Consider the following 280,816-nt stretch of genomic DNA (forward strand, 5'->3'; position numbering starts at 1 on the left):
TGGTTGGAGACGGGAGTGGCCCTTTGGCTCCCGAGCTCCCTCTGGGGACGGCTGGCTCACTGTCTCCAGTTCTCAATGGCCAACGAAGGTGCCTGGAAACACCTAACCTTGCAAGTTTTACCGCCTTTTGAGGAACACAAATCGGAGAACAAACCCAGGGTTCAGGCGTGTTTTCTGTGAATGTTGGATGATGAATTTTTGTCTCTTCTGGTGGAGCTGTGCCTGGCCCTGTAGGCCCAGGGTTGGCTGGAAGGTGACATCTGTGTTTCGTTTTAGCTGAGGTTGGCAGAAACGTTCCCAAACTCCCCCAGCCCTGGACCCCAGCAGATGAGGAAACAGCCCCATTTACTGACCCCGCCCCCTTTTCGAGGTTATGCTCACCTGGTCAGCTCCTCACGTAATTGGGGGTGGAGGGAAAGCATGGTGGTGCCCTGGGCCGTCCCTGTGTGAACGCAGGCAAAAGCAGCCAGTCCCCCTCACTGCTTGAGCTAACACTGCCACCTCTTTTGTGTGAGCACAAAAGCCACGTCCCAAGCCACCTGGCCCGATTCCACAGATGTATGCGCGGCCAGTGACTTCCCCAGGAGTGTGGAGGGGGTGGTGAGGAGGAGCACCTGGGCTCTCTACCCCTCTCCTCACAGAAGTACCTGAAACTAGGTCTGGGGCACTCCCAGTGCAGCGCCTCGTCAGCCAAGGTGGGCAGGCAGGGACTGTGGCAGCTCATGTCCAAAGGGAGCCCCCATGCACAGGAAGCCACAGGGTTCCTCTTGTTTCCCCCGCTAACTTCAGCCTCTCGTCTGCTGCTCCGGGCTGAGGGACTAGAGGACATCTCGGTCGTTTGAGGGGCATGGCCAGTCGTGGCAGGCCGGCCTTCAGCGTCCGGTCAGGGAAGCGTGCAGCCCAAATGGGCACTTGCATGGGAGCCACAGAGGAGCATCCCTGGGGATTGTTGGGACCATGCTGCCCCCACCCCCGCTTTCGTCGGGGCTCTAAGTTCTGGAAGGTGCGTGCACAGAGGGTGCTCATGGGACCCGCATGCAGCTCTCAGCACTGGGTGGGAGGGCGTTGGCTTGTCCAGAATGGGGACGTGGGGCAGCCACCCCTGCCCAGCGAGAGCGCAGACACCATGTGAGGGGACAGCAGCCCTTGGTGCAAAGCCAGAGACTGATCCTGGCTCTGACGGCTGAGGAGGGAAGACCCAAGGCTGGGTGGCGTGGCTCGTGAATCCACTTAGAATTCTTGGCTTGTGTCGCATACTGGGTGTCACGGCACACATTTACTCTGCATTGTCCCCGTCTTTGCCGTCGCCTAGCGTTTGGGGAGGAACGGAGAGAGCTTCGGGGCGTCTGTCTCCTTGCTCTCCTGCTTCCACCGCCTTGCTTTTGCTTCCTGCTGGAGGCGGGGCACCTGCTGCGACCCAGATTCTTCTGCAGGATGTGTCTGTCTTTGTCACGGTGGACAGAGGGTGACATCATAGGAGCAGCTCGCTGGCCAGAAGGGGATGGGGGCATCCCTGTGCCTCACTCAGCTCCTGCTGCTCTTAGGGAAAGGAGGCCTGGGTCAAGCCAGCATCCCCTTGGTAAAGACCCCCGCAGGCCACCAGGCATTCTGGACACACACACACACACACACACACACACACACAAACACACACACACACAAAACTTCACAGCAGGCCAGCTGCAGTGACTTGTCATCAAGAGTCACCTCAGCTGCGCCCCCCCCATCCTTTCCTATGAGAAGCCACTGCTTTGGGGGCGCCGGCTAGAAAAAGTAGGGTGCGGTGGCCAGGAGGGCCCCTGCCGCGCGGGGGGCTGGGTCTGGTTGAGTCGCTGCTTTCCCGAGGGCAGCGCAGGGATCCGGGGAAGCTGCGGCAGGGAGCGGGCCCCGGCTCCGTGGCTCTGAGGTGTAACGGGGGTGGGCTCCCTCCCTCGGAGGACATCGTCTGTGTCCAGGTCAGAAAGTGGCCCAGGAAGGGGGCAGTTTCTGTCGCGGGTCCGGTGGGGGCGCGGCCGCGGTGCGGTCGGTGCAGCGTGGCCAATGCGCGGCGCGCGCGGGGGACAGAGCAGGAGGCGGTCGGTCACCTCGGCCACTGCTGACCTGGGCTGGCCTCCCCCAGCCCTCCCGTGGCGGAGCCGGCAGCGATGCTACAGGCCTAAGTTATTGTTTGCATAAAAAGAATCATGTTCCCTGTGTACATTTAAGAAAAAAAAAAAACGGAAATGTCAGAATTGTATGGAAATAAAACTTGTTTGAAAATTTGGAATAGTGCTGCTGCCAGCTTATTTTTCTGGTACTTGTATTTTCACATGTTAAATGATCTTTATATATGTTGAATTAACAAATATTTTGAGTTTCTGAGAAAAAACAAAACATATTAATGGTATTGAAATGTGTTAGTAGTCTGGCTGTGTGCCCAAAATTCTGTTTCGCAGCAAAAGTGAAGACCTGTATGTAAAGAAAGTATAACAATTATTTCTTTGTATTTTAGGGGCTTTAACCGGAACATCGTCTAGCTGGTGTTAGGAATGTTTGCTTAATTTCCAGACTTTTTTTAAAAAAACACATCGTGGGTTTTTTGAGGCTCCAACCTGATTAGTGCATGGTCAGCCCTCAATGAAGGCTGAGGCATCTCTGACTGAGGTGTTTTTGTTTGGTTTTGTTTTTTAAAATCATGTATTTGCTACAAAGTATTGTACTTGTCTCAATGGGAATGGTGTAAAAAACAAAAGGCCTTATGTGATCTGTATCATAGTTAATAAATCAATCTTGTAAAAAACCAAACCTGAGAGAAGTGAAGGGGGGCCTCCTCCTTACCGGGCCAGTGCAGCACACACCAGGGTTTCACAGGCTTAGGCGCCCGGGGGTGGGAAGCAGGAGGCTCCCACAGGAGAGGCCTTGGCCAACACGAGCTCCCCCTCCCAGCTCTCACCTGCTTTCCTCTCCAGCACAGCTTCCCAGAAGGCCGCGTCATTCCTGTGGTTTCTCAGCATCACCTAAAGTGCCTCCCACAAACCCCCATGGCCGCAGGAGCTGCAGGCAGGCGTGGGGAGGGGATGCCAGAGGTGCCGCTCCTGACCTTCCTTCCCACTCCCCTCCGGCCTGAGGCCACGCGGGTGGTACCGGGAGTCAGATGCCCCGGTTCACTTCCTGGGTGAGTTCCAGGGGCAGGGTCATGAGCAGGCTTGTGGCCAGGAGGTGGCCGACCTCAGACCCTTCTCAAGGGAGGGGTCGGGGCTGAAGTTCTGAGGGGGGAGAGCCTAAGGTCACACTCACTCCCTGGTGCTGGCCCTGGGGTCAGAGACCCAGGCTCTATGCCAGAGTTAGCCACTGTCACCACCGTCATCCAGGACAGCACCTCCAGGGACGGAGGTGGGCTGCTTCCCAAAGAAGCCTTGCCACCAAAAACACCTCCTCTCTGCTCACCCCCTAAAAAACTCTTGTTAAGAATATCTTCCTCTTTCCAGTCTCCCAGGCTCAAGTTTGCTCTATCCTTGGCCCCCTCCTTACTTACCCCTGACTGCTTCTAAGATCCCAAATGTCACTTGAGCGTGACTCTGCTGTTCCCTCTGCCTCCATTCTAGCCTAGACCTGAATTCAAGCTCACTAGACTCTGATAGACACCCCCACACACTGAATGGCCCCCCTGCCCTCAATATTCATGGCAGAAGAGTGAACTATTCAGCATACAAGATGCATCCTTCCCTGCCTGTGCCCATAGCAGACATGGCTAGCTGATCACCGCACTCTGCCACACCCCTCTCCAGGCAGCCACTGCCAATCAATAGGGGCTGGCACCAGAGATGACGTCTGTTTGCCACTGCCTCAGCCAGGCAGGCAAACAAACGGAGATGCCTACTGACCATAGCCCAGGCTCCTTGGCATCCATGCAGAACCCCACGCTCTGTCTGGATCCATCCTGCTCTTCTCTCCCACTCCTCTAACCCAACTCCCCAACATCAGTCAAAATTAGTCTTTTTTTTTTTTTTTTTTTGACAGAGTTTTGCTCTTGTTGCCCAGGCTGGAGTGCAGTGGCTCGATCTAGGCTCACTACAACCTCCGCCTCCCCGGTTCAAGGGATTTTCCTGCCTCAGCCTCCTGAGTAGCTGGGATTACAGGCATGCACCACCACACCTGGCTAATTTTATATTTTTAGTAGAGACGGGATTTCTCCATGTTGGCCAGGCTGGTCTCGAACTCCTGGCCTCAGGTGATCCACCCACCTCAGCCTCCCAAAGTGCTGGGATTAGAGGCGTGAGCCACCTCGCCTGGCCGAGTCTTTCTTTTGAGTGCAGCTGGCTGCTTTCTGCTTCCAGATCCTTGCTTTGAGCACTTCCTTCTGCCTGAAATTCCTTCCATCCACCCTTCCCCAAACCTCTAGCCTGCCCATCAGATCCTACCCTGTTCTTCAAAGCCAGTCTTTCTCCAGAAACATCCCTGACCCTCTCCATTCACGGATTCACCCTGCAGCTGGGATTTACCTGCTGGGGGTTTATGTCACTCCCCGTGAGCGCTCCAGGGTTTCTCCTTTGTTTTTTTGAATTAAATCTCTACATCCTCCTGGTGTGCAGTTGGTACTCAATGTGTGCTGACAGAAACCTGTCTTCTCTATTTTTTTTTTTTTTTTCCTTTTCTTAGTCTGTTGTCCAGGCTGGAATGCAGTGGCACAAACACGGCTCACTGCAGCCTTGAACTCGCAGGCTGAAGCAATCCTCCCACCTCAGCCTCCAAGTAGCTGGGACTACAGAGGCACATGCTACCACATCTGGCTTTTTTTTTTTTTTTTTTTTTCAGAGATGGGATCTCGCTCTATTGCTCAAGCTGGTCTTGAGCTCCTGGGTTCAAGCGATCCTCCTGCCTCGACCTCCCAAAGCACTGGGATGATAGGCATGAGCCACCATGCCCGGCCTGTTCCTCCCTTCTTTGGGCAAAGGCTGAGCCATCTGGGGGCCCCGCTCTGTGCTAAGCTCGGTTGAGGGAGAGACCAGAACCAGATAGGCAGTGGGCTCTGGGTGCTGACTGGCCAAGGAGTGTCTTTTTTTTTTTTTTAGACGGAGTCTCCCTCTGTCGCCCAGGCTGGAGTGCGATGGCGCGATCTTGGATCACTGCAACCTCTGCCTCCTGGATTCAAGTGATTCTCCTGCCTCAGCCTCCCAAGTAGCTGGGATTACAGGTGCCGCCACCATGCCCAGCTAATTTTTGTATTTTTAGTAGAGATGGGGTTTCACCATGTTAGCCAGGATGGTCTTGATCTCTTGACCTCATGATCCACCCACCTCGGCCTCCCAAAATGCTGGGATTACAGGCATGAGCCTCCGTGCCCGGACTTTTTTTTTTTTTTTTTTTTTGAGACAAAGTCCCGCTCTGTCGCCCAGGCTGGAGTGCAGTGGTGTGATCTCAGCTTACTGCAGCCTCCACCTCCTGGGTTCAAGCAATCCTTCCACCTCAGCCTCCCAAAGCACTGGGAGGGCAGGCGTGAGCCCCTGTGCTCAGCCTTCTCGGCTCTTGCTCTTCAAGCCTTGTGTGCTTTCTAAACACGAGCCTCTCAACCACCAGCACCCACGTTGAGAGCTTTGGGGGGCAGCTTCGCGGCTCCCAGATAGGCCACCCCAGGAGGCCCAACAAGATGCCTTATGCGTGGTAAGCCTTCATTCAGTTTTTCGAACGCAGTGGTCTCAACCTTGCCCTTGACCTGCCCCATCTGTAAACCACCCTCTCCCACGTGACTCCAGCCTAGACCTCCGCTGCAAGCAAAACATCATATCCACCTGTCTATGACACTCTACTTGGGGACTCCACTGTGACACACCCACAGCCAAACTCCTGACCCCTTCTCCAAACAGGTCCATTCCCCAGGATCCCCCCCCTCAAGCCAGAGAGAGACCCTGGGGGCCCCCTTGGGGTGTCTCTCTCCCTTCCAGTCAACCAGGTACACCTCCCAGTTCCATTTTGCCTTCCAGCACACTCCCCTTCCTGCTCCCTGCACCCCAGCCCTGTCTGATCTCACCAAGACATCTGCCCTCCATGCTCACCCACTCCCATCTCCATGAGGGCAGATCAGGTCTCACATCTAGCCACGCGTCTCCTCCTGTAACATCCTCCAGGGATCTCCAATGCCCTTAGAGGAAGCCTGAACTCTTCCACAGGGTCCCACCCCCGACCCCGCCCACCTCCCAGGAGCCTTTCCTTGCACTCTGGTCCAGACACTCCAACTCCCCTGGGGCCTGCCCACCTCGGGCCTTTTGCAGTATTGTCCCCTCCTCCTCCAAGACTGTCCTCCCTTGAGGCCATCCCACCTTGCTAACTTTCTCCTGGTCCTTCAGATTTCAGCTCCTCAGACTCCTCCACAGGGAAAGCCCTCCCTGACTCCCCCAGCCAAGATGGGTCTCTTTGCTTTCAGATGAGATCGGGTGGGTTCAGGGTGTATGGCCGTAGACTCTCCTTGCTTTCAAAGGAAAAAAATAAGTTCTTTCAGAGTACTTTCTGAGCTGAGCATGGTGGCTCATACTTGTCATCGTAGTGCTGTGGGAGGCCAAGAGAGGAGGATCACCTGAGCCCAGGAATTCAAGAACAGCCTGTTCAACAAAGTTAGACCTTGTCTCTACAAAACATTTTTTTTTTTAATTAGCAGCTTGGGGCCAGGTGCAGTGGATCATGCCTGTAATCCCAGGACTTTGAGAGGCCGAGGCGGGCAGATCACCTGAGGTCGGGAGTTCAAGACACAGCCTGAGCAACATGAAGAAACACCGTCTCTACTAAAAATACAAAATTAGCCAGGCGTGGTGGCGCATGCCTGTAATCCCAGCTACTCGGGAGGCTGAGGTGGGAGGATCACTTGAACTCAGGAAGTTCAAGGTTGCAGTGAGCCAAGATCGTACCACTGCACTCCAGCCTGGGCAACAGAGCCAGACCCTGTCTAAAAAAAAGAGAGAAAAAAAAAGTACTTTTCTCGGTGTGTTATTCATTCAGGCTGGGGCACACAGACATTAAACAAATCCCTGCCCGGAGCTGACATCCTAGTGGAAGGAACACAGTAAACAAATGAATGTGGCCATTATTTAGGCAGGACCGAGGAGTTAACGAGGATTCAGTTGTTGGGAGCACTTGCCTCGGCTGCAAAACTTAACAGAACACAAAAGAGACTTCAGTCATCAACATAAAAATATTTCAGCACAATGTTTTCAAAAAGCAAAGTTGCTGTGAGCCTAATACTGCTCTAAAAAAAAAAATGTCAGCCACGCGTGGTGGCTCACACCTGTAATCCCAGCACTTTGGGAAGCCGAGGCAGGCGGATCACGAGGTCAAGAGATCAAGACCTTCCTGGCCAACATGGTGAAACCCCGTCTGTACTAAAAATACAAAAATTAGCTGGGCGTAGTGGTGTGCGCCTGTAGTCCCAGCTACTCGGGAGGCTGAGGCAGGAGAATTACTTGAACCCGGGAGGCGGAGGTTGCAGTGAGCTGAGATCACGCCACTGCTCTCCAGCCTGGGCGACAGAGCAAGACTCCATCTCAAAAACAAAACAAAACAAAACAAAACAAAAATTGTCTTGGTTGGGTGCACTGGCTCATGCCTGTAATCCCAGCACTTTGGAGTTCAAGATGGGAGGATCACTTGAGCCCAGCAGTCTGAGACCAGCCTGGGCAATAGAGTGAGACCCCGACTCTACAAAAAAATTCTTTAAAAATTAGCTGAGCAGGCCAGGCGAGGTGGCTTACACCTGTAATCCAAGCATTTTTGGGAGTCCGAGGCGGGTGGATCACCTGAGTTCAGGAGTTCGAGAGCAGCCTGGCCAACATGGCAAAACCCCGTCTCGATTTAAAATAGAAAAATTAGCTGGGTGTGGTGGCGCATGCCTGTAGTTCCAGCTACTCAGGCGGCTGAGACAGGAGAATCGCTTGAACCTGAGAGGTGGAGGGTGCAGTGAGCCGAGATCATGCCACTACACTCCAGCCTGGGCGACAGAGCAAGACTCCATCTCAAAAAAAAAAAAAAAGCCAGGCGCGGCAGCTCACACCTGTAATCCCAGAACTTTGGGAGGCCGAGGCAGGTGTATCACCTGAGGTCAGTTCAAGACCAGCCTGACCAACATGGTGAAACCCTGTCTCTACTAAAAATACAAAATTAGCCAGGCATGGTGGTACATGCCTGTAATCCCAGCTACTCGGGAAGCTGAGAGAGAAGAATCGCTTGAACCCAGGAGGCAGAGGTTGCAGTGAGCCAAGATTGTACCATTGCACTCCAGCCTCAGCAACAAGAGGGAAACTCCCTCTCGAAGAAAAAAAAAAAAATTAGCTGGGCATGGCAGCACGTGCCTGTAGTCCCAGCTACTCAGGAGGTCGACGTGGGAAGATCGCAGGAGGTTGAGGCTGCATTGAGACAAGATTCTGCCACTGCACTCCAGCGTGGGTGACAGAGTGAGACCCCATCTCAAAATAAATAAAAGTCTTTTGGGCCAGGCGTGGTGGCTTATGCCTACAATCCTAGCACTTTGGGAGGCCGAGGTGAGTGGATCGCCTGAGGTCAGGAGTTCCAGACCAGCCTGACCAACATGGAGAAACCCCGTCTCTACTAAAAATACAAAATTAGCCGGGTGTGGTGGCGTATGCCTGTAATCCCAGCTACTCGGGAGACTGGGGCAGGAGAATCGCTTGAACCCAGGAGGCGGAGGTTGTGGTGAGCCGAGATGGCACCATTGCACTCCAGCCTGGGCAACAAGAGCGAAACTCCATCTCAAAAAAAAAAAAAGAGAGACTTGTTTAAAAAATCAAAATTAGTGCAAAAAAACCAAATCCATGATGAACAAACTATCAATATTTTAAATAAAGACGAATCAGTAAGAGTGTCAAGTGAGTCACATTGGAGCCTGAGGCTAAAGGAGAAATCAGTTAAGACTGAGCCTGGATTCTGGGAGTCCAGCAAGGAGGTAACTACGATAGTCCAGGAGTGAAACGGGGGCGGATTAGACCAGAGAAGGACGGTGATAGTGGAAAGAACAGGGAATTCCAGGTATCTTGAAGGTCAAGGCGACAGAATTTGTTGAAGATGGCATGAGACGGGGGGAGAGAGAAGGTGCAGATGACGCCAGGGTTGCCGCATACGACAGTGTGAGTATCTGATTATCCTTTGTCTTCCCCACTTTCCTGTGAAACCTACGAGGGCAGGAGCTGTGCCCCCCAAGCCGCAGCCAGCACCCAGCATTCGCTCCAGGGCCCCAGGCCAACTGCCCTGGTGGAGAATGCGCTGTGTTACTCCGCGCGGCCACCAGGGGTCAGCAGAGCGCCGCCCTGCCCAGCCATGGCCATCCCGGGAAGAGTAGAAAGCCCGGATGGCGGCTTTTTAGGAAGTAAGGCCGGATTAGAAGGAGAAGCAGCAGGGACTGAGGAGGAGGCGGGTTCTGAGAAATGGGGCTGGAAGCGAAGTGTCCCAGGAGCTGGCCGAGAAGCAGGGGAATGAGCTACTGTTTCTGTCATTGCATCCATCCACCCATTTATTCCACCATTCAGTCACAGGCCACTCAGGGCCTTGCAGAGCCGGGTGAGAAACTCAGTGTGTCCTGAGGGCACTGGGGAGACAAGACTGGGTCCGATTTGCAGGAGCTGAGAGGAGGGGAAGAAAGTAGAGATTCAGGACATGCAAGCTCACAGCCAACCTGCCTCCCAGGTGGGCCTGAAGAGCATGCAATTAACATAAATGTTAGCAAAACAAATAATATTGGCCGGGCACGGAGGCTCACACCTGTAATCCTAGTGCTTTGGGAGGCTGAGGTGGGAGGATTGCTCGAGGCCAGGAGTTCGAGTCTGCAGTGAGCGACGATTGTGCTACGCACTCCAGTCTGGGAGACAGAGCAAGACCCCATCTCTACAAAACATACAAAAAGTTAATCAGGAGTGGTGGCGCATACCTGTGGTCCCAGCTACTTAGGAGGCTGACATGGGAGGATCACCTGAGTCCGGGAGGTAGAGGCTGCAGTGAGCCATAATCACATCACTGCACTCCAGCCTCGGTGAAAGAGTGAGACCCTGCATAAAAAAAAAAAAAAAAAAAAAAAGAATACAAGTAATATTAAATTAATAAAAGCTAACAATCATTGGACCCTTACAAGATAGCAGGCCTTGTTTTAATCGCTTTTCACCATCAATTTTCTTTTTCTTTTTCTTTTTTTTTTTCTGAGACTGAGTCTTGCTCTGTCACCCAGGGTGGAGTGCAGTGGTGTGATCTTGGCTCACTGCAACCTCTGCCTCCCGGGTTCAAGCGATCCTCCAGCCTCAGCCTCCTGAGTATCTGGGATTACAGGCACCCACCACCATGCCTGGCTAATTTCTGTAATTTTTTTAGTAGAGACAGGTTTCACCATGTTGACTAGGCTGGTCTTGAACTCCTGACCTCAAGTGATCCACCCGCCTCAGCCTCCCAAAGTGCTGGGATTACAGGCGTGAGCCACTGCACCAGGCTTGTGTTTTGTTTTTGAGACAGGGTGTTGCTCTGTCGCCCAGGGCTGGAGTTCAGTGGCACAATCACAGCTCACTGCAGCCTCAATCTCCTGGGATCAAGGGATCCTCCTGCCTCAGCCTCCTGAGTAGCTGGGACTACAGGGGTGCACCACCACACCCAGCTAATTTTTGTATTTTTTTGTAGAGACAGGGTTTCACCATGCTGCCCAGGCTGGTCTCGATCTCCTGGGCTCAAGTAATCCTCCCTCCTTGGCCTCCGAAGTGTTCAGACTACAGGCATGCGCCACCTCACCCAGCCCTTTTCTTTTTTTTTTTTTTTTTTTTGAGACGGAGTCTTGCTCTGTTGCCCAGGCTGGAGTGCAGTGGCACGATCTCAGCTCACTGCAAGCTCTGCCTCCCAGGTTCACGCCATTCTCCTGCCTTAGCCTCCCGAGTAGCTGGGACTACAGGCACATGCCCGGCTAATTTTTTTGTATTTTAAGTAGAGACGGGGTTTCACCGTGTTAGCCAGGATGGTCTCGATCTCCTGACCTCGTGATCCGCCTGCCTCAGCCTCCCAAAGTGCTGGGATTACAAGCATGAGCCACCACACCCAACCTTCTTTTTTTTTTTTTTGAGACAGAGTCTGGCTCTGTTGCCCAGGCTGGAGTGCAGTGGCGTGATCTCGGCTCACTGCAACCTCTGTCTCTGGGGTTCAAGCGATTCTTCTGCCTCAGCCTCCCAAGTAGCTGGGATTACAAATGTGTGGCACCATGTCCAGCTAATTTTTGTATTTTTAGTAGAGATGGGGTTTTGCCATGTTGGCCAGGCTGGTTTTTTGTTTTTTTGTTTTGTTTTGTTTTGTTTGAGACGGAGTTTTGCTCTTGTTGCCCCAGACTGGAGTGCAATGGCACCATCTCAGCTCAGGCTCACCACAACCTCCGCCTCCTGGGTTCAAGCAATTCTCCTGCCTCAGCCTCCCAAGTACCTGGGATCACAGGCATGAGCCACCACACCCGGTTAATTTTGTATTTTTAGTAGAGATGGGGTTTCTCCATGTTGGTCAGGCTGGTCTCGAACTCCCGACCTCAGGTGATCTGCCCGCCTCGGCCTCCCAAAGTGCTGGAATTACAGGTGTGAGCCACCATACCTGGCCGATAAATATTTGTTGAATGAATTCATTGAATGCTGACAGCAACTCCACGAGGAATGCCTTGGGGCTTGTTTTTCTATTATTTATCTGTTAATAAGCACTCTATTGAGATTGTTCCCACGCCATACATTTTACACGTTTAAAGTTGTGTTTAGCAGAGTCAGGGGTTTTTTGGTATATTCACAGACGCGCAACCATCACCACAGTCAATTTTAGAACATTTTCATCACCCAGAAAGCAAGCATGCAGCCATTAGCAGTCACTCTCCATTCCCCGGTATTAGTTTGCTGGGACTGCCAAAACCAAGGACCTGAAACTGGGCGGCTTGAAACAACAGAAGTGTCTTCTCTCGCAGTTGCCAGAGGCTGGAAGTCCGAGATCAATCAGGGTGTCGGCAGGGCTGGTTGCTTTTTTTTTTTTTTTTTTTTTTAATTTGAGATGGAGTCTCACTCTGCTGCCCGGGCTGGAGTGCAGTGACTTAATCTCGGCTCACTACAACCTCCACCTCCCAGGTTCAAGCAATTCTCCTGCCTCAGCCTCCTGAGTAGCTGAGATTACAGGTGTGAGCCACCACGCCTGGCTAATTTTTGTATTTTTAGGAGAGACAGTGTTTCCCAATATTGGCGAGGCTGGTCTTGAATTCTTGACCTCAAGTGATCCGCCCACCTTGGCCTCCCAAGCTGCTGGGATTACAGGCTTGAGCCACCGTGCCCAGCCTCTTTCTGAGGCTGTGAAAGAGAATCAGTCAGTCTGTAATCCTAGCACTTTGGGAGGCTGAGGCAGACAGATCATGAGGTCAGGAGTTTGAGACCAGCCTGACTAACATGGTGAAAACCCGTCTCTACTAAAAATACAAAAATTAGTCGGGCATGGTGCATGCCTGTAATCCCAGCTACTCAGGAGGCTGAGGCAGGAGAATCGTTTGAATCCGGGAGGCGGAGGTTGCAGTGAGCCAAGATTGTGCCGCTGCACTCCAGCCTGGGCGACAGAGTGAGACTCCATCTCAAAAAAAAAAAGAGAGAGAATCAGTCTCAGGCCTCTCCCATGGCTTCTGGGGGGGTGCTATGCAGCTTTGGCGTCCCTTGGCTTGTAGAGATGTTACCCCAAACCCTGATCTTACCTTCGCCTCCACATGGCCCTCTTTTTTTTGAGACGGAGTCTCACTCTGTGGCCCAGGCTGGAGTGCAGTGGCGGAATCTCAGCTCACTGCAGCGCCTCCTGGGTTCAAGCAATTCTCCTGCCTCAGCCTCCCAAGTAGCTGGGATTACAGGTGCCCACCACCACACCCGGCTAATTTTTTGTATTTTTAGTAGAGATGGGGTCTCTCCATGTTGGCCAGGCTGGTCTCGAACTCCTGACCTCAAGTGATCCGCCCGCCTCGGCCTCCCAAAATGCTGGGATTACATGTGTGAGCCACCATGCCTGGCCTAATTTTTATTTTTATTTTATTTTATTTTATTTTTTGGAGATGGAGTCTCACTCTGTCACCCAGGCTGGAGTGCAATGGCACGATCTTGGCTCACTGCAACCTCTGCCTCCTGGGTTCAAGCGATTCTCTTGGCTCAGCTTCCCAAGTAGCTAGCATTACAGGTGCCCACCACCACACCTAGCTAAGTATTTTTAGTAGAGACGGGGTTTCACCGTGTTAGCCAGGGTAGTCTCAATCTCCTGCCCTCGTGATCTGCCTGCCTCAGCCTCCCAAAGTGTTGGGATTACTGGTGTGAGCCGCCTCGCCTGGCCTAATTTTTATTTTTCTGAGACAGGGTCTCACTCTGTCACCCATGCTGGCGTGCAGTGCTGTGATCTCAGCTCACTGAAGCCTTGACCTCCCGGGCTCAAGCCATCCTCCCAGCTCAGCCTCCCAAGTAGCTGCAATTACAAGCAGCACCACCGTGCCTGGCTAATTATTTAATTTTTTTGTAGAGACAGGGTCTCGCCATGTTGCCCAGGCTGCATTCCCTATTTGTTTAAATCATGGACTACATGGTACAAACAAGAGAGTGCACAAAACACATCTGCCTGAGAAGATAATGAAATAGCCGTCCAGGAACCCCCCATCAGCATTAAGACCTAGGCTACAGGCCCCCAGCCCCGCCCACTGTGTCCCCTTTCTCTTGCCCCAGATTCAACCACTCGTCTAAATCTCACATTACTCATTCCCTTTCTTTCATTACTCTTTTTTTTTTTTTTTTTTAGATGGAGTCTCACTCTGTCATCCAGGCTGGAGTGCGGTGGCGCGATATTGTCTCACTGCCATCTCCGCCTCCCAGATTCAAGTGATTCTCCTGCCTCAGCCTCTTGAGTATCTGGGATTACAGGTGCCCACCACCACACCTGGCTCTTTTTTTTTTTTTTTTTTTTTTTTTTTTTTTTAGACAGAGTTTCGCTCTTGCTGCCCAGGCTGCAGTGCAATAGCGTGATCTCGGCTCACTGCAAACTCCTCCTCCTGGGTTCAAGCGATTCTCCTGCCTCAGGCTCCCGAGTAGCTGGGATTACAGGCGCCCACCACCACACCCAGCTAATTTTTGTATTTTTAGTAGAGACGGGGTTTCACCATGTCGGCCAGGATGGTTAAAATCTCTTGACCTCATGATCTGGCCGCCTCGGCCTCCCAAAGTGCTGGGATTACAGCCGTGAGCCACGGCGCCTGGCCGAGTTTCCTCTTAAGAGGAGGAGCCTCTCCCACGTCTAATCCCAGCTGTTCAGGAGGTTGAAGCCACAGGATCATTTGAGCCCAGGATCAACCTGGCCAGCAGATCAAGACCCTGTCTCAAAAAAAAAAAAATTAAAATGTAAAAATTAGGCCGGGTGCAGTGGCTCACGCCTGTAATCCCAGCACTTTGGGAGACCATGGTGGGCAGATAACTTGAGTTCAGGAGTTTGACGCCAGCCTGGCCAACATGGTTAAACCCCATCTCTACTAAAAATACAAAAATTAGCCGGGCATGGTGGTGCATGCCTGTAATCTCAACTGCTCGAGAGGCTGAGGCAGGAGAATCACTTGAACCCTGGAGGCAGAGGTTGCAGTGAGCCGAGATCGTGCCACTGCACTCCAGCCTGGGCAACAGAGTAAGACTCTGTCTCGAAAAATAAAATAAAATTAAATTAAATTAAAATTAAAATAATAATTATAAGCCCATTACAGGCCAACATAAATATTTTATGAAAAATATATTTTCCAACTAAAAAAAAAGTTAGTGAAGGGAGTGGCATTCTTTTACATTTTTGCAAATCTCTTTAACGTCCAGCTTTTATAGAAGATGGCTGGACCTTGGGCTGGGCACTGTGCTTACGCCTGTGATCCCAGCACTTTGGGAGGCTGAGGTGGGAAGACTGCTTGAGGCCAAGAGTTCAAGACAAGCCTGGGCAACATAGCAAGACCTCAAAAAAAAAAAGAAAGAAAAAGAAAGAAAGAAAAGAAAAGAAAAGAGAGAGAAAGAGAGAAAGAAAGAAAGAAAAAAAGAAAGAAAGAAAGAGAAGGAAAGAAAGAAGGGAAGGAAGGAAGGAAGGAAGGAAAAACAGTAAGAAGAAGATGGCTGGGCCTCACGGCTGCTTCTGCGTTTGGTCTGTTGTGATATCACACATCACATAGCATCTGGAAATCTCCACCACACAACAGAATGAAGTGAAAAAGGCAGAAAATGTCTCGGTATGAAAATTTGACCCAGCACACCGCAGAGACCAGTTCTCAGGTCACATTGAGACCTTCTAAAATAAACTTATTTTATCTTCACTATGATGCTATGAGGTGGGTACTAGAATTAAAATATCCTCATTCTACAAGGGAGAAAACGAAGGCCCAGAGAGGTGAAGTTACTTGCCCAGAGTCATACAGCAGTAAATGGCAGATCTGAGGTTTCAACACCACCAATTAGACTCTTAACCTCACAAAATCCATGTGTAGGCCAGCCATGGTGGCTCACGCCTGTAATCCCAGCACTTTGGGAGGCTGAGGCGGGCAGGTCACAATGAGGTCAGGAGTTTGAGACCAGCCTGACCAACATGGTGAAACCCCATCTCTACTAAAAATACAAAAATTAGCCAGGCGTAGTGGTGCGCACCTGTAATCCCACCTACTCAGGAGACTGAGGCAGGAGAATCGCTTGAACCTGGGAATTGGAGGTTGCAGTGAGCCGAGATCCTGCCACTGCACTCCAGCCTGGGTGAGAAAGCGAGACTCCATCTCAAAAAAAAAAAAAATCCATGTGTATGTGCAATCATAAATAAATACAGGCCAGGCTGGGCGACCTGGCTCACGCCATAATCCCAGCACATTGGGAGGCTGAGGCAGGAGGATTGCTTGAAGCCAGGAGTTCAAGACCAGCCTGGGCAACATAGCAAGACCCTCTCTCTACAAAACTTTTTTTTTTTTTTTTTTTTGAGACGGAGTCTCGCTCTGTCTCCCAGGCTGGAGTATAGTGGCGTGATCTCAGCTCACTGCAACCTCCGCCTCCCAGGTTCAAGCGATTCTCCAGCCTCAGCCTCCTGAGTAGCTGGGACTACAGGTGCACGCCACTGTGTCCAGCTAATTTTTGTATTTTTAGTAGAGATGGGGTTTCACCATGTTGGCCAGGCTGGTCTTGAACTCCTGACGTCAGGTGATCCACCTGTCTCAGCCTCCCAAAGTGCTGGGATTACAGGCATGAGCCACTGCGCCCGGCCAACAAAACATTTTTAAAAAATAGCTGGGTGGGGTGGTGCATACCTGTAGTCCCAGCCACTTAGGAGGCTAGGTGGGAGAATCTCTTGAGCCTGGGAGTTCAAGGCTGCAGTGAGCAGTGATCATGCAGCCTGGGTGACAGAGCGAGAAGACTGTGTCTCAAAAATAATTAATTAATTAATTAATGGCACAAGTGTACCTCTCATGGCTGGCATAGCACCTGCCCAGGCTGCACAGCCAGGAAGTGCTGTCAGGAGACAGGAGCCCATGATCTGAGCTTGAATCCTTGCCCTGAAACTCTAGCAAGTCTCTCTGGGGATAAATAAGGATCTGTTGTCTGAGAGGCCACTATCACCAGGCTATATCACTTCCCCATGTCTCGGTTTCCCTAGTTGTAAAATGCGTCTAGTAACAGAGCCCATCTCAGAATCTTGCTATAAAATAAAGTATTAGCAAAAAACAAGCACTCCCTTAAGTGTTAACTATGAGGATCATGAATGAGTTTGTGTGTTCTTGTGAGCAAATGCACACGGGTGTTTGTGTGTGCCTCAGTTTCCCCATCTGTCCAACCAAAGGCCAGCGCGTGCTCCCTGCAAGCCCCTGACTGTATGCCTTTCTAAGACTCCCTGCTCCATTTTCTTTTTCTTTTCTTTTCTTTCTTTTTTTTTGAAATGGACTCTCCTTCTCTGACCCAGGCTGGAGCGCAGTGGCGGGATCTCGGCTCACTGCAACCTCCGCCTCCCAGGTTCAAGCGATTTTCCTGCCTCAGCCTCCCGAGTAGCTGGGATTACAGGCGCCCACCACCACACCCGGCTAATTTTTGTATTTTTAGTAGAGACAGGGTTTCACTATGTTGGCCAGGCTGGCCTTGAACTCCTGACCTCGGGTGATCCACCCGCCTTGGCCTCCCAAGGTGCTGGGATTATAGGTGTAAGCCACCGCGCCCGGCCCCCAGCTCCATTTTCTTTCCCCATGTTAAGGTCATGTAGAGGCTTTTAAGTGCCTGGAGACCCCCATGCCAGGGAGCACCCTGAGAACGGGAAGTGGGGGCTGCATGGAGAGAAGGAGCTAGGGGAACTGTAGGACCTCCTATCAGACTGGGGAAGGCCTGGCTTGGACGCCTGGGTTCCCGTCCTCTGTGCGAGGTGCTACAACCCCTGAGTTCCCATTTATGATCTAATGGGGAGCTTGGATGTCAGGGTTCCCGTCCCTGCGGCGGGGGATGGAGATAAGACGCCAGGATCCTGGTCTCTGGAGCTCCTTAGAGAGCTGGATCCTGGTCCCTGACGAGGGAGGTGTATGTCCCCCTTGTAAGGCGGGTTGGGTTTGGATGCGAAGTCCCAGCCCTGTGGGGGGAGAGTGTGCTGACACTCAGGAGTTCTCTCCCGGAAAGGGAGGGTCTCGAATTCTGGATTTGTGTCCCTGGAGGGAGCACTGACGTGAGTCTTCACTCGTACATGGGGCTCGGCTGCAGGGTACCTGTCTTGTCCCGAGGGGCTGCTGGGGCACTAACTGCCTCCTGAAGGGGTGTAGACAGTGCCCGGACTCCGCTGTTCCCCTTTTGGAGTGGGGTAGCTCCGATCCGAGGTGCTACATTCTGACCCCCGACGTTACCGTGGGGCAAGGGAACTCGGACCCCAGGGTAGCTTGGCCCCCTACCAGGGAAAGGCGAGCGGGGCGGGTCCGGGGGCGGAGACGCGGCGGGCGGGGCTCCGGCAGACCCCGCCCCCGCCCGCAGCGCTGGTCGCGCGTCTCCAAGTCTGCGAGGCCGAGGTGGGCGCCGAGAGCTGGGCGCCACAGCCCGCGCGTCCCGCTGCGCCCCGCGCGCCCCGGGGTCTATGGAGCTGCCCCTCCGCGCCGCCCGGCCGGCCCCACGCCGCGCCCGGAGCCTGCTCTGCGGCCAAGTAATCGGACTGGTGGTCCTGCGGGTAGGGGAAGCTTGCGGGCTGGCAGGAGGGGGACTTCTGGGTCCCAGAGGAATGGGGGGCTGGAACTCCAGTGTCCTGGGGGCTAGGGGGTCGGGACGAGGGTATCCCGAGGCTGGGGGAAGGGGCGCACGGATGTTTGAGTCCTGGAGAAATCTGGGGTTGGGAGACCTGGACACGGGGGTCTGGGGCATCTGGACACCTGGCTGGGAGGTTTGGGGGCGGCCTGGTTCCTGGGGTTAGGGGGTGTTCTGAACGCCTGGTCCTGGAGGAATGAAGACCTAACTGAAAACGTTAGGGGATCAGGAGACCAGGACACCTGGGCCCCGAGTGTCGGGTCAATCCTGGGGGCGTCCTGGGGCAGAGGCTGCGGCGGCTGCGTCCGGGGCTGGGGCTCGCGCGCCGGGGTCTTCAGGGAGGAAGTTGTGGTCGTGGGGATGTGGCGGTCCGAACACGTGGCGCCATTCCGAGAGGCTGGGGGGATCCCTGGGCAGGACACAGGATGGGGGTCCCTGCCCTCTGCCCCCTGCCTCCTTAGCCCAGCCGGGAAAACAGGGTGCAGATCCGGGGAGTCAGACACCGGGGATGGGCTTGGGGGGCGGGTCCTCGGGGCAGAGGGCTCCGGGGGCTGGGGCGTGCGTGCCTGGCCCGGGAGGCGCCCGCCCCCCGCCCGGCTTGGGCATGCTTGGCACGCAGCGCGCGGGCCGGTTCGATCCGTATGCGCGCCGCGTGCGCCCATTGGTATGCGGGAGCCGGCCCGGCGCGGGCGTGAGGCGGGCGCGCTGGCGGGCGGCGCGGGGGAGGCGGCGGCGGGGCACGTCCTCACCCGGAGCGCCAGCCCCGGGCCGGCTAGGGTGGGAGCTGAGGCCTCCAGGGAGGGGAAACTGAGGCACCATCCAGGCCCCCCCTCCCAGCTCCTTGCTGGGACCCTGAGCCCTGCACGGATCTCAGTTTCCCTAGAAGGTCTCCCGAGGGCACTGAGCGCTGCCCCTGGCCCCCTCCCGCTGCAGGAGACTCGGGGCTCGGAGCCCGCCTGAGCGAGCCCCCCGGAGATGGCGGCCCCCTATCCCGGCAGTGGCGGCGGAAGCGAGGTCAAATGCGTGGGAGGCCGCGGCGCCAGCGTCCCCTGGGACTTTCTACCCGGGCTGATGGTCAAGGCGCCGTCCGGACCGTGGTGAGCAAAGCCCCGCCCCCCTGGCCGCGGCCCCGCCCCCGGGTCCAATTCACACCCGATGTTCTGTCCCCGTGCCAAGGGGCAGTTCACACCCAGCTCCCTGACCCGCCCCTTAGGGCTAGAAGGTCTTACCTTGAGTTAACTACCGTCCTGATCCCGGTCCCCTGCGTTCTGCTTCTAGTCCCCGTCCTCAGAATTCACGCCCAACATCTTTAATCTCTCGCCCTTCCTCCTCCTTCCCACCAGAATTGACACTCGAGATTCTGTCCCTGGGTCGGAGTGTAAAATCCACACTCCGGTCTGCTCCCACCTCCAGAGATGTGGAATCCACTCCCAACGTCCCGTCCCGTTCCCAAGGCCCCGGGAGGAGGGGCTCGCCCCCAGTTCCCAAGCCCCGGAGCCCCGGGGCCCCGCCGACACCTCCTCCGCGCCGCCCGCCCAGCCTGCAGGCGCAGCGCAAGGAGAAGTCCCGGAACGCGGCGCGCTCGCGGCGCGGGAAGGAGAACCTGGAGTTCTTCGAGCTGGCCAAGCTTCTCCCGCTGCCCGGCGCCATCTCCAGCCAGCTGGACAAGGCTTCCATCGTGCGCCTCAGCGTCACCTACCTCCGCCTGCGCCGGTTCGCCGCGCTGGGGGCGCCGCCCTGGGGGCTGAGAGCCGCGGGGCCGCCAGCTGGCCTCGGTGAGTGCTCATGCGCGGGGCGAGGGTCCCAGGGCCCTCCAGGCGGAGTCACTGCAGCCCAGATCCGGGCTGCGGGCCTGCCCTCGCCCAGATGCTTGTCTCTGGAGTCAGCCGGGACCTTTGCGTGTCCCTATCAGGTGGCTTCTGCTCTCCAAGCCTCAGTTTATTAAACTGTCAAATGGGCGCAAGAGGTTGGGAAGATTTCGTGAATTCTGCCCTAAACAAGGCCCTGGCAGTTCTAGTGGTCACTGGTAAATGCTATTCCTATATTTTTATTAGAGGAGAGGAATCATTATTACAACCAAAGAAACTCCCAGCTGCATGAGCGGGACAGAGGGGACTCACCCTGGCTTGGGACGCCCATTCGCTAATGGGCGAGATACCCTGGATCCAGACCTGAGGGGCCCCGGCGGGAACGCAAGGACTGTACAGTCTGAGCCCCCAGTTGGAGGAGCAAGAGGGAGACAGTATGATGTGGCGGATGAGATGGGGAACTTCAGGAAGATGCCCCAGGGTTCCTGTCGCCGCGCAGCCACCTCCCAGCTTTGCAACCCCGGGCAAGTCGCCTCACTTCTCTGTGCCTTAATGTGAAGTGGGAAAAAACGGTCCAACCTCCCCCAGGGGGCTGAGCAGAGAATCAACCAGGTCATATTTGCAAAGTCCCTGGAAGTGCCTAGCTCAGAGCAAGCCACCGCTATGCGGCCAATGCTGTTATCAGCAGTGACCTTGCAGGGCTGCTGGAGGGGTTCGGGGCATGAAGGAGGGGGCGGGGGGGCTGCCGCTTTTGGAGCATCTCCTGCCTGTCTGGCACTTTTCTGAGCGCTGGGATCCAGCAGGAGAAACAATCTAGACAAAAGTCCCTGCCCCGGAGCGGCTGGCATCCTAGTGGCCAAGACGCAATAAAGAAATAGGCAAAGCAATATAATCTAGAATATGTAAAAATATAAACTCTGTAAGATACAGATAAATATCTAAGTTTATTATTATTACTCAGACTTTATTATTGAGACATAGAAGTGTTGTTATGTTATTATTACTTCTATTTTATGTGTTCGTTACAGCTTTGCGGTTATGAGGATAAGGCAGTATGAGTGGTGTTTATCTGAAGTCTCAGGGCACCCCAGGCTACCCCTGTCCCCACCCCTCCAGGAGAAGAGGGTGTCCTTAGGGTGGGGTTGGAGGGGCTCCAATTCCCCTCCTGCCCCGTCCCAGGGGAAGAGGGGGGAGAGAAAATAGCATTGATTAAGCTCGCAATAAATCACCATTTAAATTTAAATAATCCGGCTTCCCAGGCGGTAATTAGGCGAATTGACTGGCGCGGAGAGAATGCGGCATTAGCGCCACTGATTACTGTCATTACCGCGAACAACATGTGCGCCGGCGGGGGATAAACATCTTGTCTATTGTCCCCGAGCTGAAGGGGGGGAAAGGGGGGGCTAAGAGAGCCCCGGCGGCGTCCAGCCCCCCATTACCTGGATGGGCATTCCGGGGCTCAGAGGCATCAGGGGCTGGCTGAGGTCACAGCACTGACGTGGCAGAGCATGGACTTAATCGACCCCACCTCGACCACGGTGCCAAGTGGAAGTAGGGTCAGGACAGTGTGGGGGGGCTTGGTACTGCGTGGACTCCTATAGTCCCAAAATTGGGAAATCGGGGGACAGAGGCATTTCTAGCTCTACAGGGTCCCTAACAAGAGGCGAAGCACCTGCTTCCATAGTTCAGAGGAGGAGCTGAGGACAGCATTTTAGCTGAAGCCACAGAGCAGAGCACTGTCAGTCACACTCTCTGAAGGGGAGGGGACTCCCATGCCCTCCTCAGTAATAAGCCGGGCACCATGGCTCACATCCGTAATCCCAGCACTTTGGGGCGCCAAGGTGGGAGGAAAGCTTTGGGCCAGGAGTTCGAGACCAGCCAGGGCAACACAGCAAAACCCTGGGCAATATAACAAAACCATGTCCCTACAAAAATAAAAATATTGGCCGGGCACGGTGGCTCACACCTGTAATCCCAGCACTTTGGGAGGCCGAGGCGGGCAGATCACGAGGTCAGGAGTTCGAGACCATCCTGGCCAACATGGTAAAATCCCATCTCTACTAAAATACAAAAAATTAGCCAGGCGTGGTGGTGTGTGCCTGTAGTCCCAGCTACTCCGGAGGCTAAGGCAGGGGAATCACTTGAACCCAGGAGGCGGAGATTGCAGTGAGCTGAGATCACACCACTGCACTCCAGACTAGTGACAGAGCAAGAATCCATCTCAAAAAATATATAAAAATAAAAATAAATAAATAAATTAGCCAGGTTTGGTGGCACCCGCCTGTAGTCCCTGATACTGAAGAGGATGAGGTGGGAGGATTGCTTGAGCTGAGGAGGTCGAGGCTGCAGTGAGCCATGATCATGCCACTACACTCCAGCCTGGGCAACAGAGCAAGACCCAGTATCTAAAATAATAACAATAATAGTAATCATATAGAATGCATGCATCAGACCCTGGGATAAGCCCTGTATACAAAATGACTTTCTTGGCCGGGCGCGGTGGCTCACGCCTGTAATCTCAGCTCTCAGGGAGGCAAGAGGCGGGAAGATAGCTTGAGCCCAGGAGTTCGAGACCTGCCTCGGCAATATAGCGAGACCCCGTTCTCCAGAAAAAGGAAAAACAACAACAACAAAAGACAAAATGACCTTCTTTTTCAGAGGGAGGCACTATTATGATTCCCAAGTTACAGAAGTGTGTGCCCAAGGTCGCACAGCTGGGATTCAAACACAGATGACCTTGCCCCAAAGGCCGCCTCTCAACCATCATACGTGGTCTGTAGGTCTACAGGGATGGGTTCTAGGTCTCTGCCTCTCTAGGCCTCAGTCCTCCATCTGTGAAATGGGACAACAGATGTTCAAGTCTAGCCCTGAGCCTCTGAGTCTGGAGAGGAGACCGCCCAAATCTCATGTCAGCATTCCCTATTGCTTTTTTTTTTTTTTGAAACGCAGTTTTGCTCTTGTTGCCCAGGCTGGAGTGCAGTGTTGCAATCTCTGCTCACTGCAATCTCCGCCTCCTGGGTTCAAGCAATTCTCCTGACTCAGCCTCCCAAGTAGCTGGGATTACAGGCGCCTGCCACCGCGCCTGGCTAATTTTTTGTATTTTTAGTAGAGATGGGGTTTCACCATGTTGGCCAGGCTGGTCTCGAACTCCTGACCTCCTTATCCTCCCAAAGTGCTGGGATTACAGGCGTGAGGCACCGCGCCCGGCTTTTACAGCCTTGTTTCTTCCCATAGCACTTATTGTCATCTGACACTCTCTGTATTTATCTTGTTATTTTGTGTCATTCACCAACAGCCCCTTGGTTGCTGAGCCTGGAATAGCATCTGGGACACAATGAGGGCTTATTAAATTGTTGAGTGACTGTGGCAGTTGAGGGAAGGAGGGGTGACATCTTTATTTATTTATTTATAGACGGAGTTTTGCTCTTGTTGTCCAGGCTGGAGTGCAATGGCATGATCTTGGCTCACTGCAACCTCCTTCTCCTGGGTTCAAGCAGTTCTCCTGCTTCAGCCTCCCTAATAGCTGGGATTACAGGCATGCGCCACCACGCCCAGCTAATTTTGTATTTTTAGTAGAGATGGGGTTTCTCCATGTTGGTCAGGCTGATCTCAAACTCCTGACCTCAGGTGATCCGCCTGCCGCAGCCTCCCAAAGTGCTGGGATTACAGGTGTGAGCCACCGCACCCAGCCCTTTTTAAATTTTTTTGAAACAGGGTCTTGCTCTGTCGCCCAGGCTAGAATGCAGTGGTGCGATCTTGGCTCACTGCAGCCTCCACCTACTAGGCTCAAGAGATCCTCTCACTTCAGCCTTCCAAGTAGCCAGGACTACAGGCACACGCCACCACGCCTAGCTATTTTTTGCATTTTTTAAGAGACGAGGTCTCACCATGTTGCCCAGGCTGTTCTCACATTCCTGGGATCAAGTGATTTGCCAACCTTGGCCTCCCAAAGTGTTGGGATTACAGGTATGAGCCACTGTGCCCAGCCAAGGGGTGACTTCTTAGCTCATAGGTCAGGCACATCCTCGCTGAGGAAGTAACGTTTTTTTGTTTTTGTTTTTTGTTTTTTTTGAGACAGAGTCTTGCTCTGTCACCCAGGCTGGAGTGCAGTGGTGCGATCTCAGCTCACTGCAACCTCCACTTCCCAGGTTCAAGCGATTCTTCTGCCTCAGCTTCCCAAGTAGCTGGGTTACAAGCACACGCCACCATGCCCAGCTAATTTTTGTATTTTTAGTAGAGACAGGGTTTCGCCGTGTTGGCCAGGCTGGTCTTGAACTCCTGACCTCAGGTGATCCATCCACCTCAGCCTCCCAAAGTGCTGGGGTTACAGGTGTAAGCCACTGGGCCCAGCCAAGGAAGTGATCTTTGAGCTGAGGCTCCAAGGAGGTGTGGGAGCAGCTGTGAGAAAAGCTGGAAGAGAGTGACTCAGCAGAGGGAACAGCAGGTGCAAAGGCCCTGAGGCAGGCGGGGATCAGCTTGCTGGGTGCAGAGCCTCATGCACTGTGGTAGGGGTTTGGCTGTTACCCACAGTGAGAGGGGAGCCACAGAGGTGGTGAGGGCAGAAGTAGGAGCCCAGTGAGGATGAGGACGTGGTGGTCCAGCCAGGGCAGCTAGACTGGGCTGGGGCCGTGGGTGGTGGAACACAGGTGACATGGTCAGGTCCAACCCCTGGGACTTGCTTAAAATGCATGTGGGTGTGAGAGACACAGAGGGCGGCCTCCAAGAAACCGCCCGAAAAGGCAGTGGTGCCCTGATGTTATCTGTAGTCATACTGAAAAGAAAAGTGCGGCCGGGGCAGTGGCTCACACCTGTAATCCCAGCACTTTGTGAGGCCGAGGCAGGTGGATCACCTGGGGTCAGGAGTTCAAGACAAGCCTGACCAATACGGTGAAACCCCATCTCAACTAAAAATACAAAAATTAGCCGGGCATGGTGGTGGTCGCCTGTAATCCCAGCTACTTGGGAGGATGAGGCAGGAAAATCACTTGAACCAGGAGGCAGAGGTTGCGGTGAGCTGAGATCCTGCCACTGCACTCTAGCCTGGGTGTCAGTGCTAGATGCCGTCTCAAAAAAAAAAAAAAAGAGAGAGAGAGAGAATGGTGGCATGACTCCCAGTATTAGGCACCTACTGTATGCACTAGCCCATTCAACTCTATCACTGTAGACCCATTTTACAGATGAGGCTGAGGAAAGTAAAGGCAAAGGTGACCCGGCACTGCCCCACCCCATGGTGCTTGCCCCCATGCAGCCCTCAGGCCTGCGGCGCTTTGACGATGGGGCACGTGAGGGACCCCTCTCCCCGACTTCCCTGGGTGATGAAGCCCCAGCCTCTTCTCTCCAGGGCCCAGGGTCAGCACATTCCTTCAGGGCAGTTGAGAAGGGCAGGTGACGGGGGAGATCTGGGAACTTGGAAGAGGCCTTGGCTTCTGCCTTCTGCCCCTGGATCCCCCTCTCTCTGCCCCAGGTCCCCCCTCTCTCTGCCCTAGGTCCCCCCACACTCTGCACCCGGTTTCCCCCTCTCTCTGCCCCCTGGGTCCCCCTCTCTCTGCGTGCCTGGTCTCCCTTCTCTCTGCCCCTGGTCTCCCGTCTCTCTGCCCCTGGTCTCCCTTCTCTCTGCCCCTGGTCTCCTGTCTGTCTGCCCCTGGTCCCCGTCTCTCTGCCCCTGGTCTCCCGTCTCTCTGCCCCTGGTCTCCCTTCTCTCTGCCCCTGGTCTCCTGTCTGTCTGCCCCTGGTCCCCGTCTCTCTGCCCCTGGTCTCCCTTCTCTCTGCCCCTGGTCTCCCGTCTCTCTGCTCCTCGTGCTCCCTCTCTGCTCAAGAGATGAGGACACTGAGCAGGCTGTGATAAGAACCACAGCAAGTGTTTGTTAAATGGATGAGTGATGTTTGGGTTCTGGACATGGGAGGGCGGATGTGGAAGTGGTGAAAAGTCTCCTGCTGAATGTGGGGGACAGAGGAGTGGGGACATTTTGAGGGGAGAGGGAGAGGAGGAAACAGCGGGAGGCATCGGGGAGTTGGTGGGATCGGGAGGTGGAGGCTGGGGGTAAAAAGACACATCAGTCAGTGATCAGGAGACTCTGGGGGTCCCTTTCACAGGGGACAGGACCCGTGTATGGGGAAGAGCAGGTCCCCAAGCCCCCCCACCACCACACCCCCTAATCCCGACGTGCCCATTAATGTTGTTAATTGCAGCGGTTCAGTCTGACCCAGGCTGATCCTGGGAGAGGGAAAATGAAGGAATTAGCAAAAATGACAGGGGAAAATTGCGACAATTAGCAGGCAGCATTGTTCCTGCCTGTCACCCGGCTGGTTCCGAGCTGTATCTTGAGGGAGGGGGTCCCCGTCAACCCCCCAGCCCCCCAGTAATTGTTCCTGGAGCTCCAGGCGGAGGTGGAGGCAGGGAGGAACAGCCAGGAGGGTGTGGGGTACTCCTGGGAGGAGGAAGCTCAGCCCAGACACTAGGGGGCTGGGGAGGCGGGGGCTGCGCGCCCATGGGGGAGGGGCGGGGTTTCGCCGCCTGGTGTTTTGATGGTCGGGTAATAACAATAGTAATCACACTATTAATACCAGTCCCGGCTCTGTGCCGCAGCGTCTGCTTCTGCCAGGCCCCAGCCAGGCCCTTCTGTCTGTTAAGTGGACTGAATGCGTAACCAGCCTGGGGAGTCACCGCTCCTGGCAAACCCGCTTGACAGAGGAGGAAACTGAGGCACAGAGCGGCAGAGAGGCTGGTCCCAGGGCACACAGCCAGGGAGGGGAAGCGCTGGGGCCTGACAGGAGACCTGGCCCCTTAGCCCCATAGGAAAAAGGCACTTGGGGACCCTCAAGGTCACCAAGTCTCTCCCCTGGCTCCCCACTCTCAGCACTGGGTTGGAGCTCCCTCGGGGGTTGTCCTCTGCAGGGTCAGGGTCACCCAGGGGTCCTGGGTGGGGACAGGCTCCGGGACCCCCAGGTCTCTGCCTACCCCCAGCACAAGGTCCAGGGTCCTAGCTCCTGACTGTAGGGAGGATGGGGCAGGGGGCACAGGTCTCACTTTGTCTTGGTCTCAGTTGCCATCTCTGTCTCTCTCTGCATCTCTTTTCCTCTGTCTCTCCATGTCTTTTTGTTTGTTTTTGTTTGTTTGTTTGTTTTTGTTTTTATTTTTGTTTTTTTGAGATGGAGTCTTGCTCTTGCTGCCCAGGCTGGAGTGCAATGGCACAATCTCGGCTCACTGCAACCTCTGCCTCCCGGGTTCAAGTGATTCTCCTGCCTCAACCTCCAGAGTAGCTGGGACTACAGGTGCACACCACCACGCCCGGCTAGTTTTTCTGTATTTTTAGTAGAGACAGGGTTTCACTATGTTGGCCAGGAAGGTCTCGAACTCCTGACCTCAGGTGATCTGCCCACCTCAGCCTCTCAAAGTGCTGAGATTATAGGCGTGAGCCACTGCGCCCGGCCTTAGTATTTTTATTTATTATTATTATTATTATTGAGATGCAGTTTCACTCTTGTTGCCCAGGCTGGAGTGCAGTGGTGGGATCTCAGCTCACTGCAACCTCCACCTCCCAGGTTCAAGGGATTCTCCCTCCTCAGCCTCCCAAATAGCTGGGACCACAGGCACATGCTACCACACCTGGCTAATTTTTTGTATTTTTGGTAGAGACGAAGTTTCACCATGTTGGCCAGGCTGGTCTTGAACTCCCGGCCTCAGGTGATCCACCCACCTCCGCCTCCCAAAGCACTGAGATTACAGGTGTGAGCCACCGTGCCCGGCCTCCGCATTTTATTTACTCATTCATGAGTTGGACATTTGTGTGCTTTCCACCTTTTGAATGATGTGAAGTATGCTGCTATGAACACGCATGTACATGCTACAACGCCTGTTTTCAATTCTTTTGATTACATAGATTACATACACAGAAGTGGATTTGCTAACTCGTATGATAATTCCATGTTAACTTATTGAGAAACCGTCAAATTGTTTTCCACAGTGGCTGTACAATTTTACATTCCCACCAGCAATGTATGAGGGTTCCAATTTCACCACATCCTTACCAACACTTACTTTCTGTGTTTTTTGTTTTGTTTTGTTTTTGTTTGTTTGTTTTTTGAGATGGAGTCTCGCTCTGTCACCCAGGATGGAGTGCAGTGGTGTGATCTCAGCTCACTGCAAGCTCCACCTCCTGGGTTCAAGGGATTCTCCTGCCTCAGCCGCCTAAGTAGCTGGGATTATAGGTGCACGCCACCACGCCCAGCTAATTTTTATATTTTTAGTAGAGATAAGATTTCACCATGTTGGCCAGGCTGGTCTCAAACTCCTGACCTTGTGATCCACCCGCCTCGGCCTCCCAAAGTGCTGGGATTACAGGCATAAGCCACCACGCCTGGCCACTTTCTACTTTTTTGATGCTAGCCATCCTAGCGGGTGTGGAGTGGTGTCTCATAGTGGTTTTGATTTTCATTTTCCTAATGACTAATGATGTTGGGCATCTTTTCATGTGCTTATTGGCCATTTTTGTATCTTCTTTGGAGAAATATCTATTCAAGTCCTTTGCCCATTTTTAAAAATATATTTTTTGTAGAGATGGGGGTCTCACTGCATTGCCCAGGCTGGTCTTGATCTCTTGGGTTCAAGCAATCCTCCCACCTCAGCCTCCCAAAGTGCTGAGATCACAGGTATGAGCCACCGTGCCTGGCCCTTTGCCTTTTTTTTTTTTTTTGTCTGAGACGGAGTCTCACTCTGTCGCCCAGGCTGCAGTGCAATGGCCCTAACTCAGCTCACTGCAACCTCCGCCTCTGGGTTCAAGCGATTTATCCTGCCTCAGCCTCCCGAGTAGCTGGAATTATAGGCACCCGCCATCATGCCCAGCTAATTTTTGTAGAGACGGGGTTTCATAATGTTGGCTGGTCTCGAACTCCTGACCTCAGGTGATCCACCCACCTCAGCCTCCCAGAGTGTTGGGATTACAGGCGTGAGCCACCACACTGGGCCCCTTTGCCCATTTGTGAATTGTCTTTTTGTTGTTGAGTTGTAGAATCTCTATCTCTTTCTATTCCTTTATATCCCTCTGTCTCTGCCTTTCAGTCTCCTCTCTGCCTCCTTCTCATCCTTCAGGTCTGCTCAAATGTCCCCTCCTTCAACAGCCCTAACTCCATTACTCTCCATTTTGCACCACCTATTTCATTCTCCATAGCACTGGCCACAAAGGGTAATTCCATATTTGTTAGTTTCTTTCTTTTTGTGTGTGTGTGTTTTTTTTTTTTAAACAGACGGAGTCTCACTTTGTTGCCCAGGCTGCAGTGCAGTGGCGCGATCTTGACTCACTGCAACCTCCGCTTCCCAGGTTCAAGCGATCCTCCTACCTAGCCTCCTAAATAGCTGGAATTACAGGCCCACGCCACCATGCCCAGCTAATTTTTTTGTGTTTTTAGTAGGGACGGTTTCACCATGTTGCCCAGGCTGGTCTCAAACTCCTGACCTCAAGTGATCTACCCTCCTCGGCCTCCCAAAGTGCTTGGATTATAGGCATGAGCCACCTCGCCCAGCCTGTTGGTTTCTTTTCTTTCTTCCTTTCTTTTTTTTTTTTTTTTTGAGATGGAGTCTCGCACTGTCATCCAGGCTGGAGTGCAGTGGCGTGATCTCAGCTCACTGCAACCTCCGCCTCCCAGGTTCAAGCGATTCTCCTGCCTCAACCTCCTGAGTAGCCAGGACTACAGGCGCCCACCTCCACACCCGGCTAATTTTTGTATTTTCAGTAGAGATGGGGTTTCATCATATTGGCCAGGCTGGTCTCGAACCCCTGACCTTGTGATCTGCCTGCCTCAGCCTCCCAAAGTGCTGGGATTACAGGTGTGAGCCACCTTGCCCAGCCCGTTGGCTTCTTTTCTTTCTTTCTTTCTTTTTTTTTTTTTTTGAGATGGAGTCTCGCACTGTCATCCAGGCTGGAGTGCAGTGGCGTGATCTCGGCTCACTGCAACCTCCGCCTCCCAGGTTCAAGCGGTTCTCCTGCCTCAACCTCCTGAGTAGCCAGGACTACAGGCGCCCACCTCCACACCTGGCTAATTTTTGTATTTTCAGTAGAGATGGGGTTTCATCATATTGGCCAGGCTGGTCTCGAACCCCTGACCTTGTGATCTGCCTGCCTCAGCCTCCCAAAGTGCTGGGATTACAGGTGTGAGCCACCTCGCCCAGCCTGTTGGTTTCTTATTTATTTATTTTTATGGGATCCCTAAGCAGAGATGTTAGTTTCTTGCTTGCTGTTCAACTGCCCCTGGTCTGAGAGCCCAGCAGGAGGCAGGGGTTGCTGGGCTGTCCTGGTCACCGTTGCACTCCCAGCAATGCCTAATGCAGGACATAGGGAGAGTAGGTATTCAGGGAGCTTTTGTGGGTGAATGGGTGGATGAATGAATGAGTCCCTCTATGCACCCCCTGGCCCGTCTGTCTCTGTGAGTCAGTCTGTCACTCACTGTCCCACCCACCTGTGTGTCCCACGCCCCAGGTCTCTCCCCCATGGGTGCCCAGTTACCCCAAGATGTCTACAAGCCTTAGGGGAAGAGAGGGAGGTTTGTAGACTGGCTCCCGGGGGACCTGCCCTGGGCAGGGTCAGCCAGACTAACAGGCTTCATCCTTCCATCTGCCCCAGCCCCAGGCCGCCGCGGCCCCGCAGCGCTGGTCTCCGAAGTCTTCGAGCAGCACCTGGGAGGTCACATCTTGCAGGTGAGTGAGGCCCCTTCCCTGCCTGCCGCTCCTTGCTACCACCTAGCGGCCGCCTCTGGAGAACAGCAGCCTCTTCAGCATCCATCCATTGTGGGGGGTACCTGGACTGGGAAGCCGAATGCTCAAGATCCCTCCACTCCCTGCCCCTTCCGAGGACCACTGAAGCCCCCTCCCCACCAAAACAGTCCACCTCAGGCGGAGACCCAGGTTTCAGAACCTCTTACCACTTGGCGGTTGGACAGAGGGACACCGGGTCCTCTCCTTCCCCCTCCCTGTCTCTCCCGGCTCTAGTCCCTGGATGGCTTTGTGTTCGCCTTGAACCAGGAAGGAAAATTCCTCTACATCTCAGAGACAGTCTCCATCTATCTGGGTCTCTCACAGGTAAGGGACCCCCAGTGGACCTGGACTGGCTCAGCCACCATCTCCCTTGCCAGGCCTATGCATATCCTTCCTCTCTCCTGGTCTCACCATAGCAGCAAGAAAAATGGACTGGATCTCTGTGGTCCCCAAAGTGTGTTCCTTGGCACCCCACATGGCACCCAGCATGGTTCATCCTTGAAGGCAGAGGAGGGCTATTGTTTTTTGTTTGTTTGTTTGTTTGTTTTTGAGACGGAGTCTCGCTCTATCACCCAGGCTGGAGTGCAGTGGTGCGATCTTCGCTCAGTGCAACCTCCACCTCCCGGGTTCAAACAATTCTCCTGCCTCAGCCTTCTGAGTAGCTGGGACTACAGGCGCCCACCACACCCAGCTAACTTTTTGTATTTTTAGTAAAGATGGGGTTTCACCATGTTAGCCAGGATGGTTGAGATCTCCTGACCTCGTGATCCACCTGCCTCGGCCTCCCAAAGTGCTAGGATTACAGTGTGAGCCACTGTCCTGGCTGATGAGGGCTATTTTTTTTTTTTTTTTTTTGAGTCGGAGTTTCCCTCTTGTTGCCCAGGCTGGAGTGCAATGGTACGATCTCAGCTCACTGCAACCTCTGCCTCCTGATGTTCAAGCGATTCTCCTGCCTCAGCCTCCCGAGTAGCTGGGATTACAGACATGCACCACCACGCCTGGCTAATTTTGTATTTTTTAAATAGAGACAGGGTTTCTTCATGTTGGTCAGGCTTGTCTTGAACTCTCAACCTCAGGCAATCCGCCTGCCTCAGCCTCCCAAAGTGCTGGGATTACAGCATAAGCCACCGCGCCCAGCCTGAGGGGGCTATTAAAGTAACAAGTAGATCTGAGGAAAGCAGGTTCACTGAAAGATCAGTTTGCCAATGACTGGCGGGCCAGATGCACCATATTTGCCAACACTTGTTTCTTCTTAACAATTTTAAAGGTTTAGAGGCCACCCACGCTGGCTCATGCCTGTAATCCCAACACTTTGGGAGGCTGAGCCAGGAGGATCACCTGAGGCCAGGAATTCAAAACCAGCCTGGGCAACATAGTGAGACACCCCACCACCCCCACCCCCACCATCTCTACAAAAAAACTTAAAAATTAGCCAGGCATGGTGGCACACTGTTGTCCCAGCTACTCAGGAGGTTGAGATGGGAGGATCGCTTGAGCCCATAGGGTCAAGGTGGCAGTGAGCCATGATGAAGCCACTGCACTCCAACATGGACAACAAAGTGAGGCTATGCCTTAAAAAAAAAAAAAGGGGGGGGCCGGGCGCGGTGGCTCATGCCTGTAATCCCAGCACTTTGGGAGGCCGAGGCAGGCAAATCACCTGAGGTTGGGAATTCAAGACCAGCCTGACCAACATGGAGAAACCTCGTCTCTCTACTAAAAAACAAAAAAATACAAAATTAGCCAGGCGTGGTGGCAGACACCTGTAATCCCAGCTACTCGGTAGGCTGAGGCAGGATAATCACTTGAACCCAGGAAGTGGAGGGTACAGTGAGCCGAGATCGTGGCATTGCACTCCAGCCTGGGCAACAAGAGCAAAACTCCGTCTCAAAAAAAAAAAAAAAAAAAAGGAGGGCAGGAAGACCTACTGAAAGCCCCATCCTTGGAGCCCTGGCATCTCACAGCACCTTAAGCTTTGCCAGTCCCTCCAATACAAATTGCTATCAACTTTGATCATTTTTACAAATATTTTTCACAAATAGGAAATTTAGGAAATTCAGTGCATTGGCAACTTGTGAGTACCTTTTCAGTGAGATTCCTGGAGGAGGAAGACACCAAAAGGAGGGGAATTTGGACAAGAGGACGGGAGGGAGGAAGAGTGGAGGAAAAGCTTGGCCAGGTGTGGTGGCTCACACCTGTAATCCCAGCACTTTGGGAGGCAAAGGCAGGCAGATCACCTGAGGTCAGGAGTTCGAGACCAACCTGGGCAACATGGCGAAACCCAGTCTCTACTAAAAATACAAAATTAGCCGGGTGTGCTGGCAGATGCCTATAGTCCCAGCTACTCCGGAGGCTGAGGCAGAAGAATCACTTGAACCCAGGAGGCAGAGGTTGCAGTGAGCCAAGATTGCACCATTGCACTCCAGCCTGGGCAACGAGAGCAAAACTCCATCTCAAAAACAAAACAAAACAAAAAAAGTCCAGGCGCAGTGGCTCATGCCCGTAAACCCAGCACTTTGGGAGGCTGAGGCGGGCAGATCACCTGAGGTCGGGAGTTTGAGACCAGCCTGACCAACATGGAGAAACCCCGTCTGTACTAAAAATACAAAATTAGCCAGGTGTGTTGGCACATGCCTGTGATCCCAGCTTCTTGGGAGGCCGAGGCAGGAGAATTGCTTGAACCTGGGAGGCAGAGGTCACGGTGAGCCGAGATCACGCCATTGCACTCCAGCCTGGGCAACGAGCAAAACTCCGTCTAAAAAAATAAAAAGAAGAAGAAGAAGGAAAGGCTTGAAGCTGTTGAAGCTGGCGTGGGGGAGGATTTAATGAGGGGGCGGAGCCCAGAGGGATAACGGACTGAGGGAAGCATGTGACCTCCAAGCTGAGGGGCAATGGGAGTCATGGCAGCCATGGTGGTCAGGTAAGTAACTTGCAGAGGCATCTTTGAACTGTAGGTCAGAAGACCAGTGAGGACGCTGGGGCAGAAACACAGTGGGGAGAAGATGGGGGCCTGCATTGAGGGAAGCAGGGAGAGAAGGGGACTGCTAGGAGAGAGATTTACGAGGTAGAATTGAATGTAAAAGTGTCTGATTGAAAAGCTCTGACTCTTTAAGAGCTTAAAAACCACTCCCCTGTTTGTATCTTGAATCTCATTCCTGCTGGGACACCCAGTGATTCATGCCAGGGCACAGTTGTTTGCTGTATGGGGGTGGTAGTGAGTAAGCAGGAGTTGGGTAAACGGAGGTTCTGACACCTCCCACCCACGCCCCACTCCCACACACAGCCCCTTAATAGAGTGGGCGGGGAAAAATCCTTACTAATCACTGGGTATGAAGCGAGAAGAGTCTAAGTTTGTATCTTCCGTTTGAAAGGTAATTGTTTTTTGTTTTTTTCTTTTCTTAAAAAAACACACTGGCATGAAGCGCACCTGCGTGCAGGCAAATGAGGCAAGGCTGAGCCCAGCGGGCGGGCGAGTTACTGCGCGCGCACCTCACCCGCCCCCTGCATTCCCCTCCTTCGCCGGCAGGTGGAGATGACGGGCAGCAGCGTCTTCGACTACATTCACCCTGGGGACCACTCAGAGGTGCTGGAGCAACTGGGGCTGCGGACGCCGACGCCCGGCCCCCCAACCCCGCCCTCCGTCTCCTCTTCCTCCTCCTCTTCCTCTTCGCTTGCAGATACCCCCGAGATCGGTAATTCTAAGGGCTCCTAAAGAATGAAGTCTGAGGGTAGATCGGGGGACGCCCGCTGTACTGTATTCAGCCATGCCGCGTTTATACAAATAGCAGTGAAGTTAGAACTGTGTAGAACGAATCTTTGCAAAAGGAATCGGAGTATAAATTGAGGCGGTGAGACTTGGTTCCTTAAGCTTGCCAAGCTCCCAAAGATTCGAGCTACAGAAAGACCCCCCTGGCTGCTGAAAGGAGTTGGGAGAGGCTTAGGTAAATAACAAGGCAGGCTTATTGGGAATATACACCGGCTGTGTCTGTAAGTACACAATCACATTACGTAATTAAGTTAGGGCCGGGCGCGGCGGCTCGCGCCTGTAACCCCGGCACTTCGGGAGGCCCAGGGGGGCGGATCACTTGAGCTCAGTTGGAGACCAGCCTGGGCAACATAGTGAAACCCCATCTCTACAAAAATTACAAAAAAGGCCAGGCGTGGTGGCGCAAACCTGTAGCCTCAGCACTTTGGGAGGCCGAGGCGGGTGGGTCACCTGAAGTCAGGAGTTTGAGACCAGCCTGGCTTGCATAGTGAAACCCCATCTCTACTAAAAATACAAAAAAAAAAAAAAAATTAGCTGGGTATGGTGGCGGGTGCCTGAGTCCCAGCTACTCGGGAGGCTGAGGCAGAAGGATCACTTGAACCCAGGAGATGGATGTTGCAGTGAGCAGAGATTGTGCCACTGCACTCCAGCCTGGGCGAGTCCAAGACTGTCTCCAAAACAACAACAACAACAACAACAAAAGAAAGAAAGAAAAAAACATTAGCTGGGCATGATGACACATGCCAGTGGTCCCAGCTACTTGGGAGGTGGGAGGATGGCTTGAGCCTTGGGGACAGAGGTTGCAGTGAGGAGATCACGTTGCTGCACTCCAGCCCGGGTGACAGAGCCAGTGTCTGGGGAAAAAAAAAAAAAAAAGGCTGGGTGCGGTGGCTCACGCCTGTAATCCCAGCACTTTGGGAGGCCGAAGTGGGCGGATCACCTGAGGTCGGGAGTTCGAGACCAGCCTGGCCAGCATGGTGAAACCCCATCTCTACTAAAAATACAAAAATTAGCCAGGCGTGGTGCAGGTGCCTGTAATTCCAGCATCTCAGGAAGCTGAGGCAGGAGAATCGCTTGAACCTGGGAGGTGGAGGTTGCACTGAGCCGAGATCAGGCCATTGCACTCGGAGTGAGACTCCGTCTCCAAAAAAAAAAAAAAAAAAAAATTGCATTGGATCCTAAGCGCAGGCCCACAATGCAAGAAGTGTTATCTCCATTTTACAGCAGAAAACTGAGGCACGGCGCGGAGAGGTTAAGTTAATTGCCCCAGGTCACACAGCTATAAGTGATTGAGTTGGATTCCAGCCCAGGTCTGTCTGTTCCGGGGTCAGCACGCCTAACCCTTCTCTCCAGTGGAAATTTCCACTCCCACTGTGTATGGGAGGGAGGGTGCTGCAGATTACCCTGCCGGCTCTTTTTAGCTCTGAGATGTTGGGGGCCTATGAGGCTAACTATCCTGTAAATAGGATTTTCCAATCTTGGGTTTGCTTAACACCAAAAACATCTGAGACATCAGCTGTGCTTGCAAGCGTGGGGCGATGTCTGCAACACGTGCAGGCTGTTGGGGAGTGGGACTGTGTTTGTACCTGAGTTTTAGGCACAGGGTCATCTGTGTGTGAGCATATTTTTAAGACCGTTTTGTAGGGGTTACAGAAGGATCTGGATTTGTGAGTCTTATTTATTGCTATTCCCCAATCCCCTGTTCTGGGCTAGCCCCTGTCCTGGTGACATAGGAGTGACCATGACAGCTCCAGCCCCACCCACCTGGGGCTCCCAGTCCAGTGAGGGGAGACCAACCTGTCCTCAGACAGTGGCAACCCAGATGGGGCAGGGCTGGGATGGGGAACCCAGAGGGGATGGCTGACCCAGCCTGAGGGTCAGGGAGGGCTTCTTGGAGGAGGAGAAGTCTGTGCTGAGACCTGGAGGATGGGGCCTGAGAGGTGGGCTTTCCTCTCAAGGCCTCAGGAAGCTATGGCAGGTTCAGAGCAGGGGAGGGTCGAGGCACATTTGAGCATTAGAAAGACGTAGATGGGGCCAGGCGCAGTGGCTCACGCCTGTAATCCCAGCACTTTGGGAGGCCGAGGCGGCCAGATCACGAGGTCAAGAGATCGAGACCATCCTGGCCAACATGGCGAAACCCCATCTCTACTAAAAATACAAAAACTAGCTGGGCATGATGGCGCGTGCCTGTAATCCCAGCTACTCAGGAAGCTGAGGCAGGAGAATCACTTGAACTGGGGAGACGGAGGTTGCAGTGGGCCGAGATCGTGCCACTGCACTCTAGCCTGGTGACAGAGCGAGACTCCAGCTCAAAAAAAAAAAAAAAAGACATGGATGGGACCAGACATGGTGGCTCACACATGTAATCGCAGCACCTTGGGAGGCCAAGGAGGGCAGATCACTTGAAGTCAGGAGTTCAAAACCAGCCTGGCCAACATGGCAAAACCCCGTCTCTACTAAAAATACAAAAATTAGTCGGTCATGGTAGCATGTGCCTGTAATCCCAGCTACTTGGGAGGCTGAGGCAGAAGAATCACTTGAACCCAGGAGGCGGAGGTTGCAGTGAGCCAAGATTGCGCCACTCACTCCAGCCTGGACAACAGAGTGATATTCAGTCTCAAAAAAAAAAAAAAAGAAAGAAAAGATGCGGATGGCTGCCACATAAGGGAGCCCACATACTGTCCCCGTGAGCTTTCAAAATCATTAGGCATGCCTCTGAGTGCGGCTGTGGCCCAGTGGACATCTTGTGTCTATGTCCGGCTGGCTCTGCAAGGGTCAGGGTGGCCTGTGTGTTTCCTCTTCAGGACCCCATAACCTTCCTTCACTCTCTGTCCCAGAGGCCAGCCTCACCAAGGTGCCCCCCTCCTCCCTGGTCCAGGAGCGCTCCTTCTTTGTCCGCATGAAATCCACGCTCACCAAGAGGGGGCTGCACGTCAAGGCCTCAGGGTACAAGGTGGGTGTGAGCAGTCAGGCTCCTGTATTCCAGCCAGCCATGTCCCAGATTGAGGGTGACCGAGGGAACCAGGCTGGTGGCTTCACTGGCTGCAGGTGGCTTAGGGAACTGGGTCTGGGAATGGGACTGGGGGGGGTCACACAGTGTCCAGTCCTCCAGCACCTGTGGGGGACAGAGGGAACCCAGCCCAGTGATGGTCCTCTTGCCCCCACTGGCCCGCCTTGCCCCTCCTCCAACCATGCCCACCACCAGCAGGTCATCCACGTGACTGGGCGCCTTCGGGCCCACGCCCTGGGCCTTGTGGCCCTCGGGCACACGTTGCCCCCGGCCCCCCTGGCTGAGCTGCCACTCCACGGACACATGATCGTCTTCCGTCTCAGCCTGGGTCTCACCATCCTTGCTTGTGAGAGCAGGTACCGGGGTTGGGGGCTGTGGCGGGTGGATTGGGGGCACAATGGAGATCTGGGGGTACATGGGGAGTCAGAGGGAGTGCTGGGTCTGCAGGATAGGGCACTGGGGAGCCATGGGAGGCGGAACAGCAATGGATGGGGCAGGGTGATGGGGAGAAGGGAGGGAAGGCAGGGGACCAGGGCGGAGGCCTAGCCCAGGGGTGCCTTCGGGGATGGAAGAGGGGCTGTGTCTTGGGTCCGCGCCCTCCTTCTGGGGCTGCAGATCTTGGCCCGTCTCTGGTCTTTCATTTCTCATTTCTCTGGTCTTTCATCTCTCATCCATTTCCTCTCCTGCACCCCGCAGTGGAGGCAAATTAAGTGCTGAAATAGTCCCATGCTCTGAGGTGTCCAGCGTGCCTAGGGCCTTGCCACTAGCATCCACGCGAATACTCACAGCTGCCCCAGGAGAGACACTGTTTTGTGGTTTGTTTGTTTGTTTTGAGATGGAGTCTCACTCTGTCAGGCTGGAGTGCAGTGGTGCGATCTCAGCTCACTGCAACCTCCACCTCCCGGGTTCAAGTGATTCTCCTGCCTCAGCCTCTCAAGTAGCTGGGATTATAGGCGTGCACCACCACAACCAGCTAATTTTTGTATTTTTAGTAGAGACAGGGTTTCACCATCTTCGGCAGGCTGGTCTCGAACTCCTGACCTCAAGTGATCCACACACCTCAGCCTCCCAAAGTGCTGGGATTACAGGTGTGAGCCACCACGCCTGCCAACACTGTTATTGCACCCATTTTACAGCAAGGGTCTGAACCCCAGGGGACTCTGGAGCCAACTCTGCCTCTCCCGCAACCCCGTGGTCTTGGACTCCTCCCCTCTTCTCTGTCACCCCCCAGAGTCAGCGACCACATGGACCTGGGGCCCTCAGAGCTGGTGGGCCGCAGCTGCTACCAGTTTGTCCACGGACAGGACGCCACGAGGATCCGCCAGAGCCACGTGGACTGTGAGACCCACCTCCACCCACCAAGCCTGCCTACCACCCCCTAGACCCGAGCATCCCACTCCCTGGTCCCTGGAAGTCCTTCTTCAGGGCTGCCCACAGTCCCTCCTGCTGCACCTACAGCTCCAGGGACTCCGTTTAGCATTGGAAGAGCAGCAAGGAGACTGAGTGATGCCTCAGGATGAGGGGGGGGTCTGGGGGGCTGTGGGGTCTCCAAAACACCCAAGAGGCCTCGCTGCTGGGCTACCTCTTAGTCTCTCTGACTCTGCCTCTCTGTGCTTTCACCTTTTTCTCTTCTCCCCACTGTCTCCCTGCCCACTCCCCTGCTCTCACTCCTGTCTCCTCCTGTCCACCTGGCTCTCTGTCTTGCCCCTGTCCCCACCCCACCCCTTCCCGTCTCTCCCTGGGCTGGGCCCAGTGCTGGACAAGGGTCAGGTGATGACTGGTTACTACCGTTGGCTGCAGCGTGCCGGGGGCTTCGTGTGGCTGCAGTCTGTGGCCACGGTGGCTGGGAGCGGGAAGAGCCCCGGGGAGCACCATGTGCTTTGGGTCAGCCACGTGCTCAGGTGAGGGCTGTGCCCACCCCTCCTGCAGGGGACTCAGGGTTCTGCTGTCTCTCCCCACCTCCAGTGGCGGTGCTTTGGGGAGGGCTTCTAGAATGGGACAAGCCCAAGGGGTCTGCAGACACGAAGGGGAAGGAGGGGAGGATGGTGAGAGCAGAGGCCCAGAGTGGAACGGTCTTGCTGGCAGGAGACAGAGAGGAGTTGCCAGGGGGAGGGGGACAGTATCTTTGAGGAAGGCAGGGGCAGGCTCACAGCCTCCTCAGGCTCAGGTGGAGGGTCTGGACTCTTGACTCTGGGGCACTGGGGAGCCAGGGCAGGCTCTTACCAGGGGAGGCCCACAGAGCACAGCAACTAATGGAAAGAAGCAGGGAGGGGTGTTCCAAGCAGAGGAAGGGCTCCAAGCAACAGCCTGACCCTAAAGGTAATGCCTTGGGCTGGAGTAGAAAGCAGTGAGAAACCAGCCTGAAGATGACGGCCTGGCCTTTTGGCTCAGGGGCACTGGGGAGTCATAGAAAGCTTTAGAGCTGGAGAGGATCATAGTCAGATCTGCTTTTTAGAAAGACTGCTCTAGACCGGACATGGTGGCTCATGCCTGTAATCCCAACAATTTGGGAGGCCAAGGCAGGTGGTTTGCCTGAGCCCAGGAGTTGAAGACCAGCCTGGGCAACAAAGTGAGGTCCCATCTCTATTAAAAAAAAATTTTAAAAATTGGCCAGTTACAGTGGCACGCACCTGTGGTCCCAGCTACAGCAGAGGCTGAGGTGGGAGGATCACCTGAGCCCAGGAGGTCGAGGCTGCAGTGAGCCATGATCGTGCCACTGCACTCCAGCCTGGGCGACAGAGTGAGACCCTGTCTCAAAAAAAAAAAAAAAAAAAAAAAAGGAAAAAACACCCTTCTAGGCCAGGCACAGTGGCTCACGCCTGGAATCCCAGCACTTTGGGAGGCCGAGTTGGGTGGATCACGAGATCAGGAGTTGAAGACCAGCCTGGCCAAGACAGTGAAACCTCATCTCTACTAAAAATAAAAAAAATTAGCTGGGCATGGTGGTGCACGCCTGTAATCCCAGCTACTCGGGAGGCTGAAGCAGGAGAATTACTTGAACCCGGGAGGCGGAGGTTGCAGTGAGCCAAGATCATGCCACTGCACTCCAGCCTGGGCGACACAGTGAGACTCCATCTCAAAAACAAGCAAACAAACAAAAAAACCCTTCTAGCTGCCATGAAGGAGGCACTGAGGGACAAGATGGGCGCTGGAGGACCAGGGCAGAGGCTGGGGCCAGTCCTGGGAAGTGCCAGACTCTATGGGGGAGGAGGGGAGGAGACCATCTTCTGCCCAGGTCTCTGGCTTTGCTGAGCCCGGATTTGGGCTCCTGAGAGGAACAGCAGGTTTGAAAGGAAGATGTAGACATCAGATGGGCATGAGGTGCCAGAGGACACCCAGGTGGTGACATCCAGGTGGCCACCGGCTATCCACGTCTGGCCTTAGGAACGAGGGCCACGCTGGGCTAGAAATCAACCCAGAGTTTAGGGATCTGGTGTTGAGCCTTGTAAGTGCCTCAGGGTGGGGACTCCACATTTCCCCGTGGGAGTGTCCACACTTATTGCCACAAGTTGGGTAAAGCAGGAGGGAGTCCTGAGAGGCCAAGGACCCCTGGCTCCTAACCGCATCCATCTTCTCCCCAGCCAAGCCGAGGGTGGCCAAACTCCTTTGGATGCCTTCCAGCTTCCAGCCAGCGTGGCCTGTGAGGAGGCATCCAGCCCGGGGCCAGAGCCCACAGGTGAGCCCCACCTCCCACCTCGGCCCCTGGGAAGCTCCAAGGAACCTTTGGGTCCTGGCTGTCCATTCCAGAAGCCACTAGCCACATGCAGCCATTTATATACAATTAAAATTAAAATCCAGGCCGGTGCGGTGGCTCACGCCTGTAATCCCAGCACTTTGGGAGGCCGAGGCAGGTGGATCACGAGGTCAAGAGATCAAGACCAACATGGTGAAACCTTGTCTCTACTAAAAATACAAAAATTAGCTGGGTGTGGTGGCACGCGCCTGTAATCCCAGCTACTTGAAAGGCTGAGGCAGGAGAATCGCTTGAACCCGGGAGGCGGAGATTGCACCACTGCACTCCAGCCTGGCAACAGAGCGAGACTCTGTCTCAAAAAAAAAAAAAAAAAAAAATTTAAATCCAGGCCAGGCGTGGTGACTCACGCCTGTAATCCCAGTACTTTGGGAGGCCGAGGCAGGCAGATCACCAGGTCAGGAGATGGAGACCATCCTGGCTAATACGGTGAAACCCCATCTCTACTAAAAATACAAAAAAATTATCTGGACATGGTGCCATGCTCCTGTAATCCCAACTACTCAGGAGGCTAAGGCAGGAGAATCGCTTGAACCCGGAGGGCAGAGGTTGCAGTGAGCCGAGATCATGCCACTGCACTCCAGCCTAGGTGACAGAGCAAGATTTAAAAAAAAAAAAAAAAAAATTAGCTGGGCATGGTGGCACGTGCCTGTAGTCCCAGCTACTCAGGAGGCTGAGGCAGGAGAGTCGCTTCTACCCAGGAGTCAGAGGTTGCAGTGAGCTGAGATCTCACCGCTGCACTCCAGCCTGGGTGACAGAGTGAGACTCCATCTCAAAAAAATAAAATAAAATAAAATAAAAGCCAGGCCAGGTGTGGTGGTGGCTTATGCCTGTAAACCCAGAACTTTGGGAGGCTGAGGTAAGAGAATTGCTTTAGCCTAAGAGTTCAAGACAAGCCTGGGCAACATAGTGAGACCCCATCTCAACAAAAAATTTTAAAACTTAGCCAGGTGTGACGGTTCACACCCATAGTCCCAGCTACTCGGGAGGCTGAGGTGGTAGGATTTCTTGAGCCCAGGAGTTAGAGGCTGCAGTGCGCTGTGACAGCTGTACTGCACTCCAGCCTGGGTGACGGGGTAAGACCTCGTCTCAAACAAATTTATTTATTTATTTATTTAGGGGGATGGAGTTTCACTCTTCTTGCCCAGGTTGGAGTGCAATAGCACAATCTCGGCTCACTGCAACCTCCGCCTCCCGGGTTCAAGTGATTCTCCTGCCTCAGCCTCCCAAGTAGCTGGGATTACAGGCACCTACCACCATGCCTGGCTAATTTAGTATTTTTAGTACAGACAGTGTTTCGCCACGTTGGCCAGGCTGGTCTCGAACTCCTGACCTCAAGTGATTCTCCCGCCTGGGCCTCCCAAAGTGCTGGGATTACAGGCATGAGCCACCATGCCCTGCAAAACAAAACAAAACAAAAAACACTTTAAATCCATGTCCTCACTCACACCTGCCACATATTGCGTGCACAGTGGCCACATGTGGCCAGTGGCTGCTTCGTGGGACAGTGTGGATGTAGAACATTTCCATTACCACAGAAAGCTCTATCCTGGAAACTTCCACTGAAGGGCACAGGTCTAGACCAGGGTATCTTGATCTCTGCTCTACTGACATTTTAGGGCCAGGTGACTCTGTGTTGGAGGGGACACTGTGGGATGTTTATTTTACAGCATCCCTGGCCTCTACCCTCTAGATGCCAATGGTAGCCTCCCCAGGGCTGTGACACCCCAAAATATCTCCAGATATTGCCAGGTGTCTCCTGGCGACAGAACCAGCTGGCCGGGCACAGTGGCTCACGCCTGTAATCCCAGCACTTTGGGAGGCTGAGGCAGGCAGATCACCTGAGGTCAGGAGTTTGAGACCAGTCTGGCCAACATGGCGACACCCCATCTCTACTTAAAATAGAAAAATTAGCTGTATGTGGTGGCACACGCCTGTAATCCCAGCTACTGGAGAGGCTGAGGCAGGAGAATAGCTTGAACCCCAGAGGCGGAGGTTGCAGTGAGCTGAGATGGTGCTGGTGCACTCCAGCCTGGGGGACACAGCAAGACTCCGTCTCAAAAAAAAAAAAAAAAAAAAAAGAACCACTCCCAGCTGAGAACTACAGGTCTGGCCCACTAAGCACAGCTCCATTCCACAGATGGGAAGACTGAGGGCTGGGGACACACACAGGCCCTCAGCATCTTCCTCTTCCAGAGCCGGAGCCTCCGACGGAAGGGAAGCAGGCTGCCCCAGCGGAGAACGAGGCCCCCCAGACCCAGGGCAAACGCATCAAAGTGGAGCCCGGCCCGAGGGAAACCAAAGGCTCCGAGGACAGTGGCGACGAGGATCCCTCCGGCCACCCGGCCACACCACGGCCCGAGTTCACCTCTGTCATCCGGGCAGGGGTCCTGAAGCAGGACCCGGTGCGGCCATGGGGCCTGGCGCCTCCCGGGGACCCCCCGCCCACCCTCCTGCACGCGGGCTTCTTGCCGCCGGTGGTGCGGGGCCTGTGCACGCCCGGCACCATCCGCTACGGCCCCGCGGAGCTGGGCCTGGTGTACCCGCACCTGCAGAGGCTGGGTCCGGGCCCCGCGCTCCCGGAGGCCTTTTACCCGCCCCTGGGCCTGCCCTACCCGGGGCCCGCGGGCACCAGGCTGCCGCGGAAGGGGGACTGAGGACTGGCAGAGCTGCCGGCGCTGGACCCTGCGACAACCGGGGTCCCCCATGACAGTAGGCCCGGCTCTGCCCGTAGCCCTGAGAATTAAACGCCGGCTCTCCCTGCAGTGGTTTGGGCTCCGGGCTGTGAGCTCCTCTGTCCATTTCTGTCTCCCCCGGGTCCTCACCCCCCTCTCCCTCCTCCCGCCCTCCTGCCTCTCCAGTTAGTCCGCTCCTCGCCGCCCTTCCCCAAGGAACACGAACCAGCACTCTGCATCTGGAGGAGGGGAGGTCAGGTTTAATGTCCCAGTCCTCGGGCGCTGTCGTCCAGCGCCTGCCAGGCCCCACGGCCGTGTCGCTCACTCGGGTGGCGGCCGACCCGCCTCATCAGGGCCTTCCGCGGAGGCCGTCCCGTCGTCCTCGGGCACCAGCTCCACGTCCAGCTCCAGCTGCCCCATGTAGAGGCCCACGGCGCACGCCCAGAGCAGGCTGGCGGCCAGCACGGCGCCCACGCCCACGGCCGCGCCCCCCAGCGTCAGCTGCATGGGTCCTCGCAGCGCTGCCAGGCCCACAGCGTACGAGGCGCTGCCCCACACCACGCACAGGCCGCCCAGCAGGAAGAAGCCTGCGGGAGAGGCAGGGTAGCGACAGGGCCAAGGTCGGGGGATGAAAAGGTATCCCGGGGTGTGGGGGATGGTCTGGGAGCAAAGCCAGGGTTGAGGAGACAGGAACAGAGGCAGGGCCGTGCCAGGGGCTAGACTGCATCTTTGAGAATCAGATCGGAGGGGAGGGGACCATAGCCATGTCCTGGGCCACCCATTCAGATGGACCTAGTGCCTATGGGAGGGGTGTCTTCTGGTGGGGGAAGAATGGGGGTTCTATACTTACTACTGGGAGTGGGATGGGGTAGGAGAGTCTACTCTCACCAGGGCAGGTGATAGGGGCTCTGCATTCTCTGGTTCCGTGCGGCGAGGGGGCGGGTCTGCACTCACCATATGCTGCTTCCCGACCCATGTCACTCTGCATGAAGGAGATGACCCCGATGCCCGATGCCAGGAGGCCATTGCGGAACCAGGAGAGGAAGGCTGGAGGGAGGGGGACATGGGGGGATTAACATCACCCCCAACCCTACCTCCTCAATCCCCCTTGCCCAGTCAAACTGAGGGGCCTCCCTTCAGCTCACGCCACCCCATCCAGCCGCAAGGCAAGCCCATCCCAAATCCTCACCTCTTCCAGGAAGCCCCTCACCTAACCATATCCCCCCACATCCTCTCTGGCCTCCACTTCAGTGCCCCTCTCCCCCAAACTCTGTAACACTAAGGATTCAAGGGCCGGGTGTGGTGGCTCACCCCTGTAATCCCAGCACTTTGGGAGGCCAAGGCAGGCGGATCATGAGGTCAGGAGTTTGAGACCAGCCTGGCCAACATAGTCAAACCCTGTGTCTACTAAAAATGTTAAAATTAGCAGGGTGTGGTGGCACGTGCCTGTAGTCCCAGCTACTCAGGAAGCTGACGGAGGAGAATCACTTGAATCCGGGAGGCAGAGATTGCAGCGAGCCAAGATCATGCCACTGCACTCCAGCCTGGGCGACAGAGTGAGACTCCGTCTCAAAAAAAATAAATAAAGGATTCAAGATAGTCCCTGCAGAATGTGGAGGACAATCTAGGGGCAAAGTTGCAGAACCTCCATCTGAGGAGTCATCTTGGCCAAACCCCTCCCTCTACGTGTACCCCCACGGCCTACCCACTCACTTCTTTCTCAGAACTCTGGGACAAACTGTTTCCTAATCCAGGCCGCTCTTCAGCCTCGCCCTTCTTTTCCTTCAAATGCCGCCATCTCCTACCGAGTATGGCCTGGGCCAATCCCATCCACGTCCGTCACCATTCACGTCCTTTACAAACAGCCTACCACACCCTATATCTAGATGCCCGGTCCTGGCCTGGTGAGGTGACTCACACCTATAATCCCAGCACTTTGGGAAGCCAAGGCAGGAGGATTCTCTGAGCCCAAGAGTTCAGACCAGCCTGGGCAACAAAGCAAGACCCCGTCTCTACATAAATTAAAATAGTTGGGTGCGGTGGTGTATGCCTGTAGCTCCAGCTAAGCAGGAGGCTGAGGCAAGAGGATAGCTTGAGCCCAGGAGTTCAAGGCTGCAGTGGGCTACGATTGCGCCACTGCGCTCCAGCCTCGGTGACAGAGCAAGACACCGTCATTAAAAAAATAAAATTAAAAAAAAAAAACAAAACATGGCCAGTCCGCTCCATTCTGGACCTCGCCTCCGTCACAAGCCCCGCCCTCTGCAGCCTAGATCACCTCCCCCTCCAATCAGCAGAGAGCTTTCTCCCGATTGGTTGTCCCCTTCTCCAATCCTGAACTTCCCCCTCTTCTGCGGGGATCCACACTCCCGCTCTCTGCACAGTGGTGGCCTCTGCAATCGGGACGGACCCATCTTGTACCCAACTCCACAGACCCTAAGCTCTCCCTGGAAGCCCCTTTCCCCACGGCAGGCGCGATTCTACGAGGCTGCCTCGCGCAACCCTACCACCCCCTCCAATCCCTACGGCGCCCCGTTACCCGGGGTCCTCGTCCTCCCCGCAAACCCATCCCCTCTGCGGGCACCTGCGCTCTTGCAGTCTGCGCTTCCGTGCGCTCACACTGAAGCCCTTCTCGGAGCCGAGCCCGGGCCCCGTTTCCTGCAGAAGCCCCCGCCCCATCAAGGTCCCACGCGAGCCCGGGACCCCCGTCCCATCCGCACCGCCCCCACCCCTAGCCACCGACCTGTCTCGTGCGCTTTTCGGAGGAGCCAGGCGTCCGCACGATCCAGCTCGGACACTGGGGGCGGCGAAGCCCCGGCGCGGGGACCGTGGCCGGGGGCGAAGGACCCCCGGGCGCCCCCGCTCCGGGGCCGCTGAGGCGGCAGTAGCGACCTCCGGAAGCGGAGACGGGCAAGGCGAGCGGCCCGAGCCCACCACCAGCCGCCTCCCATGATTCGCACTACGGCCGCCGCGCGCCGTACCGCCCCACCGGCCTCCGGTAGGTTGTAACCCATGTCACTCAGGATGAATGGCTTACCCATTGGCTATGCGCTCGCCACTCAGGTCCGGTGTGAACTGTCCATTGGTCGGAATGGCAGTGATTCCCTCCTCTGTCATCTAGGCCGGTAGTGCCCGTCCCTCCTTGATTTTGTACCGGACTACGAATCCCAGCGATCATTGCGCTCGGGGAAAGCCGATCTTCAGAAGTCGCAGGCGAGATGTCTGCTGGGAATTGTAGTTTTAATTCTATCTTTTTTTAACGGAGTACATGCCGAACACCTATTGTAGTTGTTTCTTGGTTGTTTCTTTTTCTCTTTCTTTCTTTCTTTCTTTCTTTCTTTCTTTCTTTCTTTCTTTCTCTTTCTTTTTCCCTCCCTCCCTCCCTTCCCTCCCCTCCTTCCTTTTTTTTCCCCGCCCCGAGACTGAGTCTTGCTCTGTCGCCCAGGCTGGAGTGCAGTGGTGCGATCTCGGCTCACTGCAACCTCCGCCTCCCGGGTTCAAGCGATTCTCCTGCGTCAGCCTCCTGAGTAGCTGGGATTATAGGCATGCGCCACCACGCCCAGCTAATTTTTGTATCTTTAGTAGAGACAGGGTTTCACCATGTTGGCCAGGCTGGTCTCGAACTCCTGACCTCAAGTGATCCACCCGCCTCGGCCTCCAAAAGTGCTGGGATTACAGGCGTGAGCCACCGTGCCCGGCCAGGTCTGTCTCTTTAAGACAGATTTGTTTTCTCTGCCCTAACCCATTCTGGGATTCAGCTTTGCCTTCTCTCATCAGCATAAACCATTTCACTAGCCAGGAATGTGAAAAATGTGTCTGGAATATTTTCAATTTGCACTTAATCCCATGTAAAGCTTCACATTCATTGCAAGCCTGCAGGCTATGCAGTGCAGTCCATTTGAACTCCCTCCTTAAGTTTAACCCCCTTGCTAGCTCCCCTACTTTTCCTCTTCATAAAATCCAAGCCCAGGCCAGGCACGGTGGCTCACATCTGTAATCCCACCACTTTGGGAGTCTGAGGCGGGCAGATCACGAGATCAGGAGTTCGAGACCAGCCTGACCAACATGGTGAAACCCCGTCTCTACTAAAAATACAAAAATTAGGCATGGTGGCAGGCACCTGTAATCCCAGCTACTTGTGAGGCTGAGGCAGGAGAATCATTTGTTTCATGCGCGTCCATGTGAAGAGACCACCAAACAGGCTTTGTGTGAGCAAGATGGCTGTTTATTTCACCTGGCTGCAGGCGGGCTGAGTCCGAAAAGAGAGTCAGCAAAGGGTGGTGGATTATCATTAGTTCTTAGAGGTTTTGGGATAGGCGGTGAAGTTAAGAGCAATGTTTTGCGGGCAGGGGTGGATCTCACACAGTACCTTCTCAAGGGTGGGGAGAATTACAAAGAACCTTCTTAAGGGTGGGGGAGATTACAAAGTACATTGATCAGTTAGGTGGGGCAGGAACAAATCACAATGGCGGAATGTCATCAGTTAAGGCTATTTTTACTTCTTTTGTGGATCTTCAGTTACTTCAGGCCATCTGGATGTATACGTGCAAGTCACAGGTGATGCGATGGCTTGGCTTGGGCTCAGAGGCCTGACATTTCTGCCTTCTTTTATTAATAAGAAAAATAAAACAAAATAGTGTTGAAGTCTTGGCGGGTGGTATGGAGAGAGAATGGGCGATGTTTCTCAGGGCTGCTTCAAGCAGGATTAGGGGCGGCGTGCGAACCTAAAGTGGGAGAGATTAAGCTGAAGGAAGATTTTTGTGGTAAGGGGTGATATTGTGGGGTTGTTAGAAGAAACATTTGTTGTGTAGAAGTATTGGTGATGGCCTGGATACGGTTTTGTGTGAATTGAAAAACTAAATGGAATAAGAGAAGGAGAAAAACAGGTATAAAAGGTCTAAGAATTGGGAGGACTCAGGACATCTGATTAGAGAGTGCCTAAGGAGATTCAGCATAGTCCTGCCAGCAAAGATCATTTGTTTACTTCAGGAGTTAAGAGTGGCAGTTTGGGAATAGCACGAGGAGATATCAGCTGTGATGGCTTGGAGAAACAGTGTAAACCAGCAGTGTAAACAAGAGCAGGGCACGTATGAGTAGTTGAGAACGGAGAATAGGAGTATGACTAGACAGAAGATAGTAGGGATGACAAGTTTTTTTGGGGCACAGTCTAAGTTGGTCCGGTGTCTGGAATGAGACTGGGGCCTAATAAAAAGGAGCTCAAATGGGCTGTACCTTATAGCAGTCCCAGGACAGGCCTGAATTCTGAGAAGCGAAAGTGGTAAAAGTATTGTCCAGTCCTTTTTAAGTTGGTGGCTGAGCTTGGTGAGGTGTTTTTAAAAGACCTTTAGTCCGTTCTACTTTTCTTGAAGACGGAGGACCGTAAGGGATATAAAGGTTTCACTGATTACTAAGAGCCTGAAAAACTGCTTGGCTGATTTGACTAATAAAGGCTGGTCTGTTATCAGACTCTATAGAGGTGGGAAGGCTAAACTGAGGAATTATGTCTGACAGAAGGGAAGAAATGACTGCGGTGGCCTTCTCAGACCCTGTAGGAAAGGCCTTTACTTATTCAGTGAAAGTGTCTGCCTAGACTAAGAGGTATTTTAGTTTCCTGACTCGGGGCATGTTGAGTAAAGCTAATTTGCCAGTCCTGGGTGGGGGCAAATCCCTGAGCTTGATGTGTAGGGAAGGGAGGGGGCCTGAATAATCCCTGAGGAGTAGTAGAACAGCAGATGGAACACTGAGAAGTTATTTCCTTGAGGACAGATTTCCACGATGGAAAGGAAATGAGAGGTTCTAAGAGGCGGGCTAGTGGCTTGTACTATAGCATAGCCTGCCTTTGCTGGTGTGTGGCGATTAGGCCTGGTGGAACTGCCATCAATAAACCAAGCGTGATCAGGGTGAGGAACAGGCAAGAAGGAAATATGGGGAAATGGGGTGAATATCAGGTGGATCAGAGAGATACAGTCATGGGGGTCAGGTGTGGTATCAGGAATAATGTGGGAGGCCAGATTGAAGTCCGGGCCGGGAACAATGGTAATTGTGGGACTTAAGAGTGAGTGCAGCTGAGGGAGCCGGGGAGCAGAAAGTATATGCGTCAGGTATGAGGAAGAAAATAGATTTTGGAAGTTATGAGAAATGTAGAGAGTGAGTTGAGCATAGTTTGTGATTTTTAGGGCCTCTAAAAGTATTAAAGCAGCGGCAGTCGCTGCACGCAGACATGAGGGCTAGGCTAAAACAGTAAGGTCAAGTTGTTTGGACAGAAAGGCTACAGGGTGCGGTCCTGGCTCTTGTGTAAGAATTCTGACCGCACTAACCATGCCTAGGAAGGAAAGGAGTTGTTTTGTAAGGGATTGAGGTTTGGGAGATTAATTGGACACGATCAGCAGGGAGAGCACGTGTGTTTTTATGATAATTATGCTGAGATAGGTAACAGATGAGGATGAAATTTGGGCTTGACTGAAGTAATGGGGGCTGTCTGTGAAGCCTTGCGGCAGTACAGCCCAGGTAATTTGCTGAGCCTAATGGGTGTCAGGGTCAGTCCAAGTGAAAGCGAAGAGAGGCTGGCATGATGGGTGCAAAGGAATAGTAAAGAAAGCATGTTTGAGATCCAGAACAGAATAATGGATTGTGGAGGGAGGTATTGAGGATAGGAGAGTATATGGGTTTGGCACCATAGGGTGGATAGGCAAAACAATTTGGTTGATAAGGCACAGATCCTGAACTAACTTGTAAGGCTTGTCTGGTTTTAGGACAGGTAAAATGGGGGAATTGTAAGGAGAGTTTATAGGCTTAAAAGGCCTTACCCATTGAGCAGGGTAAGGGTGATTAGGTTTTAATGAGATGGTAAGGGGTGCATGATCGGTTGCCAAGGAAGGAGTAGAGGTATCTTATACTTGTGAGTTAAGGTGGGGGAATACAAGAGGAGGACGCAAAGGAGGCTTTGGATTGGGAAGAAGGGCAGCAATGAGATGTAGCTGTAATCCAGGAGTAGTCAGGGAAGCAGATGATTTAGTTAAAGTGTCTCGGCCTAATAAGGGAACTGGGCAGGTGGGGATAAGTAAAAGGAGTGCTTAAAAGAGTATCGTCTAAGTTGGCACCAGAGTTGGGGAGTTTTAAGAGGTTTAGAAGCCTGGCTGTCAATACCCACAACAGTTATGGAAGCAAGGGAAACAGGCCCTTGAAAAGAAGGTAATGTGGAGTGGGTAGCCTCTGTATTGATTAAGGGGACAGACTTATCTTCCACTGTGATAGTTACTCGAAGCTCGGCGTCTGTGATGGTCTACGGGGCTTTCGAGGTGATCGGGCAGCGTCAGTCTTCAGCCGCCAAGCTGAGAAGGAGTCAGTCGGAGAGCCTTGGGCCAGAGTTCCAGGGGCTCTGGGAGTGGCTGCCAGGTGAGTTGAACAGTCCGATTTTCAGTGGGGTCCCACACAGATGGGACGCGGCTTAGGAGGAATCCCGGGCTGCGGGCATTCCTTGGCCCAGTGGCCAGATTTCCAGCACATGTAGCAAGCTCCTGGGGGAGGAGGTTCTGGAGGAACGCCTGGCTGCTGCGGTTCGGGCGTTTGGAAGTTCTTGTGTGCTGGAGATGTGGCTGGGGTTTGTCTCACAGTGGAGGCAACGAATTGCAACTTTTTTTCTGTTATTGTACACCTTGAAGGTGAGGTTAATTAAGTCCTGTTGTGGGGTTTGATGGCCAGATTCCAATTTTTGGAGTTTAATGTCGGGAGCAGATTGGGTAATAAAATGTATATTGAGAATAAGATGGCCTTTTGACCTTTTAGGGTCTAGGGCTGTAAAGCGTCTCAGGGTTGCTGCCAAACGAGCCATGAACTGGGCTGGATTTTTATATTTGAAGAAAAAGAGCCTAAACGCCATCTGATTTGGGATAAAGAAAAAGGAGCATTAACCTTGACTATGCCTTTAGCTCCAGCCACCTTTTTAAGAGTAAATTGCTGCGCGGGTGGGGAAGGGCTAGTCACAGAACGAAACTGTAAACCATACCGGGTGTGAGGAGGGGAGGTGATGAAAGGATTATAGGGTGGAGGAGCGGAGACTGAGGAAGAATTGGGACCTAGCTTGGCCTGGCGAGGAGGGGAGAGGTCAGATGGGTCTGTAGAAAAGGAAGATTAGAAAGACTCAGCAACGCTTGGGGTTGGGACCGAGGGGACAGGCGGGAGGGAAAGAAGGAAGATTTGGGACGAGTTGCACTGGGCACAGAGACTAGGAAGGGACTGATGTGTAAAAGAATGCCTGGACGTCAGGCACCTCAGACCATTTGCCTATTTTACGACAAGAATTATTTAGATCTTGCAGGATGGAAAAATTCAAAGTGCCATTTTCTGGCTATTTGGAACTACTATCGAGTTTGTATTGGGGTCAAGCAGCATTGCAGAAGAAAATAAGGCGTTTAGGTTTTAGGTCAGGTGTGAGTTGAAGAGGTTTTAAGTTCTTGAGAAGACAGGCTAAGGGAGAAGGAGGAATGGAGGGTGGAAGGTTGCCCATAGTGAAGGAGGCAAACCCAGAGAAAAGAGAGCATAGAGACACAGAGGGAAGGGGTTCAGGGGTTCTTACCCTCCAGAAAAGCGGGAAGCGGGGTCGGGGCATGGAAATAAGGGATTGGGGCACAGAGATAAGAGGTTGGGGTGTGGAAATAAGGGATTGGGGGTTCTTGACCCCTAGAAAAGCGGGACTTGCCACTAAGGGTGAAGGAGAGGGGGTTGAGGGGTACTTGTCCCTTCCCCAGAAAAGCAGAGAAGGGGTAGAGACACAGAGAAGGGGTTGGGGAACTTGCCCCTCCCCCAGAAAAGCGGGACTTGCCACCAAGGATGAAGGACCAAGGCAGGCGTCCCTGCGTGGTCTGACACCTTTGAAACGTGGGTGAATAATCAGAGAGGCGTCCTTGCAATGATTAAACACCAAGGGAAGGCTGCCTTCCCAGTCCGTGACCGGCGCCAGAGTTTTGGGTCCACAGATAAAACGTGTCTCCTTTGTCTCTACCAGAAAACGAAAGGAATAGAAATTAAGAGAAGGGAGAGATTGAAGTGTGGCACCAAGATTGAAAGGAGAAAGAGGTTGAGGGATAGTGAGGGAGGTTGGAAAAGAGTAAAAAGAGGCCGCTTACCGGATTTGAAATTGGTGAGTTGTTTCTTGGGCTGGTCGATCTGAGGACCTGAGGTCGTAGGTGGATCTTTCTCACAGAGCAAAGAGCAGGAGGACGGGGGATTGATCTCCCAAGGGAGGTCCCCTGATCCGAGTCACGTCACCAAATTTCATGCGCATCCGTGTGAAGAGACCACCAAACAGGCTTTGTGTGAGCAAGATGGCTGTTTATTTCACCTGGCTGCAGGCGGGCTGAGTCCAAAAAGAGAGTCAGCAAAGGGTGGTGGATTATCATTAGTTCTTAGAGGTTTTGGGATAGGCGGCGAAGTTAAGAGCAATGTTTTGTGGGCAGGGGTGGATCTCACACAGTACCTTCTCAAGGGTGGGGAGAATTACAAAGAACCTTCTTAAGGGTGGGGGAGATTACAAAGTACATTGATCAGTTAGGTGGGGCAGGAACAAATCACAATGGTGGAATGTCATCAGTTAAGGCTATTTTTACTTCTTTTGTGGATCTTCAGTTACTTCAGGCCATCTGGATGTATACGTGCAAGTCACAGGGGATGTGATGGCTTGGCTTGGGCTCAGAGGCCTGACAATTTGAACCTGGGAGGCTGAGGTTGCAATGAGCTGAGATAGTGCCACTGCACTGCACTCCAGACTGGGCGACAGAGTAAGACTCCATCTTTTTTTTTTTTGAGACGGAGTTTCGCTCTGTCGCCCAGGCTGGAGTGCAGTGGCACAGTCTCCGCTCACTGCAAGCTCCACCTCCCGGGTTCACGCCATTCTCCTGCCTCAGCCTCCTGAGTAGCTGGGACTACAGGCACCCGCCACCACGCCCGGCTAAATTTTTTTTTGTATTTTCACTAGAGACGGGGTTTCACGGTGTTAGCCAGGATGGTCTCGATCTCCTGAGCTCGTGATCCGCCCGCCTCGGCCTCCCAAAGTGCTGAGATTAACAGGCTTGAGCCACCATGCCCGGCCGAGACTGCATCTTAAAAAACAAACAAAAAAAACGGCCGGGTGCAGTGGCTCATGCCTGTAATCCCAGCACTTTGGGAGGCCGAGGCGGGTGGATCACCAGGTCAGGAGATCGAGACCATCCTGGCTAACATGGTGAATCCCCGTCTCTACTAAAAAATACGAAAAAAATTAGCCGGGCATGGTGGTGGGCGCCTGTAGTCCCAGCTACTCAGGAGGCTGAGGCAGGAGAATGGCGTGAACCCGGGAGGTGGAGCTTGCAGTGAGCCGAGTTCAGGCCACTGCACTCCAGCCTGGGTGACAGAGTGAGACTCTGTCTCAAAAAAAGAGAAAAAAAAAAAAAAAAACGGCTGGGAGCAGTGGCTCACGCCTGTAATCCCAGCACTTTGGGAGGCCGAGGCGGGCGGATCACCAGGTCAGGAGATCGAGACCATCCTGGCTAACGCGGTGAAACCCCGTCTCTACTAAAAATACAAAAAATTAGCCGGGCATGGTGGCGGGCGCCTGTAGTCCCAGCTACTCGGGAGGCTGAGGCAGGAGAATGGCGTGAACCCGGGAGGCAGAGCTTGCAGTGAGCCGAGATCGTGCCACTGCACTCCAGCCTGGGCAACAGTGTGAGACTCCGTCTCAAAAAAAAAAAGAAAAGAAAAAAAACAATCCAAGCCTTACTTAGTGAAAGATAAAGGAGCTGATTTTAAGAGGAGCCTGGCCCAGCAGGCTTTGTAGCCAAGGTCCAAAGGGGCAGTGGAGGGCTCTGGAACATCTTCCTGTCATTGGTGGGTTTAAGCTGGGGAGCAACATTACCAGATGCACATTTAGAGGATCCTCGAGGCTGAGCACAGGGGCTTATGCCTATAATCCGAGTGCTTTGGGGGGCTGAGGTGGGAGGATGGCTTGAGGCCAGGAATTCAAGACCAGCCTGGGCAACAAAATGAAACCTCATTTCGTTTTTTGTTTGTTTTGAGACAGAGTCTTGCTCTGTCGCCCAGACTGGAGTGCAGTGGCACCATCTCACCTCACTGCAACTTCTGCCTCCCGGGTCCAAGCAATTCTCCTGCCTCAGCCTCCTGAGTAGCTGGGATTTTAGGCATGTGCCACCATGCCAGGCTAATTTTTTTTTTTTTTTGAGATGGAGTTTCGTTGTTGTTGACCAGGCTGGGGTGCAATGGTGAGATCTCAGCTTGCTACAAACTCTGCCTCCCGGGTTCAAGCGATTCTCCTGCCTCAGCTTCCCTAGTAGCTGGGACTACAGGCGCCCGCCATCACACCCAGCTAATTTTTTGTATTTTCAGTAGAGATGGGGTTTCACTATGTTGGCCATGGCTGGTCTTGAACTCCTGACCTCAAGTGATCCACCACCCTAGGCCTCCCAAAGTGCTGGGATTATAGGCATGAGCCACCACACCTGGCTTTAACATTTTTTTCTGATCAAGGGTTCACAGTTGCCCTTTTCTTGTTTTTTATTTTCATTTTCTGTAGAGACGGGGTCTCCCTGCATTGCCTGGGATAATCTCAAACTCCTGGGCTCAAGCGATCCTCCTGCCTCAGCCTCCCAAAGTGCTGGGATTATAGGCATGAGCCACCTTGCCTAGCCTAGCTGCCCCCATCTGACTGCTGCTTTGCCTAGAGCAAACTTGAGTCAGGTTTATCTCCTTCCATGGGCCCCTGAACTTCTAGCTCACCCTCAAGTCTGAGCAAGCAATGAAATGTGGAAGGTGCCTCCTCATTAGCTTATCCTGAGAACTGCCTGACCTCACATAGCCCTATTTCCTGTTGAATGATGCAGTCGGCTTAGTCCCTGTCATCTGCCCAACCTTCCCAGACTGCAAAGCCCCCTTAACATAGAAAATGAATGGCTTTTTTTGTTTGGTTTTGAGATGCTTGCAGATTTCTGAGACTAGGACATTCTCCCTAATGCAACAAACTTTATGAAGTTTCTCAGTATTTAAGTTTGGATATGTTGTTTTCTTTTCTTTCTTTCTTTTTTTTTGAGACAGAGTTTCACTCTTGTGGCCCAGGCTGGAGTGCAATGGCATGATCTCGGCTCACTGCAATCTCTGCCAACAGAGCATGGTGGCACACACCTGTAATCTGAGCTACTCTACAGGTTTGCTAATTTGCTAGCAGAATTCACGGAACTGGGCAGAGTGCAGTGCTCATGCCTGTAATCCCGGCACTTTGGGAGGCTGAGGTGGGCAGATCACTTGAGGCCAGGAGTTCAAGACCTGCCATGGCCAACATGCTGAAACCCTGTCTGTACTGAAAATACAAAAATTAGCCAGGTGTGGTGGCACATGCCTGTAGTCCCAGCTACTTGGGAGGCTGAGGCACAAGAATCGCTTCATCTTGGGAAGCGGAGGTTACAGTGAGCTGAGATTACACCACTGCACTCCAGCCTGGGAAGCAGAAAGAGATTCTTGTCTCAAAAAACAAACAAAAAGGCCAGGCATGGTGGCTCACGCCTGCAAACACAGCACTTTGGGAGGCCAAGGCGGGCAGATCATGAGGTCAGGAAATAGAGACCATCCTGGCTAACATGGTGAAAACCCATCTCTACTAAAAATAAAAAAATTAGCCTGGCATGGTGGCACACGCCTGTAGTCCCAGCTACTTGGGAGGCTGAGGCAGGAGAATTGCTTGAACCCGGGAGGCGGAGGTTGCAGTGAGCCAAGATCACGCCACTGCACTCCAGCCTGGGCAACAGAGAGAGACTCCATCTCAAAAAAAAAAAAAAAAAGAAGAATTCATTGAAAGCTGCCATGCTCCCGGTTATGGTGTATTACAGTGCAAGAATACAGGTGAAAATCAGCCCAGGGAAGACGGGCATTCGGCAGAGCCTGGGGGCGGGGTCCCATCCTGAGGCTTCCAGCCCTCTTGTCCCCATGGAATGTGGACAGCGCTCACTTTACCCAGCAACAGTGTGTGACGGTACATGTGGAGCTTTGTCGACCAGGGAAGCTCTCGGAAGCCTCACTGTCCAGAACCATTACCCCTGAGACACGTAAACCCAGTCGTCCTCCGTGAGACTGAGGTGACCTCAGGCGCCAGCCCTTCCAGAGGTCAGCTGATACCCTGTGACCCCAGGGCCCCACCCTGAGTCACATTGTTACTAGCCTAGTTGGCCCAAGGCTGATAGGTAAACCAAGATAATCTTAACAGGAATGACATTCCAGAGATTTAGAGGAGATGACCTCAAAGGCACTGAGGACAAAGGTCTTACCTCTCTTTGGGGAAGGTTAAATTCTTCATTACACTGAACCAAACAATGCAGGCCAACTCCAGAAGCTGAAAAAAGATAAAGAAATGAATTCTCCTCCGAGTCCCCTGAGCAGGAACACAACCCAGCTGACATTTTCGTTTTATTAATGTATTTATTTTATTTTATTTTTTACTTTTATTATCTTTTTTTTTTTGAGACAGAGTCTTGCTCAGTCACCCAGGCTGGAGTGCAGTGGCTCAATCTCCCCTCACTGCAAACTCCACCTCCTGGGTTCATGCCATTCTCCTGCCTCAGCCTCCCAAGTAGCTGGGACTACAGGCGCCCACCACCACGCCCAGCTAATTTTTTTGTATTTTTTTAGTAGAGACGGGGTTTCACCCTGTTAGCCAGGATGGTCGTGATCTCCTGACCTCATGATCCGCCCGCCTCGGCCTCCCAAAGTGTTGGGATTACAGGCCTGAGCCACCCCGCCTGGCCTATTTTTTACTTTTAATTAATTTTTTGAGACAGGGTCTCACTCTGTCACCCAGGCTGGAGTGCAGTGGCTTCATCTCAGCTCACTGCAACCTCGGCTTTCAGGGCTCAGCCTCCCCAGTAACTGGGACCACAGGCATGCACCACCACACCTAGCTAATTTTTGTATTTTCTGTTGAGTTGGGGGTCTCACCATATTGCTCAGGCTGGTCTTAAACTCCTGGGTTCAAGCCATACACCCACCTCCGCCCTGAGAGTGTTGAGATTAGAGGTGTGAGCCACTGCACCCTGCTGTTTTATTTTTTTAATTTGTATTTTTGTGACAGGGTCTTACTCTGTCACCCAAGCTGGAGTGCAGTGGCGCGAGCATGGCTCCCTGCAACCTAGACCTCCCCAGCTCCAGTGACCCTCCCCTCTCAGTCTCTGGAGCAGCTGGGACTACAGGAGTGAACCACCATACCCGGCTAATTTTTGTTTGTTTGTTTTTCTGACGGAGTCTCGCTTTGTTGCCAGGCTGGGGTGCAGTGGCACGATCTCGGCTCACTGCAATCTCCGCCTCCCAGGTTCAAGTGATTCTCCTGCCTCGGCCTCCTGAGTAGCTGGGAGTACAGGTGCCCACCACCACACCCAGCTAATTTTTGTAATTTTAGTAGAGACAGGGTTTCACCACATTGGTCAGGATGGTCTCAATCTCTTGACCTTGTGATCTGCCTGCCTCGGCCTCCTAAAGTGCTGGGATTACAGGTGTGAGCCACCATGCTCGGCCCTATTTTTGGATTTTTTGGTAGAGACAGGATCTTGCCATGTTGTGCAGACTGGTCTCAAACTCCTGGGCTCAAGAGCTCCTCCCACCTTGGCCTCCAAAGTGCTGGGATTACAGATGTGAGCCACAACACCTGGCTACATCTTGGTTTTAGACTTCTGATCTTCAGAACTGTAAGAGAATACATTTGTGGCCGGGTGCGGTGGCTTACACCTGTAATCCCAGCACTTTGGGAGGCTGAGGTGGGCAGATCACCCAAGGTCAGGAGTTAGAGATCAGCCTGGCCAACGTGGTGAAACCCCGTCTCTACTAAAAATGCAAAAATTAGCTGGGCGTGGTGGTGGGTGCCTATAATCCCAGTTACTAGGGAGGCTGAGGTAGGGGAATTGCTTGAACTCAGGAGATGGAGGTTGCAGTGAGATCATGCCACTGCACTCCAGCCTGGGCGACAGAGCAAGACTCTGTCTCAAAAATAAATAAATAAATAATAATAAATAAGTAGAATACATTTGTGTTGTTTTAAGCCACTAGGTTTTTGGTCATTTGTTACAGTGGCAACAGAGAATACAGTTATGAAACCCAACAATGGATATAGTTGTGAGGATGTGAGAAGTCTACAGAGGAAAGTAAAAGGAAGAAGGGTGGGGAAGGGAGGGTGAAGAAAAAACAATAAAAGGAAAGAAAAGAAAGTAGATGGAATGATGGTTCAGATGTAATAATTTTATTTATTTTTATTTATTTATTTGAGACGGAGTCTTACTCTGTAGTCCAGGCTGGAGTGCAGTGGTGTGATCTCAGCTCACTGCAGCCTCCGCCTCCTGGGTTCAAGCAATTCTCCTCCCTCAGCCTCCCAAGTAGCTGAGATTACAGGCGACTGCCACCATGCCTGGCTAATTTTTGCATTTTTAGTAGAGACGAGGTTTCACCATGTTGGCCAGGCTGGACTTGAACTCCTGACCTTAGGTGATCTGCCCGCCTCAGAGGTTGCAGTGAGCTGAGATCGTGCCACTGCATTCCAGCGTGGGCTACAGAGTGAGATTCCATCTCAAAAAAAAAAAAAAAAAAAAAAAGCAGGGTAACAGGGTTAATTGTTGTCCCCCAAAACATATTTCTACATCCTAAGCCCTGGAACCTGTAAATGAACTAATGAACTGTATTTGGAAACAGGGTCTTTAAAAAATATATATATATAAGCTCTCACTGTTGTCCAGGCCAGAGTGTGGTGGTGTGATCACAGCTCACAGTAGCCTTGACCTCCCAGGCTCAAGGGATCCTCCTGCCTCAGCATCCCAAGTAGCTGGGACTACAGGTGCGCCCACCACACCCAGCTAATTTTTCCTGTATTTTGTAGAGATGGGGTCCTCCTATGTTGCCCAGGCTGGCCTTGAACTCCTGGCATCAAGCAATCCTCCTGTCTTTGCATCCCAAATTGCTGAGATTACAGGCGTGAGCCACCACACTTGGCTGGGAAACAGGATATTTAATGAAAGATCTCAAGATGAGATTACTCTTGATTACTTGGTTGGGTTCTAAATCCAGTGAAGAGTCTTTTTTTTAATTTGAGATGGAGTCTCGCTCTGTTGCCCAGGCTGGAGTGTAGGGGCATGATCTCGGCTCACTGCAAGCTCCGCCTCCCGGGTTCACGCCATTCTCCTGCCTCAGCCTCTTGAGTAGCTGGGACTGCAGGTGCCTGCCACCACACCTGGCTAAATTTGTTTTTTTCTGTATTTTTAGTAAAGAGGGGGTTTCACTGTGTTAGCCAGGATGGTCTGGTCTCCATCTCCTCACCTCATGATCCGCCCACCTCGGCCTCCAAAAGTGCTGGGATTACAGGCGTGAGCCACCGCGCCCGACTGAGTCTTTCTAAGAGACAGAAGACACAGACACAGAGGAGAAAGCCCTGGGAAAAGATGGAGGCAGAGATTGAAGCGATGTCACCACAAGCCCAGGATTGTCCATGGCCACCAGAAGCCAGGAGTGGAAAGCAAGGATTCTCCCTAGAGCCTCAGAGGCAGCCTGGCCCTGTGGACACCTTGATGGTGCACTTCTGGCCTCTAGAACAAATTTCTGTCATGTTAAGCCACCCAGTCTGTGGAGATACGTAGGCAGCCCTGGGGCTCTAATACCAATGGAATGCCAAAATGGAATTTAGAAAATGCAATCAGCCGGCCAGGCACAGTGGCTCACACCTGTAATCCCAGCACTTTGGGAGGCTGAGGCGGGTGGATCACCTGAGGTTGGGAGTTTGAGACAAGCCTGGCCAACATGGCAAAACTCCATCTCTGCTAAAAATACAATTAGCTGGTGTGGTGGCAGACACCTGTAGTGCCAGTGACTCGGGAGGCTGAGGCAGGAGCATCACTTGAACTGGGGAGGCAAAGGTTGCAGTGAGCCAAGATAGCACCACTGCACTCCAGCCTGGCGGACAGATTGAGACCCTGCCACAAAAAGAGAAAAGAAAAACAAAAAACAAGAAAATACAGGAAACAGTTAACACCTGTAGAATCTGGGCAGTGGATCAGGGCAGGTACTCAAAGAGCACCTGGCACCAGTTGTTGGTCCCAGTGTCCAGGTAACCTTGGGCTGTGGAAAGCTCGACCACATCCTGGTGCTGGTGGCCATCTCTGCCCTCCCTCAGCCTCCATACCTTCCTCCAATGGAGATGTTCCTCAGGCTGCATGCACTTCCTGAGCAACATGGTCCACTCTTGCAGCTCTATTTTTTTTTTTTCAAGACGGCATCTTGCTCTGTCACCCAGGCTGGAGTGCAGTGGCACTGTCTCTGCCTCCTGGGTTCCAGTGATTCTCCTGCCTCAGCCTCCAGAGTAGCTGGGATTACAGGCGCCCACAACCGCACCTGACTAATTTTTGTATTTAGTAGAGACGGGGCTTCACCCTGTTGACCAGGTTGGTCTCAAACTCCTGACCTCATGATCCGCCCACCTCAGCCTCCCAAAGTGCTGGGATTACAGGCGCCCACCACCGCACCCAGCTAATTTTTGTATTTTTAGTAGAGATGGGGGGGGTTTCACCATGTTGGCCAGGATGGTCTCGAACTCCTGACCTCGTGATTTGCCCACCTCAGCGTTCCAGAGTGCTGGGATTACAGGCATGAGCCACCGCACCTGGCCAACTGCATGCGTTTTTAAAGCTGTTGCAGTTCTTCTGCCCATCCTGCTGCTGAGGGACTCTCTCCCCTGTATGTAAACTCCAAGAAAACCCTCTATCTTGTTTGCTGGGTTTGGGTCTCAGCCTTTTTTATTTTTTTTAAGAGACAGGGATCTCACTCTGTTGCCTGGCCTGCTGGAGTGCAGGAAGGTGATGTAGCTCACTGCAGCCTGAACTACTGGGTTCAAGCGATCCTCCTGCCTCAGCCTCCCGAAGTGCTGGGATGAGAGGCGTGAGCCACTGCGCCCAAACTGTATTGATCATGCATTCAGCCATCTATCCACCCATCCTTCATATTTGTTGATGCATTTCAAAGTAAGTTCCAACATCACAACAGACCCCTCCTCAGAGGATACCCCTGGCTATCACATGGGTAGGGTGCCTGCTAAAGCTCGTCCCGTCCCTGGAAGCCAGCCCAGCTGTCCTGTCTGTGTTAATGGTCTTTCTATGAGCACTGCAGGGGCAGATCCAGGACTGTGCAGGTCATCCCTGGATCCCAAATGCTGAGCGTGGCCCGCACAGAAGCTCAGGGACCTTGGGATGTTGCTAGTAGGTGATCTACTGCCATCCATTGAGGACAGCTGACACTGTTTGGAGACACAAATTGTCCCTCAGTGTCCTCATGTTACCCTGAGGCCGACCGCTGAGAGAATAGGTCCTTGTTTCACCCCCCAGCCACCTTCCACCCTCGTTAATTCCCAGGGCAAGGGATGGTCTGGGGCAGCCTGGAGAGACCAGACCCACAAGCTTTTTAAAATAACTGCATCCTTTAATGGCAGTAATACAATTATTGGATTAAGAGACCACAGGAGAAAGGCAGGTGACGTTTCTGGAAGACAGATATGGAGTATAAAAAGGGTGTGAAATAGTCATGCGGCGATCATTGTAAAAATACAGTTCATTATATACATATTTGCACCACCAACTCTCAACTCTGAAACAGTATTTACACTTTTGTTACAATCCTGGTTAGAGAACAATTTTTCTTTAAAAGCTCGGCCTGATGGCAAAGGAGAATTTCGGGTGAATTCATAGTCCTATGAGGTTCTTAGGCTGAATATTCCAAGAGGAGGGCTCCAGCTTCTATTTCATCCACAGATTTCGGTTTAAAAAATATTTAATTTTCTTTTACAAAAGAAAATTCTCAAAAGGAGAGGAAAAACAACAACAAAAACCAAAACACTGCCACACTGTGTATTCATACTTATTTTACAAACACCAAGGGCTGTGCCCTCTGCTTCAAGGCCAACACTGGTGGCTGAAGACAAATCTCATTAATGATTGTGTAAAAAAAAAAAAAAAAAAAAAAAAAAAAGACAAAAAGACAAACCAACCAACCAGATCCCAGCACTGACCCCTCAGGGCTGTGCAGCCCTATAGGACACCCTGCCTCCTGGCTCCAAACTATGAGTTTTTCATTTTTCTCTTTTTGGGGTGGGGTAGGATAGGAGCCTTGTTCACCCCACCCTGAGGAGGAGGGAAGGGGAATCCCTTGGCAGGTAACTAGGTCTCTTCATGGTCAGCAATGAAGAGATTGGCCTGCAGCCACATGGTGGGCCAAGGAGACGGGCAGATGCAGCCACAAGCACACACTTCCTGAGGCCCCTCAAGTGGCCCAGAGGCAGGATAGCAGGCCTCCCCCAGCACCCCTTGCGCCCATCTCCCAGGCTGTGTCCATAGGTGGGCCTCCTCCAGGGCTCTGCAGATGAGGCTGGCCCTCAGCCAGGGTGGGAGCATGGGGGGAGCAGAAGCTCCCCATCCCCTGGCTGCAGGGTTCCCACTCAGTCCGCTTCTTAAGTGTCCACAAATCCCACAGAGCAACACACCTTGAACACCTGCATCTGCTGGCTTGGGAGAGGAAATCCGAACACATCAATACCTCATGCCCTGCAGGTCACACAGTGTAAGGAGGTGCGAGGAAAACAGAGAACACTTGGCCAGGAGCCACCCCAGGGTCCCCATTGTTGGGGCCTGGCGGCGCAGCCACTGCACGGATCCTGGAGCTGTCCGGGGCTGGGCTGCAGTGCAGGCATAGCGGGTGCGTGGCTTGAGGACCAGGACAGACCCTGGTGTGGGCAAGGAAGGTGTGGCCCTGATAGGACAGGTCGGGTAATACTGACAGAACGTGCGTGCTCCTAGGGGCTGCCTCCTAGAGGTGGCTCTTCAGGACTCTGCCCCACACCGGCCCCCACTACCTTTGGGTCCAGTTCTCACTCTGGAGGCTTCTGCTGCAGGCTCAGGGGCATCCGCTTGCTCTAGACGGAGGGTGGCAGGGAGGGCACGTGTGATAATCCAGGGACAGGAGCAGGCATGCGCCAGGGAGCCCCCATAGTGCCGCTGGGGGCTTTTTCCTTAATACCTTTTCACTGTCACTGTCTCCTGAGTGGGTTGTCACACCCTGCACTGAAGACAGTGATGGTGCACCCTAGGGTTCTAGAAACGCCTGGACCTGCTTCCACGCAGGCCCTGCCATGGTCTTGGTTCCGGGTCTCTTCGGGCACAGGGTGAGGAGCGTTCAATACCTTCCCAGACACCAACTGTTCCCTTTGTCCTGGGGAAAAGGGGCCATGCTTTGCCCAGAAAACCCACTGGGCCTCCAGCAAGGCCCGGCCAGGCACTGGCGACAGTTCACAGGTTTGCGGGCATGAGTCGGTTTGCTCAGCAGGAGCCCCTGAGCCCGCCACACTGACCAGAACTTAAGATGGTTATATACAATTTATAAATCTCAAAGAAAGTACTACTTTAAAAAAGAGATGGAAAGCAAAAGAAAAAAGGAACACCCAGCCTGCCTCCCCTTGCCCCCAAGTTCCCCACCCTGGGTGCTGCCCTGAATACCACCCTAGGAAGGGTGGCTGGAGCCACAGCTCTGGCTGGACACTACTGGCAAAAGGGGGAGGCCGTGGGGTCGAAGCCTTTAAAAACATCCTTCAGGGATGCCGCATCCTGCTCACCCTCGCGGGCTGGACTGTTCCCAGCAAATGGGCTTCCTGAGCCCGTCTTGGGTGTCTGCTTCACCGTCCCGAAGAGGGTGGGCACGGGCAGGTTGTGCACCCCGGGCTGGGGTGGGGCACCCTCGGGGGGCGGGGTGGCGGTGGTGGCAGCGGGGGCTGCAGCGGCCTTGGGCCGGGGCCGGTTGTAGCTGTTGTATCTGTCCGTGGGGGTGCCCCCATCAGCACCGGCCTTCCCTGTCTCTGGCTGTTCCAGGGCAGACTTGCGGACGAACGGGGGCTCCTTAGCCTTGGAGGCCAAGCTCTTGCCATTGCCCTCAGCACCCTTGGGCTGGGCACCCGTGTCAGCAGCCGGCTCTGCGGCTTTGCCCCCCGCGTTGGGAGTCCTCGGGTCGTAGAGGCTAATACCGCTCAGCACGCTGCTCTGCCCGCCCCCTCCGCCCTGGCCCAGTCCACCGGCCGCCAGCACGCGGGGGTCGTAGGGAGCGGTGGCTGGTGGGGAGGCATCCCCACTCGGGCTGGCGGTGGGAGAGGGCGCCTCAGCAGGGCCGGGCTTGGCAGCCCGGGAGGAGGCCGTAGAGTCTGTGGGTTTCTGCAGCCGAGGGTCGGTGGGGGCCTTCCGCACCCGGGGGTCACTGGGTTTGTCGCTGGAACCGGGGGCGGCTGAGGAGCCGGTGGCATTGACCGTCTTGAGGATGCGAGACAGAAGTTCAAAGTCGGGGAGGTTGGCGCCCTGTGTGCTGGAGTCCGTGGAGGCGCCCGGGCGCTGCCGGGCGTTGGGGGGCCCTACCGTGGCAGCGCGGTGCAGCCGGGGGTCCAGGGTGGGCATGGATTGCAGGGCCGCGGGCACGGGGGGCACTGCGTCCTGCTTGGGGACAGGTAGGGGGATCAGGTCCTCGGGATTCCAGAGCACGGTGCGGGCGAAGCTGGGCTTGCTCAGGGTCACGTCCTTCTTGATGTGGCTGAACTGCTGCAGCTGGGACCGTGGGTCCCGCAGAGGGTGCCCGGGGAGTGGGTCCAGGGGAATGTTCACGGCCTTCTCCCGCAGGGCCCGCTCCCCTTCCTCCTCCTCCGTTGGGGGCGGCCCAGACCCCTTGGAACTGCTGGGGCCCACAGGGCTGGAATGAAGGCTGCCTTCGGGCTTGGAGGTGGGCAGGGCGCGAGCCAGCCGAGGATCGGAGGGTCCCGAATCACCTGGGCCAGACCCGCCAGAAGCCTCCACATGGCGGGTGAGTCTGGGGTCCCGGCTGAGGCGAGGGTCAGCCAGCCGGCTTCCTGTGGGGTGTCCCTTCTGGAGGCGGGGGTCCCCCAGCCCACTGCTGCTCAGCTCCCCAACTGAAGCTGGGGGTCGGCTGGACGTCTGCTGCCTCAAGGTCTTCAGGATGGAGGTGACACTGCTTCCACCCTCATCCTCATCACTTGAGTACCAGTTTCCGGTGTCACCTGGGAAAGAACAGAGGAGCAGGGAGGAGTGAGTGGGCGCATCCACCACCCACCCTCTTGGATCCCACAGCAGCCCACCGTGAGCAGCTCCTTTGCTTGTGCCTCTCAGAACCTCAGGTCCTCCTCTCTAAGGCTCCCTCCCCACAGTGGGCGGCTGAGGAGACGCAGAGAGCTAAGGCGCTTGGTTTATGCCATGCTCCCCAGCTCTCCTCAGTGGCGGCACTGCACTAAGTAGTTTGTTTTATTTAAATAACTCACAACCACCCCAGGAGGTAGTGATACTATCATGCCCATTTGACAGATGTGAAAACACAAGCACGGTGCCGTTACATTGGAGTCAGGGCCAGGATTGGGCTGGGACTCCTAACCCAGAGCTCTGCTGTTTCCTTCCGCCCACCTCCGGGCTGGTTCAGCCCCCACTGTGGCAAGTCCAGCTGTGGGCACCTCTTTCTGGAGGTCCTGGTAGCAGACACCATTGACTCAGTTCTGGCTGGGCCTGGGGCTCAGAGACACTTGACCCCAAACCGGCTCGTGATGTCCCCATAACCCAGGGAGGGGCTGGTGTGGACCAACCGCAGTCACCAGCTGATAAGAGGCAGGGCCGGCTGGGCAGACTCAGACGTGGGCTCAAGCAAAACCTAGGCCAGTACAGCCTGGGCCATCAGGGGAGCGGCCCCTCCTCCTGCTGTCCCACTGGCTCCTGGGCTACAGTCAGGGCCACCTGTGGCCTCTGGCTTCAGGATCTAGACACCACTTGTCATTTTACCCCAAAGTGGACACCACTAAGTCAACCATGCAGCAACTGAGACTCGGTGGCTCGTGACTATGATTATTACTGGTTAATTTCAATGACTATCTCTTGTTTGTTGGCTCCTTGAGAACACGGTAGGAAAACGGGGGCTGTGAGGGTCTCCCTAAAGCCTCCTCTGGCAGGGCACAGGCGGTCAATCCTGTTGGCCACTGTCTCCTCCAGGAACCAGCCCTCCACCCTACTCCATTGGATCAGGGTCTCTCCTGAACCCAACACAGAAAGCCACCCCTGACTGCCAGTTTTCTCAGGAACATGCAGCAGCTCCAGCCCGGCTTCATGGCCCTGGACAGGGGTCCTCCCTAGCCATGGGCTCCTTCCCGACAGGAAACCCAACCTGGAACACCCCACCACCGCCGCTCCCCTGCACAGCGGCCCGGGGCCTGTGCCCCGGCCCCTGGGGCGGACACGTGCCTTCCTCATTCTCCCGGTCCTGCTTGCTGCTCTCAGCCAGCCTCCTCGCTCTCTCCTCCTCCTCCTGCTGCTTCTGCTGGATCCTCAGGTACAGGGCCCTCTGGGCTGAGGGCAGGAAGTCAGGGACACCGGCGCCTGGCTTCGGCCGGCCTGGGGGCCCTCCCTCAGAGAAGCTGTCGGGCTCCAGAGGGTGCTCAGGGAAGAGGTGCTCCCCAGGCTCCCCTGGCAGCTCTTCGTAGTGCCCGTAGTCCTCTGTGGCAGGGAAGAACCGAGGGTTCATGTCGGGAAGGGCCTCCAGGTGCCAACTCCAGCCCCCCTGCCCCTCACTGCAAACCCACATCGATGGCGATGGAGAAGGACGCACAGCCTGCCCCTGCCTGCCCTCCCCAGGTCTTAGGGGAACGGAGCGGCCCATGGGTAGCCCCGCCTACATGAAGAATGAGGTTCACAGAGAGGGTTGAGTGATGCGGGCAAACGCTTATGAGGTGGAAACAGGATGGAACATTGGATGTACGTTTGTAAGACGCAAGGAGAAAGCTTTGAAAAGACACACAGAAACAGTCCCTCTGGAACACAGATTCTGGAGAGGCCAGGGATGGATCCTGTACTCTTTCCTGTACTTGTTTAATTATTTTGGATGGACAGGAGTTGCACGGTTTCTTTCTAACAATCAGTAAGGAAACACCATGCATCTCATAGTGAACTTGACCATGTTCAACACTAAAAGCCAGGAAAAGAGAATGAAATGGGCCCAAGTGCTGCTCTGGCCACAGGTCAACAGCAGCTCCAGAGTGCCTCCCTGCCCACTCCACAGCATTAGGGGGTGTCTCAGGAAGCACGGGGCCTCCACGTCCCGCAGCGTGGGCACTGGCACCAGCCACCTCACCCCACACACTCCCCCAGTGCCTGAGCCAAGAGCTGTGGGCAGCGGCACAGGCTGACGTGGGGACGCAGCAGGTGTAGAGGGGAGGGCAGGCTCGGCGACACCTCCTGCGTGTTGCGTGTGTGACACATGTGAGCATGGGCGACAGCGAGTCACCGAAACAGGGGGGGCGGCGTCTGGAGTCAGTGCTGCCCCACAGAACACTCTTCAGTGATGGAAATGTTCTAGATCTGCAGGGCAACATGTGGCTGCCTAGATCCTCCTGGGGCAGCTGAGCATTTAAAAAGTGGTGTCTAGAAAAGTGCACTTGTAACTTAGCTTACATTAATTTCAACTTCGTGAAGTGAACCTGATGGGCCAGCCTGCTCTATGACACATCCCAGCGCAGAGCTGGGACCCACTCCATGAACCAGACAGCCGAGGGTCCCCCTTCACACACAGTCTGTGCACACACCAGAAACCACTGACCATACGTGTTAGAGGGAGGATTTTATGAAATGGGATTACTCTAGAGACACCTACTGCTACCAACGTGACGGACTTCTCGTGCCCCGCCAGCAGAGCTTTTCCCATGCACCTTTCAGACGCATTTGTTGAAGGGGGAGGAGCTGAGAACCCCAGTACCTACTGTGGCAGCCTGTTTTTCTCGTCTTTCTAAAGCACCCACTCTCACCCAAGTACCTGCTCTCCCAGGTCCATGCACCACCTAAAGCCAAAGCCCACGTTCACATTTTGATCTCTAGCCTGGGCCTCTCCCGATGCCCCTTAAACCACCCCCTCAAAATTTCCACATGGCCGTCGGAGGGGCAGGCACCCTAGAGTGACTATGCCCCACGTCCAGCGCCCCATCCTCAATGCCGCTCCTGCCCACCTTGCAAAACAAACACGGGGCTCCCACTGCCCCCATGGCGCCGTGTCCAAACCTCAAAGCCCTGCCTTGCACTCCAGTGGCCGCCCTGCTGCCTCTGCCCAGGAACAGCCCCCAGCAGCTGCCACAGCAGCTCCCCCAGTTCAACACAGTGCCCCCACCCGCTGCCCTCGGAGGTCCCATCATTCCTCACGTTGTGAGTGCCGCTTCACTTCTCAAATTGACTTTTGTGACTATCCCCACCGAGGCACTGAGCCTTCTGGCCCACCGCCACGGTTCCCCACCTTTTCTTCTAAGAATGGCCAATGCTGAAAGGAGCCAACTCCTCTATCTACACGCTTGCCACCTGCTTCTTTCCACCAAGATGCAACTGAGCGAGGACAGTGGTGGCCTCTCGTGCCTGGCCCTCCTCCAGAGGGCTGCACACCACATCTCCTATGGCTGCAGCAGCGTCATCTAAACCCCTCTGCTCACTGGACATTTGTTACCAATGCAAAAGGAAAAAAAGGCAGGAAAACGGCCGGTAATGGGCACAGAACCCGCAGAGTCCTGGGGTGGACACTGGTTGCTCCAAGCCGAGAACTGCCCGGAAAGAGATGGTTTTGGCCAGGCCACTAACTGAGTCCTGATGGGCCCACCAGCCTCTCAGCCTCACACCCTTGCACACTCGTCCCTCTAACTTCCCATGCTTCCGATTCCAGGCACAGCTTGCAAAATTAAAAAGAAATAACCTATATTGGTAATACACAGAATACTCCTTTCTTCTTCAACAGAATACTACATCTTATGTCACTGAAAACATTCAACCATTAAATGGGACAGAGATGGAGTCATGCTTTCAAAGAGACTTGGACGAAGGAAGAAAAATCACATCTCCCCAACTCTGCTCCACTGGGTAAAGCCTGCAGCCCCAGGCAGCCACACCTGGAGCCCCGCATACCTGCATCCCCCAGGAGTCCGGGCTCCATCTCCATGCCCTCCTGCTGCTGGTAGAAGTTTTCATAGAAGTTCTGGGCTGGCGGGATAGGGGGCATCATTCCAGAATGTGGGGAGTCTCCAGGGCCGTAGGGCATCATTGGAGGGCCGCCAGGGCCCATGGGTGGGCCAGGATTCATGCCAGGGCCCATCGGCATGTCGGGGTGCATGTCCGGGTGCACGTCCGGGTGCATGTCAGGGTGCATGTCCGGGTGCATGTCAGGATGCATTGGACCGCCCATTGGCCCTGGGGGTCCCATGTTGGGCCCAGGGCCCATTGGCCCTGGGGGTCCACCGGGTCCAGGGAACCTAGAAGAGGGAAAAGGTGCCTGTGACGGAAGCTGCCGAGGAGGGCAGTGGCCACACCCCAGAAGAGAGGCGGAGGGCTGCAGAGCCGAAGGTCATGGGCCCCAGACCAGGACTCCCCCACAGCCAGGCTTGCCCTAACAAGAGGAGCCTGGCTGGGCCCAGGACAGCGCCCACTGCCTGTCACGGGGGTCCAGGGCACTCACCTCACACCCAGCTTCTCAGCCAGCTGTCCCGTGGGCCGCACCACGATCTCAAACAAGGAGGGGATCTTCTTGTTGTACATGTCCTGCTGCTGCAGCTGCTGCGGGGACAGTGGCTCATGCACCGGCATGGGCATCTGAGGGGGCCCGGGCGGTGGGGGAGGGGGAGGGGGAGGGGGCGGGGGGCCACCCTGCATGGGCCTGCCGTTGGGAGAGGTTGGAGCCTGCGGGCCAGGGGGCCGAGGAGGGGTGGGCAGGAGGCCCACACCAGGGGGCGGTTTGGGCAGGGGGTTGATGCCCTGCTTCTTCAGTTCCTCCACCTCCTTCTCGTCCTCAGCACCTGCTTCTGCATCATCGGCCAACATCTGCGGGTGAGAAAGAACAAAAGAAGGTGTGGACGGGGTCAGGATGGAAACGGACCTCTCCAGGTCTGAGAGCTGAAGTTTATGAGGAAAAGTCCATAATACAAGGACCTTGAGATCTAAAGGCATAAAGACCACAATGGCTCTGTAGCAAAAATCATCATCAGCCACCTCTCTGCTCCACTCTCGGGGACCAGCTGGTGGAGGGGGGGGCCATTCCTGCTCTATGGCAAAATACACATAACAAAGCATACTGTTTAACCATTTAAAGTGAACGATTCAGCCGGGCGCAGGGACTCACATCTGTAATCCCAGCACTTTGGAAGGCCGAGGTGGGTGGATCACTTGAGGCCAGGAGTTCAAGACCAGTCTGGCCAACATGGCAAAACCCCGTCTCTACTAAAAATACAAAAATTAGCCAGGCATGGTAGTACACGCCTGTAGTCTCAGCTACTCAGGAGGCTGAAGCAGGAGAATCACTTGAACATGGGAGGCAGAGGCTGCAGTGAGCCAAGATCGCACCACTGCACCCCAGCATGGACAACAGAGGAGACTCTGTCTCAAAAATAAATAAATAATGCCAGACGTGGTGGCTCGTGCTTGTAATCCCAGCACTTTGGCAGGCTGAGGCGGGCAGATCACCTGAGGTCAGGAGTTTGAGGCCAGCCTGGCCAACATGGTGAAACCCCATCTCTACTAAAAATACAAAAAAAATAGCCGGGCATGGTGGTGGGCACCTGTAATCCCAGCTACTCAGGAGGCTGAGGCAGAAGAATCGCTTGAACCTGGGAGGCGGAGGTTCCAGTGAGCCGAGATCACGCCACTGCACTCCAGCCTGAGCGACAGAGCCAGACTCCATCTCAAAAAACAAAAACAAAACAAAGTGAACGATGCAGTGGCATTTGGCACATTAACAATGTTATGTAACCGCCACCTCTATATAGTTCCAGCACATTTCCATCACCACCAAAAGAGACCCTGTACACACTAAGCAATCGCTCCCCACCCTCTACCCCCAGCCCCCGGCAGCCACTCTGCTTTCTGTCTCTGCAGACCTGCCCCTGCTGGACAGCTCCTGCGAACAGACTCATGCGCTGTGTGCGATGGGCGCTTTCACTTAGCAAAGTGCATCTATCTACAACACTGCTACATCTATCAGTATGTCATTCTGTTTTTTATGGCTGAATCATATTCCCCTGTCATGTTTGGATTTTAAGGGCCTCTGATCTCAACTCCTGACCATGACCCTTAGGGCCTAAGAGCAGGGGTGGGTGTCTGGATGTCTGGGTATCTGGGGAGGACTGGGTAGCTTCCTGGCAGCTTCATTTCCTCCCACGATCCCGACTCCTCCACCCCAACCACCCAGCCTCGTTTCAGTGCAATGAGCGGCCAAGCTCTCCCCTACAGGGCCAGGACCAAGCTTCCCCCAGGTTTTTATTTTTCCTGTTATTCCCATGTGGCTCAACGTCACTCAACTGTTGAGGTCCCTCATTAGATGTCAATTCATAGTGTCTGTCCAGTCTCCTGTATTCACTACTGGGTCACCAGGAGTTCTCTGCCAACACTGCCTATGCCTTGTCAGATTATTCAGTCATTCCCATGTTCATCCTGGCTCAACCTCCCCATCAACTCCACGAGGGCAGGACTGTTTCTTCCCTGCTATATCCCCAGGGCCCCCACGAGACCTGATACAGGGCAGATGCACAGTGAGTGAATGAGAAATGTCAAAATCTCAACTGGACTAGAATGTCTCATCAGTTAGGATAGCGTGCAGAAAAGTGACACAGGAGGCCTGGCTGCTCTCCTTGGAAGGCCTGCTTGCAAGGCTAGGCCTCGGCTGGTGTCTGGGAAGCTGGATTTTGGGAGGGCTCCCAGCATTCACTGTCCAGTAAGAGGGGCTCACTGCATCTAAACTGTTTCTGCAACCAATGCAGTTTGTGCTGAATGCCTGCTTTGCCCCCCAAATCTGGAATTTTGGTCCATGCTGGGCAGAGGCTGCCTAGGTGAGCAGCCTAGTGAAAACCCTGGGCGCTGAGCAAGTCTCCTCGCAGACAGCATGCCACTCGTGCTGTCACAACTGGAGGAGGGCAGCGTGGCCCCTGCGAGTCCACAGGAAGAGGATGCGCCTGCTTCCTCCAGGCGCCCTCATGTACTCATTCCCAGGGCTGAGTTTGCCTGTGTCCCTTCACCGCAGTTAACATCTTGGCCGTGAGTCCCCCAGCAAGTTGCTCTGGGTCATCTTGGGGACCCCAGCACAGATCCCTTAGTTGGTCCTAACACAGGGTCATCAGGATAAACTAGTCCTGCCCCTCTGCCCAGGAACAGCAAGGCAGACAGAAACAGGACCCCCTGGTGGGGGTTGTGCATTCGCAGTTTTCCCTTCTCCTAGCCATTAGCAATGGTATCTGGACCCTGGAACCCCAGGGTCCAATAAGAATGTGGCTTCATGGAGGAGGGGTGGAAAACGATGCGGTGGAACCCCTCTGTCCTTCTGAACCCTGATATTCCAGGGGTGGTCAGCGTGTGAAACAGCAGCACAGGGGGACCCGTGGAGGCAGAACCCGCATTCTGCCCTTTGAGTGTGGGCAACACCACCTGAGATGAGCCTTGCTGGGAGGGCCCAGAGCCTTGAGCCAGCTGCTTTCAACACTGCCACGGGCTCACTTCCTCCTGGCCCAAGGGCCCTTCCTCAACTGTGTGTGGGGCCATGGCTTGCGCTGCAGCTGCCACCCTGCATCTCCCTCCTCCTCCTCCTCCTCTTCAGTCCCCACTGCCGCACATCCTGGGGCCGCCAGTGTCACCTCCTCACAAAGCCTCTTGAATGTCTGCCTCCTGAATAGAGCCCAGCTAGAGTCCTGGGCTCCCACACTTGTTCTTCACGGCCTGATCCCCACGTGTGTGTGCGCACACACACATACACACACACACTCACATTCCCCATGTGTCATCAGCATCCGCCCAAGGACCTAACCCTGCCTCCTCAGCACCCCCAGTGCCTGGCACAAACAAGGCACAGAGATTTATTGAGTGAATGACTAAGCAAGGAACACAAACCAATGCATTCCCTGGAATCCAGAGGCTGGGTCCAGTGCAGAGGAGAAAGGAGCTCAGGCCCTGAATGGTTGACTCCACCATGGAGTCAACTGCGGAGTCAACCCAAACTGCCCATCGGTCCTGCCAGCACAGACCCTGTGGAGGGCACCTCTGTCCCTGGCCCCTCCACCAGCAAAGACACCAGCTGAGACAACTAGCACCCCACTAGGTGCCAAAACCTCTCTAGCCAGGACAGACTATCAGTGATCACAGTTTCCAACAGTCAGTCACCTGCAAGCAATAAGTAACACTTGTAGAGGTGCAGAGGCATGTGGGCTGAGCCCCATTAGGCCATGTGAATAAGCTCCAGGCCACTGGTCACCACGCTGTTGCCCCGAACTGGAAACAACTCAAATGTCCTTCAACGGATGACTGGATAAACAAACACAGATCATCCGCTCAGTGGGACACTACACAGCAACAAACGGTAATGAACTGTTACTTGCAACAACGGGTGAACCTCAAAGGCTTCATGCCAAGTGCAAGAAGCCAGACTCAACACATGCACGCGTGCGCGCACACACACACATACACACACTCACACTCTTAAAGCCTGTTTACCCCATAATTCTATTTATATGATTTGCTTGAAAAAGCAAAACCAAAAGACAGACCCTGATCCACGGTTGCCAGGCACTGGAGATGTGGGGTGGCATTTACTATAAAGGACACAGCGGAGTTTCTGGGGTGATGGAATGGGTTTCCTAGATCCATCTTGTGGGGTGGTGACATGACTCAATGTGTTTGTCAAAACTCATAGAACCAGGCCGAGCGCAGTGGCTCACACCTGTAATCCCAGCACTTTGGGAGGATGAGGTAGGTGGATTACGAGGTCAGAGTTCAAGACCAGCCTGACCAAGATGGTGAAACCTTATCTCTACTAAAAATACAAAAATATTAGCTGGCCGGGCGCAGTGGCTCACACCTGTAATCCCAGCACTTTGGAAGGCAGAGCCGAGCGGATCACGAGGTCAGGAGTTTGAGACCAACCTGATCAACATGGTGAAACCCTGTCTCTACTAAATATATAAAAATTAGCCGGGCGTGGTGGCACACACCTGTAATCCCAGCTACTCAGGAGGCTGAGGCAGGAGAATCGCTTGAACCTGGGAGGCAGAGACTGCAGTGAGCCAAGGTTGCACCACTGCACTCCAGCCTGGGTGACAGGGCAAGACTCCGTCTCAAAAAAAATTTTTTTCAAAAAAAAATTAGCTGGATGTGGTGGCGGGCCTCTGTAATCCCAGCTACTCAAGAGGCAGAGAACTGCTTGAACCTGGGAGGCGGAGGTTGCAGTGAGCCAACACCGCACTACTGCACTCCAGCCTGGACGACAGAGCGAGATTCCGTCTTGGAAAAAAAAAAAACAACTCACAGAACTATATATCAGGTGCGGTGGTTCATGCCTGTAATCCCAGCACTTTGGGAGGCCTGCGGGTGGATCACCTGAGGTCAGGTGTTCGAGACCAGCCTGGCTAACATGGTGAAACCCTGTCTCTACTAAAAATACAAAAATTAGCCAGGCGTGTGGCAGGCACCTGTAATCCCAGCTATTCAGGAGGCTGAGACAGGAGAATCACTTGAACCCAGGAGGCAGAGGTTGCAGTGAGCCGAGATCGCATCATTGCACTCCAGCCTTGGCAACAAGAGTGAAACTCCGTCTTAAAAAAAAAAAAAAAAATTGGTACCAAAGAGAACACACAAAAACATAGATAAAATGCTAAGAACTGCTTAAAGCACTCAAATAAATTTAGAAGGTATGGATTCTCAGCTAGGCATGGTGGCTCACGCCCGTTATCCCAGCACTGTGGGAGGCCAAGGCGGGCGTGGATCACCTGAGGTTGGGAATTCGAGACCAGCCTGACAAACGTGGAGAAACCCCGTCCCTACTAAAAACACAAAAAATGAGCCGGGCGTGATGGCACATGCCTGTAATCTCAGCTACTCGGGAGGCTGAGGCAGGAGAATAGCTTGAACCTGGGAGGCGCAGGTCGTGGTGAGACAAGATCGCGCCACTGTGCTCCAGCCTGGGCAACAAGAGCAAAACTCCGTCTCAAAAAAAAAAAAAAAAAAAAAAAAAAGAAGGTATGGATTTTCAGGAAAAGGGTCTGTGTGCATACTCCAAAGCAGAAACCTACAACCTAAGTTTTGCAAACATCAAGTTTTGCTTTCAGAAAATATTGCTCTCTACAGAATTTACTTTTAACGGACTCAAGTACCATTATACTTAATCTCTGTTGGCTTCACAGGTGCCCACTTCCATGAAGCCAAGGGAGATCAAATATAATCCCAATGCCACTTAAAAAATATTTTTTCCAGCCGTTGAAACTACACACAAAAAGCCCCCCTAAACTATCTCTATTTTTTTCATTATGTATTATTATTTCCTAAAATTATGTTTGGAGCTAAATGAGATATATTGTTAAAATTAATTTCACGAAGTAGGTGGATTATTTGAGGTCAGGAGTTTGAAACCAGCCTGGCCAACATGATAAAACCTCATCTCTACTAAAAATACAAAAATTAGCCAGGCACGAACAGGCATGGTGGCTCACACCTGTAATCCCGGCACTTTGGGAGGCCAAGACAGGAGAATCGCTTGAACCCAGGAGGCGGAGGTTGCAGTGAGCCGAGACCACGCCCACTGCACTCCAGCCTGGCAACAGAGCGAGACTCCGTTTCAAAAAAAAAAAAAATTAGCCAGGCGCATTGGTGCACACCTGTAATCCCAGCACTTTGGGAGACTGGGGCGGGTGGATCACCTGTCGAGGTGGGTGGATCAGGAATTCGAGACCAGCCTGGCCAACATGGTGAAACCCTGTCTCTACTAAGAATACAAAACTAATCACGAATTTGAGACCAGCCTGGCCAACAGGGTGAAACCCTGTCTCTACTAAAAATACAAAACTCAGCTGGGCATGGTGGCTGGTGCCTGTAATCCCAGCTACTCAGGAGGCTGAAACAGGAAATCACTTGAACCTGGAAGGCAGAGGTTGCAGTGAGCCGAGATGGTGCCATTGCACTTCAGCCTGGGCGAAAGAGTGAGACTCCGTCTCAAAAACAAACAAAAATTAGCCGGGCGTGGTGGTGGGCGCCTGTAATCCCAGCTACTGTGGAGGCTGAGGCAGGAGAATCGCTTGAACCCAGAAGGCGAAGGTTGCGGTGAGCAGAGATCGCGCCATTGCACTCCAGCCTGGACAACAAAGCAAGACTCCATTTCATTTCCTTTTTTTTTTTTTGAGACGGAGTCTCGCTCTTGTTGCCCAGGCTGGAGTGCAATGGCACGATCTCGGCTCACCGCAACCACCGCCTCCCGGGTTCAAGCGATTCTCCTGCCTCAGCCTCTCGAGTAGCTGGGATTACAGGCATGCACCACCTTGCCTGGCTAATTCTGTATTTTTAGTAGAGATGGGGTTTCTCCATGTTGGTCAGGCTGGTCTTGAATTCCCAACCTCAGGTGATCCGTCTGCCTCGGCATCCCACAGTTGGGGGGTTACGGGAGTAAGCCACTGCGCCTGGCCAGACGCCACTTCAAAAAAGAAAAAAAAATTAATTTCACCTGTTTCTTTTTTTTTTTTTTAATGTGGCTACTGGAAAATTTTAAATGAATGATGTGATTCTGTGATGCTCCTGTGGGCAGCACTGGCCTGGAGCACAAACTTGGAGCCTCCAGCAGGGGGCAGTCCTCAGTCAGAGATCAGTGAGTCCTCCCAAGGAGCCGTGAGGCCTGACTGGCCACTGCTTCCCCTGTCAAACAGCTCAGACCCTAGGTATGTACTGATTACATAACCCTGGGGCATGCCAGGCGAGGTGGCTCACACCTGTAATCCCAGCCATTTGGGAGGCCAAGGTGGGCGGATCACAAGGTCAGTAGTTCGAGACCAACCTGGCCAACATGGTGAAACCCCGTCTCTACTGAAAATAGCTGGGCGCAGTGGCATGCCCCTGTAGTCCCAGCTACTCGGGAGGCTGAGGCAGGAGAAACGCTTGAACCCAGGAGGTAGAGCTTGCAGGGAGCCGAGACTGTGCCATTGCACTCCAGCCTGGGTGACAGAGTGAGACTCTGTATCAAAAAACAAACAAAACAAAACAAAAAAACCCTAGGGCAGCAGGCTCCCCGGAGGGACTTGCCTTTTCCTACAGGCGCCCTGCCAACGAGGAATGGACATTCTCCTACGTCTGCTTGCATGGGGCTTCCCCTGCACCCCTCACAGGGGTGCCCCTGCCACCAGTTAACAAGACAGTCACTGACAGATGGACTCTGGAAGCCGGCAGATGTGCTGATGCCTTGATCCTTTCCACTGTCAAAAAAAAATAGCCAATCTCCTAGAACCTCCTGTGAACTAGAAGGCAGGAAAGCTTCATTTGAAAGGGCACCAGTTCCCGTACCCACTCACTCCCCAGATGAATCAGGAAACTCAGGACTGATGTTTGCGTATTTAACCCTAACCCAAGGTCCTCAGCCTGACTCCTCAGGGAGGACAACTGATGCCAGGATGAGTTTCAAATGTCACCTGGCTAGTGGGGAAGCCCTGACACCTCCCCCAAGGGAGCCTTCCCCTTTAGAGACCCCCAACTTCCCTCTATTTTCTCTAATGCATAATGGGGGCCCTGAGAGTTGCAAAGAAACGTTTGACTTTTCCACCAAAATACAATCCTTGCCTCGTCTTTGTGTATCTTTGGTTTTTTGTGGTCTTTCTTGGAGATGGCGTCTTGCTCTGTTACCCAGGCTGGAGTGCAGTGGCATGATCATGGCTCACTGCAGCCTCAATCTCCTGGACTCAACAGATCCTCCCACCTCAGCCTCTCGAGTAGCTGGGACCATAGGCATGTGCCACAATACCTGGCTAATTTTTTTTTTTTTTTTTTTTTTTGAGACACAGTCTCACTCTGTTGCACAGGCTGGATGGAATGCAGTGGTGTGATCTCGGCTCACTGCAACCTCTGCCTCCTGAGTAGCTGGGACTACACGCATGTGCCACCACAACTAGCTAATTTTTATATTTTTAGTAGCAATGAGGTTTTGCCATGTTGGCCAGGCAGGTCTTGAGAACCTGGCCTCAGGTGATCTGCCCGCCTCAGACTCCCACAGTGCTGAGATTACAAGCGTGAGCCACCACACTCGGTTAAGTTTTTTGTATATTTTTTTTAAGAGATGGGGTTTTGCCATGTTGCCCTAAGTACAACTGATCTGCCTGCCTTGGCCTCCCAAAGTGCTGGGATTATAGGCATGAACCACTGCACCCAGCCCAGCCAATTTTTTTTTATTTATTTTTAGTAGAAACAACGTCTTACTACATGCCTAGGCTGGTCTTGAACTCCTGAGCTCAACTGATCCTCCTGCCTCGGCCTCCCAAAGTACTGGGGTCACAGGTGATTCGTGTATCTTTGTGTATTGTGAGCTCTCTCTAAATGACACCTAAGAGATCACGATTCATGCTTGGAGGCCCATCAGGCAGCATTCCTTTCATTTGGTCATGCCCCCGGGAAACAGCAAAAGCTTGTCCTGGCCTAAGACAACACATGTGACCACCTCAACTCCTTGCAGAAGAGGACACAGTGCCCGTGTCCTCCTTAGAATGGCCCAATTCCAGATCAACCAAACTGGGCACTGCAGAGGCTGGACAGGCAGGCCATAGCACTGAGGCAATGGAGTGCGCATGTCCCAGTTCCTGTAGCCAGGGGCCCCGTTACCCCCGGACATTACCTTATCCAAGAGCTCCCTCGTCTCTTCGGTCAGAGGGTCGTGGGAAAACATGCAGTCGTCACCATTGATGCAGTTCCCAGTGGTGTGGTACAGCTTACACGGGAAATCACGTTCATGGCAAATTAAGGTAAATGCTTCATCTCACAGAACGCCCCCCTCCCCCACCACAGACCCAAGGCAGAATCCAGCTCCCTTTGTTTTGGAGATAAGAAATCTGAGCCCAGAGAAGTGAGGCGATGTGCTAAGGGCTGCTCAGTGGGTTGGCAGGAAATCCACGGAGAGACCCCGGCACTCCAGACTGCAGGGCACTTCCAGCCCCACTACATTGGCTGGGGGCTGCATCCTCAGATGGTCAACCAGACTAGGGAAGTTAAACGACTCGCCCAAGGTATAAAACCACCTGGAAGAATCTCAGCCAATGGTATGGGCCAGTCTTGAGAGCCTATGTAAACAGAACATGCTACATGTGCGTCTCAGTTTACTCCCTGGAAGGATGGGAAAGACAGACCCCTCTGAGGGCGGACGTGAGTGTTAAATGAGATGGAGACTCACAGAAAGCTCTTGGCACAGAGAGAAAGCACAAAGAAGGAAGATCGGCTGTTACTACCATCAAGGAGCAGAGAAGTTCTGCGCCCTCATTCAGACCAGATGCTGGCACTAAAGGATATCGTGCATATAAGGGCAGTTCTCAGCTCTGGCGCAAAATCCAGTGATGTAAAACTTGCACAGTTCTCGCTTCTTTGGGAGTTCGATGTCATGGCTAAAATTACAGTGGTCTCCCTAGAAGAGAAGCAACAAAAACATAAGGTGGTGGCATGGGAAGCTCTTGCTTACTTCTGTCTGCAAAGGGAAGAAATACTGTCACTGCTGGTGCATGGAGGGGCCAATGACAGAAACGAATCCCCCTTAGGAAAGGAAGACAGGTCTAGGAAGGGCAGGTCCCAAAGGCTGTTGGGACTAATTTTTTTAATATTTTTTTGTAGAGACAGTGTCTCACTATGTTGCCCAGGCTGGTCTCAAACTCCTGGGTTCAAGTGATCCTCCCACTTTGGCCTCCCAAAGCGCTGGGATTATAGCCATGAGCCACCAAGCCTGGGTACTTCCTGAATTCAAAGAAAAGCCTTTTGTCCATTTTTCTTCCTCCCAGACCTTGGATGTGATGCTCGGAGGCAGAGCAACCACTGTGTAACCATGAGGACAAAAGCCATATGTTTAAAGATGGCAGAATAGTAAGCAGGAATGAGCCTAGGTCCCCCAGGGTACCCCTGACCACTGCGCTGCCAGCTACTGCCCACCCAGCTCCAGACACCTGGTTCTGAGAGACACATGTCTATGTGTTGAAGCCAATTTTGTTAAGTTTTCCTTTATTTCCGGTTGAACACAATCTCAATGACACAATACCTAGGTGAAATCCAGGATTGTGTTCTCCATTCCTCATCATTCAGTCCTCAGGAATCACTCACCATAACCGTGAACTGAAGACAGAAGCTGATCTGTCCCCCTAACTTTTACAAATGCCTATTCATTTGTCTTATTTATTTACTTATTTTTGAGACAGAGTCTGGCTCTGTCGCCCAGGCTGGAGTGCAATGGCACGATCTTGACTCACTGCAACCTCCACCACCCAGGTTCAAGCGATTCTCCTGCCTCAGCCTCCCGAGTAGCTGGGAGGCTGAGGAAGGAGAATGGCATGAATCCAGGAGGCAGAGCTTGCAGTGAGGCAGAACTTGCAGTGAGGCGAGATCGCACCACTGCACTCCAGCCTGGGCGACAGAGAGAGACTCGGTCTAAAAAAAATTAAAAAAAAAAAAGAGAGAGAGAGAGAGAGAGATGGGGTCTATGTTGCCCAGGGTGTATTCATTTGTTTTTGCTTATATGTATTTCAAGTTTCTCAACAGAGTAGAAATTGTAACTAAATAAGAAATACTGCCCGGGCACGGGAGCTCACATTTGTAATCCCAGCACTTCAGGAGGCTGGAATCAGGAGTTTGGGACCAGCCTGGCCAACATGGCGAAACCCTGTCTCTACTAAAAATACAAAAATTAGCCGGGTGTGGTGGCGGGCAGGCACCTATAGTCTCAGCTACTCAGGAGGCTGAGGCAGGAGAATCGCTTGATCCCAGGAGGCGGAGGTTGCAGTGAGCCGAGATCACGCCACTGCACTCCAGCCTGGGTGACAGTGAGACTTGGTCTCAAAGGAAAAAACAAATTATTTTATACACAACATTATTTGTTTGAAGCATCTATTTCTTCCCAAGACAGATGCAGGGGTGCAGTGTGCCCTGAGCACACATCTGCTGGTGTCTGTTGCTGCCTGGGACACTGGGGTAAGAAGCTGCCGGCTGAACTAATACTGGGTTATTATACTTGTTTCCTTCAGAACTCTGTGGTCATTGGTCCATCTTCTGACATTGAACTCTGCTATGAAGTCCAAGGTTAACCTCATCCTCCCCTCCTCTTCTGTTTGGATGCTTTAATCATTCCCCATTCAACCCTGAAGCTCAATAACTTCACCAGGATATGCTGCTGCTTTGCATTCACATCAACCTCCATAATTACGTTTCAGGCTATATGGATTGGTTGAAAATTTTGGCCAAAAAATTCCCCTAAAACCAAAAGTCCTCATCTTACTGGGGGTCCTCCTCACTCTGAAAGGTAACCTGAGTCTTTCAGGCCGCCCAGGCAACTCCCAGTATCGGCAAGTGTCCACAAAGACAAGGACTACACAGTCACTCCCACCCACCCTCACCACGGCTCCAGAACATTCTGGAAGCCATGTGTCCTCTGGGGGCTATGGCCTCCTAGAGGTGCCCAGCTTTCAGTGCTCCTTACCCAGGTGCAGCGCCCTTCCACGAAGTACTTGCAAATGACTTTGCCTTTCTTGTCCGACTGCTGGTGGGGCTTGTCATGGTCACGACTCCGGTAGCTTCCACCACCACCGTCCTGCAATGGACAGGGTGTGGACGTAAAGGGGAATGAAAGGGAAGGGTAGAGATGGGATCGGGGTTAATAAGAAGCACGGGAGAAGGGGATGAGGGGTCCCTTCAGACCTCACAAGAGCACCGATGGGCAGGCTGCATCTAACACGGAGGCTGCGTGCACATTTAAGCCCCACGGTGTGGGGTGTTGCTGCCTGGTGAGGAAAAGCTCTAGCCTTTAGAGCTGTTAGCCACTTACACCTCAAGTTCCACACAACTGTGCAGGAACACGTCCACCACACCCAGAGGTGGTGGCATGGGTCTCCCTGCAAAACCTTCCAGGGCTAATTGGATGGTTAACCTAGAACCTTCTGAACCTCAGAGATGTGTTAGGTATGGCTGCAGGTGCTGCTAATGACATGGTTTTAAACACAGGGTCTCAGCAGCAGCGCATCTCCCCAAGATAACTCTAGTTGTCTCTGGTTATGCTGGTCAACACTGGCCAGCCCTTTGAGGGGTGGCTGATGGCAACAAGGATCAGCTTCACAGAATGACTCATTAAAGGGAAAAAGGGCTAAGAAGGGACCTTGGCCCAAACATCAGATCAGAGTGGAGTCAACTCACGCCCATGTCCTCGTCATAGAAGTCTTCGTCATCGTTCATTCCGCCCTTGTTCATCCCTCCTCGGCTGCCACCTCGGCCTCGGCCCCGGCCCATTCCTTTCCCTCGACCTCGGGAGCCCCTGCCACGGCCTCGACTTAGCCCTGTGGAGGGGAGATTGTGTGAAGACCTGCTGACCACCCCCTCCCCACCCCCAGGACTAGATTCCAGCAGCTGCTGGAATCCCTGCCCCACCTAGCGTGTCCTCTCCAGGCCCCTGCCCACCTCGGCCTCGGCTGTCCTTGGAGCGGCGGTACTGGTTCAGCTCCTTGGAGTACTCGTCATAGTCGTCGTCTCCCATTGGCTCCTCACTCTCTCCATACTGGAATGGACAGAGGAGAGGGCAGGAGAGCGTCAGGTAGGGAACAATGAACACTGTCCCCACCTACACACTGCTCCTTTTTGAAGGATGGTGACCATCCAGGGGACTCATACCATAACCCGTTTCCACACAGCCTGACGACAGGTGGTCCCAATCCTTCCCACTGCAGTCTTCACTCTGAAGACCTGACCCAATAGGCAAACCCAGCATGGAGCCTCCCTACGTACACATCACTGTGGGGCTCTAAAAGGGAGTGGGCAGTGGACTGTGGACTGGCGTGGAAGGTCTGTGGGTAGGACCAGGATGGCAAGTGCAGTGCACCTGCCGCTCCTCCTCCTGGGTCGGGACAGGGATGAAGGACCACGTGCCTGGCTGGAAATGTCTCTAGAGGACTTTCAGGAAACTTCTCTCTAGTGACAGGATGTTTTCACAGCACATCCTGTGATACTTCTTTTTCTTTTTTTGAGACAGAGTCTTGCTCTGTCGCCTAGGCTGGAGTGCAGTGGTGCGATCTCGGCTCACTGCAACCTCCACCTCCTGGGTTCAAGTGATTCTCCTGCCTCAGACTCCTGCATGAATAGCTGGGACTACAGGCGCGTGCTAGCACACCCGGCTAATTTTTTGTATTTTTAGTAGAGACAGGGTTTCACCGTGTTAGCCAGGATGGTCTCCATCTCCTGACCTCGTGATCCACCCGCCTCAGGCTCCCAAAGTACTGGGATTACAGGTGTGAGCCACCGCGCCCAGCCGATACCTTTTCTACTTTAAACCACGTGAAGGTTTTATCTATTCCAAAATGATAAATGAATATTTTTAAACACATACATCTGCCCTCTGAGGCTTCCCTTCCTTCAGAAGGGCCGTATGTCTTCCTACCTTGTCCTCACAGCCTCTACCAGCAGTGCTCACGCCCCGGAAAGCCCACCAGCCTCACCCCGACGTCCCCAGGGCCAGAGGAAACCTTACGTCCATCTCTTCCTCGTAGAAATCCTCTTCATCCTCCGGGTGGTCTCCTCCCATAGAGCCTCTGCCCCTGCCTCGGCTGCCCCTGCCCATGCCGCGGCCTCGCGATCCTCCACGGCTTCCTCGGCCCCTGTAGCCCCGGCCCCGGCCTCGGCTGCCTGCATGGAGATTCAGATAGTGAGCCTCCAGCAGGAGCAGATGCCACCAGCAAGAAAGAAGACAACCCACATTTTGCTCCTGAGGTCAATCACTTCAGCCGCCTCCTCCTCCTTCTCCTCCCCCTCCTCCAAGAAGCCTTCCTAGATGCCCCAGGTAGGCTACTGGACCCTCTGGTTCTCTCAATGGGGGTCCCTCAGCACCCCGGACACACAGCTACTCCAGTACTCACTCCCCTTCCTCACAGGGACTTGTCCACTTAGAACTGCACTGTCCAATATGGCAAACACCAGCCCATGGGCTAATGTGCAACTAACACGTCTGGTCCAAACTACAAGATGCTAGCCTTGAAGTCTGACAAGACAAGCTAGCCCTGTAGTTTGGACCTGTGATTTAGACAAGACTCCAAAACACACATTGGACTTCAAAGACTTAGTTAAAAAAAAAAAAAGAGGCTGGGTGTGGTGGCTCATGCCTGTAATCCCAGCACTCTCGGAGGCTGAGGTGGGCAGATCACCTTAGGTCAGGAGTTTGAGACCATCCTGGCCAACATGGTGAAATCTTGTTTCTACTAAAAATAGAAAAATTAGTCAGGTGTGGTGGCGCACACCTGTAATCCCAGTTACTCAGGAGGCTCAGGTGGGAGAATTGCTTGAACCCGGGAGGCAGAGGCTGCAGTAAGCTGAGAATGCGCCACTGCACTCCAGCTTGGGCAACAGAGTGAGACCCCGTCTCACACACACGCACACACACACACACACACACACACACACACAAAAAAAAAAAAACCCAAATGAGAAAGAATATAAAATATCTCATTTGTCTAATTTGATTACACGTTGAAGTAAGATTTTAAACATATTAGGTTGAAAACAGATTATCAAAATTAATTTAATTGGTTTCACTTTTTTCTTCACTTAAAAAAAAAAAGAGTGGCCAGGTGCAGTGGCTCAATCCTATAATCTCAGCACTTTGGGAGGCCCAGTTGGGCAGATCACTTGAGAACAGGAGTTCGAAACAAGCCTGGCCAACATAGCAAAACCCCATCTCTACTAAAAATACAAAAAATTAGGCCAGGCGCAGTGGTTCACACCTGTAATCCCAGCACTTTGGGAGGCCAAGGCGGGTGGATTGCCCAAGCTCAGGAGTTCAAGACCAGATTGGGCAACACAGTGAAACCCATCTCTACTAAAAATAAAAAAGCCAGGCGTGGTGGTGCAGGCCTGTAATCCTAGCTACTGGAGAGGCTAAGGCACGAGAATTGCTTGAACCTGCGAGGCGGAGGTTGCAGTGAGCCAACATGGTGCCACTGCACTCCAGCCTGAGCGACAGAGTGAGACTCTGTCTCAAAAAAAAAAAATAAATAGGCTGGGCGCAGTGGCTCACGCCTGTAATCCCAACACTTTGGGAGGCTAAGGCGGGCGGATCACGAGGTCAGGAGATCGAGACCATCCTGGCTAACATGGTGAAACCTCGTCTCTACTAAAACTACAAAAAATTAGCCGGGCGTGGCGGCAAGCACCTGTAGTCCCAGCTACTCAGGAGGCTGAGGCAGGAGAATGGCATGAACCCGGGAAGCGGAGGTTGAAGTGAGTCGAAATTGTGCCACTGCACTGCAGACTGGGCAACAGAGCGAGACTCCATCTCAAAAAAATAAATAAAATAAATAAATAAATAAATAAATAAGCTGGGTGTGGTGGCACATGCCCGTAATCCCAGTTACTTGCGGGAGTGAGGCACAAGAATTGCTTGAACCCAGCCAGGCGCAGTGGCTCACGCCTGTAATCCCAGCACTTTGGGAGGCCGAGGTAGGCGGATCACGAGGTCGAGAGATCAAGACCACCCTGGTCACCAACATGGTGAAACCCCATCTCTACTAAAAATACAAAAAAAGCCGGGCATGGTGGTAGGCGCCTGTAATCCCAGCTACTTGGGAGGCTGAGGCAGGAGAATCGCTTGACCTCTGGAGGTGGAGGTTGCAGTGAGCCGAGATCGCGCCATTGCACTCCAGCCTGGGCAAAAAGAGTGAAACTCTGTCTCAAAAAAAAAAAAAGAATTGCTTCAACCCAGGAGGCACAGGGTAGAGGCTGCAGTGAGCCTAAATCGTGCCACTGCACTCCAGGATGGGTGACAGAGCAAGACTCTGTCTCCCAATAAACAAAAAAGAGTGATGGGATCTCGCTGTGTTGCCCAGGCTGGCCTCCAACTCCCGGGCTCAAGTGATTCTCTCGCCTCCACCTCTCAAGTAGCTGGGACTATCCAGTGTCCTTTTCACTTTTTAAATGTGGCTACCAGAAAATATAAACGACATGGTGGATTCCAATCTATTTCTACTTGACAGCACTGGCCTAGGATCTCCCCAAAGCACAGGGGCTGCCCCAGGGAGGTATCCAAGAAAGACTGCTAGAAGAACGAATGGGCCGGGCGCGGTGGCTCACGCCTGTAATCCCAGCACTTTGGGAGGCCGAGATGGGCAGATCACGAGGTCACGAGATCGAGACCAGCCTGACCAACATGGTGAAACTCCGTCTCTACTAAAAATACAAAAACTAGCTGGGCGTAGCGGCACGTGCCTGTAATCCCAGCTACTCAGGAGGCTGAGGCAGGAGAATTGCTTGAACCCGGAAAGTGGAGGTTGCAGTGAGCCGAGATCGCGCCACTGCACTTCAGCCTGGTGACAGAGCAAGACTCCGTCTCAAAAAAAAAAAAAAAAAAAAAAAAGAATGAATGAACAGCTACTCAACAAGCTGGGCCTCAGGCAGGGCTCACAAGTCTGAGAACCCCTGCACTGGAAGATTCCAGAAGCCATTCTCAGGCTGGGCAGTCTTTCTGGCAGGAGATGGTTCAATGGTTCTTTTTTGGTTGCTGTTGTTGGCCAGGCTGGTCTCGAGCTCCTGACCTTAGGTGATCCGCCAGCCTCGGCCTCCCAAAGTGCTGGGATTACAGGCATGGGCCACTGCGCCGGCAGAGATGTGTTCTAAGAGGCCAGTCAGGGCTACCGTGTCTCTGGTGCTCAAGCCTCCTCCACCTTCCTCCCAAAGGACACAGGTTCAAGGTTCAGAGGTGTGGCAGTGGCAAGGACTGCAGTCACACTTTGTCAGGTGATGGGGCTGGGAGAATGGGGGAGCACTGCTGTGGGGTGTGGCAGCCAGCTGTCAGTGACCATGGCCCAGGTGAAAGAGAAGCTGTTCCCTTCTCCCCCCATAGCTGACCAGGAAGTGACCTTTCGGGCACGCTGGCCTTCTCCCTGCCTCACACCAGCCTGGTACCACCCCAACCACAGCCCAGCGGGTGATCTCTCCGGTCTCCTGTGCCATGCACATGCAGAGCCTGGCCCTTCTTTGTACACTTATCCCAACCCTAAGTGACCAAACTTGAGGTTCTGTGAGACCAGGCCACCGGGGTTGGCCCGGGTGGCTCCGATGCCCCAGAGGAGAAACTGTAAGGGCAGGGCTCACCTCGGCCGCGGCTGCTGCCCTCCTTGGCACGCCGGTACTGGTTCAGCTCTTTGGTGAAGTCGTCATAGTCCTCCTTGCCCATGTCCTCCTCCTCGTCGCCCTCATATTCTCCATACTGCTCATTCTCGTAGTCCTCGTACATGCCATAACTCTTGCTGTCCATCTTGGAGTATGCCTTCTTGGGCAGGGGCGTGGCATGCGATGGGGGGTACTGCTGGTGGGACTGCGTCCCAGAGATGGGGAAAAGAGGTGAGCCGGATCCCACAGCCACGGGTGCAGACTACCAAGATACCCAGGGTTCCCTAAACGAACATGTCTGTCTGGGTGTCACTACTGTCCCAGGGTTGCACTGCTGGTCTCCAGCCCCTCTGGGGACTGGTTCTGGTACCAGTGGGAGTAGCAGCGGGCCCAAGTGTTTCTGTTCTTCATAAAGGGCCAGAACTAGAAAGAAAACGAACCACAGACCCCCGATCCCTGATGAACAAAGGGGAGAAGAAGGAAGCATTTCCCAAGGATGCAGAGCAAGCGCACGTGGAGGGGCCTGGGAAGCAGGCAGGGGCTGCTTGGTCACAATTTTCCTAGGGCCCTGGAATTCAATAAATGGCCTGCTTGGCAGCCAGGCTGGACAGCCATCTCAAATGATGCTTTCCAAAGTGTGGTAATGCCAAGTGGTACTAGAAGAAGTTAAAGATACTCATAAAAACGGAAGCAACCAAGACATCCTTCAACAGGTAAATGGATAACAAACTGGTATATCCAGACAATGGAGTAACGATGAATATGTAACAATAAAGTGTGTATTGGGCAAAACCCAGAGAACTACACAACCCTAAGTAATAACAATGTATCAATACCGGCTCATCAATTCTAACAAAGTTACCACAACAATGCAAGACATTGGTAATGGGAAACTGGAGGCAGGGAAGGGGGCAGGCGGAGGGGAGAAGGGAACTCTACTACTACCTGCTCGATTTTGAATAAACTTAAAACAGCTCTAAAAAATAAAGTCAGGGGGCTGGGCGCGGTGGCTCATGCCTGTAATCCCAGCACTTTGGGAGGCCGAGGTGGGCAGATCACAAGGTCAGGAGATGCAGACGCGAAATGCGATCTCTACTAAAAATGCAAAAATGCAACAACAACAACAACAACAAAATAGCCGAGTGTGGGGCAGGCACCTGTAATCCCAGCTACTTGAGAGGCTGAGGCAGGAGAATTGCTTGAACCCGCGAGGCAGAGGTTGTAGTGAGCAGAGACTGCACCATTGCACTCCAACCAGGGTGACACAGCAAAACAACAACTCAAAAAAATTAAAATAAAGTCCGGGCACAGTAGCTCACACCTGTAATCCCAGCACTGTGGGAGGCCCAGGCAGGCAGATCTCTTGAGGTCAGGAGTTCCAGACCAGCCTGGCCAACATGGTGAAACCCAGTCTCTACTAAAAATACAAAATGAATTAGCCGGGCATGGTGATGGGTGCCTCTAATCCCAGCTACTCGGGAGACTGAGGTGTGAGAATCACTTGAACTCGGGAGGCAGAGGATGCGGTGAGCCAAGATTGCGCCACTGCACTCCAGCCTGGGCGACAGAGCGAGACTCTGTCTCAAAAAATAATTAAAATTAAAATTAAAAAAAAAAAAAAGTTGGGCCAAGCGTGGTAGCTCACGCCTGTAATCCCAGCACTTTTGGAGGCAAAGGCAGGCAGATCACAAAGTCAGGAGTTCGAGACCAGCCTGGCCAACATAGTGAAACCCCGTCTCTACTAAAAATACAAAAAAAAAAAAAAAAATTTGCCAGGTGTGGTGGTGGGCGCCTGTAATCCCAGCTACTTGAGAGGCTGAGGCAGGAGAATCGCTTGAACCAGGGAGGCGGAGGTTGCAGTGAGCCATGATTGTGCCACTGCACTCCAGCTTGGGCGACAGAGCGAGACTCCATCTCTAAATAAATGAATGAATGAATGCATAAAAAAGTCGGCTGCGCATGGTGGCTCATGTCTGCAATCCCCGCACTTTGGGAGGCCGAGGTGGGCAGATCATTTGACCCCAGGAATTTGAGACCAGCCTGGGCAACATTTTGAAACCCCATCTCTACCAAAAGTACAAAAATTAGCCTTGGTGTTACGGCCCATGGTTCCAGCTACTTAGGAGGCTGAGGCAGGAAGATCACCTGAGCCCAGGGAGCTCGAGGCTGCAGTGAGGTGAGATCACACCACTGCACTCCAGCCTGGGCAACAGAGTGAGATCCCATCTCAATAAACAAACAAACAAACAATAAAGCCCACTAATTTTAAAAAATCCGTATTATAGAAAAACAGGACAATGCAAAATACAGCTAGACACACAGACACACATACAAGTACTTTAGCAGATCTTTAAAATGCCTCCAGCTCTAGTTCATAAAAAGCACGCAATGTTCCCTCCATTTCTGCCTCCCTCAGGTTTGAAGGCCAAACCTACACCAGTAGATCAATCTCAGCTATGGTATTGGACAATGAATCATTTGTTGTGATGGATGATGCTGGGTCATGGGATACCTGGGACAGCTTTAAAGACCTACTAACTTTAAAACATTTCTCAACCAGCCGGGCACGGTGGCTCTCGCCTGTAATCCTAGCACTGTGGGAGGCCAAGGCGGGCGGGTCACCTGAGGTCAGGAGTTCGAGGCCAGCCTGGCCAACATCGTGAAACCCTGTCTCTACTAAAAATACAAAAATCAGCCGGGCAAGGTGGCACATGCCTGTAATCCCAGCTACTCGGGAGGCTGAGACAGGAGAATCGCTTGAACCCGAGAGGTGGAAGTTGCAGTGAACCAAGATCGCCCCACTGCACTCCAGCCTAGGCAACAGAGCAAGACTCCGTCTCAATAAATAAATAAATAAATAAATAAATAAACAAACAAGACAAAACATTTCTCATCCAAACCTGGACACCCACGTGCCAACGAATACTGGGTAAAGTAATCATAAGATGATTTGCGACCAGGCGCGGTGGCTCACACCTGTAATCCCAGCACTTTGAGAGGCTGAGGCAGGCGGATCATGAGGTCAGGAGATGGAGACCATCCTGGCTAAGATGGTGAAATCCTGTCTCTACTAAAAACACAAAAACTTGGCCGGGAGTGGTGGCGGGTGCCTGTAGTCCCAGCTACTCAGGATGCTGAAGCAAAAGAATGGTGCGAACCCAGGAGACAGAGCTTGCAGTGAGCTGAGATTGCACCACTGTACTCCAGCCTGGGCGACAGAGTGAGACTCCGCCTCAAAAAAAAAAAAAAAAAAAAAAAAATGATTTGCTTTTCTCTTATGGGATTTTCTGGGGGAAGAAATGGTATACAAACTGAACAAATAATTTAAATTGCTGCTTGAAATGAGAGCGACAGTGGCCGAGTATCTAACCTCTGCCTGCTGGCTACTTGAGAACATTTCATTCTCTTGCCAATTTCCCAAAAAGGTCATTTGTGAACAGTGGAAGCCAGTCAGCCGTGACGTGGACCAGTCAGCATCTTTCTCTGAGACATACAGGGCCTTGCTAAGGCCGCATGGAGGAGGCTCGAGAACATGCCTCATGGAGGTCAGCTAGGGCCTGGGTTCAAATCCCAGCTCCTCTACTTCAGAGCTGGGCAACCCTGTTGAAATTTTCTTTTCCTTTTGAGACAGGATCTTGCTCTGTCACCCAGGCTAGAGTACAGTGGCTGATCATAGCTCACTGCAACCTTAAACTTCTGGGCTCAAGGGATCTTCTCACCTCTGCCTCCTGAGTAGCTGGAACTACAGGCATGCCTGGTTAATTTTTTTATTTTTTGTGGGGTCTCACTTGGTTGTCTAGGCTGCCTTGTTGAAACTGTCTAAGTTTCAGTTTCCTCACTCATAAAATGGGGATTAAATTAATACCTGATGGCCCAGGACTGAAACTCACAAAAAATGCCCAGAACACAGCAAGTGCTCAAGAAACACAAGCAGTTGAACTCCTCCCAGCCCCAGAGCTCAGCAGTGCACGCCAGTCACTCACCGGCGCATATGGGGGGCTGTACTCTCTGTACTTGCGGTGCCCTTTCTCACTGGGGCTGAAATCCGAGTCATCTGAGAAGTCAGAGAAGTCATCGCTAGAAGAAGCATGGCGCTGTAATGACAGGGGAAGGAGACTCAGCAACCCTGCCGCAGGCAGGCCACTCGGGCGCAGTCAGCCTCAGGACAAACTATGCTGGCATGTGCCGCAGGGCTCTGCGCTTCACCTGAAACACCTCACCTGGGGCACTTAGTGGCAACGGAGCATAAGCTACCAACTCTTTTAAAAAAGGTCTTTATCCAATTTGAGATAAGCAAAGGCATTAAGAGTGCCCTCTGGGGTGGACAGCAAAAGCTCAGCCCCTGGGGCTCTCAGCCAGGCCCAATGCCAGGCAGTGGCAGTCCCAGGGGATCTCCGACCTACTTTGTGCTTGGATTTCCTCCTCTTCTTCGACCTCCTTTTCTCTTTCTCCCGCTCTTTCTTCCGTTTCCGCTTCAGTCTCCTGTGGGACTTCTCCTCGTCCGAATCACTGTGATGCTTCTCCCCCTTTTCTTTCCGGCTTCTCTCAGGCCCTCCGGAGGTGTCCTGGGTCTCCTCTGCCCCATCATCTTCCAATTCGCCTTCTTCCAACTCTCCATCTTCCCTACAAACAAACCCCAATCCCACCATGAACACAGGGTTTGAGAGGAGACCTCCTAGGGCTCTGGGCTGGCCAAGGCTGACAGGAACCGAAGGCCTGACTGCTGTGAGCGAAGTGAGACCCTGGGAGGACATGGGGGCCATGGCCTCTTGTTCCATCCCTTATCCTCCCCCCCAGAAAGAACTGTGCTTGCTCCAGTCTAACCTGGCTGGGGGAGGGGTAGGAGTTTAAGGGCATTACCACTAACACTGGGACACATCTACGCCAGATTTCCCAACAGAACTAGTGTTCTTAGAAGAAGAAACCGACAAGGTGCTGTGGTCACATAAGCAGGAAGAGCCCCATCTTGGGGATTCATAATGCTTAACGCTGCACAACTTCCAGGAAGCCCCATAGTCCAGAAACCCACACAGCTCTGCTGTGAAGCACTTGGGGCACTTCTAAACCTTGCTTGACCACAGAAGTATCTCTCCCAGGGAGCACAGACTCGCATTCCCTCTCTCCCAGGCCCAGGATTGCCTGCTGGGCCCCGGGCCCCAGCGAGCTGGGCGTCAGTGCCACCTGAGGCTGAGGGCGGTGGCTGTGCACCGTGGAGAGGGCCTTGGTTCTGAACCAGGGGTGGCCCCAAGCTACCTGAGACCCACCCACAGGCAGGCCTGGGCTGTGGCCTGAGAACCCTCCAAGTACTTTATTACAAAAGCCCCATGAGAACCGCTGGAAACAGGCTCAGAGTCCCAGGTCACCAGGTCGGACCCACCCTCGTCAGTCCCACACCTCTAGGCTGCAGGCAAGCAAACACTGAGCAGCTGGAGGAGGGGGGACGGATCCCAGGCCCCTCCTGAGGGCCTCACATGATACCGGCCCTGCTTTCTCTCCCTCCTCTGACTCACCTCCAGATAGTGGAACCCCTTCTGGCTCCCCATCCTACACTCTTCCAATTCCCCCGTGTCACCCCAATCTCCAGGACTTTAAAAGTGCTCTCCAAACATGACAGACACTGCCCAGTGGACATTCTGCATATGTAAATATCTATGGGGTGGGGTAGGAGTGAGGAAGAAATTGGGTTCAGGAGGGGGAGGCTGGAAAAAGAATCCAGTTTTTGAGCCAAACCCACAGACACAGTGTTCACAAGTACAGGAGTTGGTAAAGGAAAAAAACAATTTTTTTGAATAATTTTAAAAAGCTCCCAAAGTTCCCCATGAATGACCACAAAAAGGCTTGCGTGAGAGCATCCAACTCCTTCCGTCTCAATTAACTAGGACACAAAGAGAAGTGATGTAAGGAGGAAACATCATGAGCCCAGGCCCCAAAAGGTTAGCCACAAATGGAGCTATCTCTGCGGAAAGGCCCGCAGCTGCCAAAGCAGGAGCCAATGTATTAGGCGTGCTTGCCTGAAGGTTCCAGGGCATGTGGCAGACTCCTCCTCCCAGGACCCTCCACTGTCCTTTCACTTATGTCCCTCCCTTTGTCTGCCTCGGGGCTGCTACCCAAACATCAAGGAGCGCCTCAAGAGCAGCTTTTTCTATGAACTCTCACTCCCAGTTCAAAGGGGATGGCTTCTATTTCAAACCCAAGTGGCCCAGCCCCACAGATACCCCTGGGCAGAGGTCAAGGGCAACTCTCAAAACAGAATGCAGGACACAAAACTCTTTCTGCTGCTTCAAAGTCAACAACACAGGTGACCTGACCCATGTGCACCTTGTGTTGCTTCCCCGACTAGCAAACTTGGAATGGGGCGGGGGCGCAGGCTGCAGTCCTGACAAGGGAGGTGCCTTCCCGCTGGGGTGCGGCCCACAGAAACCAGGCGTGGAGCAAAGTCCTCACTGGACACCTCACCCACACCGAAAGGGCCACATGACTGGGAAAACTGGTTTTGTCCCAAGGGAGAAGCTGTTACTCAGTGACATGGCAAACTTCCCGCCGCCAGGAGCTGTGCAGACACTGGGAGGTGGCACCCTGATGGGAATACTGGGGGCGGGCCAGGGCCACACCTCAAGAGAAAGGGAGAGACGGACAGACTGAGCAGGAGAAGGCCCGGGACAGACTGGAGGTGTACATGCTGGGGTTCCATAAAGAAAAGCTAAGAACAACATTACTCTCGATACTTAAGTCTAGAAGGGATAAAGCTGAGAGGGACATGATCACCACCCAGGCCACTAATATTTTAAATGCCATATCTGTGCCAGGTTGCTTGACTACCTCCTTTTCTGCACTGACAAGAAACTTGGTCCACAAGGCAGGTGCCTGATCATCAGGGCTGGGTCAGCTGAGCCGGAGTGGGTGGCAGCCTCAGCACGCCCTCCCTTATGTCCAACACCGCGGCACAGCAGGCGACAGTCTTGCCCAGGGTCAGCTGAGGCCTCCTTCCCTGTCCTGATGCCACTCGCTGGCTCGGACGAAGGTACAGGCTACTCTACATCTAACACCTGTGGGCAGAGGACAAAAGACCATTCAAGAACTCCAAGAGCCTTAACCATCATCCAGAATGATTCTAGAAAGGAATCACCAAGGTAGAGAAGTGCAGCATTCAAATCCACCCTACAAAGACCTGAGCCAAAGAGGGATTCTGCACATTATCGATATTAACAGCTCCAGGCACATCTGGGCTCAAAGAGAATCAACCATACAACTTTTCACAAAACAGGCAGTGACTACCTGAAATTTTGTTTCCCTAAAGTTGAGAGAGGCAGAGAAATACATAGGATTTTTTTTGCTGTCGTTAAACTGCTGCCGGTTGATGAAGGGGCACTGAGACAGCAACAATAAACAGATCGCTGCATTCTCAGGGCCATCTGGCCATGTCATGCCCTCAAGCCCCTCCGAGCCCTGGGCTAACCTCTGTCCACAGTCACCTCAAGGGGTCCCCCCTCACGACACCCAAGATGCCCTCCTAGCTAAACGTCCTGCGTGAACACGAGGTCTTGACTATATTCTTCAGACTCTGTTCAACAGAAAGCAAAAAGAAAGGAAGTCGAGCCAAATGGGAATCCCGTGGGCCACCGGCGCGACGGCACAAAGGCGGTCTCGACAAAACAGCAACCAGGTTTCAGCGATGCCACTTAACAGACTGCCGGCAAAATCCGTGTCAGAGTGGGATTAAATGCCGAGGGAACATGCTTAATAGACCTCGACATAATCCCCCAAGAAAAGTGGGGGAAGCCCCACCTCGCTAATCATTTCAATCTAGACCTGCCAAACTCTCTTGAGACAAGCAAGCAGGAGAAAAGCCTGCCGCGGCGGCCTGTGCAGGGAGCACTCTATTCCCAGAGCCTGGATTGGCAACGCCTGACATGGCTGCACTCGGTCCGCTGCCCAGAGCCCTCGGGAACAAGAAAGCAACCACCCTGGGAGACCGACTTGGAACTGGCCCCCATGAGGAAATGGGAAGAGGCCAACGCCTTGCCTTGAGCCAGTCCTGCCCCGTACCTCCCGGACAAAGCTCCCGGGTATTTCGGTTCCCATTTTCAGCACTGGCTGCTCCTCCCCCTGGGCCAAAGAACAGATCTGGATGCCCACTCTAAGGAACAGGCCAACTCCACAGGGCCCACAAGGATGCTGGGTTCAGCACACACCACGGACTTGGCAAAAACAGTGCTTGGTAAAGACATTTCATGTTCAGACCGGGTGTGGTGGCTCATGCCTGTAATCCTAGCACTTCGGGAGGCCAAAGCAGGCGGATCACTTGAGGTCAGGAGTTCGGGACCAGCCTGGCCAACACGGCAAAACCTTGTCTCTACCAGTAATACAAAAATTAGCTGGGCGCGATGGTGGGTGCCTGAAATTCCAGCTACTCAGGAGGCTGAGGCACAAGAACTTGAACCTGGGAGGCAGAGATTGCAGTAAGCCAAGATTGTGCCATTGCACTCCAGCTTGCGAGACAGAGTGAAACTGTGTCTCAAAAAAAAAAACAAAAAAACTAATCCCAGCACTTTGGGAGGCCAAGGCAGGCAGATCACCTGAGGTCAGGAGTTTGAGACTAGCCTTGCCAACATGGCGAAACTCCGTCTCTACTAAGAATGCAAAAATTAGACCAGTGAAGTGGTGGGTGCCTGTAGCCCCAGCTACTCAGGAGGCTGAGGTAGGAGAATCGCTTGAATCTGGGAGGCAGAGATTGCAGTGAGCCAAGATCGCGCCACTGCACTTCAGTCCGGGTGACAGAGCTAGAGACTCGGTTTCAAAAAACAAAACAAAACAAAAGATATTTCATGTCCAAAGTAGACATGATATTTCAAAGGAGATATTTCATGCTGCCTCATCCAGCAGCCTACAGATTCTGGCCTCATGCTCCTTTCTGCAGACCAAGTAACTCAACCAGCTCCACCTCTTCTCTGGAGTATGCTCTTAGTCTGTAACCTGAGCCTTGCTTTTCTGATCTACTGAATGGGATAACAGCAGCACCTATCTCAAGGGCTGTGAAGGTTAAATGAAGTAATAGGGATAAAGCCCTTGACACGAGGAACAGGCACAAAGGAAGAAGCAGCTGTTGGTTTTAAAAACCAGCTAGCATGAGGGCATCTCTCCACGGAAAGCCCTAACTGGCTGGAATGCTAACTGGGAAGCATGTTCTCTATAAGAAAGCTACAGCCAGGGCCGGGCGCGGTGGCTCACGCCTGTAATCCCAGCACTTTGGGAGGCCGAGGTGGGCGGATCACCTGAGGTCGGGAGTTCAAGACCAGCCTGACCAACATGGAGAAACCCCATATCTACTCAAAATACAAAATTAGTCGGGCATGGAAGAACACGCCTGTAAACCCAGCTACTCGGGAGGCTGAGGCAGGAGAATCACTTGAACCTGGGAGGCGGAGGTTGCAGTGAGCCAAGATCACGCCACTACACTCCAGCCTGGGCAACAAGAGTGAAACTCCGTCTCAAAAAGAAAAAAAGAAAAAAAGAAAGCTGCAGCCAGCTCTCCCTGACGGACACTGCTGACTGCTGGTCAACAAGTTCTTTCTACTTGGTCACAATCACACATGCACTGTTCTCCCAAGCCATCCTGCTGACAAAACTGACAAAAGCAACATCTCCCCTTCCTCAGCTCTAATCTAGGCAGTACCAGAAGCCACCAAGTGGCTAATCAAGACAAAAAGGCGTAGGGAGAGCTGAGCCCCGGGAAGGAACAAAGGCTTCTTACAGAAATGAAGCTTGGCAACATGGCAGCTCTCTAGACAAGAGGGTTGGACGAAAGCTGAAAGGGGCCCAGGGTTTATGGATCAACCTGGTTTACAAGAGTTAAAAAAAAAAAAAAAAAGGCAAAGTACAACACAAAAGATGGAAACTCATGGGAACAGCGGCTGTTACCTTAAGATCATGAGAGCCCTTGATAAGAGGCGGCTAGGTTAATGTGAAGGTCAGGGTTATGATCGTTAACTGCCCAGACTCTCAACAAATTGCCTGGGTAGGCTCTGAATGACCCATTAACTAGGGACAAAATTACAAAAATTACAAGGAGGCGCCGCCTCTTCAAATATTTAACAACCAGCCTAAATGCAGAAGTCCAGGATCCCCAAGTCCGATTCTGCGGACTAGTCGTTTACTAGGATTGAAGGCGCAGGGCTTTTGCTTCAGGAATTCAGCTCAGGGCTCATGCCTAAGAAAGGCCCGAGACCATCCCTTGAGTTAGGACGTAATGAAGCAGCCATAGGGGAAACCTCACTGAGGGATTTTCAGAGCCAGGAAATTCTTGAAATAAACCTCTGGGTCTTGCACATGCTTTTCAGTGTCCTTACTACCTAGGTTCATCAACCAGAAACCAAGAACAAATGTGCTCTGTGTCTCTTTTTCTTCAGCATTCTCAGGTGTCATCATAGCCTGCTCTGTGATGTCATGCCATTTCCATGGTAACGTGCCTACGCCACGGCAACCACCCAAGTGAGGCACAAAACTGGCAAAGAGAAGTCCAGGCACCAGCATCTGTACCCTGTACCCCACACTCTCACTTCAACATAAGACAGTCTACCCACTGCTGGCATCTAGACACGAAGACACCTACTGGTGGATGTGACAATAGGAGAAATTGGAGCCATCTGAACCCAGCCTGGGTATTTGAGATATTAATTGTTAATCTTGTTAGAAATGAGTTTTGTAGTAAGGTTTTTTGTTTTGTTTTATTGTCTTTTCTTTTGAGGTGGGGGTCTTACTCTGTCACCCAGGCTGGAGTGCAGTGGCGTGATTTCGGCTCACTGCAACCTTCGCCTCCTGGGTTCAAATGATTCTCATTCCTCAGCCTCCTGAGTAGCTGGGATTACTGACACCTGCCACCGCGTCCAGATAATTTTTGTATTTTTAGTAGAAACAGGGTTTCGCCATGTTGGCCAGGCTGGTCTCGAACTCCTGACCTCAGGTGATCCGCCTGCCTCAGCCTCCCAAAGTGCTGGGATTACAGGTGTGAGCCAACACGCGCGGCCTGTAGTTATGTTTTTAAATAATCATAAAGTTAGAGATTCATACTGAAGAATCTACAGGTATAGGCCAGACACAGTGGCTCATGCCTGTAATCCCAGCATTTTGGGAAGCCAACGGAGGCGGATCACTTGAGCCCTGGAATTTGAGACCAGCCTGGGCAACATGAGGAAACCCCATCTCTACAATAAATACAAAACTTAGCCTGGCAGCATGCGCTTGTAGTCCCAGCTACTCAAGAGGCTAAGGCGAGAGGATCGATTCAGCCAGGAGGTCGAGGCTGCAGTGAGCTATGATTGCACCACTGCCCTCCAGCCTGGGCAACAGAGTGAGACCCTGTCAGACTGCTTGAGCCCAGGAGTTAGAGACCAGCCTGGGCAACACAGTGAGACCCCGTCTCTACAAATAATTTAAAGACAGGGTCTCTCTATGTTGCCCAGGCTGGTCTTGAACTCTTGGACTAAAGCCTGCCTTGGCCTTCTCCTGCCTTGGCCTCCCAAAGTTCTGGGATTAGAGGCATGAGCCATTGCACCCAGCCTCTATAAATAACTAAAAAAAAATTTTTTTCCATAATAAAAAGTTAAGAAAGAAAAAAGTTCTGGCCAGGTACGGTGGCTCATGCCAGTAATCCCAGCACTTTGGGAGGCTGAGGCGGGCGGATCACTAGATCAGGAGTTCGAGACCAGCCTGACCAACGTGGAGAAACCCCATCTCTACTAAAAATACAAAAATTAGCTGGGCGTGGTGGCACACGACTGTAATCCCAGCTACTCAGGAGGCTGAGGCAGGAGAATCACTTGAACCCGGGGAGGCAGAGGTTGCAATGAGCGATCGCACCACTGCACTCCAGCCTGGGCAACAGAGCAAGACTCTGTCTCGAAAAAAAAAAAAAATTAGCCGGGCATGGTGGCACACGCCTGTAGTCCCAGCTACTTGGGAGACTGAGGCAGGAGAATTGCTTGAACCCATGAGGTGGAGGTTGCAGTAAGCTGAGACCATGCCATTGCACTCCAGCCTGGGTGACAGATTGAGACTTCGTCTCAAAAAAAAAAAGAAAAAGAAAACAAGAACTTCCAAGTGGGACAACTCAGCAATGTGAGGAGAGGCTGCAAGGTCCCCAAGCAGTTATTTAATAATTTCCCAGCAGAGAGCTGGAATCTGGGCTTGCAGGCCTCCACACTCCTCACCAAGGCCTAAACAGGCTCAGAGACAAGAAGGAATTTGCCCATGGGGTCACAGCAGGAAGAAGCAGAACTAGAAACTAAGTCCAGTACTTTTGGATGCAAAGACCAGCTCTTAACCTCTACAAATTATTTGACAACTACAAATTATGTCAAAAAGAGTAATTTGCTAAACAGGTCAACTGACAAAACAACGCCCACCCTGAAATGTATAATCGAGTAGGGAAAAATAAGATATACATACATAAAACAGACTTCATGAATCAGTATTCCAAGAAATGCCAGAATGAGGTACCAAGACTTTGGGCAAATTCCTTAAACACTCTGCACTCCAGTCTCCATAACTGTGCAGCACAGGCAACCATGGAGTCCCCAGGATGGTGTCATGGGAGAATCCCATGAGGCTATGTAACGCAAGCACTTAGCAGGAACCTTGCCCAGAATAAATGCTTAGGAGTAAAACCTACCCAAACACAAAGACACAAGGCCGACACAGTCCTTCCAATATCAAATGAAGGAAATGGTAGCATTTCAAAAATCTAACCAAAGACATCTGGATAGAGAATAAGGGCTCATGGAAAGACCGAAGGAATTCTGGCAAAAAAAAAAAAAAACAAAAACAAAAACATAGGACTCATCCCAACACAAAGAGAAAGCAATACAAATCCCAGGGAGTGAAATTCCAAAGTCCCCTAACATGAAAGGAATGCCTTCGCCCCCAAGTGTGCAGTGTCCACTCTGGGGTTTGTCCAAGCATGCAAACCACTTAGGCAGAACATTTCTGTAAAGCTTCAAACAGGCTGACCGTGAAAAAACCCAGCCTGCTAAAAGGAAGCTTGTGGAGACAAAGATGCCATTTTTTTTGCCTGAGTATCTATTCTTCCACTCCCACGAGCTCTGAAAATTTGCATTCTTGAGCAAAGGTATCTATCCCTCAGATCCAAGTTACTCCTGGCAGATGAACCTCTGGAATTTGCTTCTCAGCAATGAAGAGTTTTCTAACCACCTTCTCATGCCAACTAAGCTTCAGATGGTCTAAAGCTGCAAAGATCATGGTTTTCATCAGAGGACCGATTTCTATCACTCCAGAGGAGAAAGTCTAATAATTTAACTTATGAACTAAGACTTCTCCTTGTTTATAATTATTTATTTATTTCTACACAGGGTCTTGCTCTGTCACCCAGGCTGGAGTGCAGTGGTGTGATCATTGGTTCAATGCAGCCTTAATCTCCTGGGCTCAAGCAATCTTCCCACCTCAGCCTCCCAAGTAGATGGGACTACAAGCATGCACCACCATGCCCAGCTAATTTTTGTATTTTTTGTAGAGACAGGGTTTCAGGCCGGGCACAGTGGCTCATGCCTGTAATCTCATTACTTTGGGAGGACAAGGCAGGCAGATCACTTGAGATCAGGAGTTCGAGACCAGCCTGGCCAACATGGTAAAACCCCGTCTCCACTAAAAATATAAAAATTAGCCCGTTGGCCGGGCACAGTGGCTCATGCCTGTAATCCCAGCACTTTGGGAGGACGAGGCGGGCGGATCACGAGGTCAGGAGATTGAGACCATCTGGGCTAACATGGTGAAACCCCGTCTCTACTAAAAAAAAAAAAAAAAAAAAAAACTACAAAAAAATAAGCCAGGCGTGGTGGCAGGCGCCTGTAGTCCCAGCTACTCGGGAGGCTGAGGCAGGAGAATGGCATGAACCCGGGAGGCAGAGCTTGCAGTGAGCTGAAATCGTGCCACTGCACTCCGGCCTGGGTGAAAGAGCGAGACTCCGTCTTAAAAAATTTGTAAAAATAAAAATAAACAAATAAATAAGAGATCTGGGCCTAAGATTCTTGAGATTTGTTCATATACCACCTAAAGAATTTCTTGGCCAGGCGCAGTGGCTCACGCCTGTAATCCCAGCACTTTGGGAGGCCAAGACGGGTGGATCACCTGAGGTCAGGAGTTCAAGACCAGCCTGGCCAACATGGTAAAACCCCATCTCTACTAAAAACACAAAAATTAGCTGGGTGTGGTGGCACACACCTGTAATCCCAACTACTCAGGAGGCTGAGGCAGAAGAATCGCTTGAACCCAGGAGGCAGAGGTTGCAGTGAGCTGAGATCATGCCATTGCACTCCAGCCTACGTGACAGAGTAAGACTCTGTCTAAAATAATAATAATAATAATTTCTTAAGAAGAACTGATACAACCTATTCGTTAATTTCTAGTCACCTGTGGGTTCCTTAAGGGCAGACAAGAATGAGGTTCACAGTAACCCCACATTTCCAAGGGCCCAGCACAGGACCAGGTACAGATTGGGTACGTGCTCAGTGCATATTCTATATGAAGTATCAATCTCAGCTCTCATACCCTTTTGGTCAATTTCATCAATAGAAACAGTAACTAATTTCCAAGAAAACTTTTTCAGCAACCTGTATCACTTAAAACTTTGACACAAACTCATTCAAGTGTTTATCAAGGGTTTCCAAATAAGCTTGAAAGTGATGGATGCACAGACTGAACAGAGGAGACAGGCCCTGCCTCGGATGCAGCCCACCCGTGTGGCCCACAAGCTTCAGTTAATGTGACTGCTCTCGTTCCCCGTGGAGTGGCAGGGCCTGCCTGGAATCCCAAGGAAACCTAAGCCCTGGTGTCTGTTAGGAAAATGAGGAGGGCAATAATCCAAGCCACCTGCAACAGACTTTTGGCCAAGTGACACTAGCGTCTGGGCCCAGCTCCCTCGGTTAGGCCATAGCAGGCATGTAATGGCCATGATCCACTTCCACACGGGACCTCAAGAAGTCTCCAGTTACTTCTAATGAATGAAAATCCCTTCCATTTAAGAGGGTTTAAAAGCCTAGGCTTGGGCCTCTACATTCACTGAAAGGAGTGGAACGCAGGGAGAATGGAGCCACAGTGGACTGAGGAAACAGTTAACACCCCCACCCTCTCGAGGGCCAACTTTAAATGGAATATCTATATTCCCTCCTCATTCCTTCCCACCACAAAAAAAATGACAATGGCTGCTGTGCAGGTATACCAGACAGTGCATACCATATCACGTGGTGGGCAACTTTCTACTCAACTCTGCTGCTGTAACGTAGAAGCAGCCACTGATGATATAAATGAATGAGTATGGCTGTGTGCCAATAAACTTTACCTACTGGCCAGGCGCGGTGGCTCATACCTGTAATCCTATCACTTTGGGAGGCCAAGGAGGGTGGATCACTTGAGGTCACGAGTTCAAGACCAGCCTGGCCAACACGGTGAAACCCCATCTCTACTAAAAACACAGAAATTAGCTGAGCATGTGGTGTGCGCCTGTAATCCCAGCTACTCAGGAGGCTGAAGCAGGAGAATCCCTTGAACCAGGAGGCAGAGGTTGCAGTGAGCCGAGATTGTGCCACCGCACTCCAGCCTGGGTGACAGAGCAAGACTCTGTCTCAAAACAACACAAAACAACAAAAAAACACTTTACCTACAAAAACAGGCTGGGTGGGCTGGCTTTGGCCCGAGAATCATAGTTTGCCGACCCCTAGCCTGGATGCAACGGCTTTCACACTTTTTGACACTGACCCCCATCTGCTTCTTTGCATTTCTCCCAAACAGAAGTTTCCAGAAGCCACATTTAAATGCATTCTGCTTTTTCTCTCCTCTTCCATTTCCTTGGTTTTCCAATGCAAAAGAAAAAGATCAATAATTGGACTTCATATCCCACTAGTGGCTATACCCCACAGTCTGAAAAATACCACACCAGATCCACCACAGTATAATGGTATGTATAGAGATGGGGTCTGAGTACCAGCCACCCGGGTTCTAACTCTGCCTGCAGCACACACTTGCTTTGTGACCTGGGACAAGTGACTTCACCTCTCTGTTTTGGTTTCTCCTCAAACAGCAGAGGTAAAGGTTAAATGAGCTAATGCATGAGAAGCACTCAGAAGGGCTCTGGCAGATAATCTTTGACCTTCAGGTCAATTGTGCACAAATGGCACTGTTGCCCCTTCGGAAAGACAAAGACACTGACTTAGGAGATGAACTCAAGAATCACATCCAGTTTGCCTAACTCCCCCAACCATAGCTGTCCACCACCCATCACTCTCAGCACAGGGCCAATCCCGTGTGGAGAGAACATGGCAGCACCCAGGCAGACATGGTGGCTTATACCTGTAATCCCAGCACTTTGGGAGGCTGAGGTGGAGGATCATTGAAGCCAAGAGTTCGAGGCTGCAGTGAGCTATTAATACTATGAGGTGCCACTACACTCCAGCCTGGGCGACAGAGCAAAACCCTGTCTCAATAAAAGAGAAAAAACAAAGCTTTTGGCTCTGGAGTTCACTCTGTCCTTTCTGGGACAACTGACAGGCATGACCAGGAACCTGATGGGCCTGCCTGTGATCTAGCCACTGAGCCTAACCTTCAAATTAATTAAGGCATCTGCTTTGCAAGTGCATATTAGTGAGCTGCAAGCAGCAGCAGCAACCCTTTATCGTGGCCAGAAACTGTAGAAGGTAGGCCAGACACAGAGGAAGGGAATACGAAGCCTGGTAAAGGCAGTAACAACCCTAGCCCGACTCTAAATAAAGTCTTCCTGATAGAAGGGTTCTTTGCACACTCAGAAAACTCTTGGGCTCCAAGAAAAGCCGGGGAGGAACTCAGTTACTGAATGAACAAAACCTTATCTGACTCAGCCAGATCCCAAAGGAGTGAAGAATCCTGGAGCTGGATGAGACCTTGTTCATTCCCCTCTGGAGAGAGTAAAGGACTTGCGTGGGGAAACTGACTAGTTTGCAGTGGTGTGAGATTCTAGATCCCTGGCTCCCCAGTTCTCAGAAGCCCTACTGAGACTACAGCACTGACTCGGACTCTAATTGCAAAAGATGAACACAGGAGGTACAGTCAGCATTAAGCTCCAGACAGTATGACCATTTGAGCATCCATAAAAAGACATTGAGCAAGCAAGAAATGTCTTAAGATGGCTTCCACTTAGTGTCAACCCCAATTGGCTCCCTGCAATTAAATAAGCTGACCAGAACCCTAAGAGATGAAAGATAAATGCACTTCCTTCAAAAATAGATGTTATTCTTACTTCTGTTTATACACCAACTGTAAAAGTTCTGTTTCAAATTCTTCTCTAGTAGGGAAAACAGGAAGATTCACTGAATGCTGGCATTGTGTGGGTGTCCCCAAATGCACTCATTTGACCACAAGGACCCTGAGAAGTGGGCATTTTATACTCGATGCCTACTGCACACTGCCGGGGAGAAGCCAGGCCTGAACAGTTTTATCTGGCTCCAAAGTCCACAGTCTTCCTCCACATCCTGTTGCCACCTCCGACATTCAAAAAGATGTCACCACTTGCCTGACAAACAGGGCACTGAGTCACCTATTCACACAGATGCGAAATGGCAAAAAAAATACACGAGAAAGATCCTTTATGCAGACCAGTTTGGCCAGAAGCAGCAAACTATGCTCTCAGCAAATAATCCTGCGTTCTGTTAAGAAAAAAAAAAAAAAAAAGTAACAGGACACAACTAAATCTAGCACCAACCAAGAGGCCGTATCTTCATTTTTGTCAACAACTACTAAGAGTCACCCCAATGGGTGATGTGCCAGAAATCTATTTAAAATAAACTGCCTATCTCACCTCATTACATCACCAGTGAAACTGTACACAATGTCTTCAAAACTGCATCTGCATTAACTCCTAAAAGCAAAAGCGTCCTGCAGCAAAGACAAGGCCAAGAAACTGGGAGTCAAACCCATGAAGTTTGGCTCCCCCTAATCAATCTCATTTTTACTTTAACTTATCCCCATGAACTTGACATGCCACCCAGACAAACTGGCAGCTTTTCCATCCTATTAGGTTTTAATTATGAAACTGGCTTCAAACCATGTTATTCGGAGAGGAGTCCCTCCACCAATGAGGCTGCTCCTACAGTCTCTGATCTGCTGAATAAATACCAATTGCCAGAAATCTCAGGAGTCATCCTTTTTTCTTAGCTGTGCTGCCAAGGCACAGGTTAAGCGCCTGGCTCAATTCAGCTACTTTGCTTGCTATTCGCTCTGTCACTCAACTCTCGGTGTGAATCGGACCCAGTTGCTCTGGCACTAGAATTACTGTTCGTGGGGACCAAAATTAAGTTCTCTAGAATCTGGTTTGACTTGATAGCTATCCACAGAGACTTGGAAATAGTTTCATTAGCAATTTTCACCAGAGGTATTTACTGTAACTGGATCTGACCTCTATGGAGAGATGTTTCTAGAGGCCCGATAGCCATAAAAATGTAACAAAAGGAAGTGAAGGACCCTCAGACAGCCATTTCTCTCCCATCAGGGAAGAAGGTAAAAGATCTAAGAGCAAGAAGCAGAGGTGTAGGCACCGTCAAATAAATTACTAACCAGGCCCAATATGAAATTGCTCTACATTCAACTGTATGGAAACTCAAGAGTCAAAACCGTTCATCTTTAACTTGCCAGGCAGTTGAACAGCCAGGTCCACAGGTACAAAACAATTCTCCCCTGGGATCAGCCTTCCTGGCTGTGGAAAAACCACAGCAGTGGCTTACTAAAATAGCTGGCTCTACTTAGAGAAAACTATGGCTTATAAAGAAATCAAAAATTTAAACCTTCAGAGCAGAGCAAAATTGTACCTGGGGGAGAGGACAAGCCATGAATTAGTCATTTTGGGGAACCGCATTTTTTTCTTTTAAAGAGCAAATTTGAGGGGAATTAAAAAAATAAAGGGGTTTTATGACGAGAACATCCATATTTCCATGGTCACAACGGACTTTTTTTCTACTAGGAGACTTTGATTTGCTTTCAAGTTAAATCTCTCACCCAGAGAAAATAAAAATGTAAAAGTTTGTAAGTGTATAATAAGATTGGTTATTAAATCAGGGATTCTGAGTGACACCCTTTTCTTTTTTTTTGCAACATCCATTAATTTGATTTTTAACTAATACTGGTACATCAGTCTGGGGGGAAAAAAGGCAGTACTGTGACATTTCAAAAACAAAGATTACCAAAATACAGTTTTTGACTTAATTACTGGGGCTTCTAGGTCTTAATGGATGAGATTTGAGAATGGAAAACAATAAACCCTTGTGTTGACATGCCTGTGAGCTTTTTAAATGTTTGGGGAAATAGTTTCAAATTCACTGAACATTGCTTAAAAAATTCACTTACAAAAGAAATCTCATTTCCTTAACGTTTCTTTTTAAAAGTCAATTTAAATAAGCAACTTAGTAGCCTTTGGAACTTGGGTCATCAGTCATCCAGTTTCTGTTCTCAGCTCCTGGAGAAAGAATTTTACAAAGGATGGGAAACTTCAAATAAGTGCAATTCATTTTGGGCTGACCCAGTGCCCTGGATAATGTGTTTTGTTCGGTTCGTGCTTCAGACATTTTTTGCAGGATATCGTAGTTTGGAGATTTCTTCCTCCCATAACTGATTTTACATACCTAGGATCACCACTCTACGGCAGTTGTGAACATATTAAGAGGAAGAAAACAAGTGGCCTACTGAATTGCAGTTTCCTCATCTACATGTGCGTGACCTTTTTTCCTTGTAAGAAGGAAAAAAACAAAACGGTTCTTTTGGAGAGGGCCAGGGTTCTCTAAGTATGTCAGGGATCAAAAGTGGGAAACAGGGAAAATGCAACTTCAACGTGTTTTGTCTTTTAACGGAACTTATGCTTGTAAAACACATCAGAAGTACAGTGTTTGGTTCTGCAAGTCATTTCTGTTGCTGTTTTTTCCTTGTTACGTGTAGGCCGGGGGGACTGGGGGCTGGAGGAGGTGTTCCCTCCAACATGACTGGGCGTGTAACACGTTTGCATCAACTTTTCACAGTCAGACATGTGCTTTCGAACAAAGGAGCAGTGGAGACGGGCAGAGATGGGGGCTTGACACAGTTTACAGATTTTGTGCTTCAACAGTACTTTACAAATGACTTGCTCAATTTTAACGTCCATCACCACAAGAGACATTGGAGTAAAATGAGAAAATTGGAGCTACTTGAACCAATCTTTTTTGGGGAGTGGGGGGGAGGGGAACCATTAATTTGAATACCTGTATCATAAATCAAATCCAGTAAGCTTGTCTCCTACAAATGGACTTGAAGTATCCACTTTCTTCAAAGATGAAGGCTGGAGACAAAGCAATGGATTGAAATGGAAAGAAGGATGCCAAGGGTCTGAAAACATACGGGCCTTTTACATCGATTTTTGTCATGTTACAGTAACACACTTTTTTTTCTGAGAAAACTGTGTACGTCAAATTTTAAAAATTAAACATTGAAAGGATGTGCAAGTCTAAAAGGGCTCAACAGGGTTAGAATCCTGATTCGAACATATCAATTCACTCTCAAGCATCACTTTGGTCTAAAGGCGAGGAGGAAGGCAGGCAGGAAAGGGAGAAAAAGAGGGAGATCATTGAATTACTCAATAAAAGAGGCTACTTACCATCCCAACCCATTGTAAGACATACACTTCTGACATAAGAGAACTCCTTAGAGGTCGAATAAAGCGTGTAAGCACCTTTGAGTAATGCACCTGCCCCCGGAGAGGGGGCCCGGAAGCCCAACGAGGGCTTAGCGAACAGACCTTTGCTAATCTGTTTATTTCCTTGAACTGGAGTCGGGCTGCGATGGGCTGCGATTCCCAGGACGATACATTTAATTAGAACAAAACAGAAAAAAAAATGTTGTAAAAGCTCACCAAACTGCTGCACTTGTGTCTCTGAATGTGGGTGGCATTTCTTTTAAAAGGCAAAGTATGGTCTGTGAAGGAGAAAGGGGAAAGGGGAGGTGGGAGTGGGGAGAAGGGGTCGTACGTAGAGCCTGGCAAGGGAAGCCCTGGCTGAGACCCCCGGCTAAGGGAGGGTCCTCAGCGGCTCCCCAGCCAGGGCTGCGACGGAGTAGCCATCTGTCCAGAGCGTTCTCTTCCCCTCTCCACCCCCACTCCCTCCAAGACTCGCTTTCCTGCCGGCTGAAACCCACCGTCCGTGTCCAAACCTACTCTCCAGCCGCCTCTTCTCTCGCCCCACCAGGAAACAGTGGGCGAACCCTGCACCCCAACTCCTTCTGCTCGAGCAGGGGAAGGAAACGGGGCCCCAACCTCGCCCTGAAACGCGCCGGGCTGACCCCATTATCACCCGCCAGCCAGAGAAGGGCGTGGGGGGCCCGCGTTTCGCACTTAATAAAGAGAAGGGGGCGCTTCCTTTAACGCCCTGCCAAAGCACAAGGAAATCTCCTTTTCTCTCCCGGAAGAGACGGTGCCCCATTTTACCCCGACAGAGGGGGGAACCCCAGGAGAAAGCGCGGGACCAACTTCCTCTCCCTACAAGGCAGGGAAACCAAACCTTACCCCCGCAAAACAAGGCTGAGAATCCTCCCTCACGTCACCTACCTACGAAAAGCGAGAGGACCCCTGCCCTTTAGCAAAAACACGGGGAAGAGTCTTCTCTAAAAAAATAGGCAGGAGTTTTCATCAAAAGGGCTGGAGATGCATCTCCCCCCTCCCCAATTCGGCCTTCTAGGGGATAGCTAAAAAACACCCCCCGCCAAAAAATACAAGTGCTAAGAGCACCCACCCAAATGACCCCCAATTACAAGGATGGAGAAGGGACCTGAATGAACCCCCACCTTCTGCCTCCTAAGCTAAAGTACCTATCATCCAAGTAGGACAGGGTGTGCCTCCCCCAGGAGAAAGGATACTGCCGGGGGCTGGGAGACCCCCAACCCCAAACCCTTAAGAGCGGGGCTGTTGTTCGAGATCCCCCCAAAAAGGGCCCGGAGCCCCTCCCCCATCCCCTTCCCCGAAGCCAGGCGACGGGCAAGCGGGCCCGTAGCTGCCAGCTCCGGGCGCAGGGGCAGCCAGGACCCCCGTGGGTCTCCGCAGCACCCCCCACGGCGCCCCCTCCCCAGGACAGGCGGACGGGCGCGGGGGGTCCGAGGGGCGCCTCCTCACCTTCCCCTCAGCATGGCGCCCAAAAAAGACAGAGCGAGAGCGAGGGAGAGCGGGCGAGCGCCGCGAGGGGGGGGAAACGCATGAGGCCGGGAGAGAAAGCAAGCGAGAAAGAGCGAGCGAGCAAGCGATCGAGAGACACCCACCGACCCCGCCCTTCCTCCTCCTCCTCCTCCTCCTCCTCCGCGGCCCGGCCCAACATGGCGGCCGCCCCCCTTCCTCCTCCTCCTCTTCCTCCCCCCGGGGACGCAGCCCCGGCCCAACCGGGGGCCTGACCTGTCGTCAGGGAGCGGGAGGCGGTGGTGGAGGAGGTGCGGGGTGGCCGGGCGGGCGTCGGGGGAACACGGAGGAGGCGAAGGCGTTGATGGCGGCGGCGGCGATGGCGGCGGCGGCGACTCTGATGGCGGCGGCGGGGGGGTCCCGGGCGCGGCCTCCATAGTTCCTTTGGGGGGGAGGGGATGTTAATGCACGAAAAAGGACTGCTTGGGCGTGGCGGGATGGGCACACTTAAGCTCGGAGGGCTCCTGATGGGAATGGGGTATATATTTTTTCGGTTTCGGAATCACCTCTGCGCTGACCTCCGCGTAGGCCGCACGGCCTAGGCCTCGGAGGGCCGCTCGCCGCCTGCTTTCTCCGCAGCCCACCCTTGCGGTCACTCGCTCACTGGCGCGGGGCCCTCATAGGGGCGAGAGCCCCCCCCCCCCCACGCACCCCCGCGGGCCCGGGGGGCGGAAGACCCGGGAGACACGGACACTGGTGGGTGGTTGGGTGTAATTAGCGCGGGCCGCGCGCGATGGAGCAAGCGAAGGGTAAGGGGAGAAGAGGAGAGCGAGCGAGGGGGGTGGGGGTGTTAAAAAGAAAAAAAGGATTTGAGGGAGAGAGGGAACGGGCCGCGGAGACGGGCCGACTGTCTCCCTTGTCTGCCCGTCCTGGGTGCCCCGGCTGCCCGGCCCCCGCCGCAATCAGGAATTGACACAAAATGGCGGCTCGGCCCGAACCAGCCTAGAGGCTGAGGCGGGAGGAAGGGTGAGATGGGAGGGGGAACTGAGAGGCGGAGGCGGAGGCCGTGTCACGTGCAGGAGAGGGGTAGAGACCGCTTGCCCGAAGGCCGGCGGAAAGAGCCGAAGGCAAAGGGCGAGGCCGAGGGGAGGCGGAAATAGCCGAAAGGAGCTGAGCAGGAGAGAGGAGGCGACAGGGGAGAGCCAGAAAGAGCTGAAGGTGGTGATATGGGTGGGGCTAGAGAGAGCATGAGAAACCTAGGGGAGCCATAAATAGCCTAAGCCGATCGGGACCGGGGAAGGAGGAGAAACTGAGACGGTCCGGAAAGAGCCGAAAGCGGTGTCCGGGTGGGTGGCAGGAGGTGGAAACAGCCGAAAGAAAAGCAGCCAGGGTAATGCGATTAAGAGAATGAGCTGAACGGGCGGGGCTGAAGGGGCGATTAATTAAGAGAATAAACGACTTTCAGGAATTCGCAGGAGAGCAAGAGGGAAAAACCGAAAATTGCTAGTTTGAAGGAAGGCGGGAAGAGCCAATAGTTTTAGGTGGGAGAATGGGAGGGAAGGAATTCAGGCTACGGAGAGGGAAAGAAAAAAATAACCGAAAGCTGGAGGCCAGGTGCCGAGAGTCGGAGGTTTCCGGAGAAGCGATGAAGCCCAGCCAGCCCGGAGGTGACGTCACTCGACAACTCAGTCGATGATGTCATCATTGGATGCGAGAGGGGCGGGGCTTGGTAGTCCCTCAGGGGAGTTTAAGGACCTGGGGTGTAGGACCCATGGAAGGCTCTCAAATAGCAGAGCTAGAAACACTGGCCGGTGTCGTAGACTGTGTACAAACAAAATCTTTTGACCCTCATAACCGTCCTAACATAAGCTGCTGCTATTCCCATTTGCAGACTGAAGTTCGGTGTTTTAAGTAATCGGTTCACGGTCATAGGATTAGTTCTAAAAAGCACAGCAAGATTTTTTTTTTAAGAGACAGAGTCTTGCTCTGTCGCCCAGACTGCAGTGCTGTGACACGATCATACCTCACTGTAACCTCGAATCCAGGGATCTTCCTTAAATACTTGTTAGCTCTTTCTACAGTGCCAGTCCCTGTGATGGACCATGGGAACAGTTTCTGTCTTCATGGAACTTAACCGATAATGCCCCAAGGGAGAGAAACAGAGTTAAAGAATAAAGGGGGTGGGTGGAGTGTTAGAGGAGAGTCTTGTAATTGTTCTTTTAGGCTGGTACATGAAAAAGAAGAGATGGTTCCAGGCAGAAGAAATACCTTATTTCAGGCGGGGCGATGTTGCTCACGCCTGTAATCCTAGCACTTTGGGATGCCGGGGCGGGCGGATCGCTTGAGCTCGGGTTGGAGACCAGCCTGACGAACATGGTAAAACCCCTTCTCTACTAAAAATACAAAAATTAGCAGGACATGATGGCTCACACCTGTAGTCCCAGCTGCTCGGGATGTTGAAGAGGGAGAATCGCCCGATCCCGGGAGGTCGTGAGGCTGCAGTGAGCCGAGATTATGCCACTGCACTCCAGCCTGGGCAACAGAGTGAGACCCTTGTCTCAAAAAAAAAGAAAAGAAATACCTTATTTCAGGCCCTGACAAAGCAAAGACCACTTAGATTCCAGGAAGAGAGAAAAACCGTGTCAACAGTGATAAATCTGGAGACAGAGGCACCATGTGACTTCCTGGTATATTGATCCTTTTTTTTTTTTTTTTGAGGCAGAGTCTGTCTCCTCGCTCTGTCGCCCAGGCTGGAGTGCAGTGGCGCGGATCTCGGCTCACTGCAAGCTCCGCCTCCCGGGTTCACGCCATTCTCCTGCCTCAGCCTCCCAAGTAGCTGGGAATACAGGCGCCCGCCACCACGCCCAGCTGATTTTTTGTATTTTTAGTAGAGACGGCGTTTCACCGCGTTAGCCAGCATGGTCTTGATCTCCTGACCTCGTGATCCGCCCGCCTCGGCCTCCCAAAGTGCTGGGATTACGGGCGTCAGCCACCGCACCCAGCGGATCCTACTGTTTTTTAAATGTTCCAGCTGGCAGCGGGGCGTGGTGGCACACACCCATAATCCCAACACTTTGGGAGGCCGAGGCTGGCGGATCACTTGAGGTCAGGAGTTTGAGATCAGCCTGGCCAACGTGACGAAACCCCGTCTCTACTAAAAATACAAAAAATTAGCCAGGCATGGTGTGGCGCGCCTGTAATCCCAGCTACTTGGGAGACTGAGGCAGAAGAATCGCTTGAACCTAGGGGGTGGAGGTTGCAGTGAGCCAAGATGGCACCACTGAACTCCAGCCTGGATGACAGAGCAAGACTCCGTCTCAAAAAAAAAAAAAAAAAAAAAAAAAAAATTAGCCAAGCGTGGTGGCCGCCACCTGTAATCACCAGTTACTCGGGAAGCTGAGGGGAGAATCGCTTGAATCCCGGAGGCAGAGGTTGCAGTGAGCTAAGATCATGCACTCCAGCCTGAGTGACAGAAAGACTTTAATTAAATTAAATGTTGCAGCCGGCACAGTGGCTCATGCCTATAATTCTAGCACAGGAGGATTGCTTGAGCCCAGAGGTTCAAGACCAGCCTGGGCAACATCGTGAGACCCCAGTTTCTTCAAAAAGTCAAAACATGGCCGGGCGCAGTGGCTCACGCCTGTAATCCCAGCACTTTGGGAGGCCAAGGCAGGCAGATCACGAGGACAGCAGATCGAGACCATCCTGGCTAACCCAGTGAAACCCCGTCTCTACTAAAAATACAAAAAATGAGCCGGGCATAGTGGCGGGCGCCTGTAGTCCCAGCTACTCGGGAGGCTGAGACAGGAGAATGGTTTGAACCCGGGAGGTGGAGCTTGCAGATAGCCCCACTGCACTCCAGCCTGGGCAACAAAGCGAGACTCCGTCTCAAAAAAAAAAAAAAAAAAAAAAGAAGTCAAAACATTAGCCCGGCTTCATGCTATGCGCCTGTGGCCCCAGCTACTTGGGAGGCTGAGGCAGGAGAATCACTGGAGCCCAGGAGGTTGAAGCTACAGTGATCTATAATCATGCCACTGTACTCCAGTGGAGACTTTGTCTCAAAAAAAATAAATAAATAAAAATAAAAATAAGGCCAGGCACAGTGGCTCACGCCTGTGATCCCAGCACTTTGAGAACTCTAGGCAGGTGGATCACGAGGTCAGGAGCAGCCTGGCCAACGTGGTGAAACCCTGTCTCTACTAAAAATACAAAAAAAATTAGCCGGGTGTGGTGGCAGTTGCTTGTAGTCTCAGCTACTCAGGAGGCTGAGGCAGGAGAATCGCTTGAACCCAGGAGACAGAGGTTGCAGGGAGCCGAGATCACACCACTACACTAGAGCCTGGGTGACACAGCGAGAAGAAAATTCCTGACAAAATGCTTAAAATAAATTATCAGTGGATGAAACTTGTTTTGAGAAGCTGGTGCTCCCCCCACCATCCCACCTGGTACCCCAGTTGCCAGCCAAGAATTGTGTTACCTTTACCCTGACTATCGTCTTTCTGGATCCAGTCTCAGATCTAATGGTTAGATAATGATTCTCTTCTCCTATAAAATGTCCCTATTAGAGTGAATCTTAATTGGCCAACAAGAGACCTTTTTTCCTTGCATGTAAGATTGTAATAAAATGTTCACTCATGCTCATAGCTATGTTGTCCAAAAAGTTTTCTTTAACACACCAAGAACTAATACTGCAGGTTTGTAGGAATGGAAAGGAAGGACACCAAAGTAGCTCACTATGTTCGATTGTGGATGGTGCCATTCCTTCCTTTACACCTTGATTTTTGGACCTCATGTATTCTGGGTTATGGACAAAATCACTGATTGAGAACATAGACCACATCTAAGAGGACAGCCATTGTCTTTTCAAGGTATGGTCCTGAAGGGGCCCCATCTCTGTAGTTTCAATGGGGCCATTCTACAATTCTAGATGGCCATCTGCTTTTAAGTAATGGGGAAAACAAAAATCCCACCAAGCAGGAATTCCCTGTACTTCTTCAGTGTCATGATGGAACATTGTGGAACATTGTCTGCCAAGCCCTTCTGACACTTCATCTGACTTTTTAATTTTTATTTATTTATTTATTTATTTTTATTTTTTTGAGACAGAGCCTCGTACTGTCACACGGGCTGGAGAGCAGTGGCACAATCTCGGCTCACTGCAACCTCTGCCTCCAGGGTTCAAGTGATTCTTCTGCCTCAGTCTCCCAAGTAGCTGGGATTACAGGCGCCCACCACCATGCCCAACTGATTTTTTGTGTTTTTAGTAGAGACGGGGTTTCACCATGTTGGCCCTGCAGTCTCACACTCGTGACCTTGTGATTCGCTCGCCTCGGCCTCCCAAAGTGCTGGGATTACAGGTGTGAGCCACCGTGCCCTGCCTGTTTAGTTAGTTTTTGAGACAGAGTCTCGCTGTGTCTCCCAGGCTGGAGTGCAGTGTCGCAATCTCGGCTCACTGCAACCTCTGCCTCCCAGATTCAAGGAATTTTCCTGCCTCAGCCTTCCGAGTAGCTGGGACTACAGGCGCACGCCACCATGCCTGGCTAATTTTTTGTATTTTAGTAGAGATGGGGTTTCACCGTGTTGTCCAGGCTGGTCGAGAACTCCTGACCTCAGGTTATATCCACCTGCCTGGACCTCCCAAAGTGCTGGGATTACAGGTGTGAGCCACCGTGCCCTGCCAAGTTTTTTAGTTTTTGAGACAGAGTCTCGCTCTGTCTCCCAGGCTGGAGTGCAGTGGTGCAATCTTGGCTCACTGCAACCTCCGCCTCCCAGGTTCAAGCGATTCTGCTGTCTCAGCCTCCGGAGTAGCTGGGATTACAGGCATGCACAATGCCTGGCTAATTTTTTTTTTTTTTTTTTTTGAGACTGAGTTTTACTCTTGTTGCCCAGGCTGGACAATCTCGGCTCACCACAACCTCCGCCCCCCAGGTTCAAGCGATTCTCCTGCCTCAGCCTCCTGAGTAGCTGGGACTACAGGTACGTGCCACCACGCCCAGCTGATTTTTGTCTTTTTGGTAGAGACAGGGTTTCACCATGTTGGCCAGGATGGTCTTCATTTCTTGACCTTGTGATCCGCCAGCCTCGGCCTCCCAAAGTACTGGGATTACAGGCGTGGGTCACTGCGCCCCGCCAATCTCGGCTCACTGCAAGCTCCGCCTCCCGGGTTCACGCCATTCTCCTGCTTCAGCCTCCCGAGTAGCTCGGACTACAGGCGCCCATCACCATGCCCGGCTAATTTTTTGTATTTTTAGTAGAGGCGGGGTTTCACTGTGTTAGCCAGGATGGTCTCGATCTCCTGACCTCACGATCCGCCAGCCTCTGCCTCCCAAAGTGTTGGGATTACAGGCGTGAGCCACCGCGCCCGGCCAAATTTTTTGTATTTTTAGTAGAGATGGGGTTTCACCATGTTGGCCAGGCTGGTCTTGAATTCCCGACCTCAAGTGACCCGCCCCGCCTTGGCCTCCCAAAGTGCTGGAATTACAGGCGTGAGCCACCGCGCCCAGCCTATTTATTTTATTTATTTTATTACTTTTTTTGAGACAGAATCTCACTCTATCGCCCAGGGTCGAGTGCAATGGTGCAATATCGGCTCACTGCAACCTCTGCATCCTGGGTCCAAGTGATTCTCCTGCCTCAGCTTCCTGAGTAGCTGGGATTACAGGTGCCCACCGCCACGCCTGGCTAACTTTTGTAATTTAAGTAGAGATGGGGTTTCACCATCTTGGCCAGGATGGTCTCAATTTCCTGACCTCCTGATCTGCCTGCCTCGGCCTCCCAAAGTGTTGGGATTACAGGCATGAGCCACTGTGCCTGACCAGGGACACATTTTAAAAGTTAAAAACATGACTCTTAGCCAGGTGCGATGGCTCATGCCTGTAATCCCAGCTACTTGGGAGGCTGAGGCACGAGAATCACGTGAACCCAGGAAGTAGAGGTTGCAGTGAGCCGAAATAGTACCACTGCACTCCAGCCTGAGTGACAGAGCAAGACTCTGTCTCAAAAAAACAGAAAATGTATACGTGTGTGTGTATATATATATATATATACACACACACACACACATATCCCTGTTTTATTTCATTTTTATTATCGGGTTTTTGTTGTTTTCTGTTTTTGTTTTTGTTTTTGTTTTTGTTTTGAGACAGTCTTGCTCTGTGGCCCAGGCTGGATCGGCTCACTGCAACCTCCACATCCCACTTCCAAGTGATTCTCCTACCTCAATCTCCTGAGTAACTGGGACTATAGGTGCCCACTGCCACACCTGGCTAATTTTTGTATTTCTAGTAGACAGGGTTTCAACATGTTGGCCAGGCTGGTCTGGAACTCCTGACCTCAGGTGATCCGCCCGCCTCAGCCTCGGGCTATTTTTTATTGAAGAATAACATACGTACAGAAAAAGCATATAATCACAGGTACGCAGCTTGACACATTTACGCAAAGTGAATATTCTATGTAACCAGCAGCTAAATCGAGAAATGGAAAATTATAAGCAGAGCAGAGTCCCCGTCCTGTTCCCATGTAGTCACTGCTCCTTCTAAAGCAATCACCATTCTAACTTCTAGCTACATACATAAATATTCTCTTAATTTGTCTTAATTTTCTCATAAAAATGGAATCCATAATATGTACTCTTTTGTGTCTGGCTTCTTTCATTCCACATTATGTTTGTGGCATGTAGTTATACTTCATTCATTCTCATTTCTCTATAGTATTCCACGGTGTGACTAAACTAGGTATTACATGATTATGTGGAATGATTGGAATGCTCTGACACCGCTGCAACTTTAAATAACCACTTTGCGCTGGGTACAGTGGCTCATGCTTGTAACCCCAGCATTTTGGGAGGCCGAGGCAGAAAGATTGCTTGAGCCTAGAGGTTTGAGACCAGTAGGGCAACATAGTGAGTCCCTGTCTCTACAAAGAATAAAAAAAATTAACAAACCATGGTGGCTCATGTCAGCAGTCCCAGCTACTTGGGAGGTTGAGGGAGGAGGATCACTTGAGTCCAGGAGGCGGAGGTTGCAGTGAGCTGGAAAACAAAACAAAACAAAACAAAACAAAACAAAACAAAAAACAGAAAAGAAAAGAAATAGCCCCTAAGTGGCCAGACGCGGTGGCTCTCGCCTGGAATCCCAGCGCTTTGGGAGGCCAAGGAGGGCGGATCATTTGAGGTCAGGAGTTCGAGACCAGCTTGACCTACATGTCAGACCCTGTCTCTACTAAAATACAAAAATTAGCTGGACGTGGTGGTGGGCACCTATAATCCCATCTCCTCGGGAGGCTGAGGCAGGAGAATCGCTTGAATCCAGGAGGCGGAGGTTGCAGTCAGCCAAGATCGTGCCACTGCACTCTAGCCTGGGTGACACAGCCAGATTCCTTATCAAAAACAAACAAACAAACAAACAAACAAACAAAAAATGCCCCTAACTGGGAACTGCTTAAATGTCCATAATAAAAGAAGACAGGGGCCAGGCACGGTGGCTGGTGGCTCATGCCTGTAATCCCAGTACTTTGGGATTCCAAGGTGGGCAGATCACTTGAGGTCAGGAGTTCGAGACCAGCCTGACCAACATGGTGAATATCCATTTCTACTAAAAATACAAAAAATTTAGCTGGGCGTCATGGGGCATGCCTGTAATCCCAGCTACTCGGGAGGCTGAGGCGTGAGAATCGCTTGAACCTGGGAGGTGGAGATTGCAGTGAGCTGAAATTGTGCCACTGCACTCCAGCCTGGGAGACAGAGTGAGACGCTGCCTAAAAAAAAAAAAAAAAGAACAGCGTATTGTACTGCACGCACATATTTTGTGCATCTGCTGGGTTATAAGACCTAAATGGTAGAGTCATTTGCACCACATCCTGGACAGGCTAGAGAATCTCCTCTTGCTCTGGGCTCCACCGGCCTTACAGTTCACTTCACTGATGAGTGAGAGCAGGTCTCCCGGCCATGATACAAGTTGCCCCCAAAATTCCAAAGGGCTTTTTCTTACCACCTTTTCCATCAAAGGATGGGTGTGTAGGGGATGAAAGTTTCAGTAGCTTGCCCTGTATTTAGGGAAAAAACAAAATTCTAACAAAACTCTTCTCCCGGACCTCCAAAATATCTCTGGGCTGGCAGGTCTCTGTATTTTTTTTTTTTATTATTGAACTTCCTTAAATGCACATAAGTCAGCTAATACTTCCATGGTACCTGTTTCTTTCTGCTCTTGGTACATCGATATTATTATTATTATAAGTATTTAATTATTATGAAACAAGGTCTTGCTCTGTCACCCAGGCTGGAGTACAGTGGCACAATCACAGATCACTGCAGCCTCCACCTCCTTGGCTCAAGTGATCCTCCAGCCTTAGCCTCCTAAGTAGCTGAGACCACAGGTGCACACCACCATGCCTGATAAATTTTTTTTTTTTTTTTTTTTTGGAGACGGAGTCGCCCTCTGTTGCCCAGGCTGGAGTGCAGTGGTGCGATCTCAGCTCACTGCAAGCTCCGCGTTCTGGGTTCACACCATTCTCCTGACTCAGCCTCCTGAGAAGCTGGGATTACAGGCACCCACCACCATGCCCGGCTAATTTTCTTTCTTTTTTTTTTTTTTTTTGTATTTTAGTAGAGACGGGGTTTCACCGTGTTAGCCAGGATGGTCTCTATCTCCTGACCTCATGATCCACCTGCCTCAGCCTCCCAAAGTGCTGGGATTACAGGTGTGAGCCACCGCGCCCGGCCCAATACCCGGCTAATTTTTTGTGTGTGTGTGACGCAGTCTTGCTCTGTCGCCCAGGCTGGAGTGCAGTGGCGCTATCTCTGCTTGCTGCAAGCTCTGCCTTCCAGCTTCACGCCATTCTCCTGCCTCAGCCTCCCGAGTAGCTGGGACTACAGGCACCCGCCACCACGCCCGGCTAATTTTTTTTTTGTATTTTTAGTAGAGACGGGGTTTCACCGTGTTAGCCACGATGGTCTCAATCTCCTGACCTTGTGATCCGCCTGCCTCGGCTTCCCAAAGTGCTGGGATTACAGGCCTGAGCCACCGCGCCCGGCCAATTTTGTATTTTTAGTAGAGATGGGGTTTCACCATATTGGCCAGGCTGGTCTCAAACTCCTGACCTCGTGATCCGCCTGCCTCGGACTCCCAAAGTGCTGGGATTACAGGCATGAGCCACCACGCCCAGCCAGAATTTTTTCTTTTTTCTAGAGAAGGGGGTCTCCGTATGTTGCCCAGTCTGGTCTTGACCACCTGACCTTAATTGATTTTCCTACGTTGGCCTCCCAAAGTGGTGGGATTACAGGTGTGAGCTACTGCCACTGGCCAGTAATTATGCTGATGAAAGACCTGTTTTTTCTCTAGTTCCTGGGATGGCTCTAGGGAGGGTTATTCACACTGTGAGTGAGGAGGCATTCACAGAGAAGTTCCTCCAGAGTGTGGAAGAAGCACTACCATTTGGCACCAACCCCTGGAGAACAAAGGAGGAGACCATTGGCCAAAGAGAGGCATTTCCATTTTGTTGGAACCTGCTGACCACCAACCCATAGCTTTTTTTCCCTTTCTTCCTTGCTAATCCAATCGCAGATTCATTGAGGAGGTGAGAGGTCCTGAGATCCAGGCTGGAAGAAGAGTGATTGGTCTACCTGGTTCTCAAGGGATAATGTTGCCCCCTAGAGGACATTTTGGAAATTATTAAGGAAAATTAACGACTGGTTTTTGGTTGTCATCTGGTTCTCAAGGGAACAGTATTGCTTCCTTGGGAGAATTTGGAAACTTACCTTTTTTCATCGTCACAATGGTGAAGGGTTTGTTACTGGGACTAGAGGACAAGGACCAGACATGCCAAGATGTTCTACAATATAGCATTCCTAATTAATAATCACCTAATGAATAAAGTTCAGATAGCACTTAAAAAGTGGGGAAAGGACTGTTTATACTAAATTATGCTAAGCTGTAACACTGAACTATTCCAGTTCTTTTGAAATTGTTTACATAGCAAAATCATAGTTGACTCCTGGCCATTTAAGACTTATGCCACCACTCTTGGGATAATGAAAATGTTTTGGAACTAGATCGAGGTGGTGATTGTATAATATGGTGAAAGTACTAAAAGCCACTAAATTGTGCACTTCAAAATGCTGCCTAATTTTATATTATGTGAATTTCACCTCAATAAAAATGTCTTTTTTTTTTTTTTTTCGAGAGGGAGTCTTGACCTGTTGCCAGGCTGGAGTGCAGTGGCGCAATCTCAGCTCACTGCAACCTCCACCTCCCAGGTTCAACCCATTCTCCTGCCTCAGCCTCGCAAGTAGCTGGGACTACAGGTATGCGCCACCACACCCAGCTAATTTTTTTGTATTTTTAGTAGAGACAGGGTTTCACCATGTTGACCAGCATGGTCTCAATCTCCTGACCTCGTGATCCACCTGCCTCGGCCTCCCAAAGTGCTGGGATTATAGGTGTGAGCCCCCGGGCCCAGCCAATAAAAATGTTTTTTAAAAAGGATGCATATTTCCAAACATGAGACTATACCATCACATTTAATTTTTCCCAGAAACTATAAAAAGTAGAAGTGAAGGGAGGAAAGGAAGACACTTTTAGACCTTTAATGAGTCTGCAAGTACAGGAGAAAATAATTTATGCAGCAATTAGCTTTATTTTCAGGGCTCTTTTTCTTTTCTTTTCTTTTCTTTTTTGTTGAGACGGAGTCTCGCTCTTTTGCCCAGGCCGGAGTGCAGTGGCGCTATCTTGGCTCAGTGCAAGCTCTGCCTCCTGGGTTCATACCATTCTCCTGCCTCAGCCTCCTGAGTAGCTGGGACTACAGGCACCCGCCACCATGCCCAGCTAATTTTTTGTATTTTTAGTAGAGACGGGGTTTCACCGTGTTAGCCAGGATGGTCTCGATCTCCTGACCTCATGATCCGCCCGCCTCTGCCTCCCAAAGTGCTGGGATTACACGCGTGAGCCACCGCGCCTGGCCAACAAAGTGATCATTTTACAAGAGTTATGGCATAGTCACAGGTAAGAACCTGGGTCACTGGGTCACTCCCTAACCAATTACGAATTACTATATGCCATGGACCTTCAGGATTACTTTCTTTTTTGTTTTGTTTTGTTTTTGTTTTTTTTTTGAGACGGAGTCTCGCTCTGTCACCCAGGCCGGGGTGCAGTGGTGCGATCTCAGCTCACTGCAACCTCTGCCTCCTGGATTCAAGCAATTCTCCTGCCTCAGCCTCCCGAGTAGCTGTGATTACAGGCATGTGCCACCACGCCCGGCTAATTTTTTTGTATTTTTAGTAGAGACGGGGTTTCACCATATTGGCCAGGCTGGTCTCGAACTCCTGACCTTGTGATCCACCCACCTCGACCTCCCAAAGTCCTGGGATTACAGGCGTGAGCCACCGTGCCCAGCCCAGGATTACTTTCTTTCTTTCTTTTGAGACAGAGTTTTGCTCTTGTTGCCCAGGCTGGAGTGCAATGGCACAATCTCGGATCACTGCAACCTCCACCTCTCAGGTTCAAGTGATTCTCCTGCCTCAGCCTCCCAAGTAGCTGGGATTACAGGCATGTGCCACCACGCCCGGCTAATTTTTTTGTATTTTTAGTAGAGACGGGGTTTCACCATATTGGCCAGGCTGGTCTCGAACTCCTGACCTTGTGATCCACCCACCTCGACCTCCCAAAGTCCTGGGATTACAGGCGTGAGCCACCGTGCCCAGCCCAGGATTACTTTCTTTCTTTCTTTTGAGACAGAGTTTTGCTCTTGTTGCCCAGGCTGGAGTGCAATGGCACAATCTCGGATCACTGCAACCTCCACCTCTCAGGTTCAAGTGATTCTCCTGCCTCAGCCTCCCAAGTAGCTGGGATTACAGGCATGCGGCACCACGCCTAAAATTTTGTATTTTTAGTAGAGATGGGGTTTCTCCACTTTGGTCAGGATGGTCTCGAACTCCCGACCTCAGGTGATCCGCCCGCCTTGGCCTCCCAAAGTGCTGGGATTACAGGCATGAGCCACCGTGCCTGGCCTCTATTTTTCTTTCTATAATCCATGTACATTTCCCTTTAATAATATAAGGCAACTAAACAGCACTTTATTTTCAGAGGCTTATCTAAAAGATACTTGACACAGCCCTTTGCAGCTGGGTCATTCTCTGAATTCTAAATGTCGTTTCCTGCACAAAGTGGTTATTTGATCTTGTAACTGGCATTTTCCCCGGAGATTAGGAAGTGGCACACCAAAGTGCAAAAACTTTGGAATCAGAACTTTAATTTTTAATCTTTATTTAATTTATTTATTTATTTTTGTGACAGAGTCTCGCTCTGTTGCCCAGGCTAGAGTGCAATGGCAAGATCTCCACTCACTACAAACTCCACCTCCCGGGTTCAAGTGATTCTCCGCCTTCAGCCTCCTGGGTAGCTGGGATCACAGGCGCACACCACCACACCCGGCTAATTTTTGTATTTTGAGTAGAGATGGGGTTTCACCATGTTGGCCAGGCTGGTCTCTAACTCCTGACCTCAGGTGATCCTCCCGTCCATGCCTCCCAAAGTGCTGGGATTACAGGTATGAGTCACTGTGCCCGGCCTAATTTTTATATTTTTTTGCAGAGACAGGGTCTGGCTGTGTTTGACAGCCTCAAACTCCTGGCCTCAAGTGATCCTCTCAAAGTGTTGGGATTACAGACATGAGCCACAGTGCCTGGCCTATTGAAAGTTTTTCCATCATAATAGGTCCTTCCCCCCATGCTTGCAGCAAGTCAATAGTAGGAGACCCCAGGTTGCAGCAGAGAAAGAGGTTTAATCATAGGGGCCACTGAAAACCAAGAGAGGACATGGAAGGAAACCACGAATCCACTTCCCCAGGGAGTTCGGGGCTTTTTAAGGGTTTTGGAGTGGGTTGAAGTGTGGAGGTCATTGGTTGGTTGAAGTGTGCAGGGTGAAGTAATGAAACAGGGAGTTGAAGAAACTCTATTCTCCTGTCGATTTGGTTCCTCTGCGGGGTCTTCACACTGGTTGGTATCAGCTGTTTTGCTGGAATTCAGGATCTGAAAAATATCTTAAGCTTTTTTTTTTTTTTTTTTTTGAGACAAGGTCTGTTGTCCAGGCTGGAGTGCAGTGGTGCCATCATAGTTCATTGCAGCCTCTAACGCTTGGGCTCAAAGGATCCTTCCACCTTAGCCTCCCAAGTAGCTGGGATTACAGGCATGCACCAGCACACCCAGCTAATTAAAAAAAATTTTTTTTTGTAGAGACAGGGGTCTTGTCATGTTGCCCAGGCTGGTCATGAACTCCTGACTTCAAGTGATTTTCCTATCTCAGTCTCCTAAAGCGCATGGATTACAGGCACGAGCCACCATGCCGGGTGCTAAGCAATTCTTCTTATTTATTTATTTATTTATTTTCTGAGACGGAGTCTTGCTCTGTTGCCCAGGCTGGAGTGCAGTGGCGCGATCTCGGCTCACTGCAAGCTCCATCTCCCAGGTTCACGCTATTCTCTTGCCTCAGCCTCCTCAGTAGCTGGGACTACAGGCGCCTGCCACCACGCCCGGCTAATTTTTTGTAGTTTTAGTAGAGACAAGGTTTCACCATGTTAGCCAGGCTGATCTCGATCTCCTGACCTCGTGATCTGCCCACCTCTGCCTCCCAAAATGCTGGGATTACAGGCGTGAGCCACCACCTCCGGCCTAAGCAATTCTTAAATAAAAATCTATGATTCCGCCAGGCATGGTGGCTCACACCTGTAATCCGTGCACTTTGGGAGGCCGAGGCGGGTGGATCACAAGTTCAGGAGTTCGAGACCAGCCTGGCCAACATGGTGCAATCCCCGTCTCTACTAAAAATACAAAAGTTAGGTGGGCATGGTGGCTTTTTTTTTTTTTTTAGACGGGAGTCTCTGTCATCCATGCTGGAGTGCAGTGGCACGATCTTGGCTCACTGCAACCTCTGCCTCCCAGGTTCAAGCGATTCTCCGGCCTCAGCCTCCCAATTGGCTGAGACTACAGGCGTGTGCCACCACGCCCGGCTAATTTTTATAGTATTAGTAGAGATGGGGGTTTCACCATCTTGGCCAGGCTGGTCTCGAACTCCTGACTTCGTGATCTGCCCTCCCTGGCCTCCCAAAGTGCTGGGATTACAGGCATGAGCCACTGTGCCCTGCCAAAAAAGCCTATGATTCTAACATCAGAAATCCTTCCCCCTCAGCCTCCCACGTAGCTGGGACTATAGACTCAGTACCACCACACCAAGCTAATTTTTGTATTTTTAATAGAGATGGCGTTTCCCTATATTGCCCACCTGGGGCCATCCCTGTTTTTTTTTTTTTTTTTTTTCCCCCCTTCCTTCCTTCCTTTCCCTCTCTCTTTCCCTCCCTCCTTCCTTCCTTTCTTTCTTTCTTTTTTTTTTTTTTTTTTTTTTACAGAGTCTTGCTCTGTTACCCAGGTTGGAGTGCAGAGGCATGATCTTGGCTCACTACAACCTCCGCCTCCCGGATTCAAGCAATTCTCCTACCTCAGCCTTCCAAGTAGCTGGGACTACAAGTGTGAGCCACCATGCCCTGCTAATTTTTTTATTTTTACTAAAGACGGGATTTCACCATGTTAGCCAGGCTGGTCTCCAACTCCTGATTTAAAGTAATCCGCCTTCCTTGGCCTTCCGAAGTGCTGAGATTACAGGTGTGAGTCACCGCGCCTGGCCTATTCCTGTTTTCTTAACGCTCCTCTCTCCCACTGGGCCGTGACTGCCTCTAAGGCAGAGATGTGTTCATTTTTATCATTATTGTATGTCCAGGGCTGGGCACAAAGTGCAACACATAGTAGGGACATGAAAGGCTGGGCACAGTGGCTCATGGTTGTAATCCCAGCACTTTGGGAGGCAGAGGCGGGAGGATGGCTTGAGGCCAGGAGTTGGAGACCAGCCTAGGCAACAGAGGGACCCCATCTCTATGAAAAAAAAAAAAAAAAAAAAAAAAAGATTGACAGTTCAATGTCACCTCTGATAAGCCTTCCCTGACCACCCTTGTTACTCTGTAGCCCCATGTCCTGCTTTATTTTTCTCCAAAGCATTTATCATCGCTGGGTTTATATTTATTTCTCTTCGGGCTTTTCTCACTGGATCGTAAACTCCACGAGGACAGGGCTTTGTCGATTTCATTCAATACCGTTATTTTACGACATCCCTATTGCTGGGATCTCAGTATGCACTCCTTAAATATTTGCAGAATTTAAGTGCCACATAAGTGACCACGTGGGCAACGCCCTCGGGGCCTTAAGCCGCGCCATTTTTGGGGCTAGGATTGGTTGGACCCTCCGCACGTGACATGCAGTCGCCGGACCGCCTTTGAGTCTCGTGAGGTACTTTTGGTCCCAGGCTCCGCGGAAGAGGTACTGCGCAGGCGTGGGAGGGTCTGCGCATGCGCAGAAACACTGCGGGCGTGCTGCCGGCGGCGGTAGGTGGCGCGCGGGTCCGGCGGGCGGTTGGCGTGAGCGGGACCGGAGCTGAGGCAGGAAGAGCCGGCGCCATGGTGGAGAAGGAGGAGGCTGGCGGCGGCATCAGCGAGGAGGAGGCGGCACAGTATGACCGGCAGATCCGCCTGTGGGGACTGGAGGCCCAGAAACGGTCAGGGCCGGCGCGGCTTGAGGCCGCGAGGGTCTGGAGGGGGCGTCTATTCTGAGGCGTTTGCGGCCCGGAAGGAGCGGGAAGGTGTGATTTGAAGGGAGGAGGCGGGAATTCTGTGCTCTGGGATCGTCTCGCTCTTGAGGGGACTGGAGGAGTTGATTGGGGATGTTTCTGGAAGGTCTGGGAAGTGGTTGGGAGGGCCGTTCCGAAGGATGGGAGCTCTGAAGGGGGCGTTGGGGAGTCCTGAGAGAGCGGGAGAATTCAAACTCAGGAAATCCGAGGCCCGAAAGCGGTGATTGTGGGGTTTGATCGCGGTTAGGGGATAAGAGGGGCTGGGGATACGTGGAAAGGGTGAGGTGAGGGACGTAGTTCATTCATTCGAGGGTATAGGAGCTGGTTCCGTGCTGCACACGGGGGAGACTGGACTGGCCAACCGGACAGACGGGAGCTTACATTCTTGTGGGAGCTCAGGGGCGGGCCAGTCTGAAAGAATGCGGGTTTTGAGGAGTTTTGGAGCAAGTTATCTCAAATGGGAATCTTGAGAGGCTCGGAGAGGCTGGAGGAGGACGGCAGTAGGCTCCCGAAAAGGTTGCTTGTGTTTGGTATGGGGCTGTGTCTTGATAGGACAGGAGACGTAGTTTGGGCATTGTGGAGTAGCTTAGGGAATTTTTTTTTTTTTTGAGATAGTCTCTCTCTGTCGCCCAGACTGGAGGGCAGTGGCGCGATCTCGGCTCACTGCAACCTCTGCCTCCCGGATTCAAGCGATTCTCCTAACTCAGCCTCCCGAGTAGCTGGGATTATAGGGGCCCGCCAGCACGCCCAGCTAATTTTTGTATTTTTAGTAGACACGGGGTTTCGCCGTGTTGACGAGACTGGTCTCGATCTCCTGACCTCAAGTGATCCACCCGCCTCGGCCTCCTGAAGTGCTGGGATTACAGGAGTGAGCCACCGCGCCAGGACGTCTTTTGTTTTGTGCAGTTGGGTGATCTCGGCTCACTGCAGCCTCTGGCCTCCCGGGTTCAAGACTTCCTCTCACCTCAGTCTTCTGAGTAGCTGGGATTACAGGCTCGCGCCACCACGCCTGGCTAATTTTTGTATTTTTAGTAGACATGGGTTTTCACCATGTTGGCCAGGCTGGTCTCGAACTCCGGACCTCAAGTGATCTGCCCGCCACAGCCTCCCAAAGTGGTTGGATTACAGACGTGAGCCACTGTGCCCAGCTTGTTTTTTTTTTTTCTCTGTCTCTCTGTGGCCCAGGCTGGAGTGCAGTGGTGGGATCACAGCTCACTGTAGCCTCAACCTCCAAGGCTCAAGGGATATTCCCTCTTCAGCCTCCCAAGTCCCACACCTGGGACTACAGGCGTGCCCCACCACATCATCCGACTAATTTTTGTGTGTTTTTTTTGTGGGATGGGGTTTTGTCATGTTGCCCAGACTGGTCTTGAACTCCCAAGCTCAAGCGATCCTCGGCCTCAAGAGATCTCCCCCCATCTCAGACTCCTAAAATGCTGGGATTACAGGCATAAGCTACCATGCCTGGCCTCACTGATCAATATTTTTACTTAGCCTGGACGCAGTGACTCACACCTGTAATCCCAGCACTTTGGGAAGCTGAGTTGGGGGGAGGGGACCTCTTGAGCCCAGGAGTTTGAGACTAGCCTGGGTAACGTTGCCAAACCCAGTCTCTACAAAAAAATACAAAAATTAGCCAGGCATGGTGACATAAGTTTATAGTCCCAGCTAGTCAGGAGACTGAGGTGGGAGCATCACCTGAACCCCTGGGAGGTGGAGGTTGCAGTGAGCCATGATCACACCACTACACCCCAGCCTGGGTGACAGAGTGAGGCCCCGTCTCAAAAAAAAAAAAAAAAAAAATCCACAAGCGTGTGTATATGTGTCAGTTATTAAAGGATGGTGAAGTGAGAGGGTTGTTTTAATAGGTTGGCCAGGGAAGGGCTCTGAAGAGGTAACATTGAGCCTCAGACTTATAAGGGAAAGAGCCCTGTGGTCATCTGGGAGAACTTTCCTAGCTAAGAGAACAGCAAGTGCAAATTCCCAGAGGCCCAGGCATGATTGTCAAATTAGAGAAATAAGGTGGCAGGAACCAAATGATTTGAGGAGTAGCTTTTATTCTAAGTGTGTGGGAAAACCTGTTGGAGTGTTTTGAGTGTGGGAGTAACATGATCTGTTTTTTGTTTGTTTTTTGAGACGGAGTCTTGCTCTGTCGCCCAGGCTGGAGTGCGATGGCACGATCTCGGCTCACTGCCATTGCAGTGAATCCGCCTCCCAGGTTCAAGCGATTCTCCTGCCTCACCTTCCTGAGTAGCTGGGACTATCGGCGTGTGCCACAACACCCGGCTAATCTTGAGTATTTTTAGTAGAGACGGGGTTTCACCATGTTAGACAGGATAGTCTCGATCTCCTGACCTCGTGATCCGCCTGCCTTGGGCTCCCAAAGTGCTGCGATTACAGGCGTGAGCCACTGCGGCCTGGCCTGGTTTGTGTTTTAAAATGATCGCTCCAGAATAGGTTAAAGTGGGCAGAAATGGAAGTAAAGATTCTGGCTGGACTGTTGCAGTAATCCAGTTGAGATAAAAATATTGGTGGCTTGAAACTCAAGAGACGGGGTCAAATAAATATATTCTGGATATATTTTGAAGGTAGAAGAGGGAACAGAATTTGGGGCAGAAGTCCAGGATGACACCACTGTTTTTGGCTTGAGCACCTACCTGGAACGATGGAATTGCCATTTTGAAAGATATGGAGAGCTGTAGGTTTGGTGGGGTCGGGGAAGAGTCAGTTCTCTTTTAGGTTTCAGATTTGTTTTTTTGTTTGTTTTTTTTGTTTTTTGAGACGGAGTCTCACTCTGTCGCCCAGGCTGGAGTGCAGTGGCATGGTCTCGGCTCACTGCAACCTCTGCCTCCCAGGTTCAAGCAATTCTCCTGCCTCAGCCTCCCGAGTAGCTGGGATTACAGGCGCCCGCCACCATGCCCAGCTAATTTTTGTATTTTTAGTAGAGACGGGGTTTCACCGTGTTGGTCAGGCTGGTGTTGAACCCCTGACCTCGTGATCCACCCGCCTCGGCCTCCCAAAGTGCTGGGATTACAGGCGTGAGCCACCATGCCCGGCCTCAGATTTGTTTTTTTTATACAACTAAGTAGAAATATGTGAGGGGTTGAGTTCAGAGGTAAAATTTGGGTGATGGTGGGTATTGTGTGAGTACAGAGTATAGAATTAATGGAGGGGTTGGGGAGGCAGACACGTCAGGAGAATTTAGTTTGAGGGGGTGGGAGCTTTCAGAAGGTTTTAGAGGGTGCAGTGGTGGGATGGGAATTACCTCAGGCTCATTTCAGATCTGTGGGGTCTTCTTTGATGGGGTGGGGGGATGTCATCATGAGGCATTAACATTGGTAGGAGGGTTGAAGGCACCTGGAATAGATTGGGAATTAAGTGATGAGAATGTGCCTCTGGACATAGGTGGACTGCATTGATTTTAGGGACTGCTATTTTCTGGATGGAGTGGAAAGAGGATTTATGTGAGTTGGAGGAAACTTTGAGGAAGCTTGGTGTGTTCTGAGATCCTAAAGGGTTGGGGAAGGGATTCTAAGGTACTGGAAGGGTTAATCGAAGGGGTTTGTGGCAGCAGATAGCTTTGTTTGAAGTGGGGCAAAGTTGGTGAGGTTTAAACTGGAATGTAGTTAGGGAACTTTCAGAGGGATAGGGATGATTTTTCTGAGAAGCAGTGAAGAATGGATGGGGGCCTCTGAGTGGGAGATGACCTAAGGGACAAGTCAAGGTCAGGGCATGGAATTTGTGGGAGGTAGGAATTATTCTGAGGGAGTGGAGCTGTACCGAATTTGATGGAGAACATGAAAAGGATTGGCTGGGGGTTGCAGGAGGGAGGGAAGAGGTTGTTTGTAATTTGTACTCTATTTTTAGACAGTCTTAGAGAGTTTATTAAAGTGTTTTTTGTCCATTTTCAGCCGAGGTTTTTAGAAATTAAAATTTTTTGTGTGTGAGTACATAGTAGGTGTATACATTTTGGGGGTATGTGAGATACTTTGATACAGGCATACAATGGGTAATAATCACATCAGGGTAAATGGGGTATCCACCACCTTAAGCACTTATCCTTTGTGTTACAAACAATCCAATTATATTCTTTTAGTTGCTTTGAAATGTACAACAAATTATTGTTGACTGTAGTCACCCTGTTATGCTATCAAATACTAGATCTTATTCATTGTATTTAATTATATTTTTGTATCCATTAGTCATCCCTCCTTCCCCTCCACCCCCCACTACCCTTCCTAGCCTCTGGTAACCCTCAGTCTGCATGAGTTCAATTGTTTTAATTTTTTTAGTTCCCACAAATTAGTGACAGCGTGCAAAGTTCTTTCTGTGCCTGATTTATTTCACTTAACATAATAGCATCCAGTGCCCTCCCTGTTGTTGTAAATGACAGGATCTCATTCCCTTTTTTTTGTAGACAGGGTCTCTCTGTCGCGCAGACTAGAGTGCAGTGGTGTGATCACAACTCACTTCAGCCTTGACTTCTTGGGCTCAGGTGATCCTCCCACCTCAGCCTCCCGGTAGTTGTGACTATAGCACGTGTCACAAGCCCAGCTAGTATTTTAGTACAGGTGGGGTTTCACCAGGCTAGTCTCCAACTCCTGGGCTCAAATAATCCTCCTGCCTCCCTGCAAAGTGCTAGGATTAGAGGCGTGAACAGCAATGCCCAGCCTTTGTACCACAATTTCTATTTTTTTTTTGAAACGGAGTCTCGCCGTGTTGCCTAGGCTGGAGTAGGCTGGAGTGCAGTGGCGCAGTCTTGGTTCACTGCAAGCTCCGCCTCCCGGGTTCACGCCATTCTCCTGCCTCAGCCTCCCGAGTAGCTGGGACTACAGGTGCCCGCCACCACGCCCGGCTAATTTCTGTATTTTTAGTAGAGACGGGGTTTCACCTTGTTGGCCAGGATGGTCTCGATCTCCTGACCTCGTGTACCACAATTTCTTTATCCATTTGTCTGTTGATAGACATATGGGTTGCTTTCAAATCTTGGCTATTGTGAAGAGTGCTGCAATAAACATGGGATTTATTGCAGTTTTTTTTTCTTTTCTTTTTTTTTTTTTTTTTGAGACTGAGCCTCGCTCTGTTGCCCAGGCTAGAGGACAGTGGCACGATCTCAGCCCAGTACAACCTCCACCTCCCAGGTTCAAGCGATTCTCCTGCCTAAGCCTCCCAAGTAGCTGGGATTACAGGCACCTGCCACCACGCCCGGCTAATCTTTGTATTTTTTAGTAGAGACAGGGTTGCTGTGTTGGCCAGGCTGGTCTCAAACTCCTGGCTTCAGGTGATTGGCCCTCCTTGGCCCCCCAAAGTGTTGCAATTACAGGCGTGAGCCACCACACCCAGCCTGATTTATTTTCATTTGGGTATATACCTAGCAGTGGGATTGCATTTTTACCCGAGTCTTTTTTTTTTTTTTTTTTTTGAGACGGAGTTTCGCTCTTGTTACCCAGACTGGAGTACAGTGGCGCGATCTCAGCTCACCGCAACCCCTGCCTCCCAGGTTCAAGCAATTCTTCTGGTTCAGCCTCCCAAGTAGCTGGGATTACAGGCGTGTGCCACCATGCCCGGCTAATTTTGTATTTTAGTAGAGACGGGATTCCTCCATGTTGGTCAGGCTGTGAACTCCTGACCTCAGGTGATCCGCCCGCCTTGGCCTCCCAAAGTGCTGGGATTACAGGCATGAGCCACAGCCCCCGGCCTTCACCTGAGTCTTATAGCAGCTCTCTGGAGTCGGAAGGGCAGTGATTTCCTTCTCTGTTCAGATGAGGAAGGAGGCTCCACAGAGCAAATTGACTTGCCTCTAAGAGGGCTCTAGGTGGGATAGGAGGGTTCTAGGTGGGATAGGAGAACTCTGGAGACTGGAGTTCCTTTATGAAACAGAAGCCCTGGAAATGGGCAGGCTGATAAAATGTACAAATTGTGGGGCATTTTATAAGACAGTTATCCTACTTCTCTTCCAAAAGTCAGTTTCATGGGAAAAATAAGTGAAGGGACTGTTGTGGATTAAAAGAGAGTAAAGGCCGTCATAGTGACTCAGCCTGTAATCCCAGGACTTTGAGAGGCCGAGGTGGGTGGATCACCTGAGGTCAGGAGTTCGAGACTAGCCTGGCTAACATGGTGACCGTCTCTACTAAAAATACAAAAAAAATTAGCCAGGTGTGGTGGTGGGTGCTTGTAATCCCAACTACTTGGGAGGCTGAGGCAGGAGAATTGTTTGCATCCAGGAGGCAGAGGTTTTAGTGAGCCGAGGTCACACTATCGCACTCCAGCCTGGGTGACAAGAGCGAAACTCTGTCTCAAAAATAAATAAAATAAAATAAAGTAAAGAAGCAGCTTCCTAGAGCAGATTTGGTTGCTTAAATTGAGGCCAAGTTTCTGGAGTTTTTATTGATAGTTGACAATTACAACTAAAATTTTTTTTTCTCGCTCTGTTACCCAGGCTGGAGTGCAGTGACGCAGTGACATGATCTTCAGCTCACTGCAACCTCCACCTCCCGGGTTCAAGGGATTCTCCCGCCTCAGCCCCCAAGTAGCTGGGACCACAGGCGTATGCCATATCACTCAGCTAATTTTGTGTGTGTGTGGCGTATGCCGTAACACTCAGCTAATTTTGTGTGTGTGTGTGTTGTTTTTTTTGTGTGTGTGTGATGGACTCTCACTCTGTCGCCCAGGCTGGAGTGCAGTGGCGCAATCTTGGCTCACTGCAACCTCCGCCTCCTGAGTTCAAGCGATTCTTCTGCCTTAGCCTCTGGAGTAGCTAGGATTACAGGCGCGTGCCACCACACTTGGCTAATTTTTATATTTTTAGTAGAGACGGGGTTTTACCATGTTGGCCAGGCTGGTCTCAAACTCCTCACTTCAAGTGATCCGCCCACCTCTGCCTCCCAAAGTGCTGGGATTACAGGCGTGAGCCACTACACCCGGCCTATGTGTGTGTATTTTATTTTTTTATTTTTTTGAGACGGAATTTCTCTCTTGTTGCCCAGGCTGGAGTGCAATGGCGTGATCTAGACTCACTGCAACCTCTGCCTCCCGGGTTCAGGCAATTCTCCTGCCTCAGCCTCCTAAGTAGCTGGGATTACAGGCGCCTGCTACCGCGCCCAGCTAATGTTTGTATTTTTAGTAGAGACCAGGTTTCGCCATGTTGGCCAGGCTGGTCTTGAACTCCTGACCTCAGGTGATCTACCCGCCTCAGCCTCCTTAAGTGCTGGGATTACAGGCATGAGCCACTGCGCCTGGCCAGAAGTTACCTTCTTTGTGCCTGTTTTCTCAGCTGCAAAAGAGGGGTAACAAAGTGCCAGCCCATTAGATTGTCATGGGAATTAAATGACATAATACATACAAAGAGCTTAGTAGAACAGTGCTTGGCACATAGTAAGTGTTAGATAAATGTTGGCCATTATTATTTTATTATGTACCAAATTTCTATAATTCTGCTGATGGACACAGGTTTGTTTTGGTGTGTCTATTAATTCACAGCCATTTGAGTAACAGTATGTCCTAAATGCCAAGGAAGTTACTGGTTCTAGTGATACAGTGGTTTCTGGAGTTTACATTCTAATGGAGGAGGGGGCAGTAAACATATAAACAAGTAGTGTAGCTTAGCACAGTGGTGTGTGGCTGTGATCCCAGCTACTGGGGAGGCTGAGGTTGGAGGATCACTTGAGCCAGGCGATTGAGACTAGCTTGGGCAACATAGTGAGGCCCCATTTCAATCAAAACAGTGGGCAACACAGGCCCCATCTTAATCAAAACAAAAACAAATAGCATAATTCGAGATAGAAGAGGATGTGGACCTATTTTAAATTAGGTGGCCAGTATGGACTTCTCTAATGAGGTGACAATTGAGCTGAGACCTAAAGAATGTGTCCCTCAAGGAGTTGAGGGAAGAAGCAGTGGGAAGCACTAATGCCAAGGTCCTAAGGTGGGAGCAAGGATGGGAGCAAGGATGATGTTCTCTAGGATCAGCCTCCCGAGTAGCTGGGACTACAGGCACGTGCCACCACGCCTGGCTAATTTTTGTATTTTGAGTAGAGATGGGGTTTCACCATATTGGCCAGGCTGGTCTCGAACTCCTGACCTCAAGTGATCCGACCGCCTCGGCTAATTTTGTGTATTTTTAGTAGAGAAGGGGTTTCACCGTGTTAGCCAGGATGGTCTCCGTCTCCTGACCTCATGGTCCTCCCGCCTTGGCCTCCCAAAGTGCTGGGATTACAGGCGTGAGTCGCCGCGCCTGGCACACCCAGCTAATTTTTTTTTGTTTTGTACAGATGGAGTCTTACTTTGTTGCCCAGGCTGGTTTCGAACTCATGGGCTCAAGTGATCCTCATGCCTTGCCCTCCTAAAGTGCTGGGATTACAGGTGTGACCCACTGTGTCCAGCCTGCTGTAGTTTTGTCGGAGAGAAACGATGGTGGCTCAGACTAGAGTGGTGTTTGTGGAACTTGAGGGAAGTAGATGGACAATGCTGCTGTGAATGTGTATCTTTTTTTTTTTTTTGAGACAGAGTCTCACTCTTGTCACCCAGGCTGCAGTGCAGTGGCGCGATCTCGGCTCACTGCAAGCTACGCCTTCCGGGTTCACGCCATTCTCCTGCCTCAGCCTCCCGAGTAGCTGGGACTACAGGCGCCCACCACCACTCCCGGCCAATTTTTTTTTTTTTTTTTTTTGTATTTTTAGTAGAAACGGGGTTTTACCATGTTAGCCAGGATGATCTCAATCTCCTGACCTCGTGATCTGCCCGCCTTGGCCTCCCAAAGTGTTGGAATTATAGGCGTGAGGCACTGTGCCCTGCTGAATGTGTATCATTTTTGTGCCCACTTGGGTATTTCTTTTTTTTTTTTTTTGAGACGGAGTCTCGCTCTTTCGTCCAGGCTGAAGTGCAATGGTGCGGTCTCGGCTCACTGCAATGCACTCCGCCTCCCGGGTTCAAGCGATTCTCCTGCCTCAGCTTCCTGAGTAGCTGAGATTACAGGCGCCTGCCACCACTCCCGGCTAATTTTTATTTTTTTTTTCTTTTTGAGACAGACCCTTGTTCTGTTGCCCAGGATGGAATGCAGTGGCGCCATCTCGGCTCACTGCAAACTCCACCTCCCGGGTTCACGCCATTCTCTTGCCTTAGCCTCCCGAGTAGCTGGGACTACAGGCGCCCGCCACCATGCCCGGCTAATTTTTTATATTTTTAGTAGAGACAGGGTTTCACCTTGTTAGCCAGGATGGTCTCAGTCTTCTGACCTCGTGATCTGCCTGTCTCGGCCTCCCAAAGTGCTGGGATTACAGGTGTGAGCCACCATGCCCAGCCCACGCCCGGCTAATTTTTGTAATTTTAGTAGAGATGGGGTTTCAGCATGTTGGCCAGGCTGGTCTCGAACTCCTGACTTCAGGTGGTCTACCCACCTTGGCCTCCCAAAGTGATGGGATTTGTAAACCCAGCACTTTGAGGGAGGCAGAGGCAGGAAGATTGCTTGAGCCCAGGAGCTGGAGATCAGCCTGGGCAACACAGTGAGACCCTGTGTCTACAAAAAAAAAAACAACCATAAATTAGCCAGGTGCAGTGGTGTGCACCTATAGTCCCAGGACTCAATAGGCCGAGGTGGCGGGATCACTTGAACCTGGGAGGTTGAGGCTGCAGTGAGCCCTGATCTTGCCACTGCCCTTCAATCTGGGTTCACAGAATGAGACCCTGTTTCAATAAAACAAAACAAAACGTAAACATGGTATTTGGTGTTGATGGCAGTTGAGTATTTAATTTAATTTAATTTAATTTTTTTTGAGACGGAGTCTGTCACCTGGGATGGAGTGCAGCGGCACAGTCTTGGCTCATTGAAACCTCTGCCTCCCAGGTTCAAGCGATTCTCCTGCCTCAGCCTCCCAAATAGCTAGGATTACAGGTGCCCGCCACCAACATGCCCAGCTAATTTTTTTTTTTTAACAGAGTCTCGCTGTGTCACCCAGACTGGCATGATCTCCGCTTACTGCAACCTCCGCCTCCCAGGTTCGAGTGATTCTCCTGCCTCACTGTCCCGAGTAACTGGGACTACAGGCGCCTGCCACCACGCCTGGCTAATTTTTGTATTTTCTGTAGAGACACGGTTTTGCCATGTTAGCCAGGCTGGTCTCGAACCCCTGGACTCAAGTGATCTGCCCGTCTTGGCCTCCCAAAGTGCTGGGATTACAGGCGTGAGCCCCCACGCCTGGCCATAATTTTTTTTGTATTTTTAGTAGAGAGGGTGTTTCACCATGTTGGACAGGCTGGTCTCGAACTCCTGACCTCAGGTGATCCACCCATCTCAGCCTCCCAAAGTGCTGGGATTACAGGCATGAGTCACCGGGCCCGGCTGAATAATGAATTTTAAACAACTGCAGAGCAGTCTGTAGAGCTATGTAGGAATGTAGGTCGTGGAGAGCAGATTTATTGTCAGGGACTTTTTATATGTAGCTGTTGCTGGAAGAGTTCGGGGAGGGGGAGTGCTTGCTGGTATTGACTCAGCCATGATAAAAAAGCCTTTTTTGAGGAAATGGCATTGGAGTTGGGTTTTGAAGGGGAAAGGCGTAGGTAGGCATTGAGAGGAAGAAATGGTGCATTTTGCGAGGGTGGAATGTTGTGATTAAATTTTATTTAATTTTTAATTAAATTAATAGCAAACTCTTACCAGCAGAACTTAAATTGTGTGAAAATTATTCTTAGTTATTACTAAATCCTTTTCAGTATGAATAATACATTTGCTGAAGAATTATTAATGAGTTTGGTTACATGATGCAGCCCAAGATCTTGATGAGTTGTTTCATAATACATGATGTAAAGTCTATATTTCCTTTTTGAAATCTGAAAAAATTGTGACTCTGAAATACTTCTGGTTCAAGAGATTTCAGATAAGATATAGTTGACCTATTCTGCTTCCTACTGACCTCAGAGAAGTCTTGGGATGGCCTGACCTCTGATTGCCTTTTTTCAGCCTCATCTTCTGTCACTTTACAGATTTAAAAAGCTAAAAACAAGGCCGGGCATGGTGGCTCATGCCTGTAATCCCAGCACTTTGAGAGGTTGAGGCAGTTGGATCACTTGAGGTCAGGGGTTCGAGACCAGCCTGAACAACATGGTGAAACTCCGTCTGTACCAAAAATACAAAAACTAGCCAGGTGTGACAGTAGGCGCCTGTAATCCCAGCTACTCGGGAGGCTGAGGCAGGAGAATTGCTTGAACCTGGGAGGCGGAGGTTGTAGTGAGCTGAGATCGCGCCACTGCACTCCAGCCTGGGCAACAGAGCGAGACTCTGTCTTTAAAAAAAAAAAAAAAAAAAAAGTAAAAGCAATTCCTGTGTACATGCTCTTTTCGTGCCACCATGTGTTTTGCTTGTGTGTTATACTTAACTAGTGCCTCTTCTCAGCACCTCTTCTGCTGTCGTGCTAGTTTGAGCCACCATCATCCTCCCTCACCTTAACTGTGACATCTTCCTACCCCCATGGCTTTCCATCATGCCTCGAAGAAAATCCAGAATCCTTCCATTGCATGTAAGAGCCTTCATGATGTGGCCCCTCGTTCCAACTTTTCAGCCTCTCTGTCATTCCTGTCCCTAGAACATGCCAAGCACTCCTGCTTCAGGGCTTTTGCATTTGCTGTTTTCTCTATCTGGAATGTTCTGCTGCCAAATATCTGTGTGTTTGTCCTTTATTTCATTTGGATTTTTGCTCATATGGCATCTCCTCAGAAAGGCTTGTATGATTTCTGTCTCAAATAGTGTTCTCCATCATTCTTGATTCTTCTCACACTTGATTTTCATCACTTTTTCACATATTATGTATCTATTTGTTTATCTGTCTCCTACTTTTTCATGAGGGCAGGGACTATGTCTGATTCAGTGCCTTATTTCCACACCATAGAAGGATGCCTGGCGTAGTAGGTACTCAATAAATATTTGTTGAATGAATTGTTTTGTGCAGTATGGATTGGAGCCTGTCTCTTTTCCTAGATTCGAGGTGTGATGCCTCAATGCAGTTAGAACCAAAATGTTTTTTTTTTTTGAGACGGAGTCTCACTCTTGTTGCCCAAGTTGAAGTGCAGTGGCATGATCTCGGCTCACTGCAACCTCCGCCTCATGGTTTCAAGTGATTCTCCTGCCTCAGCCTCCCAAGTAGCTGAGATTACAGGCGCCTGCCACTACGCCCAGCTAATTTTTGTATTTTAGTAGAGACGGGGTTTCACCGTGTTGGTCAGGCTGGTCTCGAACTCCTGACCTCAGGTGATCCACCTATCTCAGCCTCCTAAAGTACTGGGATTACAGGCATGAGCCACTGTGCCTGGCAAACCAAAATGATTTGTGTATTTTTTGTTCTTCTGAGATTCTGCAAGCTCACTGTTCTGTATCATCAGGTTAACAATGTTTGTCTTACAGGCTGCGGGCCTCTCGGGTGCTTCTTGTCGGCTTGAAAGGACTTGGGGCTGAAATTGCCAAGAATCTCATCTTGGCAGGAGTGAAAGGACTGACCATGCTGGATCACGAACAGGTGCGCTGTTGTGAGCTCATTCCTCCCCTGCTCTGGCTCCCCTTTCCAGCATGAAGATCTTCAGATTTTGTGAGTTCCTGCTTGTGCCTTAAGGGCTGTGAAAGGAGGGCTAACATTAATGAACCATTGCCACTGGAGACTGAAGGTGCTATTGTTGGGTTTGAATTCTAGCTCCACCACATCTAGCTGGATGAGCAGTAGAGACTCACATCCCCTCATTGAGCTTGCCTGTCTGTAAAATGGGGTTAATAATATCTCCCTTGGTGGTTGCTTGTGAGGAGGCGTAGAGAAGTGTTTTTCCAATTTGTGCCTAAAAATGACCTGAGTGACTAACTGAAAATGCAGAGTGGCCTGGAGGCTTCGTGGTGCCCTAGCTTTCACCCCTAGTGATTCTCATTTAGGTCTGAGACAAGCTCAGGAGTATGTGCATTTAAAAGGTGTTTTAGGGCTGGACGCAGTGGCTCATGCCTGTAATCCCAACACTTTGGAAGGCTGAGGCAGGCGGATCATCTGAGGTCAGGAGTTTGAGACTAGCCTGGCCAACATGGCGAAACTCTGTCTGTACTCAATATACAAAAATTAGCCAGGCATGTTGGTGTGCACCTGTAATCCCAGCTACTCGGAAGGCTGAGGCACAAGAATCGCTTGAATCTGGGAGGTGGAGTTTGCAGTGAGCTGAGATGGCACCACTGCACTCCAGCCTGGGCAACAGAGTGAGACTTTGCCTTAAAAAGAAATAAATTAATGAAAGGTGTTTCAGGAGATTATGATTTAGATGGTCCACAGACATCACTTTAAATAACACTGGATCAGGCCAGGCACAGTGGCTCATGCCTGTAATCCCAGCACTTTGGGAGGCTGAGGCGGGCAGATCATGAGGTCAGGAGATCGAGAACATCCTGGCTAGCACGGTGAAACCCCGTCACTACTGAAGACACAAAAAATTAGCAGGGCTTGGTGGCGGGCGCCTGTGGTCCCAGCTACTCGGGAGGCTGAAGCAAGAGAATGGCGTGAACCTGGGAGGCGGAGCTTGCAGTGAGCCGAGATCATGCCACTGCACTCCAGCCTTGGCAACAGAGTGAGACTCCGTTTCAACAACAACAAAAACAAACAAAAACAAACAACACTGGATCAGAGAGAATGTTGGCAGACTGCTTTGTATAGTGCTTGAACCTAACAAGTATCCAGTAATTAGGAATAATGATCTGACGTGCTGTTTGTTTGTTTGTGTGTTTTTGCGAGACGAGTCTTGCTGTGATGCCCAGACTGGAGTGCAATGGCACAGTCTCCGCACACTGCAACCTCTGCTTCCCGGGCTCAAGTGATTCTCCTGCCTCAGCCTCTCAAGTAGCTGGGATTACAGGCACGCACCACCACGCCTGGCTAAGTTTTGTTTTTGTTTTTTTTTTTGAGACGGAGTTTAGCTCTTGTTGCCCAGGCTGGAGTGCAATGGCGTGATCTTGGCTCACTGCAACCTCTGCCTCCCAGGTTCAAGCAATTCTCCTGCTTCAATCTCCCGAGTAGCTGGGATTACAGGCATGCAACACCATGCCTGGCTAATTTAACGTTTTTAGTAGAGACCGGGTTTCTCCATGTTGGTCAAGCTGGTCTTGAACTCCGACCTCAGGTGATCCTCCTGCCTCGGCCTCCCTAAGTGCTGGGATTGCAGGCGTGAGCCACCACACCTGGCCATGCCTGGCTAAGTTTTGTTATTTTTAGTAGAGATGGGGTTTCACCATATTGGCCAGGTTGGTCTCGAACTCCTGACCTCAGGTGATCCGCTGGCCTCGGCCTCCCAAAGTGCGGTGATTACAGGTGTGAGCTACCATCCCCTGCTGACATAATGCTGTTTGATTAATATTATAATGGTAGAGCCCAACTCCAATGTAGCTTTCTCTGACCAGGCTCATCTTCAAGGTGAAAATAAGTGCTGCTCTCTCTATATTCCCATGCCTCAGTGACATTTTATTTATTTTATTTATTTATTTTGAGACAAAGACTTAACTCTGTCGCCCAGGCTGGAGTACAGTGACACAACCTCAGCTCACTGCAACCTCTGCCTCCTGGGTTCAAGCACTTCTCCTGCCTCAGCTTCCCTAGTAGCTGGGATTACATAATTACTTCATCTGGTTGTAAGAATCCAACATTGGAGGCCAATCACAGAACAGTGCGATTCTGACACCACAGGTGTGAGCCACTGCACCCATCTTAGAGCGTATTATGTAGTTTACATTCAACAAGCATCTGAGAGCACCTACTGGGTGCCCTGAAGTCTGCTAGGTGCTGGTGATAGAAAGATGCTCACGGTTTGGTTCCCATTCTCAAGGTTTCCCACCACCCCCCCCCCCCCCGGAAACCATAGCAGGCTCCCTGACTCAGGTTGTGGTACATGAAAGATTTCCTGGAGTCCTGATCTGAGCTAAGTCTTAAAGAACAAGGAGGGTTTGTCAAGATAAGAGCCTGTGTTTTAGGCAGGGGACATAGCAGTGTCACAAAGGCACCCAACAGTGTGGTAGAAATGGAAGCTAAAAGTAGTTTGGTGTTTTTAGAGTGTGAGACCCAAAGTGGTGGGTAGGGACAGGTTGCTGGTGAAGTCCAAGTCAGGAGGGGCTCCTAGGAAGCCCCACTGTAAGCTTTTACTTAATCCTCTGGGTGGTGCAGACTCACTGAAGAGTTTCAAATGACAGGAAGGGTGACATGGTTAGCTTTGGGCTTTATGTGTAGATCAGTAATTACTGTATAAACTATGGTTGGCACAAAATACAGGGCAGAAGACCACTTAGAAGGCAGTTTTTAGTAGTTTAGGTGAGAGGTGAAAGTGGCCTTGCTGATAGGGATGGCAGGAAGCACACAGATGTGAGAAATAGATTTAGGTGGTAGAATTGGGAGGTCTGTGTATGGGAGCTTAAGGAAAGCCAGGAATAACCAGAGCAGCTGACACTGAAGGGGCTAGGCACTGTTCTCAGAGCTGCAGTTGTATTATCTCATTGAGTCCTCACAACACATCTGAGATCAAGGACCCATTACCATCCCTGTTTTACAGATGGGAAAACTGAGTAAAAGGAAGAAAAGTACTGGCCCATCCAAGGCCCCAGTAGTTAGTGGTACGGCCGGGACCCAGGCATCTGACTCCAGAGCCCATGTTCTCAGCCACCTCACTATGGACCACTCTCATGGAAATAGCAAGGATATGAAGACGAGGCTTCTGGCTTGAGTGACTGGGTGGGTGGCTGGTGGACTCCGGAGACAGCACACAGAAGCAGGCAGACATCTAGGGTTTATGGATATCTGAGAGAAAATGGCTGGTGGACAGTACAGTAGAGAAGACTCAGGTGGATCAGGAAGAAATCTGCACCAGAAAGAGTGATTTGAAAAATAACAGCAGATTTTGGTAGAAACTGAAAGAGGCATTGAGTTGGTTTATGGAGCTATACAGAGTGAAAAGATAAGTAATTCTGAGATGGAAGCTTGGGGACAGCCACACCTAAGAGGGCCCAAATTGAGACTAGAATGTGTAGCACGAGAGGAGAGCGTAGCAAGGAAGGTGCGATCTGTGGACTGATAGTGATGAAATGATAATTGTATGTATATGGGTTTTTTTTTTTTTTTTTTTTTTTTTTGAGGCAGTCTCACTGTTACCCTTGCCGGAATGCAGTGGGCACGATCATGGCTCACTGTAGCCTTAACTTCCTGGGCTCAGGGTATTCTCCCACTTAAGCCTCCCAGTAGTTGGGACTACAGGTGCACGCCACCACACCTGGCTAATTTTTTGTATTTTTTGTAGAGACTGGGTTTCATGATTGTTGCTCAGGCTGGTCTTGAACTTTCTGGGCTCAATTATATGGTTTTTTTGTTTGTTTTTTTGAGATGGAGTCTCACTTGTCGCCCAGGCCGGAGTGCAGTGGTGAGATCTTGGTTCACTGCAACCTCCGCCTCCTGGGTTCAAGTGATTCTCCTGTCTCAGCCTCCCAAGTAGCTAGGATTACAGGCGTGTGCCACCACACCCGGCTAATTTTTGTATTTTTAGTAGAGTTGGGGTTTCACCATGTTGGCTAGGCTGGTCTCGAACTTCTGACCTCAAGTGATCTGCCCACCTCAGCCTCCCAAGCTGCTGGGTTTACAGGCGTGAGCCACCGTGCCCAGCCTCAACTGTATTTTTTTTTTTTTTTTTTGAGACAGAGTCTCGCTCTGTTGCCCAGGCTGGAGTGCAGTGGCGCGATCTTGGCTCACTGCAAGCTCCGCCTCCCGGGTTCACACCATTCTCCTGCCTCAGCCTCCCGAGTAGCTGGGACTACAGGTGCCCACCACCACGCCCGGCTAATTTTTTTGTATTTTTTAGTAGAGATGGGGTTTCACCGTATTAGCCAGGATGGTCTCGATCTCCTGACCTCATGATCTGCCCGCCTCGGCCTCCCAAAGTGCTGGGATTACAGGCGTGAGCCACCGCGCGCGGCCCTCAACTGTACGTTTTTATCCATGTCCTCGTTTTATATGGGATTCCCACATTCTTGCTGAGGTTCACACAGTTGTTGAGCCAGGATTTGAATCAAAGATTGAATCCAGCCTGAATTATTTCAGAGCCTTACTGTTAACCATTGTGTGGTACAGCTTCTCAGCACATAATGAGATCCCTGAAGAAGCAGGATGGAATGGGTCAAGGATACAGGGTTAGCCTGGAATGGGAAGTGGGCCAGCTCATTTTCTTGGAGGAGAAGGTAGTAAGATAGAGAGTGTGCTGTGGATGTTTGGTAGGAGGTGATGAGGGGAGATTACTTCTGTTGTACCTAGTCTTGGTGAAGGTGGCAAGGTTATTTGCAGAGATTAATGGTTAAATTAGATGTTTGATGTGTGAAGAAATACTTTGAGAGCAGTATGGAATCTGTAATCTTACTGGTGGCTATTAGGGGATTATATTATCCTGTCTTTGAGGCTCTGCTCTGCTGATGTTCAGCCTTAGGGGTGAAATAATTCCTCTGTTCCAGTCCCCACTCATCTCTCCACCTCTCTGAGTTCTTTTTTTTTTTTGAGACAGAGTCTCACTCTGTTGCCCAGGCTGGAGTGCAGTGGAACGACCTGGGCTCACTGCAGCGTCTGCCTCCCAGGTTCAAGCGATTCTCCTGCCTCAGCCTCCCGAGTAGCTGGAATTACAGGCGTGTGCCACCAAGTCCGGCTAATTTTGTATTTTTAGTAGAGATGGGGTTTCACCATGTTGGTCAGGCTGGTTTTGAACTCTGGACCTCAGGTGATCCGCCTGCCTCGGCCTCCCAAAGTGCTGGGATGACAAGCGTGAGCCACCGCGCCTGGCCATAGTCTATCTATATTTTTTTAAAGTTAATTTCAAGCATTCTTAATTGTGTCTGATTTTTGCACAAGTTTGATTTTTTTTTTAAGTTTTCTCATGAGGTTGCAATTTTTGTTGTTTTTTGAGAGAGGGCCTCTCTGTGTTGTCCAGGCTAGTCTTGAGCTCCTGGCCTCAAGCAGTGATCCTCCTGCTTTGGCGTCCCAAATTGCTGGGATTACAGATGTGAGCTACTGCGCCAGGCTGCACTGGTCTACTTTTTTTTTTTTTTTTTTTTGAGACGGAGTCTTGCTCTGTTGCCCAGGCTGGAGTACAGTGGTGCAATCGCAGCTCACTGCAACCTCCGCCTCCCGTGTTGAAGTGATTCTCCTGCCTCAGCCTCCTGGGTAGCTGGGATTACAGGCACACACCACCACACCTGGCTTATTTTTGTATTTTTAGTAGAGACGGCATTTCACCATGTTGGCCAGGTTGGTCTCAAACTCCTGACCTCAGGTGATCCTCCTGCCTCGGCCTCCCAAAGTGCTGGGATTACAGGTGTGAGCCACCGTGCCCTGCCCACACTGGTCTAGTTTTAAACCACTGGAAGACAGAGATTTAATCCTTTAAACTACTTGTGTATTTCCCCAAATGCTTATAGTTGGGCACATGCTAAGTATTTAGTCAATTCTTGCCACTGGTAATCAGTCATTTGTTAGCAGTTACAAATTTGCGTAGAAGAAAGCATGGATTTTTTTGTTGACAGTGAATTTTCTTTATAAACACAAGGGGGTGCTCTTTAACCATCAATGACCAGTTTAAAAAAAGTTTAAAGTCATTTTAAAGCCTTAGAAGGAAGCCTGCATAAGGCAAATTGCTACAGGAACAGTAATACATTTTAGGGCCGTGCACAGCGTTTCATGCCTGTAATCTCAGCACTTTGGGAGGCTGAGGCGGGCGGATCACGAGGTCAAGAGATTGAGACCATCCTGGCAAACGTGGTGAAACCCTGTCTCTACTAAAAATACAAAAATTAGCTGTCGTGGTGGTGCGTGCTTGTAGTCCCAGCTACTTGGGAGGCTGAGGCAGGAGGAGAATCATTTGAACCCGGGAGGCGGAGGTTGCAATGAGCCGAGATCACGCCACTGCACTCCAGCCTGGCGACAGAGCAAGACTGTCTCAAAAAAAAAAAAAAAAAAAATTTAGGTGGTAGGTATTTTAGCTATCCTTTAAAATTTAAAGATTCTCTTTAAGATTTATTTTCCCTAAAAATACAAGACTTAAAAAAATATGTGTATTATTCCTAGGTAACTCCAGAAGATCCCGGAGCTCAGTTCTTGATTCGTACTGGGTCTGTTGGCCGAAATAGGGCTGAAGCCTCTTTGGAGCGAGCTCAGAATCTCAACCCCATGGTGGATGTGAAGGTGGACACTGAGGATATAGAGAAGAAACCAGAGTCATTTTTCACTCAATTCGATGCTGTAAGTTTCTTATTATAAAATCTGCTGTGGGAATTAAACAAATTAAGGTGCTAGTTGTATATACTTTCAAATCCCAAAGCAATCTGAGAGCATTCCAATATCAAATTCTGAGCTTTTTCCCAAGAAAATGTATAAGCTGTTCTATTGTTTAGGCTTAGTATATTGTGTGAATGTGTTGCTAGAGAGGGCCAGTCTGTTGCATCTGCTGTAGTTGTTGGTGACTTGCTGTCTGCTGGCTTCTTCTCTGGGCATATGTTCCCTCAGCCAGGTTTCGTCTTTGGTGTTTTGTCTTCCTTCCAGAATCTTTGCACATAACTTTAATCCATGTTATTGCAAATGTTTTCTTCCGAAAACTTAACAAGTTGGTGATTAATTTCTGTGGCAGCGGCATTTTTTTGTTAGAAATACCAAACTACAGCTTGTGTTTTGTCTTAAGAAAAGCACACCTGATCTTGGTCTATGTCTGTCTGTCTGTTTCTCACAGTCACGTTGACCATGTTGCCATGGATAACTAGAGAAAAATCACTGTAGTCATAAGCCAAATGAGGCATATCCAGCCTCATTTAGTTTCACTGCCAAATCTATGCGGAGGTGAAAGGATAAATTAAATTCTTTGTCAATGTCTGCGACCTTTCAGACATAGTTCCCTGCATTCTGGAAAAGCTTAACAAATCTTGATAAATGTGAAATAGTCATAGATGAGCTACTGGTTTTTTAAATGAAAGGCCCCAGTATGTTACATGAGAAGTTAGAATTTGGGTTGGGTAGTTTTTTTTTTTTTGCACCTTTTTTTATTTGAGATGGAGTTTTGCTCTTGTCGCCCAGGCTGGAGTGCAATTGTGCAATCTTGGCTCATGGCAACCTCTGCCTCCTGGGTTCAAGTGATTCTCCTGCCTCAGCCTCCCATGTAGCTAGGATTATAGGCACTCACCACCATGCTGGGCTAATTTTTTGTATTTTTAGTAGAGATGGGGTTTCACCATGTTGGTCAGGCTGGTCTTGAACCCCTGACCTCAGGTAATCCACCTGCCTCGGCCTCCCAAAGTGGTGGGATTACAGGCGTGAGCCACTGCACCCGGCCTGTTTTTTACACTTTTCTTTCTTTCTTTCTTTCTTTTTTGAGATGGAGTCTCACTCTGTCGCCCAGGCTGGAGTGCAGTGGCATGATCTTGGCTCACTGCAACCTCCACCTCCCTGGTTTAAGCAGTTTTCTGCCTCAGCCTCCCGTTTTTACACTTTTCTATTTCATATGTGCATCTGTTCAAATATGGGCTTGGAAGGATGGATCATCTGTGCATTTGTCCTGTTTTCTTTTTCCTAGTCCCTTCTATTTTTTAACTTGAGGTATTGGGACACTTTCCATTTGGACATAAGTCTTCATTTTCTTATCTGTGGTAACCACATTTATTTTATGCCAGGTGTCCCTTGAACTTGTAGAATTAGAGGGTTTGTTAAAACTGAAGTGTGAGGCCAGTTGATTGTGTAATGCGTGTGCATGGGGCCATGTTGACCGCCTTGCAGGCTGTGTTTGGCTGGTCCTTGCAGGTTTTATAGTTACTTTAGACTCTGCAGGGTTCCATTTGATCAATTGGTTGCATGTTCACCTGTGGATTTCTTACTTTTTAGATGGGATTTTTCCTTGGGTGGCTGCATTCTTTGAAACACCAAAGGAACACATTTCTCTGTGAGTGTTATTTCGGTATTCAGGCTGCTAGACAACAGCAAAGAGGGTCTATCAAGTGAAAATGTCCTTTTGTTCAGGAGAAAGCATGTGCAATTTGGAAGTTGTCTTTTGACCATGATCACAAAGCTTCTCCCAAAAAGATGGTATTTTGTGCAGTAGAACTTAGCCATTTCCAATACCTCAACTTACTGGAATACAACCTGGAGGCCCCAGAGCAACACTGATAATTCCACTGAGTGAATCACCAGTTCATTGTCTAAGCCTGAATGGAAGGTCACTTGGTCTGTAACCTTTTCTTTTGTCCTTAAATTCAGATAAAGTTTCACACCGCAATCTGTGGAAAAATGATCTCAACAGGACTTGTTTATCTTCTTTATCTTAACATATCAATCAAAAGGAGGGGGGAAAAAAGCCCTTGTATTTAAACATGACCTTTGGGTCAATTTAAAAAACTGGTTTTGCTTCTCCCTGTAGCTTATTTGGATTTTAATAGATTTAGCAGTATAGAAACAACTTGCTAAGTTATTTTTTTTATGAGAACTATGAAATGTGTATATGTTCGTGGATTACAGAAAACATTCGTTGAATGGCTTTTACTTTTTAGCTAAACACATTTTATTTTGGCTGCAGAACGTGACGGTCTCATAACTTATATTTTCTACACATTGAAACCTGCAACTTTTCTTTTGTCTTCTAGCCATAGGGCCCAAAGAACCTGTTGTACCAGTTTGAAACGTGCTTTAAGCATGCCCAGAGAGACTGTTCATTAAGATTTATTTAGACATCAGGGCAGTGATTCACAGTTTGCAAAACTCAAACCCAGCCAATTTCTTTCTTTCTGCAGGTGTGTCTGACTTGCTGCTCCAGGGATGTCATAGTTAAAGTTGACCAGATCTGTCACAAAAATAGCATCAAGTTCTTTACAGGAGATGTTTTTGGCTACCATGGATACACATTTGCCAATCTAGGAGAGCATGAGTTTGTAGAGTAAGTGTTGGGAGAGGAGGGGAGAACATAACATTTTCTCCTTTTTATACTTTTTTTTTAAATTATGTATTTATTTATGTGTAGAGACAGGATCTATGCTATGTTGTTCAAGCTGGTCTTGAACTCCTGGGCTCAAGTGATCCTCCCACCTTGGCCTCCCAAAGTGCTGGGATTATAGGCATGAGCCACTGCGCCTGGTCTGCTGACATGTTTTCAAGTTGAGAGATAGTAAAATGAGTACAAAATAGTTGGGTGATTCTGGAGGCATATTCAGCCAAAGTCTACCTTGGAAAAGGTGTCCAATATCCAGAGAGACTCCTCTGGTAGAACAAACAGACCTCATCCTCTCATTTTGAACACTGAGGCTGCAGAACTTGGTAATTCTTACATGACAGGACTTGCCGTGTTTTGACTTTGTAGTCTCTAGGTGAAAGATGGCAGATGATACATTATTGTAAAACTATATGAGTTAGGTATTTTGGCTGCAGTTTCTGACCACCCCCTCCAAAACCCTCCAACTTGCTAATTGAGAGGGAAAGACAGGCTCTTTGAGATAGGAGCTTCCTACCAAGAGACTGAGAACTCTTCTCTTGTTCAGCCTCTCAGGCAAGTCACTGAAATTTCTCTGGTCTCCAAGTTTCTTGCCTGTAAAATCAAGATGGGGGAAGGACAGTCATGTTCCAGACATCTCCTAACTCTAGTGTTTTATGGCTTTAGGATAATCTAGTTCTTTGGGCATATTATTATTATTTTATTTTTTGAGACGGAGTTTTGCTGTTGTTGCCCAGGCTGGAGTGCAATGGCACCATCTCAGTTCAGAACAATCTCCGCCTCCTGGGTTCAAGCCATTCTCCTGCCTCAGCCTCCGGAGTAGCTGAGATTACAGGCATGCGTCACCATGCCCGGCTAATTTTGTATTTTTAGTAGAGACAGGGTTTTTCCATGTTGGTCAGGCTGGTCTCGAACTCCGGACCTCAGGTGATCCACCCACCTCGGCCTCCCAAAGTGCTGGGATTACACAGGCGTGAGCCACCGCACCCAGCTATTATTATTATGTTTGAGACGGAGTTTTGCTTTTGTCACTCAGGCTGGAGTGCCATGGCACGATCTTGGCTCACTGCAACCTCCACCTCCTGGATTCAAGTGGTTCTCCTGCTTCAGCTTCCTGAGTAGCTGGGACTGCAGGCACCCACCACCATGCCCGGCAAATTTTTGTATTTTTAGCAGAGACGGGGTTTCACTATGTTGGCTATGCTGGTCTTGAACTCCTGACCTCGGGTGGTCCACCCACCTCAGCTTCACAAAGTGCTAGGATTACAGCCACCATGCCTGGCTTCTTTGGGCATATTATAAAGAAGTTATAGTAGTGGGAAGCAATCCAGATTATTTTAACATAAGCTGCCCACAGCAGAGGGGCAGAATTAAGTTTGGCTTTTTTTTTTTTTTTTTTTTTTTTCTGAGACAGACTTTCACTCAGTTGCCCAGGCTGGAGTACAGTGGCGTGATCTCAGCTCGTTGCAACCTCCTCCTCCTGGGGTCAACCAATTCTCCTGCCTCAGCCTCCCGAGTAGCTGGGATTACAGGCGCCCGCCACCACGCCCGGCTAGTTTTTTGTATTTTTAGTAGAGACGGGGTTTTGCCATGTTGGCCAGGATGGTCTCAAACCCTTGACCTCAGGTGACATGCCCGCCTTGGCCTCCCACAGTGCTGGGATTACAGGCGTGAGCCACTGCACCCGGCCAAGTTTGGCTGTTTATTTCATGATTCAAGTAGAGTGTTTACAAAGTAATCACTTTGATTTATTGAGAGCAGCTGTGTGCCCAGCAGTGTGCTGAGCAACTTACGCTGCTCTGTTTTTCCCACAATAATCTCCTGAGTGCCCAGCAGTGTACCAGACTCATCATGTTATCAATGGCAGAGCTCGATTTGAACCGAGATCTGACTCCAAAGCTTTTGCCCTTAACCACCATCCCGATCTGTGACCTGGAGAGGCTTTTTTTGATTCCAATAACATGATTCCTAGGGTAAAATTACATTCTCTCCCCTTGTCACCCTCTAGGGAGAAAACTAAAGTTGCCAAAGTTAGCCAAGGAGTAGAAGATGGGCCTGACACCAAGAGAGCAAAACTTGATTCTTCTGAGACAACGATGGTCAAAAAGGTATGTGTAACGTGGGGGCAGAGGTCAGAAACCCTGGGGCCTTGGAGGGGTCAGGCAATGACGATTGAAAAGGATAAGAGCAAGCACTTCTTGAAGGGGTGGGGCGGGTGCTTGTCCCATCTAAAGGGAGGCTGCCACAGCTTACTGTCAGCCAGCTGTTGCTGTGAGGGAATGTGGGCCCAGTGATTCCAGATCGGATTTTTCAAGACAATGAGAAATGCAAACTTTTGTAGGCTCTGTCCCAAACTTTTTTTTTTTTTTGTGAGATGGAATTTTTTCTTGTCGCTCAGGCTGGAGTGCAATGGCATGATCTCGGCTCACTACAGCCTCCACCTCCTGGGTTCAAGCAATTCTCTTGCCTCATCCTCCCAAGTAGCACCCCTGGCTAATTTTTTTTTGTATTTTTAGTAGAGACGGGGTTTCACCATGTTGGCCAGGCTGGTCTCGAACTCCTGACCTCAGGTGATCCACCCGCCTCGGCCTCCCAAAGTGCTGGGATTACAGGCGTGAGCCACCATGCCCGGCCCCATACCCCTTTTTTTTTTTTGAGATGGAGTCTTGCTGTGTCCAGGCTGGAGTGGCACAATCTCAGCTCACTGCAACCTCCACGTCCCAGGTTCAAGAGATTTTCCTGCCTCAGCCTCCCAAGTAGCTGGGACTACAGGTGTGTGCCACCACACCCAGCTAATTTTTGTATTTTTAGTAGAGACGGGGTTCCACCATGTTGGCCAGGATGGTATTTATCTCTTGACCTCGTAATCCGCCTGCCTCAGCCCCACAAAGTGCTGGGATTACAGGCATGAGCCACCATGCCCGACCAGAAAACTTTTTTTTTAAAAGCAGCAAAACACCAGCCCTGGGTTACAGTAGCAAGACCCGGTGTCTACAAAAAAAATGTAAAAATTTGTCTGGCGTGATGGTGAGCACCTGTAGGCCCAGCTACTCATAGGCTGAGCTGGGAGGATTGCTTGAGCCTGGGAGGTGGAGGCTGCAGTGAGCCATGGTCACACCACTGCATCCCAACCTGGGCCACCTAGCAAGATCCTGTCTAAAAAAAAAAAAAGCAAAACAAAAAATTTTTTGTATTTTCTCTACTAACAATACAAAAATTAGCTGGGCAACGTGGTGCATTGCTTGTAGTCCCAGCTACTTGGGAGGCTGAGGCAGAATAGCTTGAACCTGGGAGGCGGATGTTGCAGTGAGCCGAGACGGCGACACTGCACTCCAGCCTGGCGACAGAACGAGACTCTTGTCTCAAAAAAAAAAAAGTTTGCTTTGCCTGTTTTTTTCCTTTTGCCAAATAACCTTTAATAAGAAAAATCCTTCAATGTTGACTGGTGTTATCAGATTCATATTTGTTATTGTAGTTTATATTAGGGGCTCAGCCTCTATTTGGATTAGGTGCAATAATTACATTTATAGAAAGGAGTGGAGAAGGGATCAGAAGTCGATGGTTTCTGTAGCTACTGCTGGAATCTGAGATGGGAACCATGCGATGGGGAAAGCAAGATGAAGGGGCCAGAATTGGTTTCATTGAACTGAGAGGAAAGACATGACCAAGCCCGTATTTACTCTTTGCTTTGTAGATTTAAATGTTGAGAAAGAAAAACAGCTGGTCAGAATGTTGAGTTAAATTACGCTAACGAGGGGATTCTAAAGAGTGCAGAAACCGCAAAAGAGACTGCAGAAAACCACAAAAGTGGAACTCTCAGACTCTCCAGCAAGGCGGCATTGGAGATTTTCTTTCTCATTTTGTGTTTGTGTTGGAGTAGTTTGGTGCTGTAAGTGTGATACAGAGGAATTTAGCCCTAATTTTAGTGTCTATTCACAGAACCATAATTATCCAGAGTGAACCTTGGTGTTTTGACCAAAACTTGGGTGCCTTTCTTTCTTTTTGAGGCCCAGTCAAGATTTATCTGAATAGCTCCGTGAATTTGGTGGGGGGAGATAAATTGTTAACAAACGGAGGAGTACAAAAGCTGCTTTGTGGGTGCTGTCAGTTTATAAATCACACCCTCTTACAAGTGTGACACTTGGCCTTGGTGTGAAGGGTTTTATGGCTTAAGGGCCTTCTCTGATTGAGGCAGGTCTTTCACATTCAAATGGAGAGAGTGCCTAGCTTTGTTAGCCATTCACAGCTGGAAGTTTCCCTGGAGTCAGTTCTGATGGTGCCCACTGGGGTGGATCTGGAAACCTCTTTTGGGAACCACTTTATCTCGCTATGAGGAGAATGTAGGCAGCCCAGGCCTTTGCCTACCATTCCCGAGGGCCCTACAGGCACAGAGGTTTTTGTGCAGCCTCTTCCTACGTGGAGCTGAGCTGGAAGGTATCAAAATATTCCCCAGCTGACATTGTTAGTCAGCTGTCACACTTGAACAATGCAGGCTCGGATTCCAACCCCAAGCCCTTAAGGTTACGAGGCATTCAGTGCATTCCTGCTGACAATCCCTGGGATTCCAAACCTTGCTTTTGTGCAGCCTCACCAAGGGCCCTGCGGACCGACTGGGCTGGACTGGGTTTTGGCCATGGCTTTGTCACCTTGCAATAACATGCCTCCTTCCGTTTTGGCACAGATGGCCCTGTGATTTCAAGGTTCTCTTCCAACACCAAAGATTCCTTGATTCAGATGCTGCCCTTTTGCCTAATTGTACAGAATAACTAGTTGGGTTGTGCTCAGAGGGTGCAGGGTGGGGAAGCAGCTACTTCCTGTTTCCTGTGAAAGGTTTTCTGGTTAGGGTTCCCTTCCCCTCCCCCCTTTCCCTAGGTTTAACCAAAGGTTGTAAAGCCACTTTTGCTTCAAGGTACACTTTGTGCTCCTAAATTAGTAACGTTAAAAAACAAAAAGGAAAAACAGCCTGTGGTTTTCACACCCTCTAGGAAGCTGGTGGGCCTTTCTAGCACCTGTGCCATTCTGATAAATAAGGGCTTAGGAAAATGCCTAGCCCAGAAATAGGTGCTCAGTAGTTTGTTTGCTTCCTTTGGTGCTCAGGAGAAGATTTGAGACGGATTTCGTCACAATCAGGTCTCGGGCACAAGCCTCACATGGACACTGACATGCAGGAGACAGAGGAGACAGCAATGAGGTGGTGGTGAGGAAGTGCCCAAAAAGGTTTCCCAGAGGAAGAGTTGTTTGTGTTGGCATGTGAGGGACAAGCTTTCCAGGCACCAGAGCCAAGAGCAGTGCTCTGTCCGAGGAAGTAGGATAAACCGAAAGACGGATGTAGGGGCAGAGTTGCTGTGGCTGCCCTCACTGCCGCAGCCAGCTCCTTCTATGAGTTGCAGAATGCCTACTGTGTGCAAGGCACCGTGTTGAGTGCAGGGAATCACATCCAGTCTTGTTGTCCCCATCTATAGCTGATAAAGAAGCTACGAGAAGTTAAGTGACCTGACCAAGGCCACACAGCTGTGGAAGAAGGGGCGAGAGCATAGACAGTGGGTAAGGGCATAGGTTCACCCTATGATTTACAAAGAGGGATACCCCTGAAGTTGCTAGGGTAACGTGACATATTAGGAGGATGGTGGGATAAAATATGTGAACATCAGGATCATTCTGGAAAACCTTTAGGATAAAAGGCCACTGTCATGCTCCCATGTTCATGTTTCTATATTGTGAGTTATCTGTGTTAGGTGCTGCCAGAGATGATGAGATGCCTGACAGTGGTTACTCTCTAATAGCTCTTTAAAAATTAAAGACAAAGTAGGGTTTGTTCCTGACTGTACTAGAAATACAGATTTAATTTTACCTCTGCTCCTGAAATAGGTGACTAATTTGGAGTACTATTAATACTCTTTTCATGAATTAGTTGAGAAATTCCACAGTTGAGGAGTGATTCATTCTTTTGACTCCCTCTTTCTGAGCAATTTGTTGACAGCCTTCTCATCCTCTCTTACACCCGTCATTAAAGAAACAGTCGAGTTCTTTTTCTTTCATGTGGTACCTTGGTTTCCACTGCTGGTGGCCCTTAGGTTGCTTGTCTCTGTCTCCCCACTTCCATTTTAAGCTCCATAGGGGGAAGGTAGTCTTGTTCACTGCTAGACTCCTAGTCCAGTGTCTAGCACAGTCATATCCACGGAATATTTGTTCAGTGTACTGGTGGCTGTTAACTGCAGCATAATCCAGCAACCCTGGAGATTATTTTCTTCCTTTTTTTTTTTTTTTCTTTGAAGCAGGGTCTCACTACTCTGTCACCTAGGCTGAAGTGCAGTGGTTCAAACACTGCTCGCTGCAGCCTCCCAAGTAGCTGGAATTACAGACATCCACTACACCTGGCTAATTTTTAATTTTTAAAAATTATTATTATTTCTGAGATGGAGTCTTGCTCTGTCACCCAGGCTGGAGTTCAGTGGCACAATCTCAGCTCACTGCAGCCTCTGCCTCCTGGGTTCAAGCAATTCTCCTGCCTCAGCTTCCGGAGTAGCTGGAACTGCCAGTGTGTGCCACCACACTCGACTGGTTTTTGTATTTTTAGTAGAGACGGTATTTCTCCATATTGGCCAGGCTGGTCTCGAACTCCTGGCCTCAAGTGATCCGCCCACTCTGGCCTCCCAAAGTACTGGGATTATAGGCGTGAGCCACAGCTTCCAGCCTGATTATTTCCATTTTAAAAAAGAGTAATTGAAGTAACCTTTGTTACCAATGAAGTGAATTAACCTTCTAGTATATTAATTCTCATGGTTTAGGTTATTTGAACTAAGCTGAGAGAACAGAATACCAAAGAAGACAATAGACTTGCCCAGAAATATTTAGAAGTAAGTCACTCAGTTGCCTGGACTGGAACCCTCAGGCCAGAGAGGTTCAAAATCCTGCACTTTTTTTTTTTTTTTTTTTTTTTGAGACAGAGTCTCACTCTGTCACCCAAGCTGGAGTGCAATGGTGCGATCTCGGCTCACTGCAACCTCCGCCTCCCGGGTTTAAGCGATTCTCCTGCGTTAGCCTTCCGAGTAGCTGGAACTACAGGTGCGCGCCACCACGCCCAGCTAATTTTTTTTTTTTTTTTTTTTTTGAGATGGACTCTCGCTCTGTCGCCCAGGCTGGAGTGCAGTGGTGCGATCTCAGCTCACTGCAAGCTCCACCTCCTGGGTTCATGCCGTTCTCCTGCCTCAGCCTCCCGAGTAGCTGGGACTACAGATGCCCGCCACCATGCCCGACTAATTTTTTTGTATTTCTAGTAGAGATGGGGTTTCACCGTGTTAGCCAGGATGGTCTCGATCTCCTGACCTCGTGATCCACCCACCTCGGCCTCCCAAAGTGCTGGGATTACAGGCGTGAGCCACCGCGCGCAGCCTAATTTTTGTATTTTTAGTAGAAACGGGGTTTCACCATGTTGACCTGGGTGGTCTCAATCTCCTGACCTTGTGATCCACCTGCCTCAGCCTCCCAAAGTGCTGGGATTACAGGCGTGAGCCACCACTCCTGGCCAATCCTGCTAATTATTAATATCAGAACTACTTGGTTCAAAGGAGTGGAAATAGGGCAACGAGGGGTGTAAATTTGCAGAGTTAGATGGAATGCTGATAGCAAGTTTTCCAGGTAGGAGAGTTAGTTGGGGTGGGGAATGCTCATGTTAGCTTATCTCTGTATATATATTTAATTTTATATATTATTTATTTTTGAGATGGGATGTAACTCTGTAGCCCAGGCTGGAGTGCAGTGGCACAAACACAGCTCACTGCAGCCTTGAACTCCTGGGCTAAAGGGATCCTCCCACCCACCTCAGTCTCCAAGGTAGCTGGGACCACAGGCATGTGCCACCATGCTCTGCTAATTTTTTCTTTTTTCTTTTTTTTTTTTTTTTTTTGAGATCTCTTGCTGTGTTGCCCAGGCTGATCTCAAACTCCTGGCCTCAAGTGATCCTCTTGCCTTGGCCTCTCAAAGTGCTGAGATTATAGGCATGAGCCACCGTACCCAGCCTATATTTTTTTTATTGTGACATTTAATGCACAAAAGAAGATATGCAGCATCAATGCAGATAATGGAACAAAACAAACACTATCCACCTTAAAAACACAAATATTTTTGGTACTTTTGTACCAATCTGTGTGCTGTTTCTCTATCTTCTACTTCTTCTCCCTGTACCCTCACCGGGTAAGTAACCCCAGAGCTGCTGGTACATTTGTGTGGATTAAAAAAGACACCTGGAAGGGGCAGATACAGCCCTGCTTGGCTTCCTGTTTTATCACATGTTTATAAATCTAAACAATGACATGGAACTTATTATACAATATTTTAGGCATAAATTAAGAATGATTTAGCTCACCATCATAGACCTACCACTCAATTTGAAGCATCAAACATTACTGGTATGGTGAGGCCCTCTGGCTGTCCCTCCAACAGAAGTTACCACCCTCCTCAGTTGGGTTTCTCATTCCTATGCATTTCTTCTTACTACTTATGTATGTATTTCCAAGCAATACATAGAATTGCTTTGCATGCTTTTTAGCTTCTTAAAAATTGGTTTTATATTGTATGCATGCTGCCACCTGCTTTTAAGGAGAAGCAACACGTTTGTGAGGCCATCTGTTTATATGTTGTTCTAGGGCTTTGCTGTCCATTTTGGTAGCCACTAGCCACAGCTGGCTGTTTAAATTAATTAAAATCAAATAAAATAAAATATTTAGTTCCTCAGTCTCACTGGTCACATTTCAAGTGGCCAGTAAGCACATGTGGCCATTGGCATCTGTATTGCATAGCACAGATTACATTCTGTTCCATCATCACAGCTAGTTCTCTTGGACAGCCCTGCAGGGCATTTCTTTTTGGTTTTTGTTTTGTTTTTATTTTTGTTTTTTGCTAGAGTCTTTGTCGCATAAATACATCACTATTTATATATCCATTTTTCTATTTATAAGCATTTGGGTATGCTCATAATTTGCTGTTACAAATTGTGCTGCATAAGCATTTTGTTTGTGTGTGTATAGATGATCTCCTTGGGCAATTGTGTTAATTTCTCTTGGGTATATACCTGGGAGTAAAATTAAGATAAGGGCATTTTCAGCTTTACCAGACCCTGTTAAGTTACTCTCAAGTGGTTTTATCAATTTGTATTCTAGAACCAACATTATGTATCAGTAACATTTGGTAACTTCAGGCGTTTTTTTTCCATTCTGCTGAGTGTGAAAAATGTGTTTTGATTATGGTTGTCATTTGTTAGAATACTTTGTTAAAGCTTTTTAAAGATTCTTGGTCCCTCTACCCTCCCCACCCCCTACCCCAGGAATTTTGATTGGGTAGGACCTGGGGATTATATTCATCTTTATATGCAGAATTATATTACCTGTTACTGTTAGGCCTGATTTAAGAAGTAAAATAAGGCTGGGTGCAGTGGCTCATGCCTGTAATCCCAGCACTTTGGGAAGCCAAAGTGGGCACATCACTTGAGCCCAGGAGTTTGAGACCAGCCTGGGCAATGTGGCTAAACCCCTTCTCTACCAAAAATACAAAAATTAGCTGGGCGTGGTAGCACGTGCTAGTGGTCTCAGCTACTGGGGAAGCTGAGGCGGGAGGATTGCTTGAGCCTGGGAAGTGGAGGCAGCAGTGAGCTGAGATTGTGCCACTGTAGTACATCCTGGGTGACAGAGCAACACACTGTCTCAAAAAAAAAATTTTTTTTAAGTAAAATAAGTTCATAATTCCAACTGTGGAAAATGCAGAACAAGTTAATAAAATGTTAATCCTACTACCAAATAATAACTATAACCTTCCTTTCAGTGTTTTTCTATGTATATACAACAAAATTGGGACACTGTTTAATACAGATAATATATACAGTAAGCTCTCCTTATTAATGGGCTTCACATTCATGGATTCAACCAACTGTGGATCAAAAATCTTTAGTGTGCTTGGAGTACATCCAAAAAAAAAAAAGAAAATTGAAATTATGTTAATAATAAAATATTTGGGAAAAAACATTGCGTGTATCTGTACCAAACATGTACAGACCTTTTTTCTTGTCATTATTCCCTAAGCAATACAATATAACAACTGTTTACATAGCAATTCCATTAGGTATTATAAGTAATCTAGAGATGATTTAAAGTATATGGGAGGCCAGGCGCAGTGCCTCACGCCTGAAATCCCAGCACTTTGGGAGGCCAAGGCGGGTGGATCACTTGAGGTCAGGAGTTGGAGACCAGCCTGGCCAACATGGTGAAACCCCATCTCTAACAGAAATACAAAATTAGCTGGGCATGGTGGCTCACACCTGTAATCCCAGCTACTCAGGAGGCTGAGGCAGGAGAATCGCTTGAACTTGGGAGGCAGAGGTTGCAGTGAGCCAAGATCGCACCGTTGCACTCCAGCCTGGGCGACACAGCAAGACTCTGTCTCAAAAATAAATAAATAAATAAAGTATATGGGAGGATGCACGTAGAGTATATGCAAGTACTGTGCCATTTATTTATTTAGAGACAGAGTCTTGCTTTATTGCCCAGGCTGGAGCGCAGTGGCATGATCTCCGTCTCCCAGGTTCAAGTGATCCTCTGGCCTCAGCCTCCCGAGTAGCTGGGATTACAGGCTTGTGCTACCACACCCGGCTAAGTTTTGTATTTTTAGTAGAGGGCGTTTTCACCTTGTTCGCCAGGCTGGTCTCGAACTCCTGACCTCAGGTGATCCGCCCACATTGGCCTCCCAAAGTTTTGGGATTACAGGCGTGAGCCATTGCGCCTGGCTTGTATATGTGTATATATATGTACATGGTTTTGTCTTTTGCTTTTTTCACTCAATAAGCATTCCCCAAATCTGCTTTGGAGCACATGATTTTATTTTATTTTATTTTTTTATTTTTTTGAGACGGAGTCTCGATCTGTCGCCCAGGCTGGAGTGCAGTGGTGCATTCTCGGCTCACTGCAAGCTCTGCCTCCTGGGTTCACGCCATTCTCCTGCCTCAGCCTCCCGAGTAGCTGGGACTACAGGCACCCGCCACCACACCCGGCTAATTTTTTCTATTTTTAGTAGAGACGGGGTTTCACCGTGTTAGCTAGGATGGTCTCCATCTGCTGACCTCGTGATCCGCCCGCCTTGGCCTCCCAAAGTGCTGGGATTACAGGCATGAGCCACCACGTCTGGCCTGGAGCGCGTGATTTTAAATGTCTGTCATTTTTCCTCTTCTTGCCTAGCCATAATCTATTTTACCAGTCACCTATTGTATTGAGGTTATTGAGGTTATTGCAGTTTCCTACTATGCTAAATGGCTCCTGACAACAAATTTGATGGTTGATGGGCTATGTGGAGAATTCACCCTTTTTTTTTTTTTTTTTTTTTTTTGAGACAGAGTCTTTCTCTGTCACCCAGGCGGGAGTGCAGTGGCATGATCTCAGCTCACTGCAACCTCTGCCTCCCAGGTTCAAGCGATTCTCCTGCCTCAGCCTCCTGAGTAGATGGAACTACAGGCACCTGCCACCACGCCCAGCTAATTTTATTTTTGTATTTTTAGTAGAGACGGGGTTTCACCGTGTTAGCCAGGATGGTCTCGATCTCCTGACCTCGTGATCCGCCCGCCTCGGCCTCCCAAAGTGCTGGGATTACAGGCGTGAGCCACCGTGCCTGGCTAATTTTTGTATTTTTAGTAGAGACGGAGTTTCACCATATTGGCCAGGCTGGTCTCGAACTCCTGACCTTGTGATCCACTCGCCTTGGCCTCCCAAAGTGCTGGGATTACAGGCATGAGCCAAGTCTTTTCTTTTTTTTTTGAGACGGAGTCTTGCTCTGTTGCCCAGGCTGGAGTACAGTGGTTTGATTGTGATCTCGGCTCACTGCAACCTCAGCCTCCTGGGTTCAAGCGATTCTCCTGTCTCAGCCTCCCAAGTAGCTGGGATTACAGGCACATGCCACCATGTCCGGCTAATTTTTATATTTTTAGTGGAGACGGGGTTTCACCATGTTGGCCAGGCTGGTCTCGAACTCCTGACCTCAGGTGGTCTACCCACCTTGGCCTCCCAAAGTGCTGGGATTATAGGTGTGAGCCACCGCACCCGGCCTTGTTATTAGTCTTAACTAGATTGTTGATTGACGTCCTTAAGCCCAGAAATGTATGTGAAGGATGGTGGAGAAGAGTGGCTCAGGCATTCTAGGCAGAGGTATTCTTGAGCTGAGGAAGTGGAGGAGAGGAGGTGTGTAAGTTACCTGTTTTCAGGTGTTCATTCCAGTGAATAGTGGATGCCACTCCCTGGCAGACACTGTGGGTGCCTCACCTGAAAGACTCCTGATTCCCTGAAGGCATTGTCGGGTGTATTTTTTCTTTATAAGCGTAATGCCAGTGGAGTGGGTAAGACAGGTACCACCTTTTGCATCTGCTGCTACAGATTAGGCAGCTTGGTTAAGTTTTGTTTTGTTTTTAATTGTTGTGAGTTAGTTTGAACCAAAAGGATTGTTAAGTGGAGTGTAAGAAGCACTGAATAACTACTGTTATCTGAGAGGAGTAATAAAGACCAGGGCCACTGGGCAATCCCAGAGGCATTAGGAATTTGTGGCCTTTCCCTATGTGTATCTGCATCTCTGCATTCCAACTTTCACATTTTCAGTTCCCAGGAGAGAGAATCTGATTGGCCTGGTTGGGGCCCTGTGCCCACTTCTGGCTGTCACCTGTGGCTTTCTTCCCTCAGTTGTAGACCACACTCTGGATACCTGGGACCCCTGAAATCTCCTGCCCAGACAACCCCAAGCTTCTCAGGATTTTTTGTGGGCTGCTTCCCTGTTCTGCCTGTGCAGTGCAGGCCTTGTCACAATGTCTGAATGCTTAGGCCAGAGACGTGGGGGTTTGGTGAGAAAGGATGAGCTGGGTAGCTACACTCAAGTGCAGAGCCACCAGTATTGTGGGACAGAGCCAGGCATGGGAAGAGAAGTGGGCACGGATGGGGGCCAGCTTTCCCGATGTGCCTTAATCTGGCACAGAACTCCTAAGGAGTGTGAAAATTTCAAATTTGATCCAGGCCTTCCAGGTGGTTATGAAGAAGGTGTGTTTGTCAAGACAGGATAATACAATATACTTCATTTAATAGCTTGTTAGTGTGATTTATAACTAAATATGTAGACATGATATACGGGTCTTCATTCATACTCGTGCCCCAGGCCCTGAAAGTGTTAGCTAACAGGCAAGACCTGCCTGGGACTGAGATTCTAAAACACAACCTCCACCCCCAACTCCGTTTCATCATATAGTAGCCTAACATATTAGTTGGTTCGTTGCTTATAGTCAGGCAAACAACAAAGACTCCGAATTGAGCTCTTGGTAAATTTTGAAACCTGCCTGGTAATACTGTGTTTCCTCATTCTGATGGCATTCCCAGACCATATTGCAAATGACTTGATGTGTATTTTCAGACTTGTTGAGAAGGGCCTGGTGGTCTATATAGCAGGCATTAAATGTCACCAGGCCGACTTCATGACTTACCTTTTGAGGTCAAACAGACCCATTGACCAAAAGATTTGAGGGCAGTGAAAACATCTTGTATACTATCTTTAACAATGGATTTAACTCCTAAAGGAAAGCCACCTAAACATGACTGACTTTAATCTTCACTAGCAATTTGAACTTTTTTTTTTTTTTTGAGACGGCGTCTCACCTTGTTGCCCAGGCTGGAGTGTAGTGGTGTGACCTTGGCTCGCTGCAACCTCCACCTCCTGGGTCCAAGTGATTCTGCTCCCTCAGCTTCCTGAGCAGCTGGGATTACAGGTGCCTGCCACCACACCCGGCTAATTTTTTTGTATTTTTAGTAGAGACAGGGTTTCACCGTGTTGGCCAGGCTGGTCTCGAATTCCTGACCTCTAGTGATCCACCCGCCTTGGCCTCCCAAAATGCTAGGATTACAGGTGTGAGCCACCGCACCCGGCCTGCGCCCAGATAATTTTCGTATTTTTTTTTTTTTTGAGAGTCTCGCTCTGTCCCCCAGGCTGGGGTGTAGTGGCACGATGGGTTCACGCCATTCTCCTGCCTCAGCCTCCCGAGTAGCTGGGACTGCAGGTGCCTGCCACCACGCCTGGCTAATTTTTTTGTATTTTTAGTAGAGACGGAGTTTCGCCATGTTAGCCAGGATGGTCTCGATCTCCTGACCTTGTAATCTGCCCGCCTCGGCCTCCCAAAGTGCCGGGATTACAGGTGTGAGCCACTGCGCCCAGCCAACAATTTGAACTTTTATCTGTCAAATCTATATGCATCCTTAGCAAGCTTTGTAAACTGCCTGGTAACTGATAGATCTTGGTTCACTTAGCTTCCCAAATTATGCTGTTATCATCTTGTCTCTCTGTTCTTTAAATATCTGGTTGGGAGGGTATGGAGAGAGAGGGAGGAAGAAAGACACCTCTGTAAGTTTGAAATTATTTGCATCCCCCCCACCGCCCACCACCAACCTTTTTAAAATATAGAGACACAGAGTCTATACCACGCCTGGCCTAAAATAATTTTTTTTAGAGACGGGATCTAACAGTGTTCCCCCAGCTTGGCTATCTTAAACTTCTTAAGGGTAGCTAGTTCTAAGAACTGCTTTTTTCTGGCTAGGCACAGTGGCTCACGCCTATAATCCCAACACTTTGGGAGACCGAGGCAGGCAGATCACCTAAGGTCAGGAGTTTGAGACTAGCCTGGGCAATATAGTGAAATCCTGTCTCTACTAAAAATACAAAAATTAGCTGGGCGTGGTGGCATGCATCTGTAATCCCAGCTACTGGGGGGGCTAAGGCACGAGAATTACTTGAACCCAGGAGGCGGAGGTTGCAGCGAGCTGAGATCATGCACTGCACTCCAGCCTGGGTGACAGAGGGGGAGACTGTCTGGAAAAAAAAATGTTTAAAACAAAAAACTGTTTTTTTGTATGTGTGTTTATATGCGAACCATTTGTGAAAGTGGTCCCAGCATGATGCCACATGTGTCATTTCCAAATATTTCAGTCTGTATTTTTTTCTCTCTCTCTCTGTTTTTTGTCACCCAGGCTGGAGTGCAGTGGTACGATCTGGCTCACTGCAGCCTCGACCTCCTGTGCTAAAACAGTTCTCTTGCCTCAGCCTCCTGTGAAGCTGGGACCACAGGTGCATGCCACTGCACCCAGCTAACTTGTAGAGATTGGGGTCTCACTTTGTTGCCCAGGCTGGTCTTTGACTCCTGGACTCAGGTGATCATGCCACTTTGGCCTGCCAGAGTGCTGAGATTACAAAAGTGAGCCACCACACTCAGCCATAAATGTGTTGTTGTTGTTGTTGTTGTTGTTTTTGAGACAGAGTTTCGCTCTTGTTGCTGAGTCTGGAGTGCAATGGCGCGATCTCGGCTCACTGTAACCTCCCCCTCCTAGGTTCAAGCGATTCTCCTGCCTCAGCCTCCCAGGTAGTTGGGATTACAGGTGCCTGCCACCACGTCCAACTAATTTTTGTATTTTTAATAGAGACGGGGTTTCACTATGTTGGTCAGGCTGGTCTTGAACTCCTGACCTCAGGTGATCCACCCGCCTCGGCCTCCCAGAGTGCTAGGATCACAGGCGTGAGCCACTGTGCCTGGACTTGTAAATGGTATTTCAAAGTAAAATATATGTCATTGCATTTATCAAGATAATTTGATTGAGCTTTGTAGGTCCTAGCCATCCTTCTGCCTATTACTGGGCTTTTTGCAAATGCTGTTCCTGTTTCCACAACCTGGAGCTTTGTCCTATCCCTTTTATTGTTTCTCTTGCTGTTATTTATTATTGTCATCCATCATCATTATACTATTCCTCTGCCAAGAAACATTTAATTTTTGTTTTTGTTTACTATTACAAAAACGTTTTATAGAATATTGTTAGACTTACATTCTTGCCCCTCATTGTGGAAGTATTCCTGTAGTATGAATACAGCCAGAGGTTTTTTAGTTTTGTTTTGGTTTTTTTGAGGAGTCTCACTCCTTCATCCAGGCTGGAGTGCAGTGACGCGATCTTGGCTCGCTGCAAACTCCACCTCCTGGGTTCAAGCGATTCTCCTGCCTCAGCCTCCCAAGTATCTGGGACTACAGGCGGCCGCCAGCATGCCTAGCTAATTTTTGTATATTTGTAGAGACGGGGGTTTCACCATGTTGGCCAGGCTGGTCTTGAACTCCTGACCTCATGTGATCCGCCTGCCTCGGTCTCCAAAGTGTTGGGATTACAGGTGTGACCCACCGTGCCTGGCCCAGTGAGAGTTAAAGGGCCAGAGTGGAAGCAGGTCTTTGGAAGCTTGGCTCTGTCTTCCTTCAGTGCAGAGAGTTTGTGTTGTCCATCCCCAGCCTCTACGGAAGCACACAGTGAGTGTTCAATAAGCATTTCTTGGATCAAATGGCCCCTGCTTCTTTTAATGGTCAGTAAACTTTAAATAATGAGATTTTTCTGCAATAGAGAAGAGCAACTGCCTTGTGATTGGAAGCTAGCATATGTTATTCCTAAGCAGTTCTGCCTTTTTTCCACAGAAGGTGGTCTTCTGCCCTGTTAAAGAAGCCCTGGAGGTGGACTGGAGCAGTGAGAAAGCAAAGGCTGCTCTGAAGCGCACGACCTCCGACTACTTTCTCCTTCAAGGTGAGGTCTCAAAGCACAACTTACCCCGGGAGAGCTTTTGGCTCTGATTTCTGCAAATGTGGTTGCAAGGTCCAGATGGTTTTGTGATGTTTGCCTTGGGTGGCATTGTTCATTGGCTAGTTCTCAGTGATCACTTGAGAAAGGGGTGATCACTTGAAGGGGGTGAGGTCTACCATTGAGCTCTGGGTTCTAATGACTTCTGCTTTTTTTACTTGTTGAAATGACCTCCCTGTCAAGTTGACCTTATGGTAATAGTGTTACAGGTCACAGACTGAGAAACCTCTTTTTTTTTCTTTTTTCTTTTTTTGAGACAGAGTCTTGCTCTGTCACCCAGACTGGAGTGCAGTGGGGTGCAATCTTGGCTCACTGCAACCTCCACCTCCTGGGTTGAAGCGATTCTGGTGTCTCACTGTCCCCAGTAGTTGGGATGACAGGCATGCGCCACTGCGCCCGGCTAATTTTTGTATTTTGAGTAGAGATGGGGTTTCACCATGATGCCCAGGCCCTGAAGTGCTGGGATTATAGGCATGAGCCACCATGCGAAGCCTGATCAACCAACTTCTCTTCACCCCCCTCCGCCTTTTTTTTTTTTTTTTTTTTGAGACAGAGTCTTGCTCTGTCACCCAGGCTGGAATGCAGTAGCGCTATCATGGTTCACTGTAGCCTCTACTTCCTGGGCTTAAGTGCTCCCCATGCCTCAGGCTCCTGAGTAGCTGGTACTACAAGCACACGCCACTGTGCCCAGCTAGTTTTTGTATTTTTTTGTAGAAGCGAAGTTTCTCCATGTAGCCAGGCTGGACTTGAACTCCTGAGCTCTAGTGAAATCCCCGTGTTGGCCTTCCAAAGTGCTGGAGTTAAAGGCGTAAGCCACCAGTGCTTGTTCCCCTCTTCAGAATTCTTTCTCTGCCTCAAAACCATCCTCACGCTTATGAAAGGTGGGGTTGTTTTTCCTCTTACTATTAATGAACTACTTATCAGTCCATCTTTGCTGGTGGTCAAGAGACTGTTAGTTAAGTATTGGTTGGCTTTTCAGTGTTCTTCCTGTACCTGGCACTTTTTTGTTTGTTTTTGAGATGGAGTCTCGCTCTGTCCCCAGGCTGGAGTGCAGTGGTGTGATCTTGGCTCACTGTAACCTCTGCCTCCTGGGTTCAAGCGATTCTTCTGCCTCAGCCTCCCGAGTAGCTGGGACTGCAGGCGCGTGCCACCACACCCAGCTAATTTTTATATTTTTAGTAGAGACAGGGTTTCACCATGTTGGCCAGGTTGGGCTCGCTCTCTTGACCTCGTGATCCGCCCACCTCAGCCCCCCAAAGTGCTGTGATTACAGGTGTGAGCCACTGCGCCTGGCAAACCTGGCACTTTTAATTTTTATTTTAATTTTTTTTTTGGAGACGGAGTCTAGCTCTGTCGCCCAGGCTGGAGTGCAGTGGCACGATCTTGGCACACTGCAACCTCTGCCTCCCAGGCTCAGGCAATTCTCCTGCCTCAGCCTCCCGAGTAGCTGAAATACAGGCGGGCGCCACCATGTCCAGCTAATTTTTTTTTTTTTGAGATGGAGTCTCACTCTGTTGCCCAGGAGAGCAGTGGCGTGATCTTGGCTCACTGCAACCTCCACCTCCCAGGTTCAAGCGATTCTCCTGCCTCAGCATCCTGAGTAGCTGGGATCACAGGCACCTGCCACCACGCTTGGCTAATTTTTTGTATTTTTAGTATTTTTGTATTTTTTTTGTATTTTCACCATCTTGGCCAGGCGGGTCTCGAACTCCTGACCTCAGGTGATCTGCCCACCTCAGTCTCCCAAAGTGTTGGGATTACAGACGTGAGCCACTGCACCTGGCTGCGCTAATTTTTGTATTTTAGTAGAGACAGGATTTCACCATGTTGGCCAGGCTGGTCTTGAACTCCTGACCCCAGGTGACCCGCCCGCCTCAGCCTCCCAAAGTGCTGGGATTACAGGCATGGTAATTTTTAAAAAAGTATTTTTTTTAATGTTATTTATGCATTTATTTTTTTGAGACGGAGTCTCACTCTGTCGCCCAGGCTGGAGTGCAGTGGTGCAATCTCGGCTCACTGCAACCTCCACCTCCCGGTTCAAACAGTTTCCCCGCCTCAGCTTCCCGAGTAGCTGGGATTACAGGTGCCCACCAGCACACCCAGCTAATTTTTGTATTTTTAGTAGAAACGGGGTTTCACCATGTTGGCCAGGCTGGCCTCAAACTCCCAACCTCAGATGATCCACCTGCCTCGGCCTCCCAAAGTGCTGGGATTACAGGCGTGAGCCACCACGCTCAGCTGGATGAACTATTTGAAAGTCCCGAATATCCATTTGTGTAGAAATAAATGGGTTGAGCAGAAATGAGTGTTGCATGTGAGTGGGCTGCACTCAGAAAATGCCTCCTCTTGATAGTGGGATCAGGTGTGGAAGAGGCACCAGCAGTAAGAGCAGAGTCTTTTCCATGTGGGAACAGTGCCTGGGCCCTTTGGGAGAAGCTTGTTGCTCACTGCCTCACACATAGAAAGCCCTCAGGAAACAATGGCGCTAATTCGCCAAGGTTTGGGTTTGACTTGAGCATCGCTAACTGCTGCTTATGAAAGGAGTCAACTGGGCTGGGCTACTAAAAATACAAAAATTAGCCGGATGAGGTGGTGTGCGCCTGTAATCCCAGCTACTCGGGAGGCTGAGGCAGAAGCACTTAAACCTAGGAGGCAAAAGTTGCAGAATCCGAGATCATGCCAAAGCACTCCAGCCTGGGTGACAGAGCTGAACTCCATCTCCAAAAAAAAAGGGGGAGAAACAGAGTCAATCACAAATCATCTACTCCAGAGTTGAAAAGTGTACACGCCAAAAAAAAGAGAAAAGAAAAAAAGAACATATCTTCACGGATGACAGAGTTCTCTAGGACTTGCTCTGTGCCAGGCGTTTTCCATGTATATCACCTTCATCTCACAAAGGCCCTCAGGCAAGTGCTATTAACACCACCAGCTACAGAGGGGAATCTGAGGCTCAGGGAATTTAAAGTCAGTGGCTCAAGATCACCCATCTAAAACAAAATGGCAGTGCCCACTGGAAGCCAGGTCTGTTTTGATTCCAAAGGTCTTGTTCTTTTTCTTTTTCCCCAGAGACAGAGTCTTGCTCTATCACCCAGGCTGGAGTGCAGTGGGGCGATCTTGGCTCACTGCAACCTCTGCCTCCCGGGTTCAAGCGATTCTACAGGCACGCACCACCACACCCAGCTAATTTTTGTATTCTTAGTAGAGGCAGGGTTCCACCGTGTTGGCCAGGCTGGTCTCGAACTCTTGACCTCGTGAACCGCCTGCCTCGGCCTCCCAAAGTGCTGGGATTAGAGGCGTGAGCCACCGCACCTGGCCCAAAGTCTTGTTCGGAACAACCATGCACCACTGCCTGCCACAGAAGTCATAAAGCTACTGTTTCTTCCTAAACCACCTGTCCACCCCTCCAGCCCCGTAACTTCTGATGCTGATGTCCAGTAGCACCTGCACTGAATATTCACTTTGCTCCTAGATATCAGTTTTTTCCCCTCAGTTCAATGACCCCTGTGATGTTGAGATGAATGAGAAAATACTCTGGAAACTGCAGAGGATAAAATCAGGATTTCCTCACTTCAGCACACTACTGACATTCTGTGCTGGATAACTCTGTCACGGGGGACTGTCCTGTGCACTGTGGGATATTTAGTAACACCCCTATCCTCTACTCACTAGATGCCAGTAATATCTCCCCACCCAGCTCTAACATCAAAAAATGTTTCCAGACACCACTGCCACATGTCCCCAGTTGAGAACCACTGGATTATGCTAAACTCAAAGGCCAGTTGACTCCTTTCTTTTCTTTCTTTTTTTTTTGAGACGGAGTCTCTCTCTGTCGCCCAGGCTGGAGTGCAGTGGCGCAATCTCGGCTCACTGCAAGCTCAGCCTCCTGGGTTCACGCCATTCTCCTGCCTCAGCCTCCCGAGTAGCTGGGACTACAGGCGCCTGCCACTATGCCCGGCTAATTTTTTGTATTTTTAGTAGAGACGGGGTTTCACCGCGTTAGCCAGGATGGTCTCGAACTCCTGACCTCGTGATCCACCCGCCTCGGCCTCCCAAAGTGCTGGGATTACAGACGTGAGCCACTTCGCCCAGCCTGTTTACCCTTAATTCCATCCCTCAGTGGATATTATGGCAACAGTCTCAAGAGTGCCTATGACCCTTTGCTGGATAATATATCCTATCATGTTTACCACTCTCTCCCAGATGGCATTAATTATCTGTCTTTTTCAGTTTTGAGTTCTAGGGCTTTGGATATGGTAATTAAAACTATGTGCAGTAAATTTCTTTTCTTTTTTCTTTTTTTTTTTTGGTGTGGTGAAAAGCACATAACATAAAATTTACCATTATAACTTAAGCGTATAGGTCAGTAATAATCATACAATGTTTTATTTTATTTTGTTTTTTTCTGAGATGGAGTTTCGCTCTTGTTGACCAGGCTGGAGTGCAATGGTGCGATCTCGGTTCACCACAACCTCCACCTCCCAGGTTTAAGCAATTCTCCTGCCTCAGCCTCCTGAGTAGCTGGGATTACAGGCATATGTCACCACGCCTGGCAAATTTTTTTTTTTTTTTTTTTTTTTTTGTGAGACGGAGTCTCGCTCTGTCGCCCAGCCTGGAGTGCAGTGGCATGATCTCAGCTCACTGCAAGCTCTGCCTCCCGGGTTCACGCCATTCTCCTGCCTCAGCCTCCCGAGTAGCTGGGACTACAGGTGCCCGCCACCATGCCCGGCTAATTTTTTTGTATTTTTAGTAGAGACGGGGTTTCACCATGTTAGCCAGGATGGTCTCGATCTCCTGACCTCGTGATCCGCCTGCCTCAGCCTCCCAAAGTGCTGGGATTACAGGTGTGAGCCACCGCGCCTGGCCACATTTTTGTATTTTTAGTAGAGACGGGGTTTCACCATGTTGGCCAGGCTGGTCTCAAACTCCTGACCTCAGGTGATCCTCCTGCCTCGGTCTCCCAAAGTGCTGAGATTACAGGCGTGAGGCACCGTGCCCGGCAGTGAGAACATTTACAATCACATATTGTGTAGCACCAGGAAGGATTTTTAAGATCAAAGTTAGCACATTAGAAGTGGAAATAATTTAAAAGTGGCCTTGATTTTTTTTTTTTTTTTTTTTTTTTTTGCCTACTGTAAAGTCAAGCCTCAGTAACATTCTGATTTCAGGATGCAGGGTGGCTTTGGGGGATATCCAAGTTGAGTGGTAAACTTTGTAGGCACTACTCTTGTTTCCATGTTCCTGGAACCTAAGTTGATATATTTTCTCACAGTCTTGTGACAATCTTTGAAGTATAGTTGTTTTCCCATTTTCCTATAAGGAGACCAAGGTTGAGCATGGTTGTGATTGCCGAAAGTCATATCCGTGGTTTTATAGACAGTCAGAATTTAGACCATGAGGTTTGTTTTACCTGTGGACTTAGTTTTCAACATATTTAAGATATATCTGTAGTCTGGGCGCGGTGGCTCATGCCTGTAATCCCAGCACATTGTGAGGCTGAGGTGGGCAGATCATTTGAGGTCAGGAGTTCGAGGGCAGCCTGGCCAAGATGGTGAAATCCCGTCTCTACTAAAAAACACAAAAATTAGCCAGGCATGGTGGCACACGCCTGTAGTCCCAGCTACTTGGGAGGCTGAGATGAGAGAATCTCTTGAACCTAGGAGGCAAGGTTGCAGTGAGCCGAGATCGTGCCACTGCACTCCAGCCTGGGCAACAGAACGAGACTCTGTCTCAAAATAAAATAAATAAAATATCTCTAAACTAATATATCTCATTAAATTTCAGATCTGGAGTTCTGTGAGTTAAGGAAACAGGATCACCACCATACTAGAAAAAACTCTGGTGCAGATAGTTTTAGACACAAAGATTATCTGAATTGAGGCCCAGATAATTGTCTTCTTTTTCCCCAAGAAACATTTGAATTGTATTTCTGTTAGATAAGCATCATAGTAAAAAGTCTTCAAAGTTTTTGAAGGCAGAAAAAGTTTTCTTTGTTAAACCCTTCCCATTTTTTTGTCTTCTAAATTTCTAGGAGAACTACTGTTAAGTTTTTTAGTATCTTGTTGAACAATGGTTAACAATTATAATCATTTGTGTTTATGTAATCAAACTGTGAAACACCGGTTGGGAACTTGCTTGTGTACACTTGATGGCGTAAATGGTAGGGGAAGAGCATACATACAAAAGTGGCCTCTTTTGCTTTCTTGGCAGCATAATGTTATATTCCTTTGGATGTACCGTCATCTATGACCAGTCTCATCTTGAAAGGCATGCTTATTTTCCATTTTTCCCAGTGCTTGGAATTTGTTTCCAAAATTGTTTCTAGGAACATGACTAATGTGACTGACGATGCCTTAGGAATTCCTAGTGGGGACAAGGTGCTTGGCTGGGATGCATACCTAAGAATACCTCACAAAGAAACCTGATTTTGTTTCACCATTGCCTAATGGCACACATAGTAGGTGCTCAATAAATAAATATTTTTTGCATGAGTGGTTTTTGCTTGTCTGGTCATTTGCCCTATTGTAGAGGGAGAGCAGTGTGCCCACTGGAGTCCCCACAGGGTCCTTTTGCCTGCATGCCTGCCCCTGTGGCACCCATCAGGCTTTTGATTCCAACGTTGCCCTGGGCTCTCACTCACAGGTAGATGTTTTTTATTGCCCCATTCACAATTCAGCCACCTGCTGTCCGCATGCATGTGCTTGCCATGTTTAGATATTGGGTGTTTTTCCAGTTTACTTAATAAGTTAGTGGCCAGACTGTACGCTTCCTGCTGCATTTTTCCACTGTCTTGAGAGTTGGCCTCGCCATCTGTGAGCAAAAGGTCTCTTCTTTTTATTATTCTCCCATGGCATGTTGCAAAACAGTAAGCGTGAGCTGGTTTCCTGTGGCAAAAAAATGACTTTGATTTGTTCTTTTTGAGGTTACTGTGAGTTTATCATAACAGGAGTGCTAAAAATACCGAGTCTGGTATGGAAACAGCATTCACTTACCAGCATGAACAATAACATACAGGTTTAGCCTAGAGCAGGAAGAAATGGACTTCATCTCAAGATGAGAATACTTATCAGAGAATTCTTGGCAATCTTAACTTGCTCAGTCTCTGTTCTGATGAGTTATGGAAAAGTACTTAGACCATCTTTGAGCCACAGAATTGAAGCTGAAAATATTCTTAGACCAAACATTTTGTGAGCACCTGCTATGTACCAGATCTCATAGCTGGGACTAATCAGAGGAAGAGGAATAGAGTAAGTGTTCTTGCCAATGTGAAAGACAAACAAATAATTCTACTCCTTGTGAGGACAGCTATAACAGAGGGCTACAGAAACTATCATGTGTTGTTCCTGGTTTTTGTTTGTTTTTTTCCCCCCCCAAAACAGGGTCTTGCTCTGCTTTCCAGGCCGGAGTGTGGTGGCACAATCATAACTCACTATAGCCTTGAACTCCTGGGCTCAAGTTATCCTCTCACCTCGACCTGCAAAGTAGCTGGGACTACAGGCGTGTGCCACCATGTCCAGCTATTTTAAAAAATCTGTTTGTACAGATTGGGGCAGGGAGGTCTTGCTATGTTGCCCAGGCTGGCCTTGAACTCCTGGCCTCAAGAAATCCTCTCACCTCAGTTTCCCAAAGAGGGACTATAGGAAAGCATCACCCTGCCTGGCTCGTTCTTCTGTTTTTAAATACATTTGCATTATTCCATAATAATCAAAGTAATTTATTATGGGAACTTAGGAAACTGAAGGTCTGACCATCTTTGGGGAGTTGTGAAGTCTTGACAGAGGAGGGGAGATCTGAGCTGTATTTCTCGGAACAGGTATTTGCCAGGTGGGAAAGGGAAGAATATTGCAGAGCAACACATGCACAGGGCCAGCAGGATAGAGGCTGAGCCTCAGAGGGGACTGGAGCTTGGAGAGAGCAGGCTAGTGGTTTCCCTATTGATAGAATATCAGAATCTGGCCAGGCACGGTGGCTCACGCCTGTAATCCCAGCACTTTGAGAGACTGAGGTGGGCAGATCATGAGGTCAAGAGATCGAGACCATCCTGGCCAACATAGTGAAACCCCATCTCTACTGAAAATACAAAAATTAGCTGGGCATGGTGGTGTGTGCCTGTAGTCCCAGCTACTCGGGACGGGGAGGCAGGAGAATCGCTTGAAAACCTGGAAGACAGAGGTTGCAGTGAGCTGAGGTCGCGCCACTTGCACTCCAGCCTGACTCCATCTCCAAAAAAAAAAAAAGAAATCTATCTATCAGTCAGAATCACTGAGAAAACCGTTGAAAAATGCGGAGTCCCTGCTTGTAGCTCACATTACTGAATCCAGATAGCTAGGAGTGACTTGCATGTCTGCATTTTTCTATAGCACCCAGGTTTCTCAAACCAGCCAAGTTAGGGGAAAGTACTGTCATAGGAAAGGGAAGCCCATTTCCCAGGTCAAAGCCTTTGCTTACTCGTTTATGTTTTTATTTTATTTTATTTTATTTTTGAGACAGAGTCTAGCTTCGTTGCCCAGGCTGGAGTTGCAGGTGCAATCTCAGCTCATTGCAACCTCCGTCTTTTGGATTCGTGCAATTCTCCTGCCTCAGCCTCCAAGTAGTGGGGATCACAGGCACACGCCACCATGCCTGGCTAATTTTTGTATTTTTAGTGGAGACGGGGTTTCGCCATGTTGGCCAGGCTGGTCTCGAACTCTTGACCTCAAGTGATCCATGCACCTCGGCCTTCCAGGTGCTGAGTTTATAGGCATGAGCCATCGTGCATAGCCTGCGTTTTTCTTTTAAAATGTGTTAAGTACTGTATTTCAAATTACATTTGTGCAGTGAAGCAGGGAGGAAAAAGGAGCTAACCCAAGTAGCTGTTCAATATAGTATTTTGACTGCATACCCTCAAAGTAAAGAAAAATCTCACCTGGCGCGGTGGCTTATGCCTATAATCCCAGCACTTTGGGAGGCTGAGGCGGGTGGCTCACAGGGTCAGGAGATCGAGACCATCCTGGCTGACACGGTGAAACCTCGTCTCTACTAAAAATACAAAAATTAGCCGGGCGTGGTGGCGGGCGCCTGTAGTCCCAGCTACTTGGGAGGCTGAGGCAGGAGAATGGTGTGAACCCGGGAGGCAGAGCTTGCAGTGAGCCGAGATCTCACCACTGCACTCCAGCATGGGCGACAGAACAAGGCTCTGTCTCCAAAAAAAAAAGAAAGAAAGAAAAATCTCTAGCCGGTCGCGATGGCTCACGCCTGTAATCCTAGCACTTTGGGAGGCTGAGGCAGGTGGATTGCCTGAGCTCAGAAGTTTGAGACCAGCCTGGGCAACACGATGAAACCCTGTCTCTACTAAAGTACAAAAAAAATTAGCCAGACATGGTGGCACACTCCTATAATCCTAGCTACTTGGGAGGCTGAGGCAGGAGAATTGCTTGAACCCTGGAGGCAGAGGTTGCAGTGAGCCGAGGTTGCTCCATTGCACTCCAGCCTGGGTGACAGAGCATCTTAAGAAAAAAAAAAAAGAAAGAAAAACTCTAAATAAATATTGAACTCTGCTTAGTAGGGATTTTGTTTTCAGATGAGGTCTTGCTCTGTACCCCAGGCTGGAGTGCAGTGTCACGATCATAACTTACTGCAGCTTCTCCCTCCCAGCTCAAGCAATCCTCACATCACAGCCTCCCAAGTAGCTGGGATTATAGGCAAGTAGCAGGGATTACAGACATGCAATACCACACCCAGCTGATTTTGGTATTATTTGTAGAGACGGGGTTTCACTGTGTTGCCCAGGGTAGTCTCTGTCTCCTGGGCTGAAGCGAGCCTCCTGCCCAAAGTGTTGGGATTACAGGTGTGAGCCACTTTGCCTGGCCTAGTAAGTTTGTTTTTCACAGTGATAGGGGTTAGCAATTCTGAAACTACTTACTGTTCTTCTAAGATTGAGCAGATAGGTAAGTATAGTGTTAATAATGAGAATCAAGTTTTCTTATTCTCAGAAAAGGGTGTTCCTATGAATGTGGACAGTGGGAAAGGCTAGAAGGAGCCATGTGGTATTGGATTGGAATTGAAGTTATCTGGATGAACTCATGGTTTCTTATACGTAGATGTAGTAATAGATGTATGTGTGTATGCATATCCACTTTTACACGTGTTTATTTCCTAGAATTGTTTCCTAGAATTGTTGAGAGGGTTTATGCCCAGAGACATCCCAGAAGCACTGAACGCACTCATGCCAAGATGTTAATACCTTTCCTCACTAAAGAGAAACCAGGGTTCCTTGGAGAAATGGCTGTTTCCAGATCTGGGGTAGGAAAATTACAGGTGAGCTTGGAATATCCTGCTATGCCAGAAAGTAAGGAAGTGCTCTAAGAATGATAGGGGCATGTCAAAAGAACAAGAAGAATAATCAGTTAATGTAAACAAGGAATTATGAAGATAACAAAGTCTATCTTTGACTATCACCATAGTAGTAACAATTGTTTCAATCAAGAATCAAAGTGCTAAAATCAATGGGGAACAGTTTGCGGTGAAACAGTGTAGATGTTTCCTTATCAGATGCTTTTATGCTATGCCTGGTGGCACACCCCTATAAATCCCAAGAGGCTGAGGCGAATTGATCACTTGCACCCAGGAGTTTTGAGACCAGCCTGGGCAACAAAACGAGACCCCATCTCTACAAAAAATACAAAAGTTAGCCAGATACAGTGGTGCATGCATGTAGTCCTAGCTACTCAGGAGGATGAGATGGGAGGATCGGTTGAGCCCGGGAGGTCGAAGCTGCAGTGAGTTGTGATTGCACCACTGCACTCCAGCCTGGGAGCAAGACTTTGTCTCCTCCGAAAAAGAAGATGCTTTTAAATGAATTACATGGAGAGACATTGGAGAACCCTGGCAGGTTGTACCTCAGCTTAGTGATGAAATTAACAATCTAGGGATGGACAGTTAGACCTCATGCCTCTTGGAATATGTAACCCTGGGTTGGATCTGAGAACAGAGGAAGGTTTTTTTTCTTTTGCTCTAAAGGACATTAGTGGAACAATTGGTAAAAAGAGGCCCCGGCGTGGTGGCTCACGCCTATAATCCCAGCACTTTGGGAAGCCGAGGCAGGTGGATCACCTGAGGTCGGGAGTTCGAGACCAGCCTGCCGAACATGGAGAAACCCCGTCTCTACTAAAAATACAAAATTAGCCAGGCGTGGTGGTGCATGCCTGTAATCCCAGCTACTTGGGAAGCTGAGGCAGGAGAATCGCTTGAACCCAGGAGGCGGAGGTTGTGGTGAGCCGAGATCGCGCCATTGCACTCCAGCTTGGGCAACAAGAGCGAAACTCTATCTCAAAATAGTAATAATAATAATAAAATAAAAAACAAATAAAAAGGTCTGTAGGTTAGATAGCAGTACTGTTTCCATGTTATTTATTTTTAAAGTTATGATAATTGTCTCATGGTTATGTAAGAGAATGGTTTTTGTTTTGTTTTTCTTGTTTTTTCTTTTCCTTTTTTTTTTTTTTTTTTTTTTTGAGATGGAGTCTCGCTCTGTCGCCCATGCTGGAGTGCAGTGGCATCATCTCGGCTCACTGCAAGCTCCACCTCATAGGTTTACGCCATTCTCCTGCCTCCCCCTCCCAGGTAGCTGGGACTACAGGTGCCCGCCACCACACCTGGCTAATTTTTGTATTTTTGGTAGAGATGGGGTTTCGCCATGTTAGCCAGGCTGGTCTCGAACTCCTAGCCTCAGGTGATCCTCCCACCTCAGCCTCCTGAAGTGCTGGGATTATAAGTGTGAGCCAGTGCACCTGGCCTCTTTTTTTTTTTTTTTTTTTTTAAATTTTACAGAATTTTTTTTTTTTTTTAAGACAGAGTCTTGCTCTAAGGCTGTAGTGCAGTGGTATGATCACAGCTTGCTGCAGCCTCAGCCTCCTGGACTCAAGCGATCCTCCCACATCACCCTTCTGAGTAGGTGGGATTATTGTAGGCTAAATTTTTAATTTTATTGTAGAGAGGCCTCACTCCATGGCCTAGGCTGGTCTTGAACTCCTGGGCTCAAGTGATCCTCCCACTTCTGCCTCCCAAAGCATTGGGATTACAGACGTGAGCCACTGCACCCAGCCTGTTAGATAATTTAGAAAATTTTCTTTCCTCATTCTTCAATTTCCCCTCATTCACACTCCCAACTTTCCTGTTTTGTGATTTTTAAATGACGTTGTCTTTGGATGCCGGCTGGATTTGGTGATTAGTTCTCTTCAGAAGAAACTTCTTATTTTAGAACTTGTAACCTTTGCAAAGCAGGCCATAGGCAGCCATCGCTATTTGGGTATGACATTCCCCAGTGGGTTTTTGGTGTCCAGTAATGACAAAAACTGCTGAGAAAGAGACAGCCACAGGGAAATGGGTTCCGATAATGGGGCAGCAGCTGAGTGCTTGTTGATTTGCTGCTGTCATGACCACAGATGTTTAAAAATAATTTGTAAGGAAAAAGAAAAAAGCGTAGTTGTGTGTGTGTGTGTGTGTGTGTGTGCGCGCGCGCGCACGCACCACTGCCTTATCAGTGGTAGAGAATGCAGACCACAGTCATTCAGAAAGGAAGAAGGCACCACCATGGAAACAGGAGAGGTGAGGGGAAGGGCAGAGGTGACCCACAAATGCAGCTCAGTGCCTTACAGCAGAGAGCTCATGAGAGAACAGAACTGGTTAGTCACCGACTCTGCTCCTCAGTCTGCAAGAGAGGTTCAGCACCAAGTCTATACTACACAGTACTGGAAGGATTAGATGAAGGCCTGGCACACATTGTGAATTAATAGTTACTGGTTACAGGCGGGGTGTGGTGGCTCAGGCTTGTAATCCCAGCCCTTTGGGAGGCCAGAGTGGGAGGATTGCTTGAGGCCAATAGTCCAAGACCAACATGGGCAACATAGCAACACCCTGTCTCTTTTTTTGACTGTTTTTTTGAAACAGTCTCGTTCTGTCAGCCAGGCTGGAGTGCAGTGGCACAATCTTGGCTCACTGCAACCTCTGCCTCCCAGGTTCAAGCAATTCTCCTGCCTCTGCCTCCCGAGTAGCTGGGATTACAGGTGCCTACCACCACGTCCGGCTAATTTTTGTATTTTTAGTGGAGATGGGCTTTCACCATGTTGGCCAGGCTGGTCTCAAACTCTTGACCTCAGGTGATCCACCCACCTTGGCCTCCCAAAGTGCTGGATTACAGGCGTGAGCCACTGTGCCTGACCAGTTCACGTACTTTACATGCATTGTGATCATATTAAATCTTCATGACAGCCTTACTAGATCAGGTCTTGTCCTGTTTTCACATGAGGAAATTGAATCTTGGAAGGGCTAAGTCATTTGTCCGGGGTCATCACACGCAGTAAGTGTTAGAGTCTAAACGAGCCAGAGCTGTCACACTGTCATCCCCAGGGCCTTGTGTTTAAGCATCGCCCAACAAAGTGCTCAGTCAGACTTTAATTATTAGCATTACTAATAATACCATTATGATGATTATTTTGTCTAAACTTCACAGGCACCTCGTGACATTTTCTTATTCCACTTTTGCAGATGGGAAACTGAGGCTCACCAAGATCAGATTACAATAATGGGCAACATTGTCAGCAACCTGCCTTGCTTTTTTTCTTAGCAGGCCCACATCTCCCCCACTCCCCCACCCCCTTGGCAGTAGCCTGTGTTTGAGCTGCTCACAGGCCCCAAGGCCCAGCTGCAATTCTTGTTTAAAGCCTCACATCTTTTCTCTGACTGTCAGACAACAGTCACGGGAATGTCCTGTGCCATCTTCCCTCGGCAAGAGGGGTTGGCAGAGAGCAGCAGATGCCTAGAGTCAAGGTCATGTGCTGCTCAAGTGCTGGGCTGGAGACAAGACCCTCTCTCCCTGCTGCTTGTGACCAGGCAGGGTGGCTCTGAATGTAGAGGGCTCTGTCAGAACAGTTCTGTGACCAGAGGGTGTGGTTGGCAAAGCAATGCATTAGGGGCCCATGGAAGTTTATTCTTGTTGTCCACATTATTTCCCTGTGACTTTTAGATTTTTTTTTCCTTTTTCTTTTTGTAAATTAGTTTTTTCATACTAGTTAGAATGTTTCACCTTAAAGGTGAGAGTCAAGCTCTGGAATCGCCTGACATTTTTAAGGAAAGGAATAGAATATTGGGCTGGGGCTAGTCTGAAATGGTGGTTTGTATTATTTTAAATTGATGGGCTCTGGGTTAGGGGAGCCAAATCCATTTTAAAGTGATTTTTGTAAAAATTGGCATGTCTTCTGTTTCTTCTCTTTTCCAAAGGTGACACTATAACGTAGAGGTTAAGAATGTGGTGACTTTTAAATCCATCGTGACCATAAGCCTCTCCTAAGCCCCAGTTTTCCTACCACTAAAATGGGGGTGGTAACAGTTGTACCTACCTCATTCTGTCTTTTTTGCTTTTTGCTTGTTTGTTTGTTTTTTAGATGGAGTCTTGCTCTTGTCGCCCAGGCTGGAGTGCAATGGTGTGATTTTGGCTCATTGCAACCTCCACCTCCTGGGTTCAAGCGATTCTCCTGCCTCAACTTCCCGAGTAGCTGGGATGACAGGCACCTGCCACCATGCCCATTTAGTTTTTGTATTTTTAGTAGAGATGGGGTTTCACCACGTTGGCCAGGCTACTCTTGAACTCCTGACCTCAGGTGATCCACCCACCTCAGCCTCCCAAAGTGCTGGGATTACAGGCGTGAGCCACCACTGCCGGCCTCGTTCTGTCGTATTTTTTTACGTAGGAGAGCTCAGTCTGAATGTAGGATATGACATGGTTGTGGGGTTTTTTTTGTTTTTGTTTTGTTTTTGTTTTGTTTTGTTTTGTTTTTGAGACAGTCTCACTCTGTCCCCCAGGCTGGAGTGCAGTGGCGTGATAGCTCACTGAAACCTCTACCTCCCAAGTTCAAGCGATTCTCCTGCCTCAGCCCCCAAGTAGCTGGAATTACAGGTGCCCACCACTATGCCCAGCTAATTTTTGTAGTTTTAGTAGAGATGAGGTTTCACCATGTTGGCCAGGCTGCTCTCGAACTCCTGACCTCGGGTGATCCACCCGCCTCGGCCTTCCAAGTACTGGGATTATAGGCGTACTTGGAAGGTACCACGCCCGGCCATTATATGCTTTTTTAAAAAACCTAAATGTTGCAAAAAACATGTGTCTAAAATCTCTGTTTCAACATAGTTTTTTAATAGCCATGTAATATTCCATTCTGTCAATATGTCTTTATATGTGGTACAGACTGAGTGTCTAAATCCAAGAACCCAAAATCTGAATTTTTTTTAATTTTTCATTTTTATTTGTTTACTTATTTTTGAGACAGTCTTGCTCTGTCACCCAGGTTGGAGTGCGGTGGTGTGTCGGCTCACTGCGACCTCCACCTCCCAGGTTCAAGTGATTTTCCTGCCTCAGCTTCCAAAGTAGCTGGGATTACAGGTGCCCGCCACCATGCCTGGCTAATTTTTTGTATTTTTAGTGGAGACGAGGTTTCACCGTGTTGGCCAGGCTGATCCTGAACTCCTGACCTCAGGTAATCCTCCCACCTCTGTCTACCAAAGTGCTGGGATTACAGGCTGAGCTACTGCGCCCAGCCTATTTTTGTTTTTTTGAGACAGAGTCTCACTGTGTCTCCCAGGCTAGAGTACAGTAGCCCCATCTCTGCTCGCTGCAACCTCCACCTCCTGGGTTCAAGTGATTCTCCTGCCTTAGTCTCCTGAGTAGCTGGGATTACAGACGTGTGCCACCACACCCGGCTAATTTTTGTATTTTTAGTAGAGACAGGGTTTCGCTATGTTGGCCAGCCTGATCTTGAACTCCTGACCTCAAGTGATCCACCCATCTCAGCCTCCCAAAGTGCTGGGATTACAGGCATGAGCCACCGCACCAAGCCTCCAAAATCTGAAATGTTTTGAGTGCCGACATAACACTCAAAAAAATGCTTATTGGCCCCGGGCGTGGTGGCTCATGCCTGTAATCCCAGCACTTTGGGAGGCCTAGGTGGGTGGATCACCTGAGGTCAGGAGTTCAAGACCAGCCTGGCTAACATGGTGAAACCCCGTCTCTACTAAAAATACAAAAATTGACAAGGTGTAGTGGTGGGTGCCTGTAGTCCTAGCTACTAGGGAGGCTGAAGCAGGAGAATCGCTTGAACCCAGGAGGCAGAGCTTGCGGTGAGCCGAGATCCCGCCACTGCATTCCAGCCTAGGCAACAGAGAGAGACTCTGTCTCAAAAATAAAAATAAAAAAAAATAATAAAAGCTCATTGGAGCATTTTGGATTTGGGATTCTTAGATTTGGGATTCTTAGATTTGGGGTGCTCTATCGGTAAGCACAATGCAAATATTTCAAAATCTGAAAATACCCAAAATTCAAACACTTCTGCTCCCTGTCATCCTGTGTAAACAACACTGCAGTGAACATTTATAGGTAATTCATTCAGCGGGTAAGGGTCAGGACCTTTTATAGGGATCCTTAATACCACATTTTTACATGGTTCATTGAGCATTCGTGCTCCCCTCTGCTGTGGGTGAGGGTGCAGGTCCCTCAGCCTTCTTGCTTGGGTTGAGTCATCCTGGTCTTTAATTTGGTAAGCAAAAAATGGCATCTTGTTTTTGAGCTCGTTTCTGAGAAAGTGCACGCTCCTTTTCGCCATCAACAACTTTCATCCGGCGCCTCGGAACCTCTTCAGTAGAGAGTGAGATGCAAATAGCGAGGCACAGCTTCTTTCCCTCTTCTGAGCTGATGCCTGGTGAGGTCATAGACTGGGTTTCATTGCAAAGACGAAAGCGTGGGCAGGACTTTTGGAGCACAAAAAGGGGCATTTCAGAGTAGTCTTCAGGGGCGGCCACTCCAGAGGTGAAGTTTTCTAGAGAAAGAGATGAAAGTACTGTGTGGCTGTGGTGACAGACAGAGGCTTACGAGCCTGCCCTCTAGAGACTGTGAGCTCCGCGTGTGAGGGCAAGGCCTGGGGCTGTCTGGGTCGCTTCTGGGTCCCCAGCACAGCTAGCATAGGGTAGGGGTGGAGGGCGGGTGCTCAGGAAGTGATTTTTGAAGAGTGGATGACTGAATACGTGCACACACATACTTTTAAGTTTCTGGGTTAAAGAGGAAAACAGAATGAGGTAAACAAAGGAAAGTAATGTGGAGGTGAACTGAGCAGATGGCAAGATGCCGTGAATGGTTAGAGGCCAGGAGAGCCAGAATCAGAGTGGCTTCCGTGAAGTGTCCCTGCCTCCTCCCCCAGCCCAGCTATGTCACTCCTCTGAGCTTCACACCTATGGACTGTTCTGCACCCTAGCCCTCAGATGCAACGGTGAAAGTGGGACTCCTATTGGGTTTCCCTGTTGAGGACAGACATGGTGCCCTGTGTATCTGCTGCTGCTTTTTTCTTTTTTTCTTGCTGAGTATTCCATGTGTAGCATGTTTGTAACACTTGATAAGAAACAGAACCATCCCAGATAGCTTGAACACTTTTCAATTCAGTAAGTAACAGACCAGGTCGGCTTTGGATTTCCAGGAGCTTGTGTCACTTTTTTTTCTGAGCCAGGGTCTCGCTTTGTCACCCAGCTAGAGTGCAGTGGTGCAATGTCAGCTCACCACAGCCTCTGCCTCCTGGGTTCAAGCAATTCTCGTACCTCAGCCTCCCAAGTAGCTGGGACTACAGGTGCCTGCCACAACACCCGGCTCATTTTTGTGTTTTTAGCAGAGACGGGGTTTCACCATGTTGGCCAGGCTGGTCTCAAACTCCTGACCTTAGTTGATCTGCTTGCCTTGGCCTCTCAAAGTGCTGGGATTACAGGCGTGAGCCACCGCACCCGGCCTCTGGATTGCCCAGCCTGTGTCACTTTGTCATGAGCCCTTCTCCCCTAGTTATCCTTTATTCTTCAAACAGGCTTCCTGTGTGACATATTTTTTGAGTGCCTGCTATGGGGCAAGCCCTGTGCCAGGTGTTCAGTATAAAGTAGTGACATGGCCTTTGCCCCACAGAGCATAAAAATCTAATGGAGGAGACAAGCCAGTCCTTGTGCTAGTTCGTTTCCACAGGTGAATATAAAACCACAAACTGGGCAGGGCATGGTGGCTCACGCCTGTAATCCCAGCACTTTCAGAGGACAAGGCAGGTGGACAACTTGAGCTCAGGAGTTTGAGACCAGCCTGGGCAACATGGTGAGACCCCGTCTCTACAAAAAATAAAAAATGAACCACCAGGCATGGTGGTGCATGCCTGTAGTCCCAGCTATTTGGGAGGCTGAGGCAGGAGGATCACTTGAGTTCAGGAGGTCCAGGCAGCAATGAGCTGAGATTGTGCTGCTCACTCCAGCCTGGGTGACAGACTGAGGCCATGTCTCAAAAAAAAAAAGAAAAAAATAATCACAAACTGTGAGTAAGGTATCTAAGGGAAAAAACTGTGCTGGGAGTGAATGTCAGGAGACAGGGAGATCTGAGGCAGTATCGTGTCCAGAGCCAACAGCTGAATTAATGGTAATGCAGGTAAATGAGCTACTGTGTGACACAGGTCACCACAGCAAGTGTATCGGCTTTTCTAGGGCGAGTGTGAGCTGGGTTTCTGGACTTTGCTTAAGAGCAGTGACAGACCTGGAAGATATTGCCCCAGGCACTCTTGGGTGCTTTACATGTATTGGTTCATTTAATCTTTAAACCCCACAAGTGCCCTTGGGATTCCCATTTTGCAGAGGAGGCTCACGGTCCTTGTCACTTGCCCAAGGTCACAGTAAGTGGAAGAATAGGGAGTCTAGAGCTGTGCTCTTCGCTGCCGCCCTCCAGTTGGAAAGCTGTCCAGGCCAGGGACAGGCTTTGCAGAGAGAAGATACAGAGGACGGGACAGGCAAATATTCAGAGACTATGAGGACTGAGGTGGTTCTGCCAACTGTGGAGGGCCTGGTCACTTGACAAGGCACCTCATTGCACCTCCCTGAGGCTCTCTCAAAGCCCCTTTTCGAGTTAGGACATTGTTATCTCCTGTGTAGTTTTTGTTGATTGCCCTCTGAAATGCTGTGAGAGGGTAGACCATCCATTCTGCCCTCGCCTGCCCAGCCCAGCACCTGGCACAGTCATTGCTCAGTGTATATTTATTGAATGAACAATCGACTGAATGTCAGGCCCAGGGCTTTGCCTTGGGAAATAGGCTGTTGGATAAGAGGTAGTACTACCATACTTTGCGATTTTTCTGGAAATTTATGTCACCTGGGAGTGGAGCAGATTACCAGGCTGTTTCCAGAGATAGCGACTCTCCATAAAGTGAGCCAACCTTGGGGCTGGGCGCAGTGGCTCACGCCTGTAACCCCAGCACTTTGGGAGGCTGAGGCAGGCGGATCACGAGGTCAGGAATTTGAGACCAGCCTGACCAACATGGTGAAACCCCATCTCTACTAAAAAATATATATATAAATGAGCCGGGCGTAGTGGTGCGTGCCTGTAATCCCAGCTACTCAGGAGGCTGAGGCAGTAGAATCGCTTGCACCTGGGAGGCAGAGGTTGCAGTGAGCAAAGATCGCGCCACTGCACTCCAGCCTGGGTGACAGAGCGAGACTCTGTCTTAAAACGAACAAACAAAAAAAACAAAAGTGAGCCAACCCTGGGGAGGAGTCTACGTTCAGCTGCAGGGAGCCAGGGAATTGGGGCCGAGGTGTCTGGCACAGAAAAGCTTTGGGCCTCTCTCAGGTAAATGAAGTTTTGATATAGATTCAACTCCCCTGCCCCCCACAATTGAACTGTTTTTGGGGGCCAGCAATTAGGGGCTAATTTGTGACAGTGACTTTATTTTCTTCCTATTAAAGTACTGGTTTATTCGGTGGCCTTGGTGATTAGATTTAGGCATAATAGTTAAATGTAATAGAAGTTTATGTAACAAACAGTGATTAATAATGTTGCTGTCCAGATTCCCGTTATAGCGCTAACCTGATGTTATGAACTGAGATTAAATTTAAATTTGAGTGCTTACATTATTTTGTAAAGGTGGTTGTATATTCACATATCCACAGTTTTTTCTATAAATAACATGAAACCGTGCTTGGTTTCTCTTTTCCAAAGTTTGCCTTTTCCATTACATGGGCAAGTCCTGAACCTAAGCCGAGACACTAGCCCATCATCTCCAGCAATGAATGTCATCCCCCCAGACTTCAGCATCCTGAGTTAATTAAAAGGTTCAGATGAAGTTAATCAAGTTTGGAACTCTAATTTTGTGCAGTGTTTTGATACGATTTGATGAGTCATCTTTTGGTAGAGCACCTCTCTATCCCTGACAGTGTTTGATCTTAACGGAACAGTTTTATAATGTGTAAACTGGTGGGAGGTGCTCTTCAGAAATGCAGAGTCAACAGTGGTATGTGTGCGTGTTTGGCTCTTGGGGCGGGGCGGAAAGCAGAACAAAGAGGAGAATTTAATAAGCGAGAACTTGTCAGGGGCTAGGGTCAGTTCTGAGGCTGCTGCCTGTCAAGAACATGGGTTTCTTCCTGCCCCCCTCCACTGCTGCTAACTGGAGTCTGACCTTCGAGAAAGAGTGAAAAAAGACAGCTTCTGTTTGTTTTGCTGCAAATAAGTGGCTGGACTGATTGGCCCCCTTCCCAGAGGCCCTGCAAGGACTTCAGATGTGGTCAGCGAGGTATGTGGACGGTGCCAGCCTGCCGGCCCTCGTCCAGCCGAACTGCACCAGGAACAGGCAAGGGTCCCAGAGAAACAGCGGGGCCAGCTGCTGCTGCCTTTGCTCCTGCTCTTAATGCTGTCCTATTTCTTCCTAAGATGAAGCTGGTTTACTCTCTCAAGATTGATGGGCAAAGTTTTATATGACCACGGTCTCCACTTCTCACCCACTGAACTTACAGCTTGAAATTAACAGAGGCGAGGCCCATCTGGAAAAATGCATTTGACAAAAACTTGATCAAATGGGGGATCCCCTGAGGTGGGTGGCAAAGAACCAGACCACTTGGAATCCTAGGTGCTGTGTCCCTGTATGGACCTGCTGTTTCTTTTGGATTCCATTAGGGTTAAGAAGCACAAATTCTGAAGCTAGATTTGAGTTTACATTCCTGCTCCAGTACTTGGGAGTTACAGTGACCAAGTCATTTAATGTTTCTGAACTTCAGTTTCCTGATCTGTAAAGTAGGATGGGTAGGTTGGGCGTAGTGGGTCATGCCTATAATCCCAGCACTTTGGGAGGCTGAGGCAGGAGGATCACTTAAGGTCAGAAGTTCGAGACCAGCCTGGCCAACATAGTGAAGCCCCGTCACTAGTAAAAATACAAAAGTTATTTGGGCGTGGTTGTGGGCGTCTCCAGCCTGGGTGACAGAGTGAGACTCCATCTCAAAAAAAAAGAAAAACAAAAACAAGTAAATAAATGAATAAAAATAAAGGAATCCAGCCATCTGTTAGTATAGCCAAAGCAGAGGATATTGCATCAAATGTCAAACGCTAGTCCTGTCAGTCACTCCTGAGAGAACAGGGCAACAAGACCCAGAAAGGGTATCAACACTGCCTGAGCAGATGGAGGCAAAGCTGTGCATGGGCTGCTTATAGGGCACAGTCTGAGGCCTTGCAGCAGTCACGTGGAAACTGAGGCTGCCTGCTTTCCAGGTGCAAGGTGATGGACAGTGGCAGGAACCCTGTGCTAGATGACTCTTGTGCGATCTTATTTCTTTGTCACTGGGACACAAGCACCAACTGTCACAAGGGACCAACAAGAGGAGGTGATTTTTTTTTCAGCTGTTACCACAAAGCTTTTCATCTTTTGGTTTGAAAACATAGCTGTGGGAATAGGCAGGGCGCGGTGGCTCACACCTGTAATCCCAGCACTTTGGGAGGCCAAGGCGGGCCGATCACAAGGTCAGGAGATCGAGACCATCCTGGCTAACACGGTGAAACCCCGTCTATACTAAAAATACAAATATTAGCCAGGCGTGGTGATGGCCGCCTGTAGTCCCAGCTACTAGGGAGGCTGAGGCAGGAGAGTGGCGTGAACCCGGGAGGCGGAGCTTGCAGTGAGCCGAGATTGCGCCACTGCACTCCAGCCTGGGCAACAGAGCGAGACTCTGTCTCAAAAAAAAAAAAAGAAAAAGAAAAGAGAGAAAGAAAATATAGCTGTGGGAGCACCGAAGCCCAAAGCGTTATAGTGCCTAGTATGTGTCAGGCACTATACTAAACATTTCACATGGCTTAGCACTCATGTGATCTTCACGATAACCTGTTAAGCGGGTAATTATTATCACCCTTCCTACTGGTTTGTTGTTGTTGTTGTCGTTGTTGTTGTTGTTGTTGTTGTTGTTTTGAGACAGAGTCTTGCTCTGTCACCCAGGCTAGATTGCAGTGGCACGATATCGGCTCACTGCAACCTCTGCCTCCTGGGTTTGAGCGACTCTCCTGCCTCAGGCTCCCGAGTAGCTGGGATTAAAAGCGTCCGCCACTATGCCCAGCTAATTTTTGTATTTTTAGTAGAGATGGGGTTTTATCATCTTGGCCACGCTGGTCTTGAACCCCTGACCTCGTGATCCACCCGCCTTGGCCTCCCAAAGTGCTGGGATTACAGGCATCAGCCACCATGCCCGGCTACTTAAGTTATTTTTTGAGACAGCCTCTCTCTGTAGCCCAGACTGGAGTGCAGCGGTGTGATTTCGGCTCACCGCAACCTCTGAATCCTGGGTTCAAGCAATTCTACTGCCTCAGCCTCCCAAGTACTTGAGATTATAGGCACCCACCACACTTTCGGCTAATTTTCCTATTTTTAGTAGAGATGGGGTTTCACCATGTTGGCCAGGCTGGTCTCAAACTCCTGACCTCAAGTGATCTGCCCACCTTAGCCTCCCAAAGTGCTGGGGTTACAGGCGTGAGCCACTGCACCTGGCCTCCTTTATTTTATGGGACATTTTTTGAAAAGAGGCTTGGTCCAAACAGGCAGTACTTGCCACTTCTGCAGTCATTTCTCTACCCTGCCCCAAAATGGTTACTCAGTTGCATTTATTTACTACAATCGGAATACCAGCAGGACATCTACAAAAGTAGAAGTATTGGGTGGTAGCAGATCAGTGCTCTCTGGCATCCAGATCATCTAGATGGTCACAGCCTTTTTTTTTTTTTTTTTTTTGGAGACAGAGTCTCGCTCTGTCGCCCAGGCTGGAGTGCAGTGGCACAATCTCGGCTCACTGCAACCTCCACCTCCCGGGTTCAAGAGATTCTCCTGCCTCAGCCTCCCGAGTAGCTGAGATTACAGGCACCCACCACCATGCATGGCTAATTTTTTTGGTATTTTTAGTAGAGATGGGGTTTCACTGTGTTGGCCAGGCTGGTCTTGAACTCCTGACCTCAGGTGATCCACCTGCCTCAGCCTCTGAAAGTGCTGGGATTACAGGCATGAGCCACCACACCTGGCCAATTGTTATAGCTTTGAGTTGACTGCCAAGTGTTGAGGTAGCATTGAGGGTTGCAGAAGCTGTGTTCTTGAAAAAGAGAAGAGAGTAACATTCTCAGAAAGCAAACAGTATTCAGAAGAGTCAATGGGTGTTCTGGAGCTTTTTTCTTTTCTTTCTTTTTTTTTTTTTTAAAGAAATTACCAGCTGGGTGCTGTGGCTCACGCCTGTAATTCCAGCACTTTGGGGGGCCAAGGTGGGAGGATCACCTGAGGTCAGGAACTTGAGACCAGGAATTTTTCTATTTTTAGTGAAACCCCGTCTCTACTAAAAATACAAAAAATTAGCTGGGTGTGGCTGCAGGCACCTGTAATCCCCAGTTACTTGGGAGGTTGAGGCAGGAGAATGGCTTGAACCCGGGAGGTGGAGGTTGCATTGAGCCGAGATCACGCCATTGCACTCCAGCCTGGGCAACAGAGCAAGATTGTCTCAAAAAAAAAAAAAAAAAAAAAGAAAAGAAAAAGAAAGAAATTACCTCTTCTCTGATATGCAGAGCCCCGTCTATACTGGACAGGTGGAAGTTACCAGAGAAATACAGGCCAGGGGCCTTTGTCTGACATTGGCACTGAGAAAAGCATAGCCCAGAAGCAGGGTGTGTCTTTTTTTTTTTACCTGGGCATCTGTGGTTTGAGATCTTCTTGGAACACTTTATAACCCATTTCTGAACGTCTCCCAGGCTTCAGTGGAGCCACCTGTTGTAGCTTCTAAAACTGTGTCCTCCTCAGTTGTTCTCCCACCCATTGCCTTCACAGATGCAGAGACCAAGATTCACTCACTCGCCATTGGACCTTTAGCACCCAGGTCTGTCTGGCACAAAGTAAGTGCCAGGCTGGTGGAGTGAATGAATTCTACTTAGAGAATGGTCCTCAACACAGGCTGCTCATTACCAAAACTATTTGGTCTTTTAAAAGTGTGACTCTGATGCTCCAGTCTGGGGTGGGTACCAAATACTTGCATTTTTTAAAGAGCCTCATAGCAACTCCTGGTAGTTTTCAATTTACCTTAATTTTTATGTAGGAACCCTTGTCCTGGTAGAGAGTATAATTTGCTGAATAAGTCTACTTTTTCAATCAACATATATGGAAGAGATATCAATGAAAGAACTGACAAACTGTAAAGCCCCCTCTCCAGGTGTAAAGCACTCAGGGCTTGGGCCTAGAAGCTGATCCATGTCTCTATGTCTGTTCTGAAATAGCCTGTGTGATGTGGGAGAAAGAGTATTGTCCTTAGAGACAAGGCTCGAGACTGGCTGTGCCCTTTCCTTGGGCAGCATGTAGGGAACAAGAATGCCTGCCCACCCGCAGGCAGGTTACCTGTGGACAAGGTGTAGTGGGCAGTTAGAAGGTGTTGGTATGTTAATCAGTCTTTTTTTTTTTTTTTTTTGAGATGGAGTTACGCTCTATCGCACAGGCAAAGTGCAGTGGCGCGATCTCAGCTCACTGCAACCTCCCAGGTTCAAGTGATTCTTCTGCTTCAGCCTCCCAAGTACCTGGGACTATAGGCGTGCGCCACCATGCCTGGCTAATTTATGTATTTTTTTAGTAGAGACGGGGTTTCACCATGTTGCCCAGGCTGGTCTCGAACTTCTGACCTCGTGATCTGCCTGCCTCGGCCTCCTAAAGTGCTGGGATTACAGACGTTACAGACGTGAGCCACCACACCTGGCCAGTCTTTTTTTTTTTTTTTTTTTTTCTGAGATGAAGTCTCGCTCTGTTGCCCAGGCTGGAGTTCAGTGGCACGATCTCGGCTCACTGCAACCTCTGCCTCCCGGGTTCAAGCGATTCTCCTGCCTCAGCCTCCTGAGTAAGTGGGACTACAGGTGCCTGCCACCACGCCTGGCTAATTTTTGTATTTTTAGTAGAGACAGGGTTTCACCATGTTGGCCAGGTTGGTCTCGAACTCCTGACCTCAGATGATCCACCCGCCTTGGCCTCCCAAAATGCTTGGATTACAGGCGTGAGCCACTGCACCCAGCCTAATTAGTCTTTTGCTCCTATTTGTCTTTATTTGGGATAAAAGTTATAGCCTTGTTGGGGTCTTCTTACACAGTAGTTCTGACTCACAGCCATCATCTGAACCTTTCCTCTGGTTCACAACCAAAATTAAACATCCGTTTATGGGGATTGAGATAGTTTTCATAGTAAAGGAAGTTTTGTTTGTAATGACCTTCCTGTTTGATGGGTCTAAGTATATAGCTGGCCCTTCTGGCTAAAGCAGCCTTTAAACTGGTCCTGCCTAGAATGTGTACCTCCCATTCCTTATCATCTCTCTTCTGGGTCCCTTTCCCTTCCCCTTCCCCTTCGCTTCTTCCTTCCCTTTTTTCCTTTTCCTTTCCTTTTTTTCTTCTTTTTTTTTTTTTTGACAGGGTCTCACTCTGTCACCCAGGCTGGAGTGCAGTGATGAGATCTCTGCTCATGTAGCCTTGACCTTCTGGGCTCAAGTGATCTTCTGCCTTGGCCTCCTTAGTAGCTGGGACTACAGGCACCACCATACCTGGCTAAATTTTTTTTTTTTTTTTTTTTTTTGGTAGCAGTGAGGTCTCACTATGTTGCCCAGGATTATCTCAAACTCCTGGGCTCAAGCGATCCTCACGCCTTGGCCCCCCAAAGTGTTGGGATTGCAGATGTGTGCCATCACACTCTGCCTCTTCTGGGTCTTTTTTTTTTTTTTTTTTTTTTTTTTCCAGACGGAGTCTCGCTCTGTTGCCCAGGCTGGAGTGCAGTGGCACGATCTTGGCTCACTGCAACCTCTGCCTCCTGGGTTCAAGCAATTCTCCTGCCTCAGCCTTCCAAGTAGCTGGGATTATAGGTGCCTGGCTAATTTTTTTTATATTTTTAGTAGAGACGGGGTTTCACCATGTTGGTCAGGCTGGTCTCAAACTCCTGACCTCGTGATCCTCCCACCTCGGCCTCCCAAAGTGCTGGGATTACAGGCGTGAGCCACCGCGCCTGGCTTTTTTTTTTTTTTTTTTTAATTTTACTTTTTTGAGACGGAGTCTCACTCTGTCACCCAGGCTAGATTGCAGTGGCACAATCTTGGTTCACTGCAACTTCCGCCTGCTGGATTCAAGTGATTCTCCTGCTTCAATCTCCCAAGTAGCTGGGACTACAGGCACATGTCACCACACCTGGCTAATTTTTGTATTTTTAGTAGAGACGGGGTTTCACTATGTTGGCCAGGCTGGTCTCGAACTCCTGACCTTGTGATCCACCTGCCTCAGCCTCCCAAAGTGCTGGGATTACAGCTGTGAGCCACCGCACCCGGCTCTTCCAGGTCTTAATAGAGCCTTTTTCCTCTACTGAAAGCTTCCACTGCTTTCTGCCCCCTTCAAACTCATATATACTTCATTGAATTGTTTCCTCGGGGAAGCCTTCCTGATACCACCCTACAGAGGGTGTCAGACGCCCTATTATGCTGTCACAGCACTTTTCACAGTAAGGTAAATTGCTTTTATAATTATTGGATTGCCTCTCTGACTATGTTTGTTGAAGAAATAAAAAAAGGTGGCCAGGTGCCATGGCTCACACCTGTAATCCCAGCACTTTGGGAGGCCGAGGCGGGTGGATCACGAGGTCAGGAGTTTGAGACCAGCCTGACCAACATGGTGAAACCCCGTCTCTACTAAATATACAAAAATTAGCCAGGCATGGTGGTTCGTGCCTGTAGTCCTAGCTACTCAGGAGGCTGAGGCAGAAGAATCGCTTGAACCCGGGAGGCAGAGGTTGCAGTGAGCCAAGATTGTGCCATTGCACTCCAGCCTGGGCGACAGTGTGAGCCTCCATCTCCAAAAAAAAAAAAAAAAGTGGCTTTATAACCTGCCTTCTTTTTCTTATTCCCAGTGCTCTTAAAGTTCCGTACAGATAAAGGAAGAGATCCCAGTTCTGATACATATGAGGAAGATTCTGAGTTGTTGCTCCAGATACGAAATGATGTGCTTGACTCACTGGGTATTAGTCCTGACCTGCTTCCTGAGGACTTTGTCAGGTTGGTGTCAGTATTTATCACTGTTTAGTCTGGACAGATAAAGTTTGTTTTCAGGATTTGCCTTAATTTGACGAGCTCTTTTATTAGAAACCCTTCAGAGAGCACCCTGCCACATTCTGCTCGCTCCTGTAGACTTCTGCCTCTCCACTAGAATAGCAATATATAAATAAAGAGGGGACAGATTCTGATTTTTACAATAAGTATCTTATATTCACGTGGTTCGAAATTCAAGGCAATGTAAGATCTGTAAACATTATTCTCTACCTTTTTTCACTTTATGTGATCTTGTTATCTCTTGGGGACATCTCCAGATCAGTACATAGTTTGCTCCCTCTTTTCCACAGCTCCTTAGTATTCTAGCGTGTGAAGCGATGGAGTTTATTGAACCAGTTGCCTGCTCACTCAAGTTGTGTTCAGGCTTTTCTAACTGCGTAACACTGCAGTGTGTGACCTTGTGTCGTACGTGTGCAGGTACAACTGCAGGATAATTAGGAGGAAGGGAGTTGCTGGGTCAGAAGGATGTAATTTATCATTTGGTCAGCATTGCCACCTTGCCTCCATTGGTATCCTATCAATTCATACCCCCAGCAGCAAAACCACCCATGTTCCCAGCATCCTCTCACTTGGACACTCCGTGCTTTCACCTTACGTGACTACCTTTTTGCTCTCATAAACAGGCTTAGGATTTGATTGGAGAAGACCACATAGTGACTAGGTCACAATCTCTCTCTCTCTTTTTTTTTTTTTTTTGAGACAGAGTTTCGCTCTTGTCGCCCAGGCTGGAGTGCAATGGCATAATCTCGACTCACTGCAACTTCTGACGCCTGGGTCCAAGCGATTCTCCTAACTGAGCCTTTTGAGTAGCTGGGATTACAGGTGCCTGCCACCACGCCCAGCTAATTTTTTTTGTATTTTTAGTAGAGATGGGGTTTTCCATGTTGGCCAGGCAGGTCTTGAACTCTTGACCTCAGGTGATCCGCCTACCTTGGCCTCCCAAAGTGCTGAGATTACAGGCGTGAGCCACCACGCGCTCCATCCACATCTCCTTCCAAGCAGCTCTGGGATCATGTACACACCCTAATTCCCTTTCCATGTCTTGAGAGGCTTCCTAAACTCGGCTTTGCAGTGCCTCCAGCTTGTAGCAGTGATAATGATGGCTGCAGTTTACTGAGCAGCTATTATGTACTAGGCATCAGGTAGTAAGTAGCCAACCCAGATCCCACCCCAGGTATCATTACAGTGCTTGCTCTAGTAGCAGCATGCTACCTTGGTTTCTTATCAACAGTAAGGTCTGCCAGAGTCCCTAGTCCTTTCTTTGTTGACTTCCTGCTGGGAACTTCAGGTGAGCAACAGCAAACCCCACTCCATTTAGGGCCAGCAGTGGTCTTTGAAGCACCTGTGGTGCCCTGACCCAAAAAGCCATGATTGTCCTGGTACAGTGGCTCACACCTATAATCCCAGCACTTTGGGAGGTTGAGGCAGGCAGATTGCTTTGAGCTTAGGAGTTTGAGGCCAACCTTGACAACATGGTGAAACCCTGTCTCTACAAAAAATAGAAAAATTAACTGGGCATCGATGACTGGTGCTTGTAGTCTCAGCTACTCTGGAGGCTGAGGCTAGAGCATCGCTTGAGCCCAGGAAAGCAGAGGTTGCAGTGAACCAAGATTGCACCACTGCATTCCAGCCTGGGTGACAGAGAGAGACCGTGTCTCAATACATATAGCGTAAGGCTGGGCGCGGTGGCTCACGCCTGTAATCCCAGCACTTTGGGAGGCCGAGGCAGGCAGATCATGAGGTCAGGAGATTGAGACCATCGTGGCTAACATGGTGAAACCCCATCTCTACTAAAAATACAAAAAATTAGCCAGGTGTGGTGGTGGGCGCCTAAGTCCCAGCTACTCGGGAGGCTGAGGCAGGAGAATGGCGTGAACCCGGGAGGCAGAGGTTGCAGTAAGCTGAGATCACGCCACTGCACTCCAGCCTGGGCGACAGAGCGAGAGGGAGACTCCTTCTCAAAAAAAAAAAAAAAAAAAAGGCAGCAATAGAGTGGCAGTGCCTGAGCACACGAGACTGAGACATGGAAAAGCGGTTTCCCCAAAGAGGGTGGGCAGGGAAGGAACCACTTTGGAGAGAAAACCAGCCAGCAGCTCGTTAGGCTGTGGCTTTCCTCTTCTAGGAAGCAGGGCCTTCAACTCTGCTGGCCGGTGATGCAGAGCCAGACCGTTCATCACTTTGAATGCCCAAATAGTCACTTGGCTGCACACTCACGGCCCAGCACCCAGCCCCAGGTATGCTCAGCGGCTGCCGCTTGCCACTGGCTGACTGGCTGGGATTATTGGAACTGAAGCCCTGCATGACCCAGTCCTTCTTCCTGCTGCGAAGCACAGCAGAGGAAACACTTGCTTCTCACAAACTGGTCATTCCTCCACCAAGAGATGAGTGCCCCAGTGAGCTACCATGAGATCCAAGCCTGTACAGTGTCATCAGCCGCTGACCTCACGGTGCTGATGTTACAAAGGCACCTTGTAAACTGCTGCCTATGTTTAGATGATGGCTTTTTTTTTTTTTGGAGACAGAGTCTCGCTCTGTACCCCAGGCTGGAGTGCGATGGCACGATCTTGGCTCACTGCAAGTTCCCACCTCCCGGGTTCACGCCATTCTCCTGCCTCAGCCTCCCCAGTAGCTGGGATAACAGGCGCCCGCCACCACGCCCAGCTAATTTTTTTTGTATTTTTTAGTAGAGATGTGGTTTCGCTGTGTTAGCCAGGATGGTCTTGATCTCCTGACCTCATGATCTGCCTGCCTCGGCCTCCCAAAGTGTTGGGATTACAAGTGTAAGCCACCACGCCCAGCCTTTTTTTTTTTTTTTTTTTTTAAGATAGGGTCTCTCTCTGTTGCCTAGGCTAGAGTGCAGTGGCACATCATAGCTCACTGCAGCACCAACCTCCTGGGCTCAGGTGATACTCTCACCTCGGCCTCTTGCGTAGTTGGGACTATAGGCGTGTACCACCAAGCCTGCCTAAATTTTTTTTTTTTTTTTTGTATTGACAGGGTCTCACTATGTTCACCAGGCTGTTTCCTATTTTTTAAAGTTATGAACCGCATAACAAGAGAGTATACAAAGCACATCTGCCTGAGTTAAATGATAATTAATACTTATTTATTTTTGTTGTAGAGATGGGGGTCTCACTCTGCTGCCCAGGCTGTTCTCAGACTCCTGGATTCAAGCCATCCTTCTGCCTTGGCTTTCCAAAACTTCTGGGATAGACAGGCGTCAGCCACTTGTATCTCTTTTAATCTGGAATAGCCCTTGGCAAACTGGCTTGCCACCTCTTTTTGTAAATAAAGTTTTATTGGCACACTTACTCATTTATATATTATCTATGGCAGCTTTTGTGCCACAGCAGGGTTAAATAGTTATAACAAAGACCATATGGCCCATAAAGCTGAAAATATTTTATTATCTGGTTCTTTTGTTTGTTTGTTTGTTTGTTTGTTTTTGAGACAAAGTTTCACTTTGTCACCTAGGCTAGAGTGCAGTGGCGTGATCTCGGCTCACTGCAACCTCCACCTCCCGGGTTCAAGTGAATCTCCTGCCTTAGCCTCCTGAGTAGCTGGGATTACGGGCATACGCCACCATGCCCAGCTATTTTTTTTTATTTTTTTATTTTTTTAATTTTTTTTTTGAGATGGAGTCTTACTCTGTCACCCAGGCTAGAGTGCAATGGCCCGATCTCGGCTCACTGCAACCTCCGCCTCTGTGGTCTGTGGTTCAAGTGATTCTTCTGTCTCAACCTCCTGAGTAGCTGGGACTACAGGCGCGTGCCACCACGCCCGGCTAATTTTTGTATTTTTAGTAGAGATGGGGTTTCACCATATTGGCCAGATTGATCTCAAACTCCTGACCTCATGATCCACCCAGCTTGGCCTCCGAAAGTGCTGGGATTACAGGCATGAACCACTGCACCTGGCCTGTTATCTGGTTCCTTTTTTTTTTTTTTTTGAATCAGAGTCTCGCTGTGTCACCCAGGCTGGAGTGCAGTGGCGTGATCTCAGCTTATTGCAACCTCTGCCTCCCGGCTTTAAGTGATTCTTTTGCCTCAGCCTCTGGAGTAGCTGGGACTATAGGCACGTGCCACCACGCCCAGCTAATTTTTGTATTTTTAGTAGAGACGGGGTTTCACCATATTGGCCAGACTGAACTATTCCTCCAACACGGCCAAAATGAGATTCTACCAGCAATAGGAGGAGTTTTTAAAATTATTATTATTGGGAGTCTCTCTCTCACCCAGGCTGGAGTGCAGTGGCGCCATCTCGGCTCACTGCAACCTCCACCTCCTGGGTTCATGCAATTCTTCCGCCTCAGCCTCCCGAGTATCTGGCATTACAGCTGCCCGCCACCACACCCGGCTAATTTTTGTATTTTAGTAGAGACGGGGTTTCACTATGTAGGTCAAGCTGGTCTTGAACTCCTGACCTCAAATGATCCACCCGCCTTGGCCTCCCAAAGTGCTGGGATTACAGATGTGAGCCACCGCGCCCAGCCCTAGTTCTCTATGTATTTTAGAGCTCTGTAGTGGACCTTGATAAGCAGGAAGATGTTACCCCTGGATGAACAAAATGGGAATGTGCTGGTCCTGGCCAGGGCGTAAGGAGCCGGAGGTGCCTTTGGACACAGCTCTTGGGATTGGAATGGATACAGCCTTTTGGGAGGGCATTTTGGCAATACATATGAAAAACTAGCATTGCTATATTTAGAAATTTGTCTTAAGGAATTATTTCGACGCCTGTGTCTTTGTCAAGATGTATGATTACAGTGTTGAACAGCTTAAATGTCCCTCAATAGGTTATAGAACAGAAGAGTAATAGTTGATAATATTTGGGTTTAAAATTATACCTATTTATTTATTTATTTATTTATTTATTTATTGAGACAGTCTTGCCCTGTCACCAGGCTGGAGTGTAGTTGTGCGATCTCAGCTCACTGCAACCTATGCCTCCCAGGTTCAAGCGATTCTTCTGCCTCAACCTCCTGAGTAGCTGGGACTACAGGCTCACCCCACCACACCAAGCTAATTTTTGTATTTTTAGTAGAAACAGGGTTTCACCATGTGGGCCAGGATGATCTCGATCTCTTGACTTTGTGATCCACCCACCTCGACCTCCCAAAGTGCTGGGATTACAGGCATCAGCCACTGAGCCCGCCCTAATTATACCCGTTTAGATTGTGCACTTTTAAAAATGTCTAGAAGGGGCTGGGCGCAGTGGCTCACACCTGTAATCCCAGCACTTTGGGAGGCCGAGGCGGGCGGATCACGAGGTCAAGAGATTGAGACCATCCTGGCCAACATGGTGAAACCCCGTCTCTACTAAAAATTCAGAGTAGCCGGGCGTGGTGGCGGGTGCCTGTAGTCTCAGCTACTCAGGAGGCTGAGGCAGGAAAATGACATGAACCTGGGAGGCGGAGCTTGCAGTAAGCCGAGATCACGCCACTGCACTCCAGCCTGGGTGACAGAGTGAGACTCCGTCTCAAAAAAAGTCTAGAAGGATGTGCACCACACTGGGGAGATTGGAGGTAGTTCTGTAGGGAGGCTTTCCCTTTCTCTTGTCTGTGTTCCAGTTTGCTTGGTGAGCACACAGCATTGTGTTCAGGAGTAGGAGCTGGCAGAGCACACTTCCTTTGGGGAAGTTGTGGAATTAAGTGATTTGCTTACTAGGATGGGTAACTTGGAGGGGCAGGTGACTGTGTCATCTAAAATTTTTCCTCTGGATGCCCCATCCTGGCCCAGAAGGGCTGGTTTCTATGTGGGTTGTGAAGACTTTTTCTGCCCTCATACTTTAATTTCACGCCTCAAATTTCCCTTGCTTCCTACATGTTAACACAGGCCTGCTCCCTGACATTTGTCTGGGAATAGCATATAGAACCCACTGGCCATTATGGGTAAGAAGAGAATTGCGAGAATGTGACCAGGGCACTGAAACATCTGATATCTCTAGGACAGATATAGGAAGCACAGATATAGTCTTTCCTTTAACTTATAAAGGTAAAAATAAAAGTATTGTGAAAGAATTTCTGCTTGCCAAAGTTCAAAGGTCTTTTCCAACCACTTATGAATCCCTGGCTCAGATTTCATTTTCACGCCTAGATGCCAGCATTAACACTGCTGTCTGAATCGGGCCCTCCTGCTAGAAGTTGTTTTTATTCAGGAGAGCCTACTACTGAATTTCTCCAGATGTCATGGTCACAATTCTGTTCCCAGTGCTCCATTTTCCTTGTCTTCCTCTCTTTTAGGTACTGCTTCTCCGAGATGGCCCCAGTGTGTGCGGTGGTTGGAGGGATTTTGGCACAGGAAATTGTGAAGGTAAAACATCACTGTGGAGCAGAAAATTGTTAACCATGACTTTGTATATGTGCTGACAGAGAGAATGGAAACTGTCTTAGACAGCTGCCTGCTTTCTCTCACCCCATTCATCTTTGTTTCATGCCCTCCCCATTTCCACCTCATCCCATTTTCTCTGGCCCATCCAGGTGCCATTCAGCAAATGACCTTGGAGTGCCTGCTCTGTGCTTAGCTCACAGTTGGCCTTAGTGCCTCGAAGGTGTGATCTGCTCTCCCCTAACTGTATTAGTTATCCAGTGCCTGTTGTATTGGTCAGGGATTCTGCTTCTCATAGCTTTATAAGTGAGTACTATCATGATCCCCACTTAAGAGGAAGACACTTAGGCCCATGAAAGGGACTCCAGAACCTGTGCTCTTAACCTCTGTACAGTTTATCTCTATTCATCACCATGACATCAAAGCCCTCCTTTTTTTTTTTTTGAGATGGAGTCTCGTTCTGTCCCCCAGGCTGGAGTGCAGTGGCACGATCTCAGATCACTGCAAGCTCCACCTCCCAGGTTCACGCCATTCTCCTACCTTAGCCTTCCAAGTAGCTGGGACTACAGGCACCTGCCACCACGCCCAGCTAATTTTTTTGTATTTTTAGTAGAGACAGGGTTTCACTGTGTTAGCCAGGATGGTCTGGATCTCCTGACATCGTGATCTGCCCGCCTCAGCCTCTCAAAGTGCTGGGATTACAGGCATGAGCCACTGTACCCAGCCGCACCCCCCCCCTTTTTTTTTTTTTTTTTGAGACAGAATCTCACTTTGTCTCTCAGACTGGAGTGCAGTGGCATGATCTTGACTCACTGCAACCTCCGCCTCCTGGGTTCAAGCGATTCTCCTGCCTCAGCCTCCCGAGCAGCTGAGAGTACAGGTTCCCGCCACCACACCAGGCTAATTTTTGTATTTTTAGTAGTTCACCATATTGGCCAGGCTGGTCTCGAACTCCTGACCTTGTGATCCTCCCACCTCAGCCTCCCAAAGTGCTGGGATTATAGGTGTGAGCCACCGCACCCGGCCAAGCCCCCGTCTTTTTAACCACACACTGTAGGTATTTGTAGAGAAATCAGTTTCTGTGTCCCCATGAACACACCAGGAGCCCCTCAAGGCTCTGTACAGGATGACCCGTGACCCTGTTAGGTAGGTGTTAGTGTCTCTCTCAGAAGGGAAGCATCTCATACAGTGTCACATAACCAGTAACTAGCACAGCCTTTTGAGGGTCTTCTGGAACATTTGGATTGCTAAAACTATACCATACCCCCAAATATATTGTACATTCTTTGCAGACTTTGCTATTTGCCCGAAGATGTTAAATTTGCCTTTTGCAGGTTCTTGGCTGCCTTAGTGGACTCCAGTGAGGCTTTTTCCTTCTTTCTTATGGAGCAGAGTCGTGCCTGGTTAAATGATTGGCCATGTCCATGTACATGTCAAGTTTAGCTTAGGAGGACAATTTGGAGGCCCAGCCCTTAACACTTTGTCTTGGGGTCTGTAAATTCTGGAGACATTTGGCTCAATTTGTTAGTCACACCATTTTCCTAAGGCTACTTTTTTTTTTGTCTATTTTTTCTGATCCTTCTCTCTGGTCTAAATTCTTCCTTTGATCAAATCTAACTTTCTTCTATGTGATGGGCACTGAGGAGATATTTGGAGGGGGAAGAAAAGTGTGCAATGGCCATACCTCTTTCCTTGCTCACATTTTATACATAGCCCAGAGTGATGTGAAAATTACAATTTATATGCCCAATCTGAGAAGAGGGTAATGGCCACCCAGAGGATTGTTTGAGCAGGATTCTGAGGCTCCCTGTAGACAAACTGCAGGAAAGAGTGCAGCAATGGGAATGTTCTAAGTGGGGAATGGGAATGTACATATTTTTGTAGCCCAAAATGATGACACCACCAATAATAGACAAGACTTACTGAAAGCCCACTGTCTGCCACACAAAGACAGTGTTTTTTACGTGGATACTCATTTCATCTCCCACCGGCCCTATGAGGTAGGAACTCCTGTGATCCCTGGTTTATAAAAGAGAGACTAAGGTGCAGGAAAGAAGATGCTTGCCCAGGCTAGTGAGTGTGGTGCCAGGATGTGGGCCCAGGCAGTCTGGTTTCTGAGCCTGTCCTCTTCACCACGGGGCAGTCATGCATCAGGTGTTGCCTTCAATGGCACCATCATGTAGAGACTGCATGGATCCCAGGGCCGCTGCCCTTGCATTGTCAGCCTCACTTCTGCACATCCCATTGAGGGGCTCCCCCTAAATTTTTCATGTGGGATGGAGACTGGAGGTTGGGGCAGGTAGCCTTGACCCCATTGTTGGTGGTAGTTTCTCACATCCCCATCCTCACACAGCCCCCTCCTTCCTGCCTGCTGGAGACAGCTGGTGCCCAGCATCTTGTTTCTGTTTATCCCAGATAGCCAGAGTACTCTGCATTCTTGGTTGCTGGGTGTGTTTGGAATCTCCTCCTACCCCATCTTGCTTGGGAAGCACTTTACCTTTTGCCCCATGTTCACCCCATGCCCTGCTCTCATCCCCAGTACTCCTTCATACTTATTACTGGTCAGCCTTCAGCCAGCTGGCAGGCGGGGCCTGCAGTCCAAGGGCCTCAGACTCACCTTTCTCTCCTGAGGCACTGTCTGAGCACCTATGGAAAGCTTACACTAGGAGATGGGTCAAGCGCAAGTCTGCTCCTTTGGAATCATCTTTTGCGTCTTTCCTTTCTTACGTCCTTCTAGATACCCTATTTTATATCCATGTCTACTTCCTTGGGTTTAAAGCAGTTTTCCTTTCTCTCCATCCCCACCGTCCACGGCAGGTCTCCCTGTTTATGGTAAGAGAGGTGATAGTGAAAGCAGCAGCCATCCCAGGTTCATGGTAAAACACGTCCCATCTTCTGTATCTTGGGTTTGAGGGTCTAAGAGTTCCACCTGTGTACTGTTGGGCCCTTCCACCTGGCTAGGTTGGTGGCATCCCCAGTATTGGTAAAGGACTCCTGGCCCTATTATTATTAATAGCAGCTCCTACTTACTAAGAATTTACTACGTGCTCGGCACTTTACAAGCCTAGTCACATTTCATTCTCACCAAAACTCTAGCAGGCAGGTGCTTTTTATTTGCCTATTTGCCCAGAGAAGCAAACTTCTTTCTGATCCAAGCTCCATGTGGACAGAGACCTTCTCAGAATCCTTAATGTCTAGCTGAATACCTGGCATAGAGTAGATGCTTAATAAATGTTCCCTTGACTGGGTGCAGTAGCTCATGCCTGTAATTCCAGCACTTTGGGAGGATTGCTTGAACCTAGAAGTTCAAGACCAGCTTGGGCAACATGAGGAGACCTCATCTCTACAAAAGTCCCAGCTACTCGAGAGGGTGTGGGAGGATATCTGGAGCTGGGGAGACGGAGGTTGCAGTAAGCCGAGAATGTGCCTCCCACCTGGGCAGCAGAACAAGATCCTGTCTCAAAAAATTAAAAACATTTACAAATAAATAAAATTTCCCTGGAAAAATGGCTGACTAACACTATTTGTATATGGTAGATGTGATTGTCCCCATTTTATGGATGAGGAAATGGAAAGGGTTTGGTGCTGAGTTTGAAGAGGAGCAGTTCAGGATGTGTAGCCCCACCTTCCTCATGAATGATGGGACGGTGCTCCTGGGAACCGTTAAACCCTGCCCTGGCAGCTTGCCTAGGTGATGTCTTCCTCTTTAAATGGTAGCTTGTGGTGAAATTTCAATCCTTTCTGGGTTAAGGACCTGTTTGAAAATTTGTGACAATTGTGAACCCTTTCTCAGAAAGATGTATGTGCATACAAGACTCAGTATGTTGTTTCGGGGGCTGACCCTGCCTCAAAAGACAGGGCCACGTGCTCACTCTCCTTACCACCCCCACTCCTCTCTCTCGCTCTCTGTTGCCCAGGCTGGAGTACAGTGGCGCCATCACAGCTCACTGCAGACTTGATTTCCCTGGACTTAAGTGATCCTCCCACCTCAGCTTCCTGAGGCACTGAGACTATAAGCACACGCCACCACATCCAACTAATTTTTTTTATTTTTTGTAGATATGGGGTTTTGCCGTGTTGCCCAGGCTGGTCTCGAACTCCTGGGCTCAAGTGATTCTCCCGCCTTGGCCTCCCTAAGTGCTGGGATTACAGGTGTGAGCCATTAAGCCCAGCCCTGTTCTTGTATTTTAAAGTGCTCTGTCTGGTAACCCCACAAGATAATCACCATTGCCATTGCTAATTAAGCATTGTCCAGGCCCTCTGGATCCCAGCCCTGACCCCCTGTGGAAGACTAGCGACTTTATGTCCTCATGGAATAGCCCCCTTCTGCATCAGTGTGTTCCTTGATTAAATGTGTCCCCTTAGGTGATAAAGGCCACAGCCTAAGAACTGCCACCTTTCTCAGTTGAATAGTCATGAATAATTATTTCTGCTGTTTGCCCAATGGTGGTGCAACACAGTGTTAGTCATTGTTTTAGTTTTAAGGTGTTTTTTTGTTTGTTTTTTGTTTTGAGACAGGGTCTCACTCTGTTGCCCAGGCTGGAGTATAGTGGCACTATTACAGCTCACTGCAGCCTCAATCTCCCAGGCTCAAGCGATCCTCCCACCTCAGCCTCCCGAGTAGCTGGCACCTTGGGCATGAATCACCATACCTGGCTAATTTATGTCATTTTTCTTTTTCTCTTTTTTTTTGAGACAGAGTCTCACTGTGTCACCCAGGCTGGAGTGCGGTGGCGCAATCTCAGTTTACTGCAACCTCTGCCTCCTGGGCTCAAGCAATTCTCCTGCCTCAGCCTCCCGAGTAGCATACCACCATACTCGGCTAATTTTTGTATTTTTAGTAGAGACAGGTTTCACCGTGTTGGCCAGGCTGGTCTCCAACTCCCAACCTCAGATGATCCTCCCACTTCAGCCTCCCAGAGTGCTGGGATTACAGGCGTGAGCCACTGCGCCCCACCTATTATAGTTTTCATATAGACGGGATCTCACCATGTTGCACAGACTGGTCTTGAATTCCTGGGCTCAAGTGATTCTCCCACCTCAGCCTCCCAAAGTGCTGGGATTACAGGTGTGAGTGTGCCTGGCCCTGGCCTGTTTTACATTTTTGAGATACATAGTTTAACCCAGGCAAATACATTTCTTAATCTCATGTTAGGAAAATAAGGTAATGTTTGGAGAGGTTAAATAATCTCCCCATGGACACACAGCTTGTAAGGGACAGAGCAAGGAGATAGGACAATCAAAATTGTCTCCAGACATTGCCAAATAGCCCTTTGGGAGCAAAATCGACCCCAGTTAAGAACCACTGCCCTAGACTGCTTTTAGAATTTTTTTTTTTCCCTCTATTCCTCTTAAAGCACTTGAGCTAAACCCTCTTTTCATTTTTCTCCCCAGGCCCTGTCTCAGCGGGACCCTCCTCACAACAACTTCTTCTTCTTCGATGGCATGAAGGGGAATGGGATTGTGGAGTGCCTTGGCCCCAAGTGAACTCAAGATTTGGCAGCCCCAGAGATGCCAACTGCAGCATGCCCGCCTGTATTCCCTGTCCCCTTCCTTCATGAAGGCATCTCCAGGCAAGGAAAACTGAAGTCATTGGCCTGATACAAAACATTTCCTGCAACAAAGGAGGTGGTGCCGACGTGCTGCTTCCCATCACCAGCAGCCGCTCGACAAGGGGCGCAGGGTGGCTGTCTTTGTTCCAGCACTGTTCAGGCTGCCTGTCATCCCGGGCCTGCCAGCTCCCCTGAGTGATGAGCACTTCCAAGCACCCCTCTGCCCTTTCTCTGTCCTTATGCTGTCCCGGCCTCGCCAGCCCTCTGGGGCATTGTGGGAGATGCCTGCCAGGAATGAGCACGCTCTGTTGCTCGGGAGCCTCTTGCCACCTTCTTGGACTTATTCCCCACCTGATATCTTATAGAGAAAAGTGTGAATTCAGGTGGAGAGTAGGCCCAGGCCCCATGAGGCACCAGTGGAAGCACAGCTCCAAGTTCAGACAGGTGCCCTTAGAGAGGAAAACCATGACAGGCAAATGCATTTCCTCTGGAGTTTGAGACCCTGACAAACAACAGGTGGCATCTGGTGTGCTGTTCTTGAGTTTTCGTTTAGGATTAGTTGAGTTCCAGCTGGGTTTTGGGAGAAAGGAGATGCTACCAAGTCTTGGATGTTAGGGCGAGACCCTGCAAGTTGAGTATTAGAGAGCTTGTCTTTCAAGGCAGGTTCCTGGGGCTTCAGGGCTAGGAGGGAGGAGCCTGCCCTTTTAACAGAACCCCAGTCACATGCGGCCCAAGTCACTCAGAGGCTGTTGCATTTCAGGGCTGTGTTGGTCCTTTGTTTACCTCCTAAACCACAGCTGTTTGTGTTTCACATATGTTGTGAATTTTCCTTGGTTCTTTTTAAAGGAATGATAATAAAGTTACTTGCTTTAGGATTTGCTTGTTTTTCTTCCACTTCAGAAGCTTCTGAGAGGGAATGGGATGATCCTACCAGTTGCCTTTTCAGACCTGAGGCTCTAACTCAAGAGATTCCTCCTCTCTCTCACCATTCCTGCCACCATTTTTTCTGGGTGATGCAGCAAGAGTTAAATTGTTCACATTCTAGAATGTGTAGAAGCTTCTGGCTCCAGTTGTCTGATGGATAATTCAGCTAAATAGTGGCTATTTTCAGTGGCAAGAATTATAATAATAAAGGGAAGTCAAAAGTGATGCTTCATATGCCCCCAAGTCCCACAGCCGCTACGGGTCAGAGCTTTTATTGGAAGACCAGGTTTGCCTTGATGCAGCTAAAGTGCGTTCCAGTTCACCCCACTCTTGCTTGTGTTTCTTCTTTATGTAAATTGTGTGGTGTTTCAATAAATCAGTCTCTTTCCTATTCTGATCCTGCAGCAGTTAGTCGGGGAGAAAAGTGGTCTTCACTACAGAAGGGCCTCTGTTCCTCAACCCTGCATCACCTGCTCCCACCGGAGGTGAGACAGGGGCTGCATTTCGGAAAGGATCCATGTCTGGCCACCTTTAGTGCAAGTCAGTGGCGTCAGGGTCAGCAGTTACATTGCTGCATGAATTTCACATGGTCTTTAAATTCTGAGCTAATTATACTCTTGACTGTAATGTGCAGCCTTGGTCACAAGGGGGAGCAGGTGGGTCTGGATTGATAAAAACAAAATTGTAGAATCGTCCCGGAAGCTTCAAACTTTTCCACCCTGTACCTCTAACGGCGGAGATTAAGTCACCCAGAGGACCCCTCAGGAATCGAGGGGAAAGCTGCCAGCCCCAGGCAAGAAATGTCTAGTTTCTACAAATTTCATAAACTGCCACATGATGTTTGTATTAATCATAAAAATGAAGAAAAAAAGGCCAGGCGTGGTGGCTCACGCCTGTAATCCCAACATTTTGGGAGGCTGAGGCGGACGAATCACGAGGTCAGGAGTTTGAGAGCAGCCAGGCCAACATGGTGAAACCCTGTTGGTTTCACTATGGTGTCTACTAAAACTACAAAAATTAGCCGGGTATGGTGGCGGGTGCCTGTAATCTCAGCTACTGGGGGAGGCCGAGACAGGAGAATCACTTGAACCTGGGAGGCGGAGGTCGCAATGAGCCGAGGTCGCACCACTGCACTCCAGCCCGGGTAACAATGTGACACTCCATCTCAAAATCTGCAGTTAGTCAGGCATGGTAGGAGGCTGTGGAGGGAGAAGCACTTCAGCCCAAGAGTTCGTGACCAACTTGGGAAACAAAGCAAGACCCCATCTCCACAAAAAAAGAAATAGCTGAGCGTAGTGGCTTGTGCCTGTGGTCACAGCTGCTTGGGAGACTGGGGCAGGAGGATCACTTGAGCCCAGGAGTTTGAGGCTGAAATGACCTGGATTTCACCACTGCACTGAAGCCTGGGTGAAAGAGCGAGACACTGTCTCGAAAAAAAAATCCCAGCACTTTGGGAGGCCGAGGCGGGCGGATCGCGAGGTCAGGAGTTCAACACCAGCCTGACCAACATAGTGAAACCCCGTCTCGACTAAAAAAAAAAATACAAAAACTAGCTGGGCATGGTGGCGCATGGCTGTAATCCAGCTACTCAGGAGGCTGAGGCAGAAGAATCGCTTGCACCTGGGAGGCGGAGGTTGCAGTGAGCCGAGATCGTGCCACTGCACTCCAGCCTGGGCAACAGAGCGAGACTCCATCTCAAAAAAAAAAAAAAGTTATCTTGACATATGTTCTATTAGCTCATTACAGGTGTGGAAGAGATGGCTTAGGTTGCAGGTGGTAAGTTTAATGATAACAGCTAATGGTCATTATACCCATGCAGCCTGCCTGGTACTTTTCAGAATCCTTGTTCTTTGAGTTGGAATCCCCACAGCAACCCCATGGGGATAGATGCTGTTCTCCTACACATACTGGAGATAAGGAAACAGCCTCACTTCACAAGCAAGGGAGAGATGGAAATGGCGCTGACTGGGAAAGCTGCAATGCGGGGTACTCAGTAGAGATTCATGTAGTGGCACGGCTTGTTTGTTCAGTGAGAAGAAGATTTTGGGCTTCCCTTCACAAGTCCCTGAGACCCAGTAGTCACTGGAAAACATCATGTTGGCCTTCATAAAAGAGGGCCTTCAACTAGGTCCAAAAGGGTGGGTGGATTTGGTTCCTAAGCTTGTAAAATATTCAAGCAATATACAAGCATAAAGAGAAGATTCCTCTCCGCTGCAGGGCACAGCCTGTCAGCACAATGTTGGCCACATAATAAGAGCAACTGACTTCACAGCTAAACTGCATTTTGGAGAGAAATATGAGATGCTTTTTGGACATGTTAGCTGTATCCACTTTCTTTTTTTCTTTTTCTTTTCTTTTTTTTTTTTAATAGACGGAGTCTTGCTCTGTCACCCAGGCTAGAGTGCAGTGGTGCGATCTCGGCTCACTGCAACCTCCACCTCCTGGTTTCAAGCAATTCTCCTGCCTCAGCCTCCCAAGTAGCTGGGATTACAGGCCCCCGCCACCATGCCCAGCTAATTTTTGTACTTTTAGTAGACAGGCTTTCACCATGTTGGCCTGGCTGCTCTCGAACTCCTGACCTGAAGTAATCCACCTGCCTCGGCACCCAAAATCCTGGGATTATAGGTGTAAGCCACAGCGCCCAGCCTAGCTGTATCCACTTTCATATCCACTCCCCGGAGGTCACCCCTGTTAACTGTTGAGAGTGAATCCTTCCAGACTGCCATGTTCAAACCTAGACTCTACCACTCAGCCATGTGACCCTCGCTACACTACTTTCTGTTACCCCATCCCTAAAATGGGTAGAATAGTGGCACATTTCTCAGATATGTGGGGATTAAAAAATCAGTCTTTGAATCAAAATTGCTCAATGTTAGCTGCTATTTTACATATTCATAAATAACTATTTTTCTCCAATGTGCTTTTTTCTCAATATGTCTTGGAGATCCTTGTCAGTATTTCATGCATCAAATTCCATAACCAAAACAGGTGAACCATTAACTATTGAATCAGTCTGCTGCTGTGTGACATTGTGCACACTTAGGAAAGACTTCCCAAAGCCAAGTACCAGGGTTAGCAAGTATAAAAATGCATTTTAGGAGTTGGTTCTTGTTGTTTTTTATTTTGTTTTGTTTTTTTGAGACAGAGTCATGCTCTGTTGCACAGGCTGGAGTGCAGTGGCGTGATCTCGGCTCACTGCAACCTCTGCCTCCCGGATTCAAGCAACTCCTCTGCCTCAGCCTCCTGAGCAGCTGGGACCACAGGCGCCCACCACCACACCTGGCTAATTTTTCTATTTTTAGTAGAGACGGGGTTTCACCATATTGGCCAGTATGGTCTCGCACTCCCAACCTGATGATCTGCCCACCTCAGCCTCCCAAAGTGCTGGGATTACAGGCATGAGCCACCGTGCCCAGCCTGTTTTGTTTTTTTAGTGATAGGGTCTTACTCTGCCACCCAGGCTGGAGTGTAGTGGTGTGCAATCATGGCTCACTGAAATCTTGATTTTGAGGGCTCAAAGTGAGTCTCCCACCTCAGTCTCTTGAGTAGCTGGGACCACAGGCAGGCACCACCATACCTGGCTAATTTTTTCCCCCAGCTAATTTTTTTTTTCTTTTCTTTTCTTTTTTTTTTTTTTTTTTGAGTTGGAGTGTTGCTCATTTGCCTAGGCTGGAGTGTAGTGGCCTGCTCTCAGCTCACTGCAAGCTCCACCTCCCGGGTTCACGCCATTCTCTTGCCGCAGCCTCCCGAGTAGCTGGGACTACAGGCGCCCGCCACCACGCCCGGCTAATTCTTTGTATTTTTAGTAGAGACAGGGTTTCAGCATGTTAGCCAGGATGGTCTCGATCTCCTGACCTCATGATCCACCTGCCTCGGCCTCTCAAAGTGCTGGGATTACAGGCGTGAGCTACTGCGCCCGGCCTTTTTTTTTTTTTGTATTCTTAGTAGAGACGGAGTTTCACCATGTTCCCCCTGGCTAATGTTTTTAAAATTATTGGCTGGGTGCGGTGGCTCATGCCTGTAATCCCAACATTTTGGGAGGTCGAGGTGGCTGGATCACCTGAGGTCAGGAGTCACCAGACCAGCCTGACCAACATGGTGAAACCCCGTCTCTACTGAAAATACAAAAATTAGCTAGGTGTGGTCCACATGCCTGTAATCCCAGCTACTCTGAAGGCCGAGGCAGGAAAACCGCTTGAACCCAGGAGGTGGAGGTTGCAGTGAGCCGAGATCGAGCAGTTGCACTCCAGCCTAGGCAACAAGAGCGAAACTCCATCTCAAAAAATATATATACATATTTTTAGTAGCCATGAGGTCTCACTATGTTGCCCAGGCTTAAACTCTGGCCTCAAGTGATCCTCTTACCTCAGCCTCCTAAAGTACTGTGATTACAGATGTAAGCTACTACATCTGGCTGGTACTTTTCTTTCTTTTCTTTCTTTCTTTTTTTTTTTTTGAGATGAAGTCTCACTCTATCGCCCAGGCTGTAGTGCAGTGGCACAATCTCGGCTGACTGCAACCTCCGCCTCCCAGGATCAAGCAATTCTCCAACCTCAGCCTCCCAAGTAGCTGGGATTATAGGTGCACGCCGCCCAGCTAATTTTTTAATTTGTAATTTTTTTATTTTTATTTATTTATTTTGAGACAGAGTTTCACTCTTGTCACCCAGGCTGGAGTGCGATGATGTGATCTTGGCTCACTACAACCTCCATCTCCTGGGTTCAAGCAATTCTCCTGCCTCAGCCTCCTGAGTAGCTGGGATTACAGGTGCCCACCACCACACCCAACTAATTTTTGTATTTTTAGTAGAGACAGGGTTTCACCATGTTGACCAGGCTGGTCACAAACTCCTGACCTCAAGTGATCCACCCGCCTCAGCTTCCCAAAGTGCTGGGATTACAGGTGTGAGCCAACACTACCGGCCAGAAATTTACAGATGTTAAAGGCTCAGTGAATCCCAAACGGGATAAACATGAAGAATATCATGTTTAGAAAAAACATCTAGGTGGCCGGGTGCAGTGGCTCATGTCTGTAATCCCAACTGCTCAAGAGGCTGAGGCAGGAGAACTGCTTGAACCCAGGAGGCAGAAGTTGCAGTGAGAATCATGTCACTGCACTCCAGCCTGGGCGACACAGCGAGACTCAGTCTCAAAAAAAAAAAAAAAAAAAAAAAGGAGGCCGGGTGTGGTGGCTCACGCCTGTAATCCCAGCATTTTGGGAGGCCAAGGCCTGAAGGTGGGAGTTTGAGACTAGCCTGACTAACATGGAGAAGCCCCATCTTGACTAACATGGAGAAGCCCTGTCTCTACTAAAAATACAAAATTAGCCGGGCAAGGTGGCACATGCCTGTAATCCCAGCTACTTGGGAGGTTGAGGCAGGAGAATCACTTGAACCCAGGAGGCGGAGGTTGTGGTGAGCCAAGATCGTGCCACTGCACTCCATCCTGGGCAAAAAGAGCAAAATTCTGTCTCAAAAAAAAAAAAAGAACCTCCGTCTCCATGCTTAAATACTTGTGAGCAGGGCAAAGGCCATGCAAAGAGTGTTCACACCCAGACCAACGCCCTGCTTCGCCTTCACTGCAGTGCATGCCATCCCTTTGGTAGAGGATGAGACACCTTCCCATAACTGGCTCCCCTTTCTCATAATATGTCTTAGAATTATTAACATGGTTGAATTTAGGTCTACCATTTGCTTTCCATTTGTCCCACTTTTGTTCCCCTGTTTCTCCTTTCCTGCCTTCTCTTGAAGTATTTGATTACTTTTTTTTTTTTTTTTTTTTTTTTATTGAGACAGAGTCTCACTCTGTCACCCAGGCTAGAGTGCAGTAGCGCGATCTCGGCTCACTGCAACCTCCACCTCCCAGCAAGTAGCTGAGGTTATAGGCTCCCACCACCATGCCAGCGAATTTTTATATTTTTGGTAGAGACAAAGTTTCACCATGTTGATCAGGCTGGTCTTGAACTCCTGACCTTAAGTGATCCACCCACCTCAGCCTCCCAAAGTGCTGGGATTACAGGCGGGAGCCACCTCACTCAGCTAAATGTTCTAATAAATACCCATGTACCCACTATTTTGCCACTTGCAGTTTTTATTCATCATTATCTGTCATTTTTCTTCATGTTGGTAAAGCTCTAGTTCATTCCCGCTAATGGATGTATACTATTCTGTTGTGTGATTACATCGGACAAAAAAAGTTTTTTGTTTTTTTTTTGAGACAGAGTCTTGCTCTGTTGCCCAAGCTGGAGTGCAGTGGCGTGGTCTTGGCTCACTGCAACCTCCACCTCCCGGGTTCAAGCAATTCTCCTGCTTTACCCTCCCAAGTAGCTGGGGTTACAGGTGCCCACCACCACACTGGCCAATTGTTGTATTTATTTATTATTTATTTATTTTTTATTCTTTTTGCGTCTCACTCTGTCGCCCAGGCTGGAGTGCAGTGGCACAATCTCAGCTCACTGTAAGCTCCACCTCCCGGGTTCACACCATTCTCTTGCCTCAGCCTCCCAAGTAGCTGGGACTACAGGTGCCCACCACCACCCCCAAGTAATTTTTTGTATTTTTAATGGAGATGGGGTTTCACCGTGTTAGCCAGGACGGTCTCAATCTCCTGACCTCGTGATCCGCCCGCCTCAGCCTCCCAAAGTGCTGGAATTACAGGCGGGAGCCACCACACCTGGCCCTATTTATTTTTAAGACGGAATTTTGCTCTTGTTGCCCAGGCTGGAGTGCAATGGCATGATCTCGGCTCACTGCAACCTCCTCCTCCTGGGTTCAAGCGATTCTCCTGCCTCAGCCTCCCGAGTAGCTAGGATTACAGGTGCTTGCCACCACTCCTGGGTAATTTTTGTATTTTTAATAGAGATGGGGTTTCACCATGTTGGCCAGGCTGGTCTTGAACTCCTGACCTCAAGTGTTCCACGTGCCTCGGTCTCCCAAAGTGCTGGTATTATAGGCGTGAGCCACTGCGCCCGGCCGATCTTTCTTCTTCTTTTTTTTTTTTTTTTGAGATGGAGTCTCACTCTGTCACCCAGGCTGGAGTGCTATGGCACGGTCTCGGCTCACTGCAACCTCCACCTCCTGGGTTCCAGCGATTTTCCTCCCTAAGCCTCCCAAGTAGCTGGGATTACAGGCGCCCGCCACTATGCCTGGTTAATTTTTGTATTTTTAGTAGAGCTGGGGTTTCACCATGTTGGTCAGGCTGGTCTCGAACTGCTGACCTCATGATCCGTCTGCCTTGGCCTCCCAAAGTACTGGGATTACAGGCATGAGCCACTGCGCCTGGCTGCCCGGCCGTATTTTTATTGTTTTCTGTTTTTTTTTTTTTTTGAGACGGAGTCTCACTCTGTAGCCCAGGCTGGAGTGCAGTAGCACAATCTCTGCTCACTACAACCTCCACCTGCCGGGTTCAAGCGATTCTCCTGCCTCAGCCTCCTGAGTAGCTGGGACTACAGGCGCATGCCACCACGCCTGGCTAATTTTTGTATTTTTAGTAGAGATGGGGTTTCACTATGTTGGCCAGGCTGGTCTCAAACTCCTGACCTCGGCCTCCCAAAATTTTGGGATTACAGGTGTGAGCCACCTGGCCTGGCCACTACATGGGACTATTTATCCTACCAACTGCTGTTGGATACTTAGATGGTTTTGTGCATTGCCAGTACTTGGATACTTGTATGCACCCGTGTTCCTCTAAGGGGGACGCCCACAAAAGCTATTGCTGCCACAAGGTATGTGCATTCTCATCTTGACACCATGTCTTAGTCTGTTTTGTCTTGCTGTAACGGAATTGCACAGACTAGGAAACGTGTAATGAACAGAAATCTGTCTGGGCGCGCTGGCTCACACCTGTAATCCCAGCCTTTTGAGAGGCCAAGGCAGGTGGATCACTTGAGATCAGTAGTTCAAGACCAGCCTGGCCAACATGGTGAAACCCCATTTCTACAAAAAATTAGCCCGGCATGTTGGGGCATGCTTGTAATCCCAGCTACTAGAGAAGCTGAGGCAGGAGAATCGCTTGAACCCAGGATGGGGAGGATGCAGTGAACTGAGATTGTGCCACTGCACTCCAGCTTGAGAGACAGAGTGAGATTCTGTGGGAGACAGAGCGAGACTCCCTCTCAAAAAAAAAAAAAAAAAAAAAAAAAAAAAAAAAAAAAAGAGAGAGAGAGAAATCTATGGGCCACAAATCTGAAGGTTGAAAAGTCCCAGATGGTGGGGCTGGTATTTGGTGAGGGCCTTCCGTCTTCCTTGTAACATAGTGGAAGGCATCTCATCTGAGACGGAGGGGTGAACTCATTCTTTATAAAGAATCCATTCCCGTGAAAACTCACTCACTTCCATGGTCATGGCATTAGTGCATTTCTGAGAGCAGAGCCCTGGTGACGTAATTACCTCTTAAATGTCTCACTTCTAAAATCTGTAGCACTGCAGGTTAAATTTCCAACCCAAGAACTTTGGGGGACGCATTCGTATCCCAACACACGGTTTTATCAAATGCTTCTCCAAAGTGATTGTTCCCAGTTACCACACCCTGGCCATCCAGATGGGCCATTTCCCCTAGTGTCCCTTTAGCAGCAAGGATAGTTGGGAAAGGGTGGAGCTGGGACTGACCCTGTGTCTGTAAATGTTATATACCCTGCTTCAGAGTCCCCCTCTGTTGCCCTGGAGTGCAGTGGCATGATCATAGTTCACTGTAGCTTCCAACTCCTGGGCTCAAGCTATGATCCCCCTGCCTCATCCTCCTGAGTAGTGGGTACTATAGGCATGTGCCACCATGCCCAGCGAATTAAAAAAATTATTTTTTTGTGTGTGGAGATGGAGTCTTGCTATGTTTCTAGGCTGTTCTTGAACTCTGCAAGTGATCCTCCCACCTCAGCCTCCCAAAGTGCTGGGATTACAGGTGTGAGCCACCACACCTGGCCTATACCTTGCTTCTTTCTCTTTCTTTCCTTTTTTTTTTTTCTGGAGACAGTCTCCCTCTGTCGCCCAGGCTGGCATACGGTGGTGCAATCTCGGCTCACTTGCAACCTCTGCCTCCCGGGTTCAAGGGATTCTCCTGTCTCCGCCTCTCGAGTAGCTGGGACTACAGGCTTGCATCGCCACGCCTGGCTAATTTTTGTATTTTTAGTAGAGACAAGGTTTCACCATGTTGGCCAGGCTGGTCTCGAACTCCTGATCTCAGGTGATTCGCCCACCTTGGCCTCCCAAAGTGTTGGGATTATGCCCTTCCTTCCTTCCTTCCAGACAGGGTCTTGCTCTGTCACCTAGGCTAGAATGCAATGGCAGGATCTTGGCTCGCTGTAACCTCTATCTCCTAGGTTCAAGCAATTCTCCTGCTTCAGCCTCTTCAGTAGCTGGGATTACAGACACTCGCTACCACACTCAGCTAATTTTTGTATTTTTAATAGAGACGGGGTTTCGCCATGTTGGTCAGGCTCGTCTCGATCTCCTGACCTCAGGTGATCTGCCTACCTCCCTGCTTCTCATTGAGGTCTCTGCCAGTCAGGTATCAGCACAGGGAAAGGGCTCAAGGGCAGTGTGTGGCCATGGCCCTGTTTGCAGAAGATGGCTGTAGGAGCAACCCTTTCTACATTTACTCAACACAGCCACTTATGACCAGCCTGGTCAGGCCTCAGGGCAGTGTGCGGAGACTCACTGTGATCTTCGCTCCAGGTGCTCCTCCAGCTGGAGAGGCAGCCTACGGCTGATCACAGTGCAAGGCCAGATGTCCCTTTCTGTCTCTGTGAGGGCAGAAACGAGGTCTGTCTCATGACTCTATCCCAAGCACTTGTCACAGTGGTGCCTCTGAATATGTTACAGGTCATTCACTCATCCATTAAATATCAAGCGCCCCTACAACACCTCATGGGGACTTCACTTCTTTTTATTTCGTTTTTGAGACAGGGTCTCACCCTGTCACCCAAGCTTGAGTGCAGTGGCTTGATCATCGCTCACTGCAGCCTCCAATTCCTGGGCTCAAGTGATCCTCCTGCCTCAGGCTCCTGAGTAGCTGGGACTACAGACACACACCACCATGCCTGGCTAATTTTTTTATTTTATTTTTGTAGAGACGGAGTTTCATCGTGTTGCCCAGGATGGTCTTGAACTCCTGGGTTCAAAGATCTACCCACCTCGGCCTCTCAAAGTGCTGGGATTACAGGCATGAGCCATGGCACCAGGCCAAGCTTCACTTTTACCGGGAATGGGGATGATGAAGGCTAGGAGCGTCCCGGTCTGGAGGAGCCCAGGCCCCTTAGCCTTTCTTCTGATGGAGCCACAACTGCCAGGGCCCACCTCTCCCACCCACTCACAAGCAGGGCTCACAGAGCAGAGCCCCCGATCAGAAGCCTCTCCAAGGCCACGCTGCAGGGAAGGCAAGCAGAGAGAGTATCCACTGTTCCAATCTGATTTTATTGAAAAGGAAACATACAAAAATCATGTACAAAAAAAATTAACCAAACATGTACAGAAAATTCATTCCGGTATCTACAGCAGCACATATACAGTATCTTACAGGCTGGGCCATCCCTCCCCACTCCCAGACTCCTCCCTCTTCCGAGATTTCCCCCCCTCCCTGACTCCCCGTCTTCCCCCCAGCGCTTGGCCCTGGGGACTAAGGCTGGGGCGGCTTCAGCCAAAATCTCCCACCCCCCAAATGAATGCCAGTGGTCACACGTGCTCTCTCTAAACCTATGCAATGGGATTGATGGGGCGGGGGGCGGTCACGGGCAGAGCACAGGATTCACAGTCTGGGCCCCTCCTGGCCACCCCCTGATGAAGGTGAGGCAGGCATGCCCACCACCCGCCGGCTGGCTCAGGGAAGATGGCTGGGCGCCGGGCTGGAGCAACCGGCAAACGAGCCCCACTCTCTGGCTCCAGGAGGCTAGTGGTCACGTTTGGCTCATTTGCTCTTCACGGGCCCCCTCCCAGGAGGAGGGGGGGAAGCACCAGGGGCCTGAGGCCAGGCCCAGAGTGAAGGAGCACCGAGAGGAGAGCCCCCCGCCCCGTGTCACCCCTGCAGCTGGAACGGGCACCAGCACAACAGCCTTTCCTGAGATGGTGGTGGGCGGCAGAGGCGGGCGGCTCAGTCCCCACCCCCTCGGTCACCGCCACCTTCCGATGCTGAGTCCATCAGCCCTCCCTCTCCTGGCTTCTTGGCCAGGGACCCAGGAGTCCGCATCTCTGTCAGTGCACCCCAGGCTGGGCTGGGGCTGGAGTGGCTGCCCCGGCCCGCCCCCGGGACAGGCAGGGCTGGGAGTCCAGTATGCTACATGGTGCAGAGAAAGTCCCCCGCGCTGGCCAGGGTGTCAGGAGGTGGGAGGGGCCTGCCCCCCGAGTCCCTGACGTCCACCGGGCGGGTGCAGGCACCTAATTGGGCTCCATCTCGGGGGCTCTGTGGCCCCTGGGTAAGGGCAGGAGTCCCATGATGAGATTGTACAGGACCCTCCAGGGCGAGGGGCGGTGCCGCTGCTGCTCCTCTTGTCTCTGGGGAAAAGAGAGAGAAGGGGCAGTTAGCAGGGGACTGAGTATGGTGATGGGAGTGGGGATGGTCAGCTGCAGGGGCAGCGAGGCGACAGTCTCGCCCACCCTATTCCAGCTCCTCCCCCGGCCTGGGCTAATGTCCATGTCTCGGAGGTCACATCCTCATCCAGGACATGAGACCTGGAGGCAGAGGACAAACACGGAATGCCTTCAGCAGAGAGCTGGGCACCAAGCGAGTGCGTGGCACGTTAGCTGTGACTGCGTCTCTGTTGTACATTTGAGAAAGACATCCCCCAAGGGGCTGAAGGATGGACTGCAACCTATCCTGCCCCTCCCTGCAGGGCTGGCAAGATGAGGAGAAAGGAGCAGGGTGCCCACAGTCTTGGCAGTTCTAGAACAATCTGTGGAAGGAGGAGAACTGGGAAGAGTTCACCCCCCCCATTGCAGAGGCTTCAACAGAAGTACCTCTAGGCAACGCCGAGTGAAACCCCTGCCCTCTCTCCAGTGGCAGGATGAAAACAAGGTGGTCTCTAGGACCCTCTCAGCTCCAACATCCTAGGAAGTGGGCAGGCAGGAGGCTAGGTCCTAGGAAAGGCTCCCGACTGGTAAAAATTAAAGGCAATACTAAAAAAGAGTACAGAGGCCCGGCGCAGTGACTTATAGCTGTAATCCCAGCACTTTGAGAGGCCAAGGCGGGAGGATCACCTAAGGTCAGGAGTTTGAGACCAGTGTGGCCAACATGGTGGAACCCCGTCTCTATTAAAAATACAGGCCGGGCGCGGTAGCTCATGCCTGTAATCTCAGCACTTTGGGAGGCTGAGGTAGGCGGATCACCTGAGGTCGGAGTTTGAGACCAGCCTGACCTACATGGAGAAACCCCTTCTCTACTAAAAATACAAAATTAGCCGGACTTGGTGGCGCATGTCTGTAATCCCAGCTACTTGGGAAGGCTGAGGCAGGAGAATCGCTTGAACCTGGGAAGTGGAGGTTGCGGTGAGCCGAGATCGTGCCATTGCACTCCAGCCTGGGCAAGAGCAAAACTCTGTCTCAAAAAAAAAAAAAAAAAAAAAAAAAACAGGCCGGGTGCGGTGGCTCACGCCTGTAATCCCAGCACTTTGGGAGGCCGAGGCGGGTGGATTATGAGGTCAGGAGATCGAGATCATCCTGGCAACACAGTGAAACCCCATCTCTACTAAAAATACAAAAAAATTAGCCGGGTGTGGTGGTGGGCGCCTGTAGTCCCAGCTACTCGGGAGGCTGAGGCAGGAGAATGGCGTGAACCCGGTAGGTGGAGCTTGCGGTGAGCCGAGATGGCGCCACTGCACTCCAGCCTGGGTGACAGAGCGAGACTCCATCTCAAAAAAAAAAAAAATGGCTGGGCAAGGTGGCTCACGCCTGTAATCCCAGCACTTTGGGAGGCCAAGGCAGGTGGATCACCTGAGGTCAGGAGTTCAAGACCAGCCTGGCCACCATGGGGAAACCCCGTCTCTACTAAAACAACAAAAATTAGCTGGGCCTGGTGGCACGCACCTGTATTCCCAGCTACTCGGGAGGCCAAGGCAGGAGAATCGCTTGAACCCGGGAGGTGGAGGTTGCAGTGAGCCGAGACTGCACCACTGCACTCCAGCCTGGGCAACAGAGCAAGACTCCGTGTCAAAAAAAAATTTTTTTTAAAGTGTACAGAGAGCTGCAATCCTCTGCCACTCCCTGTAGCTCCACAGGCAGGCTCTCTGCTAAGTGGGGACCACCTAACCTCCTTTCCTTCAGGTGCAGGGGAAGGAGAAACTCACTTTACAGAAGATTAAATGATCCTCATCGTCCTCATGCTACCTGGTAGTGAGTCGCCTGGTACCAGCCCAGCCTCCTCAACACTCCCTAGCAACTCTTGGGGCCAGGAGATGGTGGCAAAGGGGGCACATCGGATTGGCGTAAGTTACAAAACCCACCACTGTCACACTGCTGTGGGTGCCACCTGGTGAGAAAGCTAGCAATCACCTAGTAAGGTGGATGGTGGGCAGACCACCCAGGTACCTACTCTAGAAACACAAGAGCACACCCGGAAATATGCATGATTGGGAGAGGAAAAAAGGCAATAAATAATGGCCGGGCGCAGTGGCTCACACCTGTAATCCCAGCACTTTGGAAGGCCGAGGTGGGTGGATCACCTGAGGTCGGGAATTCAAGATCAGCCTGGTCAACAGAGTGAAACCCCGTCTCTACTAAAAATACAAAAATTAGCTGGGCATGGTGGCAGGCATCTGTAATCTCAGCTACTTGGGAGGCTGAGGCAGGAGAATCACTTGAACCCGGGAGGTGAAGGTTGCAATGGGCCGAGATTGCACCATTGCACTCCAACCTGGGCAGCAAGAGCGAAACTCTGTCTCAAAAAATAAATAAATAAAATAAAATCTGAAATATATTTAAAAATAGTCTGAGTGAGGTAGCTCAGACCCATAATTCCAGCACTTTGGGAGGCCAAGGCAGGAGGATCACTTGAGGCCAGGAGTTTGAGACCAGCCTGGGTAACACAGAAAGACCTGATCTCTACAAAAAATAAAAATAAAAATTAGCCAGGCATGGTGGAACTGCCTGTGGTCCCAGCTACTTGGGAGGCTGAGGCGGGAGGATCCCTTAAACCCAGGAGTTGGAGGCTGCAGGGAGCTGTGATTGAACCACGGCACTCCAGCCTGGGAGACAGTGAGACCCTGTCTCTAAACATAAAATAAAAATACGTATCTATCCTAAATATCCATCAATGAGAAAATGAATAAGGATACTATGTTTATCCAACAGAATACTATGTAGCAGTGAAAATGACTTTTTTTTTTCTTTTTTTGAGACAGAGTTTCATTCTATCCTCCAGGCTGGAGTGCAGTGGCATGATCTCCTGATCTCGGCTCACTGCAACCTCCACCTCCTGGGTTCAAGAGATTCTCCTGCCTCAGTCTCCCAAGTAGCTGGGATTACTGGCGTGTGCCACCATGCTCAGCTACTTTTTGTTTCTTTTTTTTTTTTTTTTTGAGACAGATTTTCGCTGTTGTTGCCCAGGCTGGAGTGCAATGGCACGATCTCGGCTCACCGCAACCTCTGCCTCCCGGTTTCAAGCAATTATCCTGCCTCAGCCTCCCGAGTAGCTGAGATTACAGGCATGCGCCACCATGCCCAGCTAATTTTGTATTTTTAGTAGAGACGGGGTTTCTTCATGTTGGTCAGGCTCGTCTCGAACTCCGGACCTCAGGTGATGCACCCTCCTCAGCCTCCCAAAGTGCTGGGATTACAGGCATGAGCCACCACGCCCGGCCTTAATTTTTGTATTTTTAGTAGAGACGAGGTTTCACCATGTTGGCCAGACTGGTCTCAAACTCCCAACCTCAAGTGATCCACTTGCCTCCGCCTCCCAGAGGGCTGGGATTACAGGCGTGGGCCACTGCACCAGGCCGAAAATGGCTGTATTTGTTGTTTCTTTTTTGAGATGGTCTTGCTCTGTCCCCCAGGCTGGAGTTCAGTGACCCTTCATGGCTCAGTGCAGCCTCGACTTCCTTGGCTCAAGGGACCCTTTCACCTCAGCCTCCCAAGTAGCTGAGACTACAGGCCCGCGCCACCACACCCGGCTAATTTTTGTATTTTTTGTAGCAACGGGGATCTCATTATGTGGCCCAGGCTGGTCTGGAACTCCTGGGCTCAAGCGTCCTTCCATCTCCGCCTCCCAAAGTGCTGGGATTACAGGAGTGAGCCACCGTGCCTGGCTGAACATAGATGAATGGAAGCTCTTTTGCCCATATGGTGAATCTGAAGCCTAATATTGAGGGAAAAAGGAATTCTGGGGAGAAACAAGAACTATGTGATATACGCTAAGCTAAGAATGCCCCATGATTCTAAGCCCTGGTTCTGGCCTGGTAAATACGGAGTAAAAGCAACACCTGCAGGGGTTGAGAGAGGCCAACTCGAGAGATTTCCTTTGGATGCAAGGAGGGGGAAGGGATGGGGAGAGTAAGGAGCTTCACCACATGCGTCTCTGCGGTTTTGTTTGGTTTCTTAATAAGCAAGCAATGCGGGTGTAATGTTCAAACTGAACAGAGCTGGCTGGTGGGCGCATGATGTTTGTGATTTCCCATTCTCTGCTGTGGGCTTCGAATACTTGCTTTAAAAAATCGAGGCCGCGCCAGGGGATGGGGGGCGGGGCCTCCCGCGGGGCGGGGCTGCGAGCCCACCCCTGCGGTCCCCGGCCCGCCCCGGCGCCCGGGAAACTGTGTGGCGCTGCGGGCCGCGCGAGAGGGACGGCAGGGGGCGGGCGCGGCGCGGCTGCTGACTCACCGGCTATAAATAGCCCGGGATATATGAGCCGCGCCGCCCAGCGCCGCCCTCAGTCCCCGCGGCCGCGGGCCACGGGCGCGCAGCTCTACTCCTCGGCGGCCTAGTCCCCGGTCCTGGCCCTGGCCCTGGCCCTGGTTCGGGCTCCGGCTATGCCAGCCGCGGCGCGGAGTCCTTGGGCGGTTCTGCGGGCGCGCGATTCCCCCCCACCCACTTACCCCCCCACCTGCCTGTCCGCGGAGCGACCCAGCCGCGCAGGGCAGCAGCTGCCGCACATCTGGCGGGGGCCGCCTGCCGCCCCCTCCTCCGGCGGGAAGTCCCACCTGCCGTCTACCCCACCCCCAGCACTCACCCGCCGCTCGTACTGCGCGTTGAGGTCGTCCGCCATCCGCCGCAGCTGGGCCCCGATCTCCCGGGCCCACTGTTCCTCCTCCCCGCGGACTCCCGGGGCCGCCTGGGTGGGACCGCCCGCCAGAGCCCCCGGGGCGCTGGGCACGGGCGACTCCAGGTGCTGCTCCGCCAGCGAGAGCGAGGGCTGAGGACCTTGGAGAGGCAGAGGGGCGCGGTCAGCACCCACCACCCCTCCAGGCCTCGAGGTGTCTCGGCCTGCTTCCCTCTTTCCCAGCCACTGCTCCCCGCCTCATTTCTAGTGATCCCATCGCTAGTGAGTCAATTTCTCAGCTTCTCCTCCACAGGCACCAGAAAGCAAGAAGTACCTGGGGACGCCGCTCTGGGGTCACCTGTCTGGCCAGCTACGTCCCCACGGCCCTTGTCAGTGTGGAAGGTAGACGGCCAGAGAGGTGACCCCGGGGGTGGTCAGGCTTAACGACCTCTATTTCCCAAAGGGGCCACATTTTGCCTTTTCCATGTGACAGGCAGGGAAACTGAGGCCCGCCCTTAGGGAGTATCCCAAGGTCACACAGGGATACAGTGACTGACCCCACCCAGATCACAAGCCTCAGGTCTCCTGCCCTCTCGTGTCCAACCACAGGGAAGCCACACCTCCGGATGTGGCAGAGGCCTAGAGACCAGAAGGCCAGAGACTGTGGCAGCTTCAGAGCGCGGGCCTGGGGGGCTGGGACGCGGGAGATGCCTTCCTGCCACCCCCCACCCCCCCCACTTCTGAGCGCCCTAGGAGGCTCCTGCCCTCCCGTCCCACCAGGTCCTGGCCTGAGGGTTCCCTAAGGCCTACAGCCAGGGCCTCAGTTTCCACATCTGTGACCTTGGCCTTGAAATCGGTGTCCCCTTCCAGGGCTTCCAGGAACTGAGTTAGGGAAGTTTTCTCTTTCCTCGCTCCCCTTGGGCTGCCGGGACAAGATGGGGGATGGGAAACCAGGACACACTTTCCCTACAGCGCCTGCCGGCAGGGATGGGACTCCACGGGCACCACAGGGTTAACAGCCCATCAGGCAGGGGACCTTTAACCCTTCCCTCCCCAAGACTCCCCCACCTCCCCGAGGGGACTTTCCCAACACAATGGCCCCTCCCCCTCTCCTTCCTCCGCCGGGACTGCTGAGGACAGCCCTGGCCAAAGAGATGCAAATAAAAGCAAAAGGCCTCTGGACCCCTCCCCAGAGGCCAGAGTTGACAGTCCTCCCGCTCGGCCCACTCTCCCTGCAACAGGAATCCTCCAGGGGGTCTAGAGGACCCAGACTGGGGGAGGGGAGCTGGGATGCAGCTGTTGCCCCAGGCCCGGAAGAGACAGTGGGCTGCAATTCGGGGACTGCAGTCAGATTCCAGGAGGGACTTCCCACTTGACCTCCCCCTCCACCCCCAGCCTCCGTCTTCCTGCTTCTTGCAACACAAAGACCACATTGGCCACACCCTCCCAGTGGCCCGGCTGGGCCCGCCACCTCCCCCCGTCCTCTCCCACTTCTCCAGTTCCTCCGAGTCTCCAGCCCTCTCTCTTCCCGGCTCCTATCACCCCGGGGGCGGGGCGGGCACTCACCGTCCGGGCGCGGGCCTCGGGGCCGGCTGCGGGGACCCCCAGGCCAGCGGGGACCCCCCAGGGCGGCGGTGACGGCGGGTGGGGCGGTGGGGGCGCAGAGGTAGGCAGCGGGCAGCAGGGTGGGGGCGGCGGGGGCGGCAGCCAGGCCGGGCTCGCAGAGGCCGCAGGACACTGCCGAGGGCACCAGGCGGCCGAGCGGGAAGGGGCGCGGGCCGTCGCGGGCCAGGCCCTCTACGGGCTCCGGGGAGCTGCCCTCCTGGCGTGCGCGGGCCATGGCGCTCCCTGGGGCCTGCGGGACACGGGAGGAGGAGCAGGTCAGCAGGGAAGTACCAGGGCCCACTGTACCTCCAGCCTACCCGGGGTTAGGACCCAGATGGAGAAGAGTGGAGGTGTGTGTGCATGCGGAGGGGGTGATGGCCCCACAGAGACACGCCCAGCCGGGGGATGACACCACCGGGTCCTGGCTGGCCTGGAGAGCCTCCCGTGCATACGGTGATGGGCACACAGGAGGGACAGGGGGCACAGGACGGCTCTCACAGCAAGGACAGGGCTCACACAGGACGGATGGAGGGGTCTAGCAGGTGTGTGTATGAGGGCTGTGACAGTCCCACAACACAAACTCACTCCACTTGGGACTCACAGCATGGGCTGGTGGGGACAACTTTCCCAACACAGCGACGGGCACACAGGGAGGGCAGTGAGGCACAGCGAGGCCCCCACAGCACACACACAAGGACTCACACGGGACTGGCCAGCCTGACCGCCCACCCCACCTCCCACTTGCACACAAACACTGAGATGGCCCCAGTCTCGGACATCACTACTCAGTACACACAATACACACACACACACACACACACACACCCCGACCAAAGCAGGAGCATCCAGACAGACCATCATAAGCACTCTACATACTGCGCACACTGGCTGGCACAATCCATCCCCACACATCCAAACTGTCAAAGTCTCACACACTGACCCACTGTTGATATGCCCAGGGGCACATGCAAACACAATGCAGCCTTTGCAAACACAAACACACACACACAAGCTAGGCACTGCCTCAGTTCCCAAACATGCCCCTCTCCACACACACACACTCACTCCAGACATAAGACCTGCACACCTCTGGACTCACATATCAACACAAAACAGACACCCGCGGACACACATACATCAACACCCCCAAAACACACCCACATGTCACCAACTCTCAGGACACACGTAAATCAGGCACACACAGACACATGCCATCAGACCTCAACACACCACCAGACACCAACCCACCCTCCTCACGCAACCCTCAAACATCATCACCAACTGTCAGCAACACACACACACACACACCCTACAGCTAACTCTAATCCCACACAGCCCAGCAGCACACACACCTAGCGCACCCACAGAAAACACTGGTCTCACGTGACTGACATAAACACTACACACACGCAGCCCACATGACACACATGAGCCAGCCGATCACAGTGACAAGCCCCTCAGACCCAACACACACACACACACACACAGAGGCTCAGACAACCCCATCCAGAGGCTGCCAGCAACATCCACCGTCTACACTGCATAGACCCCACAGATCCTGGGTCCTCAAATCCCAGACGCTGATGCCAGACACACAAGCCAAACCCAGACTGAAACAACCCCCCACCACACACATACACACACACTCACACCTGACAACTCACACAGACACCTGGACAGAAAACAGACATTTGCATTTAGCAGGCGCAGCATCACAAACGCTGGGCAAAAGACACATGCCCCGGAGATACAGAGACGGCCTCAGCCAAGACAGAAACACACAGGCAAGACACAATCACACACATCGCACGCTCGGGCAAGACACACACATAAACACACAAACAGCTCACTCCAGCAACACACGCACACTACAACCTCCACACCCCAGCACACGCAGGCAATACAGACCCCCAGTATCATCCCGGAACAGCACAAACAGACAACTCTCACCGACAACACACGCAGGTCCACCCACCCCACAAGCAGGGCACCCACAGACAGAACCCCACACAAACAAGCGCGGGGACTCACGCAGACACCCCGACGGGTCAGAAACCCCAACATTCCTCCGGATCGACACCACCACTCCCTGCAGAACCCAGCACAAACTCGGAGCCAGACACGCGCACACACCCAGGCGAGACACCTGCAGATCCACAACCCCGCACACGCGCGCTCCCACGGCGGTCCCAGACACCCCCCTCCGCTGTCACAGCCCCCCCCACCGCCGCCACGTGCGCCCGCCCCGCCCGCCAGGCGAGCGCGGGGCCAATAACCGGCTGTTGCTGGGGCGCAGCCCCCGCCCGCAGGAGCCGCAGACTCCACGGCCCGCGAGCCGCCCCCCGTCGCCGCCCCCAGCGGGCGCGCGCCCTGGGTGTGGCCGCCCCTCCGTGCCGCCCCCCCGCCCCTCCCGGACTTTGGGGGCTGGGGCACCCCGGGGGTCGACCCTCTTCCCCGGGGCCGCACTGGCCGCCAGGGGGCGCTGCCGAGCCCGCACCCCATTGTTTGTAAACAAACCCGCCAGACCGCCGAGGCACCTGTGCGCCCAGACCGGCGCCCCAACGCCGAGCCGCCTCTCACCCGGCGACCCTGGCCCAGAGTCCCTCGCGGGGTTTGGAGAGGCGCGGTGTGGGGAGGCAGGGCGCCCACACGGCTCTCCGCCTGCACTCCTGTCACCTCCTCCAGGGAGTCCACCCGGCCTGGCCGATCGCCGCCGGAGAGGATTCGGGGCGCGCACACTCACCCCGGGGGCATGAACACGCCGGAGGGGGCGGCGGTGGGGGGCGGGCGGCTTCCTTCAGGAGGGCGCGCCCGCCGAGCGCCGCTCTCCGCGGCGGCTGCTGCTGTGGCTGTCGCTGCTGCTGCCGCTCTAACTGCAGTGGAGGCTGCTGTGGCTGTGGCTGCTGCCGCTCCCCGGGCCGCAGGCGCGTCCGCGTCGTGGCCGCTGCTGGGATCGCTGGTGCCGCCGCCGCCGCCGCCGCCAGGCGCCCGCTCGCATGTGGCTCGCGCCGCGTCTCAGGCCGCCCGGCGGATCCCGGGCCCGCTCCAAAGCCGCCCCGCCCCGCCCCGCCCCGCCCCCGCCCGGCGGGTCCCACGCCCCGCCCCCGCGTGACGCTACGGCCCCGCCCGCCCGCCGCGGACAAGTCAGGACTTGCAGGCGCGCGCCGCGCCCCCCCACCTCCGCGCCGGGGGTTTCCCTGCAGCCGGGGACGGGGCAGGGCCTAGCTCAAGGCAAGGAGGACCCAGGCGCTGTGCGGCGGGGTGTGGGGAGATCGCCCAGACACCGGGACAGTCGGACACACACACTGACTGGGACCCACAGATCCACACCCCCAGCGATGCGTACACAGACCGACCGACGGGCGTTCCAGGGTCCACCAAGTCACGTGCAGGCAGAGCCCAGAGGATGTACTCACAGACACAAGGCCACAGTCTCGCAAATCCACACCATGGACAGGGGCATGAGCACACACACTTACATACTGATGGGGCTCACACACACACCCAGACGGAATGCACAGACTCACTAACAGGGTCCCCTGGACAAGCAGACGGACACAATGACAGGGCCACACACAGTTGCAGAAACACCCACACTGATGATAACACCTGGGCCCACAAACTGTGTTCACAAACAACCCTACCGAACAGGCACCCACACCACACACACGGTGGTGCAACCACACAGACATAGGCGGAGTGCTTATCAGGAAACACAAACTTGCTGATAGGCACAGGGGACACACACATACACACAGACACCTGTTACAGGGATACCTGGATACACGGCCAAATCCAAATCACACTCTCACAGGGACATACACAAATGCACTCACACAATTTCACAGCTAACACATTAAAACTATCAGAAACTGACATTCGCCCGACACGGTGGCTCACGCCTGTAATCCCAGCACTTTGGGAGGCCAAGGTGCGTGGACTGCCTGAGGTCAGGAATTCGAGACCAGCCTGAACAACATGATGAAACCCCATCTCTACTAAAAATACAAAATTAGCCGGGCGTGGTGGCGCATGCCTGTAATCCCAGCAACTTGGGAGGCTGAGGCAGGAGAATTGCTTGAACCCGGGAGGCGGAGGTTGCAGTGAGCCGAGATAGTGCCATTGCACTCTAGCCTGGGCAACAAGAGCAAACTCCGTCTTAAAAATAAAAATAAAAATAAAAATGAAAGAAACTGACATTCAGAGACACAAACCAAATCAGACATAGAAGAAACTGACCACCGACACATGTCACAAAGTCACACCTGTGACAGCTTCTTGCTAACTGGCCCACTGCACACACGTCGGAGCATGCACACCTGGCCGCACTCACCACAAATCTGGCAGGGGACCCACGTCGCGGAAGCAGCCCTGGGCACCTGGCATGGACATGCCTGGGCAGACCCCATGCCAAATTTCATCCTGTCTCATAGCTTTCCATTCCGTTTCTTTTTTCAGTTTCTCATTGTTACTTCCTGCCCTGCTGTGGTTTGGTGAGTTTTGTCCTTCCTTTTTCCAAAGCCGTGGACTCCTGTCTCCTCCTCTACACTTTCCATCCTTACTGGGTCTCACCCAATCGCAATCGCCTCACCAGAGTGACTCACCTTCCAGTGCCTAGCGTGGGGCTGGCTGAGTAAGGATGTCAGACTTCTCAAACTTGACTGCCTCCAAGTACACACTCTTAGCTCCCCCAAGAGATGCAGGTAATCTATATCTCACATGAAATCTCCCCATTTGCAACATTGGGAACTCCTCAGCTTTCCTCCCTCTTTCACTTTCCCCCCTCTTTCGCTTTCCCCGATTATTCATTCTCCCTTCCTTCTTCCTGGTGTTTTCCAAACTGTGGGTCATGAGTAAACCATGGATTATGACATATGACATCACTTACATGGATCTTACTTTTTTTTTTTTTTTTGAGACAGAGTCTCGCTCTGTCGCCCAGGCTGGAGTTCAGTGGCACGATCTCGGCTCATTGCCACCTCTGCCTCCTGGGTTCAAGCAATTCTCCTGCCTCAGCCTCCCTAGTAGCTGGGACTACAGGTGTGCGCCACTATGCCCAGCTAATTTTTCTATTATTGGTAGAGATGCGGTTTCACCATATTGGCCAGGCTGGTCTCGAACTCCTGACCTCGGGATCCGCCCGTCTTGGCCTCCCAAAGTGCTAGGATTACAGGTGTGAGCCACTGCACTTAGCTTTTTTTTTTTTTTTTTTTTTTTTTTGAGACGGAATCTCACTCTGTTGCCCAGACTGGAGTGCAGTGGCACGATCTCCGCAAACCGCAAGCTCCGCCTCCCAGGTTCAGGCCTTTCTGCCTCAGCCTCCCCAGTAGCAGGGAGTACAGGCGTCTGCCACCACGCCCGGCTAATTTTTTGTATTTTTTAGTAGAGACAGTGTTTCACCATGTTAGCCAGGATGGTCTCGATCTCCTGACTTCGTGATCTGCCCTCCTCGGCCTCCCAAAGTGCTGGGATTACGGCGTGAGCCACTGCACCTGGCCCAGCCTTTTTTTTTTTTAGATAAAAGATTCACTCTGTTGCCCAGATTGGAGTGTAGTGGCACAATAGATAGCCTTGTGGTACAATAGCCTTGCAGCTTCATACTCCTGGGCTCCAGCGATCCTCCTGCCTCAGCCTCCCAAGTAACTGGGACTACAGGTGTAAACCACCACGCCCAGCTAATTTTTATTTTTTTGTAGAGATGGGTGGTCTCGCTATGTTGCCCAGTCTGGTCTTGACCTTATGGGCTCAAGCAAACCTCCTGCCTCTGCCTCCCTCAGTGCTGGGATTACAGGTGTGAACCACCATGCCCTGCTGACTTAATGCATTTTACTCAGTAAGATGCGTTCACATCCCGACCAACTTGCGCTTTATTGAGATGTATTTAGACACAAGAATATTCACTCTTTTTAGGTGTGTGGTGTGTAAGTGGTGATAAAAGTACACAATTTTGTATTACCACAACTTCTATCTGCAATTTTACTGACCTAGACAAGAGGTTTTGTTGTTGTTTTAATTGAGACAGATTCTGGCTGTGTTACCCAGGCTGGTTTCAAACTCCTGCGCTCAAGCGATCCTCCCACCTCAGCCTCCCTAGTAGCTGGGATTATAGGTGTGCATGACTGCTTTGACCAGAGTTAAAAAAAAAATACACCACAGGCCGGGCATGGTGGCTCACACCTGTAATCCTAGCACTTTGGGAGGCCGGGGGACGTGGATCACCTGAGGTCAGGAGTTTGAGACTAGCCTGGCCATCATGGTAAAACCCCATCTCTACTAAAAATACAGAAATTAGCCGGGCATGGTGGTGGGTGCCTGTAATCCCAGCTACTCGGGAGGTTGAGGCAGAAGAATTGCTTGAACCCAAGAGAAGGAGGTTTCGGTGAGCCGAGATCGCGCCATTCCATTCCAGCCTGGGCGACAAGGGCAAAACTCCGTCTCAAAACGCCAACAACAACAAAAATACACTACAGGCTGGGCACGGTGGCTCATGCCTGTAATCCTAACACTTTGAGAGGCCGAGGCGGGTGGATCACTTAAGGTCAGGAGTTCGACACCAGCCTGGCCAACAGGGTGAAGCCCCGTCTTTACCAAAAATATAAAAGTTAGCCAAAAATTGGTGGCGCACACCTGTAGTCCCAGCTACTCGGGAGGCTGAGACGGGAGAATCACTTGAACTCAGGAGGCAGAGGTTGCAATGAGCAGATATTGTGCCACTGCACTCCAAACAGGGCAACGGAGCAAGACTCTGTCAAAAAAAAAAAAACAAAAAAAAAACCACTACAAAATACAATTTTGAGGCCGGGCATAGGGGCTCACGCCTATAATCCTAGCACTTTGGGAGGTCGAGGAGGGTGGATCACCTAAGGTCAGGAGTTCGAGACCAGCCTGGCCAACATGGTGAAACCCCGTCTCTACTAAAAATACAAAAATTAGCCGGGCATGATTGCGGTGCCTGTAATCCCAGCTACTCAGGAGGCTGAGATGGGAGAATCACTTGAACCTGGGAGATGGTGGTTGCAGTGAGCCGAGATCACACCACTGCACTCCAGCCTGGGTGCTGAGCCAGACTCCCTCTTAAAAAAACAAAACAAAATATAATTTTGAAAAATTATGAAGTCAACGGAAAGTAATATTTTGTGGAAATTTTATTGATGTATAGTGAATACATATTAGGTTACAAGGAAGGTATTTTTCTGGCCGTAGATTGAGTTCAAAGACGTTTGAGAAATGCTGCTTTAGACACTTATTAAATGAGATCACACTGGAAGTCATTTAGTGCAGTATTGGACATATAGTAAGTGCCTAATAAGTGTTAGCTACTATCACTTGTATAACTAATTATTGTCAGTATTTCCTGTTGCTTGACAGTGATAAAGTTGAGAGAGGGGCAGTCTCTAGCCCTCTGCTAGCTCATGGTCCCACCTGTACCTCACACCTCTCACTCACTGATCAATGTCCAGACTGCCCATTGCAGGGTAGATACTTGGAGGCCAGATGTACTGGAATGTTCTTTTTTTTTTTTTTTTTTTAAGAGGGAGTCTCACTCTGTCATCCAGGATGGAATGTGGTGGCCCAATGTCTGCTCAATGCAACCACCACCTCCCGGGTTCAAGTGATTCTCCTGCCTCAGCCTCCTGAGTAGCTGGGATTACAGGCACCTACCACCACGCCTGGCTAATTTTTTTTTGTATTTTTAGTAGAGACGGGTTTCACCATGTTGACCAGGCTGGTCTCAAACTCCCGATCTCAGGTGATCCACCTGCCTCAGCCTCCTGAGTAGCTGGGATTACAGGCACCTACCACCACGCCTGGCTAATTTTTTTTGTATTTTTAGTAGAGACGGGGTTTCACCATGTTGACCAGGCTGGTCTTGAACTCCTGATCTCAGGTGATCCACCTGCCTCAGCCTCCCAAAGTGCTGGAATTACAGGTATGAGCCACTACGCCCAGCCTGGAATGTTCTCTTCTTCTCCTCCTCCTCCTCCTCTTTCATCTTTCTTCCTCCTCCTCCTCCTCCTCCTTCTTCTCCTTCTTTTTTCTTTTCTTTTCTTTTTTTAGTAAAGATGGGGTCTCACCATGTTGCCCAGGTTGGTCTCAAACTCCTGGGCTCAAGTGATCCTCCCTCCTTGGCCTCCCAAAGTGCCTGGATTATGGTCATGAGCCACCGTGCCCAGCCCTGAATGTTTTTATTTGTTTGTTTGTTTGTAGAGACAGGGTCTCACTATGTTGCCCAGGCTGGTCTCAAATTCCAGACCTCAAGCAATCCTTCCTCCTTGACCTCCCAAAATGCTGGGATTACAGGTGTGAGCCACCGCACCAGCCTATAATGTTCTTTTGAGAAGAAAATGAATGTGAAGGATAGTGGGAATCTGGCTTGGTGGCTGGAGGTAGAAAAGATGGGGAGAGGCAAAGAGTCTATTTGGCCATAAGCGTTATCACTAGTCAAAATCCTCCCCACAGCTGGGCGTGGTGGCTCACGTCTGTAATCCCAGTATCATGGAAGGCCGAGATGGGTGGATCACCTGAGCCCAGGAGTTCCAGACCAGCCTGGGCAACATGCGGAAACCTAACTGGGGAGGCTGGGGTGGGAGGAACGCTTGAGCCCGTGAGGTCGAGGCTGCAGTAGGCTGTGATCGCACCATTGCACTCCAGCTTGGGCGACAGAGCGAGACCCTTTCTCAAAAGCAAAACAAAACACCAGCCTGGCCAACATGGCAAAACCTCGTCTCTACTAAAAATACAAAAATTAGCTGGGTGTGGTGGCACATGCCTGTAATCCCAGCTACTCTGGAGGCTGAGGCAGAAGAATCGATTGAACCCGGGAGGCGGAGGTTGTAGTGAGCCGAGATCGCCCTACTGCACTGCAGCCTGGGCGACAGACTCCGTCTCAAAAATAAAAAACCGACCCCCACCCCCAAAACAACAACAACACAAAACCCTTGTGGGCAAAGAAAAAGAAGTTTGTGGGTGGGTCAAGGGCTGCCTCTCTTTTTTTTTTTTTTTTGACAGGGTCTTGCTCTGTTGCCCAGGCTGGAGTGCAGTGGCATGATCACAGCTGATGATCACAGCTCACTGCAGCTTCCACCTCCTAGGCTCAAGCAATTCTCCCACCTCAGTTTCCCGAGTAGCTGGGACTACAGGTGCACACCACCACACCTGGCTAATTTTTAAATTTTCTGTAGAGATGAGGTCTCACTGTGTTGCCTGCCCAGGCAAGTTTTGAACTCCTGGCCTGAACCCATTCGCCTGCCTTGGTTTCCTAAGCCCGCATGCAGCCCTCATGAAAGACTGTGGGCTGTGAGTCCAGATGGCCTGACTTAGAATCCCCTCTGCCACCTGTGGGTGATGTTGGGGAAGTGGTCACAGCTCTGTGCCTCAGTTTCCTCATCTGTGAGTTGAGACAGCACAGGTCCCTACCTCATAGGATGTGCAGTCAGAATGTGAATAAAGATAAAACAGTGGGCTAGGCACACAGTGGCTCATGCCTGTAATCCCAGCATTCTGAGAAACTGAGGCAGGAGGACTGCTTGAGCCCAGGAGTTCCAGACCAACCTAGGCAACATAGTGAGACCCCTGTCTCTACAAAAAATTTAAAAAATAATCAGGCGTGGTGGTGTGCACCTGTGGACCCAGTTACTTGGGAGGCTGAGGAAGGAGGATGGCTGGAGCCCAGGAGGACAAGACCACAGACAGCTGTGATCCCATCACTGCACTCCAGCCTGGGCGACAGAGCGAGACTCTGTCTCAAAAAAATAAATAAATAAAATAAAAAGACCCTGTTTTATAAATAAATAAACAAACAAAAAAATTAAACAAGAAAAGTACTGGGGATGATGGATGTTTAATATATGTTACTTGTCATTACTATTACCAGTGTGGGAGTCCGTTGACTCTCTGAGAATCCAAGCAAGGAAACCTCTAGCTAAGGACCCCTCCGTCTCTTTTATGAGAACAGGGTCTCACTCTGTCACCCACGCTTGAATGCAGCGGTGTGATCTTGGCTCACTGCAACCTCCGCTTCCCAGGCTCTGGTGATCCTCCTGCCTCAGCCTCCTGAGTAGCTGGGACTACAGGCCTGTGCCACCACGCCCAGCTAATTTTTGTATTTTTAGTAAAAATGAGGTTTCACCATTTTGCCCAGGCTGGTCTTAAACTCCTGGGCTCAAGTGATCCTCCCACCTCAGCCTCCCAAAGTACTGGGATTACAGGCATGAACCACTGGACCCGGCCTGGACCCCTATTTTTTTTTTTTTTTTTTTTTTGACACGCAGTCTCACTCTGTCACCCAGGCTGGAGTGCAGAGTGGCATGATCTCGGCTTACTGCGACCTATGCCTCCCAATTCTCCTGCCTCAGCCTCCTTCCAGTTCAAGCAATTCTCCTGCCTCAGCCTCCTCCCGGTTCAAGCGATTCTCCTGCCTCAGCCTCCCGAGTAGCTGGGACTACAGGCATGTGCCACCATGCCTGGCTAATTTTTTTTTTTTTTTTTTTTACTTTTTTTTTTTTTTTTTGAGATGGTGTCTTGCTTGCCCTGTCACCCATGCTTGAGTGCAGTGGTGCGATCTTGGCTCACTGCAACCTATGCCTCTCAGGTTCAAGCGATTCTCCTCCCTCAGCCTCCTGAGTAGCTAGGACTACAGGTGTGCACCACCACGCCCGGCTAATTTTTGTATTTTTAATAGAGACAGGGTTTCGCCATGTTGGCCAGGCTGGTCTCGAACTCCTGACCCCAGGTGATCCACCGGCCTAGGCCTCCCAAAGTTCTGGGATTACAGGCCGTGAGCCACTGAGCCCGGCCCAGGACCCCTATTTTTATGGGGCCAAGATGCCTGCATTCTCTTCTGGGAAGGATCATCAGCCCTGTGTTCAAAAGCCATGATGCCTGAATCCAGTTTGGGGAGAGACAGCAAGTCCCTGTGTTCATGGGGTCAGGATGCCCAGGTCTACTTCTGGGAGGAGGACAGTTCGTGTCTATTTGCACAGATGATCATGTTGAGGCTGGGGTCTCAAACTGGTGGTCCGCAGGCCGTCCACGAGTGTGTTTTCTTGACTCTGTGCAGTTTCGTATTTTGAGTGTTAATGCCTCTCCCACGGGCTCACAGCACAGAGGAACGATAACTCCGACATGGGTTCAAATGATGACCTTGAGCAAGCAGCTTCTCCGCTCTGTGCCTCAGTTTCCCTCACTGTCCAAAAGGGATCTGCACAGGCAGGACCAAAAATATTGTGAAGATAAAATGAGTTCGTATTTGTAACATACTTAGAATAGTGCCCGGAGGTAGTAAGCCGGATGTGAAGTGCTGGTGAGACAAAATAGAGCTGGTTGACTGCAGACCTAAAACCGTCTCGTCTCCAAGATCTTGTCTGCCATTCTGGGCAAGCAGATTTCGCAGCCTGGGGAGAGGGAGTTGGGAAGGACTTAACTTTTCACCGCAGGGCCTGAGTCCTGGCTTTCCGCGGTGGGGAAGGGGTCTCCCGGGTCCCCTTGGTGTGGCCGGCCCTGCAGGCCGGGAGGCTGGACCGGGGCCGGGTGGGGGCTGGGCGGGGGCGCGGGCGTCCGCAGGGTCCGAGCGGCCGGCGCGCGTGTGAAGGTTACCGCTTCCCGGCGGGGCGGGGGCCGCGCGCTGTTGCTGGGGTCTGCGGGGCCTGCCTGCGCCCGCGCCCCCCCTCCTTCCCGGCCAGCCAGTGAGCGGTACCCGCCGCCGTTGCCAGGGGAAACTCGCCGCCCCGTTACCCAGCAACAAGCCTGGCCCAACCAGGCGCGAGGACCCCCCAGGCCCCGCCCGCCGCTGCCCACCGCGTGCCCAATGCCAGGCGGGCAGAGCCGGCCCAGCTCCCGGAGACGGCGAGCGCGCTCATTGGCCACCGCCGCGTCCGCCCGGATCTGGGGGAGCCCTCGGCGCGGGGGGCGGGGAACCGGGCCCCGGGGAGCTGCCGGGCGCGCGGCCTGCAAACCTGCGACCGGCTGGGGTGATACCCGGGCTGTGCACCATCCACCTCCCTGCTCCCCTGTCCCGCACTCTCGGGTGAGGATGCGCAGTTGGGATGGGCTGGAAACGGGGTTGTGCATTCTGTTCCTACCCCCAGAATGGCACCCTGGAGTTGGCCTTGTGCCACCAAGGGTCCCCCTCCCACAAGGAGACCTGAGCATCCTGACTCCGTGAAGACAGGGACTGGTTGTTTCCCGCTCTCCCGCTCCCCGCCCCGCAGGTATCGTGGCTCTTGAACATAACGGTTGAAGTTCCCTCCCAGAAAAGAACCCAGGCGTCCTGGCCTTATAAAAATAGGGTGTCACTGCACCCCCAAAGGACCCAGGCATGCCTGGAGCCGTGAAAACAAGGAGATGAGCCCCCTCCTCTTAGGAGATGCAGATGTCCCAGCCCCGGGACACAAGAACTCAGGGTCCCCCCAGAAGGGGACACAGTCATGTCTGATCCCAGGAAAACTAGGGCTGAACATCCCACTCCCACAAGAAACACGGACTCAGGCCTTTGGGCTCCCGACCCTGAGATGTTACAGAGCTCCTGGGCATCTTGGCCCTCACCACATTGATGCTGGGAGACACTCCTGTCCCTAACAGTCACCAGACCCTCAGGTGTCCAGTTTACCTAGGTGGGACCACCTGCCCAGCTCCAAGGTGCAGACCTGCCCACTTCCCACCCCTCTGAGCCCTTTTCCCCAGGGTCCAGGTGGTTGATCTCCCAGGACGTGGGCATCTGACTTCAGAGCCGCTTTCCTTACCTGTTGGCACCGACCCCCCACCTTGCGCCAGGGTCCCAGGCCTCATAGTGCCAAGGACCCCAGAAGTCCAAGCCCCGTGTCTCTGATTCCCCAGACACCTGGCCAAGCGACCCAGCCCCTCACAGTGATGTGGCCGGGGAGGAGGGAGTAGTGGAGAGGTTGGGGGGCCCTCCCCAGTCCCAGACCCCCAGGTCTGGAAGATCCAGCCCTGCAGCACCTTTACTTGGCCCCGTGGATCCAGACTGGGAGCCCCCAGCCTCGAGAGACCGTAACGTGCATGGCTGGGCCACTTCAGAGAGGCCCAATTCCTCAGTCCCCTCCCTCCCCGGGAGACCCAAGGCAGAGCCGCCTGCAGCTCCAGACCCCAGCTCCAGACTTGGTGAGCCCAGGTGCGGCCCGCCCCTACCCTGGTACCTGGCGGGGCGGAGTTGAGGATTACTCAGCCTCCAGAATGAGGCGATGACATCATCCTGGGGGGGGTTGACTAATGGCCGCGCTGGGGGGGGGCGGGGAAGTTTACCCGGTAACAGCGGCTGCCGCACGGCCCCGCCCCCGGGGAAGGGCTGGGAGGGGGAGGCACAGCCTGCGCTGGCGCACACACAAACACACACACACACACACACACACACAGCGCATCCCTCCCCCACCGTCCCACATCTAACACAGCTTCCTGGGGCAAGGGCAGGGGTGCGGGGGTTGGGTGTTTGTGTGACTATGTGTGTGTGTGCTGGACTCCTCTGTGGATTTGTGTCAGTGTGCTGTTGTGTCAGGGGGTTCACACATTACGGTGGGGTTGTGTCAGTGTGTGCTACTGTGTGTCACTTGATGGATTGTGTGTCAGTGTGATGGTGTGTGTCAGCATGCTACATTTGTCACAATGCTACATGTCATGGGCTGCTGTGACAATGTGATTGTGTGTCAGTGTACAATTGTGTGATGTTCTGGTGTGCTGTGTGTGATCATGATGGTGTGATGTGTGTGGTTCTGTGCAGCATGCTGGTCTGGCAGTGAGATGTGTGTGCCCATGTGATTGTGTCGTGACGCTGGGATCGTATATGTGTCAGAGTGATGTTGTGTTGGGGGAAGATCTGTGAAGGTGCTATGTCACTGTACTGTTCTGTTGTCATGGTTGGATGTGTTTGTGTAATGCTGGGTGTCACTGGGGTTGTGTGTGTATGTCATGGTGATGGTGTGTACGTGTATACAATGCTGTGTGTATATGGGATTGTGTGTGTCACTGAGTGTGTCAGTGGTACTTGTGTTGTGGGTGTTGGGACTGTATGTATCACTGTGATAGTGTATGCCCATGTGCTGTGCTGGGTGTCGGGGGAAGATGTGCATACATACTACTGTTATTGTGTGTGCCTGGACAATGAGGTGCACGGTGGGATTGTGTGTGTGTGTGTGACATTATGACTGTGTCTGAAATGCATGTCTGTGGGACTGTGTATCACCGACAGTATGTGCATGTGCAATGCTGTGTGTTACTGTGGTTGTGTGTCATTGTGGTTGTGTTTGTCAGGGTGATGTTGTGTGTCCATGGAACTGTGTGTCTAATAGATTACGTGTATGCAATATTGTCTCTCACTGTGCTTAAATGTGTCACTGTTGCGATTGTATCACTGTGATCTAGTGAGTGTGTTGGGACCAATTGGTTGTGGGATGAGTGTCACTGTATTGATTGTATGTCACTGATACTGTGTGTATCAGGGTGATGTTGTGTGTTCAAGGGACTGTGCATACCTCATGGAGATTGCATGTGCCTGGGCAGCACTGTGTGTGCCTGTGGTTGTGGGTCTGGGGAGTGCTATGTGTCCTGGGACTGTCTGTGTCACTGAGTTGTTTTTTTGTTTTGTTTTGTTTTGTTTTTTGAGACGGAGTTTTGCTCTTGTTGTCCAGGCTGGAGTGCAGTGGCAGCGATCTTGGCTCATTGCAACCTCCTCCTCCTGGGTTCAAGCGATTCTCCTGCCTCAGCCTCCCAAGTAGCTGGGATTACAGGTGCATGCCACCACACCCAGCTAATTTTGTACTTTTAGTAGAGACGGGGCTTCACCACATTGGTTAGGCTGGTCCCAAACTCCCGACCTCAAGTGATCCACCCGCCTCGACCTCCCAAAATGCTGGGATTACAGGCGTGAGCCACCGTGCCAGGCCTGAGCCACCGTGCCCGGCTGTCACTGATATTTTGTGTGTCTCTGTGATGCTGTGTGTCTGCGTGTTCCTGGGACCTGTGTGTCTGTCGCTGTGTGTGTCATTGTGATTGTGTATGTGCGGCGGGCGACGCTGCTTGTCCCTGGGACGGTGTGTGTGTGTGTGCGCGCCGCTGTGATTGTATGTCAGCGCGCTTCGCTGGGTGTCGGGGGAAGGTGCGCGTGTCTCCAGGCCTCCTGCCCGAGAACAGCGGCGCTGCTCTCTGATTGGCCGCGGCCGCGCCAGTGAGAAGCTCCCGAATCCTGCGGTAACTTGGTAACTTGGAGACTCGGCCCGCGCCGCAGCCGCGGGGCTCTGGGCTGGGGGCTGGGAGGGCGGGGAGGGGCCCGCCCCGCCCCGCCCCGCCCCTCCCCTCCCCTCCCCGCCCCGATTTCGCAGGCCCGCCCCGAGCGCCCCTCCCCGGCCCCCTCGCCCCGTCTCCCCCACCTCCAGCTCGGCACCTCTGACCCCCTACTTTGACTCCATCTCCCACGCCCTTGCGTCGCTCCTGACTCCCCTATCTCTGCCACTCGCTGGGTCTCTCTGTCTCTCTCTTTCCCATGTTTCTCTCTCCTGTCTCTGTCTCCCTGTAGATCTCTCTGCCTTTGTCTCTGTCTCTCATATCCCCTCTCTGTTTCTTCCATCTGTCTCTCCCATCTGTCTCCACCACTGCTGTCTCTCCCCGTCTCTGTCTCCGCCACCTCTGTCTCTCCTAGTCTCTCTCCGCTACCTCTGTCTCTGCCATCTCTGTCTTTATCATCTCTGTCTCTCCCTGTCTCTGTCTCCATCATCTCTGTCTCTCCCTGTCTCTGTCTCCATCATCTCTGTCTCTCCCAGTCTCTGTCTCCATCATCTCTGTCTCTCCCAGTCTCTGTCTCCATCATCTCTGTCTCTCCGTGTCTCTGTCTCCCCCATCTCTGTCTCTGTCGCTCCATCTGACTCTCTCAGCTGTCCCTCCTGGATTCTGTCTCTCTCTCTCGCCCTCCTCTGCCTCAGTCTCCCCACCTTTGTCTCTTCTTCCTGTCGTCTCTCCCACCTCTTGTCTCTGTCTCTCCCGCCCCCCTCTCCCTTCCCCGATGCCCTCTCTCTTACTCCCACAGCCAGGCTCAGAATTCACTTTTCATCCTTCTAAGACAGCCAGGGGACGGTTCGCTACTTCGTCCTCGCCCCTCCCCTCCGGCCCAGGCTTCTGGCAGCAGGCCCCACGCAGGGCAGACTTCAGGAAGGACTTCCCGCCCTGGTTCGGCACGAGAGCTTTATCGCTCGGGCCAGGCGGAGGCCGGGCGGCCCCGTGGCTTCCGGAGGCGCCCGGGCGGGATGAGCTCACTGCGAGTTGGCCAGGATTTCATCAGCTTCCTCCTGCGGACTTGCCCCCGCTCCTTTCCCGGCCCGGCCGCGCGGGCGAATCCGCCGGACGCCTGCTGCCCCCGAGCGGCAGAAGGCGGAAGCACAGGCGCCGCGCAAAAAGCCCACCTTTGCACCAGACGATGTCGCCAGCTCAGGAAGCCTGCAAATACAAACCCAATTCATCCTCACAACCACCAGGGGAGATGGACTATACATATATATATTTTGAGGCGGAGTCTCGCTCTGTCGCCCAGGCTGGAGTGCAGTGGCGCGATCTCGGCTCACTGCAACCTCCGCCTCCCGGGTTCAAGCGATTCTTCTGCCTCAGCCTCCTGAGTAGCTGGAACTACAAGCGCCTGCCACCATGCCCGGCTAATTTTTGTATTTTTAGTAGAAACAGGGTTTCACCATGTTGGCCAGGATGGTGTCGATCTCTTGACCTCGTGATCCACCCGCCTCGGCCTCTCAAAGTGCTGGGATTACAGGCGTGAGCCACCACGCCTGGCCCCATTTATTCTTATATCCACTCATTCAGCAATTACAACAGAGTCTCCCCTGTGCCAGGCACTGGTGCAGTTGTAGGCATGAGGATACAGCTGTGAGCAAAACGGATACAAATCCTGCCTTCATGGGACTGACACTCTGGTCTGTGGCAGACCACACACCAGGAGAACACAGTAACAATACAAAGCGAAACTTCAAGTAGAAAAAGGAAGCGGAGAAGGGCCGTCAGGAGTGTTGAGGGATGGTGTCTTTGAAAAAGTGCTATTTGCTGCCGGGCGCGGTGGCTCACATCTGTAATTCCAGCACTTTGGGAGGCCGATGCAGAAGGATCATTTGAGGACAGGAGTTGGAGGCCAGCCTGGCCAACATGGCGAAACCCCATCTCTACCAAAAATACAAAAATTAGCTGGGTGTGGTGGTGCATGCCTGTAATCCCAGCTACTTGGGAGGCTGAGGCAGGAGAATCACTTGAACCTGGAAGTGGGAGGTTGCAGTGAGCCGAGATCACATCATTGCACTCCAGCCTGGGTGACAGAGCGAGAGTCTGTCAAGAAAGAAAGCAAGCGAGAAAGCAAGAAAGCAAGGAAGGAAGGAAGGAAGGAGAGAGAAGAAAGAAAGAGAGAGCGAGCGGATGGGATTGGCTGAGGTACTGGATGTGGATGTGAGGGACAGAGAGGAGTTTAGGGGGCAGCCGGAAGGATGAAGGTTCTGAGAGACCAATTGTCATCATCATCATCATGGCAGCTCTCTGAGTTCACCTACTGTGTGCTAGGCTCCGTGCCGATTCAGAGCTTTACATACATGACCTGGTTACATCCTTATGACCATCCATAGATCCAGGAAGCAGAGACAAGAGCTGTGGTAGGATTCAAGATTTATATATATATATATATAATATATATTTATTATTTTTTGGTTTGTTTGTTTGTTTGTTTGAGATGGAGTCTTGCTCTGTTGCCCAGGCTGGAGTGCAGCGGCACGATCTCAGCTCACTGCAACCTCTGCCTCCTGGGTTCAAGCGATTCTCCTGCCTCAGCCTCCTGAGTAGCTGGGATTACAGGCACGTGCCACCATGCCCAGCTAATTTTTGTATTTTTAGTAGAGACGGGGTTTCACCATGTTGGACAGGGTTTCACCATGTTGGTCAGGCTGGTCTCAAACTCCTGACCTCATAATCCACCCACCTCGGCCTCCCAAAGTGCTGGGATTACAGGCATGAGCCACCGCGCCTGGCCCCCTTTTTTTTTTTTTGAGATGGAGTCTTGTTGCTCTGTTGCCCAGGGTGGAGTGCAGTGGCATGATCTCTGCTCACTGCAAGCTCCACCTCTTGGGTTCACGTTGTTCTCCTGCCTCAATCTCCTGAGTAGCTGGGACTACAGGCGCACGCCGCCAGGCCTGGCTAATTTTTTGTATTTTTAGTGGAGACGGGTTTCACCGAGTTAGCCAGGATGGTCTCCATCTCCTGACCTCGTGATCTACCCGCCTCGGCCTCCCAAAGTGCTGGGATTACAGGCATGAGCCACTGTGTCCAGCCTTTTTCTTCTTTTTTTTAGACAGGGTCTCACTCTGTCACTCAGGCTGGAGTGCAGAGGTGTGAACATGGCTCACTGCAGCCTCAACCTTCCAGGCCTAAGCAATCCTCCCACCTCAGCCTCCCTCCTGAATAGCTGGGACTACCTTCTTGTGCCACCATGGCCAGCTAATTTTATATTATTTTGTAGAGATGAGGTCTCCCTGTGGTGCCCAGGCTGGTCTATAACTCCTGGGCTCAGGTGATCCTCCTGCCTCCGCCCCCCAAAGTGCTGGGATTATAGGCATGAGCCACTATACATGGCCTTATTTTTTTAAGACAGTGTCTTGCTCTGTTGCCCAAGCTGGAGCAGTGGTGTGATCACAGCTCACTGTAATCTCAACCTCCTGGGCTCAAGTGAGCCTCCCACCTCAGCCTCCTGAGTAGCTGGGACCACAGGTGTGTGCCACCATGCCCTGCTAATTTTTTTCTTTTTAATTTCTTTTATATTTTATTCTATTTATTTTTGAGACAGAGTCTTGCTCTGTCGCCCAGGCTGGAGTGCAGTGGCACAATCTCAGCTCACTGCGACCTCTGCCTCTTAGGTTCAAGTGACTCTCGTGTCTCAGTCTCCTGAGTAGCTGGGATTACAGGCCTGCACCACCATGCCCGGCTAATTTTTGTATTTTTAGTAGAGACAGTGTCTCACCATGTCACTCAGGCTGGTGTCGAACCACTCCAGGCCTTTTTAAATTTTATATTTTATTTTGTATTTTATTGTATTTTATTTTATTTATTTTTAGAGAGAGGGTCTTACTATGTTGCCCAGATGCCCAACTCCTGGGCTTAAATGATCCTCCTTCCTCAGCCTCCCAAGTACCTGGGACCACAGGTGCACACCACCACGCCTGGCTAATTTTAAATTTTTTTGTAGAGATTGGTGGGGGGGGAGGTCTCATTATGTTACCCAGGCTGGTCTCGAATTCCTGGCCTCAAGCGATCCTCTGGCCTTAGCCTCCCGAAGTGCTGGGACTACAGGCCTGAACCACCACGCCTGGCCTCTACCTATTCCTTTGTTTAGCTGTTTGTTGTCTGTCTTCTGGAGAAAGTGAGCTCCATGGCAGCAGGGACATTCTAATTCCCATTTCACAGATCGGGAAACTAGAAGGAGGCCCGGCACAAAGTAGGTTCTCATGGGTTCAGGTTTGTTGAATGAATTATGCGTGTCTGTTTGTCTCAAGCGGCAGGGAGTGCGCCGCACCGCCCCCTGGTGGAGAGTGGGAAACGTGTCCGCCGGCGTGATTATCAAATTTCCTGGGAGATCTTCAAGTCCGCCCTTAGCCACTGCGTACTAACGGTAGAATTTAACTCCATTCCACAAATAAACACAAAGTATTTTCTATGATTATTTTTGAACTTGTAAAATTTATTTTTTGATTTCTTGAGACCATTGTTTAAGCTGTAGCATAAGTTACACACTTCTCTAAAGCCCCCCAATTCTTTTTTTTTTTTTAGGAACAAGGTCTCCCTCGCCGCTCAGGCTGGAATGCAGTGGCACGATCAGAGCTCATTGCAGCCTTGAAGTCCTGAAGCTCCAGACTCTTTTTTTTGTTTTTTGAAACGCAGTCTCGCTTTGTCGCCCAGGCTGGAGTACAGTGGTGTGATCTCGGCTCACTGCAACCTCTGCCTCCCAAGTTCAAGCAATTCTCTAATTCTCTGCCTCAGCCTCCTGAGTAGCTGGGATGACAGGCGCCCGCCACCATGCCCGGCTAATTTTTTTGTATTTTTACTACAGACGGGTTTCACCATCTTGGCCAGGGTAGTCTTGAAATCCTGACCTCGTGATCCACCTGCTTTGGCCTCTCAACGTGCTGCGATTACAGGCATAAGCCACCGCACCTGGCCCTCTTTTTTTTTTTTTGAGACAGAGTCTGGCTCTGTCCCCCAGGCTGGAGTGTGATCTCGGCTCCCTGCAACTCTGCCTCCCTGTTCCAGTGATTCTCCTGCCTCAGCCCCCCAGTAGCTGGGATTACAGACGCACGCCACCACGCCCGGCTAATTTTCGTATTTTTAGTAGAGACAGGGTTTCATCATGTTGGCCACGCTGGTCTAGAACTCCTGACCTCAGGCGACCCACACCCGCCTTGGCCTCCCAAAGTGCTGGGATTACAGGTGTGAGCCACCACACCTGGCCTTTTTTTTTTTTTTTAAAGAGTCTCGTTGTGTCGCCCAGTCTGGAGTGCAGTGGTGTGATCTCGGCTCACTGCAACCTCCAACTCCTGGGTTCAAGCGATTCTTCTGCCTCAGCCTCCCACATAGCTGGGACTACAGGCGTTCGCCACCACGCCCCGCTAATTTCTCTTTTTTTTTTGTATTTTTACTAGAGATGGGGTTTCACTGTGTTAGCCAGGATGGTCTCGATCTCCTGACCTCATGATCCGCCCGCCTCAACCTCCCAAAGTTCTGGGATTACAGGCGTGAGCCACCGCGGCCAGCCTTTTTTTTTTTTTTTTTTTTTTTTTTTTTTTTTAATGTATTTGCTTGTCGTTAATGGGATAGTAATAAGGTTGAGGTTTTTGTTAAGGGGAGTTTACTTATCATTAAACTCTGTAGTTACTACTACAAGGAAACTCTTCCCAAGTACATTAAACACTAGATTTTATAATATTTGCCACACTGCCAATAAATTCTGTTCACATATTAAGTATGACAAGTCCACTATATGTAACATGTAAGAATGCTATACTAGGCCGGGCATGGTGGCTCACACCTGTAATCCCAGCACTTTGGGAGGCTGAGGCGGGCAGATCACGAGGTCAGGAGATCGAGACCATCCTGGCTAACACGGTGAAACCCCGTCTCTGCTAAAAATACAAAAAATTAGCCGGGTGTGGCGGTGTGCGCCTGTAGTCCCAGCTGCTGGGGAAGCTGAGGTAGGAGAATGGCGTGAACCCGGGAGGCGGAGCTTGCAGTGAGCCGAGATCACGCCACTGCACTCCAGCCTGGGTGACAGAGCGAGACTCTGTCAAAAAAAAAAAAAAAAAAAAAGAATGCTATACTGGCAGTAGACCTAGGGCCAGAATAAATTGGCAAGTTTTCATTCCATATAAATGTGGTAAAAAAGTGAGTACAACTTTTTTTTTTTTTTTTTTTTTTGAGACAGAGTTTCACTCTTGTTGCCCAGGCTGGAGTGCAATGGTGCGATCTCGGCTCACCGCAACCTCTGCCTCCCGGGTTCAAGCAATTCTCCTGCCTCAGCCTCCCGAGCAGCTGGGATTACAGGCATGTGCCACCACACCCAGCTAATTTTTGTATTTTTAGTAGAGATGGGGTTTCACCATGTTGGTCAGGCTGGTCTCGAACTCCTGACCTGGTGATCTGCCCGCCTCGGCCTCCCAAAGTGCTGGGATTACAGGCATGAGCCACCACGCCCAGCCTTTTTTTTTTGTGAGAGGAAGTCTCGCTCTGTTGCCCAGGCTGGAGTGCAGTGGCACGATTTCGGCTCACTGCAACCTCTGCCTCCTGGGTTCAAGCAATTCTCCTGCCTCAGTCTCCTGGGTAGCTGGGACTACAGGTGTCCACCACCACACCCGGCTAATTTGTTCGTATTTGTAGTAGAGACGGGGTTTTACCATGTTGGCGAGGCTAGTCTTGAACTACTGACCTCATGTGGTCCGCCCACCTTGGCCTCCCAAAGTGTTGGGATTACAGGCGTGAGCCACCGTGCCCGGCCACATGAAATGTTTAATGTGGTTGATCTCAGCTTCATTCACACTGACTTCAGGGAGTCTGGTTTTCTATGCTCAAGATTGTTCTATTGCTGATTTGCCATTGTTTTGTTTTCTTTCAGGATCAAGGTGGGTACTTTTTTTTTTTCTTTGAGATGGAGTCTCGCTTTGTCGCCCAGGCTGGAGTGCGGTGGCGCCATCTCAACTCACTGCAAGCTCCACCTCCTGGGTTCACACCATTCTCCTGCCTCAGCCTCCTGAGTAGCTGGGACCACAGGTGCATGCCACCACGCCCGGCTAATTTTTTGTATTTTTTTTAGTAGAGATGGGGTTTCACCGTGTTAACCAGGATGGTTTCGATCTCCTGACCTCGTGATCCATCCAGCTCCGCCTCCCAAAGTACTGGGATTACAGGCCTGAGCCACCGTGCCCAGCTTTTTTTTTTTTTTTTTTTTAATAGAGATGGGGATGGGAGGGGTCTCACTATTATGCCCAGGCTGGTGACAAACTTCTGGGCTCAAGTGATCTACCCTCCTTGGCCTCCCAAAGTGCTGGGATTACAGGAGTCAGCCACCACACCTGGCCCCTCCCAAACTCTTAAGTGCAGAACTCCATGTAACCAGCACCTAGGTGGAGAAACAGAACGTTCTTAGCCCCATTTCCTGACCCTGATTACCCTAATTACCCTCAGGGTAATCATTATCGTGAATTCTAACACCAGAGATTAGTTTTGCTTGTTTTAGAATTTCATATAAATGGACCATGAAATATGTTCTCTTTGGTGTCTGTATGCCTTTGTTATGCAGCCTAATGTTTGCAAGATTCATGCATGTTCTTGTTTACTTTTCCTTTTTCTTCCTTTCTTTCTTTCTTCCCCCCACCCCCCCGCCTCCCCACAGAGCCTGGCTCTGTTGCCCAGGCTTGAGACTCAGCCTCCCGAGTAGCTGGGATTACAGGCCCAGTGCCACCACGCCCGGCTAATTTTTGTATTTTTAGTAGAGACGGGGTTTCACCATGTTGGCCAGGCTGGTCTCGAACTCCCTATCTCAGGTGATCCACCTGCCTCGGCCGCCCAAAGTGCTGGGATTACAGGTGTGAGCCACTGTGCCCAGCCTTGACTTCCTTCCTTCCTTCCTTTCGAGACAGGGGTCTCACTTCGTTGTCGCTCAGTCTGGCGTTGAACTCCTGGCCTCTAGTGATCCTCCCACCTTGGCCTCCCCAGTGCTGGTGCACCACTGCACCCTGCTGATTGATCACTTTCAGTGTTGCAGAGTCTTTCACTGTGTAAAGGCAGGATCATAACTCACTGCAATCTCGACCTCCTGGGCTCAAGCAATCCTTCTGCCTCAGCCTCCTGAGTAGCTAGGACCATGTGCCACCATGCCTGGCTAATTTTATTTTATTTTATTATTATTACTTTTTAAAATATGCTGACTTTAGTTATTTACTTTTTTTTTTTTTTTTAAGATGGAGTCTCACTCTGCCGCCAGGCTGGAGTGCAGTGGTGTGATCTCGGCTCACTGCAACCTCTGCCTCCCGGGTTCAAGCGATTCTCCTGCCTCAGCCTCCTGAGTAGCTGGGATCACAGGCGTGCACCACCACGCCCGGCTAATTTTTTTTTTGTTTTTTGTTTTTGAGACAGTCTCACTCTGTCGTCGAGGCTGGAGTGCAGTAGCACTGTGTTGGCTCACTGCAACCTCCGTCTCCTGGGTTCAAGCAATTCTCCAGCCTCAGCCTCCCAAGCAGCTGGGACTACAGGCATCCACCATGACGCCTGGATAGATTTTTCTTTTTTTTTTTTTTCTTGAGACGGAGTCTGGCTCTGTTGCCCAGGGCTGGAGTGCAGTGGCGTGATTTCAGCTCACTGCAAGCTCCACCTCCTGGGTTCACGCCATTTTCCTGCCTCAGCCTCCCTGGTAGCTGGGACTACAGGTGCCCGCCACCACGCCCGGCTAATTTTTTTTACATTTTTAGCAGAGATGGGGTTTCACCATGTTGGCCAGGCTGGTCATGAACTCCTGACCTCAGGTGATCCACCCACCTCGGCCTCCCAAAGTGCCGTGATTACAGGTGTGAGCCACCGTGCCTGGCCACGCCTGGCTAATTTTGTGTGTGTGTGTGTGTGTGTGTGTGTACTTACTTATTTTTTTGAGACAGTGTGTCGCTCTGTCACCCAGGCTAAAGTGCAGTGGCGGGATCTCAGCTCACTGCAACCTCTGCCTCCCAAATTCAAGCAATTCTTCTGCCTCAGCCTCCTGAGTAGCTAGGACTACAGGCATGCACTGACACTCTTGGATAATTTTTTTTTTTGAGGTGGAGTCTTGCTCTGTCCCTCAGGCTGGATTGCAATGACGCGATCTCGGCTCACTGAAGCCTCCGCCTCCCGGGTTTAAATGATTCTCCTGCTTCAGCCTCCCAAGTAGCTGGGATTACAGGTGCACACCACCACACCTGGCTAATTTCTTTTCGCATATGTGTAGTTTTAGTAGAGACGGGATTTCACCATGTTGGCCAGGCTGGTCTCGAACTCCTGACCTCAGATGATCCTCCTGCCTTGGCCTCCCAAAGTCCTGGGATTACAGACATGAGCCACCACGCCCAGCCGAGGCTGAGTCTTTATCTTGGGGACTGGCCTGGGCATTGGAAGGTGTTCAGGAGCAGCCCTGGCCTCTGTCCACTAGATGTCAAGAGGACCCTCTCTTGTGACAACCAGAAATGTCCCTAGTCATTGCGAAATGTCCTTTAGGGGGCAAAATTACCTCCATTGAGAACCACTGGATAAGAACATGGAGTTTGAGGATGCACAAAAGGGAGTGATGTGGCTGGAGAGGGCAGCAGCGGTGACACACACAACATTCAGGCTCCATCAAGTCAGCTCTCCCCAGGGTGCTCTGGGCAGCCTCTTTCTGTCGGAACAGTTGCCACAGTTTGAATGTGTCCGTCGAAGTTCATGTGTTGAAAACAGTCGGCAGGGCGCGGTAGCTCACGCCTGTAATCCCAGCACTTTGGGAGGCCGAGGCAGGTGGATCACGAGGTCAGGAGTTCAAGACCAGCCTGGTCAAAATGGTGAAACCCTGTCTCTACTAAAAATACAAAAAAAAGTAGCCAGACATGGTGGCAGATGCCTGTAATCCCAGCTACTCAGGAGGCTGAGGCAGCGAATTGCTTCAACCTGGGAGGTGGAGGTTGCAGTGAGGCGAGATTGCGCCATTGCACTCCAGCCTGGGCAAAAAGAGCAAAATCTGTCTTAGAAAAACAAACAAACAAACAAACAAAATATATATATATATTTATACAAACACATACACACACATATATGGAGAGAGAGAGAGGTGGGGGTCCCACTATGTTGGCCAGGCTGACCTTGAGTGAGCTCCTGGCCTTAAATGATCCTCCCACCTCTGCCTCCCAAAGTGTTGGAATTACAGGCATGAGCCACTGTATTTGGCCTAATTTTTAATTTTTTTTGTGGAGACTAGGTCTCACTCTATTGCCCAGACTGGTTTCAAATTCCCGAGCTGAAGTGATCTGCCCACCTTGGCCTCCCAAAGTTCTGGGATTACAGGCATGAGTCACCGCACTGGCCTCAAGTGAATTTCGTTACATGCATAGATTGCTATTTGGACAATTATAAGAGGATTAAGTTTCATTGGTATCTCTGAAAGTCTGTGAACAGTAGCCTTAGAAATGGTAAGGAATTACCAGGTACTTCCACTTTCCATGTCTTAAATCACAAAATAAAATGACTGGCACTACAGGCAATCTGGTCTGTCCACTTATAACTGTCATTCACCTTAACTGAGGGTATTCTGTAGCATTCATCATCATTTGTCACAATACCTTTATTATTTATTTATTTATTCTGAGACAGAGTTTCACTCTTGTTGCCCAGGCTGGAGTGCAGTGGCTCAATCTTGGCTCACTGCAACCTCCATTTCCCAGGTTCAAGTGATTCTCCTGCCTCAGCCTCCCCAGTAGCAGGGGTTACAGGCGTGAGCCACAGCGCCTGGTCGGCTTGTCACACTAGCTTTATTATGTCTAAGTTTTGGTTAATGCTGTAACCTCCTGGACTCTGCAGCTATTCAGCTGCTGTTGCTTTGAGTATCTTCTAGTTTTGGGAATGCACCAAGCTCATTGACCACAGGGCCTTTGCCTAGGTTGTGTCCTTGGCCTGCACAGGCAGCCTCTCACCCTCCGGCCTCTCCTGCCCCTCTTGCCAGGCATCTGCCACAGGTGCCGCTATTTCCCATTTACTTGTGTCTTCCCTTAGGAGGACAAGGATGGGGTCAGCTTTGTTCATCATCTCAGTTCCCCCACCAACTTTTCCTCCCAGCACGCAGCCTGGCAGTGAATGCTGATTTGGGAGAATGAACGACTGATTCTATCGGTTGAACGTTTATTTTATATTTTATGATTTCATTTACTTATTTATTTTCGATACGGAGTCTCACTTTGTCGCCCAGGCTGGAGTGCAGTGGCGCGATCTTGCCTCACTGCAACCTCTGCCTCCCGGGTTCAAGCAATTCTCTATCTCAGCCTCCCAAGTAGCTGGGATTACAGGCATCTGCCACCATGCTTGGCTAAATTTTGTATTTTTAGTAAAGATGGGGTTTCACCATGTTAGCCAGGCTGGTCTTGAACTCCTGACCTTGTGATCCACCTGCCTCGGCCTCCCAAAGTGCTGGGATTACAGGCGTGAGCCACTGCGCCTGGCCAGTTATTTATTTTTTTGAGACGTAGTCTTGCTCTGTCGCCCAGGCTGGAGTGCAATGGCACGATCTCAGCTCACTGCAACCTCTGCCTCCCGGGTTTAAGCGATTCTCCTGCTTCAGCCTGTAGCTGGGATTACAGGTGTTACAGGTGCCCGCCACCATGCCTGGCTAATTTTTGTATTTTTTAGTAGAGACAGGGTTTCACCACGTTGGTCAGGCTGGTCTCAAACTCCTGACCTCGGGTGATCCACCCGCCTCGGACTCCCAAAGTGCTGGGATTACAGGCGTGAGCCACGGCGCCCGGCCTATTTTATTTTGAGACGGAGTCTCTCGTTCTGTCGCCCAGGCTGCAGTGCAGTGGTGCAATCTCGGCTTACTGCAACCTCTGCCTCCCGGGTTCAAGCGATGCTCCTGCCTCAGCCTCCCAAGTAGCTGGGATTACAGGCGCCCGCCACCATGCCTGGCTAATTTTTGTATATGTATATTTTTTGAGACGGAGTCTCCCTGTGTCGCCCAGGCTAGAGTGCAGTGGTGCGATCTCGGCTCACTGCAAGCTCGGCCCCCGGCGTTCACGCCATTCTCCTGGCTCAGTCTCCGGAATAGCTCGGACTACAGGCGTCCGCCACCACGCCGGGCTGATTTTTTTTGTATTTTTAGTAGAGACGGGGTTTCACCATGTTGGCAAGGATGGTCTCGAACTCCTGGCCTCAAGTGATCCGCCCTCCTCGGCCTCCCAAAGTGCTGGGATTACAAGCGTGAGCCACTGCGCCCAGCATTTTATTTTATTTTCGAGAAGGGGTCTGCTCTGTCGTCTAGGCTGCAGTGCGGTGGCATGATCTCGGCTCACTGCAACCTCTGCCTCCCCGGTTCAAGCGATTCTCCTGCTTCAGCCTCCCGAGTTGCTGGGATTACAGGCGCGCGCCACCACAACCGGCTAATTTTTTTTGTAGAGACGGGATTTCACAATGTTGGCCAGGCTGATCTCGAACTTCTGACCTCAGGTGATCCGCCCGCCTCGGCCTCCCAAGGTGCTGGGATTACAAGTGTGAGCCACCGCCCGCGGCCGGTAGAACATCTGAAGCTTCTAAAGCGAACTCTAAGGTTTCATTTGCACGAGGGTCTCGAACCACGCCAGGCTTCCAGGCGTCAGTGCCCAGTGCTTGGCATCTACTGATAGAAACCAGGAATGAGGGGCTGGAGGCGGAAACAGCTTGAAGAAAGAGGTAGAGGCCAGGGAGTGAGGACGGTGTCTCCTTTTCCTGGAAGTTGGTAATTCAGGCAGAAGGAAGTTGGATGAGCTTGCGGAACACCCGGGGGGCCAGTCGGCCCCGCTCCCGCATCCATCGCGGAGGCGCGGCCCCTTTAAGGCTCCCGGAAACGGTCCCACAGGACCGGAAGTGACCCTCTTTATTTCCCTTCCTCACGTGGTGCAGGCAGGAAGTGACGCGCGTGGCCCGGGAGCTGCGGTCGCAGAGGCCGACGGAGCCGGAGTCGCGGACGCCGCGGGGTCTCCGGGACAGGTGACCGGGGGGAGGGGGCCGGGAGCGCGCCCAGAGAAGGCGGGGCCTGAAGCCCCACGTGGCGGGGAGTGCGAACAGGCGCGGGCGGGGTGGGGAGCCGCCGGCGGGGGCGGGGTCGGAGTTCTCTGCGGGGGGCGGGGACAGGACGCCCACACGGGAAACTGGAGGGGCGCTGGCGGGGCGGGCGGTTGGGGGGGTGGGCAGGGTCGGGTCGGGGCGTGGCCAGAGCCTGGGCCGGCGGCTGTGGGCGGGACCTAAAAGTTGTGGCTGGACTGTGGGCGGGGCCATAGTGTTGCTTGTTCAGCTGTGTGGCGGGGCTCGGACGCCGGGCGGAAGCGCTGTGGGCGGGGCCAGAAAGTTTTACCTTACTGGAAGCGGGTCCAGATTGTTGGCCGGGACGTTGGGGGCGGACCCAGAGGCTGACGCAATGGCGGGGGCGGGGCCACAATGTAGTGGGTGAGCCAGGGGGCGGGGCCAGGGTGCTGGCGGGGAATGCTGGGGGTGGAGCGAGAAAGTTTCGTCTGAGCCACGGGCGCGGTCAGAGCGTTGGCCGGGAGGCGGGGAAGCGGGGAGTTGAGCCAGAACCCTGGGGAAGCCATGGGCGGGGCCAGATGCTGACGCAACGAGGTGTGGGAGGGAGTCAGGGGGCGTGTCCAGGAGGTTGGCCAGGCCAATCGGAGGCGGGGCCAGAGGGTTGACTGGGCGGGCCGGGGGCGGGGCTGGAATAATAATAAGAGATGGTAGGGGCGGGTCTAGGCTGTTGCCTGCGAGCCAGGAGGCGGGGAAAGAGCGTGGCTGGGAAAGTCGGTAGCGGGGCCACATTAATGGCCCATGGGTGGGGGCGGGGCCAGAAAGTTTTTTCCCGAGCCGTGGGCGGGGCCAGAGCGGTTTCCAGGATGTCGGGGACGTGGCCCTGGCATTCCCAGCCGGATTGAGGCTGGAGCTTTGCACAGAAAATCTGGGGCGGGCATGGGTAGTTTTGTCCTTGTTGGGGCGGGTGGAGTATTCAGTGGGGCAAAACGCCAGTTCCAGGAAGCCTCGCCAGTGAGTTCTGGGCCTGTGTGCAGAACCCTTTCGGGGGAGGCGGGAGGCTGTCGACCTTCCGTAGGGCGCTGGAGACGGGACTAGGACGTCCCTGAGGAAGGCGCGGGCTTGGAATGTTCTCTGAGAGCTTGGGCAGCCAATAAGAGTGGGGTTCGGACTTTCTTTGAGCGTGGGATTGGGAATGTTTCTGAACCTTACCTGGTGGAGCTAGAATATTCGCCTGGATATGAGAGGCACCAGGATGAGCACAGGGAGGTGGGTCTGGAACTTTCTTTTGCAGGCTGGTTGGAGGGGTTGTAGTTGGAACTCTCTTGAGATAGGGAACCCGGGCTAACACTCATACCACAGGGTGTGGCGGCTGGACTAGAATCAGCATTTGGAGGAGAGCAGTGTTGGATACTTAAGCAGTGGGTGGGGGCCAGACCAACCCCAAGGTGGGTTTGACTAGATCGTTTACATGGGAACTGGGTGAGTCCACAAAGATCATGAAAGGGCTGAGTCTGAATTTCTATGGAGAAGATGGAGGTGGCAGTTGAAAGGAGGGAGAGTGAGGGCTAGAATTCTCTTGGGGTACAGGGTTTTTTGTGTATGGCTGTGAGGATCCCACAGTATGTTAGAGGGTGAAGTAGGTTGGGGGGCCATTGGCCTTTGTCCTTCTTTTCCCTCTGCCCCCAGGAACCCTCAGTGCTGCGTCTAGATTCTGCAGGGGAGGTTTGCTGGGACCTTGGCTCCGCCCAGCCAGCGAAATGGTGAGGCTGAAAAATGGGGTCTCTAGAATCTGAGTTTTGGGGAAGGGGGCTTGGGAGGATGGGATCCATGGGGGCAGACTCTCAGACCCTGGGGGAAAGTCCCTGGTATGGATGGAGGTTTTTCCTTCCATCCCTCAACTGCCTCCCGGTCTCAGGCAGCCACACTCGATTTGAAATCAAAGGAGGAGAAGGATGCTGAGTTGGACAAGAGGATCGAGGCTCTTCGGCGGAAGAATGAGGCCCTCATCCGGCGCTACCAGGTGCCCTAGCCCCGCCCTGGGAGACCCCATCCCCTCTCTTCCCCGCAGTGAGTTTTTCTCACCTCTCCCTTCCTTAAAACCTTTTCATGGCTCCCCATCACTGTCAGGATAAAGGCCAAAGGCTTTAGCCTGACATCCCTTCTTTCATTCCATTATTCATTCATTCATTCATTTGTTCACAAATATTCCCCAAGATCTTTACCAGCCCCAGTGCTGAGTGGTGCTGGGGATATAGCTGTGACTGAGACAGACCCAGGCCTGCCCCCGCCAGGGTCCACCGTCTAGTCAGGGAGACAGCCCTGTCCTCAGGGATGCCCCAGAGCAGACAAGTCTGGAATCAGGAAATTCAGGGGTCTGTGGGAGTCCAGAGGAGGCTCCTGACCCAGCCTTGGGGATATCAGGGAGGGCTTCCTGGAGGAGTGGACTCTGAGGCTTGAGTGGTGAGTAGACAATAGCCAGTTGAAAAGGAGAGGGGAACATGTTTCAGGCAGAAGGAACAGTTTGTGCAAATGTTGGAAGCAAGAGAGAGCTTGGAGCTTCAAGTTGGAGGGTTGGTTAGGAGAGAATTGACCTGGGCAGGTCAGCAGGGGCCAGGCTGTGCTAGGCCCTGAATGCCACCAGGATGAGTTTGAACTTTGTCCTGAGGGCACTGGGGAGCCAGGGAGAGCCTTGAGCAGGGGTGGGACCGGTCAGAATAGCTGTTTAGGAAGACGCCTCTGGGTGCTGTGCGGTGGTGGGTGCGAGGAGGTGATACTGGAACCCAGAGACCAAGGAGGAAGCTGGGGCTGGAACCCTAGTGGGAGAGGAGGTACCTGGCTCAGGGCAGGGCTGTTGAGAGGGACTCAGTTACTGATGGGCAGTTCAGGGCAGGGGGAGGAAGAGGGAGGATTTAGGACAAGGCTGCTGAGTAGGTGATGTGGCTCTCCCTGAGATGGGATCTGGGAGGTGGCATGGGTTTCATTTATTCATTCTTCATGTATTCATTCATTTTAAAAAAGGCATATTGAATTTCCCTTGTGGGCCAGGCAGCGTTCTAGATTTGGGATACATGTCAGTGACATACATCACTGAAAGCAGACAGACATTCCTGTCCCCAGGCAGATTCTGCCGTAGTGGAGGAAGCAGACAGTGAGCGAGACGCATATGGTGCTGGGTGCAAATGGGATGAGAACAGAGAGGGTGGCAGGGGAGCTGGTTTCCACAGGGCGCTCAGGGAAGGCCTCACGAGAAGGCAGCATTGGAGCAGAGACCTACAGGAGGTGAGGGGTTGGAGGGTCTCTGGGAAAAGTATTCCTGGCAGAGGGATCCGCTGGCGCAAAGCCCCTGAGGCAGGTTTCAGCCTGGTATGTTCTGGGAATAGCAAGGAAGCCGGAGTGATCGTGGGGAGAGGGTGAGAGATGAGGTCGGGGAGGTACCAAGGCCAGACCCCACGGGTCCCACAGGCTGTGGGGAAGGCTGTTACTCAGAGGGGCACCACAGGAACGTTCTGAGTGGGGCTGCAACGTGCTGAGGTTTGAGGGATATGAGCAGCCTTCTTGTTCAGAGTCCAGGAGAGAGGCCTGGGCTGGGGCCAGACTTAGGAGGAGTTCAGGGGTCTGGGAGTCCGTCTGGCAGACAGGGCACCTGATGCTTCCCTACCCCGGGTGTCTGCTCCTAGGAGATTGAGGAAGACCGTAAGAAAGCTGAACTTGAGGGAGTCGCAGTCACAGCTCCCCGAAAGGGCCGCTCAGTGGAGAAGGAGAACGTGGCAGTGGAGTCGGTGAGCTCGTCACTGGGGTGTGGGACCCTGAGGATGGGGAGGGGCAGAGGGTTGAGGCCTGGGACCCAGGAGCCCCCAGCTGTCCTGCACCAGTGGGTGGCCTCCATCCTGGCCGCATGCCTCCCTGCCCCAGTGACTGTATTTTCCCCATCTCCCCTCTTCCAGGAGAAGAACCTGGGTCCTTCCCGGAGGTCTCCTGGGACCCCTCGGCCCCCAGGGGCCAGCAAGGGGGGCCGGACTCCTCCACAGCAGGGAGGCCGGGCCGGCATGGGCCGAGCATCGCGCAGCTGGGAGGGCAGCCCCGGGGAGCAGCCTCGAGGAGGAGGAGCTGGGGGCCGTGGCCGGAGGGGCCGGGGCCGAGGTTCCCCTCACCCCTCTGGAGCTGGAGACACCTCAATCTCTGACCGTAAATCCAAGGTAGGAGCTAGGCAGCGCCTGGAGCCCTGGCTGAGGTTCTCTGTTGTCTGTTTCTGTTTTTCCCTCCTCTCAGATGCACATTTGTCCTGTGTGTCCATCTTTCAGTATCTCTCTCTGAGCCTTTGCATCTGGCTCTGTTTCTCTCTTCCTCCACCTCCTCCTTCTCCTCCTGCTCCCCCTCTTCTAGTTCCCCCTGTTCCTTCCCTCTCACGCCTAGAGCTCGCGTGTTTTTCCTTGTCTCTTTCTCTCCTACTCCTGCTCCCCGTCTTCTTGTTCCTCCTCGCCTTCCTTCCCTCCCGTCTCCTGCTTAGTGCTGCGTGTCCCTCCCTGTCCCTCTCTCTCTGTCTCCCTTTTTCTCGCTCTCTGGTGCATGCTTGCCCGCTCATCCTCTGTCCCCATCTCTCCTCCCTTTCTGGCACTGTGTGTCTGTCTGGTGGGCTCTGTCTATCTGGTGTGCTTGTGAGCACAGGCTCTGTGTGGCATTCTGTTTCTGTGTGTTTCTCTTGGTCCCCGGCTTTGGTTATGGGGAGCAGTGATTTTACTGTAACTACCTCACTCACCCCTGACGTGCAGGTCAGCAGGGTGGGAGTCTGTCTAGCTGAGTGGCTTACAGCCCACCGTGGACATGGGTTGAATCTGGTTCTGTGAGCTATCTGGCCTTGGGCAGCTCACTTCCCCTGTGAGCTTCTGGTTCTAGCACTTACACGGGAATAAGAAAATTCAAAAATTAGCCGGACGTGGTGGTGGGCACCTGTAATCCCAGCTACTTGGGAGGCTGAGGCAGGAAGATCACTTAAACCTGGGAGGTGGAGGTCACAGTGAGCCGAGATTATGCCACTGCACTCCAGCCTGGGCGACAGAATGAGACTCTGTATCAAAAAAAAAAAAAAAAAAAAAAAAAAAAAGGCTGGGCGCGGTGGCTCACGAGGCCTGTAATCCCAGCACTTTGGGAGGCTGAGGTGGGCGGATCACCTGAAGTCAGGAGTTCGAGACCAGCCTGGCCAACATGCTGAAACCCCATCTCTACTAAAAGTACAAAAATTAGCCGGGTGTGGTGGCACACGCCTGTAATCCCAGCTACTTAGGAGGCTGAGGCAGAATAATTGCTTGAAACTGGGAGGTGGAGGTTGCAGTGAGCCGAGATTGCGCCATTGTACTCCAGCCTGGACAACAAGAGTGAAACTCCGTCTCAAAAAAAAAAAATAATTAGACTTAAATTGGGCATGCCAAGCTGCTGTCACACAAAGACTCCAAAAATTTCACGACCTAAGTGGAGTAGGAGTTTATTTCTCCCTTGTATGCTGAGCCCTGCAGGGAGGTGGGTGGTCCAGGGGGTGAGGCCCTGCTCCATGATGTCACTCAGGGACCCAGGTTCCTGTGTTTTTTTTTTTTTTTCTTGAGACTGAGTCTCACTTTGTTGCCCAGGCTAGAGTGCAGTGGCATGATCTTGGCTCACTGCAACCTCCACCTCCTGGGTTCAAGCGATTCTTGTGCTTCAGCCTCCCAAGTAGCTGGGATTACAGGTGTGCACCACCACACCCGGCTAGTTTTTGTGTTTTCAGTAGAGATGGGGTTTCGCCATGTTGGCCAGGCTGGCCTTGAACTCCTGACCTCAGGTGATCCTACCACCTCGGCCTCCCAAAATGCTGCGATTACATGTGTGAGCTGCTGTGCCCGGCCTGGTTCCTGTTTTTGTTGCTTGGTGGCCCCTAGGTCCTGGTCATTGTCTGTGGTAAAAGCTGGGTTGCCGACATGGTTGCGGTTCAGTTCACAGGAAGGGGAAAGATGAGTCTGCTTTATCACTTTTGGTTATGTCCTGTTGGTGAGAACTTAGACACCTGGTCATACCTAACCTCAAAGGAGACTGGGAAATGAAAACGTTGTCTACAGCTGGCTGGCTATTTGCCCATCTAAAATTTTGTCACTAGCTTGGTTACTAGTAACATACTTGGAATGCTGGGTGCTGTGGTATGGGCTTGTGGTCCTAGCTACTTGGGAAGCTAAGGTGGGAGGATCGCTTGAGCCCAGGAGTTTGAGACCAGGCTGGGCAACAGAGTGAGACCCCATCTCTATAAAAATTTTAAAAATTAACTGGACGTGGTGGTGTGCCCCTGTGGTCCCAGCTACTTACTTGGGAGGCTGAGCCAGGAGGATCACTTGGGAGGCTGAGCCTGGGAGGTCAAGGATGCAGTGAGCTGTGAACACACCACTACATTCCAGCCTGGGCAACAGAGTAAGACCCTGTCTCAAAAAAAAAAAAAAATCAATAAATTTTTGCTACCATGGAAGGAAGAAGGGGAGAACGGATTGTGGTTGGTGGGGGTAGGTCACCTAACCATCTGCCAAGTAATTACTGTTATTACCACCACTATGATTGCGGCAACCTTGGTGTGCCAGGGCCCCCAGCACCCTGACACTGAACTCGCAGGTTCAGTGGTTTGCTAGAAAGATTCATGACTTAGATTTATCACAGTGAAAGAGATCACAAAGCAAAATCAGCAGGGGGCGGGGTACCTGGGCTGAGGTCTGGAGGAAACCCGGCATGAACTTCCAAGCGTCCTTTCCCTGTGGAGTCCCAGGGAATGCGCTGAATTCCTCCAGCACTGAATTGTGACAACATGTGGCTTACCAGGGATGCCCACGAGAGATTCAGCACTCCAGGTTTTTAATTGGGGGCTGGTTTATTTTTATTTATTGTATTTATTTAGTTTTTAAAATTTCTTTTTGTTTTTGAGATGGAGTTTCACTCTTGTTGCCCAGGCTGGAGTGCAGTGGTATGATTTCGGCTCACTACAACCTCCACCTTTTGGTTTCAAGCAATTCTCCTGTCTCAGCCTCCCAAGTAGCTGGGATTACAGGTGCCCACCACCATGCCCGGCTAACTTTTGTATTTTTAGTAGAGACGGGGTTTCACCATGTTGGCCAGGCTGGTCTCGAACTCCTGACCTCGTGATCCACCTGCCTCGGCCTTCCAAAGTGCTGGGAATACAGGCGTGAGCCACTGTGCCTGACCCGTTATTTTTATTTTTATTTTATTTTATTTTTTGAGACAGAGTCCTACTCTGTTGCCCAGGCTGGAGTGCAGTGGCACAATCTCGGCTCACTGCAACCTCCACCTCCTGGGTTCAAGTGATTCTCTTGCCTCAGCCTCCTGAGCAGCTGGGATTACAGGCGCCCACCACCATGCTTGGCTAATTTTTTTCCTATTTTTAGTGAGGCGGGGTTTCGCCATGTTAGCCAGCCTGGTCTCAAACTCCTGACCTCAGGCGATCCACCCACTTCGGCCTCCCAAAGTGCTGGGATTACAGGCGTGAGCCACCGCGCCCGGCCACTTTTAAAATTTTTTGTAGAGACAGGGTCTTGCTATGTTGCCTAGTCTGGCCTTGAACTCCTGGGCTCAAGCAATCCTCCTGCCTTGGCCTCCCAAAGTGCTTGGATTAGAGGTGTGAGCCACCATGTCAGCCTGGAGGCTAGTTTTGAATGCAGGCCCCTTCTGTCTGGTAGGTACTGAAATTCCAGACCCCCCAGTAGGAAGGCGAATGCAGCGTACAGCGTGTTGTTCGCATAGTCTAGGCCTGGCCAGCCAGCCTCATCAGTTCACTGCTGACCTGGAGCACGCTGAGAGCAAATGGTCAGATGCCAGCAGGCCAGTCCGAGGAGAGGAGCCTCAGGCCTGCTGGGCAGCCCGTCTCCTGCACCGGCAGCTTAATAGTTCTCCCTGAAGCTGGGTGTCCCTATCTTTATCCCCCCAGGAGTGGGAGGAGCGGCGCAGGCAGAACATTGAGAAGATGAATGAGGAGATGGAGAAGATCGCCGAGTATGAGCGCAACCAGCGGGTCAGTGGTGCGGATGTCCCCGAGGCAGGGCCGAGCTGCCTGGGCTGCAGGGAGCCCGCGCCAACCCCCTGCTCTGCTGCCTGCAGGAAGGGGTTCTTGAACCCAACCCAGTGCGGAACTTCCTGGACGACCCCCGGCGACGCAGTGGGCCCCTGGAGGAGTCTGAGCGGGACCGCCGGGAGGACAGCCGCCGGCACGGCCGCAACTGGGGGGGCCCCGACTTCGAGCGGGTGCGCTGTGGCCTTGAGCACGAGCGGCAGGTGGGTGTTGGCAATGAGGACACCCCGGGGCTCTCAGGGCTTTGATGGGGACTGCGCAGCAGGAACCAGACAGATCAGGGCCATGGGGCCTCTCCTTTTTTGTGCCACAGCACAGGACTTTTTTTTTTGAGACGGATTCTCGCTCTGTCACCCATTCTGGAGTGCAGTGGCACCATCTCGGCTCACTGCAGCCTTTGCCTCCTGGGCTCAAGCAATTCTTCTGCCTCAGCCTCCCGAGTAGCTGGGATTACAGGCAAGTGCCACCACACCTGGCTAATTTTTTCGTATTTTGTAGAGACGGGGTTTCACCATGTTGGCCAGGCTAGTCTTGAACTCCTGACCTCACGTGATCCACCTGCCTCGGCCTCCCAAAATGCTGGGATTACAGGCATGAGCCACTGTGCTTGGCCAGGATTTTAATTATTAAGGATTTATGGTATGTTTTGTTTCCTGCCAAGGTAAATCTCCCCTCATTGTTAATGACACCAGCATTTATGAGGCACCTACCACATGGCAGGTGCTGTGTGAGGGGTGGGGACCTGGCCTAGAAGAGGAGGCAGGGGCAGTGTCCTTGCACTTGGTGGTCCACCCCTAAATTGTCCGTCTGTTGGTTCTTCTGTCAGTACCACCTGGCTCTAGTTGTTACAGCTTTGTGGTATGTTTGAGGGTTTTCTTGTTACTAACAGTATTGTTTACTGGGCACTTACTATGTGCCAGGTACTGTTTTAGGTGCTGAGGATAAGAGGTTTTTTTTTTTTTTTGAGATGGAGTCTTGCTCCATCGCCCAGGCTGGAGTGCAGTGGCGTGATCTTGGCTCACTGCAAGCTCCGACTCCCGGGTTCACACCATTCTCCTGCCTCAGCCTCCCCAGTAGCTGGGACTAAGGTGCCCACCACCATGCCCAGCTAATTTTTTGTATTTTTAGTAGAGATGGGGTTTCACCATGTTAGCCAGGATGGTCTCGATCTCCTGACCTCGTGATCTGCCCGCCTCAGCCTCCCAAAGTGCTGGGATTACAGGCGTGAGCCACCGCGCCCGGCGGGAGAAGAGTTTGGAGGCAGAGCCCCTGCCTTGATGAGGTTTCTTCTGGTGGGAGCTGAGTAAATGAAAATATAGTGAGATGTGAGGTCCTACCAAGTGTTGTGGAGAAAAATCCAGCAGCTGAGGGGACAGAAGGATGCTACTTAGGAGATCTGAGAGGGCCTCTGTGAGGAGGTGCCACCTGAGCCTAGTTGATTGTGATCTCTGCCTTGTCATCGCTTCCCTGTGTGATCCTGAGCAAGTGGATGTGCCTCGGGGCTTAGGGGCGGGGTGGGGTGCGGGACAGCACCCTGACTCCCTGTGGGCTGGGGGGCAGGGCCGCCGAGCTGGCCTGGGCAGTGCTGGAGACATGACGTTGTCCATGACGGGCCGGGAGCGGTCGGAGTACCTGCGCTGGAAGCAGGAGAGGGAGAAGATCGACCAGGAGCGGCTGCAGAGGCACCGCAAGCCCACTGGCCAGTGGCGGCGCGAGTGGGATGCCGAGAAGACCGATGGGATGTGAGTCTCCTCCCCGCTCCTCTCCCTGTGTGGCACGTTGACCTTGGCCCTGACTTCTAAGTCCTATGCCTCTCTCTGGTTTTTCCTGCTGTGTATGAGTGAGTGACTGCCAAGTATCCTGAGATGCCGTGGACCAGCTGCTGGAGCTCAGCGGCACGTGAGAGCATTTCTGGTTTTCTTTTTTTTTTTGAGATGGAGTCTCGCTCTGTCGCCCAGGCTGGAGTGCAGTGGCGTGATCTCGGCTCACCGCAAGCTCTGCCTCCCAGGTTCACACCACTCTCCTGCCTCAGCCTCCCGAATAGCTGGGACTACAGGCGTCTGCCACCACGTCCAACTAATTTTTTGTATTTTTAGTAGAGATAGGGTTTCACCGTGTTAGCCAGGATGGTCTCAATATCCTGACCTTGTGATCTGCCTGCCTTGGCCTCCCAAAGTGCTGAGATTACAGGCGTGAGCCACCGCGTGGCCGAGCATTTCTGGTTTTCTTTTTGTTTTTGGAGACAGAGTCTAGCTCTGTCGCCCAGGCTGGATGGAGTGCAGTGGGAGGATCTCAGCTCACTGCAACCTCCGCCTCCCGTGTTCAAGCAATTCTCCTGCCTCAGCCTCCTGAGCAGCTGGGGTGAGAGGATTTCTTCTGTGTTCATGGGTATGCTGGGCTCAGCTGATCCAGGCTGGACGCTAAGCTGTGGGTCCCGCTGGGCTTGGCTTCTTGCAGCAGGGTGAATTCACTCTGCGCCAGGGTGTTCATTCTGCTGTCCAGGCTGAGGGCAGCAGCTGCCTGGGGAGCACTTGCCCTGACATGGGCAGATGCACAAGCAGGCACACTTCCCAGTTGTGTTCGCCAGCACACCCCGCCTCACTGGGGCGGGGAAATAAGCTCTGCCCACTCCAGTGGATAGGAACACCGGTGGCGGCAGGGACATCAGTTCCAACGCAGGGAGGGCGTGAAGGCTGTTTAACAGCGATTAGACCTTTGCATCCTCCCGCCAGCCTGACCTGTCCCCAGCAACTCAGATCCCTGAATGTCTCCATGCCTCACCATCACCTTTTTTTTTTTTTACTTTTTTTTTGAGACGGAGTCTCGCACTGTTGCCCGGGCTGGAGTGCAGTGATGTGATCTTGGCTCACTGCAACCTCCGCCTCCTGGGTTCAAGCGATTTTCCTGCCTCAGCCTCCTGAGTAGCTGGGATTACAGGCATGTGCCACCACATCCAGCTAATTTTTTGTAATTTTAGTAGAGGTGGGGTTTCACCATGTTGGCCTGGCTGGTCTTGAACTCCTGACCTCATGATTCGCCCACCTCAGCCTCCCAAAGTGCTGAGATTACAGGTGTGAGCCACCGCGCCCGGCACCACCACCTTCTTATCCCAGTGGCACTGTTAACCTCAAGTTTGACTTTGTCCCCCGATTCAGTCAGACTTAAAGCAAAGCCCTCATTGCATCATCGTCATGGGGACCAACTTCCATAACCAAGAAGGAGAAGGTTCTGGAAGAGCCGATAAATAGCAGTATTTAAAGATCAGCAACTGTAGGTTTTACCTCATCCCCCATTCTTTCCTGTGTTGAAAGTTTTCATTCACCTATAACTTGTTTTTTGCCTTTGGCTAAGGAGGATTTTGTCTGTTTGCCCAGTGGTCGGGAAGCATTTTGTTGTGGATTGTGAACCAAGCCTGTGCGAGTGTGAGAAATAATTTGCACAGATACTATAGCTGATCTTCCTGAGGAGGAGGCAGCTGGGCTTTTGGGGAGATGTTCTCAGCATTCACAATGAGAAAGTATTTGTTTTTCTTGTGTGTCCTAAAAGCAGTTTGCAACAAGTCTGATGAATAATGTTTGTGTGGGCCGGGTGCAGTGGCTCATGTCTGTAATCCCAGCACTTTGGGAGGCTGAGGCAGGTGGATCACGAGGTCAGGAGATCAAAACCATCCTGGCTAACACGGTGAAACCCCGTCTCTACTAAAAATACAAAAAATTAGCCGGGTGTGGTGGTGGGCGCCCTGTAGTCCCAGCTACTCGGGAGGCTGAGGCAGGAGAATGGTGTGAACCTGGGAGGTGGAGCTTGCAGTGAGCCGAGATCGCGCCACTGCATTCCAGCCTGGGCGACAGAGAGAGACTCCGTTTCAAAAAAATAATAATAATAATAATAATAATGTGTGTCTGGGCCAGGCGCGGTGGCTCATGCTTGTAATCCCCACAATCCCAGCACTTTAGGAGGCCAAGGCTGGAGGACTGCTTGAACCCAGGAGGTTTGCAGTGAGCTGTTATGATGCCACTGCACTCCAGCCTGGACCACAGAGCAAGACCCTATCTCTAAGAAAAAAAAATGCATGGTGTCTTGCTTTCATCAGCATATATTTGAGTCCTCCATGTCATGGAAGGTTCTAGGTGATACAGCAGCAAACAAAACATTTCTGCCTTTTTGGAACTAAGAGTGTAGTGGGCAAGGTGGGTAATTAAGAGGTCTAATGTTAGGCCCAGAAGGATAATGATGCAGAGTAAGCAGCCAGGGTGGAGGTTAGAATTTTAGACTTAGATAATCTGTGTAATAATATTATCTTTTTTTTTGTTTTTTTGAGACTGAGTCTTGCTGTGTTGCCCAGGCTAGAGTACAGTGGTGTGATTTCAGCTCACTTCAACATCGCCTCCTGGGTTCAAATAATTCTCCTGATTCAGCCTCCCGAGTAGCTGAGATTACAGGTGCCTGCCACCAAGCCCGGCTAATTTTTGTATTTTTAGTAGAGATGGGGTTTCACCCTGGTCTCGAACTCCTGGCCTCAGGTGATCCGCCCACCTGGACTCCCAAAGTGTTGGGATTACAGGCGTGAGCCACCGTGCCCGGCCCTAATATTATCTTAGCTGGGGGTTCGGGAAGGCCTCTGAGCAGAGCCGTGAAAGGAGGTGAGGGAGTGAGCCAGTGAAAAACGTGGGAAGAACGTTCCAGGAGCAGGCGCTAAGGCCCTGAGGCAGGAGCTAGGTGTGGTGGAAGAGCCTGCTTAGCGGGAGAGGTGAGGGAGACTGGTGGGAAAGGTCAGATAGGGAGTTGTGGGTCATGTACTTGGGCAAGGGTCTGTGGTGATCCCCCCAAATTTTTGTTTTGGCGCCCACATTCTGAATCTTTTTGTATTTGTCACTATGCTGTCAAATTTGCCTCTTGCCCATCACCTGGTCCTATCCTTTGTTTTTTTTTTTTGAGATAGGGTCTCCCTCTGTCACCCAGGCTCGAGTACAGTGGCTTGATTACTGCTCACTGCAGCCTTGACCTCCCAGGCTCAAGTGATCCTCCCTCCTCAGCCTCCCGAGTAGCTGAGATTACAGGCATGCGCCACCACGCCCAGCTAATTTTTGTATTTTTTGTAGAGGTGGGGCTTCGCCATGTTCACCACGCTGGTCTTGAACTCCTGGGCTCAAGCGATCTGTCTGCCTCAGCCTCCCAGAGTGCGGGGATTACAGGCTTGAGCCACCATGCCCGGCCCTGTCTTACTTCTAGTGTCTCCTGTCTGGTTGACCGTCTGTCTCTGATCCGATTTCTGACCCTGACCTCTCCCATCTTCTTGATCCTCTTGTTACCCTGTTCCCCCAGCTGCCCGCTCACCCGTTATCTTTCCCCCAGGTTCAAGGATGGCCCAGTCCCTGCCCATGAACCATCCCACCGCTATGGTGAGTGGGTGCCCTTGGATGAGCCGAGGCTCGGTCTGGGAGTCAGGGGTGGTGTGTGCCACACCTTCCCTTCCCGATGACACCTGCGTTCTGTTGCAGATGACCAGGCCTGGGCCCGGCCCCCGAAGCCCCCTACTTTTGGGGAGTTCCTGTCCCAGCACAGAGCTGAGGCCAGCAGCCGCAGAAGGAGAAAGAGCAGTCGGCCCCAGGCCAAGGCAGCGCCCAGGGCCTACAGGTGGGGCACCCCTTCTGCGGGCTTGCACACCCCCAGGGCTCTCCGCAGGGCGTTCTCTTCTTTGGCTTGCTGTGAAGGTGTGGGTACATCTGTCTGTCCCTGTCTTTGTCTTGGCCCTGTCTATCTCGCAGGTCCGTGGTTTGAGGGGCTTGGGATCTGGCTCTTGGTTTTACCCTCATCTGTCCCCTTTCTGCCGTCACCCATCTCCTCTCCTGCTACCTGCCCCACTTTCGTTCTGTCCTTGACACCTGGGGACACACATCCGCCATTCCCTCAGCCCTCCACCATGCCAGATGCTCTGGGCAGCTCCTCCCTAGGGAGGGTGGAGGCAGGAAGCCCCTTCCTCCTGTCTGCTCTCCACCCAGGCATCACCCCTCCCTCTGTTCCCTCTAGTGACCATGATGACCGCTGGGAGACAAAAGAAGGGGCAGCATCCCCAGCCCCTGAGACTCCACAGCCTACTTCCCCCGAGACTTCCCCCAAGGAGACACCCATGCAGGTGAGGCTGGGCTGTGGTTCAGGGCACGGGCCTGGGGTGGGGGCTCAGGACCTGTGCCTTGCCCTGACTTGCCTGTGTCCCCAAAGCCACCCGAGATCCCAGCTCCTGCCCACCGGCCTCCTGAAGACGAGGGGGAAGAGAATGAGGGGGAAGAGGATGAAGAATGGGAGGACATAAGTGAGGATGAGGAGGAGGAGGAGATCGAGGCGGAAGAAGGTGATGAGGAGGAACCAGCCCAAGACCACCAAGTCCCAGAGGCTGCCCCCACCGGGATCCCCTGCAGTGAGCAGGCCCACGGAGTCCCCTTCAGTCCGGAGGAGCCCCTGCCGGAGCCCCAGGCCCCTGGCACACCTTCCAGCCCTTTCTCACCACCCAGCGGCCACCAGCCTGTGTCCGATTGGGGTGAAGAGGTGGAGCTGAATTCTCCCCGGACCACCCACCTGGCTGGCGCCCTCTCTCCGGGTGAGGCCTGGCCTTTTGAGAGTGTATGAAGCTGGCTGCCTGTGTGTGTGTGCGCGCGCGCGCTAGAGGGGTGTGGCTGGTGGGGGACCCTTGGGGCTGGGCCCTGGGACCCAGTGTGCCCCACAGCCCTGTCGGCTGGGGGGGTGGCGCAGCCCATGCTCTTCTGTACTGTCATGCCCGTCTCTGGAATGTCCACTCCCAGAGCCTGCCCCAGCCCTTTGAGCCCCCTCCCCAATAAAGAATTCACATCCTCCAATGACATTCCCCCAGGTGTGTCCTTGAACCCCCTTCAACTCCCCCTGGGCCTTCTCTCTTGGGGTGGGGAGATGTCAGGCGGGAAAGGGGGCTTGACTGGGACTCCCCTTCCCTAGGAGGTGGCCAGTCAGCCCCTGCCTTCCCGGAGAGTGGGCCCAGCCTCCGAGGAACCCAGAAAGCTGAAGAGGAAGGGTCTGAGGCAACTCCAGGTGGGGGAGTGCATGGGGCATGGGATGGAGGCCGCTTCTTCCTCTTTCTCTGGGGCTGAGGGGCAGAGGGCTTGGGGGGAGTGGGGTGAGTGTGTGTAGGTAGCAGTTGGACCATAGAGGTGAGGTGAAAAGGGGGAGCTCGGATAGGGATGGGGGGCTGGAGCCGGGTGGCAGGGGTGGGGCAAAGGGGCAACTTTATGGGCCAAGCCAATAGGAATTTGGTATGGAGGTTGAGGAGGTGGGGTTAAGGAAAGGATTAGAATTTTGGAGTCGAGCTCAGGGGTTTTGGAAAGCACTGGTTTAAGAGTAATGGGGTGTGGATCGGATGCCTTGGCTCATGCCTGTAATCCCAGCTAATTGGGAGGCGGGAGGATCGCTTGAACCTGGGAGGCGGAGGCTGCAGTGAGCCGAGATCGCTCCACTGTACTCCCACCTGGGCGACAGAGCAAGACTCCGTCTCAAAAAAGGTGGTTGGCGTTGGTGTACTAGGGCAGGAGCTATAGGCAGACTTCGAAATTTGAACTGGCTCGAAAAGGGCAAAGAGATGGGCAAGGGCAGAAAACTGGATTTAACTGTGGCTGGGATTAGCGTTCTGAGGTGCAACCTAGTGGGGCAAATTAGAATAGACATGCGGACCCGATCAGCATTTTGGGACCGAGGAAGTGCGAGCAAGAGGCCAAGCCCCTCTCCACCTACACTCCGTAAGAGTAAGATTTCGAATCTCAGATGGCCTCCCCTTCCCCCAGAGTGGGATTAGGATTGGGGGGGCAGAGCCAAGGAAGGACTGGTTAGAATAGCAGGCGTTGGCGAAGGAAAGGGGAGGGCGGGTCCTCTAGGACTGGCGGGGGTGGGAGAGGACAGTTTGCAGCCTTGGGTGGCGCGGGGGCCCAGACGCTCTGTCTTGGGCCACTTGTTGTTCGGGAGCCAGATCTCGCCACACCCGCGTTTCCTCGATTGTAAACGGTTATGTTGGGAGTGTTTGCTGCTGCGTGGGTCCGCTGAGAGGATTAGTCTGGGCCCCGTAAACCGCTTAGCGCCAAGCCTGCTGTGGCAAGGGCTCGAACTGGATGAGAGGCGTGGCTAGACGGGGGAGGGGTCCTGGGCCGGGGGGGAGGTGGGAAGACTGCTCCCCTCCGCTGACTCAGCCCCTTCTCTCCTCAGAGGCAGGCCCCGAAGGCCAGGAGACGGCGGAGATCACCGACTTCCAGAGGGTGCGTTTCTGCAAGGTGGTGGCGGCCCCTCCGCCGCCGGGGGCCGCTCGCTGACCGCGCCCGCCGGACCGCGGCCTCCGCGCTCTGCACTAACCTCCCACCGCCTCGCTCCTCTGTCCTCTGCTTCTGCCACACTCCAGCCAGGAGAGGGTTAAATCTAAGGGGGGAGGAGCCAGGGTCTGCGAGCCGGACGGGGCCAGGGCAGTAGTCGGGTGCAGGCCCCACCAACGGGGGACGTCATGGCACTGGGACGGCTGGGACGCTTCCGCGTTAGTCTCCCATGGAGGCCCTGGGCGGCTCGAGCTAGTCTTCAGGCCGAATCTCCCGCCTCCAGGATTGCATCCGAGGCCTGGCAGCCGGTGACTCTTCCGAAGGGCTTGAATTACTCGGGCGCCAGCCCTGTCGTATTAAACGCAGTGCTTCCGCTCACCCTTGAACTGTGTTTCTGTAGGGGGCAGGCTGGGTCGCTGTGCTTGGCGGGCTTTTCTGTGGCGGAAGAGGCGGAAGGAAGGGGTCTTCCTCCACCCTTCTGATCCGTCTTCCCTCCCCCCTCCCGCAGGCCTCCCCGAATTCCTGAAGACGCTGCTGGGAGGGGACTGAAGCTTCCCCGCCTTGATGGGGAGGGGGCGTGAGGAGGGGTTTATCTGGATTTCCAGGCTGTGTTCTTTCTACCCCAGAGCCTAGTCTGGACCCCTTGGCTCTAGGGAGAGGGAAAAGCTGACCGTTGGGGAGGAGCTGGGAGAAGGGGCGCGATTGCGGTGAGGGGCGGAGCTGGAACCTCGGGGCCTGAGGTGCTGAGGATACCTGAAAGCGGGCTGAGAGTGTGCTGGAGGAGGCGGGTCCCGCGGGGGCGGAGCTAGGCTGCCTGGGCGGGGCCGGAATCCTGACAGGCGGAGTTAGAGCGGGGGGCGGGGTCAGCGCGCGCGGGTGGGGCTCTGGCCATGGGCATGGGGCGGGGCCGTCAGCGGGGGCGTGGTCGGGGTGTCGCGCGGGAACCCGCGGGGGAGGAGAGCGGGGATTCCGGAACTAGAGTGTGGGAGCCAGAGGCCGTAGCGGGCAGGGCTCGAGCACTGGAGTAGAGCAGTCCGACAGGTAGAGAGAGAAGTGAGACTGGCTGCGGCACAGGGCGGGTTAGGGCTTCAGGCAGGGCTTGAGCGGGACGAGGGGGCGGGCTCCGAGGCGGGCTAGATCCCTGGGCTGGATGAAGTCCGAGTCTGGGAAGAGAACCGTGTTGTGGCAGGAGGAGGCGGTGATTGGGGTGGTGGGGCTAAGCGCGGGGCCGGGGCTGGAGCGAGGGGGGCGGGGTAGCACCTCCGCCTGTCGGTGGTGGGGCGGAGGCTGGAGGGGGTGGGCCTAGGATGCGGAGGCGGCAGCTCGCGTGGGGGCGTGACCATGCCTGCCGGGGGCGGGGCCGGAGGCGGGCGGTTTAGAGAGCGGGGCGGTCCTGCGGGGTGGGGGCGGGGCCTGTGCGGGCTGCAGCGCGGAGCCGAGTGGGCTGCGGGGATGCGGGGGACCAGCTGTGTGGGCGGCGGCGCCGAGAGCCCCGGCGGCGCGGGGTTGAGCGAGGGCCCGCGGGGGCGCTGGCTGCGCTTGGCTCCGGTATGCGCCTACTTCCTCTGCGTCTCGCTGGCTGCCGTGCTGCTCGCCGTGTACTACGGTCTCATCTGGGTACCCACGCGGTCTCCCGCGGCACCCGCCGGCCCACAGCCCAGCGCGCCGTCCCCTCCGTGTGCTGCCCGCCCGGGCGTGCCGCCTGTCCCGGCGCCCGCCGCTGCCTCCGTCTCCTGCCTCCTGGGAGTCCCCGGCGGGCCGCGACCCCAGCTCCAGCTGCCGCTGAGCCGCCGCCGCCGCTACAGCGACCCTGACCGCCGTCCGAGCCGCCAGACACCCAGAGAGACGCCAGAGGCCGCGGAGGGGCGAGGACCCGGGTAACTCTCCCTTCCACCCCAACCCGGATCGCCAGCCCTCGAGAGCTCTGTGCTCCACGCCGAGGATGCGCCGTCTCTGGATTGGTCCGGCCTTCTTCCTAATGACATCGCTCAGCGTCTCTGGAGCCGTCATCCCGCGGAATGGGGGCCCAGGGGGTGTCAGCTCGGGGCCTTGCCTCTTGCAGCTACTCTGTGGTCAGGCCGGGTCCTCCACCATCAGGAAGATCCCATCCTGAGCTCTGTCTCCTGCCCCTCCTGCTGTGGGATGCTGAGCACAGAGCCCACAGCCCATCTGCCTCTTCACCTCCCTGAATCCGTGTCCATCTGCAATAAACCACAGCCTCGGCTGCCTCGTGCTGTGTCTGTCCTGTTGTCTGCAGAGATGCCTCCCCTCCCAAGTTTGTGTGGGAAAGACCTTCCTGGGGTGTGGCCTTTGTCTGTTTTGTCCCGGGTGGGCTGTTCCCCTTCCTTAAGGAGCTCTTCTTTTCTTGGAGTAGGGAGAAGAAGCTTAGCAGCAGCAGGGCCTTTGAAGGTCAGACAGTGGGAAGGGCTTCCCAGTTTTTTGTGTGCTTGGAGCAAAGGACAAATGTCTCTGGGGAGAAGCAGAGTGTCTGCCCTCGTGTTACAGCACAGGAGACAGGAGGGGTGGGGTGATTTAGGACAATAGCTGGGGTTCTGGGAATTGCTGTTGGTGTAATTATCATGTCAGGGACAGAGGCTGAATCACCCAGGGATCTCAGTTGGCTGCCGAGAGGGAACGATGCTGGCCCACTTCCTGGGGTCAGAGAGATGAGAGTGGATGGCGGCGGCGGTGGTGTTGCTTCTCAGCCTGTCTGGAAATCTCAGAGCCAATGACCAAAGCGCTGTGCTGCCTTGGAAGACTGGTGCAGCCTCTCTGGCCTGGGGCGCTGCTAGGAAACCAAGGCCGGGAAACTGAGGTCTAGCTTCTGGGCAAGGAGTCCGAGGTGGGGAGGCCATGTTCCATCCTGGAAGACTGAGGCCTGGCTCTGGACAGGGCCTGGGATCTGACATGCAGGAAGCTGGTTCCTGTCCAGCCTCCCCGCTTGAGCTGGAGGCCTTCCCAGGAGAGTGAGGCTGAGCATCTTCTCCCACGCTGTGGCTCCTGGAGATCTGTGGAGGTGGTTAGGAAGGTCAGCTGCTCTGCTCACCTCCCCTTTACCCCACCACCACTCCCCAGAGGGTGGCTGTGAAGGGGAATCCAGGAAGCCAGCACTTCTTTATAGTCAGCATAGGTGATAGTTAGGGGCACTGACTGGGGCGAGACTACTCGGGTTCAAATTCCAGCTCCTCTCATTACAAACTGTGTGACTTTGGGCAGGTCACTCGACCTCTGTGTTTCTTTTTTTTTTTTTGAGATGGAGTCTTGCACTGTTGCCCAGGCTGGAGTGCAGTGGCATGATCTCGCTCACTGCAACCTCCGCCTTCTGGTTCAGGTGAGTCTCCTGCCTCAACCTCCCGAGTAGCTGGGATTACAGGTGCCCACCACCACACCCAGCTAATTTTTTTTTGTATTTTTATTTTTTATTATTTTTATTTTGAGAGAAGTCTCACTCTTGTCCCCCACGCTTGAGTGCAATGGCTCGATCTCTGCTCACTGCAACCTCCACCTCCCAGGTTCAAACAATTCTCCTGTCTCTGCCTCTCAAGTAGCTGGGATTAAGGCCCCTGCCACCACGCCCGGCTAATTTTTGTATTTTTAGTAGAGACGAGGTTTCATCATGTTGGTCAGGCTGGTCTCAAACTCCTGACGTAAGGTGATTTGCCCACCTTGGCCTCCCAAAGTGCTGGGATTACAGGCGTGAGCCACTGCACCCAGCCTTATAACTTATTTAAAATTTTTAAGCATTTTTTGTTTATTTGTTTAATAGAAATGGGGTTTCACACTATGTTAGCCAGGCTGGTCTTGAACTCCTGGGCTTAAGTGATTTTCCTACCTTGGCTTCCCAAAGCCCTGGAATTATAGGCGTGAGCCACTGTGCCTGGCCCTGCCTCTGTGGTTCTGTAGAATGAAGATGCTAATGGTACTTCTTCATAGACTTGCTCTGAGGAATAAATAAACTGGTGATCTGAAGCCCTGAGAACGATGTCACATGTTCTCTCTCTCCACCACCTCTGTCCCTCAGGGTTTAAAAGCCCCAGCTGGGATCCTCTGGGGATAGCAAGTCAGTCCAAAGCCCTGGCCACCAGCACATGGTGAGTTTGAGGGAGGGGCCTCTCCATTTCGGTTCCCACTGGCCCCCCTCTCTTTGGTTTTCATCTCTCTTCTCCCAGCCCCATTTTTTCCTACTCTTTCGTTTCCTTGTTTCTGTGTGTCCTGGCTCTTTTCTCTTTCTGTGTTTGTCTCTCTGCGTCTCAGTCTTTCTGTGTCCTGTGTATCTCTCTGGTGTCTCTTGGTATTGTTTCTCTCTCCCACTCTGTATGTCTCTGACTCATTCTGTGTCCTCCCTATTGCTCTCTGTCCCCAGCTCGTTCTTTTTTTTTTTTTTTTTTTTTAGATGGAGTCTTGCTCTGTTACCCAGGCTGGAGTGCAGTGGCGCTGGGATTACAGGCACCCACCACCATGCCCGTATAATTTTTGTATTTTTAATAGAGAGAGGGTTTCACCAGAGTGGCCAGGCTAGTCTTGAATTCCTGACCTCAAGTGAGCTTCCCGCCTCGGCCTCCCAAAGTGCTGGGATTACAGGCGTGAGACACTGTGCCCAGCCCCAGCTGATTCTCTTTCTTCTCTCCTCCACACTTATCTTACCCCAACACTTTCTTCCACCTTGCTCCCCTTCCCCTGCCCCCGCACCCCACAGCTTCCAGGTCCCTAGTCTCAGTGTCCCCTGTCTCCTTCCCTTTATCTCTTCCTTTTCTCCTCCTATTTCTCTTGGTTTCTCTTTTGGTCTCCATTGTTTAATCTTCCTTTTAACAAATATTTTTTGAGGCTGGGCCTAGTGGTTCTTGCTTGTAATCTCAGCACTTCGGGAGGCCAAAGCCAGAGGATCACTTGAGGCCGGAAGTTAGAGACCAGTCTGTGTAACACAGCAAGACTTCATCTGGACAAAAAATTAAAAAATTAGCTGGGTGTGGTGATGCATGCCTGTAGTCCCAACTACTCGGGAGGCTGAGAGGAGAGGATTGCTTGAGTCCAGGAGGTCGAGGCTGCAGTGAGCTATGATTGCACTACTTCACTCCAGCCTGGGAAACAGCAAGATCCTGTCTCTAAAAAACTAAAAAAACAACCCACCCAAAACCCACAATTATTTTTTGAGCATCTGCTGTGTGCCAAAGCTTATTTTAAACACTGGAGACACAGGAGTGAATAAAACAGGCAAAAATTACTGCTCTCGGCTGGGCGTGATGGCTCATGCCTGTAACCCCCAGCACTTTGGGAGGCCAAAGCAGGAGGATCACTTGAGGTCATGAGTTTGCGACCATCCTGAACAACATAGTGAGATCCTGTCTCTACAAAAAATACAAAAATTAGCCGGGCATGGTGGTGCATGCCTTGTAGTCCCAGCTACTCGGGAGGCTGAGGTGAGAGGATTGCTTGGAGGTCAAGGTTGCAGTGAGCTGTGACTGCACCACCGCACTCCAGCCTGGGCAAGAGAGCAAGACCCTGTCTCAAAAAAAAAAAAAATTCCTGCTCTCAATGGAACTGAATATTAGTGGGAACACAGACAAGAAATTCAGTTAATAGCCGGGTGCGGTGGCTCATGCCTGTAATCCCAGCACTTTGAGAGACCTAGGAGGGTGGATCACCTGAAGTCAGGAGTTCCAGACCAGCCTGGCCAACATGGTGAAGCCCCGTCTCTACTAAAAATACAAAAATTAGTTGGGCGTGGTGGTGGGTGCCTGTAATCACATCTACTTGGGAGGCTGAGGCAGGAGAATTGCTTGAATCCACGATGGGGAAGTTGCAGTGAGCCAAGGTCACACCACTGCATTCCAGCCTGGGTGACAGAGTGAGACTCTGTCTCAAAGAAAAAAAAAATTCCTGTTGTTAATGGAACTAAATATTAGCGGGGACAAAGACAAGAAATGTGATTCATAACTTTGAGTGAAAGCAGGGTAAGGGTGATGGGGATGATGGAGGGGCTGGTTACTGGGTAGAAGCCCAAGACTGGTGAGGGTGAGGCTGGCAGGTCTCTGGGGGCTGAGGGAACAGTAAGTGCAAAAACCTTCGGGGTGGTGTGCCTGGCTTGTTGAAGGAATAGCGAAGAGGCCAGAGTGGCTGAAGCAAGAGGGAGTGCGGAGAGCAAGAGGAGGAGGTGAGGCAAGAGAGGACAGGCAGCTTGATCAGGGCCTCATGGACCACAGAATGCAATTTTTTTTTTTTTTTTTTTTTGAGACAGTCTTACTCTGTCACCTAGGCTGGAGTGCAGTGGCGCGATCTCGGCTCACTGCAACCTTCATCTCCCTGGTTCAAGTGATTCTCTCGAGTCTCAGCCTCCTGAGTAGTTGGGATTTCAGGCACGTGCCACCACACCCAGGTAATTTTTGTATTTTTAGTAGAGACAGGGTTTCGCCATGTTGCTCAAGCTGGTCTCAAACTCCTGACCTCAAGTGATCCACCCGCCTCAGCCTCCCAGAGTGCGGGGATTGCAGGCGTGAGCCACTGTGCCCGGCCACAGTGTGCACTTTGGATGAGGTGGGAGCCATGGGAGGCTTCTGAGGTGAGGAGGGTGTGCGCTGATTCAGATCTCAAGACCTTCTGACTGCGATGTGGAGAATGGACTGCAGGGGGCGATGGTGGAAGCCAGGAGCCCAATGAGGACACCACTGCCCTAGTTCAGGTGAGAGACCATGGTGGCTGTGCTAGAGTGTTGGCTGGGGAGGAGGGGAGAAGTGGTCAAAAATCCGTGTGTGGGCTGGGTGCAGAGGCTCACACCTGCGATCACCTCCCAGCACCCTGGGAGGCCAAGGCAGGAATATCACTTGGGCCCAGGCGTTCAAGCCCAACCTGGGCAACATAGTGAGACCCCGTCTCTACAAAATAAAAATAAACTTTTTTTTTTTAAATGAAAAAAGTAAAAGCAAGGCATGGTGGCTCATACCTGCAATCCCAGCATTTTGGGAGGCTGAGGCTGGAGAAATGTTTGAGCTCAGGAGTTCAAGACTAGCCTGGGCAACATAGCGAGACCCCATCTGTACACTAAATAAAAAAAAAAAATCAGCCAGGCGTGATGGCTTGTGCCTGTAGTCCCAGCTATTCTGGAGGCTGAGGCAGGAGGATTGCTTGAGTTAAGGAGTTGAGGCTGCAGTGAGCTGTGATTGTACCACTGCACTCCAGTCTGGGTGACAGAGTGAGACCTTGTCTCAAAAAAAAAAAAAAAGTGTGTGTGTTGTGTGTGTATACTGATAAAAATACACATAGCATAAAGGTTACCATTTTAATCATCTTACCATCTTTTTTTTTTTTTTTTGAGACAGAGTCTTGCTCTGCCACCCAGGCTGGAGTGCAGTGGGGCGATCTCTGCTCACTGCAACCTCCACCTCCCAGGTTCAAGTGATTCTCCTGCCTCAGCCTCCTAAGTAGCTGGGATTACAGGTATGTGCCACCATGCCCGGTTAATTTTTGTATTTTTAGTAGAGACGAGGCTTCACCATATTGGCCAGGCTGGTCTCAAACTCCTGACCTCAGGTGATCCACTGCCTCGGCCTCCCAAAGTGCTGGGATTACAGGCATGAGCCACTGTGCCTGGCCCATTTTAACCGCTTTAAAGTGCACAGTTCCGTGGCACTAAGTACATTTACAGTGTTGTGCAACCATCACCACCATTCATCTTTAAAATATTTTCGTCTTCCCAAAATGAAACCCCGTACCCATTAAACACCATCTCCCCATTCCCCCTCCCCTCAGCCCCTGGCGAGCACTCATCTACTTTCCGTCTATATAAATATGCCTGTTCTGGACATTTTATATAAAAGCAATCATAACATACAGGGCCTTTTGTGTCTGGCTTATTTCACTTGAGTCATGTTTTTTTTTTTTTTTTTTTTTTTTTTTGAGATGGAGTCTCACTCTGTCGCCCAGGCTGGAGTGCAGTGGCGCAATCTCGGCTCACTGTAAGCTCTGCCTCCCAGGTTGATGCCATTCTCCTGCCTCAGCCTCCTGAGTAGCTGGGACTACAGGTGCTGGCGACCACGCCCGGCTAATTTTTTATGTTTTTAGTAGAAACAAGGTTTCACTCTGTTAGCCAGGATGGTCTTGATCTCCTGACCTGGTGATCCGCCCGCCTCAGCCTCCCAAAGTGTTGGGATTACAGGCGTGAGCCACCGCGCCACCGCACCCGGCCGTAGCGTCCTGTTGTCAAGGCTTTTCTGGGTGAAAGCAAGTATCAGTGCTTCATTCCTTGTTTTTTTTTTTTTCTTTTTTCTTTTTTGAGACGGAGTGTTGCTCTGTCACCAGGCTGGAGTGCAGTGGTGCAATCTCGGCTTACTGCAACCTCTGCCTCCCAGGTTCAAGTGATTCTTCTGCCTCAGCTTCCCTAGTAGCTGAGACTACAGGCGCGTGCCACCACGCCCAGCTAGTTTTTTTTGTGTTTTTAGTAGAGACGGGGTTTCACCATGTTAGCCAGGCTGGTCTCAATCTCTTGACCTCAAGATCCACCCGCCTCGGCCTCCCAAAGTGCTGGGATTATAGGGGTGAGCCACCGTGCCCGCCTGCTTCATTCCTTTTTATGGCTAAATAACATTCCATTGGCCGGGCGCAGTGGCTCACGCTTGTAATTCCAGCACTTTGGGAGGCCGAGGTGCATGGATCACCTGAGGTCAGAAGTTCAAGACCAGCCTGGCCAACATGGTGAAACCCAGTATCTACTAAAAACACAAAAATTAGCCAGGTGTAATGGTGCACACCTGTAATCCCAGCTACTCAGGAAGCTGAGGCAGGAGAATCGCTTGAACCAGGAGGTGGAGGTTGCAGTGAGCTGAGATCGCACCACTGCACTCCAGCCTGGGTGACAGAGCGAGACTCTGTCTCGGAAAAAAAATTTCCATTGTATGGATAGGCCACATTTTGCACATTTTGTTTATCCGTTCATTTGTTGATGGACAGTTGGGTTGCTTCCACCTTCTGGCTATTGTGAATAGTGCTGCTGTGAGCATGCATGTACAATATTTTGTTTGAACTTTTTTTGGGCAGAGTCTCGCTCTGTTGCCCAGGCTGGAGTTCAGTGATGCAGTCATAGCTCACTGCAGCCTCTAACTCCTGGGTTCAAACAATCCTCCTGCCTCAGCCTCCTGAGGAGCTGGGACTACAGGTGTGCGCCACCATGCCTGGCTAAATTTTTATTTTTTTGTAGAGACAGGATCTCCCTATGTTGTCCAGGCTGGTTTTGAATTCCAGGGCTCAAGTGATCCTCCTGTCTTGGCCTCCCAAAGTGTAAGAGATTACAGGCATGAGCTACCATGCTCCGCCTGATAATCTGTGTTTCATTTATGGAGGAACTACCAAACAAAATCTGTGTGTGTGTATATATATATATATATATATATATATATATATATATATATATATTTTGAGACGGAGTTTGGCTCTTGTTGCCCAGGCTGGAGTGCAATGGTGTGATCTTGGCTCACTGCAACCTCCGCCTCCCAGGTTCAAGCGATTCTCCTGCCTCAGCCTCCCGAGTAGCTGGGATTACAGGCATGTGCCACCACGCCTGGCTAATTTTGTATTTTTAGTAGAGACGGGGTTTCTCCATGTTGGTCAGGCTGGTCTTGAACTCCCAACCTCAGGTGATCCGCCCACCTCAGCCTCCCAAAGTGCTGGGTTTACAGGCATGAGCCACCGCGCCTGGCCTACAAAATCTGTATATATTTTGAAGCTACACCCGACTGGATTGGCTGTGGGTTGTGGGAGAGGTCAAGTCGGATGGAAGGTTGGGCCTGTGCACCTGGGGAGATGGGGAGCCCTTTGCTGAGACCAGAAACTGGGGGAGCATCAGGGTGAGGGTGTTTAGTGCATTCTCCTCTTCTTCCTCCCTTTTCTCTCTCCTCCAATTCCGAATTATATTGGTTAAAAACTGACCAGGTGCGGTGGCTGACGCCTGTAATCCCAGCACTTTGGAAGGCTGAGGTGGGTGGATTGCTTGAGGTTGGGGGTTTGAGACCAGCCTGGCCAGTATGGTGAAAACCTGTCTCTACTAAAAATACAAAAATTAGCCAGGTGTGGTGGCAAGCGCCTGTAGTCCAGCTACTCGGGAAGCTGAGGCTTCCCGGTTCAAATGATTCTCCTGCCTCAGCCTCCCGAGTAGCTGGGACTACAGTTGCATGCCACCACGCCTGGCTAATATTTGTATTTTTAGTAGAGACGGGGTTTCACCATGTTGGCCAGGCTGGTCTCAAACTCCTGACCTCAGGTGATCCACCTGCCTTGGCCTCCCAAAGTGCTGGGATTACAGGCATGAGCCACTGCCCCCAGCATTTTTTTTTTTTTTTTTTGAGACGGAATCTTGCTCTGTTGCCTAGGCTTGGGTGTACAGTGGCACAATCTCAGTTTGCTGGAACCTCTGTCTCCCAGGTTCAAGTGTTTCTTGTGCCTCAGCCTCCCGAGTAGCTGGGATTACAGGCACGCGCCACCATGCCCAGGTAATTTTTGTGTTTTTAGTAGAGACGGTGTTTCACCATGTTGGCCAGGCTGGTCTTGAACTCCTGACCTCCTGTGATCCACCCTCCTCGGCCTCCCAAAGTGCTGGGATTACAGGCGTGAGCCGCCATGCTTTGTCTGAGCCTCTGCTTTTAACCTCTCTCTGGTGTCACTGGGGACTGTCAGTTTGCGTTCTTGGGGGAGCAGATGCCAAGACCGGATTAGATGTGCAACAAGTTTGTTGGGGGAAATGCCTGTGAGGGATAAAGCAGGAAGGAGCAGGAGCGCGTGTGTGGCAGGGAGGACCTTCAGACATCATGAGGGTCTGAGAGCTAGGAAAGGAGTGAGGGAAGAAGCATGGGACAAGCGTCAGGCTGCAGTGTAGTTCTCAGAAAGTCTGGTGGGGAAGTGTTTATAAGGGGGTGGGTCCCTGAGCATAGGTTGCCCATCAGTGGATTCCTGGGTTGGGCGGCAGTGGGTACCTAAACCTCACTTGTGTTCTGGCATGGTCTGGGAGCAGCCCAAGGGAGGCATGGATGGTCTTGGCACCCCTGTGGTGGGGCTGTCGGCTGGCCTCGGGGCAGCAGGATCACTTAAAGGGAGAACTGGCCAGGCGTGGTGGCTTACACCTGTAAATCTAGCACTTTGGGAGGTTGAGGTGGGAGGATCGCTTGAGGCCAGGAGTTGACCAGCCTGGGCAACATAGCAAGACCCCATCTCTACAAAAACAAAACGCTCAGCAGTGCCTTTCCGTGGCTGTCAAAGGGACCTAAACTGTTTCCAGATTTTTGGTGCAGAGTTGGCCCCATCCCTAAGCTGCTTCCCCTCAAGGTTTCGAGGCTGAGTACCCTGACAGGCAGGCACCTGTGAGCAGCTCATTGCCGCCCCTGGGGGCTAAGGAGGTGAGGCCCCTACTGGAGAACCGAAGGGCTTTCCTTCAATCTGATTGGATCAGCATGGTGTCATATGAGAATCTCAGAACCAATGCCTATGCCAGAGGATCCTCAGGTGCTGGTTGGTTAAGGCTTGGATTCCTGAATCACTCACGGGCAAGTGGAGGCGGTATTACTATGAAGGTTTAAACCAATCGGGACCCAGCCATGGATCCGGCCTCAGCCCCTGGACAACCCAACTAGGCAGCACGACTGCAAGGGCTGGGGCTGCCAAGAGGGGGCGCTCGAGGGTCGTCGTTTCTCTGGATCTTAACCACCCAACCCCAATCTGGAATGGAAAATTTACACCTAGAGCAGGAGTATATGTGGATGCCAGGTAATAGGGCTTGCTAATCAAATCTGGTATTTGCAATTCCGAATTCCAAAAAGCTCAGCCAGGCCGGGCACAGTGGCTCTCGCCTGTAATCCCGACACTTTGGGAGGTTGAGGTGGGTGGATGGCTTTGAGCCCAGGAGTTTGAGACCAGCCTGGGCAACGTGGAGAAACTCAGTCTCTACAAAAAATGCAAAACAATAGCCAGGCGTGGTGATGTGCGCCTGTAGTCCCAGCTACTCAGGAGGCTGAGCTGGGAGGATCGCTTGAGCCCGGGATTTTGAGGCTGCAGTGAGCGGCGATGGCACCACTGCACTCCAGCTTGGGTAACAAGAGTGAGACCCTGTCTCAGAAACAAACAACAACAAAAAAACCCCACTCACCCAAGCATTTTTTGGGGGTATGTTTGCCCCAGTGTTACATGGTGGCAAATGAACTAATATGAGCTATTTATACTTGTTATTTATCTTTGGTGTGAATATTCACTTTTTTTTTTTTTTTTTGAGACAGGATCTCACTCTTGTCACCCAGACTGGAGTGCAATGGCCTGATCTCAGCTCACTGCAGCCTCCGCCTCCCAGGTTCAAGCAATTCTCCTGCCTCAGCCTCCCGAGTAGCCGGGATTACAGGCACGCACCACCACGCCTGGCTAATTTTTATTTTTAGTAGAGACAAGGTTTCACCATGTTGGCCAGGCTGGTCTCGAAC

General features: G+C 51.2%; 7 protein-coding genes and 1 long non-coding RNA gene across 36 annotated transcripts; 4 read left to right on the forward strand and 4 right to left on the reverse strand.

Annotated features, from left to right (window-relative positions):
• The first annotated feature begins 17,911 nt into the window (after window positions 1-17,911).
• Window positions 17,912-44,092, forward strand: NPAS1 (neuronal PAS domain protein 1). Of its 11 annotated transcripts, none has more exons than XM_063800787.1 (12): window positions 17,912-18,174; window positions 19,182-19,345; window positions 19,788-20,023; window positions 30,673-30,746; window positions 31,038-31,127; window positions 34,327-34,492; window positions 37,404-37,519; window positions 37,772-37,932; window positions 38,713-38,914; window positions 39,377-39,477; window positions 41,158-41,252; window positions 43,468-43,846. In XM_063800787.1, exons 2-12 carry the CDS (start codon window positions 19,224-19,226, stop codon window positions 43,719-43,721), a joined length of 1,617 nt encoding a protein of 538 aa, XP_063656857.1. In that variant the 5' UTR covers window positions 17,912-18,174; window positions 19,182-19,223; the 3' UTR covers window positions 43,722-43,846. The 11 variants fall into 11 exon arrangements, with proteins under 11 accessions (XP_063656857.1, XP_016791799.1, XP_024207257.1 ...); XM_063800784.1 differs by having other exon boundaries at window positions 17,917-18,174; window positions 43,524-44,092; XM_063800786.1 differs by having other exon boundaries at window positions 17,920-18,174; window positions 37,775-37,932; window positions 43,524-44,092.
• Window positions 44,093-44,242: 150 nt separating this feature from the next.
• TMEM160 (transmembrane protein 160) lies at window positions 44,243-47,001 on the reverse strand. Its single transcript, XM_003316463.7, has 3 exons — window positions 46,743-47,001; window positions 44,957-45,049; window positions 44,243-44,589 (listed from the first exon to the last, which is right to left on the reverse strand). The coding sequence occupies exons 1-3, from the start codon at window positions 46,948-46,950 to the stop codon at window positions 44,324-44,326; spliced, it is 567 nt and encodes a 188-aa protein (XP_003316511.3). The 5' UTR covers window positions 46,951-47,001; the 3' UTR covers window positions 44,243-44,323.
• Window positions 47,002-62,455: 15,454 nt separating this feature from the next.
• Window positions 62,456-112,014, reverse strand: ZC3H4 (zinc finger CCCH-type containing 4). Of its 7 annotated transcripts, none has more exons than XM_063801956.1 (15): window positions 111,963-112,014; window positions 110,642-110,807; window positions 92,613-92,832; window positions 92,193-92,303; window positions 88,192-88,414; window positions 84,581-84,735; window positions 83,518-83,614; window positions 83,257-83,396; window positions 82,547-82,657; window positions 80,383-80,494; window positions 79,715-79,824; window positions 70,559-70,920; window positions 70,012-70,355; window positions 67,321-67,572; window positions 62,456-66,098 (listed from the first exon to the last, which is right to left on the reverse strand). In XM_063801956.1, the coding sequence occupies exons 2-15, from the start codon at window positions 110,800-110,802 to the stop codon at window positions 64,585-64,587; spliced, it is 3,912 nt and encodes a 1,303-aa protein (XP_063658026.1). In that variant the 5' UTR covers window positions 110,803-110,807; window positions 111,963-112,014; the 3' UTR covers window positions 62,456-64,584. The 7 variants fall into 7 exon arrangements, with proteins under 7 accessions (XP_063658026.1, XP_009434166.3, XP_063658027.1 ...); XM_009435891.5 differs by lacking the exon at window positions 111,963-112,014 and adding an exon at window positions 110,932-111,381; XM_063801957.1 differs by lacking the exon at window positions 111,963-112,014 and adding an exon at window positions 109,118-109,179 and having other exon boundaries at window positions 110,642-110,752.
• A 14,709-nt stretch (window positions 112,015-126,723) lies between these two features.
• SAE1 (SUMO1 activating enzyme subunit 1) lies at window positions 126,724-205,853 on the forward strand. 4 transcript variants are annotated; one of them, XR_010153485.1, is made up of 10 exons: window positions 126,728-126,954; window positions 139,418-139,529; window positions 146,115-146,288; window positions 148,817-148,959; window positions 151,019-151,118; window positions 165,515-165,620; window positions 175,810-175,967; window positions 192,905-193,049; window positions 199,342-199,411; window positions 204,821-205,853. XR_010153485.1 is itself a non-coding variant. In NM_001246619.1 (9 exon segments), coding segments are annotated over 9 exon segments (1,041 nt in total). In that variant the 5' UTR covers window positions 126,761-126,856; the 3' UTR covers window positions 204,914-205,853.
• Window positions 205,854-216,288: 10,435 nt separating this feature from the next.
• Window positions 216,289-228,250, reverse strand: BBC3 (BCL2 binding component 3). 5 transcript variants are annotated; one of them, XM_003953542.6, is made up of 4 exons: window positions 228,010-228,148; window positions 223,638-223,926; window positions 222,042-222,232; window positions 216,289-217,381 (listed from the first exon to the last, which is right to left on the reverse strand). In XM_003953542.6, the coding sequence occupies exons 2-4, from the start codon at window positions 223,909-223,911 to the stop codon at window positions 217,265-217,267; spliced, it is 582 nt and encodes a 193-aa protein (XP_003953591.2). In that variant the 5' UTR covers window positions 223,912-223,926; window positions 228,010-228,148; the 3' UTR covers window positions 216,289-217,264. The 5 variants fall into 5 exon arrangements, with proteins under 5 accessions (XP_003953591.2, XP_001168815.1, XP_009434171.1 ...); XM_001168815.7 differs by lacking the exon at window positions 228,010-228,148 and adding an exon at window positions 226,420-226,693; XM_009435896.5 differs by lacking the exon at window positions 228,010-228,148 and adding an exon at window positions 225,708-225,901.
• Window positions 228,251-233,500: 5,250 nt separating this feature from the next.
• On the reverse strand, window positions 233,501-240,009 carry LOC134809051 (uncharacterized). The gene is made up of 2 exons (XR_010153590.1): window positions 239,699-240,009; window positions 233,501-235,069 (listed from the first exon to the last, which is right to left on the reverse strand). It is a non-coding gene; the product is annotated as an uncharacterized LOC134809051 (long non-coding RNA).
• Window positions 240,010-251,819: 11,810 nt separating this feature from the next.
• On the forward strand, window positions 251,820-269,015 carry CCDC9 (coiled-coil domain containing 9). Of its 6 annotated transcripts, XM_024351490.3 has the most exons (15): window positions 251,820-251,927; window positions 253,647-253,720; window positions 253,876-253,980; window positions 255,638-255,739; window positions 255,905-256,156; window positions 259,909-259,992; window positions 260,079-260,252; window positions 261,610-261,791; window positions 265,402-265,448; window positions 265,548-265,683; window positions 266,077-266,182; window positions 266,269-266,644; window positions 267,016-267,108; window positions 268,270-268,319; window positions 268,879-269,015. In XM_024351490.3, the coding sequence occupies exons 2-15, from the start codon at window positions 253,718-253,720 to the stop codon at window positions 268,894-268,896; spliced, it is 1,728 nt and encodes a 575-aa protein (XP_024207258.1). In that variant the 5' UTR covers window positions 251,820-251,927; window positions 253,647-253,717; the 3' UTR covers window positions 268,897-269,015. The 6 variants fall into 6 exon arrangements, with proteins under 6 accessions (XP_024207258.1, XP_016791815.1, XP_016791818.1 ...); XM_016936326.2 differs by lacking the exon at window positions 268,879-269,015 and having other exon boundaries at window positions 268,270-268,748; XM_016936328.4 differs by lacking the exons at window positions 251,820-251,927; window positions 268,879-269,015 and adding an exon at window positions 252,765-252,971 and having other exon boundaries at window positions 268,270-268,748.
• A 696-nt stretch (window positions 269,016-269,711) lies between these two features.
• On the forward strand, window positions 269,712-270,599 carry INAFM1 (InaF motif containing 1). Its single transcript, XM_024351491.3, has one exon. The coding sequence runs from the start codon at window positions 269,712-269,714 to the stop codon at window positions 270,249-270,251; it is 540 nt and encodes a 179-aa protein (XP_024207259.1). The 3' UTR covers window positions 270,252-270,599.
• Window positions 270,600-280,816: the final 10,217 nt, after the last annotated feature.

Source organism: Pan troglodytes, chromosome 20, assembly GCF_028858775.2.
Source record: "Pan troglodytes isolate AG18354 chromosome 20, NHGRI_mPanTro3-v2.0_pri, whole genome shotgun sequence".
NCBI classification, from domain to species: Eukaryota; Metazoa; Chordata; class Mammalia; order Primates; family Hominidae; genus Pan; species Pan troglodytes.

What these genes read in the sequence shown, in the direction of transcription:
- NPAS1 (XM_063800784.1), top strand. Translation starts at nt 19,224, where the DNA reads ATGGCGGCCCCCTATCCCGGCAGTGGCGGCGGAAGCGAGGTCAAATGC. An exon ending in TGCAGATACCCCCGAGATCG is followed by an intron (nt 34,493 to 37,403) that starts GTAATTCTAAGG and finishes TCTCTGTCCCAG; the next exon opens with AGGCCAGCCTCACCAAGGTG. An exon ending in CCCGGGGCCAGAGCCCACAG is followed by an intron (nt 41,253 to 43,523) that starts GTGAGCCCCACC and finishes TTCCTCTTCCAG; the next exon opens with AGCCGGAGCCTCCGACGGAA.
- TMEM160 (XM_003316463.7), bottom strand. Translation starts at nt 46,950, where the DNA reads ATGGGAGGCGGCTGGTGGTGGGCTCGGGCCGCTCGCCTTGCCCGTCTC. An exon ending in CCGAAAAGCGCACGAGACAG is followed by an intron (nt 45,050 to 46,742) that starts GTCGGTGGCTAG and finishes CCCTCCCTCCAG; the next exon opens with CCTTCCTCTCCTGGTTCCGC. An exon ending in GGGTCGGGAAGCAGCATATG is followed by an intron (nt 44,590 to 44,956) that starts GTGAGTGCAGAC and finishes CCTCTCCCGCAG; the next exon opens with GCTTCTTCCTGCTGGGCGGC.
- ZC3H4 (XM_063801956.1), bottom strand. Translation starts at nt 110,802, where the DNA reads ATGGAGGCCGCGCCCGGGACCCCCCCGCCGCCGCCATCAGAGTCGCCG. An exon ending in GGGCAGCAGCCGCGGCCGAG is followed by an intron (nt 84,736 to 88,191) that starts GTGAGCCCTGCC and finishes ATCTCCATGCAG; the next exon opens with GCAGCCGAGGCCGGGGCCGG. An exon ending in CGGACTCCTGGGGGATGCAG is followed by an intron (nt 67,573 to 70,011) that starts GTATGCGGGGCT and finishes TCCCTGCCACAG; the next exon opens with AGGACTACGGGCACTACGAA.
- SAE1 (XM_016946900.4), top strand. An exon ending in GGAGAGCATGAGTTTGTAGA is followed by an intron (nt 148,960 to 151,018) that starts GTAAGTGTTGGG and finishes GTCACCCTCTAG; the next exon opens with GGAGAAAACTAAAGTTGCCA. An exon ending in TGGCACAGGAAATTGTGAAG is followed by an intron (nt 199,412 to 204,820) that starts GTAAAACATCAC and finishes TTTTCTCCCCAG; the next exon opens with GCCCTGTCTCAGCGGGACCC.
- BBC3 (XM_009435896.5), bottom strand. Translation starts at nt 225,740, where the DNA reads ATGTTGGGGTTTCTGACCCGTCGGGGTGTCTGC. An exon ending in TGACCCGTCGGGGTGTCTGC is followed by an intron (nt 223,927 to 225,707) that starts GTGAGTCCCCGC and finishes CGTGTCCCGCAG; the next exon opens with GCCCCAGGGAGCGCCATGGC. An exon ending in CCGAGGCCCGCGCCCGGACG is followed by an intron (nt 222,233 to 223,637) that starts GTGAGTGCCCGC and finishes TGCCTCTCCAAG; the next exon opens with GTCCTCAGCCCTCGCTCTCG.
- CCDC9 (XM_016936326.2), top strand. An exon ending in AGAACGTGGCAGTGGAGTCG is followed by an intron (nt 255,740 to 255,904) that starts GTGAGCTCGTCA and finishes CCCCTCTTCCAG; the next exon opens with GAGAAGAACCTGGGTCCTTC. An exon ending in TCTCTGACCGTAAATCCAAG is followed by an intron (nt 256,157 to 259,908) that starts GTAGGAGCTAGG and finishes TTATCCCCCCAG; the next exon opens with GAGTGGGAGGAGCGGCGCAG.
- INAFM1 (XM_024351491.3), top strand. Translation starts at nt 269,712, where the DNA reads ATGCCTGCCGGGGGCGGGGCCGGAGGCGGGCGGTTTAGAGAGCGGGGC.